The sequence below is a fragment of the Prionailurus bengalensis genome, chromosome B4 (genome assembly GCF_016509475.1).
Source record: "Prionailurus bengalensis isolate Pbe53 chromosome B4, Fcat_Pben_1.1_paternal_pri, whole genome shotgun sequence".
NCBI lineage: Eukaryota > Metazoa > Chordata > Mammalia > Carnivora > Felidae > Prionailurus > Prionailurus bengalensis.
Window position 1 is genome coordinate 79,981,157 of NC_057358.1, and position 277,256 is coordinate 80,258,412.

Consider the following 277,256-nt stretch of genomic DNA (forward strand, 5'->3'; position numbering starts at 1 on the left):
TCTTTTCAATCCTTAACCCTGTCTGATACAATGACCATTGCACTTCATGTAATCTAAGATGATATCAAAGGTAAGAAACACCATTATTTTATTGACACTAAGAAAGCCACTGCCGCAATTAAACTAAGATAAATGTTTTCCTGACACTTAGCAATTTTCCCGACCTATTTAAAGAGCCATTTTAGACTTTAGACATGGGTTTTATAATTTATTACTCTTGTGTATTTATAAGAAAAGAAAATATAAAGGAAATAAATGAGTTAAGACACTTCTAACACTTCTGCACATTCAGAATCCATCTCTTCTTAATGTCTTTTAAATTCCATGCTTTTCCACACAATGGCATCTTCTGTGACATCAACAGCATTAGTAATGTAGCATTTCACAAGAGTGCTCCATATTTGTTCAAAGTCACTGTCATCCATTCTGCAAATTTTGATGTATATGAACAGGCAATGACAGCTACATCAAAAAGGCTGCCTAGCCAGCAGTTATCGTAGGCAATATCCTAATTTCAGAGATGCTAAAATGTGAACAAAGCACATCTTAGAGTTGGTGAAATATGGTTACTTTTTCTCTTTTTTTTAATGTTTATTTTTGAGAGAGAGAGAGAGAGAGAGAGAGAGCGCACAAGTGGGGGAGGGGCAGAGAGAGAGAGAGAGAGAGAGAGAGAGAGACAGAATCTGAAACAGCTCTAGGCTCTGGGCTGTCAGCACAGAGCTTGAAGCGGGGCTCGAACCCATGACTACTGAGATCATGACCTGAGCCGAAGTCAGACTTAACTGACTGAGCCACCCAGGCATCCTGGTATATTTTTCATATTTAAAAATTCTCCTAGCTCCTTTTTCAAAATTGTTATTTTTTTTAAACAGTATTTTGTTTTTTCTTATTTTAAAATTCTTTCTTTGTAGCCTTAATCACATAAGTGTACTTTACTATCTGGATCTGATAATGTATTATCTCAAGTTCTGGGGAGTCCAAATCTGCCATTTGATGTGTGTGCTGACATTTATTCTTTTGGATAGTTTCTTTGCACCTCTGTAATTTTGATTTATGAGCTTATCTTAAGCAAGATTTTATCTGTGGGAATTCTGTGTGGCCTAGTTGAGTTTGTCTCCTTTCAGAGATGTTTTATATATTTGCTTCTGTCAGGCAATAAAGCCTGGGATCACTTTTTTTAATGTTTATTTATTTTGAGAGGGAGAGAGACAGAGACAGAGAGCACAGAGGGGGAAGAGCAGAGAGAGGGAGAGAGAGAATCCCAAGCAGGGTCCATGCCATCAGCACAGAGCCCAACTTGGGGCTCGATCTCACAAATGATGAAATCATGACCTGAGCTGAAATCAAGAGTCCATCGCTTGACTGACTGAGCCACCCAGGCACCCCAAACCTGGGATCACTTTTTTTTTAAGTTTATTTATTTTGAGAGGCAGAAGGAGAACATGTGTATGTGAGAGCAATCTGAGGAGGGGCAGAGAGAGAGGGAGAGAGAGAATCCCAAGCAGGCTCTGTGCTGTCAGCACAGAGCCCGACTTGAGGCTTGATCTCACAAACATGAGAATCATGACATGAGCCAAAATCAAGAGTCAGATGCTTAACCAACTGAGCCACTTAGACGCCCACCTGAGATCACTTTTAATATTAATTTCTCAGCTAAAGAATCCCTACACTATACATATGATATAATTTTGAACCCCAAGATGGCATAAAAGGAGGCAAAAACATCTTATTAGATAATGTGTTTTCATATGTTGGAATTCTTTGCCAGAATCCTGACCAAGACAAACTTCTTTGTCTTCTCCCCTTTACCAATAGGCAGATATTTTTCCTACTCTTTCTTTTTATTTGGGCCAAATTTTGATTTCCTATTTCTGTATGACCATTAAAACCTAATCCCTAGGGGCGCCTGGGTGGCTCAGTAGGTTGAGCATTAGACTCTTGGTCTCTGCTCGGTTTATGATCTCACAGTCTGTGGCTTCAAGCCCTGCTTGGGATTCTGTCTCTCTCTCTCTCTCTCTCTCTCTCTCTCTCTCTCTGTGTCCCTCCCCCTAGCTCACAGGCGCTCTCTTTCTCTCTGTATCTCTCTGTCTCTGTCTCTCTCTGTCCCTCCCCCCAGCTCACAGGCACTCTCTCTCTCTCTCTCTCTCTCTCTCTCTCTCTCCCCCCTCTCTGTCGTTCTCAAAAATAAACTTGAAAACAAACAAACAAAACCATCTAATCCCTAAAAAAAAGTAAAGAGATGTATTGACTGGAGAAATGGAATGTAATATAAATGATACTCCAGTTAAATATATCAAATTGGAAAGAATTAATAAACCAATCTAAAGTTTGTATTCATGGGCATCTGGCTGGCTCACTTGGTGGAGCATGTGACTCAATTCTGGGGTTGTGGATTACAGCCCCACATTGGGTGTAGTGATTATTTAAAAATAAAATCTTGGAAAAAATAAATAAAATAAAGTTTGTATTCATGTAATTATAACATATAAAGACAAAGATTCTGATTAGTGTCTAACCATAAAACAAAATAAAAAAAAACCTCAATCCCTTTGATTAATGAGATCAACAACTACTCCCAAACACACTGTAGGGAATATTCAGGATCAGCTTTCCCATTTACCATTCAGGTGTTTCAGCTCTCTTATTTTTGATCCCTTAGGAGATTTTTCTGTTTCTATCAAGCTCAGTTATACATTTATATATTTTTTATGTTTATTTTTTATTTTTGAGAGAGAGGAAGAGCATGAACAGGGGAGGGGCAGAGAGAGAGGGAGACACAGAATCAGAAGTAGGATCCAGGCTCTGAGCTCTCAGCACAGAGCCCAACGTGAGGCTAGAACCCACAAACCATGAGATCATGGCCTGAGCCAAGGTTGGGTGCTTAACCAACTGAGCCATTCAGGCACCCCTCAGTTATACATTTAACAGAATATTTTAGGGGCACCTGGCTGGCTCAGTCAGTAGAGCATGAGATTCTTAATCTTGGGGTTGTAAGTTTGAGTCCCGCATTGGGTGTGGAGACTACTTAAAAACAAAATGTTTAAAATAAATAAATATTTTATGTTTTATCTAGTATTTCCATGTGCTTTATAGTAAATCATTCTTTTGAGAGAGAGAGAGAGAGAGAGAGAGAGAGAGCTTGTGCCTGCACAAGTGGGGAGAGGGGCAGAACATGACAGATAATCTTAAGCAGGCTCCACACTCAGTGTAGGGCCCGACATGGAGCTTGATCTCTTGACCCTGGAATCATGACTTGAGCTGAAACTGAGAGTCCGACACTCAAATGAGTGAGCCACTCAAAAGTCCACCTCGTGGGGCGCCTGGGTGGCTCAGTCGGTTAAGCGTCCGACTTAGGCTCAGGTCATGATCTCACGGCTTGTGAGTTCGAGCCCCATGTCAGGCTCTGTGCTGACAGCTCAGAGCCTGGAGCCTGTTTCAGATTCTGTGTCTCCCTCTCTCTCTCTCTGACCCTCCCCCATTCATCCTCTGTCTCTCTCTGTCTCAAAAGTAAATAAAAACATTAAAAAAAAAATTTTTTTAAAGTCCACCTCGTTAATATGTACTGCAAAATTTCCATTTAACAAATGAGAAAATTAAGGTTCAGAGAGGTTAATCATTTCCCCCGAGTTCACACAGATAACAAGTGGTAGAACCAAATTTCAAACTGAGGGTGGTTTTTTTTTTGTTGTTTTTTTTTTGTTTTTTGTTTCCAAACTGATGCTGTTCTCATTGAACCAGTTAGTTAGCCCTACTGTTTTCAATCTCCTAATACTACAGTGACATTCCCATATTTACAGTTAATTGAATGATTACATTCTTGTCTATTACAGCAGAAGGTTTTAGTTATTTGCACTTCATAAAAACGCCACAATGAAACTTTTGAATGAATTTTTGAATATTCTGTTTTTAAAAAAATAGACTCTGGGCTTGGAATCCACTTTAAAAGGGCAATCTTGTCCCTCCCTTTGCCTCCAGACAGAACCACCCTCCAACAATTACTCACAATCTTTGCTAGATGATAATTTCCCTGGGATTTAAGATGCTATAGAAGACAAACTACAAAGTCTTTAAGTCAAACTCCTAGGCTTAGCAAGTCCCCTGGCAGGGTTTTTCTTCCTTAAGTCTGAATTCATTCTCTCCTTCTGCACCTCAGTCATCCTGTTCACAGGGGAGAGACAAAAGAGCTTTCCTCGTCCTCTATAAATAGCATCTTTGTCCCTCCCCATTCCTGAGCAACCACAAGCCCCTACGGAATCACTGATACTTTAAGCTTTCCCTTCTTTCTTCCTTTTTGGTCATGAATTTTTTTCTCGGCTGTAACTCCTGGTGAGTTATCTCCCCTTAATGATGCTGACATACAGGACCCAGATAAAGTGCTATATAAATGCTAAGTAATCACAGCCAGGCTTGGCTTTGTGATACAGGTTATCTCAGGCTGTTGTATTATGGGATCAGCTCCCTGTTGACATTCAGGATGAAGTTTACCAGCTGTAGACCATTTTTTTTTCTTTCTTCCTTTCTTTCTTCCTTCCTTTCTTCCTTCCTTCCTTCCTTCCTTCCTTCCTTCCTTTCTTTCTTTCTTCTTTCTTTCTTTCTTTCTTTCTTTTTCTTTTTTTGTGCAACGGAACAGTTTTATAAGTACTGGAGCTCTACTAGAGCCGTCAAAGAGAGCATGCTATTATTTGCCAGTCTGTGTGTGCTTCCACACGCACACATATGTGGAGCATTAAGGTATAGCAGCATACTAATAGAATTTCAGAACATGGCTGCTTTGGAAGATGGGAGCAGATCCTCTGCTGGGTGTTGGGGATGAAAGTGGGGAGAAATCCAGAAAGAAGAGGGATTATGGTGGAGATGGGTATGTAGTCATAACACAAAGACTGGATCTGCTTAAAATGTTAAAAAGAATTATGATTATGATTATGATTTTAAACAGAGAGCATGTGAGTGAGGGAGAGGGCATAGGGGGGAAGAGAGAGAGAGAGGAGAGAGAGAATCCTAATCCTAAGCAGGCTCCACGCTCAGTGCCGAGCCCAACGTGGGGCTTGATCCCACAATACTGGAGCCATGACCTGAGCCCAAATCAAGAGTCTGTTGCTCACCCAGGTGCCCCATTCAATGTGGCTGATTTTTTTCATTGATTTGACTAAGTCATCCCATTGTTTTGACATTGTATAACTTTGTGATCAAATCAAAGAACCCATTTCCAACATTTGTGTAGAACAAGTGACTATAGGCTTGTTCGTGCTCAGGTGCATTGTCTGTATGACACCGACCAGTTCTGGAAAGGTGAAAATGTAAGTCATTAATCTCTTGGACTTCCCAATATCAGAAAACATACTTGGAATTTTGTCATTAGAGAACTGAAAAGCTGTTTGGGCATTTTGTAGTCAACTATGGTTATCTTCTAATTTTATTCCCCACCCAAAACTTCCAGGCACTTGGATAACATTGTGTGTGTGTGTGTGTGTGTGTGTGTGTGTGATATAATATAAAATATTTTAGGATTACAGGTAGAGGGAATCTTAGATTTTATAAACAATTTTCACATTTAATAGGTAAAGAAACAGAGTCAGAGAGAAAATTACTTACCAAAGGATGTTCTGCTAGTAAGGGACAGATGTGAACTAATAATCATATTTTTGACTCCTGCAAGATTCAGTGCACTTTCCTCTACAGTACTGTGCTAGTGAGGGTTAGAGACTGGACTAATTTCCTACAGTTCTTTCAGAAAAGGGGCATTATATTGTTTGGAGTAATTGGTTAGCTGTTCTTGTTTCTTTTTTTAAGTTTATTTATTTTATTATTTTTTTTAAGAAAGAGAGATAGCACAAGCAGGGGTGGGGCAGAGAGAGAGGGGGACAGAGAATCCAAAGCAGGCTCTTGCACTGACAGCATAAAGCCTGATGTGAGCTTGAGCCCACAAACCATGAGGGATCATGACCTGAGCCAAAGTTGGATGCTTAACCGACTAAGCCACCCAGGCACCCCTGCTCTTGTTTCTTATAGACAAAAATAAGACGATTTTAATGCTATTTTAAGTCTACTATTCTCTTAGTCTTTTTTATAGTATACTTATGAAATGAATACCAGTAACTCCATATCTTGTATCTTTATCCATATCTGAAATGGTGTATTTTTTATATATGTGCATTTCTAATAGGTACATGAATGTTATTCAGCATCTCTGTGTGTGAATATGTATGTGTGTATGGGGCAGAGGGGTTAGTGTTATGCTTTCCTCCATGGGTGTATGTTACTCAGAGCCTATCCATCAGTCTACCTACTAACTTGATGTCTAATGTCTATTGTTGGTGGCTATTTTGCATGTTCTTCTAAAGTTTCAAGAAGAAACATAACCAGAACATAAAAGCCTTAAACACACACATATATGCACAGACCACAGAGACATATGGGTAGGCACATGCCACAACCCAGTCCCTGGCTCTTCCCTGGATCCTCCTGTTATAACTGGCAGATACCATTGCCACTTCAGACTGATACCAATGAGGCGGCCTGTTTTTTCCGTGTTTGTCCCATAAAGCTGACCAGAAGTGACTGCATCACTCTCATTTGCTTAGATTTTACCTCTTTTCTGAAAGATAGGTAGAGCAAAGTCCTCTTCCCCTGTCAGCATGTTTGTTATAAATACCTTTACCCAGAAATTCATGTTTGCTTCATCTTCTCCTGCCAGCTTTTCAATTCATCTGCTTCCCAGCCTTTTCACCCATGATTCCCTGATGCACAATTTCCGTTCAACCAGACTCCTGTACTCTCTCCACCAACACACCCCTTGTCTTCTCCAGGCTCTAAACTGCATAAGCCATTGCCCAACTGTGGGACGCAAGTCTCCTCCCACTTCTGCCCTCAACTCCATTACAGGTTCCTCCCCAGCTCTGAACCATCTCCCCTCCTTGGGGATCACTCCCTTATTTGATTCCTCCCACCTTTCTGCAGCTCCCACTCCTCCCCCACTTCCTCCTCCTGCAGGGATGTCCCTCTGCCCTCTTGTCTCTCAGTCTTCTCACCTTTCCGTGTCCTGAGTCTCTGTCCCATCTCCACACACAGATGGGGGTAGGCTCCCCAGGGGAGGGGTTGGCCTGATCTCTTGTTCTGTAGTGGTTCCCTCCCCCCTGCAGGCAGTGCCTCCTTCCTGATAGGGCATTTATTGACAGACTGGCTGGAGTAGAAGCTCGGCCTTGATACTGCTCCTATCTCTTTTCTTAATTAATTTGATGTGTTTGGCATCAGCTCTGCTGCTAGAGGGGTATTTGCTAGGAGGCAGAGGAGTGTCGGAGGCCTTGCTCCTGTTCTTTCCCTTCCCAAATAGACTAGTATTTCAACCTGACAGCTCCCAGCCGGTCCTCTGGCTATGGAGCATTGAGTGTTTATTTTCCTGATGTTTTTATTCCAAAGTCTTTGCCAGGGTCATGTTGTTGAAGTCTGCCAAATGACAGCAGCCCCTGACCCTGCTACTGAATCTGACACATTTTACAGGTACAGCTGTTGTCAGAAAATTATAGAAGCCAAAGGCAAAAAAAAAAAAAAAAAAAAAAGCCTTGAGAGGTCATCTTGGACATGCCCCTGTCTCTGGCCTGGTACCCATAGATTTCTGCTCAGGTAAATTAGAAAGATCTGGTTTTCAAAGTGCTACACAAAGGTAATATATGTCATACTCTTCAATTCTCATTCCATTATCTAACAGCCCTCACTGTCAGAATAATATTTCGTTATATGGACCCACAACCTTTCCTTTCTAATGTCAGGCCTTTTCCATGACTGTTCCCAGAAAGAAGATGATAGTGAGAGCATAACCTGCTGTACACTTGAAAAACTAAGAAGACTGGATATAATCCAGAGAAAGTGGGCCAAGTGGTCAACCATGATGAGTGACTCAATCTTTAACACAATCTACATTCTTTGCAGAGACAAGAGTAATTTCCAGATGGACTTACCTGTTAATGAAATGTAGACGTTCAAAATTCTTCTTGGATCACAATGGTAAGCAGATTTCCAAGTTCAGATGAGTCTCACCCCCAGATTTCAATGCTTTTTGTCTATGCACATTCCAGTCTACAGCTCTTTCCCCAGCTCAGGCTCAGAGAATGCTGGTGCCAGTCAAAAGTACACACACTTACCAATGGCCTATGTAATGCCAGGCAACTGGTTGGAAGCAGAGGAAAATGTCATCTGGTTAATCCGTCTACTCGCCTCCATATATCTAGATATTTGGAACTGACCAAATGACCAAAGAAATAATCCACTGAAGTTCTTCTTTGTCAGCACGTAGATAGCCTTAAAGTGTTGTAGCCAAGCAGTATCCATGGGCAATGGATAGCTGCATCATTAATACTTCTTTTCTCCACTTGGCATGCTGTGACTGGACGGGGTTACTCTTCACCTGGTGACCCCAAGGCTGGCCTGAGTGGCTTGGCACTCTCCAAAGTGCCAGGGAGTCTGGCAGGCATCCTGACTATCAGACAGCTGCTGTGATTCCCATAAAAGAAGAAGCAGAATGCAAAACAGAACTGCAGGAAGGAGACTGCCCAGTTGCTAGTGTTGGAAGGAGCCAAAAAATGGGAATTTATTTCCTGAGAGTGAGTCTAGTCTATATATCTTAGGAAGACAATGGGGGTTGGGGTGGGGTTATGGGTGAACCAATTCAAAGTAATATATCTTCATCACCTTTGGAGAAAATGCTTTCATACCAGCCATCTTTGCAAGGGACCAATTGGGGCCGTTTCTACACAGTCTAGCGAAGCAAGCAGTGATTCTGTATTTAGATATGGAAATATACCAAACCAAATAATTCATAAAATCTACTTAAAATTCTAAACCATCTAGATCTACACTCCCTTGTCTATGTACCAAATTAACTAATTGCTAAGGTTCTGCTTCATTTGGTGATATGTAGTTTCCACTACAGCAGCCCTGATTTAATTGGTTTATCTCTCCAACTCCAAGTCACAAAACATTGCTTGAGCCCATCCCCCACTCTCTCCACCTCTCAAACTGCTAGTGAGTCTGAAACAGCAGCTGAGGATAGAGGAAGAGAAACATAAGGTTAAGAAATAAAGAAAGCAAAGGGCACCTGGCTAGCTCAGTCAGCGGAGCCTGTGACTCTTGGCCTCAGGGTTGTGAGTTTGAACCCCATGTTGGGGTATACAGATTACTTAAAAATAAAAATCTTTGAAAAAATAAATAAATAGAGAAGCCAAAATCATCCCCTTTCTCCCTCCACAAGCATCTGGGCTACAGCAACCCAAGTTAGGGAAGGGAGAAGATTTCACATTAAATCAAACTCAGAGTCTTGAAGATACATCGGACTGGACATTCTAACTATAGATTTGAAATTGTGTATATAACTTGAAGTTGTTATAGGACTATCTGTTACCTAAGAATGAACAGAAGAGTCTTGGGGCTTCCTAGGGTTTAAATCCAAGGGTCAAAAAGGATTGCCTAGCATCCATTGACATTTACAAGGGGTGATGGAAGATAAAAATCAAGTTGCATTTTGTCTGTTAAAGGGTGTGTTAGTAAAGATGGACTATGGGTGGCCATAATACACTCCAAAACGTACAGTGGCTCAAACATAATAGAAAATTACTTATCCCTTAGGTAAAGTCCTAGGCAAATGCTTCTTGTCAGTGGAAAGCTCTCCTCTACATGTGATTCAGGGGTCCAGGCTCTTCCAGTATGAATGTCCACTATTCCCTAGGGCCTCGAGCCCAGCATCCATACTGAAGAAGGAGACAGAAAGCATGGGAGAGGTGGATGGGGACACATCCACTTGTTAAAAGGTTTGGCCAGGAAATGGCATATACATTCCATTGACTAGAATTCAGTCACATGGCCACATCATACTACAAAGGAAGCTGGGGAATGTAGTCCAGCTGTGAGCCCAGGAGAAGAGCTCCCAGATTTGGAGCAGTTGCTATAGAGACCATCCTGGAAGACCCTCATGGAGAACCAGTGGTTCAGGCACAACAGAGAGCATAACTGTGAGAGTGCTCTTTTCTTCAAAAGGAAGATCATCACTCCCCAAAGAGACTTTTTGCCAGGTCGTGTGTGTCGACGAATGGGGGAGAATAAAGGTAGAATGGGGTAGAAACAGAGCAAACACCAGGGGAAGATCAGCAGTAACCACAATCAGGTACCATGAAGATGGGCAAGGCTGGTGTAGCTTGACTACTGAGACCTTCCACTTGCAAGAGACTGGTTCCTTCCCCCCATGGAACCTCTGACTTCTTGTATAGTGAAATGTGCCTGTAGCCCCCAGGTCTTCAGGAGCCTGGAAGTGGACAGTACTCTTAAAACAAAAAACAAAAAAAAATGCCTTTTTGCTACCAAAAAGAATTGCCAGGGAAACTTGCCAGTGGACCCAGAAGCCAGTAAAAACCAGTGAAGTCAGAAGAATTGCTTGGCTCTTTGACCCTAAACAAAATCATGTATCACGTTAGATTAATTCCCAAACTGAATTTAATTTTTTTTTAAGTGCCTCGTTTTGGTAGGATAAGAAGACACATCCGGCAGGGATGAGGTCATCACAAGAAGAGTTTGAATATGTGCAATAAAAAAAATAATAAAACAAAACAAAACACCGCCTCTTCGTGAGTCTCGCTTGAGGTAGAGCAAACAGCTTGGCAGGAACCATCACGGAGGGCAAAGTTTCCTGCAAGTCAATCTCCTCTGTTACCTATATTCTGGGCCTCCAGCTCGCTCTTAAAAATCAAAGGGCGCGGACCCACCATTCTGAGCGACACTCACGACCTTATTCGTGTCTGTGTGAAGTTTCAGTGGACTTTTACATTAAGCGCCCTCCCCTGCCCTGTTTCTCGAGAAAAGCTGGAACATACTCTGGTAAAACAAAAGGGGAAAGGGGAGACGGTCTGTCAAATCCTAAAGCAAAGAGCAACCAAGGCTTCCTAAGTAACTGAAAAGGACTTGGGGGAAAGAAATAATCCGTTAGTGTAGATACCGCGGGGTTGAAATGACTCCCCATCCCTGCAATGCCATACATAATTAAGAAGGACCCGATCTGAGCGGCTCTGGGGGTTGCAAAGCGGCAAAGAGCGGTCTTTGGAGGCTTGGGGTGTCAGCAATCCCTCAGTTTACCAAGCCCCCCCCCCCTCCTCCCAGCCGTCCACGCGAAAGCCGGGTCCGAAGGCTTGCAAGGTCCGGAGACCTGCTCTCCAGGCTCGGCTGCGGGGCTGCGTCCCCGCGCCACCGCCGGCCAGCCGCCCACCGCCCGCAGCGGCCGCAGCTCGGACTCTGCCTGCAGAGGGGGCCGCCCCTCTCCAAAAGCGGCTCCCGGGAGGGCCAATGCGGGAAAGTGACTGGGTCCCCCACCGTGGAGACGTAGCAGCGGGACCCCGCTCCAGGAAAGGGCGAGGAGGCGCTGGACTCACGCCCGGCCCCAGTGCGGCGCCAACACGTCCAAGTTCCGCTAGGAATGTCTGAAAATCAAGTTTCTCCCCATTCGGTTCCCCACCCCCCTTTAAGTCTATTCCCTTCCAAAAACCAAACACTTTGACGGGCGGTCGCCACCCGGTCTGGGAACTGAGGTTCTGATTGGGACAGATTTCGTTTGGTTCAGGTTGAGGAAATAAGGGTCGACCTGTCCTAGGGTGGGAACGTGGGGACCTCTGCCTCTGAACTGTGCAAACCTCTGGGGCTCCCTCGAAGAGGAGTGCGCTTTCCCAATTGCCCCAAGCCTCGTTAGGTTCCGTGGAGACCGTGGGCACCACTGGACCCCGGACCACTGTGGGGGACAAAGAGAAAGCACTGAGAGCCGCTGCCCGCACCCCTCAAAGTCGCCCGCGGGAAAGCCCGGTGGAACGCGCGCCTCTGCGGGGCGAGGAGAAGCCGAGTCTTCAGCCTGTTCTCCTCCCTCAGCTTCTGCTATTCCCTCCGCCTGATTTCGGCTGGAGGAGGTCGTGGGTGTTGGAGGGCAGAAGACGAAGCTGCTGGGGAATTAGATAGGAAGGCAATACTCCTGAGTTCCTTGACCGGCCCTGGGAGAGAAGAAAAGGAAATAACCGACTGATATCAAAAATAAAGATCTGGAGCGAGATTATGATCGCACTGGCTTTTCTGCTGATGCTCCGCATGCATGTCCGAGCTGGCTCTGTCCGGGAGGGCACGAAAAGATGCTTTTTTGGCATTGAGCAGGAGGAACGCCCCCCCCCCCCCAGCTTTGGATACTTAAAATTCAAGTGCGAAATGACAGCTGAAGAAATGGTGGAGAGGGAGGTGTTGAGGGTTTTTTTTCATTGTCCTAGGGGTGTGTAACAAAGCGGATTTTGAAGCGACTACAAATACTTTCCCTGTTCACGGAGCGTGGACCTCACTCTTCAGGTCCACTGTGGGGGGAGGGGGGCGGGTCACAGAGGCAAGATTCTCCATGGACGTGGGCGGACAATATTCCAGCATCCTAAAAAACATCATCAGAGCGACATCGTGGAAAAATTCTGGCAACCTTTCCTGTCACTTGCCTTTTGGTTATTTGAGTAATTCAGGAAAAGGAGAATTTTGGTTGCTTGGGGAGGGTCCTCATCGCTGGAGAAGAGAAAAAAAGGAAAATCTAATAGAGAATGGTGGATTGTGTTCTGAGATGGTGCAATGGGTCCCTCTGTGCATTTTTTTTTTTCTGGTGTAAAAGAACCGAGTCCACCTTTCTGGGGCATCCATTTTTCGAACAAGACTGCTCCCACTGTGGTAAAAGACATAGGGCTAGATAAAGTTACCAAAATGTGTGCGTGTGTGTGTGTGTGTGTGTCAGGGGGAGAACAAAGGTTTTCTACTTATATCAATGGAAAACATATTTCTTGATGGAAATCATTTTGGGGCTCTAGTTTTTTTCCAGGGTGATCAAAGGTGGGTAGGACCAGCCCCCTCCACATAATCCTTATTCTGAATATGCACTTGCTGGTGAATCTGGGGCATTACTCCCCCTGACTTGAACCTGTAGATTCAGATCCTTATTCCAAGGTGGGCAGAGCATCTGAGAAATCCCTACTGAGTTCAGAGCCTGGGGAGTGAGCCCTCACAGTCCAGCGTGGAGACCAAGGGGGTGTCTCTGGACCCAACCAGGAGCTAGGCTGCACCCAGAGGGCCTGAGACCAAGGGAGCAGTTACCTTGGGGGTGGGGGTGGGTGCTTAGGATTGGGTTTTCTTCTTCCCAGGATAAATCACTTTGGGGAAACTTTTTTCAAGGAAGGGACTAAGCTTTGATGGTAGTGAGCCCACTTTTCTTACTGGCAATATTCGAAGAGAGAAACTCACCGCTCACTCAATGCTCTTTGGAAGAGCATCCCAAAGAAAAGATTTAATATAGGAAATTTGTAGACTCCGAGTACAAGTGTAGAAGTACATTTGCAATTATGTCCTACTGGATGGGGATTTGTCATCCTGGGTTTCTACACAAAACGTGACCATGCCGCCTCATATGCATGTAATACGTTGCAGCAAATGCCACAAATACATAGCCATACCGAATTCATACTGAGATTTCCATCATGTGAATAATTTGCTTTTCTCCTTTACCCTTGTGCCAGCTAAAACTTACGCAGCTTTGAAGAAGTCTTTTCTCGTGGCTTCCCTGCCTGTCTTTTATCCCTTTCCCCCCACTGCTCCCCATTTTTCTTTTTGAGCCAAGAATTCTCTCCAAATTTTTTGAAAAATCTTAGTAGGTGCATGATTTTTTTTTAAACCGCTTCCTTATCCTAAGACTGGGCATAAGAAACAGAAAATAGGGTTTCCCCCCCTTTCTTTCCCATTTGGGAGATGCCCTTTTTACAGGAACAAGCAGACGGAGGCTGAGAAGGAAGGGAAAGCTGGCCGATTCCTGGTCCCGCGGCGTGGCGGTTGTCAACAGAAAACTGCAATTAGGATGTGACCCTGTAAATGGGCACGGGAGCCCCTGGAAGTACAGGGACCTGACTCCCAACGACCCCCCCCCCTCCCCAACACAAGGCTCACTCAAGCACTCCCGGGAACGGCCAGGCACTGGGTAAGCCCACGTCTCCCCCACGCCCAGAGCTCTCAGCAACCTCGTTAGTCTGCCGTAGTCCTAAACGAACGTACCCACCTGTGCGCTCAGCCATCGGTGCCCACCGAGTGCACGCAAGTGCATCCCTCGGGATTGCGGGGGCGATCGCGGCCGGCTCGAGGGATCCGGCCGACCGGCCGCGGCGAGTGGAGGGGGCGCTTCCCGATGCGGGCGCTCATCCCGCGGTCCTCCCATGTCGGCCATTTATTGTCCTGTGTGCAAGCGGCGTTCGCCAAGCTTCAGCTTGGCCAGAGTTAGTGAAATCAAATACTCAATAATTACTACATGCAAAACAACAACAACCCCCCCAAACCAGCCTGTTAAAAGAAACCAAGGAACTCTCCAGGTCTTGGGAGCAATCCAGAGAGAAAAGGGAAAGGAGTCAGAGGCTTGGCGCCGGGCTCCCGGCGGAGGCAGGCGGCCGTGACTGCTCCGGCCGAGGGGACTCACCATCCAGGCTCCGGAAGTGACCCGAATCTCCTAAAATCTGTGCAGAGAAAAAAAAAAAAAAATGCGCTGAAGGAACCCTGTCAACGCCAGGATTCTGCCAAGTTTGGCGAGAGGGCAACTTGGTTTCCCGCAGGCGCGGAATTCCGCTAAGTGATAGCTGGGGAGGGGTGGGGGACGGATCTGAGAATCACACACTGCGAAGTTGCTCCGGGGTAGCCTCACACCTGGGGTCTTTATTCCCTCTTAAAAATAAAATTGTAAAAAAGCGTTTATGCCTTACATATGCTTGAATACCATTTCCCCTTAATAGCTAGCTGCATCAGAGAAAACACCGGTGGAAGTGAATTAATAAACAGGTCTGTGCCCACGTATATCTTTATCCACAAAACCGTAGGTCTTTCCCAGACACACATATCAGCATGGGTATAAAGACAATTAAAGGCTTCATATTTTAAAAATTAAACGTGACTATGTTTCATAATCAAGGGAAATATTTTCAAAGTTTTAACAAAGATTACTTAATTATCTGGATAGGGGTATCTGAGAGCACATATCTTGTGTTAATATTTATCTAAAGTTCCCTCGACACCTAACAAAGCATCTATTATGTGCTTACTTGTCTGAAGATGATAGGTCCATAATAGAGGAGAGATAAATAAATCTGTATTACTTCTTTGGAGGGAAATTCATTAATAAGCCAAGCATTGAAAAGAGAGTTGCAAATATTTTAAGTCACAACGCAGATGCTGGCAGAAAAGGATCTTCCTAAGGCTTCAGAGTAGGCAAGGAATTGCACAAGTCCTTCCCTCCCCATGCCTTAAGAAAGCATCTCTGCAAACCTTGAGGATGGTCTTTTGTCACATCCATTTGTTTATGGTGGCTTAGAGGAAGGAGGGAAGGCCACCTCTGGGGACAGCTGGAGTTGGTGGGTCCACAGAGTCTCCCCAAGCTCACGTCCTTTCCTTTAACCCCTACCCACTCCATCGGTCCACCCCAACTGGCACCCCTGTCATGACTAACCCGTAAATGTCTCCATGCTATACAAGCACTATACACACCCATCACAACACATGTTCCCCAGCACGGGCACTAACTGTCCAGTAGTGTCCAAAAGCCGGGACTCAACAGTCAGACTCCCTGGAAATACTGAAGTTCACCAAGTATGAGGAGCATGGGGTGGTCTCTTTGCCTTGAAAGGTATCTCTTCTTATTGGAGTTAACTTTTCCCTGACTATGCAAGTAAGTGTGGTAATTTTGGGAAAGAGAGAAAATGGATGTTCCCGTTCTTTCTGGTTCTTTAGATTTCATCAACTTTGCTGAATGTACAAGGCAACACCACAACTAAGAGAGAGAAGAAAAAGTGATCCTAAAATACTTCCCGAGGGAAGGGAAATTTGGGTGAGAGGGAGGAAGCAGTGAGGGAAGGAAAGTCTAGCAGACTCTCCCCAAGGATATCATCCTAGCAATAGTTGCCCACCAGTCACTAAAACTGCACCACATTACATCTTTTCAGGAAGATTGAATTAATTACCACCAGTTGGAATCTTGCTCCAAGGACCCAGACACTCAAACTCCCTCCTGCCTTTCTGCTCCACAGATCTCAGGCAAGGTTGGCTATTTTGACCAAGAGTGGTTTATTCCCCCCACCCTGCCCCTTTGGTTGAGTCCTTGGGTCTTCACTTCCATCTTTGTTGGAGATGGGGGAAATTACATTTTCTTTCTTTTGATAAAGCATCTTCTGAAGGTCCTTTAGTTACTTGTCTCCTGCTTGATTCTTTTCAAATTAGAATGATGAGACTCTATGTTCTTCTGTGGCTTCTGAAAGTGTCTGGTCATGTGGAGAATGAGGCTGTAATCCATTTAGGGTGCAATTTCCCCCCCATCCTCCTGATAAAATGTACATGTACCCTCCGCCATCTGCCTCTTAGGGTTCCACCATATTCCGCTTCCCAGCGGTGGCATTAAGGGGGTCTGTCACCTAGTTAGAGGTGAAATGTCTAACCTTTCAACTCTTTTATATTTTGTCATTCTTTGGGACAGGTTTAACAGTCCACTTTGACACAGAAGAATGATGTGTTGGGGTCCACAACCCCTCCTTGTCCTGAGGAAAAAAAATTATAGCTTCTGCATAGCTTCTTTTAAAGTAACTGGAAGTTAGACAGACAGACAGAAAAAGAGAGAGGGAGAGAGACTGGTCAGCCTCCTTTCTAGAAGCCCCAAATCTAAACCCTAAAAGATGGAGGAAATTATTGAAAGTGATAAATGCCTTTTCCAAGCATTCGGTGTGTTGGCTTTCTGACCAAAAGGGGCCTTTGTTAGATCTCGGCAAGAAAGCCAAACCCAGCTCCCAGCAAACACTCCTCCACCTCTTCCCCACCCCCCTCACTCCCTTGTCTAACTTGAAAATGAACTTGGACTTCCCTCGCAGACAGGCCCTAAAACCAGGAGAGATTTTATTTGTCTGTTTCTGAAGGGCTTCCTAAAAGGGGGAGGTGTTTGGGGGGGAGGGGATGGGCACAGAGGGCTCTCTCCCACAACAGAGGATGGGGTAGGGGTAGGGGCTCTGGGGAGGCAAGAAGGTGAAGGAGATACTTTGTGAATTTCTTAACTCCATATTAATTCTCTGAATGTCTTTTGTTGGCGGAAGGTGAGGAGAGGGCAAGTGACAGGCTGAGATGTTGCTGAAAGAGAAAAGGGAGTAGGAGGGATGAAGATTAGAAAGGAGATGACCCTAGGGAAGGAGAAGATGAGGAGGGCTGGGAGGGGTTCTGAGATGAGCTTGCCCAGGCTGGGAGGGCAGGGCCTGGGAAGCGGTGGAAGAAAGAGGCTGGGGTAGGGACTCCGGAGGCCACTGGAGGAGGTTTCCTGACAGTTCTCCATGGACAGGGCTGATCTCCCTACCCACTCCAGTGCACCACCAGGAAGGGTCTACAATTGTGGGCAGGCTGGAGGAGAATCCAGGAAAAGATCAGTGATAACAGCTTGAACCCGAACTACTGTGTGGATCCTTGCAGGACCAGACAGGAATGTTTGATATGGCTCCCCAAACTCGGGGCCATCACCACAGGTCCTAAGTTGGCAGCAGAAGGGAGTGGATTTCCCTCATGTCTAAAAGAGGGAAGTGAATGGGGTCTTGAGCAAGGCAAGGTTGGGTTTGAGAATGGAAAACCCAGAAACTAGGAGCAAAGTGATGCTCGGCCATCTTGGTCTCATCTTCCCTCAAGCTGGGGGCCCAGGGAGGGAGAATAGAAATGGAAGATACCAGGATGGAAGCCACTGTCCAGGAGGTGAGTTCCCATACTGGGAGGAGAGGTCTGGGTGGCCCTTTTCTGAGGCCAGGCAGTGGGGGTGGAAAAAATAAAGTAGAGGAGGTTCCAGAAGGATCCAGGTGCCTGGGAGGTGGCATCTGTGTCTCCATACTCCTTGGGTCATCCCAAACCTTCCAGAGCCCAGAGAGGTGGAGGGAAAAAGGAGAAGAGAAGACTGGGCTGGGCCAGGGAGCTTCAGGGTCAGTCACTTTTCTTTCCTTCTTCACCTGCTTCACCTTTGCAACCCACCAGGAATTTTCTCTGCATGTGTCTCACTCAGACACACACTCAGGGGTGCCTTCCCATAGGCCTTCTCTGACTCCCCAAACCCTTCCTCTATGTGGCCTCTCCATCCAGAACATCCCTTTCTTTCCTGGATAGTTCAAGCCCTATGTCCTCTGTCATCCACAAATCTCCTTTTCCATTCTGCAGCCCAGCCCGTGTTCTGGACAGGGAAGGGCCCCCCAAACTATGCCCGCCCACCAAGGCCCCCAGTCTGGGCCAGAATCCAGACCCCATGGTGGTGAGGCTCTTTGTTCTCCAGCAGCCTCAACCCACCCCCTCCTTTTTTTTTAAACTGGAATTTCTCCCATAAAAAAAAAAAAAAAAAAACAACGGGGTGGGGGGCAGGAGCTTAAGAGCTTCAAGTTTTTGGTTTTTTTTTTTTAATCCTGGGGAATATGAAAGAAACAGAGGAAATTAAGGGGAAGAGAAAGGAGAATCAACTGAGGCGTAATTTCCAGAAAGAAGAATCTGGAAACAGGGGACACGTCAACTTCATTCCTCTCCCCCTGCTCCCCAGCCTGGCATTTAAGCTACACCCAGTGCTCAAATGTGCCCTTGAAGCTTGCACCCTCCTGCCACAGGCGCTGCCAGCTTACATCTCAGACTTTGTCTTTAATACAGTGGGCCAGGAATTCCAGCCTCAACTTCAGAAAGGCACAAACATTTGCCTCTTCATTTTTCTAGTGTTTTCCTGGGGGGAGGCGTAGGTAGCTAGGATGGGCATGCAAATGAAATGTGTATAGGGAGAGAGAAACAGACCAGTAGAGAGCATTATTTGCATACAGAGAATTTTGGCCAGAGCTAGGTGTCTTCATGAACACATTGGGTTGTGTCCACAAGGGCATGAGCTGGAACAGTGCATACAGCCTGCACACGGACCCAAATCCACGGGCCTGGAGCAAACACACACACACACATACACACACACACACACACGCACTTTCACTGAGAAGGCACACTGAATATCTCTTTCGTATGTTAGAGACTTAGAAAAGAAGAATTTCAGAGTCGAGCTGAGCCTGGAACTCAGTCTCCAGAGGAAGCAGAGGACGGAGTGGCTCCGCCGCCCAGCCCTGACAAAAAAAAAAAAAAAAAAAAAAAGTCCCTTTGAGAAAGAGGCCCCAGAGCGGAGCCCCAGAGCGGAGCCCGGTCTTCCCGACGGGGGCCGAGGGGCTATTTTCCATTTTCCTTTGATTTAATGAAACGCTCTATCTTTACTCCCACACCGGCAGCTCGGCGAGAGACGGAGGAGTCACGTTTCTTTTCCTTTCTCTGGATTTCCTCTAAACTTCCTCCACAGTCCAGCTCCATCGCCCCATCCACGCGGCCCGGCGGGCGAGGTGTGGCGGTGCGGTTGGGGGGGGGGGGGTTGGCGAGCGCCGGGCCGAGGGTTTCAGCGCCCGGCTTTCTAGGGCGGGATCGCCTCGGAGATGTAATTACTACGTTTCCAGTGGTGCACATTCTCCTGGAGTGTTTAATTTGGTTTTATTTGTGTCTCAGCGAGATCCACATTTTTTTTTTCGGGGGAGGAGGGAGAAGCGACCCCAGGCTTAAAGTTAATTAACCAACCAGGCTTTACTTTTCACCGCCCGCCCGAAGGCGCCTGCACAGCCGCCTCCCTCCCCGCTCCCGGCGCGCCCCTGTCGTGGAACCAGTTTCAGGCGCGAAATGTCTTGGGGAACCCAGCGGAAGAGCCGGGAATGGTTCAGAGTATGCGGACACTTCTCCGGACGCTTTTAACCCCCGTAGCCCTAGACTTTCTCTTCCTCCAGCCTTCCCACACCCCCAGATCTCTTGGGGGGCCTACATCTTCTTTGGCTGGTCTTCTTGATGAAGGAGACTTTGGTTCCCTCTCCTCTCGTCGCTAAAATTTGGCCGCATCGTGCCCCTAATAAATGGAATTGTAAAATTGCCGGGTTAATTAAATCTATATCTCACTGCAATAGGAACAGTTAATGTCCTTACATAAACCTGGAAAAGAACATACTATTAATTTTATTTATTGCTGGGCCGCCCTGCACCCAGATCCTTCCCGCCGTTCTGCCCCCTACTCCCAAAGGCTGGGGGAAGCGTGTCTTTGGGTCCGGGTCCGCGGAAGAGGCGGCTGGCATTGAGCTAGAGCAGTCCTGGACTGGGGAGGGAGCCCCAGGAATGGGGTGGGCGGTTCAGGCTCTTTGTTTCTCCTGGCGGCCCCGCAGAGCCCGGTCCACGTAGCTCCGGGTTCTCCACTTCACAGGAGGAGAAGCCTGGGTCTCCGCACTACCTCTACACCTGCGGCTGCCAGCCGGCAGGCCTCCTCACCACCCACCCACAGCAGCAAGGCAGCAGGCCGACGGGGGCCAAGGTCACACGACCCAGTCTAGACTGGCCAGACCCTGTTTGCGCTCCTTGTTTTACCTTGACCTTGGACCCTGAGGCAGGGGAGCCAGATTCCTAGCCTAAAGCCGGCTCTCAGCGAGACCCCACCTTCCCCTGGCTCCCCTCCTCTCCCTCCACCATCCTTGCCCTCAACACACTTTCAAGCGAAGGCAGCTTACGTTTCAAGCCTCCCTCCTGTCTTTTGCGCCTCCTGCCAGCCCGGCCCAAAGCCTGTTTTTCAGTCGCTGAGGTGACCCTGCCGGAGGAAGATCACACTGATAAAGATTACTCGGTTCTCATCCTAACTCACCGACCCCAGGGCGCTCTCCATCGTCAAATACCACCTTCCCCTTACAGGGAGAAAGGAGGCGGCCAGTGGGCCAGATCTCAGTACAAACCTGGCATCTGCTCTCAGGTTTGAGGGATCCAGTGGGTCCGGACTAGCCTGGGGCTACCGCGCGGCCCCCGCTTGTGTGCTGTCTGGACAGGAGCACCCAGCATTTAAAATCCGTGGCAGTGGCAAGGAAGAGGGAGATGCTGCAGCCCCTCTCCCCTCTTTTCCTCTCTCTTTATTACCTCTTCTCCTCAGGGAGGCCCTGTGCTGAAAGGGAACTTGGCTCAATTCCACGGAGATGCGCTCTGGAAAGGGGTGACTCTACTGATGAGCTAAATTAGGCATAGGAAACCCAAGTCTGGAGACTGGGAAGGAGGAGGGGAGCTTTTGGGGGGGGGGGAAACCCCAGGAAGTTGGTACTAGTTTTTTCTTTGAAATAGGGGGCAATTTTTAAACATGAAGACACTCCACACTAAAAAGGAGCGACCCCAAGAAAGCGGTGGGAGCTAAACTTGGCGTTGTCCAGCTGAGAACTGTGTTGATCCTGGCTCTGCCCCTCGGCCTTCTTCGGCCGATCAGCCCAGGCCATGGAGGGCGGAGACGGGGCCCCGGGGCTTAGGTCGGTCCTTCTGGGGTCTTACTGAGTTGTGCCTGGGAAGGATCCCTCCAAAGGGGCAGCTCCGCCGCCTGTCTCGCTTTCCACGTTTCCTTTTGTACACCGACCTGAGAGTGCTTGCTCTTGTTCTCATCACGGGCTTTTTAGCTTTTCTAGACCGTATCTTTCCCCCACTCCCTACCCCCCACGCCCCTGCCCTTTTCTTTGAAAATCTCTCTGAGGCTTTTTATTTCTATTGTACATTGAAATATCAGTCTATTCTATTGCTCTCATTTTCCTCCCTTCATTCTTTCTCCATTTTCCCTGAGAGCATCCCTCCACCCCCTCCATGTAGTGGTGTGTGTGTGTGTCTGTGTCGTGGGTTGGGGCTATCACATCCTCCCAGCCCTCTCTGCCCTGCGGTCAAGGAGCCGAAAGGGTCCCTCTCAGACAACCCGGGCTTTGGGGAAAGTGGCTGAAAGTCGGAAGTGGAAATACAATCCCGACACCAAAGTCTCGGTGCGCGGTGTCAGGTTCTTTCCATCCGTGAGCTCCAGGGGATTATGCCAGGGCCAGAACCAGGGCTCCCCACGCCTTGCCCGCGCGCTTCCGCCTGTCTAGTTTATCTATTAAGAGAGGAAAAAAATCAGTTTCTCCCCTATCCTTAGCCCCAACCCCAATCCAGTCCCAGGGATCGTTTTTTGGGGTGGGGGTCGGTCTTCCCCACAGACGATCTAAACCTAAACCTAGAGGGAGGCGCCCAGGAACAGTCCTAGCGTCTCCAGACCCCTTTGCGTCGGCCAAATTCAGCCTCCCCCTCCTCCCTCTCCCTCCCTCGGGCCTGCCAGGGGGGCGTTGCCCTGTCCCTTTAAATCTCCCAGCTCCCTCCTCTTTGCCCCTCCTGAGAGCCAATCAGAAGAGACCAGTTTCCCTTTGCCCCGCCCCACCGCCAGGGGTGGGAACCCCAGGAGACCTGGCTCCGGCGTCACGTGCACCGGTCGCGTCACACGGGCGCGGGAGGGGTGCAGAGGGGAGTCGGGCGGGAGACGGCGGATTTCTTAATGAAGTGTCCCCGCATGCGTAGAGGGACTGTGGGGAGGGAGGTGGAAGCACCCGGAGGAGGAGGGGAGGGGAAGGGAGGGAAGGGAGGAGGGATGGGGGAGGGGAAAAGAGAGCGAGGTGTCTCCCTAGCTCGCAGCCTCTGGCAAGTGGAGTTTTTAAAAAGCTCGAGCAGATCATGTCATGACGACTTCGCTGCTCCTGCATCCGCGCTGGCCGGAGAGCCTTATGTACGTCTATGAGGACAGCGCGGCGGAGAGCGGCAGCGGAGGAGGCGGCGGGGGAGGAGGCGGCGCGGGCGGCGCGGGGGGCGGCTGCAGCGGAGCGAGCCCCGGCAAAGCCCCCAGCATGGACGGGCTGGGCAGCAGCTGCCCGGCCAGCCACTGCCGCGACCTGCTTCCGCACCCCGTGCTGGGCCGCCCGCCGGCTCCCCTGGGCGCCCCACAGGGCGCCGTCTACACGGACATCCCGGCCCCAGAGGCTGCGCGCCAGTGCGCCCCGCCGCCGGCGCCCCCCACCTCGTCCAGCGCCACCCTGGGCTACGGCTACCCGTTCGGTGGCAGCTACTACGGCTGCCGCCTGTCGCACAACGTGAACCTGCAGCAAAAGCCTTGCGCCTACCACCCGGGTGATAAATACCCGGAGCCATCGGGCGCCCTGCCGGGTGACGACCTGTCCTCCAGGGCCAAGGAGTTCGCCTTCTACCCCAGCTTCGCCAGCTCCTACCAGGCGATGCCCGGCTACCTGGACGTGTCGGTGGTGCCTGGGATCAGCGGGCACCCAGAGCCGCGTCACGACGCGCTCATCCCCGTCGAAGGCTACCAGCATTGGGCTCTCTCCAACGGCTGGGACAGTCAGGTGTATTGCTCCAAGGAGCAGTCGCAGTCCGCCCACCTCTGGAAGTCTCCCTTTCCAGGTAAGGAAGGGGCCCGAGCGCCGCCGTCGCCAGGGACCCCTCCCCGCCCCGCCTGCCCCGGGGCTCCGCGCCTCAGCCACCCCCGCCGTCTGGCTCCGGCGCGCCGGCTCTGCTGGGCTGCCGATGGAGCCGGCCCGGCGAGCTGCGCTGAGGAATGCGCCGGGGAAGAAATCTGCTCCGACACGTTCCCCGGAGCTGCCCGGCCGAGAGTGAAGCAATCAGAGGCGCCCGATCGCCGGGCCGCCGGCTCCGCTCTGGTAGGGAGCTCGCCTCCTCCTCCCCCAGCCTGCTCCAGTCTCACGCGCGGCTCTTGGCCCCCCGTAGCCCGCTTCCAGCCAGGAATGGGGGTGGGGTGGGCCTTGGGTGCTTTGGAATCTGAAACCACCAGGACAAAACCCTCAACTCACCGAAAAATTGGGGGGGGGGGGTGTGGATAAGAGCTACCTCGCCTGAATTTTCAAGATCGTTCAGGCACTAGACAGGTTTTTTTGTTTTTGTTTTTTTGGATAGGGGTCTAATTTGCCGGTTCTAAAGAAATGCAGAATATTTTCTTTCATTGATTTATTTTAAGAATTCGGCCACGAATGTCCCGATCATGAAGGGATCCCAACTAAAATCTCTAGAGAGGGTGTAGAGAAAAGGGAGTTTGCATCTCTCTCCAGGGATAGAAAATTTTCTTTGCCTCTCTGGCATACTGAGCTCAAATCCTGTGGGTGTTCCCCCACCAACTCCCCCAAATGTCGGGGGAGAAAGAGAGTTTTCTATGTTTCAAACACAGAAAAAGGGGAATGAGGATGAGAAGTAGGGGACGGAAGACCTGTGCTGGATAGAGCTGGGATCCAGGCCCGGGTTAGGGACCCCTAAGTCTTTGCCTGTGTGTGCTGGGGATTTACCAGTGTCCTGTTTTTTTTTTGTTGTTGTTGTTGTTTTGTTTTTTTTGTTTTTTTTTTTCAACTGAGGCTATTACTGAACCAGAGGGGATCCTGCAATCCTCACCACTCCCCAGATGAGAAATGTCAGTTCCAGGTTTGTCAAATTCACATCAGGAGCTTAGGATTCAGCACTGCGCTGACAAATTACATATCCAGAGCCTAAGTCTGCTCTAGTTGTATGCAGAGCCTGGTGGGAGAGGGTTGACTGGCTCCATTCTATTGCCTACAGGAGTCCTGGGGGGCCCAGAGAAGCCACAAATGTCTCCCCATACTATGTAAAGGGGCCCCCAGCTCTACATGTGAGCCCAGGGACATTTTCACCGGGAATTATAGATCTGAAGACCTCCTAAGGGTGGGCCTGAAATTCCTCTGCATCCGGGATTGGGGAAAGGGCAGATGGTGAAAAAAAAAATCACTGAATGGTGTTAAAAACTGTAGAAACTAACATTCTTGCAAATATTATGAGATTACTTAGTATAACACAACTGAATATCAGGGTGGGACCCACACTAAACACCCCATTTCTGGCTGCCAAAAGAAAGATTGCAGGATGATAGAATTTTAGTACATTGGTATCATGCGTTACCGACTCTGTATTGGCCATAATATTTTTATAGAATAATTTCTGTTATTAACTACCTAATATGAAACACATGATGACACATTTCTAGGCGACAGGCAATTCACATGTAAGTATACAATCATGTATTACAGAGAGACGGCCCTTTAATTCTCCATCTCACCCAAATGGAAAACTCCTTTGGAGACAGGGGTCCAGCAGGAATTCCTGGAGCAGGGGGAGCCGGTAGGCCATGCTAAGGGGCCAAGGGGCAGGGGAGCAGATGGCCACCTGGCCCACTGTGGGCAGAGGCACAGGTGTAGAGCAATGGGCAATGGGTTTAGCTTAGAGAGGTGAAGAGAAGGATACTCTGGCATCCTTGTGTATGTGGAGGGAGGTGGGGGTGAAGGATTGGAGAAAAGCTCAGAAATATCTTTGAGCAAAATATACATCTTAAAGATTCCCGGGGCGGGGGGGGGGGTGGAAACTGCTCAGAATAAACACTTTTTGATCATAGCCTCCTAGAGAAAAATATCTTTGAAATAAAAAAAAATACAGCCCAATTGAGATTTAATACACTTGCAAATTACGGCATGGAAATGGATATAAAACCCACTGTTTCTCAGCAGCTATGGGCTCACACACTCCCTGTGTAGAAATAGAACCAGGCTGGTGTATCTCCGTGAGTGCAGACGTCCAGGCAAAAAAGCAGATGAAAAAGAAATTATCTTCAGACACCCTCCACCTTTCTACCCACACAGAGATCTTTTAGAAGTAGTGAGATTTCCAGATAACTCTGTCTATGCAATTGTGGTTTTTTCCGGCAGCATCTAGGCATAAACACTACTGTCTCTCTTTAACGCCTCTGGCTCTGAGAAACCTCATCTATGGCAGTCTGGGCTGGTGTGGGATATGGAGGCAATTGTTCAGAAAGATCCAGATAATTAGGGCCAAGATGTGTTGTGGCTTCTTCCTTCCCCCAATTATAGAGACCCTTGTTTCATTGCTCTTTTTTTTTTTTTCCCTTCCTATGGTGAGATAGACACTTTTTTTTTTTTAAAACAGAGAGAGGCAAAAATTCCAGAAGAGAATCAGCAAAAATTCCAAGATAGAATCAGAATGGGGAGTGGGGGGCAGAGAGGACAGGGAGAGACAGAGTCAGATAGGATTAGGGGAGACCAATAAAATGAAATAGTGGGTTCTTTGGGTCATATTGGAAGTCCCTACTGATAAGCTTTGGATTATGGTTGAGAAGAGGAGCTAGGATTCCTAGCTGGACAAAGTCCTCTACAGGGCACAGAGCTCTGTTGTAAGAGTGGGTGGTCAAGAGCCAGTGGGCAGTAGGAACCATACACAGGACCCCAAGAGTAAGCTAGAGCTGAGCATTGATCTGATTTTTATTCACTTTTCAAAGGTGTCTGTTAGATCCTCAGGTATGAAGTGGTGTGTGTGTGTGTGTGTGTGTGTGTGTGTGTGTGTAGATGCTCTGGAGGGAGGTTAGGGAAGGCCTGATCGTAAAATTAATAACCAAGTCCCCTACTTACTTTGGGCAGCATAGACACAACTCGAGGTCTAAACTTCCAGATGTTTCTACATCTGTGGATCCCAATTCCTTTCCAGACAAGACAGCGGACAATTAAAGGAGGCTTCTTTGAGAAGGCAAGACTGAACGTATTTTTCCAGGAGGCCAAAACAACCAACATTTTGGTCAGATCCATTAAAAACTTGGGCAAATCAAGCCTCGGCATCCTATAGAGAAAAATAACCAATTTAGACCAGTTACCTGTGTTTCAAAACGGATTTTTAAGGATTGTGTTGATTGACCCTCATCAGAAATTTAGAGTTGGGTTTAGGGGATCCAAAACTGGGAAGGTAACTATGAGCATTTTGAGAAAATGAGGTAAAAAAAATCAGGGACAATTAGCTGGTTAATTCAGGAACCCAAACCCACTTTATCTCATTTTGCTCTCCAGTGAAAAGGAGGTATTTTGGAGCTGGATTGTACAAGATACGCTATTTCCATTTCAGAACTTACTACATCATGATGTCGAGTCAGAAAATCTCGGCTTAAAACCTGGCTCTGCTTCTTAAGTCATTTTACCCACTCTAAGCGTCACATTCCTCCTCTTGTAAGTTGGGGTTAATAACATAAACCTGAAAAAAATGTTCTAAGGATTTTTTTTTTAAGACAGATACCTCATGGTATCACTACTTACTGTCTTCGTGTTACTCTTGTCCCAGAATCGCCCATCTCCTGAATCGTGGCTACATCTGTAAGAGTAAAACAGATTTGAGCACTGAGAGACGGTTAAAAATTATCTTGTACAAAAAAAAAAAATCCTTTTTAACCCAAAGGAGCTCTGTGAAAGTGAAGTTGTTTTGTGTTTCAGATTTTTTTAAAAAGCCTTGGCCCATTCCTACATAGGCAAACACAGGTGACAAGTCCAACAATTTTCCTGAGAAATTGGCATCATGAAGACAGCTAAACCAGGCCATTGGAACCCCGCTTTTCACATATTCTTCCTGAGTGCTTTATTTCCCGCTGCATTTGATTGTGACCCTCTTCTCTTTCCAGCCTGTGTAGACAAGTATTCCTGGATGAGAGCAGACCCAATGGCAATGGTGTAGAGAAGGTGTTTTATGAGGGTGGGGTGAGAACAAGCATTTCAGGAAGAGCTTTGTGTCTATGTTCTGGACTGCCTCTCTATTTCCAAAGGGCACTAAGAATGAAGGGGGGGGGCTCAAATATTCAGTCCTCATCATTGGCTTTTACCTGAAGAAGTCTAACAATGACATTTTTCTTAAATTGAGGTGTGAATTATTCAGATAGTCCCCCCCCCACTCCCCACTTCCCCTTGAAAGTGTTGCCATGACCTTTTTATTAACAGGGATGAGAGTGGAGTGGAAGGGGGATATAAGTGAAATATATTGTTCTTAGTTCCTGGGAAATTCACAGAGCATAAAGAAATTGAACTAGCAGTGGTTGGGATAACAAGGTACTTAGGGTTTAAGGTTAGTGTTCTTGCATGCGATGGCCACAATTTCCCTCAACTTTGGAGGAATGGAGAGGAGAGGTCTTTGGAGCAGAATTTGCTGTCTTGGTGAGTGGACGCTTGTAGGGGCAAGAGGAGGGGCACTGAGTTCTTTTTGTAGAAGACTTATGTGAACAGTGGGTTTTAGCCCAGAGGTCTCTCCTGGTACTTCCTTTGGTGGGCAGTCCCTGGGGTGTGGACCCCTTAGCTCCAGGGGCCTGATGCCCTACAACTCAGGTCCAGGACCTCCTACCTTGGATGTCGTTAAATGGCTCACCACATTGGACTTCTAGAGCGATGGGCTCCCAGGCAGGCTGGCTTCACCTGGATACTTTTCTTCTCTACCTGTTCGTACAGGTCTCCGATTCCTAGGGTAGAGGCAGTGACCAAAGGCATGAGGCCCCACTTGGTGGCCTGTGCCCACCGAAGCTGTCTCTCAGCCATGCTCTCCCTCAAACACACAACAGAACATTTTCCCCTGATAATGGCACACAGTCTATACTAATGGTTGCCCAAATAATCTAACTGCAGGAAGGAGGAATTTCCCTGAATACCTGCAATCCTCTAGACCCTCAGACCAGGATGGAATTTGTAGGGACCCTTTTACAGGTACAGGAGTCTCATAATGAGTGCTGTGCAGAGCCATATTGGAGCCTGAGGCAAAAGAAAAAAGTCAGTACTATTGGTCCCACGTTTATTTTAAAATTTGTTATTTTGTTTATCATGGATTTTTTTGCACTTATTTTTTAAACATCGCCTGAAAATGTTATTTATTTCGATTCCCAAGTTTTTGGCGCCCCCTCCCCTCTTTTCAAGTTGGCATTAGGGGCAACACACCCGTGACCTCGCCTTAGCGGTGGCCTTGCTCATAACAGAGGCACAAAGGACTGGGGGGCAATCCCTCTGTCCCCTTGGAATCCCTGCCGCAACCTTGCGCCTACACGGTGGTGCGACCTGGGCGCACAGCCTGGTCGGTCCAGGGTCCAGACACACGACTCACTTCCCGCCGCCCGCCTTCTTTCTCTCCCCCCAGACGTGGTTCCCCTACAGCCCGAGGTGAGCAGCTATCGGCGAGGGCGCAAGAAACGCGTGCCCTACACCAAGGTGCAGCTGAAGGAGCTAGAGAAGGAGTACGCGGCCAGCAAGTTCATCACCAAAGAGAAGCGCCGGCGCATCTCTGCCACCACGAACCTCTCGGAGCGCCAGGTCACCATCTGGTTTCAGAACCGGCGGGTCAAAGAGAAGAAGGTGGTCAGCAAATCGAAAGCGCCTCATCTCCACTCCACCTGACCGCCCATCTGGCCACCCGCCCCATCTATTTATGTCGCCGCTTTGTACCATAACCGAACCCACCGATGGACGCTTCGCCGGTGCGGACGAATATTTAATGTTAACGAGAAAGAGTAACCGCGTCGCGGGAGGCAGAGAGGATCCGAGGGCGAGCTCCGCAGCCCCCTGCTCCCCACCCCATCCTCAACCCCCACCCCCATGCAGATGGGACCTACTAGCCTCTACAACTTTGGAGGTGGGTGTGGGTGGGCTGTGGGAGGAAGGCTAACTGCCTCCACATCCCTTTGCCCTCGACCTTGGCTTGCCAGAAAACCTAATGGCAGCAGAGAGCCCGATCATTCCAACCAAAGCAGGGTTGGGGGACTCCGAATGACCCCATTCTTGCCTCATCCTTTGCCCAGGCAGGTTGATGACCCTCCTGAGGGTGGGGCCTCGGTGCAGGACCTGGTGAGCTCATACCATCCCCCCCAGTTCCTCCTCCTATTCCCAGTCCCTCCCGCGCTCCTTAGTTAGGCAAGATTTCCCAGTTAAGATTTTCTGTGCATATTTTAAAAGTCGCGTTAATATTAATGATACTTGTTAGGGATCTGGCATCGTGATTGGAGTACAGACAGCGGGTAGGTTTTCTTTCTTCCCTGTTTCAACAAAAGCTGGAATTGGTGGGGGAACTGCCCGCCCCCACCTCAACCAGGAAGCTGAATTTCTCCGGAGTCCCCACTGCCTCCTGTGTTCTGCTCTCCATCAACGTGCAGAGATCCAAGGAGATGGAAACCCCAACCACGCTGCTAAATCTCTCTCTCTCTCTCTCTCTCTCTCTCTCTCACTTTCTGTCTCCTTCCTCTCTCCCTCTCCCTCTCTTTACTGGGGATCAGGCCAGGCACAGAAGCAGAACGTTTTTCTAAGGAAAGGACAAACTTCTCTTCCAATGGGATGGAGAGTGGGTCCCCCAGCACAGCCCTCTCCAGCTGCCCGTCCATGGAGGCAATAGCTGAGGAGACAGCCTCACACTTTCACTTTTACTGGTTGTCCAGAGGAAAGCAGTTTTCTTCCAGAAGGCCAAAATAACCAGCCCCCAATTAACCAGCTAATATAGACACCGCCTAACATTTCCCTCCTCAAAGGCCAACTCACTGCTGAGGGGGGGGAGGCCCCTCACCTTCTCCCTTCCCACTGGTGCATTACAAAACAGTGTTCTTTTGAAATGTTCATCAGAAATAGGCTTTTTTAAAATGTGTGTATCTGTATATAGTATTGTGATGTCTGAATGACAACGTACTGAATGCAAAAAGAAAAAGAACCCCACAAACCTGTTTTTAAAATAAAATCTTTTTTTTTTTTGCCTTGATTTTATCGCTCAGATTCCTTCTGAAGGCGCTTCTGTCCGCTTGCTCGTCAGGGCCATCCCTGATACCCTGACTCAGCCCGGGCGAGCAAGGGGAGGAGTGTAGACATCACCCCCAGCCGGGTAAATTCCAAACTCCTATTTTGTTCCGCTTACATTTCTAAAGTGAGTTACTTGGGTTGTTGACGTGATCTAGACAGGAGAAAAACGCCATCCTCAGAATAGATGAGTGTATGTTGGGAAGAAACGGGTGTGATTAGCAACTGGGAAGGCCCGGAAGCAGGTGAGTGAGAAAAGTACTGACCTCCGGTTAATAGTTGGGGGTCAGGCCTGGATTTAGGAGGTGAGAAGGCAGCGAGCACCCAGTTGGAGCTGGATGCTGTGGCGGTAGCGGACGGTGGTAGGGGCCCTCCTGCCCCCAGAAGGGTAGCCGGTTCAGGGCTGGGTCTAGGAAGGGCCTGCACAGCCTGTCCTGATGGCGTGTAGCCCGCTAGCTCAGCATTCTTGGGCTGCTCTCTTTTGTCTTCCATCAATCTATGCCCAGACATCAGGCCGATAGGACCCTTTGGTCCTGCAGTTCACTAAGCCCACCCCACTTTCCCTCTCCAGCCTTGCTGGGAACCACAGTCTTCCAGGCAGTCAGGAGCCGCGTGGACTCTGCCACTAATTTGTTTCCCCCGTCGCGTCCTTCTGTGCCTATCTCCCTATCTGGCGGAGTTAATGAGATCGTTAAGTTGTCAGGTTAAGAGACTTTTAAAAAGCAGTATAGCCTAAAACAATGTTATCTCAGATTAAATCTTTACTGCAGCAATTTTTATTTATATATAATTTTTTTTTCTCTCCTGAGACACAGAAAGACCGGAGGCGTTGGGTTGGAAATCAGAGTTCTCCGATCTCCCTTTGCCCAATGGCTGAAATTCTTACAATTTTATTTAAATAAACGTTTCTGGTGGTGAGACACATGCACGCACACACACACACACACACGCCACGGAGTCTCACAAAGAGCCTCACGAATTCACTCTTGGTAGACCCTCTGCTACTGATGCGGCAGCCGGTCCTGGTCCTGTTCTACTCCATTTCAACTCCGGGTTAGCCATCAAAGAATCACATGCTGGGAAGTGGGGGGTTTAGGGGGGAATAGGTGAACCTCCCAGGAATAAGGCTGGTTCTGAATTCCATCTCCCCACCCACCACCTTAACCTCTTCCCAGAACCCCGAGTCTCTCCTGAGGTGGAAAGAGGCGAAGACTAAATGTGTGTCAGAAAAAGGGACTGAGTAGACAAGAAGCCTGGGGCTCTCTTGATATGGTCCCCCATCCCTCTTGAGTTAAGGGTACATTGGCTAGTCCCATGACAGCCAGAGAAGTGGAAGTTGGAGACTGGGGGAAAAGAGAAGTCTGGAGTTCTCCAAGGGATCTCTCCACTCCTGCATGCAAACCCACACCTATGAGCGAGTCTTCCCACACAGAGGGACCCTCCGTAAGGCCCCAGAAGGGGGCGATGGAAAAAAGGAGGAAGCTCATGCAGACTCCTGGGGACACTGGAAACCCAGGCAAAGACTGCAGTTCCTTGAGACCCTGGGAGCCCCAGTGTGCCAGGGTGTTTAGGACCCTCTCCCGCCCTGGATTAGATGTGGCTGGATGAGTTTTGGAGGATTATCGTGCCTGGATCTGTTTTGGAGATGCCTCTCTCATGAGAGTAAGCAAGCATGAGAATGGCCATTCCTGTGCGAGACAGGTATCCTGTGAGTGTGTGTTCTGGGGAGGCCAAGTTGGGAAGATGTATTATTCTTTTCCTGATTGTGTCGGTCCCTTAACTTTTCTTCCTCCAAGAATTGGCATTGTCTTTGGGGACTCAGTGAGACATTCCTGTGAAGGTGTATGTGTGCATGTGCACACTCGTGTGCAGCCGTGTGTGTGTGTGTGTGTGTAGAGCTTTTGACGAGTGGAGAATTTCCTCAGCCTTCACTGCCCCTTGTGTGTGTGCAAGCATGTAAGTAGGAATGTTGTTATCTCAGAGTGTAGGGTGTGTTTTCTTTTCTGTATTCAAATCTATAAGTAGCCTTTCTTCCCAAGGCCAGTCTCCTAGTGTTGGTGTGAGAGGCTGCGATACACATTAGGTTGCAAGGGGATACAGGAGGTGTGAAGGGCTGTTTCCCCTGGAAACAGACAACAGCCTTTCTCCTCTGGGACTGAGGATCCTGCGATCTTTCTCATGATCCAGTCTCACTCCCCACTCCCCATGCCTCCCCCTGTCCCCCAGGCCAGGACTAAGGAACCTGGCTGGGTGGGAACCCCACAGGACTCTCCATCTGGAGGTCACTTTACCAGGCTGCCAGGGAAGTCTCAGTTAGATCCTTTCCTGGGCTTGGGGGAAAAACCCTTCCCCACCCACATCTTAGTCCCCAGACCCAGGGCCAGGAGAATAGGCCTTTCAGCCGATAGTCCCACAGCCAAGAACCCACCTGAGAGAGCAAGGCCAGTAGTTCTTAGGGAGATCCCTCCACGACTGTCTCCAGACCATCTGCTCCTGAGGCTGATCCACAGGCGGCTGGGTCAGCAGGCCAGTGTGGGTGTGAGGCAGGGGCGGTCCCTGGGCCAGTCTCCATCTTTCAGGGATTGGAGCTGGGAACCCTGAGGCAGGTCCCCCTGTTCAAAAACGAGCTCCCCACCCTAGGATCCACCTGTGTCCGACTTGAATGGTGTCGGGAGCCCACCCCTCAAAAAAACTCCCAGTGCTGGTTCGGGCAGATGTGTATCCAGACCTGTGCTGGTGGAGGATTGAGGGGCCCTGGGGAGCGAGGGGCTTCTGGGAGGAGGAGGGGGCCAGAGCCTTTTCACAACCAACCAGGCTCTTCCTCTTTTAGCCTTGACCGTGACTAGGTCTTTCTGACCTTGACATCACAGGGAACACAGGGAAGGGGGGCAGGGTGGAAAAGGCCTTGATCTTCCGGTGGCCAGAGAAGGGGAGGGCCGCTCGCCCCCTTGACGCGCCATCCCCCTTCCCGCCAGGGCCCGCCGCCTCTGTTTACACACAGAGGAGGTGTCGTCTCCAGTCTAGACAGGGGCGCTAATAACGCCCATAAAAGGCGGCCTCTCCAGAGATGTTCTGCAACTCAGCTCCCGCGCGCCTACCGCTGGCCGCTCCCTCCGCCTCCTCCGCCCCGCCCTTCTCAGACACCAGGCTGGGCCCGCGGCGGCCTTGGGGAGGGGGCATCCAGAAGGTTTCTAGAGGCTGAGAATCCCCGCCCCGCACCCTTCTGAACCTCTTCTGTCTCCAAAGGTAAGTAGACTCCCGCTCTTCCAGCCCAGCCTCGAGATTCGTAGCACAGTCTCCAACCTCCACCCGTCCCCTGGGCCGGTTGCCCCCACCCCAGTCCGCCCGCGCACCCCCCCCTTTACCCCCTCCCAGCCCTGGACTTGGGGCTTGGATTTGGGAAGCAGTGGATGGCTGGGCAGAGTAGACCCCATGCATGTCTTGGCCTCTCCCCAGGGCTAGGCCTGGCGAGAAGCCATGGTCACTGCGAGCCGCTGGCTGTGGGGCAGAGGGCACTCGGGTAGTCCTCACCCCTTACGGAGCTTCGAGGTCGCGGAGACCAGGCCCTGGGCTCCCGGATACGGTGCAGGCGGCTGTGGGTGTGGCGTTTGATGGGAGTGGTTTTTTTTCTTTCTTTTTTTTTTTTTTTTTTTTAAACTTGGTCCCCACACCTTTCCTGACACTCAGTAATTCACTAGGCGGAGGAGATCCTCTGCTGGCGGAGGGGGAAAATGTCAGAGCCGGGAAACTATTTAACCATTGGTGCGCCGAAAGAACGGAGAAAAGGGGGGAAGAGGGCCCATTTAGGGATGCTCAGGTGAGAGGTGGAGACATGGTCTTCCAGATGTCCCCGCTTGGGACCCCCCCCCCCTTCATTTCCTGAGTGGCCATTGTGGTGGGAGCATGCCGCAGAAGGATTAGAGGAGGTAAGGAAGCTCGCTGCTGATCCCAGGCCTCTTGTGTGAGCTTGAAAGCCTGACTGGGCCCCTCACCCAAGGTTCCTTTAAAGCCTCCCCCCTTCTTCCCGTCAGGCTGCAGATCCCTAGAAAGCAGCACCTGGAGAAGGGGTCTCCCTATTTTCTTCTTAAGTCCTGGACACCCGGAGGGGTGGCTGGGAACCAAGGTGGGCTCCATGGAGGAGTTAGGGAAGGGAAGAAAGAGGAGACGGAGTCCCCCTACCTCCATCCCTCAGCCTTGTCTGAACCCGACAAAGATGCTGAACCAAGGCGGACCCGCCCCAAAGGAACGAAATAGAGAAGTCTGAAGGGTCGGATGGGGGTCCAGACCTTCCTCATCGGCCGCTTTTCATCTCCCCTATCCCCGCCCGCTCAGTGCCAACACACCCCCCATCGGGGGCCCAGGCCCTGACTCATTTGCATACGCGGCAGAACCGCTTTCTGCAAACTAGGCAGTGACCTTGAACTGGGCCACCGAGGCCTCTCAAGTGACCGTGGAGAAGGCAGCACCGCGCGGAATAATTCTGACCTGGGGTCGGTGGGGGAGCCAGATCACAGCAGCTAGCAATCGCTCCTCGGTGGCCTGAGCCTCACGCAGCCGCTTGGCCCCTGTCACCCGAGCCCTCGCGGACGCGGGAGGGATGCAGACAGGCGGCGCGGGGGCCAGCTGGTGGGTGCGCCGGAGCACGAGGGCTGCCTCGGGTCTTCAAGGAGAGCCTTGGGCCGCGTCCTAGCCTTCAGTTATAATTAACCCCTGAGTTAATGAGCGGGGCATGGTGGAGCCAGGCCAGCTACAGCAGGAGCCCGTGGCTCAGGGGCCAGCAGGCAGGCCGCCTCCACTAACCTTGTGATTTGATGAATGTGCGGGCGAGCCGACGCACAGATCGCTCCGCGGTTCCAGAGCCTGGGTCTGGCCAATTATAGTTTTGCATGTGGGCTGCGAAATGCGGCTGGATAAAACTCTCGGTTAGACGCAGCTACCCCGGCGCTTTGAGCTGCGAGTCCCTCCAGGTCCCCCTCCCTCAGCCCCAGTCGGTTCCCGCCGCCGAGGACGGTTTTAAATTTGAGGCTTCGCACCCGAGCCTCCCGCCGGCCCCGGGGACCCAGGCTGGGCGCGGCGCTCAGGGGCCTGTTCGTGGGAGCTTGAGTTAAGGCAGGGGCCGAGCTGCGTGTGTGGCTGGGTTCCCTGAAGGTGGGCAGATCAGCGGTGGCGCACTGGGATTGCCTGGGTCCTCGCCGGCATCCTGAAAACCCTCAGGCTCACGATGGGCCTCGAGGAGCTGGACCAGGGATGCGAACGTGGCTGGTGGTTCTCGGCGGCTCTCCCTGAGAGGAAGCAGGGCCAGCTGCACGGAACCAGGAGGGATGTGTGCGTGTGCCACTGCCCACAGAGTCCGAAACCTGGGGAAAGTGGCCTTTTCGGTTGGGGCCGGATCCGACTGGGAGACACTGGAAGAAGGAAGCCCTCACTCCCCCAGCGTTCTATCTGCCGCCCTGTGGCCGCGGCTCTGGGTGCTCACGGCCTGGCCGGAGGGCAGCGTGCCGGGCTCTGGGCCTGAGATTTTCCAACTAGGGAGGGACACAGGAAGGCTGAGACCTTCCTCCTGGGGTCCCCTGTCGAGGACACTGGAGTCATCTGGAAGAGTAAAAGAGAATGGGCAGAAGCCTCTGCCCCACACGGACTAGTGATTACTCCGCGCAGCTCAGCTCTGCATCCCTCACGCCAACAATAGCGGCTGAGCACAGAGGCCTGGAGGCCTGGAGACCTTGCTGCCTGCTCAGTGTTCTGGTCGAAAACAGCGACAATCTTCAAGTCACACACACCCCCCTTTTTTTTAATCTGGAGGACCCAACTCACCCCCAAATAAACGTTTTAAAAATTAAATTTTCAGTGGTGCTCATCAATGCATCTCGGAAAGGGGGCATAAATAGAATGTTGGAGATGCTGTGACGTGGAACTTGCGGCGCAGGGATGCTTCCTTCTGCAGCCGCGCAGCCCCGTAATCAATTAGGCACCAAAAGGCCAATCCAGGCGGTCTCCTGCCCGCCGCTCGGCGCCCCGGCTCGCGCGGTTCTGACTGGAGGTGACTGCGCGGGGCTAGCATCTCACCGCTCGGCCTCGGTTCCGGCAAGTGGGCCCGGCGGACGTGGGGCGGGCTCCTGGGGGCGGGAGGGGCCTGGCCGGGCAGCCGGGGCAGCCGGGGCGGGGAAGGGGAAGGGGAAGGGGAAGCGGGGCGAGGGGCGGGCGCCGCGCCGGGAGCTCTGAGCTGCGCCGGGCAGGGCGACGCTCTTGCAGACAAATTTCTGTCCGAGGGAGCAGTTCGGGTTTAGGAAATGAAATCGCCTGGCGAGCTGTGGAATTCGAAGAATCTGAGTTTCTCTCTTGCCGCGTCCTGCAGAGGAGAGAGGGAGAAAAGGGGAGATGAGAAGCCTCAGCTTAGATCTGCTTTTGTAGGTTCAGCTCATTCTCAGATACTTAACTTTCACCTACGTGGGTTGCTTCCTGCCCGATTCTCGCGGAGACCCTCGGTTCCTCCATCTAGCTCTTCCGATGCTTCCCCGTATGTAGACGTTTGCTGAACTATCTGTTGGACTTTGTATTACTTAAAGCCGTTCATATTGTAGAGGAGCCTGAAACAATCAAATAGAAATCCGAGTATTTTGTCTACTAGGCACCAGTAGGATACACCTAGTGCTGAAGGCTTTGTTTTGTTTTTCATTTTTAATCCGCTTATCTGTATTCTGTGGACCTGGTTGAGATCAGATTGTGGTTTCCAGATGTCGATTAATCTCATCAATGGCCAGCGTCGGGTTCTCAGCCTTTTCTGAAAGGAGCTGCCGAGGTTAGCACCGTAAATATAATATTAAGCCCCCAACAAGATCATTCTCCGGATCCCTCTCCCTCACCCCCAGCACACCTACTGGCATTGGCACCGCCATCTGATGGTCCCAGCGGCAGGCTTAGATGGTTCTTGGTTCTGGAGTGGGGGGGTCTACTCCGAAGTGGGAATCGGGAGCCTCTCAGGCCAGCCCAAGCTCTGCTGGAGTCCCAGAGTCTCTTGCTGCAAAAACTCCGGAAGACCCCCCAGAAGCTCATGTGACCCACAAAAGTCACAAGGAAGAGTAGTTCAGGCCCCCAGGTTTTCAAGAGCAGGTAGTCAGGTCCACATCGAGCTGGGCACCTCCTTTGCCTGCTTCCTTTCTGCATGCATCCTATAATGGTGAGTGGAAATGTGAGGCTAGGGTGGCTTCCAGCTTGGGGGGGGGGGTGAGGAGGTGGGAATACCCAGCATTGCAATTCTCTCATAGTCCTTCCTGGAGGAAAGGACCCCAAGTGTCCCCCCAAATTCCTGTGCAGATAGAGCTGAGGAGGGGGAGTACCGCAGTAGCAGGGCTGGGAAAGACTGTGGCAGGGAAACCTGTCCTTACCCCCACTTCGCCTCTACTGTAAATAAACCCCGAGCCAAAGGGCTCATCCGTCTCCTTAAACAGCCAGTAAACTTTATATGACACAATATCTAATAGTAATTTATTGGGGAGATATTGTAAATTCCAACGGTTTTAGTTAATAAAGGAGCTAATTAAAGAGGGACAGGCTGTGCTTGGCCAGCTGTTGGCGAGAAGATAATACATCGGGGGGGGGGGTGCATGGTGCAGAAGTGTGCATGTGCGGGGATTTTTGGTGTGGCTTTTTCCCTTTTGCCCCGGGTCGGGCGATTGACTCACTGTCTGCATTAGGTTTTATGATATTTTTAAAAACCAGAAACCAGCGACTAAATCTGCCCCCGAGTTTTGTCTCTCCCCCCCCCACCCCAGAGTGGGGAAGGGGGAAGTTGGAGTTGGTGCAAGGTGGGGGGATTCGCTGTCCCCACCCATCCCCCTGGCGGCGGCGCCCACGTGAGCCGGATGGCCAATGGGTGGCCGGTGCAGGTTTAACTATGTTTAATGTCAGATAGCAATAAAGTAGAAGCTGCCGGCCGGGCCCCGCGGAAATGGGCGAGCATAATCTCCTGAATCCCGGGTTTGTGGGGCCGCTGGTGAACATCCACACGGGAGACACGTTCTACTTCCCCAACTTCCGCGCGTCCGGGGCGCAGCTGCCAGGGCTGCCTTCGCTGTCCTACCCGCGCCGTGACAACGTGTGCTCGCTGCCCTGGCCGTCGGCGGAGCCCTGCAATGGCTACCCGCAGCCCTATCTCGGCAGCCCGGTGTCGCTCAACCCGCCCTTTGGCCGCACGTGCGAGCTGGCGCGCGTGGAGGACAGCAAGGGTTACTACCGCGAGCCGTGCGCCGAGGGCGGCGGGGGCCTGAAGCGTGAGGAGCGCGGGCGCGACCCGGGCCCAGGAGTCGGGCCGGGGGCGGCGCTGCTGCCGCTGGAGCCGTCGGGGCCCCCTGCGCTCGGTTTCAAGTACGACTACGCGGCGGGCGGCGGCGGCGGCGACGGGGGCGCGGGACCCCCGCACGACCCGCCCTCGTGCCAGTCACTGGAATCCGACTCCAGTTCGTCCCTGCTCAACGAGGGCAACAAGGGCGCCGGCGCCGGCGACCCGGGCAGCTTGGTATCGCCTTTAAACCCCGGCGGCGGGCTCTCGGCCAGCGGTAAGGACCCCGGCCCACTCTTGAGGCGTACTCAGGACCGGACAGCTCACCGGGGTGGGCAGGGTAGGACTGAGCTAGGGCCGCCTGGGGTGACAGAATGTGTGGTGAGGAAGGGCTTCTTTTAAAAAGAAGTGCGGGGTGGGGAGAGCGCCTATAAACATGTAAATATCCCCATAAAAGAACTGGAGAGATTCCCCTTTTCTGGACCTGCGGCTGGCTAGAGGGGGCAGGGAGCTCCGGCCAAGGGGATTCTGACCTAGACTTCCCCAGGCCTAGGGGTGGGGGGTGGAGACCGAGAGCTTGGTCTCTGCTCTCTAGGACCTCACCCCCCGCCTTCGCACAGACTCTGTTACCTACATTTTTTTCCTCTCTCTCTTAAGAAACGCCAGTGGACCTGGTTTACTCTGGCCACTGGCTCATTCATGTCTGTTCTAGCTGATCAGGGACCCAGCACATCCTGGAGAAGGTGAAAGGAAGGGGCCAGGATATCCGGGAGCAGAAGAGCTTTGGGGAGAAGTGAGGGGTTCGAAGCACAGAGGGTCCAGGGATACTACGGTGGGAAGTCCAGTCGAGGAGGCCAGGAGGAGCGAAAGGGGGGAAAGAGGATGATGAAGGTGGGAGAGTTGATGGGGATGGGGGTCTGCGTAGAAGAGAGGAGATGGGAGATGGGAGAGCAGGGGCCTGGGGTTGGGCGGTTAGGCCAAGGTGCAAAGGGCTGGGGAAGGACCGAGGGCACTGGGCTTGTCACCTCTTGGTCCTCTGGCCAACGCTGCCGGTTCGTCTCCACCCAGGCGCGCCCTGGTACCCGATCCACAGCCGCTCCCGGAAGAAGCGCAAGCCCTATTCGAAGTTGCAGCTGGCGGAGCTGGAGGGGGAGTTTCTGGTGAACGAGTTCATCACGCGGCAGCGCCGGAGGGAACTCTCAGACCGCTTGAATCTTAGTGACCAGCAGGTCAAGATCTGGTTTCAGAACCGGAGAATGAAAAAGAAAAGACTTCTGTTGAGGGAGCAAGCTCTCTCCTTCTTTTAGGCGGCAAGACACGGGCACCGGCCCCGGACTGAGCCTGTCTCTGGCAGGGAGCAAGAGGGGGCGCTGCCTGGGACCCAGTCCCCGCTTAGAACGCCAGGCATCTCTGGCAGGCCCTCCCTGGACATCCTCTTGTCTGTTTTGTTTGTGGTTCCCTCCCACACACCCCCAGCAGGCCCTGCCAGGTCCCAGAGAGAAGGGGAGAAGCCAGCCAAGGAGAGAGGAAGCCCACAGCTGCAGGCAGGGGATAGGGGCAGGGAAGGCTGAGGTGCTGGGGAAGGACTGGTTTGCAGTGGGACCGGGGCACTGGGCCCGGGGCTGAGGAGCTGGAGCAAAGGTAATCCAGGCGCCCCCCTCCCACCACTTTCCTTCCGTGGTCGGAAGTCAACCTGCAGTAGGCAAAAGTGGGGACAGTGGAACCGAGGCTCCCCAAACTCCCAGCGGTTGGGGTTAGGAGAGGTGGAGAGGAGGGAGCAAGAGTGGAGCCTCGGCGGAGAGATTGGCAGGGGTCAGCGTAGCTATGCAAGGGCAGGAGGAAGTGGAGAAACCTGGGAGGAAGTGCGGTTTGGGAGAACAGAGTGATCATTAATGCCCAGTAAAGTCCGCTGGGGTCTGGTCCTCTAGGCCTGGAGGCCGAAGGGGCCGGCCGAGGCACAGGCGTTTGACAGAGCCGGCTGCGGACAAGGCGACCACCAGCCTTAAGTCCCCTCTGGGGCGGGCTGCCTGAAAAGTCTCCTAGTCTCCAGCCCTCTCCCGACGCCTCTGCCCGCCCATTCGCTCACAGGTGTGCTGCCAGGCACTCTTCCTGCCGCCTAGGCGGCTGCGGACCGGAAGCCGCAAGCGCGGAATTGAGAGCCCAGCGGACGCAGCCTCGGGCATAGTAGCCACCCCAGGGACCCCCACCTGGCCCTCCAGGAAGCCCAAGAGGCTGTGAAAGAGTCTGCGAAGCGCGGCATTGATTGGCCGGGAGAGTTTCTGGCAGCCGCGGCTACCGCCGCTGATTCTCCCTTCCCCGCTGGCGTTCACGGTCACGGCCGGCCAGAGGCTGGACCGGCATAATTTACGAGGCAGGAGGAGAATCTGCCCCTAAAGGGGCTACCGGCCGCAGAGGCCCCTGCTCAGCCCTGGTTTCCCAGGCTGGTGACAATGAAGGAGGGGGGCGCTGCAGTCCCCCACACAACTCCTTTCTCTCTTTTACCCACCCCCATTCCACCCGCCCCCCCCCCCACAACGTCGCCCTTTGTCTCAGGTTCCTCTGCCTCCGCCTCCCCCTGGCCGGCGAGGCGCCGAATACAAGGACCAGAGCTGAATGAGGGACACATCCTCAGAACCGGTCGGAAGCCAAAGAGTGGCTTCTTCTGCAGAGGGCCTTTTATTCAAAGCCCCCTTCAGGCCCCAGCCCCAGCCCACTAGATCTAGGCTGGCTTAGGAGAGAGAAGCAGTGGAGAAGCTCGGCACCTTCCTGCACTCCGTTTTTATCCCTCTTGGTGAGAGTTCCCCCGACTTCCCCTCTGCCCACCCACCCACCCTTGCAGGAGCAAGAAGGGCAGAAACAGGGAGCTGATGAGAGTTAAGCCCAGCCTGGACACTGTGAACTGGCCTGCCAGCTTGGGAGTTCTTCCTGCCCTGGAAGAGTCTCTCCTAACACCCCCTCCAATGGCAATCCACAGAGCCTGCCGCTCTCCCACCAGCACACAGCGTCAAGTCCCTGGACAAGACTGTGCAGAGGCATGGGCAAACGCAGGCACAGCGGAGCCCGGCACCCCCACTGGACCCCCTCCCCCCAACAGTACTTGTAAGCAGGCAGCCTCATGTCCCCAAATGCAGCCCTGCAGAGTGGCGGTACAATCACATGCCCTCATCGCCACTGGGCACCTGCCACACTTCCCCACTGACATAAACTTGTTTCACCCATATACAACAAGTTCACAGAAGTCAGCGCCATTCCTGCTGTCTGCACAATCCCTTGTGGGCTGGCCCTGAGTGTGAGGCACTCTCCCCTTTGCCTGGCCACCCATGTACCCCTTCGTGCAGCCCCTCCTGTGACCTTGTGGGCTCTGGGGTGCTGGATTCAAGCTTCACCCCTCCAGCCTGACTCCCACAGCCTACCAGAGAAGAGAGACCAGAACACTCCAAAGGGGGTGGGGGTGTAAAGATATGCAATAGTCTCTTCCTGTCGCTTTAAACTTGACTTCCGTGAGCTTCTCTGTCAGTCTGTGTCCTGTTCTCTGTGTCCCTTGCTAGTACCTAGTCTAGTCTCTGTGGGTAGATGCCCTCCCCAGCTCTCTGTAGTGTGCCCTCCTAGTCAAACGTCTGTCTTTAGCACGTTTTCCCTTTATAGAGTCCTTGTACAGAGTTGCTTCATCATATTAATATTAATAATAATAATTAAAACATGACTGAATGATGATGTGATTTTTTTGAGAAAAAAAATTTGAACTGGGTCCCCATACATGGTCTTTTCTGCCTAGAAAGAATGGGATTCCCAGGCTCCTGACTGTCCCCTACTTTATTTTCTCCAGTTCAGGTGAATAATAAAAATAATAAGTGTATAATAATAAAGGAAGAACGGTGCAGGGGCAACAAAAAACATACGAGCAACCAAGATCTGTTCATGAGCTGCCGTCTCTAGTCCCAAGCAATTACTAGCAGAGAGAAAATTGGGGGATAGTAGGTTGGGGGGGGAGGAGAGGGACAGCTAAGGAGTCATGGGGCCATAAAAATAATGTAGACAGCCCAGAGGAGACTGTAACCACTTTCAGGGCCAGAAAGAGGAAGTCTGGGCTGCAGGATCCCCAGAAGTGAAGCCAGAGTAGGGACTCTAGCAGGTTGGAGCAGGGATGGCAGGAGTGCTCTGGGATAGGGGGCAGGGGTTGGTGGAAGGACACTTCAAGTCCATGGTCTAACCCCATGGCTTCACTCTGAGAGCACATTTTGAACACTGCACAATGAATAGACAGGGGACTAAAAACCCCTTGGAGCTGGTGAGATAGGCTCCATCTTCCCCAGCCAGCAACTTCTTCTGGGCCATGCCAGAGACCCAGGGCAGAACCAGAGTCCAGGTCCCAGCAGAGCCCAGGGGCCCTCTGTACCTCCACCTTGCCCCTTCCTTCCAGGTGGGTCACCCTTCCTCTGCCTCCACACTTGTGCCTCTGGTCCCTGAGTTTCCCTTTCTCACAGCCTGGCTCCAATTATGGAGTCTCCTCCAAATTCCTTCTCCACCCTTCTGGGGCTACTTTGGAATAAGGAGCCCCCACAGAGCCCAGTATCCAAGCCACACCCCTGCCTTGAAATATCTCTCTCTCTCTCTCTCTCTCTCTCCCCCTTCTTTTCCTTACTCCTGCAACTAGAAAAACTAACAGATTTAGATTGAATCCCATTCTCTTTTAGCCCCTACCCCACAGCTTGTCTTGTGCAGCTGAGGGGTTTGGACAGGAAGGAGATCCCAAGCTTTGGGAGTTACTCATACAAAGGCCCCCACAGAGTATAGGCAAAGCTGGGGACAGAATAGCTTCTGGCAGCCATGAGCTGGGAGAGGGACTGGGTGGCTGCGCCTGCGTCTGAATTAAGGCGGGGGTGGGCGTGTTGAATCCCAGTGAATCCAGGCCAGAGACTAAGCTCTTCTTAGGACACATCTATACGGGGGGGGGGGGGGGGGAGAGTTAACAGTGAAGGCATTTCTGGCTAAAAAGAAAGGAGTAAATTTAAAGAAGTTAGGAATAACTGGCCTTTAATTTATTCCCTTGATTTAGTCCCAGAGACACTGCAAATCTGAGAGAGGAGGTACTTTGTTGGGTGGTGTCTACACAGGTCCCAAGAGTCAATAACTGAGAGACTATCAGAGAAGGAGAGACACTATAACCTCCTCCCCATGGCTGAACAACAAATCCTTGGGTCTCTCTGCCAAGGAGAGTGTAATGGTGGGAGCGGCAACCCAAATACTCAGGGTAAGGCTGAACTCTGCATCTGGGCAAGGATTGCATCTATTTTCCAACCGTTTGTCTGATTTAAGCCCTCAAACTACTATTTATTCCACGGACTTTAAGACAAAGAGCTCCGTGTCACAAACTGGGTCTTGAGGGGCAAGAAATGGAGAGAATTATCTGGATAATGCAATGCGGGTGGAAATAATTCTGCTGCTGTGTATTTGTAAGCTTATATCATCCAAATGAGCTGTGTATTTGGCCCTGGCTATCCACCCAGTTCTACTCCACTCTGACCTGCATAGACACAGCTAGGGTATTTAAGGCAGCTATTGAGCGAGCGGGCGGGAGATGGGCCAGGCAGCCCGGGTCCCGTGGATAGTAATGCAGCCGGAAACCGGGCGCGCGATCGATGGCTCAGACCCAGAGCAGAGCAGGGACCGCCAGCTCGATCTCCGAACAAAGCAAACCCCCGGGACCTTGGGTTCCGGACAGGCTGGAGCCCCCGCCCATCCTCCCCGCCATTACCAGGAAAGCAGGAGCGGTTCTTAGGCCCCGGGCCCGCGCGGGAAACGCACTCCGGAGCCCCCAGCCCTCTCCGCGCGGCGGGCACATGGAGGCGCCGAAGGGTCCGGTGTAATTCAGAGCGAGGTGGGCTGCAGGAGGCGGATCCTGCAGCCGCGCGGATGCCGAGCCTTAGACCCCCGCGGCCGCCTTCCGGCGGCTGCCTCCGTCGAGACGGAGTTGCGGGTTTTCCGTGGAGAAGCGTGCTGCCGGCGCCCGCCGACCCGAACGCCGCGCACCACTTGCAGCCCGGCGCCGAGCTCGCGGTCGCGGCTCTCGGGGACGCTCCGAGACAAAGGCGCGGCGGCCGCTCGTGGATGACGCGGGCGCCTGGAGCTTCCAGTGGCCCGGTCCGGTGGAGAGGGCTCTGGGAAGTCGGTCCACTTCGCCGGCCGGCCGGGCCCCGGCGCCGGATCCGCTGCAGGGTCCCGGGGAGAGGGGACCCGGCGCGCCTCTCAGCCCCTGCTGCCCGCGCAGCTCGCCGCGCCGGCAGCTCTGGTCGGCGCCCGAGGGCCGCCGGGCCCCCGCAAAGGACGGGATGACCCCTGCTGGCGGGAGCGGTGGAGGCTGCCGAGCCCCGCCCCGCCCGGCTGCCCAGCCCCGAGCACCCTAGGCCTGGGGGCGCCCCGCGAGTTTGTGGGAGACCTGGAAGGACAGCCCGAGTCGAGGCGCTGCCGGGCTGTGGGAACCAGGCCTCTCTGCTAAGTGCCCTCCCTCTGCTGGGCACGCGGCGTCCCCACAGCGGCGGCCCGCCCTCCCGCTGGGCTTCTCACCGCCAGCGGCGGCGGCGATTCCCGAAGCCGGTGGCTCCTAAAGGAGCCGGGGAACTGGGCTTGGATGAGACCAAACACAGCCGGACCTTTAGCCAGGGTGACCCAGCCGGCCGCCGGTAGGTGATCCCTCCTCTCTGAGCCAGAGCCACTTCCTGGAGACTAAGAGACAAGCCCTCACTTTGTCAGTTTCCATATCCCAGAGTGGAGGACTTCCTTCCAAGGACAGGTCTGAGCGGACGGAACTCGCCGGTAGTTCCTGCTAGGAGAGCTCCCCGTGAAAGATGCAGAGTCCGTATACGGGGCACGAGAGAGATGTTTCTGCCAACATAACCGATATAGTGAAACAGTCTCGAACGCACAGATATCCATGTTATATGTACACCCTGGGCATGGAAAATATATTTCTGTAGAAAATGTACATACAGAGGCACTTTTATTTGCACGGGAAAGCAACCTTCTGGGAAAAGGTTACACTTAGCATGGATAAACACCACATGTAAAGATTCATTAACATAAACAGTACACTCGCATATCCATCCCACACCGAGAATACACAGTCCCGCATCTCTTGAGCTACATAAATGTATACACTCCATAGGACGTATAAAATCATGCATGGAAAATGCATCCCGATATTAATGTAGCCACATAAAAAGTACATGGAAAAGGCATCATTATATATACAAATTGAATATCTACCCAATGTGTGAAAAATATGCCCTGTAAATTAGTTTGTTTACATGGTGTGCAGGTACCAAATCCAGGGAAGTAAATTCTTTGAGCTCGCATATTATTGTATTTATAATATGCGTTTATTTGGCTGTTTTGCAAACAGGAGCTGGAGGAAGCTCGCGCTTTGGCAATGACAGTCTCCATCAACGGAGCCTCTTTTCTGTTTTCCTGTTTTTCTATTATTTCCATCTTTTGAAAAACCCTTCTATGTCTACATGGACTATTTATACAATAATCGCTGGTCGCTGATCTCTATTTCCCTGTTACATCTCTTGAAGTCAGGGTCTATATTTAGAATCCTAAGTCCTGTTTGCAGCGGAGTCTGACTGAGTAATCACAGCCTGGTAAAGAATTAACATTATCTAATTAGGTTACTTCCCTTCCCTCCGTGTCTCAGGACTTGTTCTTTTAGACCTAAGGTAAATATATTACAGTTACCCCAGGCTTCCAGTTGGAAAGGGGGGGAGGAGGCGGCGGGAGGGAAATGCAATGGCTTGACAAGGTGTGTAACAGGCAGGTTGGGGTAACAGGCAAGTTTCAGGTGTGCACTGGGCATGCACTGCTCCTGAAAGCCAAAGTCTGTTTACATTTTTTAAAATTTATTTTTTAAATCTGGAGTCTAGAGAGACAGCCTAAAGCAAAGGCTGGACCCGGTCTTCTACTCTTCTACGACTCTCTCAAACCACAGAGCAGCTCCACTCCCTCTCAGCCAACCAGGGAGAAGATTCTGGCCCACCTAGCCCCTCAGCTCTGACTCTCATCCCTAAGGTTGGCCAGGTCTACACCAGCAGCAGGGAAAAGTTATCGCATGACCCAAGTTTTTCTCAACAAAATCTACTCCTGAACACTTTCGGAGAGGCAGTAAGAGCTTAAAGCATTTTCTGACACTGAGCTAGCTCTGTCTCGCCCCGGAGAAATGAGTCCCACTTGGGTCTTTCTTTAGTGGCGAAAAATCCGCTACTTGACACACGCCTATGGAAAAATTCTTTGAGAGACAATGCACTCACACCCCGCAGAGATATTGTTTATGGGTTCCGTGTAGACGCTGCCATATTTTACTGTCCAGAGGAATCAATTAATTAGTGCCTCGCTAGTCCCCGCGCCGGCCGATGCTTGGCTGAGCGTGAGCGCTGAGATAGATGTGCGTGGCCAGCTCGCTGGTCTTGTTAACAAGCCTCGTCATAAAGATGGAGATGATAAGGAGAGCGAGGAAGCCCTGGCGGCCGCGAGGGGGGGCTTGGAGGGCCCAGCCCTCAGCGTGTGGGGCAGCGGCGTGTGGGAATCGGAGCCAGGGCCACGGCCCGGTGCTGTCCCGGCATCCGCGCGCGGTTATTCCGTCTTCTCCCTTCTCCCCTTCTGGGGCGTTCGTGCTGTGATCTCGGATAATTCCCTCTCCACTCCCCCGAATCTTCCCTTTTCTTCATCGAGCCCCGAATTAAAAAAAAAAAAAAAGTTAATACAAATACGTAAACCTCTGTCTGTGAGTGCCTGTCTCGCTCTCGGCCACGTTTGTTCCGAGACCTGCCGCCTCCTCCTCCCCCCCCCCCCCCACCCTCCGCCCCGGCATTACTTAACCGCGTGGTTCCTTTTCATCGCTGTCTGGAGCTCTCTTCCCTCTCAGGCTTCGTGGTTGCTTTTTCTACCAGGTTGGTGCTGGCTCAGGCCCCAGTGAGCTTGTAAAAAAAAAAATAATAATACAAATAACCCCTGGTTATCTCGCGGCAGAGTGAACACCCCCCAGATAAGCCAGACCCCATGGAAGAAAAAAAAAAAACAACCTCTTGGATGTAATTGCTGGTTTGGGTTGCAACACTTAATTCTGTTTATTCTCACCAATGTGCATATTTAACGAAGAGATATTGATATTAAAGGGCAGGGGGGAATTAATTTTACTTTTATAGTCATCTATTAAGAGCACAAGATGATCTGAGTCTCCTTTAAAGGGACCAAAACAGGGGGGGAGGGAGAGAGAAAGAAAGGGAGGGGGAAGGGAGAAATATGACTGAAGGAGAACAAAGATCTTTGCCTGAAGAAACAATGTAACACTAGACAGAACTATAAAGTCTGGGAATGTAACAACGCAAGACCCTCTCAACTTCCCCCCTTTGGAATCCTGTCCCCTGAGCTAGGGAGGGAGAGAAGGCATTTCCCTTTTATTGTCTGATCCTCTCTGGTGTCAGCTCAGAGGAGGGGGGGGGAGGTGCTAGATGGCATATAGAGGAAAAGGAGGTAGTAGGGTCTCCCAGTGTCACCCTATCACCCACACCATGGTGACTCCTAGACCAAGGAGGTCCTAAGCAGGAGCTTATAGATTCTTAGAGATTTCAAAGGCCCCAGTGATCCAGGCTCATTTTTCCAAGATACTTGTCTGGCTTTACTTTGTCTGTATAGACCTGCCTCATCTAGTATTGTAATTATCACAAGTAAGCGAATAATAGATAATTATAGGGGTGTTGATAATATCATTTATTTTATAGCCACACAAGATATGATTAGAGTTAATGTCAGAAGCTCTGTTGGAGCCTGGTAGGCAGCAAGAGGCAAGGTAGAGAGGCCTGATAGCATTTCTCTTTCCGATTTTTACATGAGTGTGAATCTCCAGAAATCCCTAATTCTCTCAGTTCCCTGTCCAGATGTCTTAAGGGAAATCTCTAAAATTTTAGGGGCTGGGAGCTCAGAGAAGGGCTGAGTACTTAACAATTGGTACTTAAATCTCCCCTTTAGTCTCAGGAGCAGTGGTCTCTGCTCTCCCCATATTTCCCCACAATGAAGGGCTTCGCCCTCAGTTCAAGACTACTAGGGTCACAGAGACTTAGGTTAGGCCAGTGGGAGGAAGACAGGGTCTTACCAAAACCAAGTTCATTGTCATCCCCAAGTGGGCACTGGGTCCAGAGTGAAGCCTCCTTTGATCCCAAATTGCCTTCTTTTCTGCACCTCTTCCCCAGGGACACCTGGATGGGGGCAGAAGCCAGGCTAGGACTGTGGAGATTGGTGGGGATGGGGATGGAGACAAAACTGAAAACATGCTTTATTGTTTCTGGTATGCAGAAGACCAGAAGGCTGGGGTGGGGGGGGGAGTGAGCGAGTGAGAGAGAGAGAGAGAGAGGTTATGATAGAGAGCCAGGCAAGAGGGAGTCAAGGGAAACCATGAAATTGGAAGGCAAGAATAAAAGGAACGAGTGAAAAAAAAGAGCAGGAGAAACCTGGGGGCGGGGGGGGGGGAGAAAGGAAATAAAAAGGAAAAGGTAAAAAAAGGAAATAAAAAGATGGGAAAGGAGGGACGTTTAAAAAGGAAAGAGAAATTTGGAAGAAAAAGAGAGGAAACAGGGAGGCAGAGGCCAGGGTCTGCAGGGCGCTGGCTGCCTCAGGCTGCCTGCAGCAGTCTGGGTGGGCGGGGGGCGCCATGACAAAGTGAAGGTCAAGTTAGCATCGTACCTTATAAGGAAGGCGTCGGTCCTCCATTTCAGCCTTTCTTTCGGCCAGGACATGGCTGTAGCATTTCTAGTCTTGTAAACACCGGACTCTTTGGGGCCTTAGAAAAAAAAATAAAGACCCCCTTCCTTCCTTTATTGGGGGTGAGCCCTGCTGGCTGGGGGAAGCCGCGGACAGAGAAGTCAACTAATGAAGACTCCAGGAAACTTTTCTCTCCTTTTCTCTCTCTCTCTGGCTCTGCTCCCGCCAGCTGGGGCTCCCTCCCTCCCACCCTTCTTCCCTCCCTCCCTCTCTCTCTCCCTCCCTCTCTCCCTCCTCTCCCCAACCAAACGTCTCTTTTGCTCTCTGTATCTCTCGGTCTTCTGTATCTCTCACCACTGTCTGTAACTCTGGGCTCCGTCTCCCCACACCCCCCTCCCCTACTGCAGACTTCTAAATCCTTTCCATTCCACCGTGAAAAGCAGCAGGACGTAAGAATTGGAAAGCGAATTAGCCATCTCAGAGAAAAGTTCATTTACAGCCTCTGTTCTATTAAAATTTCCTTCTGAAAACAAGGCGGTTCGCTCGGTAAGGAGGAGGAGAAGTGAGGCAGCGCCAGTGGGGAGGGCTGATGAGGTAGGAGACTTGGATTTATTTATTTCTCAGATCCAGAGGCGGAAAGAAAGGGGGAGAAGCAGGAAAGGAGGGAGAAGCGTTTTACCCGGCTGAATGGAGAGACTGCGGCGGATGGGGTTGGGAGCAAAGCCGCCGGCCAAGGACCCGGTCCTCCCGCAGCGATCATCCAGCATAAGCCGGCTCAGCCTAGGCCTGGGGTGCAGAGAAACAAGTATATCAAATATTTGTTAGCCTGAGAAGGGGGCGCGGGGGGGGTGGTAGCAGCAAGGCCTCAGGGAAGCAGGGAGAGACCGAGGCAGGCTGCGCCGCAGCCGGCCAGCCGGAGGAAAGTGAATTCCGGACCCGCAGCAGCAGTGGCGACCCCGACTGGCTGGCTGGCTGCGGGCCGGGTCAGCGCGCTGCTCAGCCGAAAACGAGGGGCGCGGGAGAAAGGAACCTGAAGTGGAATCCTCCAGCTTTTCCCTGCAGGGTAGCAGTGGAGGAGAGAGAGAGAGAGAGAGAGAGAGAGAGAGAGAGAGAGAGAGAATATAGCATAGGGGTGTCTGTGAAGGGCTCACCTCCTTTTTCCTGAACCTGACAGCTTGTTTCCTCCTGCTCTGCGCCCCACAGAGCCCTTTTTAGGGCTAACCAATGCTTTTAAAATGGGAACTCTAGGGCAAGGGTAGGGAGGGATACTCAGAAAGCAATGCTGGGGGCCTCTGGTTCAATCTGGTGCTCCACAAGGGCCTCATTTTGTCACCTCTGGCCTCTAGGATCAGTCCCCTCCCACTTTACCTACCTGGTTAAGGTGCTCAACGGCTACTGGCACCTGAAATAGGGCCTGGGACCCCGGTAGGAGCAGCAAGAAGCACTGGGGTGGTCAGTGGAGCTCCAGGCCTAGTGTCTAGAGCCCTCCCACCCTGCGTTCTCATAATGAAAAACAAAGGGGGGGATGATTTGATTATTTCTGGCGGTGTTAAAGGAGCCAGGCTTTCAAAAACAGTCTCTGACCCTGAGATCTAAGGTGATAGGCATCTCTCCCACAGACATTTAATCTGGGCAAATGTCCTACTGGCTGAGCTCAAGAAGAGGTGGCCAGGGTGAGGACATTTGCTGCCAGAAAGCCCCAGGAAGGGAGAAGCAGGCCCACTTTGGTATTATTCAGTGTTGTGTGGAGACTATTTTAAAAGGTCAGAATGAAATGGGGGAGGCCTCTCTGATGTCCCTCTCAGCCCTGGGAAGGGGAGCCCTAGGAAGTGAGGGAGTTTATGAGCTGGGACGTTTCCCCCTAGTTTGGGAAAGACAGAGATAGCCAGACCTCATCCTGCAAAAATGTGTTTCGTCCCTGTCCCTGTGACAGAAAATTGGTAGCCGCCTCTGGACTTTCAGGGAGTAGAGCAAAGCCAGAGGCTCTGGGGAAGGCAGAGGCTGAGGTGTGATTTAGGGGAGGTGGGGATCTGAGGGAGCCAGACTAGAAAGGTACCACCTAAATCCGTTCCCTTAAGAAAAGCCAAACACGTACACAATGGGCCCCAATATTGAAAAACACCAGATGATCTGCTTCGAAGGGACATAAACAGGCCAAGCGGATGCAGGTTCATAAAACCTGCAAAAACCCAGACAGGAACACTTAAAATGCCCCAGAAACAAAGCGCACCGTGACAAATTCTCACCCAACACAAAAGTACATGCACCAGAATGTTCCCAGGCACAGCGAGACCCTCCCCACCCTGAGCCTCCCCACTTGGACACCCAGGTGTACCTGCCCAGCCCCAGGAGCACACACAAATTTGTGCACTTTCCTAAACCTACCCCCCCCAAAAAACCCTTGGGGGCAAAGGGCAAGCGCTCAGCCGCACACACACCCCACAGAGCCAGACCCGTGTCTCCTGAGCCTCAATAATGCACGATCCATACCCGGAGATAAAAGTCTAGACAATAGATGGCTGTTTATGACAACGGGGCTCTCCAAGTTTGGAGCCAGGCGATAAATCTCTGGTGAATCTTCCTGTAACTCAACTTCTGGCCGCTGTGACGAGAGAACCACGAAGACCGCAGAGAGGAAAGCAGCAAAATGGGAGAGACTTTTAAATCCTGAGCCGAAGGCGACTTCCCCGCCGGGGCAAGAGAGTGCAGGCGGCCACACTCGCCCCACATGGAGCGTCCACACTGTGGAAGCTTTCGCATCAAGCTTCAGAACACAGGCGAGTCAGGTTTCCTGGCCCCCCGGAAATCGGAGCGAAGCGTGCAGGCAGATGGCGGGGCCTGGAGGCTGGGAGAGACCCACAAACCATTTCTGCTGCAAGCAAGGGGTCTTTTTTTGTTGGTGACCACGATCTTCCTGCTATGTGTCACCTGAATTTTTTCACCCCAGTCCCCTCTTCTCCCTCTCCCTCTCCCTCTCTCTCTCTCTGTCTCTCCTCTCTTCTCACTCTCCCCTCTCTCTCTTTCTCTCTCTCTCTCTCTCTCTTCCTTTTCCTTTTTGGATTGATGGGCTGTTCCCTTTTGCATTTTCGACCTAGGCATCTGATTACAAGTAAAGAGCCACTGAAGTTCATCTCATAAAAATGCCGCGAGCTCACTTTGATCTGCGCGGACTGGGTCCGAGCCTAAGTAGGCGCTAAAGCCAGGGAATGGCGGCTCCGGCCAGGGATCCGGGTGGCCCAACAGGGCAAATCCCGCCCAGAAGGGGCATTTCTGTGCTGCTGCGACTGGGTTTGGACACCAAGGTCCAATGGCAGTGGCTCCATTTCAGACTGCTTTTAAGGCATTTCCCTCATTTTAGAGCATTTGGTGAGGGGCCCAGTGAAACTGGCTCGTAAAATGGGACTTTTATGGGGAGAAATGGGGTCGCGTTGCTAGCCTCCTGGGACAATCCCTCAGCGGAGGAAGGTGGGTGGGGCTGTGGGGGCAGAGGAGCTGCCCTTGTCCTGCCCCTATCCCCTCCAGGAGCCCGAGGAACTTCGGAGCAGCGGCGGCCGGCTTGGGTGACCTGTCTTGGGCCCCTGGCCTTGGGGCGATGGCCAAGGCTGAGAAGAGGTGGGGGCCAAGAACCAGCAATCCCACCCCTTTCTAATTCTCCGGCTGGGATTATGAAAGGGATTATGAAACGCCTCAGTATTGCTCTAAGGGAGAAAAATTCGCGCAGAAAGTGCATGCCGATTTCTAACGGGGGCTCACCCTGGCCGGCCAAGCCTCTGGCCCGCTGAGGTTGTTCACGCTCCTGTTGCTTATCTTTTACTGACTCCACATGGGACTGAAGTTACGGTCCAAACCCACCGGAGCTCTAACGGCCCCTCTTTTCTCCTTCCTGGCTTTCCCTCCCAGTGCTCGGTCCGTGGGATGGGACCCTTTCCCGGTTACCCCAGTCTGCTCTCTAGAATCGGGAGGTGGGCAAGCTGGAAGGCCAGCCAACACCGTGTGTGGGGTGTCCCAGGCGGGAACTGGGAATTCGGGAGCTACCGCCCCCTTCTGAAGCCGCTTCTGGTATCCGTGTGTGGACTGGAACATCTCTGGAGTCTGTCACGGCCCTGGTCAGGGTACCGCATCAGCTGCCCAGACTGAAGCAGCTGCCTGCTAGGGGCCGGGCAGGCAGGCAGGCTGGAGGTGGTGACTGAGGCGCCCAAGAGCCGGTGAGGTAGGCAGGATGGATGGTTCTGCCCTGGAGGATTTTGGGTGAAAGATGGGACTCCAGGATTGTGGAAGGGCCACAGGCACCCGCGAGGTGGGGGAGGGGAAGCCACCTCCGCACCGAGGAGTGAGGCTTGCCAGGGCTCTTAGGGACTGATTTGGGGCCACAACTGAGTCTCATGTTGGGGGAAGCACTCCTGGGGTGCAACCTGGGGCGAACAACTCAGTGTACGCTTTGGAGGGGGCCTGGACCTACGGTTGGGCAGGGAAGGGGCCAGCCCACACCATGGGCATTCTTGCCAATCAATGCCTTGCTGACCTCAGCAACTAGGGCCTTCGTTCCTTGACCCCAGCAGCAACCTCCAGTTGCTAGGATCTTTAAAAAGTCGTTGAAAAATTAAAAATCAGACCCAAACTGGAAACAAAACATTGATCTTCATGCCTGACTTTTAGGGGGAAGAATATTAATTCTCAGAAGCCTCTGTTGGGAGACCCTAAGAGTTTCCTGGACATCAACCTCTTTGACATTCTTTCTTGCCTTCGTTTTTGTTTCAAGGAAATAAAGCTGCCTGTGGCTCTTTGCAGCCGCCTTGCTCACTTTTATGGTGGCCCTGGAATAAACTTTGGTGGTCAAATTCAAGTGCTCAGGCCCACAGCTGGCTCCTCACAGGAAGCATACCCCCTCCCTACTGTCGGCCCTGGCAGTACAGAATTTGCCTTGGGGGCTTAGGCCCCACAACACCCCGGAGACCAGGATGGAGAGGGAAGCAGGGCCCTGGGGTGGGGGGGGGTGGGGAACTGGGGAAAAGCTAAAGCTGAGACTCTGATCCCTTATCCACACCTCTGCAAGGGATAGGGGTACCTCTCACTTCCCTCTTGCTGGTTCCTATCACTGTTTGGGGAACATTTTGCCTCCAATAAACTTGAGTTTAATGAGGTCAGCACGAACCCCATAAAAGCCATAGTCCATAGTTCCCCATCATTATAATTAAAAACGCTAGCCTCAGGTCACCCTATAAAAAGGGGTAGAGGAAGCAGGAAAAGCAACAGGATTTTCTTCTTGCAGCCCCTCCCTGACAGAGAAGTCCTACACTTTAGCAAAGCCCCAGTCCCGGTCCTCTTTGCCCTCATTTAAGATCCAGCTGGGACTAAAGAAGGGCTCAGGAAGAATGGCCCAGCAAATAATGGGTAGAGGGGTGCTGGAGGCCTACCCTTGGGTATCCCAGAGCTAGCTCAACAATGGGACCCGCGGCCAAGGTAACTCCACCCTGGGTGATGCTCTAAAGGCTGGTCAAATCTGGGGAGGCAAGAAGGCTGAGAAAGAATGGATTTGGGGAATTATATCTGGGAACAGGATGCAATTTTTTGTGTCTTGTCCATCTGGTCTGGGGGCCGCAGTACCTCACCAAGATCAGAAAGGAAAATAAAATCCAAATAATATTTTTAAAGTGGAAATCAATTTTAGCCAAGGGTTAGGAGTAAAAAAAGAGAGAGAGAGAGAGAAGGAGAAGGGTTGGGCCATTTCTGCCTTTCCTGAGTCCTTGGGGACGGTGATCCTCCCCTCTTACCTGAACAGATCATGCCCTGGCAGCTTCTCCTGGGATCCAAGGGTGCTTTCTGCTTGTAGCGATTGCTCAGGCCCCTTGGATCCAGTCCAGAACCTTTCAATAAAGTGATTCACAGCTGCCTAACTGTGTCCATGGTGCCCAGAGGGATGAGAGGCAGAGGGGGAAAGAACCACTGAGTTCACCTCTTGGGCCACAGCTATCTAGGAGGCTGGCAAATGTGGATGAGGGCAAGGAAAGGCTGAGAAATGGGAAAGAGGCACCAAGGCCTGCCTACAGCCCCCTTGGGAGCAGGGCCTGGGGGCCTCCACTAGGGAGTGGCCCCGGCCCTGCCCTGCCCACCCAGGTTCCTCAGCTCCTTTCCACTGCCCTGCTAGTCTGTCCAGTGGACCCACAGCTGGCCCCACTGGCCACCCCCAGCCCCCCAATCACTCAAGGACAGGAGCCCCAAACCCAGTCCCCCATCATGTCCTTCCTGGACCCTGACTCTGGGCTTCTTTTCAGCCCCCAAGCTGAGGCTGAGCCCCAGACCCAAAGGACCTGGGACAGAGAAAATACACAGATCTCATTTCAATCTTTGTCTTTGGGGTTGGAGATTTAAAAAATCCACAGTGGATGTAGCTTTCTGCACATTGATTGACAATAAAGGCAGGCATGAAATATTCACCCAGGGCCACTCTCTCATACTAAATATTTAACACAACATTAGAGAAGGTTTTTCCCAGACTTCGCCAGGCACCGGCTGGGCGGCTGGCGCACTGCTTACCACTCGTTTATGACTAATCTGAGTCCCTAGCCGCCGGCAGCACAGCAAGCCAGACAAAGTTGGGACACTGGCTTGCTGCTGGGCTGCCTCACCTTTGGAAAACTTCATATACTCTTCTGGGGAGTCTCTCCAAAGGGGAAAGGGAGTCTTAACATACAGCCCTGGCCAAGAAAAGAATGGACTTCTTCAAACTCTTGTAAACAGGCACTGGCCCTCTGCGGGTTGGCAGGGTAAGAGTCCTTGAGAGTTGGGGGGAAGGATTCACATCTCTTGTGGGACCAGGCAGTGGGGAAAGAGGTCTTCATTCCCCTCCTCAATCTTGGGCTCATCACCGGGAGGAGGCAAGACCCCCAAACGTGGCAGCCCTCCTCCTTTCCCCAATCCTGGGTGGGGGGGAAGAGCAGCGGCTAGAAAAAAAAATACAATTACCCCCTCCCAGCCACCGCCCCCGCCCATCCCACCGCCCACCCCACCCCAACCCTCTCTCTCCTCCTTTGCTCGCTCTGTGGAATGGAGAGGAGGGGAGTGACGAGAGAAAAACGAATACAAATCTGCAATTGATTTTCATAATGTTTCTGCGGTGTTTGCAAACCAATCGCCTGAACGTCCCCATCTTACCTAAGAGAGAACCCCTCCTACGTCTGCGAAGTGCTCCGAACTGATATATGACAATATCTACTTTGGATCACGTGCTCGAGGAGAGAGACTAAGACGGATAACGCGTCATCTCGCCTTCCCAAATTTTCCCCCCTCGCTAGATCGGGTCCAAAACCTCCATCTGGAGCCGGCAGGAGAAGAGAACGATGTTTAACTCGGTCAACCTGGGCAACTTCTGCTCGCCGTCGCGCAAGGAGAGGGGCGCTGATTTCGGCGAGCGAGGGAGCTGCGCCTCCAACCTCTATCTGCCCAGTTGCACTTACTACGTGCCCGAGTTCTCCACGGTCTCCTCCTTCCTGCCCCAGGCCCCCTCTCGACAGATCTCCTACCCCTACTCAGCCCAAGTGCCCCCGGTCCGGGAGGTCTCCTACGGCCTGGAGCCATCCGGCAAGTGGCACCACCGGAACAGCTACTCCTCCTGCTATGCGGCGGCCGACGAGCTCATGCACCGGGAGTGCCTGCCTCCCTCCACGGTCACCGAGATCCTCATGAAAAACGAAGGCTCCTACGGCGGCCACCACCACCCCAGCGCCCCGCACGCAGCCCCCGCCGGCTTCTACTCCTCAGTCAACAAGAACAGCGTCCTGCCTCAAGCCTTCGACCGTTTCTTCGACAACGCCTACTGCGGCGGCGGCGACGCGCCGGCCGAGCCCCCCTGCCCGGGCAAGGGCGAGGCCAAGGGGGAGCCTGAGGCGCCCCCGGCCTCGGGACTGGCGTCCCGGGCTGAGGCGGGGGCCGAGGCCGAGGCCGAGGAGGAAAACACGAATCCCAGCTCGTCCGGTTCAGCCCACTCGGCGGCCAAGGAGCCGGCCAAGGGAGCCGCCCCCAGTAGGTAGCAGCGGCCGGGATACAGGCGGGCAGCGCGGGAGGGAGCGGGAGAGGGAGGGCGAGAGCAGGGGGGAGGCGAGGGGAGCGGGGACGGCCTCGTGTTTTGGGTCAGTCCGATTTTATGTGGAGTTTTATAAGCATTCAAAGGATTTTATTATAACCTACAAAGCCCTCTCTCCCAACGACTCGACTTTTTACGATGGAGAAGGGGTGGGGAGGGAGGGAAAAGGGCTCTTTGGAAAAGCCGGGTGAACCCCCCTCCCCGTTATCTCCCTCGGTCTGTGAAATTTTTAAAAGCGCCACCATCGCGAGCGATATTAACTTTGATCGTGAACTTAGAAGAGCATTTAAGGAAGGATGGGGAGCCGGGCTGCCGGGGGGTGGGACGGAGGGGAGGGGTGGAGGGGGAGAAAGGGGAGGGCGAGGGAAAGACAGGGAGAAACTCAGAGAGGGGGAGTGGTGGGGGAGAGGCAATGGAGCAGAACCTGAGACCGGAGAGGCCAGCCGGGACTGCTCTGCTTCTTTTAAAAACTATTTTTGAAATGTTCAAACTATGTGTTCGCGGGTCCTTGAGCAGAACTCCAGCCAGCCAGCCGGGGAGCCTGGCGACAGGGGGTGGGGAGAGGCGGCTCAGGGGGCTCCCTAGGCTCCAGGCCTGGGTCTCCGTGTTTCACTGCGGTCCTCGGCCTCAGCGCCGGCCTAGCCCGGTAGCTGGGCAGGCGCGGCCCCGCCGGGCGTCCTGGGGCGCCAGGGCCCCCGGAAGCGGCTCTCGGGTGGCTTTGGTGCCTGCTCGCTCGCTTCCTCCCCTCCTCCCCACTGCTCCCGCCCGATCTCACTTCTTCGCGCCTGTTCTCCGCGGTCCCCCTAGATTTGGGGGGGGGAAGGGTGGTGGGTTCTCAGAGCCACTAGGAGGGCAGCGCAGGAAGGGGCAGAGGACAGCGGCTGGGCAGGCGCCCCCCCCCCCCCCCCGCCCCGGGACGACGCACTTGGCCCGGTGGCTTCCTTCTCCCCCAGACTCCGTCAGCCAAGGCTCTCTCCCGAGGGGAGGGGCGCCGACCCTGCGGTGGCCGGGATCGGACGAGCCGGACCTGGCAGGGGGTCCGGGGCTTGCCCCAGCACCGCGGCCGGGGCGAGGAGAGCAGGCCGGCCCGGCGGGAGGGCTGCCTGGCGGTGGGCTGGGAGAAGGGCCGCTGAGCGCTCAGCGGGCTGGGGTCGCCCGGGTCTCACGTGTCTCTCTCCCCTCTCCTCGCACTTGCCCCCTCCCCTCCCCTCCAGACGCCCCCCGCACCCGCAAGAAGCGCTGCCCTTATTCGAAATTCCAGATCCGGGAACTCGAGCGAGAGTTTTTCTTCAACGTGTATATCAACAAAGAGAAGCGGCTGCAGCTGTCCCGGATGCTGAACCTGACGGACCGACAAGTGAAAATTTGGTTTCAGAACAGAAGGATGAAAGAAAAAAAACTAAGCAGAGACCGGCTGCAGTATTTCTCGGGAAACCCTCTGCTGTAACCGCAGACCGGGCCCTTTTGGGGGAGGGGGGGAAAAGGGGGAAATTATTTTATTTTATTTTTATTTTTTATTTTCTAACTCGCCTTCTTTCCGCGGGTGGAAAACTGGACTGTGGCCAGGGCTGGCCCCCACTGCCGTCGCCCGCACTTCTTTCTGGAACCTCCTTCACCTTCCGTCTGACTCTCGCTGTGGGACAGGGACCGAGCCTGGAAAGAGGGTGGAAGGGAAGTGTCCGACCCAAGGCGAGTGGACATAGCTGGCGCCGAGGCCAAGACTCTTTATTTAAAAGAAAACACACCTCGCGACGATGTCTTGCTGCTTGGATTGGGTGGGGGAGGGGCGAGAGTCGTGGGCGCCTGAGAGAACAATCCTTGAACCAAAAGCCTTCCCTTGCCCAAGTGAAAAGATCTGCTAAGACACCGTGTCTGCGAGGGGAGACATCTCGGGCTCCCCGCCCCTATCCCACCTAGCCCCACTGCTAGGGGGCAGCTAAATGTGATCCTGCCTTGCTGTGAAATTTCTGTACCTTCGACCTGGTGTTAGGTGTGCAAAGTCCTTGTCCTACCTCCGTCTGCGCCCAGGCCCCGCCTGAGCCTAGTTGTTCTCCCCGTGAACGTGTAGAGTCCTTTTTTGAAATTTCTTAACTGGTGCATTGAGGTTTCCTAACCTATTTCCAAACGTGCCCCACTCCATGGATTTATAGCTATATAGTCTATGCAGTTGTTACTTCCCTTTTTTTTTTTTAAGGAAAAAAAAAAAAGATTGGGGTGGAGGAAGCCGTAGGGAGGTGGGATTGGGCGCCTCCCCCATGCTGGGGCCTGAATTTTTGTAAATAAATTTCACAAGCGTTGCTTTCTACCCAGAGGGGACGGGGTGGGGGGGGGGGAGGACTCGCCTGGAATGAGATTCCAATCATCTATCTCTCTCCATGTGCGTGAGTGCGCGTGTACGTGTGCAATCCCCACCCTACTCCCGTCCCAGAGGGATTGCTGTGAATTTTTTTTTTTTTGGTGGCAAATAAAGATATTTCATTCTGTTCAATATTATGATTTTATTTGACCCTTTTATTAGCCCCCTCTCCTCTTAAAATCCTCAGTGCTCCCAAGGCGGAGGAGGAGGAAGGCGGGGAGAGCCCAGCTGGTGAGGACAGGCTGGTGAAGTTGAGGTAGGCCGGAGCTGGTGAGCCTGCACCCTCACTCCGCTGGCTGGGGCAGAGCCTGGCGGTAGCTTCCTCCTGCTCTCAAGCTGAGGACATTCCGGTGCTACTCTTAAAGCTCTCCTTTCTCACGTGCAGCCCGAGCCGCGTCCAAACTCCCAGCAACGCTTTCTGTTTAAGTACACGTTTGTTGTGGAGTTAATTGTAACCATCATCGAATTTAAATTTATAGGAATGTTCTTGGCTCCACCGCCCTCCCGCCAGATGTCTCCGTCTGTCGCAGTTAAATGTGCAGGGTTGAGGGTAGGGCTTTCATTTTTCTTTTCTCCATGAGAAGACTGTATTGGAATTTTTATATACAGTTTTGAAGGAGGGAGGGGAGAGGAGGAGAAACCAGCCCCCTCCCTTTCTTCACCAAGACTGGCCCCTGAGGGTGGAAAGGTAGGGCCGGCCCCCCTCCCCTCAGGCACAAATGGCCAGGGTCCGTCCTCCAGACACAACTAGATGCCAGATTGGGGCCACCCTGATGTTTATACATTGGGTCTCCCAGAGTAGAAAGCCCCAGAGATTTGTTTTGTAAAGGGTTGGCATGAGGTGGGGTACCGGATAAGGAGGTGACCCATGGGGAGATTCACCACACCCATCTATATTTGCTGCTTTTTTTTTTTTTTTTTTTTGGTATAAAGATAACCACAGTCCTTTCAAGTGCTTTCAGTGGGGGCACTCTGTCAGTCTCTGCTCCAAATTCGTTATTTAGGGGCAAAGATTTGGAACTAATTCTTCTCATCTTTTCCGTCTCTTTGGAAACTGTTCTTATGTAAGTCAAAGAAAATGTTTTGGTCAGTACACCTCTGTGGAATGAAAGGCAAAACACCTTGAGGGTGGACAATCACATCCAGGCTCCGTCGTTGTTTTTGATGACAGGGATCCATGCAGCTTAAGTATCTGAATCTGTAATGTGTACATGTGAGTCTTCAGATGGAATTTGCAAGCTAAGGTATATAGGCAGCCCCACAATTCCCTTATGTGCCCACACACAAATATTTTAAGTCAGTGTACCTATGGGTGCACATGAGAAGGGATATTATATGTATACTTCTTGCTGTAGGATGGAGTAAACCTGACCACATGCACATTAAGGGCTTGTGTCCTCTGTGGTGTGTAACCACTGGCAGTGTTTATGAGCGTCAGCAATAATGCAACTAAGGGTCCTCTGTGTGTGTATGTATGTGTATGCGCAAGACCCCTCTAGCCATGATATTTATCCCCTAGTCGTATGAAGGAATACTGTTGGCCTGCTGGCCATGTTGCCTATAAAATAAGATGGAGATAACTCTATAGAGCAAACCTGTTTATAAGGCAAAATATTAATCTCTGAATGGATAGTGATTTTGGAGAAAAAGATTTAAAACCTACAACTACCACTTTCCCTGCAAGATGCATCCCAGGAAAGATCCCTGGCCCCAGAAGGGATTTCAGAAGGCTGGGTGTGTGTGGGGGGGGGGTCATAGCAAAAGAAAAACAAAGGCTTCTGTGACCCCGGCCCAGGAACCTGCCAGTCCTTGGCGACCCTCTAAAAAGAGAAAAAAGGGGTCTCTGTCCCCCAAACAAACCCACCTTCTGGCCCCTGGGACGTCCAACCCCCCTCGCCGGTCAGGGGCATTCTGGGCTCAGCCTCTCTGGGTAATCCCCTCCAGCCGAGGCGCTGGCCGGGAACAAAAGATCTTCGTCTAGACGCCGCCATAAAGCACCCCCCCGCGCCTCTAAACCCAGTTTCATTTCGCCCTTAACGACCCAGTCTGGCCTGTGTTAGAAAATGCTTCCGCTCTAAATAGTAAACAAACCCACAGCGGATGGTCTTGGCTCCCCCAACACACCCCAGACCCCCACGCCATTACCCTCTTGCCCTGCATTTTCCCCCTCTTCTCTTCCAGCTTTTCTCAGTTCCCAGCTCCCCACCCCCCCACACCCCCCAGTAAATAAACCCGAGGCCGAGTTCAAAGTTTCTCGGAGCTAAGGAGGAATGTTGGTTGTAAAAATCCAAGTTTATAGCGCACGTGGGAGTTTACAAGGGTATTAAGTGGTGTGGGCTGAGAGAGAGCACTCTGGGCCCCTCCCCCTCTCGCTACGGGCTTTAGGGGTGCAGGGGGAACTTTGGGAATTTGCAGGGAGAAATAGGTTGGGGCCAGCCTTGCGCTGGGGTTTCTTTGTCCCTCAGATCCCTGGGTTGCTGAGGAATTGGGATGCCAGGGCCCCTTGAAAGACAGCTCACACAACCCCACCAAGCACCCCTGAGAGAAAGCCCACACGTTCTAGGTGTCCCGGATGGAGAGGACGGGCAGTTCTGCTTTGGGGAAGCAAGAAAGATGCAGACCAGGTGTCTGAAAGGTAAACCGACATGGGCATACCTAGAGCCACTTCTCCACCAGAGGGAGAAAAACTACTTGGGGCTTTTTTCTCGAGTGGACTGAGGGCAGAGAGGGATTTTCTCACCAGAGCAAAGAAGAACTTTGAACTTCAAGGAAGTCAAGGGCGCCACCCCTTCCCTCTCCCCGCCCCTCTCAGGAATCTGTAGGGCAATTCGTTTCTGGGCCAATATTCCCTCAAGGGGGCAGTCCCAGGGGTTTCCTGGTGCCCCAGGGCGGGATAATGCTGTTTGCTGAACGCTCCCTGCTCCCAGCCCGCCAGAACCCTGTGCACGCGACTACACTCTTTATTATTCATATAAACCTTTGGAAAAGGCAACGCCCGGGAAGTTTTTATAACTTTGTTTGGCATAAAAGTTTTACAAGATTCCTCCTCCCTTTTTAAAAAACTTAAAGTTTTGGTTTCGCCATGGAATGAAATTTCAGGATCTTTGGGAGGTTGTGGGGAGAGAGGTTCTGGGGCCCTGGTGGGGGAGGCAGTGGTGTCTGAAGCTGCCTCGCTCTGCCTCGGGCAAAACAAGGCTTAAAGGTTGGAGTCCGCTTCTTCCTGAAGCCCACCTTGAACCCAGCTTTGGGGGCTACCGGCTAACAGAGGCTGTGGGCCTGCAAGAGTCCCCGCCACTCAGCTCTTGAGACACACCCTCACAGACCCCCAAAGTTTGGACAATGTCAGCAGGCCCAGACATTCCCCATTCCCCATCACACCCTCTTGTTCTCTTGCAGACATCATTCCCCCCCCCCCCACACACACAGCCCCAAACACTCCCTCAACCCACTGCACAAAGTAGAGACCCATAACCTTGACTCAGACCGCTGATTTGGGAGAGTCTACACACATAGTTTTGCCTCCCTGTTTCTTGCAAGGTCCACACTGGGTTTTGAAGAAAGACAGGATTCAAAACGCCAAGAAATTCCTGCCCAGAGGTTCCAGGGCTTGAGTGGTTGCAAGACTGAAGGAGAAGGAGGGCCAGCAGGCTGCAGTCCGGAAGCTCAGAGAACAAAGGTGCTCATGTGGGAACATGGCTTTGGGCTGCTAAGCCCACCAGTGACCCCTTGGATCTGTCCCCCCCCCCACTCGTCTGGGACTGACAGAACCCCACTCCTTCATTTCCCCAGCCTTGGGGATGCCAGTTGGGCTCAAGTCAAGGCTATTTTACTGTTCAGCTCTGGAGATCAGGACAAAGGTGGAGCGACTTCTCCAAAGACAGACCTGGTGGACGAGCCTCCTTTGCGGTGATGGAATTGAAGACACCTGAGCCCTCGAACCGGGCCCTTCAGGGAGCCATCGGAGTCAGTAGGAACGGGCCCCAGCGCCCGCTTTTCTTTTCCTCTAATGGCGACTGCTGAGGCCTGGCCGCCGGCCGCTGGCAGCCATACACTTCGCCTTGTAAGGAGCCGAGTTATTAAGGCTGAAGGCAGGAGAAGGTCAACTCCAAGCCTGAGCAGTGAGGCTGGGGAGAGATGCGACCGAGCCTGGCGCCTTCCCCTCCCTGAACCCTGCACAACAGAGAAAAACAAGAAAGGTTGGCAGTGGGGGGGGGGAGGGTATGGAGAAAGTCAGGGGGGGAAGGAAAACATTGAGGAGGAAAGAAAAGAGCAAAGAACAAATTGTGTAATAAAGGAAGAAAAAGGGAAGAAGGACATGAAGAAAATGATGAATTAAGAAAGAGGAGAGATCAGAAAAAATGAAGGAAAAAATAAATTGCAGGGGGAAAAGAAGGAAAGAAAAAGAGAAAGAACCAAATAAAGGGAAAGAAGGATGAACAAAAAGGAAGGAAGGAAGGAAGGAAGGAAGGAAGGAAGGAAGGAAGGGGAAAAAGAGATGGAAAACGGATCTCCGAAAAGGAATTTAGTCGGTAAGGGAGGAATGGGGTTTTTCTCCGGAGCAAGCCGGCCCGACCACAGCCCTGACTTCCCGCTGGAAACCCAATCTACTGGGGCAACTTGGGAGCAAATCGCTAAAGTGGGGGCAAGGCTCCCCCTGACAAAGACACACTCCCATCTGTCTCCTTCTCCCCAAGCTTCTTTCCAAAGTCTTTTCTGTCTGGTTTCGATTCAAGAGGCAAAGCAAAATTACTGGCCGGCTTCGGCAGGGCAAGAATGCAGTTGTGCTGGCTTAGATTATCAGACTTCAGGATATGGGGAGTGCAGGGAGCGTGTTTTTTAGGTAAAGGTGACTGTTTCTGGCGGTGTGCACACAACTAAGTGCAATTTTGCCAAGTACGTGAACGGGTAAATTCCATAGCATCTGGGTGCAAATGTGTACAATGTCCAGATGTGAGAGGAACTCTGACGGCCGGGTTGCCAGGGTGGCTGTGAGATCCGGAGTGGACTAGAGGTCCCTCCAAGTGTCCTGGGTCTCCCATGTCTCTCTCATACCTGTTTGAAAATCGCCTTCCTGGGCTTCTGAGCATTCTTCAGTTTGCCCAGGATTTCCCTGCTCCCAGCTCAGCCTGGCCAGAGCCTTGTGTCAGTGAAGTCAAAAGCAAATTTTTCCCTCAAGTTTTGGGATGAAAATGATTTGTCTGGGCCTCCAAAACAAGAGGGAAACCTCCTGCAACTTTCACCACTGGTGTGATTTTGTTTTCCATTTCACTTGAAGAGATTTCAACACACAAACTTCATTATTATTTTATTTTATTATTTTACCCCAAAGGGAGAGACACTCTTCCTTTTTTCACTTCACCTTTGGAATTTCCCAGATGACTTCCTGAACCTCTTGGGGAAACTCTAATTTTTCCTTGGAAAAATCGGGGTGTTTCTGGGGGGCACTTGGAGGGCTAGAGCCCGGAAAACAGTCGCGGTCCCTTTCTGTTCGTTGAGCACTACATTTTCCTTCTTCTGTTTTCACATGGGGACCCCTAGTGCCCCAGCCCTCAGCCTGCCCTCTGGAACCACCGATCTTCCTGGAATATGCAAGGAGCTAGCAAGGAGCACCCTTGTCCACTCTCTTACTCCCAGTCCCACAGGCCCAGCCCCCCATCCCTGCTGCCCTTCCAGGTTCTGCTGTCCTACCGGGAAGAGGCGCACACAATGCCAGGGTTCTCCGGGTGGGTGGGATTGGTCGACAAGTAGGCACAGCCTGAGCACTGGTCTGGCCGGCAGCCCTTGGATTTTCACATCCCCAAATTGAGGCAAGAAGGGGAGCCCCGGCGTCAGACATAGGCACAGGTCTCTCAGCCCTCCCGGAAAGTTGGGAAAATGGTTTAACAGGGTGAATGCAGCAGCGCAGACTTCTCTGGACCCCAATCCAGTTCCCCAGGGGCGCAGGCCTGAGGGTCTTGGCTCTGCGGGGTAGGGCCGGTGGGTGCCGGCAGCGGCTTGGCCGTGGCAGCCGGAGTGCCTTTGAACGCCAGGCCCGGACAATAGGACGGAAACGGCCTTTGCTCGTGGCCTCGGAAAAGACGGAGCCCAAGGGGGCAGGGCTGGGACCCACATCCGACTGTACTTCCTTGGACCCGCTCGAATGCTCCCCTCGCCCCCATCCTCACCCTCACGCTTTCCTTTCTTTCGCCTCCACTGGGGCAGAATCCCAAAGTCTGCAAAAACCCAACAAGTTATTCAAGTCTGCGTCCGCTCGGGGTCTCGTTTAACAGCTCCGGGTTTGCGTTTATCCTGCGTAATTAGAGGCAAACGTTTGTCCCACCGGGGGTCCCACTTAGGCTGATGAATTTGATTTCTTTTTTCATTAATGGGCCGTGTTTATCATACTTTTAATTATTTCAACTTTAAACACTATTCGTTCTTGTGAGGAGGTGAGAGCCGAGGCGGGAGGCTCCTTCTCCCGGGGGGGGGGGGGGGATAATTTCCATTAATAATGGCAAGAATTCTGAAGCGACTCCAACCCCTCCCATGGCTGAGGTAAGGAGTGAGTTTGGGGTGGGTGTCGGGCTGGTAGGGAGAGCCGGTCCGGAGGCGGAGTGACTCCGCTCCTCTCCCGTTTGTTCCCCAGGTTAAGTCTTGGGGCTTGCTGTTTTTGAGAGGTAATCTGGAGTTTGTCCTCTTCACCCCCCACCCCCTTCCTCGCCCCCTCCCAGGCTGGGCTCCCATTCTTTCCCCGCGAAGCTCTTGGCAACCCTCCACCACCCCAGCCAGATCCCAGCGTGGCCGGGGCAGAGCCTCCGGGAGGCCCCCCGCTACGGACACCGAGAGAAAAACTAGGAAAAGCTAAGGTTGGCCAAGCGGTACCTGGGTGTGAAGGAGAGGGCCCAGCAGACCCCCAAACAGGGGGCAAGGGCAGGAGACTGGGACGCCAAACTCCAGGGACAGGCACACCAGGCGGGAAAATAAAGGAGATGTGAAAGAGGGGGGGAGGGAACCCCCCCAAAGCCATATAATTCTCAATTGCTTTGGTCTTTAATTTCATCGCCCCATAAATGAGGAAATATCAGTTCCCATACTAAATTTTTATCCCCGGCTGATAAATATGACGGGGAATTTTCGTTGGGTCCTCGTAAAAGCGAACAGTTTCGATCAAACTGGTGGGGAAAGACTTATGCAGATAATACAAACAGAGTGGCCATAAAGTCTCCGCCGTTTCCCGCGGGGTGGGCGGTGGGACAAATGGCTCCCTGGATTGAGTGCCGCCCGGGCTGTCCCAAGTCTCGTCTGGGGCCTAAACAGCCTAACCTTGCCCCGGCCAACCCCTGCGCCGAGCCCACGGCGACCCCTGCAAATGAAAACACAAAACCCTTTCTACTCTCCCCCTGGCTGGCCCTGCAAACAAGTCACACATTACACATTTTCTTCCAGGATTCCCGGGGGTCCAGGGACCCCTGTGCCTCCTCTCTTGCCCCCTGGATGAGAGAGTTCGGCTGATTTCTTTCCGAAGTCCTTTTCTAGCAGCCGCTGGCTTGGGCCTCTCCAGGAGCGATCCAGCCTCCACACTCCACGCCAGGGCGCCCTGAGCACCGGTCCTTGCCCGGCCAGACTCCAGCCCTTTGGAAAATCGAAACCCCCGGCTTCGTCCGGGGTGGGGGGAAATGCGGGGCGACCGGAAAGACAAGTTATTCTCCAGATTCCGTTTCCTGAGGAAGGGGTGGAGAGTTTAGTTCGCTTTGGGAGAAAGGCCATGGAGAAACGGAAAGAACTATTTAAAATATACCCTGTCCCTTATTTCTCCTTTCCCTTTATTAAAAAATAAAACCCACAAAAACAGGCAGGTTCCTCTCCCCCATTTAAAAACACCCCCCCTCCCAGCCCATTCGTTCTGCAAAGGACACGTCTCTGGGTAGGATTTTGTCGCATCTGGTGTCCTAGTTTCCCCGTGTGATACGTGACTCCCCACGAACCAGCGGAGGCCCCGCAGGCTCCCTCTTCCTCTCTGGGAATATTCCCTGTTTTAGTGGGGGCAAGGTCAATTGGAAAGCGAGGGCCGCCAAGGCCTGCAGCAAAGCAGCCGAACCGACTCCAAGGCCAAAGCCTTCCAGCCCCTGAGATGGTGACCCAGGAGCCGCCCACCCTGCAAAGGCCCGGCTGCGCTCCTGGGGTCGGGGAGCCGGTGCCTCTGGTCTTCGGCTTCCTCCTCCCCCGACCCCTAGATCCACTGGAAACCTCCTTTACCCTCCTGGAGCAGTCCTGAAGTGATGGTGACCCCCTCCTTGGTCCACTCCAGACACGGGAGGTTCCTCCGTCAAGCCCCACGGGGCACTTAGAACTCAACCAGCTTCCATGAGCGGAGAGGTCCGGGAACTGAGCTCCCGGGCCAAGCCCGGCGAACCGGGACGCGGGAGAGCAGGAAGTTTAGTTCTGTTTGGGATTCCTTAACTTTTTCTCCCTTTCTCTGCCCACTGGAGCCCTCCCCACCAAGTTCACCCCACACCCATCCCAAGGGAAGAAGCGGGGCCCAGAGGCCAGGAGAGGAAAAGAAGAGGTGAAGCGAAGGGAAGAAGTACCTGAATCGTGTCTTGACCTTTTAATTTGAATTTGACTGTTTTGAGCCCCGAGATGCCTTGATCTCTCCCTCTCTCCTGCATTTCCCCCCTCTCCGCCCCACTTTCCCCAAGAGTTACAGGCTTGTTCCCGGGTAAACAAACCCCATTCTTCCTAGAACCCCCCCTCCCACCTTCCTCCACTCCTCTCCTGCCCCTGCCGCCCCCGGGGCGCTTCCTTTGTTCGCGGGGAAGGGCTCCGGCGCCCCTACCCCGAGGCGGCTGCTAGGTGGCGCTGTTACTCCACGCTGCGCGCTCCGCCTGCCGACAACTTGACCCCGCTGACGTCACGGCCGTCTGAATCATCAAGGCCATTTTCAAATCCCATTGGTCTAGCCGTCACATGGTGAGGACTGAATGCGCGGATAATTATGGAGCTGATATTTCCCCCCCCTCCCGTTCTTTTCCCTCCCGCCCCTCCAACCGCCCCCCCTCCCGGATGGGGAAAAAAAAAGATGTCAGCTCCTCCGCTGTAGTATTGCTCCTTAAAAACCCCTCTCTCTGAAAATGACATGCCCTCGCAATGTAACTCCGAACTCGTACGCTGAGCCCTTGGCTGCGCCCGGCGGAGGAGAGCGCTATAGCCGGAGCGCAGGCATGTATATGCAATCTGGGAGTGACTTCAACTGCGGGGTGATGAGGGGCTGCGGGCTCGCGCCCTCGCTCTCCAAGAGGGACGAGGGCAGCAGCCCCAACCTCGCCCTCAACACCTACCCGTCCTACCTCTCGCAGCTGGACTCCTGGGGCGACCCCAAAGCCACCTACCGCCTGGAACAACCTGTTGGCAGGCCGCTGTCCTCCTGCTCCTACCCACCTAGTGTCAAGGAGGAGAATGTCTGCTGCATGTACAGCGCAGAGAAGCGGGCGAAAAGTGGCCCCGAGGCAGCTCTCTACTCCCACCCCCTGCAGGAGTCCTGCCTCGGGGAGCACGAGGTACCCGTGCCCAGCTACTACCGCGCCAGCCCGAGCTACTCCGCGCTGGACAAGCCGCCCCACTGTGCCGGGGCCAACGACTTCGAAGCCCCTTTTGAGCAGCGGGCCAGTCTCAACCCGCGCGCCGAACATCTGGAGTCGCCCCAGCTCGGGGGCAAAGTGAGTTTCCCTGAGACCCCCAAGTCCGACAGCCAGACCCCTAGCCCCAATGAGATCAAGACCGAGCAGAGCCTGGCGGGCCCAAAAGGCAGCCCCTTGGAGAGCGAAAAGGAGCGGGCCAAAACCGCGGACTCCAGCCCAGACACCTCGGATAACGAAGCGAAAGGTAAGGCCGCCTGGGCCGCGGCCCGGCTGGGACGCTCGGGCACTTGGTCTTCGTGGCTGGGGCGGGGGCAAGGGGAGGGTTGGGCCGAGGAGGCCCTGGACGGTCCCGGGAATGCGATCCCGGCTTGCGACTCGTGTCTGCTGAGCGCCAGGCTGGTGGCGCGTCATTTGGCTAAGGAAGGTAAGCGGCAGAGTGGAGGGGCCGGGCCGGCAGCGGCCGTGGGCGCCGAGACCCGGGAGTGGTGCGCACCGCGGGCAGCCTGCAGGCGCCTTGTGCTGCCCAGGGCTGATGACGGCTCCCGGGCGCGTGCTGGCTTGGGTTTGCTTGCTTTGCGGTGGTGACTGGGGGGGCTGATGTCCCCCATACGGGTCAGAAGCTGGCAAAAAGCTTAAAATGGCGATCTTGGGCCAGGGACTAGGGAAGGCTTAGGAGAAGGGGGATTTCGCTTTCCTGCGTTTTCCCAGTTGAAAATTGTTTCCTTCGAAGCGCGATTTGTTGTTTGTGAGTCTGATTTGTGCTTGTGGTTTGGGCTCCTGCGGTTTGGGCTCAGCTGGGGGGGCCTCAGGCGGAGGGGCTGGGGCAGAAAGAGGTGGAGGTGAAGGGCTGACCGCCACGTCCCTCCCTCCCTCCCCCAAACGCCTGGCTTGGGGATGGCGTTGGAACAGGGCATTTGGGATGTTGTAAGTTCTTTTTTGTCTCCCCTGTTAATTTTTTTTCCTTTTTCTTTCTCTACTTAAATTTCAAAAAAAAAATTTTTTTTTTCGTTGTCTTCCAAAAGCAGCTTACAAATGAGTGGTTGGAAAATTTCTGTGTGCGTGGCAAGCGGTCTTCTCCTGAAAGGGAATGTTGCTTTAGTTGGATTTCATCGTGATTTGGGTTGGAGAGAGAAAGCCTATCCAGAGTTCAAGCTCAGGGTTCAAGATTCATTTCTGCTGCAGGAACTGGGGGCCTCCAGGACCTTTCTCTGACACCTGGAGAAAGAATGTGGGGGAAATGGGAGCAGCGGAGGGAACCTGAGGGGACCGACTTTCCCTGAAAAGTTGAAACAAAAAACATCAGAAAAGGCCCAACTGGGAGGAGAGGAATAAACCTGTTTCCCATGGCACTGGCTACTGGAGGCTGTATATAAATGGGGCTCTTTGGGTGTAGGGGGAGATGGAATACTGAGAGAGAGCTGAGCAGACTGGGGGCGGCCTGGATCTTGTGGCGCTTTGTATATGGATGCAGCGCACACGCATGCCTGGCGGCGACCTGTGTCACACTCACACACACGCCTCTCTCAGGCTTCGCGCACACTCACGCATGCCCGCTCCCTCTCAAACACGCACACACGCACACACGCTGTTTTGGCGGGCAAGGGTAGAGCTGTGCCCTCTTGGGTGTCTCCTCAGCCAAAAGATGAGCACGGGTGTGTTCATGAGGCTGCAGGAGTGAGGTACACACACCCACGGAGGCTTCCCTGTGGCACATGTGCAGCGTGAAAGTTTAATTTTGTGCCCCTTCCCCAGGCTCTGAGCTTTGTTGGGACACGATTTTAGGATGGGAAAACCTGCCTCCTAACCCCCCACCAAAAGCAAAGTCAAGGTTAACAAGTCTACCTCCTAACTGGGACTGCCCCCGTTGGGGTAGGCAACCCTTCCTCTCCTCCCCTGTCCACAACAACCTAAGCCCCTCCACCCCAAATAATCCCTCTAACTCTGCACTTTGCCTCTGCCTTTCTTGCTTTCACCACCCTCCCCCATATGGTGTCTCAACCAGGCCACAGCCAAGAGGGCTTTTGGCCAGACTTCCTCATTTGTAATTTCTCCCTTCCCCCCCCCAAACCCAACAACCCCAATAAGAAAATAAATAGAACAGAGTTAGATGCGGAGAGCCTCGAAACAATTTGGCAAGAGGCTGCAGGTGCAGAGGCCGGAGCGGAATTAAGGACATTCACATGTCTTAAACTATAGCCTCAAGTTTGCTTTTGTGTGTGTGTGTGTGTGTGCCTCTTGATTCCCCCAGGGCCCCGTCCCGCTCCCCAGGAAGATAAGAGCGAGGAATCTGGCAGTTTCATTTGGCAAAGCGGGGAGATAGAGCACAGAGCCATCAGCAGAGTCCTTTGCTGGGTGCCCTTCTTGAGTGTCTGGACTCTGGGGTTTTTTTCCCTAGAAAAGATGGCCAAGGTCTCTTCTGCTGCTTGAGGAGCAAGGCTGGTCCATTCCAGCCAACATGTGTACCAAGGAGAGAAGTTGTCAATAAGATAATGAGAAACACACACTATGTCTATAGCGTCTCCTTATATAAATAGACACGTGTGTGCCTATGTGTGTACATATGTGTGACAGTGTGCATCTCTACAGGAATACACATGTACGTACAGGCATACATATCTCTGTAGACTAGGTGGAGATTTCCAGGAGGCTGCATTTCCTCAGGATATCTCTCTCCCTTGACCTTAGGTCCCATGGCTAGGGCAGTTGTCTGAGGACCCCTCAGCACGCCCCAGAGCTGTTGCCCCTGACCTCTGCTGCCTGCACCAGCAACCCTGCTTCAGCTACTCACACCTGGGGGAAATGGCCAGGAGAGGAAGAGCTGGCAACGGGAGATTGAAAGGGGCAGAGTTGCTCTGTGGCACTTCAGGTGGGAACAAGGGCTGGGGGTCTGGTGCAGGGACAGCTGCGGTGGCCTCTGGCCACAGAGCCTAAGGCGACAACATCCCTCCACTGAGTTGAAAGGGGTCAAAGCTCTCTGGGAATTGCTCTAGGCAGCAGGGGGGACTCTGCAACCCCGTATTAGGCCTGGGAGGCGCTTTTCCTTCTAGTTGGATTTTTCCAGAACTGGAATGAAACACAGAGGAGGGAGGGCCTGGTGAGGTTGAGAGCGCGTGCCAGGGTCAGGAAGCTGAGGGAGAGTGGGAGTACTCAGAATCTACTAGGTCAAGGTGGATTGGGGTAATTTAATTAATAAATGCTTTGGAGGCGAGAACTGTCTGTCTTTCCCCCCACGTAAGTCAGGACCCCAAAGAAATTCTAAGAGCCCTGAGCCCAAGAGGACCCCACCAGTCAGGCCTGTGGGGTGAAAGCAGCCCCCCTGTGCTCCCTCAGCCGCCCCCACAGCTGGCTGGCAGCAGCGAGGGTTTGCCTCTTCAAGGGATACTTATGTAAATAATGTTATTTTTAACAGAGGAGATAAAGGCAGAAAACACCACAGGAAATTGGCTGACAGCAAAGAGCGGAAGGAAGAAGAGGTGCCCCTATACTAAACACCAGACGCTGGAATTGGAGAAAGAATTTCTGTTCAATATGTATTTGACGCGAGAGCGCCGCCTGGAGATTAGCAAGACCATTAACCTTACAGACAGACAAGTCAAAATCTGGTTTCAAAATCGCAGAATGAAACTCAAGAAAATGAACCGAGAGAATCGGATCCGGGAACTGACCTCCAATTTTAATTTCACCTGAGCGCGCGGCCTCCCCTCCCCCTCCCCCCTCTCCCCGCTCCTTCCTTTCCCCGCCCCTCCTCCCTTTGTGCCTGGTGGTATATTTTTTTTTTCCCTCCCTGAGTATAAATGCAACGCGCCTGCAAAAAAAGGCAAAGACCTCAGACTCTCCTTCCAAGGGACCTATGGTTCGTGCTGCGAAGATGCATCCACCTAAAGCATGAGAAATGGGGTGCCGGGGTGTGGGGTGTGGTGTGCCCGCATAGACAAGGGTGGGAGTGTGGCTGGTGTGTGTGTCAACCCCTCACTCACCCACGCACTCACACACACCATCCTGTCCTCCATGCAAAGTTAAGGTCGAATCCACCCGATCATAGGGGGGAAAAGAGGGGAAAAAAATCAACCAGAGAAGGTCTGTAATCTCGCAGAGCACAGTCAGAATCGCTCCTTCCTTGCTGCATTTCCTCCTTAGGATAATAGACGTTTTGGAAAGTTCGGCTAGTGTTTTGTGTGTTTGTCGTAGCGCCCAGCGCCTCCAGCAAACCCTCTCCGTGTCTTTACCTCCTGGTTGCTCTGAGAATCTGCTTGAAGTCTCGTATTTGTACTGCTTTCTGCTTTTCTCCCAATCCTCCCAGCACCCCCACATCCCCCCGCCACTGACATCTCAGAAATTCCATCCAGAGGAATAAAAAAAAAATTTTTTTTAATTTAAAATAGAACATAGTGAAGCAAAGACAGAATTCCCCCCCCCTCCCAAATATCGCCCTGTCCCTGTCTGGGAGTTGTGTTATTTAAAGATATTCTGTATGTTGTATCTTTTGCATGTAGCTTCCTTAATGGAGAAGAAAATCCTAATAAATTTCCAGAATCGTAATCCTCAAATGGGTGGTTTTTTGTTTTTAAATGTTTTTTTTAGCAACACCCCCCCCCCAACGAGGCTGAGTGTGTGGATGTGTGTGTTTTGTGTTTGACTCATCTCCTAGAGCCTTTCTAGAATGTCTCTTGGCGGGTTTAATGTAAGTGAGAGACCATAACGTTGATTTAAATATTATCCAGGTGACCACAATAAGTCAAGGTCATAAAACAGTAATGTCAGGACGGTCTTGGTGCGCGCGAGAGGTGGATTTTATGATCTGCAAATATAATGTGGTGCTGCAGTAAAAGATGCATTTAAAGGTGACTGGAGGAGGGAAAGAGGCAGAGAGCAAACTGCAATCTTGAGGAGCAGACGGATCTGATTGCCTGGGGTGCTGGGCCAGGCACACCCCACCGCTGCTGGGGGAACCCCAAGAGCCCCCCACCTATCCAAGGAGAGGAATAAACTTAACCGCCGGAGGGGGACGAGGAGCTCAGCCACCCCCCCCCCCCTCGACAGCAGCAGCAGAAGCTCGGGCAGAGGCAGGAGGAGGAGGCGGCGACAAGGTAAGAGAAGCGGTTTCTTGTTCTTCTCTTGGCGGCGGAGTGGGGACTAGCGGCGTCCCCAGGTGCCCGGCCGTGCCGCGGGCACAACAGGGAGGAAGGTGTTTCGGGCATCTGAGCTTGCTGAGAACCCAGGCTTGCCTTGTGGCCGCTCGCAGTGGAGGGCAGTGGCCGGGAGCTCCCTCTCCTCCCCTCCCCGACCCCGCTGCCTTGGGGTTCGGCTGTTAAAGGGGTGAATTGGTGGTTTTTGGCTTCTTTCGCTACACGGGCACTTAGGGTCGCCTTGAGGTCGACACATGGGTCTAGATGTTGCTCAGTCTGGTCGTCTGCTGGGGGAAGCAGGGGGAGAGTGGGCTAGAAAGGGCTGGAGCTTGAAGCTTGGGTTTCCTGCTTTCTGCTGGTTTGGATGTGAGCCTTATTCAGGCTCTCGGTCCCCACGCTCCCTGGCCGTGGGGCTTTGCCAGGCAAGTGGCCTGATTGGAAGAGGCTCTGGAGCACAGGCGCCTTGGTTCGGCCACCCATAGATGCAGGGAAGCAAAGCAGAGCTGAGAGAGGGAGAGGATCGGAGGGATTCCAGGAGGAGAGCACAGGAGAGCCAGATGGACAAGACAGGGGACCCAGCTCAAGAGTGGAAGGACCCTCCAGCCTCCCCCAGGGCCAGAGCCAGAGGCAGGGGAATAGCTCCACTGCGGTGCTGGGGGCGGGGCGGGGGGGGGGGTTGGCGGCTGGAGGTCCCATTTCACCAGAGTTTCCCTGAGCAATTTGCTTAGACCAGAGGCTGATGAGGGCAGTCAGACCCCCTACCCACCCAGCCACCCAAAGTCTAGTCTCTAGTCCTTAGGGAGGTTGTGGGGGCGGAAAGGGGGACGGGGCTGAATTTCTTCCTTCCCCAACCCCCTTCCCTTCTCCTCCCGATAGATGCAAAGCCGAATCTCCCGCCCTGCTCGCTCAGCTGATCTGTGGCTTAGGTAGTTTCATGTTGTTGGGATTGAGTTTTGAACTCGGCAACAAGAAACTGCCTGAGTTACATCAGTCGGTTTTCGTCGAGGGCCCCAACCCACCTACCCGGCTCCTTCCCTCCCCAGTGGGACTGCCCCACAGCCCCCTCCCAGATAGGGCAAATGGGCACAGACTGATGAGGGCAAGCTGTGAGTGGGGCCGCAGGACAAGTCTGGAGAGCCCCGTTTTATACTGTCCACTCCTCAGCCTGTCCCAATCCCTGTGAGTGAGGGAGAGGAGTTTTTTCCTGCAGCTATTGTTTCCTGGGCCCAGCTGATGGAGACAGACAAAGAAAGTCTAGCCAATTCCAAGGAAATTCAGGAATTTGAGTAAGAGGTGGCCTGGTGGGCCAGCTCAGTTGGGTAGCTGGGTGGGGCAGGATCAGTAGAAGAGAAGAGAGCACAGAAAGAGAAGGGAGTCTCTGGAAGGGCCAGTTTCTCTCACCTGCCACCTCCAAAGACAAAAATCTGCCTCCAGTTGGCTGGGGCTGGAGCTTCCCCTTAGAAAAGTGGGGTGAATGGGGTGGGGGGGAGTCCCAAGAGTTGGGGAACTCTGAGCGCCAGCTCAGCCACCCCCCCTTCCCCTTCTATAGTTCCATCCCCAATGAGAAAGGGCATATTTAGAGTATTAGTAGGTTACAGGGAAGCCATCAAGTCCAAGTAGAACCCCCCCCCCACACGCCCTACTGGGAAACATCAGGACAGGAACCTGGCTCTAGTCTCTGTCTTGCTGTCTGTGGCCCACAGGCCTGGGTCTGTTGTGTCTGTGGCTGTCAGGCAGCTGCTTGTCTTTGCGCTGTGTGGAAATGTCTGGGTGAACGGAGGCTGCCAGCGCCCACCATTACCATATTGTTGGGAAGGTTGTTGGCTGATGCCAGGGGGAGGAGGGGAGGATAATGGAGTAAAGGAGAATCTGAGCAATGTGAAACTTTGCAAAGCTTCTTCCCCTCCTTTCTCCATCTGGTTCCTCAATCCTGGCCCTGGTGGCTAGAGAGAAGGCTCCCCAAAAAGGCTTCTCTGCCTGCAGAGAAAAAATGGGGGGGTGTCAGGGAGAATGGGGAGATACACCCCTGCTCTCAGAGAGATTGGGAAAGAGAAAGCCAAAAGGAGGAGGACAGGCTGTTGGTTCTCTTACTTTGGAAATAGTATGGTTATTAACACATTCTCAACTTGGAGACGGGAACACAATTGTGTCCCTGTAACAAAATATATACCTGGAGTTCTATATTCTCACAGTGGTCTGCTGGGGGGATATTTCTAACCCTGTATGAGTGTGAGTCTCTGTTTCTGTATCTCTGGCTCCTCCAGGCTCTCTCAAATCCCACGTCTATTTTTTACGTGAATACTTCACGTATTTTTCTGTCTTTCTTATACAAAGAGATTTCTTTTGACCCCAGGGAGGCTAGAGGAGAAAATGGAATAGAGCCTTTCTTCTCCCTAGCTGAATTTGTTAGTCTGTCTTTCCGTCTGTCCCCCAGCCCTTTGTGGGGGAAAAGAATCTCTTCCCTTGAAGGAAAACGCTCAAATCTCTCTATGGCTCCCGGGGAAATAGGGAGGTTTTCAGAGAGGAAGGCCAGCTGGTGCGAGGCAGGCAGGGGCTCCCCTGGTTTGGGAGCCCTTAGCAGTCTCTGAGTTTTCAAGCTGTCAGAATCACAGGGCCAGTTGGAGTGAAGGGAGTCCCAGGCAGGGGCGGGGTGCTCAGGAGTGCCTGGCTTGGGGAGAGCGTCCCTCATGGGCCGAAATTCACCAATGAACGACTTTTGCTCTTTGAGTCTCTCTCTGCCCCCATTTCCGTTTCAGAGCTGGTGGGCTTGATGGGGGGTGGCCACAGAGCCACGAGTCTGGGGTGCCCCCCTCCCCAAATCCTGGGAAATGGGGTGAGTTCTCATCCCGCCAAGGTGAGGGCCAGGCTGGTGGCCAGAGTCCACCCCGGGGCCCTGGGACTGTAGATTATGGCTAAGGCGATGGTGATTATTTATTCGCTTCGCTGGAAGGGAGTCTTCAGAAGAAACAGCGTGAAGAGGAGGGAAAAAATTATCTCTCTCGTCTGCGGATATTAAGATGGATTTTTATTTCTTAAAGGACCCTCCCCGCCGAGAGCGCATAAGCGTAAACTTAATATATGCTCCGCAGCCCAACTCCAGAAATCGCAATAAAAGTTAAAACCTCCCCTACTGGTTTTTTTTAATTATGATATGGGAAAGAGGAGCAGGATTTATAGAGCTGAACTCTCGGCGTGTGAGTGTTTAAGACTTGCGGGAGACGGAGGAAAAGGCAAGAGCTCGCCAAGGAGAGCTTTGGTCTCTGAGATAATCTCGTGGGCTGCGGGGGCTCCGGCTTAGCCCGGCAGATCTTCTGTAGCCTCCCTGGGACCTCGGCTCCCCGGTTCCCCCGGCACCCTCCGCCCAGGCCCACGGCTTTGCCCCGGCTCGGAGACGCAGCCTTTCTCGGGAACAGGTGAAGGGTAGCAGCGGCTGGGGACTGGGGGCTGCGGGTGGGAGCGTCAGGGCACTGGGCTTTGTGTGGGTCCCGTGCAGGGGACGAGGTTTGCAGTCCCGGGCAGGACCGTGGGCCGAGTGTGGCCCGGCGGGCGCCTCGGCCAGGAGGGGCGTCCGGGCCCGGCGCGAGAGCACGGGCAAGGTGGATTGTGTGTGGACTTTGGCCGCAGACGGAGCAGAGCGGGCTCCGGGGCGGGCGGAGGCCAGCCTCGAGGCGGGCGACCGGATGTTGAGTCTGTAGGAAGGACCTTGAGGTCTGTTTGGTGTTTGGGCTGCCGGGGGGCGGCGGCCCAGAGTGTAGAGCGCGCTGTGCGAGGGGCGCGGCGGTCAGCGTGGGCGAGGCAGCAGGCCCCGCACACCTCTGCTGCTACAGGGCCGTGTCCAGGGCGTCTGAACAGAGGCCGGCCAGTGGTCAGAGCTTGGAAAATAAACGCGGTTAAGGGTCTTTCTTTCTTTCTTTTCCACGTAAGAGGTCCTTCTCTCTCTCTCTCTCTCTCTCTTTCGGAGATACCTGGATTTGGTCCAGAACAGGTTGCCCGCGGGAGGGCCCCGCGAGCGGCAGCGCGCGAGGGAGGGAGAGAGGGAGGGAGGGCGAGAAAGAGGGAGGGAGGGAAGGAGGGCGGGCAGCGGCGGCTGCGGTGGCCGGGGCTTCCCTCCCCCGGCGGGAGGCGGCTGCCCTGCATCTGTGGCCGTGGGGAGCCGAGGAGCAGGTAACGAAGGCGCTTCCCGAGGCGGGATTGGACCAAGCCAGAGGGACGGAGTCTTCCGGGTCTCTGCCCAACGCCCTGGAGGGGAGAGAAGGTAGGGAGATCGGCGCCTGCCCGGCCTGGCAGAGAGGCCTCGGGAATGTTGAACCTGCATTTGATTTTAGGCTCACACTCATGTTGTGAGTCTGCCTCCGGAGATGCGGTTTGCCTGTCTGTCTGTCTGTCTGTCTGAGACGTCCCAGACCCTAGGCTCTCCTTCCAAAAGCTGAAAAAACCGGGAATTTTCGTCGGAATGTGCACTTTCATTCATTGGATTCGCCGCAACACAGCAGGGCTGGTTGCTGCGCCCCCAAGTTGGAAGGGAGCTCTCCTCCAACGTTCTGGATGCCGGATCCTCTGGTTCCCTCCGGCACGGGCTGAGTTTCCGGCTCCAGGTTCGCGGGTTGCCCTGAGGTTTGAGGCCAGACAGCTCCTAGTCTGGCAGGGAGGGCGGGGGAGAGACTAGCGGCTCTGGCCCCTTAATTGTACTTCGGGCCCGTATTGTCTCTCCTTTCGCCACCTCCGCTTCCTCAGTCTGGGCTCCAAAGTCACTGCAAATTTCCTTGCGACACACACATCACACAAAGATCAGGTAACAAGGCGCCCAGAGCCATGGGGGCTTCGGGCAGAGAGCACCCCTGGTTCTGGGGCCGCTCCTCCTTCAGCCACTCCCCAGGCTGGGAAACCAGACCGGGTTGGGGGAGCCGGAAACAGCCCCGTTTGCTGCGGGGCGGCAGGGCGGGCAGGGGGCCGGCGGGAATGCAGGCCGTGGCGTTGAGAGGGCCACGTTCACAGGCCCTAGGGGTTTCACTCCTGCTGGGCTTAGGGGCCTGACTCCTGGCTTGTAGGGATCCCAGATACCCACCTGGGGTGGGGGCAGGACGCGGTCTCCTCGCGGCGGGCCAGGAGAATTCAGTTTCTGCTTCCAGCGCAGGCCTTAGCCAGGAGGAGTTGTGTGTGGGTGTGTTTTTCCCAACAAAGAGGGACCAGGAACGAGAAGGGGGGAAAGAAGAGGGGAACCGGGGAGGGGGCGGGGAGGGGGAGAGGGCAGCGGAGAGGTGAAACGAGCCCATTTCAGGGGGAGAAGGAAAATGAAAGCAAATGGAGCACGGCCTCCTCCGCGCGGGCGGGCGGGTGCTGACGAGCCGGGGAGCGGGCTCCCTGCCTGCGGCGGCTGCGGACCGGGAGAAAAGCCTGTTTTAAATTTAATCCGAACTTGACGGTGTGGATTGAACCGGAGGGAATTTAAATCACTGAGAGGGAGGCGCAGAGCAAGGGGAGGGGATGACGCTAACCTGTCCGTCTGTCTGTCTGTCTGTCCTTCCCACGGTGGTGCTAGCTTGGTTGTGGTCGCAGCTGTGCAGGTCTGAGGTGATGGAGTAAAGGTGCCCCTCCCCCTTAGGGGGCTCTCCTGTGCCTAGTGTAATCTTTTGGGGTCGGAGGCAAGCTCTAAGCACCAGAGCGGATGCAGAAGTGCCAGCTAAAGCTGGGGTTTCCCCCCCTCCCCAACAGGGACTCCCAGTGTCCTCCAGTCCCTCGGGTTTGCCCCATCGGTGCTGAGGAAAATTGAAGGGAGTGGTGGGGGTAAGAGGGAGTCTGGGAATCTGGCAGGAGATTCAGAAGGAGTAGGTGATCCTGGAAAGACGAGCGATTCCTTACTGGTGCCCCCACATCCTTTGTGCCCCCACATCTATAGGCCTGGCTTTGGGGGGGTGTGGGGGGAGCCTGAAGTTCTGCTTCAGGGCCCTGACCTGCCTGCCATCCCACCTCCAAATGCAGAGACTAGGGGGTACAGCCCACATGCAGCTGTGGAGCCCGAGGGGCCTCGGCCTGGTGAACTCAGGGACTCCCAGGCTCTTTCAGCCCCCTCCTCATGGCTGCTGCTCTCTGCAAGGCCTAGGCAAAGCGGGGCATTGGTGGGGAGGGGGCTGTGGGCGAGGCCTGCTTCCTGATCCACAGCTGTGTCTGTGCCTGAGTGGGGAGGGTCTGAGTTCACGCTCTCAAACGAAGGCGACAATCTCCCCTCAGTTTCACGGGGAATTTGACGGCAGCAGGGAGCCTGGGCCTTGGGATCCCGGCTGCCCCGCTGCTGTCGCCTCTGCTGGGTGGGCAAGCCGGGTGGGCAGGCAGCTCAAGAGTTGAAAAGAAGGCAGTGGCCAAAGGGGGTAGGAGAGAAAGGGGCATCTGCTTCCAGCCACTCTGTCTGAAGGGCTCTCCCAAATAGTAGAGGCCCATGGAAGACGGTCTTTCGGGGCGCCTTTCTTCTAGGAGACCTGAGGTTGGGGCAGATGGGCCCTGTTGCCTGGCGAAGACGAAAAAGGAGGAGCAGGGCTGGAGACCTTCTCCTTCATCATGTCTTCTTAGCTCCTTGGCTAGAGCGTGGCTCAGCCCCCAGCCGCCTGGGTGGCTGCCTGGGCTGAGACGGGGTTCCACATCCCCCGGAGGCCTAGTGTACCCACCCCAGCAGGTCGCCCGGGAGGGGCCAGAGAGGAGGCCTCTTTCTCCTTTGTGTCCGGACAGAAGTGGCCGCCGCGCCCTGAGCCGGGTCCCGCGGCAAAGGCCCGGCAAGCAAGCGGACTGCACAATGCCACGGCTGCTCCCAGCTCGCGCCCTGCCCCGTCCTGCCTGCCTATCGCCGCCCTTCCTCCCTCACACTCCCCGCATGCCTTCCTCTCCCTGCTCTCCCATCTCTTTTCATCTTGCCCCCCCTCTTTCCTTTAATTCTCCCCTCTCCTTTTCTTTTTATCCCAGCCCTCCGTTTTCTTCTCTTTCCCTCCTTCCTTCCTCTCCATGGGCCTGGCGCCGCGTTTCAGTTGTTATGTCTCAGGCTCAGTCTCTCTCAGGCTCTGTCCCCTGATGTCCTCTAGGTCTCTGTCTGGCCCCCGGGCCCGCTGAAGGCTACGCGTCTCTGCTCATTGCTGCCAGCAGCCGCCCAAGAGCCAGGCAGGGTCCCCAGCCGCCAGGGCTGGGGGAGGTGCTGACGGTGCTGGGGATTTGGAGAAAGCCTCGGCAGGGGGACGGGAGGGAACCTCCTGTCTTTTCCTTGAACTAGTGAGGGAGAAATTTTGATTGACAGCTAACCCGACTCCATCAAGGCCAAAGAGATATTCTGTTTCTTGCTGTAATTTGGATTTCCCACACCAGTCCAGCCCGGGGGAGGGGAAGACAATCAGAGCTGAGGGCGAAGAGGCTGAGGCCCCGGGTTGTCTATCCCCAGCCAGGCACTTCTCACACACCCCCCTTGAGTCGAAATCTCAGCCCCGCTAGACCGAAAAGGAAAGAACCGGAGAGGGGGAGGAGCAGGGACTGGGGAGGGGGCCTGGAAAGCTGGGGTCAGTGCTGCAGGCTGTAGATCTCCCCTTCCCCCCTCAACTTTCCTCCCCCCCCCAACATGCATGCTACACTCTCTGGGACACCTCTCTCTAGCCCTTCTCCACCCTAGAGGAGACAGGTCGACAGAGATGCAGGAGAAAACCATCCTCCACCCCCACCCCTGGCGTTTGGTCCCCTCCTGGGGACAGGAGTGGGAAAGAAGGGCAGGCGTCTCATGTCTGGGAATCCTTGTCCTTCTGCTGCCTCAGAACCTGCGTCTGAGCCTCAGCTCCTGCCTATCTCCCATAGCACAAACTGGGACCCTTCTTTTCTGACCCTGAAATTGCACCCCTCCTTCAAACTCCCTCTGCCATACCTAGGGTGCATTGTGTCCCTGGGGACATCACCTGCCCTTCTCCCTACCCCCAGCCAACCTCCCTGCCCCCTCTCTTGCACCCACACTGAGAATTCCCTGCCAGCTTAAAGCCCACCTTTACTAAACCACCATGGGGCAGTCTGATGGAAAGCAGAGGGCTGGGCAACAGACCCCAAATTCAAGGAGGAAGGTAGCAACCAACTTATTGGGGGGAGGAATCCAAGTTGTCTGATCTTCCCTACAATCACACTGCCCCCTCCGGAATCCCTGCGTCCGACCCCAAAGAAACTGCTCTCTCCCATCCCTCCGTTGCTTTTTTCCCGTTCCAAAAACAGCCTACAATTTTATTTAATGAAAGACACATTTATGAACAATCAAATGATCCTCATAAAAATTTTATTGAAGGACGTAAAAACAAGCTACTTGCCCACGACCGAGGTCGCTCTCTCTCGCCTTGCCCGCACTCACCCTGGCTCTCTGCAGACAGAGCCCTGGAGTGACTTCTTTTGGGGGGGCAGGGTGTCGCAGAGATGGAGTTGGGGGCAAAGGAGGGTGAGCAGGAAGACGGGATGGGGACGCCCCACTTAACTTGTGCTGATCTCTCCTCCACTTCTTCAAGCTGGCAAAGAAAGATAAATAGACAGAGACAATAAATTTAAAATAAAGGAGCTTGCATATCTGTGCCAAAGCAAAGAGAGGACTTCTGAGGATAAAGGTGTATGAGGTCCCGAGGTCCTACCCCTCCCACAGGCGGACCACCTTCCCCAAGCTGCCCTACCCCAGATTTGGGGGGCTGAGTTGGCCAGTGGCAGAAGGACGCTCCCCTTTCCCTCCTTCCCTCCCTCCACCCCAGCCTCCCCAGTCCCCTCCCACCCTCCCTCCCTCGCTGCTGCTGCTCCTGAAAGAAATACATACATACACACTATTTAAAAACGCATTTTTAAAAGCCACGTTCCGAACTGACAATCGCTGATCTCGGCTCGCTCAGAGACTGCGGGAGCGTCGGGGCGACAGAGACGGATTACGTCAAGAAATAGTTCCTCCACCTACCTCAGCCGGCCTCTCCGCCCCTGCGGGGCTCCCGCGCCCAGCTCGGCCCTGGGGGTCCGGGAGCCCTGGCTTCGGGGACTGGCATTTTCACCCCATTAAGAAATCCTCCAGGGTGGGGGGGGGGTGCGGGAGGCCATCTGCTTATGGGTGGACATGGGCAAGAGAGTGCTCTGATGAGATACCAGTTGTCCTGAGGGGGTGGCCGACGCTTTGGGTCCAGAGTTCCGGACCCCCAGGAAAACGCAGGTCGCGGGGATCAGCAGAGAGAAGGGGGTGGGAGAAGGGAAAAAAAAAAAAAAAAAAAAGCAAGGAAAAAAAAAAAGCCCCTGCGCATTGATCCGCGCCGTATTTTTGGGTAAATACGATCACGTGGGGGCCGGGGAGCCAATGAGCTGCGGGGAAAAGGCTGGAAAAATAATTACCTGCCTTGATTGTTCTGTGAGCAGATAAAAAGTACATATACAGTTCATACAATAATCTTATGTATGTAAAACCCTGTTACGATGTCGGCGACGGGGCCCATCAGTAACTATTACGTGGACTCGCTCATCTCTCACGACAATGAAGACCTCCTAGCGTCCAGGTTTCCGGCCACGGGGGCTCACCCCGCCGCCGCCAGACCCAGCGGTTTGGTGCCGGACTGTAGCGATTTTCCGTCCTGTAGCTTCGCGCCCAAGCCGGCAGTGTTCAGCACGTCGTGGGCGCCCGTGCCCTCGCAGTCGTCCGTGGTATACCACCCGTACGGCCCCCAGCCCCACCTCGGCGCCGACACGCGCTACATGCGGACTTGGCTCGAGCCGCTGTCCGGCGCCGTCTCCTTCCCCAGCTTCCCGGCCGGGGGCCGTCACTACGCCCTCAAGCCGGACGCCTACCCCGGACGCCGCGCCGACTGCGGCCCGGGCGACGGCCGCAGCTACCCGGACTACATGTACGGCTCGCCCGGGGAGCTGCGCGACCGCGCCCCGCAGACACTGCCCTCGCCCGAGGCGGACGCACTCGCCGGCAGCAAGCACAAAGAGGAGAAGGCCGACCTGGACCCCAGTAAGTTGGGAGCAATTTTCCTTTACAACCAGCGCGGGAGGGGAGGGGAGGCCGGGCGGGGGGGAGCCGGATTACAGCCCCTCGGAGCGGCGCAGGGAGCGCGGGAGAGGGGCGAGGGCGAGGGGGCGAGGACTCAATAAAAGCGAATTACCTTGGGGAGCTTTCAGGGGCAGGAAGGTCTGAGAAGGGAGCCCAGGGAGCCAGGTTGGGAGAGGGCTGAGGGGGGCTCCTCTCCCTGGAGCTGGCTTTGATGAGAGACCCCCCCACACACACACACAGACACACACCCCCAGCCCAGGCTTTTTGGCTCAGTTGCTACTTTCGAAGAAATGCAGACAGGGCCAGGGGATGGGGTAGGGTTGAGGTTCATTTTATGGTTTGAGGTGGGACTGGAGTGGGGGGGGAGATGAGGAGGACACTGGGGACAGAGAGGAAATACCCCAGGGAGAAAAATCACCCCTACCTCCCAGCCAGCATGGGGAGTCTCACCCCAGGAGGAATTCCTTAAAGAGAAGGTGCATGGACTTCTTATATACCCAGGAGCACTAGGTGAGGGGTCTGGGGGATTTCACAGCCTGGGAACTTGGAGAAATCAGGACTTACAGAGTTGGGGAAGAGAAGTGGGGTCCCAGTCTCCTTAAACTTGAGAGCCCTCTTCTGAGGGTCTGCAGGAAAGAGGGTTGAAAACCGGGCTCAGGGATGAGGAATGGGGGGGGCATCTCCCCAGATTAGAGAATTATACACACACACATACACACACTCCCCATCAAGGAGACTGGAGCCTTCTGAGTATTGCAGAGAAGGGCAGGGGTAGGTGTGTGGGGGTGGGGGGGGGCAGGTGGGAGCTGCTGGGCCAGAAAAAGGGGAAAGAAGGAGAAACAGCAGGGGAGGGGGTGCAGCCCCTGGGTGTGAGGAAGTGTCTGGGGGAGTCCCAGGAGGGGGCTGCAGGAAATCCTTTCCTCCAGCCCCATAAGGGGCCAGGGCCTAATTATACCCCTCTGAAGGCTTCCCTCCTTGCCCTCAGCTACTCCCATAAACCTGAAATTGGAGGCTTGGCTCCTGCAGAGCCTGTCCTGGGGCTGGCAGGAGGGGGGCACTGGAAGCCAAACAGGGAAGCTAAGATATAGGGGAGCCTGTCCCAAGGCCAGCAGCTCTCTGGGGAGAGGAGAAAGGCTCTCCCCATTCCAGCATCACTCTGAGAATTCGCCTCAGCAGGGTTGAACTCCGAGAGCAGAGATGGGCGCTGAAGAGGGTGGTGAGGGGCTTAGGGACTCTCAGGGTCAGGAAACAGAACTGCTGAAATTTCAGGACTTGGTCGTGGGCTGGGAGGGTGGGAGGGGGCAGAGGAGGAGGGAAGTGGGGAGGAGAGAGACCTCGCTATAAAAATAAAAAACAAGAGAGAGAAGCGTTTATGGGCCTATGAAACAGTTGGGAATTTGGACTTTTTATGAGCATATTCTCGAATTACTACTCTTGAAGCTGAGGACCAGACTGTAGGGGCTTTGATAGCTTTGATTTCCTATAGTTTTAGGTGCTAGAAACCGAAGAGGGGGAAGATGGGGAGAGGGCAGAACGCAAAAGGAGTCAGGGAGAAAATTCCAAAAACCAAACGTGTCCAAATTCAGGTTCAATCATTGCGTTTGGGGAGCCTGGCTAAGCCTAGGGGTAGGGTGGCAGGGGTCCTGAGCTAGAAAGGGGCTCCGCTGACCCCTGCCTGTGTTTGGCCCTCCAGGCAACCCCGTGGCCAACTGGATCCACGCCCGCTCCACGAGGAAGAAGCGCTGCCCCTACACCAAGTACCAGACGCTGGAACTGGAGAAGGAGTTTCTCTTCAATATGTATTTAACCAGGGACCGTCGGTACGAGGTGGCCCGGGTTCTCAACCTCACCGAGCGGCAGGTCAAAATCTGGTTTCAGAACCGGAGGATGAAGATGAAAAAGATGAATAAAGAGAAAACCGACAAGGAGCAATCCTAAACCCTGCCCCAGCCTGCTGCCTCGGCACAGCCAAGGGAAAAACAAAAAACCCCACAAAAATACCCCAACCCAGGCGGGAGAGAGCACGAAAAGAAAAGGAAAGAGCAAGATAGAGAAAAGCCCATCAGCTTAAAAAGAGACAAAAAAAAGGAAGGGGAAAAGGAAAACTCTTGCGATTTGGGAGGGTTCAGTGTTGAGAAATTGGTGTTTTAGAGTTAGTTCTACCCAGCGAGGAGGAGGAGGCGGGGAGAGAAACCGCGTTCTCTTCTCCCAGCGCAACTGAAATAAATGACACACACAAATGTGATTTTTTTCCCCTCCTTTCTTCAGAGAAGCCAGTACTTGAATCGCTATATTTCTATTTTTTTTTTCTGTATCATATGTGGTCCGGGCCATCCCTCCCCAGGCCTGGGGTGCTCTGCGTGCAGATTTTGTACAAAAAAAAAAAAAAAAGACACACACACATACACAATAACAATTCCCAGCCCAGGAGCTGAGGGGCGAGGGCCCGGACCGTGCCGCAGGCTGGGTCCGGCGGCGCAGGCCGGCGCCTCGGGTGTGTACATAGCAGTGTTTCTTCTGATCCCCAGCGTCCGTCCTGTAACGTGCTTCTGTTTGTTATGGTAGAACAGCTCTGTGTTAATATATCGAAGTCACTTAAAAAACCAGAAACCCAACCGCATCCAGTTCTCGTTATTTCTCCTCCCTGTGGCTCCCAGGCTGCTGTCGTGGAGGAGGCAAGTGCTCAGATCCTTTGGGGGAAGCCGGAGCCAGGGAAGGGGCTCCCTCTACCTCGGAAGGGCAAGTGCCTGCCATTGCTCTCCAGGCAGGGTGGGGTGGGCGTGAAGACTCCAGGGGTGGGGTGGGGGCTGCTGAGGCCCGAGCCCAGCTCGTGCCTGCCCCGGCTGGCTGCCTTGTGAGTTTCCTGGTAGCTCCTCGTCGGAGTCCAGGGGTGGGGGGTGGGGGCATGGCATGAATGGTTTTCCCTGGCTGTAATTAATTGTAATAATTTATGAGTACACGAGATCGGAGGGAAGAGATAGGTGAAGATGAAAGTTGGGTGCTGGGTGAGGGCCCGGGCTGGATTCTTGCCTGTCTGCATTGGTGCTTCGAGGGATGGCTGGGAGGGAGGGAGGGTGTGCGGTGAGCGGTGAGGAAGAAGGCTGAGCAGGCCTCAGGGAGCAGAAGAGGCACTGGGGAATGCGTTGCGAGTGAAAAAAGGGAAAGAGAGAGAGAGAGAGAGAGAGAAACAGAAGAGGGAAGGAGAGAGGGAGAGAGGGAGGAAGTAGGGAGGAAAAAAGGAAGAAAGGAAGGGAGGGAGGAAGGAGAAAGATGGCAAAACCAATACAATCAGATTTAGATCCACTTTCAACTTGTCAGTGCATTCTCAGCTTCTCTCTCTCTCCCTCTCCTAGTTCTCTTTTCTTCTCAATCTCTCTCTGGTGTTTAGTTTGAACGTTGGTTTGGGGTAACAGGCTTATGCTGAGTGGCTGCAGCATTTCTGGGAGATGACGTGGCCAAGGCCCAAGGAAGTTGGTCAGGGATTAGCCAGGAGTGGGGTGTTCCCTGGTGGTGGTGGGACCGCAGGCGCAAGGGTAGGCGGCCATACGTGTGTAACAGCCCGAAGGGGCTGGTCAGTTGCACTGCACCCCAGAGCGCCTTCCCCAGAACCGGCAGTTTTCATCTGCTAATCAGAAGCAGACACAAGCTGCTGGGTATGCTTCGGCCCGGCGCCCCCTTTCTCGGAAATCCCCCAATCTGGAAACTATTAAACTCAGACTGCTTGAAATATAGCCCTTTAATATCTCAGGCTGCCCATTCTGGTGAGGGTGCAGGGTGTTGTTCTGAATACTTGGGGAATACCACCGTAAAAGAAAATAATTGGGGATCCCAGTCCTTCCGTCGCTTCCTCCATCGCATCGTCTAACAGGATTGGTGAGGCACTTGTAGGGACCAGCCCCTTCCCCATCATTTGAATCTCCTACCCCCTCCTTCCGTCCAGCACGCCAGTTTGGGGGGCTGGAGGAAGGTGGGAAGGCACAAACATTTTGTTTGGGTGATATTTTGAGGGGAGCCATCAAAAGTCGCAAACGCTGGTTTTCCCAGTGGCTGAAGCACCCTCTCCTTTTTCCCACTTAAGAGACCTCCTCCCCAATTCCAGAAGCAGTTGTTCTCTTGGTCCTTTTGAATGGTGCTTTGCCCGTAGTTTTGTCTCTTTTCGCAAATCCTCACTCTCCCCTTTGGCCACTGCGCTGTTCTGAGACCCTGGCGTCAGTTCGCACGGGGCGGAGGCCAGGGCATCCGTGTCCCTGGGTCCTGACTGCGGGGACTGGGGCTTTTCTCCCAGCCCAAGCTCCGCGGCGTTTCCGGGCTTCCACCCCGCCCCTGCTCCAAGGCCCTGTCGCCTCCCCTCCTCCGTCAGCGCGGCCTGCTTCCTGCAGCCCGCCCGAGCCGGCCTTACTCCGGGCAGGAAGGAGGGCCGCCGGGCTCCGAGGGCCCTGGCGAGACCGTGGGATCCAGAGCAGGCCCACCCGGCCCAGCCCACTGTTCAGTTCCAGCTCAGCCTCCAGCCTGCAGGTCAGGATTCGATTCAATTTTTATTTATTACAATTCGTGAATTTAAACCACAACACAACGCAAACCCACATCTAGGGAAAGAAACGAAAGCTGGGGGAAAGAGGGGCTGGCAAACGCCCTCCTGCCCTAATCTTCCCCTCCCACCTCTCCTCTGCTCCTTTGTCAGAATCACAAAACCCTAAAGGTTGTTCCACTTGGGAAGGCAGCGGATAGGTACATTTCCGCAGCCCCGAAATGCCACTTTTATGGCGCTGTTTGTCTCCCTGCGCTGGATTCTGAATGGGGCCGAACAAAACAGCAGCGCGGAGCTGGCTAGACGTCTGGGCTTAATTGTTTTATGGTTTAAATAAGGTGGACACTCTTTCCTTTGAAATCGGATTATAGGAATGTTTTGTCTATGGCCCACGGAGAACGGGACCTCACTGGCTGGGAGGGAGAGGTGGAGAAAGAGCGCGCGTGAGAGACAGAGAGAGGGATGGGCTACAAACCAGGGGGCAAACAGTCGGGAGAAGTCACAGTCCCACCCCAAAGTCCTGCAGGCGGCGGCGGAATAGGCAGTGCGGAACCAACGGCAGGGTAAGAGGAGCGAGGAGTTTAGGGTGTGCGCCGCGGGCAGGAGGTCGCGGGAGCCTCGGAGCGTGCATCTGCGTGAGCGGAGGTGTTCTGAGCCCAGAAATGCGCCTGAATAGGGGGGAGATCGCGGCAGTTCCTTTGCACAGTGTCTCTTAATGCGGGAAGGGAGGGTGACAAAAAGAGAAAATTGTGTGAAACCTTTGACAAGGTTTATTTGGAGAACTTGGAAAACAAAAGGACAGAGGTCCCGATGAAACTCCCTTCTGGGGAACCCCCCCCCACATCTCTCTCTCCTCTCTCTCTCTCTCTGTGTCTCTCTCTCTCTCTTTCTCGCACCCATTTGGAAACTCCTTCCTCTCACTTCCCACCTTTGGGCCAAGGCTGGGACCTGCCTGCTCTGTTGGCTTTTTCCTGGCCCGACTGCATTGGAGAAAGTGGACGCGAGGTGGCGCTGTTGCTCAATGTTAGAGGCGGCGGCAGTGCCCCTGGCCGGCCTGGCCGCACTGACATTTGAGGCCCGGCCCCGAGGAGCAACCGGGAGAAGGCCCCGCGCCCCGGCCCAGCCCGGCCCCAATGGCTCTGAGCAAATCAATCCTCTCACCTGCGAGGTGTAAATAAATCGCGAGTGGCGGCGGGAGATGGGCCCTAGCTCTGGCAGCCGGCTCGAGAGGCTCAGGAGGGCGGGCGTCGAAAATAATCGCTTTGCGAAGGAGATAAGCACCAAGCAGGCAGCGCGTAATTAACACAAAAAGGCAGAATGACCCGGACAAACGAACATAAATCCGTGGTACCTAGGAGGGCGGAGCAGGCCTCGGGGCGAGGGGCAGAGACGCCCCAGCGAGGATGGCTGCTTGCGGTTCCTTTATATCCGAGCTCCGGGAGCGAAATCAAGCAGATACGTGTAAAAGAAAAAAAAAGAAAAAAGAAAAAAAAAAGACAATCAAATGAAAAAAGAAAAGGCGAGGGACCCCCCCCAAAAGGGGAAATCGAGTCCAGCCAGGGGGTTCAGGACTGGTGGGCTCTCAGAGCAGACGGTGGTGGCGGCACACTCGGGACAGTTGCATTCCAAGACACAAAGGCCTGGAAGAATAGCTCTGTGGCAGGGTTTTCGCTGGACCATAAAATGTCGAGATATCCCCCCACCCTCTAAAAGATAAGGCGCAGGCCCCAGAGCGGATCTGGCCTGCGGAGCCTCCTCTTTCCAGGCGGAGAAGGGAAAATATTTATGACAGTCCCCAATGACCCAGATGCTGGGAACCCAGAGCCCATCTCCTTCAGCTTGGTACTCTGAGCAGAGTAGGCTCAGAGACCGCAGGGCTGGGACCAAGGCTGCAGCTGGCTCTGGTAGTGAAGGAGACCTCTGTCATGCCCCACACTGTCCTGGACCCTAGGGAGGCCTGCAGCCCTGGCACGGCCCTCCTCTGACCCTCCCCTCCTGCTGCTCCAGGGCCAGAGTTCCCGGATGTTGCAGAGTTTGGGCAGTCCCTAATTCAGGTGGAGGTGGGTTCCTCCAAATTCAAGGGATCCTGGAAGTGTCCTTTGCTGGGGCACCAGGGAATCTCCTTTGGGAATTGGGCTGAGAGTGGCCATCTTCCCAGCAATTATTTAGATAATAGAGGGACTGGGGGAGGGGTCATTCTACACCGTCCTTTCCTGCACTGCCATTCCTTATCCATCCCCAGAGCTGGGCTCCAGATGGGGAAGGCAGAGACCTGGATTCCTAACAGCCTCCTTCCTCATCCAACCTGGAAACCCCAGGATGTGGAAAGAAAATAGGTAGCAAATTTTTTCATGATGCAAAAAGCTAAAGATGCCTGTGTGTCTGTCAGGTCTTATTTTCCTGTGTGCCTGAGTGCACAGGGCCTGCGAGGTGACAGGGGCGCTTCTAGGCATGCATGATAGTTTAGGGAGCATGCACTCGATGTGTCTCAGGGTGGAAGGTGGCACATACAGGATGTGTGTATCCTGAGTGTGCCCCAGTATTGCCCTGTGTGTGACATCCCCGCACAGCCTTGGAAGGGGAAGACCGGAAAAATCGTTCTTGTTCCTCTTCCTCATTCGTATGCACACAGCACACGTATCCACAGCTCTCCCTCTTCTCCCTCTTCTCCCTTTTCTCTGTCTGTGTTAAGCCCCACATAACTGTACATGCTTATGGCCAGAAAAGGGTCCTGATGGACTAGGGTTCTTTTATCCCCGTTAGAATTACCTTGAATTTCCCTAGTCTTGGAGATAGGGGAGGAACCCCCTAGAGAAACTGTGGGTAAATATTTAAAGAGTGTCTGTTGACAGTTCCCATCCACATCCCGGCCTGGGCAGCCGGCTTGGGGAAGTAGGGGGTGCAGTGAAGCCAGGGGGCCCCTCCGGGCTGAGCTGGCATTTCCTATAGGGTTAGAGTATGTGGAGACAAGTAAGAGGCCTGCTCCAGTCCCTTCCAACCCAGATACAAATAGTCTCCTGAGAAGAAACATCCTGGATCGGCCCCGCCAGAGGGCCAGGGACCCTCCAGCGGCCCTCTCCTCTGTCCCCATAAACTGCTTTGCTCTCAGAGCCCCCAGCCAAGCCTCAGGCAGGAGCTGGTGTCTGAAGGGGCAGTGCCGCCCTGACTGGGTATATGGAGAGCGCCCCACCTCCGGCCCCTCTCCTCTACCCACAGCGGACAGGCCAGGGAATGTTAGGGATGGTGGAAGACAGGGCGGCCTCCCACCCTGAGGAGGGGCAGGAGACATGCAGGGTTCGGATGCCTGAAGTATTGGGGGATACGAGGTACTCATGTGCTAGCTCCTTCTGAGTGCCAGGCTTAAGGACCCCCTGGGGAGCCCATCGTTTGGGTTAGGGGACCTGCTCTCTCTTCGCGGCATCCGACCCCCTGGGGCGGGGTGGGGGGAGAGTCTCATACCTGTTGAGGTAACCTGAGTTGACCTGCTGGCTCAGGTATCTCTGAGAGGAAGGAAACGGGAAGGGGGGAGAGGCACCTTCAAATCCGAACGCGCACCTTGGAGAAGCTGGCCCCAGCCATTAGCTGGGGCTGGCTCACCACCCCCCCCCCCAACACACACACACAGACACCACACCCCCCTCCCTCCCCCTTCCTCCCCTCCCCTTCCTCCAGGTCCCCCCAGCCCTGAACCCCTCAACCCCCCGCCACCATCCCTCCTTCTCTCTCTCTCTCTCTCTCTCTCTCTCTCTCTCTCTCTCGCCTGTCTTCATGTCGTGGATTGATGAACGCGAATCGCGTGTAAGCGCCGCCACCGCCGGGAGTCTGAGGAATTCGCCTGGGCTGTTAAAGGAAAGAGCTAAGTGCGAGAGCGCGAGCTCTACCTACCGACAGTGAAGAGAGCCGCCGCCGCCGCCGCCGCCGCCGCCGCCGCCCGCCCGCCGCCCGCCGCCCGCCGCCGCCGCCCGCGCCCAGCCCCGGGAGCCGCGCGCGCCGAGCCGGCCGGGCCCGGCACCCAGGCGCCCCCCACCTGCCCAGCCCAGCCCCGGGGAGCCGGCCGGCCCGGGGTTCGCTCCCGGGGGGAGGGGACTTTCGGGGGTACCGGGCGGGGGGGAGTCGCGAGCCAGAGGGGAGGGGGCGGCGGGTTTTCATGTGCCCAGCATGAGCTCCTACTTCGTCAACCCCCTGTTCTCCAAATACAAAGGCGGCGAGTCCCTGGAACCGGCCTATTACGACTGCCGGTTCCCTCAGAGCGTGGGCAGGAGCCATGCGCTGGTGTACGGGCCCGGCGGCTCGGCGCCCGGCTTCCAGCACGCCTCGCACCACGTCCAAGACTTCTTCCACCACGGCACCTCGGGCATCTCCAACTCGGGCTACCAGCAGAACCCGTGCTCGCTGAGCTGCCACGGAGACGCCTCCAAATTCTATGGCTACGAGGCGCTCCCCAGACAGTCCCTTTATGGGGCTCAGCAAGAGGCGAGCGTGGTGCAATATCCCGACTGTAAATCCTCCGCCAACACTAACAGTAGCGAAGGACAAGGCCACTTAAATCAAAACTCGTCTCCCAGCCTCATGTTTCCATGGATGAGACCCCACGGTGAGAAGCCTTTTCTCTTTCCCCCTTGGTCTCCCGCGCTCCGGGGTCTTTCCCCCCTCCCTCGCCTCCTTTTTGTCTGCCCTCGCCTTCCCTCCTGGCTTTGGGGTCTCTCCGGCCCCACCCCCGGGGGCCTGAGTGGGTTTCTCGAGGTTGGGAGGTTCGGCTGGGGGTGGGGCGCGGGGCTCGCCTGGGGTATTGGGGGGACGGGGGGCGAAGGTGGTGTCCGGGTGCAAAGGGTTAAAAATCGTTTTCTCCACCACTGTCTGTCTGTCTGCCCGTCTCCCCCTCTGTCTCCCTCCCTTGCCATCTCTACAGTCAAAGTTGGGGAGGTGGCTGGGCAGGGGCCCCGAGGACCCTGAGGTTATCAGCCTTTGGAGCAAACCAGTCTTTCCATAAGGCAGAGAGCCTCAGTCCAGAACAGTGGCCAGGCTTTCTTGGGGGCAAAGGGAGACTCCTGTTTCCTTCCCCTAGCGGGATCAGAGGGTGACAAGACCCCAAGGACAGGTGCCCTGGCTCTCTGGGGGTACCCACTGCCTCCTCACAGAGAACTAGCCTTAGGGCCACCACCCCAACTTTGCTTTACTTCCCTCAGTTGGAGAGAAGAGAGGGAGCCAGAGAGGAGAGAAAAAGAGTGCACGGAAGGAGAGGGTCCATGCAGATTAGAGGGCTCTGGGCTCCAGAGGACCCAAGCCCAGCTGCCCCCAATCAAAGGTTTGTGGGCTTTCCCTGAGACCTTCAGAGTGGCTCAGGCCATGAGCCCCTCCAAGGGTGGCCCCTCATGGCCCAATTTCGAAGTAAAAGGGGAAGCGAGAAAGCGACAAGTTCCAGCGGGGATGGCCCGTGATTTATTTGCTGGTCTCCAGTTAGCAATCAGGCCAAGCAGTGATACATTCCAGGAGATCAATTATTTTTCTTCCTGGCAAGGCATTAGGCAAAGAGATTCAAGGAGGGGGCAGTGAGCAGAGTCCCTCTTCCTCACCCCCAGACCTTTTTCCTTTCTTTTGGAAACAAGACTGTCCCCAGCTCTGCTCACCAAATGCCACTCTGCACTTGTAAACAAAGCTGCAAGGGCCAGTTTCCTGAGCCTGCAGGCCTGGGGGGGACTCTGCAGTGCTCCCTTGGCCCCTGCCATCCCCCAGTTTCCTGACAGACCCCAGTCCCTGCCCCCACCCCCACCCCACCTCCCAAGGTGAAACCAAACAAAACAAGCCCCCAAACTTTCCTGCCCTTGCCTGCTCCCTGCTCTCTCGCCTGATCTTCAGGAGGGAGGGAACTGGGGAGATCAGAGGGGGGACTTCAGGGGAGGAAGAGTGGCAGGGAAAAGCCGAGCCCCCACCCAAACATAACCAGACTGGGGTTCTATTCTGTCCAGCTCCGGGGCGGCGCAGCGGAAGGCAAACTTACAGCCGGTATCAGACCTTGGAACTAGAAAAGGAGTTTCTCTTTAATCCTTATTTGACACGAAAGCGCCGGATTGAAGTCTCTCACGCCCTGGGACTGACTGAGAGACAAGTGAAGATCTGGTTCCAGAACCGAAGGATGAAGTGGAAAAAGGAAAACAACAAGGATAAACTGCCCGGAGCCCGAGATGAAGAGAAGGTGGAGGAAGAAGGAAATGAGGAAGAGGAGAAAGAAGAGGAGGAAAAGGAAGAAAACAAGGACTAAGCAAAAAAGAGAGACCCCCCCCCCTTAGCAACTCCCTTGAAGTTTCGTTTTATGGTAGCGGATAAATTGAGAAGTTTACGACTGTCATTTGCTTTTATAGAGAATAGAATGACACTCACAACTCTAACTACCTGTCAGATACTTGCAGCTCTGGTTTTATTACCTTTGGACTTCCCCCGATCTTTATTTGTTTGGGGGCTGGAGGGGGGGGGAGACGGAGACACAGCGAAAAGTTCGGACTCTGTCTCAGTCGTTGCCCCAACACACACACTTGTCCCTACCCCCACCCTCCGGAGTCCTGCCTGGATTTTGAGGTCTGAGACCTGGCCTCTTTGCCCCTCTCTCACCCCTTCCTGCCACTCTCCCACCTCCCTGCTTCTCTGGTATTTATTTTAGAGGGGAGCCCTCTCAAAATGCAGAAGACGACTTGTGGCTTTGTTTTTATGCTAGGGTTAGTGTATTAGATTTACTTTTAATTTTTTCCAAAAGAAAGGGAAGAAAAGGGAAGGAAGGAAGGGAAGGGCAATGTTTAAAGAAACGTTTAAAAATGATAGCAAGGAATGTCCCTTCCTCCTCCCTGGGGCTCCCCCACTTAGAAAGACCCCCCCCCTTGACTTTCTCTAGAAACCTGATGGAAACCTGAAGGAGATGCGGGTCTCTCCCCTCCCCCCTCCCCTCGGGGTAGATAGGAGCCTGCAGTCGCCGTTAAAATCCTACCTAGCCATCCCATGGTCACTCGGGCCCATGCCTTCCTCCCCTTTGCTGTCTGATTTCTGTTGTTGGGCCCAGCTTCCTCTGAGCTGTACTAGTCTTAGCGCTCAGAAATCACCATAATCATGAAAATAATAAGAATGATAATAATAAAAATAATAATAATAATAATAATAATACTGATAATAAATCTTTAACATACTACCTAAAGGGAACCTGCAATAATCTTGAAGAAAGAAAAAAGACATTTTTGAAAATCCTAATATGCAAGAAAAAAAGAGAAAAAAATTAAAATTAAAAAAAAAAAAGAAAGAAACCTCCAACGTATTTTATCACTACCTATAGAGAGAAATCCTGCTTTGAGAGTATTCGTAATGCGGTTTTGTTGTCGTTTGTTGCTGCTTAATTTCACTAAGAAAACCCCAACAACTGAGACTGCCTAGCCCACCGGTCCCGTGCGCTTTTATTGTGCTTCTAACCCCAGTAGAGTAGAGCTAAATTGCACTGAATGTATAGTTAACTCTGTCTTGAATTCTCTGTTTATGCAATGTGCTCGAAAGAAAAAAAACGTTAAAATATATCTATAATAATAATTTTTGGTCATTTGTCTTTATGTCCAGCTATGAATGTAGATTTTGTGTCCCGGCAGCAGCCCTGTTCCTGGTCCAAGTACTTTGTATTGTATACGTGAGTCATAATAAAAAAAAAAAAAAGGAGAAAAACATATTTGAAGCTGGAATGACTTGCTTTTTTCCCAACGCCCCCTCCTCCCCCCCCCCCAATTCTTTACTCCTCCTTCCCTCCTTATCCTCCTCTCCCAACACTGTGGAAAAGGTGTCCGCCACTGGTCTGACTGGGCTGGGGGAGCTCACGTGGAGAGGCGCCTAGGAGTGGAGAGGGCAGGCTGGGCAGGGAGGGCAGGTGAAAGGTGGGGGAGGTGTAGAGGAGGAGGAAGAAAAGCAGTTTGCTGCAAGTGTGCTTTTGGGAGAAACTTGGCTCCAAACAAAGTGGGGTTCTGGATCCCAGTGGGAAGAAAGCATCTCCCCCACTGAGTCACCTTCCTCTTCCTCAGCCTTGGGCTGGGCCCAGACAAAGAATATGCCCCTCCTGGGCCCCTCCCACAGCTAGGCTCTTTTCTTCCAGGGGCTAAGGATGAGACACTGGGGTCCTTTCTGATCTCCACATGCCCCTCGTGACCGTGACCAACCCTGGGCACCCAGCACCCAGCACTAGGACAGGGAGCAGGGTGGGAAGGATATGAGGCTGAAGGCCGCCTGGAGGACTTGGCTGGAGGAAGGTGGCTAAGGGTGGGGAGGAGGAAGCTGAAGCCTGGAGGGGGGGAGGAAAGAAGGGGAAGGTGAGGGAGTTGGTACACCAAGCAGCCTGGGTCCATATTCTGATATTCAGATTCTGCCAGCAGACTCATCACTGTTCCCCAGGTCGCTAGCATCTACTCAAGCCTCTGTTCTGGCTGTTTCACGCTGGCCCCTGGCTTCACCTTGGCAATTGGGCAGCCAGCCCTGCCCTCATAGTGTGGGCCACTGGCCTGGGGGGTGGGTAGGATGGACCTGCTGAGTGGACAGTCCTCCATCCCAGCCACAGCAGGGGAAGGGGGGTCTTCGTGGGACCCCTCATTCCCCAAAATAAGGGGTTGAAGGCTAAGGGACTCAGGGGGTAAAGGGGTCTCTCACTCCTTCCTGGAGGGTCCTAGACAGAGAAATCTGTTTATGCCAATAAGATTCTGGTCAAATAATACCAAATTCCAGAGATAACAAGTCTTCTGACTCAGTCAGGAGAAGGGGGAAAGGGAAGGCGATGGGATCTTCTGGTCCTTAAAACCAGATCCCCCCAAAGACTGAAATATTTTTGACAGCAGATAGCTCTCTGTCTCTGTCTCTTGTCTCTGTCTCTCTCTCCCGGTCAATTATTTCCCCTTAGGCCCAGGCTGACTCTTATTTTTGTGTAATTTCACCCGCATCTGGGTCCCTGGCACCCACGCAAAGTGGTCGTGAATACAGGATTGGGTCAGGCATCCTTGATAGGGGATGCCTGCGGCCGGAGAGAGGCTGCCGACTGCAAGCACAGGCTGCAAGCAGCAGGGGAACAGCTTTGCACAGCTCTGGGGGAAATCTTTGGAAACTTGGGGTCCCTGCTGTGAGCTGCTGCGCCAGCCAGGTAACCCCGCTTGCTGCGGGAGGCCCAGGCTACCCACCGGGGAGGCCCCAATAAACAGCATTTCGCTCCGACCTCAGGCCTTCCCACGGGCGCCCCTTCCAGACTCCGAGGGCCGGCGCGGGCTGTTTCATTTTTTAATGTGTCATTATGATTTCTTCTAATAAACATCGCCGGCTCCGTAGCCAAGTTGCTTGAACCCTACACTAAGTGGCTCCAGAAGACCTTGCCGAATTTTCCCCACACCCAATGCCCCCATTCATCCCTGGCCTTCTCAGCAATGCCCGTGGCCCCAAGCCGGGCGTCGGAGGGCGGGGTGCGTCTGGCGCCCGGCATCGCTTGAGACGCAAAGCCTCGGGTGGGCCAGACCAAGAGAGCTCCAGCCGCCCGTTCTTGCAGCACCCGCTCCCCCACCCCTTCTGCCCACCGCCTCTTTTTTTCTCGTTTGGAGAGAAAAGGAGGTAAAACCCGTTTTATGGGGGAACTTAATTGTGAGCGGGATGCGCTCTCTTTAGAAACGCGTCCTCCCAAATGCTCCCGCCGTCCCATTACCGGAATGGGGACCATTCGGCTGCAGCAGATAGGACTTTCTCCCATTCTTTACTTTTTTATTAGCCAATCAAAGTGGCTTCCGAAAGCTATTTGTGATTTGTGAAAAATAGTATCTTTCAAAATGCTGAGTTGAAGCATCTCGCTCATTTCGCCTTGAATTTATTATTCTAATCTCAACCGTAGAGACGGGATAATGCAGCTATTAAGTTGGGGGGTAAATTCGTTTCTCTGGATTTTTTTTTTTAATTCTCGGCATTCTATCTCCCTCCCATTTCATTGCAGAGGCCAAGGGAGGTGTGGGCCTGCAGGGGACCTGGGTGGGGGGTTGAGGGAGGTAGTGAGTGCTCTAAAGGGCTTTGGGGGGGGACCCTAGGGTGAAAGAGTTGACTGGCCTTCCCCAGGCTCATCTTCCTCAAATGAGACGCCCCACTGGCTGCCTGACGGCTGCAGAAAGTTACGTGGCCCCAATTAGAGTGAACTCGGGACAGGTTGTGCCACAGACTAGAAGTAAAATTTCCCGTAAGCAGGCCGCAGTGCCGTCCCATTCTTCCAGTGGCCCATTGTGAAAAGCTGGGCCAGAGCTTCCTTGTCGTAATTTTTAACTACCTGTTATAAAATTTATGGGTGGGTTTGTAAAAGAAACTAGGTCTCTGCATCCGGCTGAGGGAACTGCTTCCCTCACTGAGGGAGGAAGTTTGGGGAGGGGATGAGGGACCCCCTATTGGTTGGGGTGGGGCACCCAGCCCTGGAAGTCCCTGTGCCAGCTCCAAGCGGGATCAAGGGGAGAGCTTTGGGCTTTCAAATCTCCAGCTGGTGCAGAGTCTTGGGCTGTTGACTAGGCTGGGTTGCGAATGGTTGGCAAATGATCTCTATGGGGGAATTTATTCTGGGTTCCCCCACATTGGACTCATCGCCAAAATTAGGGGTCTGGAGAAAGTGGGGGGACACCTTGGGTGCTTGGAAATTAGCACAGAAGGTGGAATTTGGAGAAGGATAAGTTTCTTTTTTTTTCCGGGCCTCCAAGGTGTATCCCAGCTGCTGGGACACCAGAATTTTTCTGAAAAAAGGCAGGTGGGTGTGGGTCACTTGACAAGGCAGAAAAGGCTTCAAACTGCCTTACACTCAAGGAAAAAAAAAGCGGGAACCAAGATCTTGGACCTTCATTTTATTTTCAATTCTAAAAAGATTGGGAATAAGCTGCCCTCTGAACCTAGGAATTGAGGAGACTTGACACCAGGGATAGTCTTGGAGAAGGAAAAATGTCATTTTCTCTGAGAAAGGAGCCTGAGGATGACGGGCTCTTTGGGGGTTCTGGAGGCCGCCCCCAACTCTCACCCCTCCTGCTGCCTCCGCAGGGCTGCCCAGTATGGGTCTAAACCCTCTCCGCTCGTCAGAACACGGCCAGGTCAGGCTTGGCTAGGAGGTTTCCAGCGGCGTGTGTCTCCTGTTCCCGTCTAGGGTGGAGTGGGGGGCTGCCTGGGCTCCCCACTGGGAAGGATGTAGCTCTCTTCCTAGAAAAAAAAAAACGGTCGCAGTAGGAAGCGCATCCCTGCTCAGTCCCTTCACCCCTTCAGCAGTCACTGCTCCACCAATGGCACAAACCTTTGCAAAGCTTCGGTTCCCCCAGATCCGACCTTAATACCCCATTTATTAAGAAAAAGATTTAAAATTCCGTGTGGCAAAGGGAGGCGGCCGACTCAGCGCCAGAATCCTCCCTTTCCTCCTGTCGCGTCCCTCCTTTGCCCTTTCGGCGCTAGCCTGGAGCTGCCTGCCCCGTGGGGAGTGGGCGGTGGGTGGGGGTGGGGTGGGGGTCGGGGGATGCTCCCTCTCCGAGAGAATTGGGTAAACATGGCGACCGCGGCGCCCATTTGCACACGCTACACAAATGCATCGCATTCCCGGTTGTTTGCAGAAAATTTACAGCTGAGTAATAAAAGTTTACGATCGACTCACAAGTTGGATTGGCCACAAGAAGTCATGTGGATTCCATCCATGAACGTGAACTTTTTATTGTGGTTTGTCCGTTCGGAGCGCTCCGCAGAACAGTCCTCCCTGTAAGAGCCTAACCATTGCCAGGGAAACCTGCGCTGGGCGCTCCTTTCATTACCAGTATTTTTTTTATTAATCTGATTAATAATTATTTTCTCCCCCCATTTAATTTTTTTTCTCCCAGGTGGAGTTGCCGGAAGCTGGGGGCACCTGGGGAGGGACGATGGGGGGGAAGGGCAGGAGTTGAGGGCACCTCTCTCTCCCTTCCCGATCCTCTAGCCCCCCAAGGGGCAGGAGGAATGCGGGAGCAGGAGTTGAGATAGGGAGCTGCAGATGCCTCCGCCCCTCCCCTCCCAACCTTTCCCTCCTGCCCCCTTCTTGCAACTCTCCTTAATTTTATTTGGCTTTTTGATCATTGGGACTATTCTTTTTTATTTTTAAATTTATATAAAGTATATATGTGTGTGTGGAGCTGAGACAGGCTCGGCAGCGGCACAGAATAAGGGAAGACGAGAAAGAGAGAGTGGGAGAGAGAGAGAGGCAGAGAGAGAGAGGGAGAGGGAGAGTGACAGCAGCGCCCGGTAAGTGTTTCCTTATTGGTTCAAATATGTAACTAATGGTCCGTAGCTGGGTGGCGGTTTCAAGATAAGGACAGCAGCGGCTTGTCTTGGTTAGAGAGGAGAGGGGGGCTGGCGAGAGGGTGGGCGTGCGGGCAATTATGGGGAGGAAAAGTGGGGGGGGGCGGTTAAGCTGTAATATGGTAGTGTGGGAAGTCTGTTGTCCTGATGTCACTGTGCGCCGAAGTTGGGGGTTGGGGGGCAAGGGGACTGCGCCTGTGGGGCTCAAGGCCGGGGTCTAGTGCGCTGGCCCGCTGCCTTATGCCCACCCTGTCCTTACCTATTATAGATCCGCGGCCTCTTGGCTAATAGGACTGGGATGGAGGGGGCCCGGAAGCTCAAACTCCAGGGCAAGAGAGAAACCTGTAGGCTGTAACCATTGCCCCCTAAGCAAAGTCAGCCCCCCAACCCCCAAACAAACTTTCCGGCGCCCCCTCCTTGCCCGCAGCCCCCTCCCTCCCGGAGAGCGCCGCCGCTAGAGCTCACACATGCGCAGTGCGGGCCCAGGGCCGGGCGGCGGAGCAGGAAGAGAGCGCAGCTAGGCTGACGGCGGGGCCTGTTAATTGGCAATTAGGGGGGAGGCTGTTGGCTGGTGCGCGTCAGCGGAGGGGAGTGCGTCTGCCCACCCCCAGCTCCCGCCCCCACTCGAACGGACCGAAAGATGGGAGGTGCCCTGCACTGCGGGTGGATGGGTGGATGGGTGGATGGGTGGGGGTGGGGGACGCGGTACTCAAAAGCCATCTTGTGCTTGGAGAAAAGGGGCCAATCTGCCTTCTCTCACCCGGCCCAGCGTCCCCCACCCCCAACCGCGGCCACCGCACCAGGGATACCCACTGGGCTGCTTCACCCGCCTCGCCTGGCTGCCCTGGGCTAGGATCTGCCTAGTCTGGGGCGGAGGTGGGAATTGGGGAGGCCCCAGGCTGGGTGGGGACAGGCCTAGGTCTCGCTGGCGGGGCTTCTTGGGTGAGTGGAGGCAGTGAGGACTCCAGGCGCGGCTGGCTCATGGGGTAGGGACGTCAGAATTGGGCGGCCCGGAGGGTCCTGGGCGCTCGGGATCTTCCTAATAATTGGTGCTAATGGCGTGTTGTATGGTCTTAACCCGACACATATGGTTTCATAACACAGTGGCTTAATTTCTTCCAAATGTACGTGGCCCTGAATGTGTTGCAGTTTGATATATGACCCCGCCCTGCTGCCTGGCCTGGGTCCGAGGCGGCCCCTATATGTGTGAGCTTCTGTTTATAAAGGGCGATGCACACACAAACGCTTACACACCCAGGCAGACACACCCCAGAGCTGGGGGAGGGGAAGCGCTTATTCCTTGGAGAGGTTTGAGAGTCTGGGGGCCAGACTCACCTTCAATCCGAGCTAAGAGCTGCCCCCCACCTCCAGTCCTCACTCTCGTGGCTCGACTGGGCTTCTCCGCCAAGCCCCAGTGGGGGAGGGGAACGCTCCTCGATTTCCTGTTTAAACCCTGACCCGTCGCCTGGGGGTCGGGGGTGGGGGGGGGTGGGAGGAAGAACCTGTTTTTATCAAATTCTTAAAAAACATAATCGCCTGCATTCAAATCAAACCCCTTGGGTCCGAGTTGATGGTGAATCTTCTCTCCCCTCCCCCCACAATCCCCTTCCCTTCCTCTGCTGCCCCCCCAAAATTCCCGTTTCATATCCGACATAAAGGCCTCTGAGGTATTCTCCCGGGGGAAGAAATGGCATTTTCTCTCCCCCTTTCACTCCCCCCCTCAATAGGACTTGTGTGTCGGCAGAGGCGTCTGCCGAGGGGCTAATTTCGCGTTCCTTGTTTACGATCGAGAAAAGCGCTTGGCTCTCCCCAAATGGGCCCAGCCCGCCGCCTGCTCAGGCTGCCGCGCGCTCTCCCGCCGCTCCAGCGCGGCCCTGGGGCTGACGCCCCGGGTACCAGGCCGCGGCCGCGAGACCCCGTGTCTGTGGGACCTGAGAAGGGCAAGGGGAGTGCGGTGGGCCAGTGGAGGGGCCCTGGAGGCCTGAAAATGGGAGTCTTTCTCCTGGCGTAATGTGGGAACCGCCGACCGGTGAGGCCTCTATTTCTCTCTTTCGCCTGTATTTTGTCTGCCCCCGCTGTCTGCGCCCCCCCCCACCCGCCCCGCCGCCGAAGGCCGCACTGACTGTGGGGGGGGGGCGCGAGTCTCCTTTGTTTGCCCCCCGAGGAAAACAGTTTCCGGGGAAGGCCACTCAGGACAGTGGGGATTCACCTGGGATATTAGAGGGGCCCCCTCCCTTCGGAGGGTTGGGCCTGGGGTAAGGCTGGGGTATTTATCTCGGCCTACAGGGATCTAAACAGATGTGCTGCTGGCGAAATTTCAGGGTGCTGGGTTCATGGGTGACGGGTTACCGGCTGCATCCGAGGTGTCCTTATATAATATTTTTATCAATTGATTTTCTGTCCCTTCCTGGCTAGGGTCCTGCAGGCCCCCACGTCCTTCACCCCCTAGATCCTCCTCATGAGACAGAGGGATGCAGAGAAAGCATAGCAGCAGTGACTGATCCTGGTTTTCCAGTTTTCTAGTCTGGCCAGGGGATAAATCCAGCCCCAAACGCCAGCCCCTTCCTTCCCTCCTTACTTTCGATTTTCTTTCCCTTCTTTCTCTCCCTCCTGGTGCTCAAACAGAAGCACAAGAGGGGCCACCAGTGGCAACCCCCAGCATCCTTGCAGGCCAGATTCCCTGTAAACGCGGTCCTTAGTGCAGGAAAGCACTGGTGTGATTATCTAATAATAGCCAGGGCGGCTGAGACTAGAATCTGGCTCAAGGACTCTGCACACGCCCAGGACGCCCAGGACGAAGGCTGGGCAGAGGCACTGAATCTGTGGGTCAGGTTCTGGCAACACTCCCCGGAGCCCAGGGCCCCTAGCGTTCCCCTCTTTGGGCACCTCAGGCCTGCCCCTTCTAGGCTTTGTCAGCCCTGCCATGGACTGTATTTCATGCACCAGTTCCTAGCTAAGGAGAAATGGGCAGAGCAAACCCTTTCTCCCCCTGGGTCTGACAGTTGTGATCCCCACGAAGAATGCACCCTTGTTTGGAGAAGGCGGCCTTTTTGGGTTGGCTGTTGTGTTGCAAAAACCAGGCTTGGTAGCTTTATACACTTATTATATACAGGCTCAAATGTACAGACTCTGACTTATGCGTGAATATATACAGACTCATGTTTCCTCGGTGGTTAATTGTATATTACCATGCTTATACTCGCTCAAACACCGTTTTATGTGCATGCAAAATTTTGTTAGATGGGATTGGGCTCAAGGAGGCACTGGGTGCACCAAGAAGGCTCTCTGGGCATGCTCTCCTGGAAATGTGTGCACGCTGGAATCGGAGTATGCGGGTTCCAGTAACCAACGGATGCCACAAAGGCTCTCTCAGACCTTATTGCCTTCACAGTCCAAGCAGCTGGGCCAGGGAAATATTGAATCCCTTCGGCTTTCTCTCCACACTTCCCCCCCAAACTTCCCCAACTCAGAGGCTGTTTACCAGAGGAACACTGTTGTGTTGAAAGTGAGAGTTTTGTGGGAAGCTCTTTTCGTGTTTTCGTGGGTAAAGTGGACGTTTGAGCAGTTCTGAGCACTCGGCTAGGCCCTGGTGCCTGAGCATTGCTGGGACAGCAAAGGAGATCTGAGTGGCTAGTTAATAAGGTGGCCTCTGGGAAGTAGTCTGGGGCAGCTGTTTGAAAAGGCTGGTGGAGAAGGCGAGACAGAATGGGTTAGGGGTGCGGTGAACATCTATCCCCGCTCTTGCCCCTGCTCACCGGACCCCAGATTTGCCTGCGTTGTCTGGGGGGCAGATTAGGGGCTCTCTACGCTTCCCAAATAGGCAGATCTGGTTACGGGTGAGATTTCGTTTTAATTCTCTCAGCTACCGACCGAAGCGGGGCAAAGGCTGACCGGCAGAGCCGGAAAAGAAACTGGGTCTAGCTGCCTGTGGGCCTGGGGCACTGAGTGTGGCCCGGGGCTGGGAATTAACAGCCTCCTTTCTTAGCCTTCCTCCCTTTTGGGGCCCCGAAAAGACAGAGCAGGGGAGAATATAAATGTCCGTGAAAAGCTCATGAAAGAAAGTAAGAACAGAAAAGGGGCTAGTGGGGCTTTCCTCCACTCCCTAGGCAATCAGGTTCCTCCCAAGACTCCTGTCCAGACACGCTGCGGGTGCCGGGTGCCAAGACATGCAGCCTTCTTCCACCTTCTCCTGCCAGCGCTGGGGGCAGCCTTGGGCTTTTGGACCTCGGCCACCCGTGGGTGCTGGAGTGACATGACCCCCAAATTGTGCCCCTTACGCAGCCCCCCTGCCTCTGCCGCTGTGGCTGCAGCCGCCCCTGTTTATTGTGTCTGTGAGTTGTTTACTTGTTTTGTCTGCTGCCACCCTGCGTCAGAAACCCGCCAAACCAGCAAACTCACCCAGGAGAACAAAGTGCGGCGCTATCCTCTGCTCCCTCCCCTTTCCGGCACCCTGCTCCGGCCATTACCTCCTCCCTCACTCTCTCTCTCTCTTTCCCAGGGGACTAAGCAGAAATCGGCCTAAAATAGGGCAGCTGTTTATAGGGTTGGGGGAATTATGGGGACACCATAAACCTCCGGGTGTCCTGGTGGTGGAGAGACTTAGAGCTGCCCTCCCCTCGCCTCCGGCTTTTCTTCTTTCCCCTTGGCAACTGCTTGGTTAAGGGGGCCACAGTCATTGAGGAAGCCGAGCCCCCCTTACCCCACTCCTCCACTCCTTTCTGCAGGAGTTTTCCCTGAGACACAGGTTGTTGGGTTTTAAATCAGGGTAATGTTGGCGGATGCATAAAACTAGATAAAGTGTTGTCACTCTCCCCTCACCCTCCCTTCTCCTCAGCCCCCCAAAATAGCAGTGAATTTAAGCAAATCCTACAAAATTAAATTGCCCCTTCGCTAAAGATCCTATAAATCTCCAATCCCGCCAGGTATAGAGTCGGAGAGGCCGCTGTTTGCCTCTAATCTTGCTCCTGGCTATCAAATCTAAAAGAGTATCATCGAAGTAAGTAATATTCTCATTTCTGAAATTAATTCCCCCCTCCCCATCTCTCTCTCTCTTTTCGCCAGTGCAGATTAAATGGTTCTCTCAGATCTGCAAACAATAAAGGATAAAATTATTTATAGGGAAATGAGGACGATGTTTCATTGTTGGCTTATTGTTCCAGAACATAATAACATTTTATTTTCAACTGGGAGAACTTACGCCAGGGGAAAAGGGAAAAGGAAAAAAAAAAAAAGGCAGGGCACCCCCCCCACACACACAAAACTCCTACTGTATATAACTTATATGACATTTACAATTTCCTCATGACAACTCACTGTGACGTCATAAATGCCATGCTCCTGAATTTTACAATGCTCATAAACCAACAAAGTGGGTCCAGGCAGTGCTTAGTGGGGAGGGGATATGCGAAGCCAGGAATTTGAGGATCCTTTGGCCTCATTCTGGGGGCGAAAAATATTCTTAATATTCTAGATTCTCATTCTTCCTCCTGGGCCAACCAGGGCCACTTGTTTTTCCGCCCTGAAATGTCACTCAGCATCTGAGTTCCCTCCCCATGCCCAGCGGGGATGAGATACTGTGTCCAAAGGCCCTTTCCTCAGCTGGTATTCAGCTGCTTGGGACAGAGGTGGGACGCTTGGGGGCCAGGCCCCCAAAAGCCAGAAATGATTTCTTCCAAAGGGAGCCCAAAGGGGCTCAGGGCTGAGTGGGATGGGACAGAGATGCTTGGGATCTATTTTCCTTTTTAACCTTCAGTTAGTGAAGTGAATTGAGAAGCTAAACAAATGGCATTGTGGGAGCTTGTGTCGGCCTAGTGGAGTGGTGGTAAAGAAAGGTCAGTAAGAAATCTGGAAAGAGAGAGGGAGGAGAGAAAATAGGACGTGAGTTAGCAGAGCCTCTGCATGTACCTTTCTTCTCTCCTTAATTGCAAATAAAGCAAAAGCAGCTTGGGCAGCCTCTCAGCCTCTTAGCTCAAAAGAGGAACTGCCAGCCCAGGCCTCAGAGGTGTTTGGGGCAGTTCTCAGGCACTTGACATGCCCCATCTGGCCTCTTCCTCCTTCTCCCCTCCCTGCTGACCCCCAACTCCATTCAGCTGGCCAGCCTGGGCCCTGTCCCCAGAATATCAGCACCCCCAAATGGGATCCATTTCCGGGTTGGATGTGTCAAATTTCGCTTTTCTCCAAGTGTCTCCGTGCCTGAACTTTGAAAGGAGGAGGAACGTTCTGTTTTGGAATGCAGTGTGTGCATGGGGAGGCATGCGCTCAGACAACTTCCCCGGAGCATATCTGGCAGAAACTGGAGGCTCCTTGGGTGAGCTATGCTTTGGTGTCCCCAAGCCGACCCAGTTTGCCGCATTCAGGTTCTCTGGCGGACTTGGAGACTCTCGTTTTGCAATCCTTTTACTCCGGATTCTGTGGAGATCAAAGGAACTTATACGCAAAACACTAGACATTTGGAGTAGGATTTATTTTTCAATTTTTCAATTGAAAGAATTCTAATCATAAGCCAGTCGGGCCAACTGAGCAACCACTCTAGAACAGCAAAGCCTTAACCAAACAGTGCAATTGTAAGGTGAGCTGAACAATTATTGAAACTGGGGTTTCTCTGCAAGAGGGATTTCGGCCCTTGCCCAGTGGCACAGAAGGGGCTGGTGGGGCAACCGCTCTTCCCCTGCTCTCAGAATTGAGAATTGGCAGGGGTGGGTCCGGCAGCTGCAGAGGCTTCTGGGCAGCCAAGCGCCCAGGCCGAGCGCTGAGTCCTGGCGGCCCCGGTGTCCAGGTCGTTGAGCAGCCTCCGGAGGCTCGAGCTATAGTTGTGGCGCGCGGGCAGCCCGAAAGGGAGTGTGTGTATCTGTGTGCGAGGCTGGGTGAGTCACAGACATCTGCGCAGAAGTGGGGGATCTAGGGAGAGAGAGAAGACTGGCAGAACACAAACTAACCGGGACCTCTGGAAAAGACTGTCCAGCAAAAATTCCAGACCTCATCCCTCTCACTTCAGATCCCCTTCCCCAAGAAATTAATATATTTCCCAGAGCAGAGTGGAAAGCAAAGGCAGGCAAGATGAGGCCTGCCCACGAACCCCTTCCCAGCCAGAGTCCAGTCACACCTATCCTCTCCCCAGTTCAGAGCTGCCCCGGGCCTCCAGCCCCTGGCCTGGAGCAGGTTCAGGCTGGGGTAGGAGCGCTTGACTCGTTCTGAGAAACCTTCAAGTGCCCAGCCTCCAGAGCACCCCATAGCCTTGGGGACTCCAGGCCAGTGACTGCCCCCCATGCAGGCCCATGGCGCCTGCAGAAGGTCCCTCTCCTATAATTAGCGCTCATGAAAAGCATGTGTTTTGGGCTGGGGCGATAGGGGGACTGGAGCAGCGAGCGGCAACGCTCCCCTTTATTCCTGTACTGTGTTTTTTGAATTCTGTTTCGAATCCACTAATTACAGCTCCGAAAGTGAAAATCTGTTTTCGCCGCCAAACCCCCTCGGAACGCCTGATTCCGGAGGCCCAAGGGGCAGAGCAACTCGGAGACCTGCGGGCCTGATGGGGGTGTTCTCTGATTGCTCTAGGCTTGTTTTATAGAAACAAAGAACAAGTCCCCCCCCCCCAACCCCTCCCAGGACTTGTGCATATTTACAGAGCTCAACTGCAGTTTTAATAAAACATCTGTTCTTGCTTCTGCTGATGAGTTTCCATAATTGTTTTCAGACAAATTTAACAGGAAAATATAAATATATTTAGAAAAACCCAAGTCCCAGCTATCCCCCCATAGACAGTCATTCTTTTGCCAAAAAAATAAAATTAACGTAAGATGAGAAAAGGAAAATATAATCCAATGGAGGGAAAATCGGGCTCATCTGACCTGCTCTCCCCCCTTGGAGCGAATCCTTCCAGCAAATTTCAGCTGCATAATTAAAGATCCAACTGAAAGAAGGAGGCTTCTTTTCTCAGGAATGGAAGGTGATGGGGGAGAGTATGTTGGAAATTAATTTGGCTGAAAATCTTTAAGCAGTGGGGGAATTTATTTGTATTTCTGCTTCCCCTCCTCTCCCCCTTCTAGCATTTCTGCCTTTTTCCCCCAGCAGCTGGTTTCTGTTCATTATAAATCGGCGAGACCTTTCAGTCTCTGCCCTCTGTTTAGGGACGTAATAAAACACTTAACTTTCCGGGGCTGAGACTTACATTCTGCTCCTCAGGTCGCCCACCCCCGCGCCCAGTGCTTTTAGGCCCCAAATGAGACTATCCCCAACTTTGGGGCCCCTTTCCCCTCCAGACTTTGTTTAGGAGGGGCTCAAGGAAAGCCAGGCATCCTTGCTGGGGAGCTGCACCACATGCTTCCCTAGAAGTCCCTTCTTTCTTCCAAGGTCCTTCCTTCCCCCACTCCCCCACCCACCCACCCATAAAAGAGATTTAAAAATACATAGAAAATCAACACTCATTGAAAACGAAACCTCATTAAGACATCCTATCTTCCATCATTCAATTTGTTGTACATTGCAACAATTTAATATCTTGAAGGAAATATCACTGACATGATTTATCCCTCTAGCAATCTCTCTCTGAAATGGGGTGGGGGGGCGGGGAGGAGGGAACTTATTCTCTCTTCCGGCCTGTTCTATGTGTTACACTGTTACCCTCAGGGCAGAAATGAGGCTGGGAACTCTGGGAGCAGCTACTTGTGTCCAGGGGTGCGCTGACTTGTTTCTTAGCTCAGCCCTCTGGGTCTTCGCGCCCCCCCCCCCCCAGTTCTTTCTCACTCTACCTCTTTGCCCTCCAGGGGGCCTGGAGCCCCAGCCAGCTGTTGAAAACCTCTGTCCAGGCATGCCATGAATTTGAGGACAGCTGGATTCTAGAGCAAAAATCAAGTCACGCTGGTGTCTGTGTTTATGTACCTGCCATGTCACCCCCAAATGAGACAACTCCTCTCAGAATTTCCCTCTTAAATTGGAACCCTCCTCAGTCTTTCACTTTTATCTCGCTGGGTAGAAGAAAGTATGGTCCACAAGGGGGAACCTTTATAATATGGGGGTCTTTCCCTTAACCCTTTTAAATATCAGCAAATTTCCCTCCTTTCTGAAGGTTTGGGGCTGTATTTTTAAGAGCCAACACAAACTGTCAGACAGGGAGACTCCTCAATCCCCTAACGAGGTTCATGTATTAACTAACATGTTGTCTCCACCAGCTCCTACACACTGTCTGCTTTTGGGTTCGAAACTTTATTTTTCCCCCCTAGCGACACTCCAGGGAAACCTTAACGTTACAGAAGATGAATAAACGAGTTTTTTCCCAGCGTAGTCCCGTTTATGGCTTTATTGCTACCCATTGATTACTCCGCTTTGTTACACAGAAGGAAAAGATCATAAAATCCGGCGACATCCGGGTTCTTGTTATAGCCCCCCCCCAAAATGGTGAAGAGAAAAATATGAGCTTCCACTGCTTCCTTCGCTAGCCCCACCGCCCCCTCTTTGTCAACTCAAAGCATTTTCAGTCTATGTCACGATATCAAATTAAGTTTGGATTAATCAGGAGAAAACCCACATCTGCACACCTTCCGCTGTTTCAGTTCGCCCACTGCGGCTCCCTCAGAAGCCTCGTACTCAGCTGCCTTTTTCCTAACCTTCCCTTCCTTTTTCTCGGCCCCAAGGTGGAAAGAAAATGGGGGTGGGGGCTGCTGAGAGGCCCGGCTCTACCAGGTGTGGCTGGCCCTTGAGGGAGCTCCCCAGGAGCCCTTTGCTGGAATCTCCCAAGCCCCCAGGGCTCAGGTCCAGGGGTGCCTCCCTTGGCAGGGGCAAGGGGCTTCTGACCTGTGTAGGGGCTCGAGCCTGCCAGACGCTAACTGTCCTTCAGAGCCCCACCAGCCTTGTCTCTCTGCCTGGATCTTATGTGAATTACCCCACCGGCCCTCCCTGGCTCCAAATCATAAATTCTCACCAACATAAACAGGAGTTGATGTGTCTAGAAAGATTCTCAGAGTTCTTTCTTCTTCCTTATTTTCCTTTCTCTCTCCCACCTTTTACTCCTTTCTCTCTTTTTCTATTGTATTTTCATACATTTTTCCCTTTTCTACCAAAATGCTGCAGCAGCTTCCCCCCAAAAAGGGGGTTCTGAGAGGCAGAAGGAGGCTAAAAGGAAGAGGAAGCGGATGCATGGCCCTTTTGCCCACTTTAGCTCGCCACTGTACCCTGAAGTCTCATCCTTACCCCCTTTAGACTTACTTACTCCATACATCCCCCTTACACCTAAGCCTACCAGCCACACTCTCCTTCCTCTGAGCGCCACGTTTTATGCAGTTTCTTTCTACTTTTGATTTTTTTTTTTTTTAATTACTGGGGTGGGGGAATCCTGGCTTAGTGATGAGGACTCACTCCATGGAGGGTCAAACCAGGATTTCCTGCAGGATTTCTGGGGATTCCCCCCCTGAGCTGGGAAGGGGCTCTTCCCATGGAGAAATCAGGGTGTAATTTTAGAAGGGGGAAGATATAAACGATGAAATCGGATCGAAAATAGAGGGATTTCTCCAGCCCTGGCTCTAGCCACAGCACAGTAAAGTTAGCTGGAGCTTAGAGATTTCCTAGCAGTGTAGCCCCTCTTTCCTGGGCCCCAAGGCCCTGCTAATGCATATTCACCCTTCTCTCACCTCCAAATCAGTTCCCTAACATATATATTTTTAAAAGAAATCCAAGTCTTACTTTCAAAGCACACACTTAGTCTCAACTAGGGAATCAACAGAAGCAGAAGCGATTTTTTTCCCCCTTCTTGACATCTGGCTTGCGATTGGCTGGAAGGGGGTCAGCTGACTTTGTCATTTTGTCTGTCCTGGATTGGAGCCGTCCCTATAACCATCTAGTTCCGAGTACAAACTGGAGACAGAAATAAATATTAAAGAAATCATAGCCCGACCAGGTAAAGGCAAAGGGATGAATTCCTACTTCACTAACCCTTCCTTATCCTGCCACCTCGCCGGGGGCCAGGACGTCCTCCCCAACGTCGCCCTCAATTCCACCGCCTATGATCCAGTGAGGCATTTCTCGACCTATGGAGCAGCCGTTGCCCAGAACCGGATCTACTCGACTCCCTTTTATTCGCCACAGGAGAATGTCGTGTTCAGTTCCAGCCGGGGGCCGTATGACTATGGATCTAATTCCTTTTACCAGGAGAAAGACATGCTCTCAAACTGCAGACAAAACACCTTAGGACATAACACACAGACCTCAATCGCTCAGGATTTTAGTTCTGAGCAGGGCAGGACTGCGCCCCAGGACCAGAAAGCCAGTATCCAGATTTACCCCTGGATGCAGCGAATGAATTCGCACAGTGGTGAGTTTTACAGCTCCGAGATATAAATTAAATAAACTGAACTGGCTTTATGACCGGCTTCCCTAGAAGAACGGGCGGAGAGAGTTTTTTATGGCCCCATAAAAACAATCACGCTCGTCTCCTCGCCGACGCCGAGACAGGGCCCCCTCTTCTGCCCCCTCTGCTCGCCTCCCGCTTGCTCGCAGGGGCCTGGCCCCCTCGGCCCCTGACGCATTGGAGGGCTCCAGGCTGAGGGGGCAGGAACAGGGCAGGGTATGAGGGGAGGGGGCAAAGGGTAGGGGAGCCCCCCAAAGTCGAGTCAGGCTGAGGAGAAAGGAGGGGGAGAGTAGGAGGCAGAGAAGTGGGGAGAAGTTTCCAAGGAGCTAGGGTGCTTGGGGAAGTGGGGGAGCCCAGTCGTTGAGAAATGGGGCCCTCATCCCCAGTATTTGGGATTTTTCAAAAACCAGTTTTTAGACTTACAGCTTTCTGCCTGATTCTTGCCCTCCCCCCCCAAACCTTTCTTTGGGACACTCACCCACCCACATACGGTGGGGGACTGAATGAAGTTGGGATCCTGGCTGTACCCCCAGTGGGGGTGGGGCAGGGCAAAAGGGAGAAGGCTGGAGTCTGAGGGGGCCCGTCAGCTGCTGGCCAAGTTGGGAGGGTCAGGACTTTGCTAGGCTAAATCGTCTACGGAGGATGCCTTGCTGATTGTTTTTAGTGTGTTTTGTGCCCGGATCTCTAGGGGTCGGCTATGGAGCGGACCGGAGGCGCGGTCGCCAGATCTACTCGCGGTACCAGACCCTGGAACTGGAGAAGGAATTTCACTTCAATCGCTACCTAACGCGGCGCCGGCGCATCGAGATCGCCAACGCGCTCTGCCTGACCGAGCGACAGATCAAAATCTGGTTCCAGAACCGCCGGATGAAGTGGAAAAAAGAATCTAATCTCACGTCCACGCTCTCAGGGGGCGGCGGAGGGGCCGCGGCCGACAGCCTGGGCGGAAAAGAGGAAAAGCGGGAAGAGACAGAGGAGGAGAAGCAGAAAGAGTGACCAGAACTGTCCCTGCCACCCCTCTCTCTCCTTCTCCCTTGCTCCCCCCCAATTCCCTCCTAATCACACCCTCTATATTTATCACTGGCACAATTGATGCGTTTTGACTCCCTAAAACAAAATTAGGGAGTCAAATATGGACCTGAAAGTCAACTCTGGACCCCTCCCTCACCGCACAAACTCTCTTTCACCACGCGCCTCCTCCTCCTGCTCCCTCGCTAGCTCCTTTCTCGGCTCCTCTGCAGGCCCCTTCCCCCGCCCAGGCCTTGGGGGCTCCGTCCCTGAACCTCGCTTCAGCTCCACAGATCTCCTTCCAAATGAGGACTTGGCCTCCCACCCCCTCGGCGCCCCCACCCCCGCCCCTGCGCGGAGAGCTGGCTCCCGGGCCGGGGCCTCCGCTCCGGGGCCTCAGGGCCCGGCCTGGCAGCCGGGGAGGGCGGGAGGCCCAAGGAGAGCGCGTCGTGGCCCCACAGCAACCCCCAGGGCCTCCCCGCAGCCCCTGCCCGGCCCCTCTGCCCCAGCAAATGCCCAGCCCAGGCAAATTGTATTTAAAGAACCCTGGGGGTCATTATGGCATATTACAAACTGTGACCGTTTCTGTGTGAATATTTTTAGCTGTATTTGTGGTCTCTGTATTTATATTTATGTTTAGCACCGTCCGTGTTTCAATCCCATCTTAAAAGGGGAAAAAAAAGAGGGAAAATTACAAAAAGAGAGAAAAAAAAGTGAATGACGTTTGTTTAGCCAGTAGGAGAAAACAAAATAAATTTAAAAAAATCCCCCTCGTGTTACCCTCCTGTATAAATCCGATCTCTGGATCCGTTCTCGAATATTTAATAAACTGATATTATTTTTAAAAGTTTATATTGGGATTTCTGTTAATTCGCTCGCCCGCCGGCCTGGGGTGAAAGTTGGAGCAGGCTCCGAGCGCTCCCGCGTCCGCCCGCCGCCTGCAAGCCCCCAGCCCCCTGCGCTCGCCTTTCCCGGGAGCTGGGCGCAGAGCCGGGGCCTCCCCGCTCTCCTGGTGGACGTGCTGGGGGAGCTGGGAGGCCTCTCTGGGCTTCCCAGCGGAGCAACACACTCACCCCGCAAAAAAAAAAAAAAAAAAAAAAAAAAGGCTGCATAGGCTCTCGTTGGGGGTGGGGGGAGAAACCCGGTTGCTCGGATTGGTCTCCAGCCGCACACAGGCCTTTCTTCCAGCCTGTGGTAGTCTGGGGTCCTCGGCTTCTGAACCCCGAGCCTCCAAGGGCCAGAAAAGAAGCATTCTCCAGGCACCAGGGCCTCTCCCGTCCACTTCTGGGAGTGAGGATGGGGGGCGCAGCGCGAGCAGCCCCCCGGGCTCGCTCCAGGCCGACTGTTGCGAAACGTGGCGGAGGCGGAGAGCCGAGGGGAAAGAGAAGACCGCGGGATTTGAGCCCTTCCGCAGGGATTGAGCGATTCAAGGACATCTCGAAAAAGAAAGCCTGGAAACTGAGCCTGCTCTGGGACTCCTGACAGGGCTGGGACAAAATTCCTTCTTCCTTACAACCCCAGTCCCAATCTGCTTCCTTCCTCCTTCTTCTCCCCTCAAACTCGGCGAGTGAGGAGCGCAGCCAGACTCTACCCTAACCCTTTCCCCAGCTCAGGCCTTCTCTCCTTAAGCCCAGACAGAGAAACCTGAGTGGACCTAGGGGGTGAGGTGGTGAGGGGGTCTCCCGGAGGGAAAAAATCCGCCAGAGTTTTCCAGACCTTCCAGATCCCCGCCAGCGCCCCCTCCAGCGCCTCCGCCAGCGGGGGGGCAGGAGGGGGGCTTCTCCTGGCAGGGGCGGGGATTTCCTGGGGAGAGGCAGGCAAGAAAGAATAAGACTTGGGGCTAGGGGAGGGGGTTCGGAAAGGGGCCGAATGGCTGCGGAGCCCCTGGCCACAGGCTGTGAAGGTTGCCCAGGCGCCTGACCTGCCCACCTCCCCCATCCCCCACCCCCAGCCAGGTCCTTTACACGCCTCCAAATAGCTCAGAAATTGCTCTCCTGTGGACCTTCTGTATCTAGGTCCCTGGAAAACCTGTTCCAGAGGCATTTTCCAAAAAGGGCACAAAACAGGCCTTTTCCTCTGCCATGCTCATATATTTGTGGAAGCTTGAATCTTGCTTCTTTATGCCCTCAATTAACATCTATTTTCTATCTCAAATATCTGGCAAAGGTACCACATGAGGATCATGCATAGGGATACAGAGCAGTCCTCCAAGCCCATTGTGTCTGGTTACACACACACACACACACACACACCCAAAACACACACACACACACACACACACACACACACACACACACACACAGAATTGCCTTTTGCCACTCTGGAGTCCAAACATGATGAGGTCTACCCAACTCCCCCTGTATCCTCACCTCCAGGATCATCCCAGAGTTCCCAGGACTCTCAGATTTGTGACCCTCAACCCCCCCTATCCAGTTCTGCCTACCCAGGACCCCTTCTTCTCTGGACATCCTGTCCACCTCTCCAGGGACTGGGTTCACTTCCCCATGCTGACAGTCACCTCCTCAGCAGTAGCAGGGCCTTGGGGCCTCCAAGGAGAGGGACTTCAACACTTAGTTTAGAGAAACTGAGATAAATCCCCTGGGATCTCCAGCCTGGGCAGATTCTCCCCCCCCCCCCCCAAATCTCCTTCCCTCAGCCATTTTTGGAGATTGAAAGGCTCTGGGGGTGGGGAGGACAGAGATATCCGTTAGTTTTTGTATCCTAAATGAGGCCTCATCTTTTCTTAAAATTAAACACAATTTAAAAGGCCATTTCAAGGGTTTGTTGCAGGAACAACCAGCTTCTCCTCTACATGGTAGAAAATCCAGCGGTCTGAAGGCGAGCCGAGAAGCCAGGCTGCAATTCCTCCAAGTAGGCACCAGGTGTCGCTGTGGGCTCGTTGTCCCGGCTACCCCCCAATTCCAAGAACCATTTTTTTTCTCCCCCTTCTCTCTCTCTTTCTCTCTCACTCCCTCTCCCCCTTGGTTGGGCTTTGCCAACATATCAAGATGCGTTTCGCCGGCTTCCATCACTAACCTCCCGGAGGTCATCAAGCCAAATTTATGAGTGGCCGCTCGAGTCACGTGACTCTATTTAAGGCTCCCTTATTTGGGAAGAGCGCATAGGATAAAGAAAGAGATATCTCCACCTATAAATTGTGCACTTTGGAGAACAAAAAACCCCTCAACTTCAAAGAGTCACAAATCACCCTTAATCAAAAAGGGTGCAGAAATTTTTTTTGGGCCCTCCCCGCCATGAGCTCCTACGTAGCCAATTCATTCTATAAGCAGAGCCCCAATATCCCTGCCTATAACATGCAAACTTGTGGGAACTATGGATCGGCCTCAGAGGTGCAGGCATCCAGGTACTGCTACGGTGGATTGGACTTAAGCATCACTTTCCCACCGCCTGCGCCTTCCAACTCTCTCCACGGGGTAGACATGGCTGCCAACCCCCGGGCTCACCCCGACCGCCCCGCCTGCAGCGCCGCGGCCGCTCCGGGACACGCTCTGGGCAGAGATGAAGCGGCTCCTCTGAACCCCGGGATGTACAGTCAGAAGGCGGCTCGCCCAGCGCTGGAGGAGCGAGCTAAGAGCAGTGGGGAGATCAAAGAGGAGCAGGCGCAGACAGGGCAGCCCGCCGGACTGAGCCAGCCACCGGCCCCGCCACAGATTTACCCGTGGATGACCAAACTGCACATGAGCCACGGTAAACTTTAGGACTTCATTTTGCGCGCTCGGGTCCGCCTGGGTTTTATAGGCCATGCGGGGCAAATAAAGAAAAAAAACCTGCGGCCATAAATTTTACGATCCAGGCATCAATGGCTCGTAAAACTGTCCACTAAAAGGCTTAGAGGCTGTGTGCGCCCAAATTTACGACGACATAATTGGATCATAGGAACAAAACGTGTATAAAAGGCAATATTCAATTTTGGGGGGAGAGGGAGGGAGTTAAAAAAATAGAGGGATCTGAAGGGTGAGGAGCGCGGGGCTCCAGAGCGGGGATCCCCCCGCGGCTCCCTCCCTCCCTCCCCTGTGGAGCCGGCTCGGCCGGCGCTGGCCGCTCCGGAGGATTCCAGCGACTCCGGGAGGGGCGGGAGGGGGGTCCCCGGTGCTCGGATCTCGAGGGTGCTTATTGTTCGGTCCGAGCCTGGGTCTCCCTCTCCCCCCAACCCCCTCAGCCCCTCCGGCTTGCTGAGTGAAGGCTGCGGCGGAAAGTTTCCTGCCAGGGCGGAGGCGCCTCTCCCGGGGCTAGGCTGGGCTAGGCTGGGCTGGGCCGGGCCCGCCTGCGGCCCGCTGGGCCTCTCCTGCCCTGCTCGCCTCCTCTCCCTCCGGCCGCGGGTGGGGGCCTGGGCTGGGGTCGGGACGCTGGGGCGCTGCACGCTATTCACCCCTTCCTGGCTTGGGGGGGTTTATATTCCAGAGACGGACGGCAAGCGGTCCCGAACCAGTTACACGCGCTACCAGACTCTGGAACTGGAAAAAGAATTCCACTTTAACCGCTACCTCACTCGCCGCAGGCGCATAGAGATCGCCAACAACTTGTGTCTCAACGAGAGACAGATCAAGATCTGGTTCCAGAACCGCAGGATGAAGTGGAAGAAAGATTCCAAAATGAAAAGCAAAGAGGCCCTTTAGAGGCAGCGGGGAGGCCCGCAGATAGCGCCCTGAGCCCGCTTTGGTCCCTGCGCCTTTCCTTTTCGGTTTTCCGCTCTCTATATTTTGGGGCAAGGGCGGGGGCTGCAGCACCGGCTCCGGGGCCTCACAGACAAAAGCGCTTTTCCTTGGCATTCCGCATCCCCACCGACCCCAGGTTCCCGCGGGGCTGCCCGCGCTGCCCGGACTCCCCTCAGTTCTGCTTAGCACCGGGGGGGCCCAGGGTAAGCTCCGCAGGGGCTCTCCAGAGGGCTGTGGTATATCGGCTGGTGCCGAAGGAACCCTGGCCTGGGCCGCCTCTCAGGCTTCCAGCCCCAGAGCGGCCTGCCGGAGTTAAGGTCGGCCTTGCGGGCGCCCCAGGCCCCGCGCCCCGACCCTCCAGCCTCCCCTCTCCTTTGTTCCTGGCTTAGGCTGGCCAGGCGGCTGCGGGCTGCGGGCTGGCGAGAGTGGTTGTGCCTGGCGGAGTCCGGCGCCAGACTCGGGGTGCTTCGTTGTAGCGACTAAACTCCTTGTTCGGTTTTTAAATGATTTGCATATGAAAGGGGGGAATGACTGTAGGTCCGCCTAGGGTCCCCTCGGTTGCCCTCGGCTCTCCAAACCTTCTCCCCCATCCCTAAGCCCGGTAACCTCTCCAGCCTGCGCCCTCTGCATGTCCTCTCAGGTCCTCCCCACCCCACCCCGGCCGCAGACCATTAGCTAGCTCAACTATTGGGGTTCCTTGCCACTGGACCCCAGCAAGCAGTCCTTGAGGCTCCTGGCTGCCCAGTAGTCCCTGCCACGACTTTCTGTGCCCTCTTGCCCCCTCGCTGTTGTCCAACTATTTATTGACTCCAGGTCTTTCCTGAAACTATATTTTGTCATATCAAATAAAGACAAAGAGAGAACAGGACTAAAGATGCAGCAGTGCCTCTCTGTTTGGGGCATGTATTGGGTAAAAGTGTCTAAGTGGGCTCTGGGGTGTAGGGGAGGCCCACGGCCTTTCAGCCTCTTTTTTTTTTTTTTTTAAAAGAATTCTTAGGAGCTTCTAGGGGTATTGAGAAGAGGAAGGTGAAAGTGAGCTCCTTTCCAGATCCCTGGTTCCCAGAAGGGCCTCTGGAGAAAGGGGAGGGCACCTAGGCAGTCTGTACTGGCTTTTTCCCTGCTGTGGCTCTCCAAGGCTTGCAGGCCTCTGCACCCCGTTCCCACCTTGGCTGGCTGGATCTGAGGCCTCTAGACTGGCAGCAGCCTCCACTGCTTACCAGAGCTAACTTGCAGGGACCGGTGGCTCCGTGATACCTCTGAAGATCTCTCCCAGGGCCAGGGGGTCCCTGAGGGGCCTCGCTGGACATTGAGGGAGGGCTGAGCCTTCAGCCCAGGGGCCCATTTGGTCCCAGAAACATCCTCAGGAAGAGTTGGTACTGCTTGGTGAAGGGGGTGTGGGGGAGTTGGAGGAAATGTGTCTTAGCTTTTTATGATACTGGGGGAGATGGGAGCAGGGAGGGCAATCTACAGCGTACCTGCCTGGCAGGAAATGTTCTGACTGCTTCCCCACTTCTAGGGCCTAAGGCTATGCAGGACAATTAGCTGGGAAAGGAGCTGCATAGACTGGTGCCTGAGTCCTGTCTGTCTGCCATCATTTGTCTCAGTCTCTGGGATTTTGTGTGGAGGGGGAGGGTGGGCTAAGGGGAAGGGGGAAAGGCAGATAATTCAGGTGGTGCCCGAGGCTGGCTGAGGCCCAGGCTCTGCTCTGCCCCAGGCTCCTGGGATGGGATGGGGGAGGAAGTACTTTATAGGAGAAACAAATGTGGGAAGGGTCCATAAAACTTTACTGCATTTCCTCTCCCGCCTCCCACAACGGGGTGATTTCCTGGAGCCAAGCCTAGGCCCCCCACACTGGGGGAGGGTGCGGTTCAGGAGCTGGGCTAGAAGACTGCTATAGCAGCCAAGAGGGAAAGGGAGCAGAGAGACTCTGGGGAGGGGCAAGGGGAATATTTATGATTATTAATGCTGATGCTCCTTGGATTTATTATAAGGACTGACTTCTCTGCATCCCACTGCCTAAGCTATCCATCTGTCTTTTTTTTTTTTTTTTTTTTTTAACCCAGGAGCCTCTCGTCACCCCATGCCTAGCACGTAGGAGGTCTGGACAAATGATTATTGAACTGCACCCATTGCTGTACCCTTACCTTCGCCCTGCACTCAGGCCAGGTTAGGGCGCCCGTAGTGTCTCTCCATGACTAGCACACAGCAGTCTGCCCAACCTAGCACCAACTCGGCTCCTCTCTCAACCTCTCACTCTCTCTCTCTCAAATAAAATGTGTAATTTTCTTCAGGGAGTTATTTTAATTTTTTCTCCATGCTGAGGAAAACTATTGGGCGAGCGGTGAAGCGTGGAGAAGCACTGGCGTCTCCAGTGGGTAACAGTTAACTAAGAAAGAGGCCGTGGCGCCCGCCATCGCGCGAGCCGGCATCCCGGGCTGCCGAGGCCCTGAGCTTCCTCCCCAGGGGACGCACCGCCCCAGGGATAGAACCGGGGGCTTGGCCGGGGCCAGGGCCTAAGTGACTCAGACCCGCAGGGTAGGGCGCACCGGCCCCACCTTGCACTGAAGGCCTCCTTCCGCCAAGGCAGGGCAGGGTGAAGGCCTCTCTTTCCCTGGAGCAGCTGGAGGGCTGACTGAGGTTGGCCGGGCTGGGGTAGACGCAGCCGCGCCCGCCCGCCCCCGCCCCTGCCCCTCCTGTCAGTCTGCAGGCCTGCGCCCAGGCCCCAGCCTCTGCTCCAGCGGCGTCAGCGGCCACAACCTAGCCAGAGGCCTCGGACGCACTCCCCTACACTGGGAGTAGGTACCGCCCAGACCCTCGCTTTCTCTCCGAGCAGAGGCCTCTGCTTTGAAGTCTGAGGTGGTTCTCCCACCAGCCAGCCTCCTGGAACAATCTGCGAGTACCAGGATTTGGCGTTGCTCTGGGAAAGTTGGTGGAGGGGCTTCTGGGTCCCAAGCAGAGACCATGGAGCCTGCCTCTCCACTTTGCCCTGAAGCCCACCCCCTCTGGCAGCGAGAAAAAAGGGCAAGAAGCGTGACTTACCTTCCCCGGGGGAGTGGGAAGAGGGGGACACGGCCCACTCTGAGCAATTAGAGGAGAGAGGAGGAAAAAAAAATAGGAGGAAAAAAATATCAACACGACCTCGAAGGCGACAGGTCCTTATGGAAATAAGTAAGTAAATAAATAAATAAATAAGGATCCACCCTCTCCCCCCTCCCCACCCTGCAAGGGGGGTGTGGGGGTGGGGCAAAGGAGCAGCACAAGGGCTTTTTAGTGTAACTGAGCATTAGAGAAATACGCACGGCTTCTATGTGAATTTAGGAGTTTGAAACTTTTGGAGGTTATTTATGTGAATGGCCCGAAGGCAAGCCCGTGAGTGGCTCTTGGGGGACCACGTGATGTCATTAAACCAAGTTTTATGGTGTAGGGAGAGCTGACAAACCCACAATATATTTACATCATATATAATCTTAACTGTCCAGCCACGCAGCTGCTGGTGAGGTTTAATGCTAGGACAGAGGGCCTGGCAGTTAGAGGGGATTACGGCGCTGGGGATGATGGTGAGAGTTACATCTTCGCAAATGAATCCCAGGCGAACGCTGTAAGTTAATTTTCTCTCTCTCTGACCCTTTCTCCCGTTTACCTAATCCCCCTCCCCAAGATAGGAGGCAGTTCCCACTCATTAAGGGGAGGGGAAGAAGGCCTCCCCGGGCATCCCCAGGCTAGGGTGGAAGAAGAAGAGAAGAAGCCGCTGGGAGGTAGGAGGATGGGGGAGCTTGTCTCCTCTGACCAGCCCTCCCCTCCCTGCCCTTTATTCCCTCCAGCTGCGAGTCAACTGCGGTAAAGAGAGGCCTGGGTTCTTTAGAGCTTTGCTAGGTCTTCCTGACCCCCTCTTCCTCCTCAGCTGGGAAGAAAGACTGCGGCACACACATGGGTGTTGGGTGCTGGTGAGAGTGTGTAAACTCTAGGTGCAAGCGCACCTGGGGGGCCCTGGGCCAGGGAGGGGCCAGTTCGGCCCTTGGGCCAGGGCAGGTCAGGCAGCTGGAGAGGGAGGCCGGGAGGGAAGGCGTTGGGACTTCTGAGCCCATAGGCTGAGACCTGAAATGGCAGAAGCACCTTGAAGGTGGCTGGTTTGAATCCAGGGAGTCCCAAAGCGTTTTCTCTTTCCTCACCACCAGGCCTGGGTGGGCAGCTGTCCCAGCGTCTGTAGTCTGGGGTCTTAGTCTGGCTGGGGCCAGTGTGGTTTCGTGCCTCCTCCCTCTAGCTGCTGGGGTCTTTGCTGGCACCCCTAGCCCTTGCCTGAGGTAAAAGTAGGCCGGGAGGCCTAGAGGTTCTGCTGTGAGTGGAGTGTAAATGAGTGGGAGAGTGGAGGCGGTGTCTTTACTGGGCTGGCCAGGAAAGATCCTCAGCCCGGAGGAGAGAGTGGCCTCTGGGGGATGGAGCCATCAGGGCCCAATATGGGCAATGATTCCTGGGGCCAGTCTCAGGCTGGGGCACCCTAAAGATTTCTAGGAAGGAGCAGCAAAGGCGTCGGGCACGGGAGGCACGTGTCCTCCACACCTGCAAGTGCATACCCCTCCCCATGAGTCACCCGGAGCTAAGCCAGGATGGCGAAGACATAGAAACTCAGGCTCCTTGAAGGGGCCGACTATATCTCCCATATCTCGAGGGATTCTGAAGCAGGGAGGAAGGCGGGCCCATGGAGGGCTACTGGCCTAGGCCAAGGGAAAGGGGAGGGGGCGAGCCAGGTCAGCGCCTACCCAGGGGGAAGGACTGCCTTAGGGCTCGAGGGGGGCCTGGACACCGTTTTTGTGGAGAAGTGTTGGTGGGGGGACGGGGAGAGGACGCTGTCAGTGTGCCCCTGCCGCCCAAAGAACTGAGGAAGAAGCGGGACTGAAGCAGAGACGGAGAGCCCAGGCAGACTCCAGGAGGGTGAAGGGGAACAGAGACCCAAAGACATCCGTGTCTGAGGCGATCCCCATCCCTGGCTCTAGCGGGCTCTCGCCTGCGTGAGGAGCGCTGGCAGGGGACATGGGGAACTCCCGGATGCCCTCCCTCTGGAGCCCTCTGTCCCACACCAAGATTGGGCCTTCCCACCATCCCCCCCCACTCCTTTATTTCCCAGGGAAGCGTGAGCATCCCAGAGGATTTCCCCAGTAGCCCATTCAAAAAGTTAACTCTCAGTTTCTCCCTTTCTCATAAGCGGCCCCTCTCCATTCTCCCCTCCCCACCAGTCTGTGATTTTAAGGGTTTCTGGAAACCTTCCATTCAAACCTCAGGGAGACTGGAGTTTTCCTCGGTCTCTAACTTGACTCTGCCCTTCCGCCGGCCTCTATAGGGCTTTAGGGAGCGAGTCTAATGGCCTTTAATCAAGAATTTAGCCGGGGCCAGAGTCCCACACCCAGGCAAACTCAGCCTTCCCAGACTCCTGGCCAAATTGCAGTCCATTCCCTTCCTGTCCGTGGAGAGGGGTGTGTGTTTCTGTTTCACAGATTTATGCAACGTCTGTTGGGGGTTCTATGACTTCTTCACCTCCTTTTCTGTGTCTTAAGCTCAACAGTGCCATTTAAGTATCACCCTCTCTTCCTGCCCCAGTAGTAATAGATCGTCCTTCCTCTCAAATACCTGGGCCAGTTTTTTGCTGTTTTGTAGGACAAATACACAATACACAAATGGAAGAAAGACAAATACAAATTGGGCCTGAGACTCTTGGTTTTCCACCCCGCCCCCCACACCTGATTTTGGGGTCTCCTGGAGCAGGGAATGGGTGATCAACCAGGTGCCAAGGTGCCCCAGTCAACCTGGGAAGCTTTTGATTTTGTTCCTAGGTCTTTAACCCTAGAAAAGGTCAAACAACCAATCAGAAATGCGCTAAGCAGGGTCACATGGGCCCCACAAACCAATCAGCCAAAAAGTACTTGGGTCTCTGTCTCACTTTTCCCCTCAACTCCTCTTCCTCTTTCCCTCCCTCACCACCCGCGTTAGCCCCTGAGTTCACCCTTTCTCAGCTACAAATGGGACAAGCGATACTGAGAATATTCTAGCCCCTCTCTTTGTCCCTGAACTAGTTCTGGGGAGTCTTTGGCTTGCGTTCTCTGGTTCTAACAATGTGCCTCGAGGTGAATATCAATTGTACGGGGATCTGAAGTTGGAGGCGTCTTCTGGATCATTCCCATTTCCCCCCCAGTGAGGTCCTACCCAATTCACTGGGCTTTATAGACGTAGACTCGAGATTAGGGTGTGCAGTAGGTGTGGATAGGGACTCCAGCCCTGAATTCAAATTCTGACAGTGATTATTCCCTAAACACTTACCTTGTAGAGTTTTCATTCTCTTCAGATCCTCCTGGAGGCAGGTGGGGGCGATTAGAAGAGACCTCTTTTGATTTATCATTCTGGAAGTGCTCAGGAGCCATTAGGTTTATCAAAGGACCTCTGAGGTGGTTGGGGAAGGGAGCAGACGTGGAGATTTTTGCAAGTTGTGTTTGGTATCTTTAGTTTGTTGAATAACTTTTGAGCCAGTTGAAAAAGAGATTTGGTAAAGGAAGTGAGCACAGAAAATTAGGATCCTCCCCTGTTATATTAAACAGTTGATCAATTTAAGTCCCTTTCCTTTCCATTCTTTTAATATAATAATAATAATATCAATCTTATACAATTATTATACAATAATAGTAACAACAATAATAAACTAAGTGATGATCCTGTGTCCTCGCCACAAAGGACACAGCCACTGAAAGTGTGGATTTCTGTGTTTGTGTTTAGATGGATCAAGTCAGAACAAGCAATGGGTGAGAAACTGTTTTGGAGCAAGATTGTCTAATGGCACAGAAACTGTGCACGTAGGACAGAAAGGCTGTGTTTTCTGAATGCTGGGGCTGGGCCCTAAGCCAATCCACTCGTGAATCCAGACCCAGAGATTTCTCCCTCCAGTACCCCCCATGCTCTAGGGCTTTGTTTTGTGGTTAATTTTATGGTTGAGTTCCCTCTCTTCTCTTGATCTTCTGCCCTCCTTGAGCTGACTGAGGGGCAGGAGCTCTGATGGCCTGTGCCACTCAGACCTCTAACCCCTCTTTAGGGGCATCAGGAGTGCACGAGTGCAAGTAGTAACCCAGTTTGAGCTGGGCTTTGTCAGCACCACTCTGCTTGTTGGTCTTCTGCGTGGGCCTGATTTGGGGACAGTGCCACAGGACAGAGGGGAAGGATTAGAATGAGAAGTCAGAGGGAGGGCAGCTCTTCTCAGAAAGCATGGGACCTCCACTTCCCACGTCTCCGTCAACCACACTGCACCACTGACCTCTTTCATGAGTTTGAATTAAAGCACGCACATTTATTTTTCCCTGGTAGATGGTGTGGGAGTCTTTGAGACCAACTTTCACCTCCACTGTGGATTTCTCACACTGGAGTTTCGAGATCTCATGAAGGGTGGGAAAAGAAAGATGGGGGCTTGCTTCTGTCCCAACAGGCACTGGGAAGAGAGGTTTGATTGCTCCCGTCCCTTCTAATACCCATGTGAACTTTTTCTGTCTCTTTGACTCTCCCTTTCTGTGTATAATTGCTTTGGGCTGAGTTTTTGAGCTGAAACATCATTGTCCTAGGCTTCAATTCTGTGTTTTCTTTTGCTGGGGAAACAAGAATTACCCTGAGCCTCCTGCTGGTGGGACTGGAGACCCTGGAGCCCTTTCAGATGGAGAAGGGAGACAATCCGGATTTGAGACCCCAAGCTAAGGCTTTCTGGGTTAGAGATTCCATTTAAGGAAGGAACTAGATTGCTGGAGGGCCAAGAAAATCACATTCCCTTTTATTGGGTCTTTGTCACCCAGAATAGTGTATCTGTATACTCCCAGATATACTATTAGTATATATACTATTATACTAATAGTATAATACTATTATATTAGTATATATACTAGTATAGTATATAGTATAGTATATAGTATATATACTAATACTAGTATATACTACTAATAGTAGTATACTATTAATAGTATATCTCCCTTGGCTGCTTTGAAGGGACGCCAGAAGCCCAAGGAGGCTGGACTGAGGAACTGGGGTGAAAGAGATCTCTTTGTCCTTGAATCCTACAGAACCCTGGGATTCACCTGCCTCTGCCATTGCTAAGGCTCACTGTGGGGCAAAAGGAGAACAGAGATACCCAGGAGATTTTCTGAGTGTGTGTGTGTGTGTGTGTGTGTGTGTGAGAGAGAGAGAGAGAGAGAGAGAGAGAGAGAGAGAGAGAGATTGGGGGTGTGTGTGATGCAATTTGGGACTTGGGAAAGTTGGGCTAGGTAATCCAGGACCTTATTCAGCCTCTGATGACCAGGCCTTAAGATCTACAATGAGAGGTTGGATAGGTTTATGCAGGAAGGCAGCTACTTCTCTACACCTGACACTCATACAGAGAAAGTTCTACCATGATCTGCAGCCCCACACGGGCTGGGTGGGATGTGTGGGTTCAGTTACCTGGTGTTCCTTCAGTACCGCAGGTGTCTCAGCTCTCTGAGAGGCAGAGCAGGTTGGGTTCCACCCTTGAAAAATCCCCAGCCCTCGGCCCCAAACACCACACCAGAACACACAGTAGCATATGCACATGCCCGGAGAAGCCCAGTAAACCAACAGACTTGAGCCAACCTCACACTCATTGTCCTGCCCCATTTTTCCCATGGGTTCAGCCTGAAGACCATTTGTCCTCCCCAGCTCAGCCCTGCCCCTCAAGCCCTGGGCAACTGTTAAGTTTCCTCTCTCCTGCCTCCCTGGAACACCAAAACGCTGGAGCAGCCCCCACAGATGGGGGCAGCCAGGCTCTTGGTGACCTTTAGTGTCCTGTTAGCCTGTTGGGTTGTGGGGTGTTGAAAGGCATTGAACTGGGACTTTTGAGACCAGACCCATCTCTGATCAGATTCTCCTTTTACTTGCTATCCTAGGCTCAAACTCCAAAACTCCAAATTTCTCAGGGCTGCTTCTTTGGTCAGTGGGGGACAATTTTGTCTAGTAAATACTTCTTTAAAAAGTCAACTTTCTGGAAAACCCTGTGTGTGTGTGTGTGTGTGTGTGTGTGTGGTGTGAATGAAGGGAGTAAGGGTCAGGTCCCTCATTTTAGATTGGGTCTCTCCCCCTTCTCTGGGTGGAGGATGGGGGCGTGGGCTGAGGTTTTATTGAGGGTACTTTTCCTGTTGGGAGTAGAGATGGGGTCATAAAAGCCTAGAGGAGGCTGTTTTGATCTGGTGACTTCTCAGGAAGTAGCATCTGAGGTTTTGCTTTGTAAATCACTCTCCCCCAAGCTGGCCAGCTAGATTGGATTGCACTTCCCGAAGCCCACCTGGGGCCCTCTTGCCTCCCTTTCCCCAGTAAACCAAAGAAGAAAAAATAAAAGGAAGTCCAGGGCTTTCCAAATCTTATGCCTCCAATAAGAAAAGCACTTGTTGGTGAATTTTCCCCCCTCAAAGTTCCAGATTTAAAAACCATGCAATCGCTCATTTTTCTTTTGCCCACACAGACCTTGGTGTCCCCAACCCCTCAATTAAAAAGGAACTAACATAGAATGCAATCAGCTTTTGAGCCTGGTGGTTGATACTATGACTCCTGGGGGCTCTACCATGACTTCTGGATCTGCTATCTCCCTGTGACCCCTTTCCTGAGCCCAAACCCCTTCTTGACAAGACGGGACTTCAGAGGTAGAAAGAGCTCTTGAAAAGAGGCATTGGGAGTGAGCATATAGAAGAACCCATCCAGCACCTAGCACCGAATAAATGGAGAAAACCCTCTGTGACTGGGTTTTATGTAATTAAGATGGGTGTAGGTGTGTGTGTGAAAGCCCACAGTCTTCCGACAGCTCACTTTAACTGAACTGTCTCCAAACAAAATCATATTTTACCTGAGTAGCTCCATTTTGTAATGTTAATGAGCCTTCCCCTTCTAAAGACACCCCAACTTCCCAAGGGTCCCCCCCCCCACCTTCCCCAGCCCTCCTCCCCAGGGAGGAGAAGGGAAAGGAAGCAAAGAGCTCTCTACCTCCGTCTCAGCAAGGGCTATATCAAGTCAGGACGCTTTCAGGCCCAGGGATCAGGGCTCCTATCCATTGCCAAAGAAATACCCCCATATGCTGGAAATGAGGCCATAGATTATGAGTTCCTGGGCTTCTTAGCACTTGCACAGGTCCTAGTTTACCCTCATTTGTTTCCCAGAGAAGTCTGGGCTAGGACATCCCAAACGCACAATCACTAGAGAATCTCCCTCATTCCTAGGACTCAATGCAAATACACATATTGTTATAGAGAGCTGAGCAGTCCAATAGCTATACACGTGAAAATGTATTTATAGATCGATCTATGTCTATATAACAGGATGTATGTTTTATATCACTTTCTGCTCCACATTTAAATGCAGGTATATAGATCTTTAGATTTATAGATCCACAGTGAACATACCAGTCCTCCGTCGAATTCCTGCGTGCGCATTACCAATCTTTCTGTAGTGTTTGGATGTATACGCTGGGATGTATTGGTACAGTCTCTCTAAACATCTAGATGAATCTTTGGGGTTTTTTTTTCTCTCGATGGGAAAGAACTATGTGTGTGTTGCTCAACCTCTATTTTGAAAATTTTATCTAGATTTATGCAAGGGCCTCTCAACCCGTAAAATAGCTACATATTGAGGCTACACATTTGGAGATCTTTACGGCCTTTGCAGTTTTGCTGCAAACTTAAACATTTGAACATATGTTTAAAGGGGTTCCATAATGCATACATCTGTATGTAGGGGCATAGATCTCCCTCTGGAAGGATTTAAACTTCCTGCATCTCTCTATCTCTGTGATCAATAGAGACATCAGGCGAGTGGGGATGGAGAACAAATACCTTTTGGATGTTTTGCTTATTAAAGTGAGTGATTCTGTTGCTATCTCTAAGGCTATCTCCAAAACTAGTCCAACTGAGTCATCTGCCCCTTGAAAACCCACTCTAGGGACCATAGCCTCTCTCTCCAGGCTGTCTCTGTGACAGCCAGGCTCCCCATCCTGCGGTACCTCTCAAGACAGCCTAAGGAGAATGCGAGAGAAGGGGAGAGCCCTCAGCTGGGCCCGTCTTGGCTCTCAGGGTGGAGAGGCTGACACAGGCATGAAAGTCTTCCCCAACCCCAAATGGGCCTTTGAAATTTGGGAAAAGGGCGTTCAAGTCCCCGACTATTTTTGTAGAGTGCCCAAATGGTGCCAGGGTCACTGCCCGACCCCTAGGTGCCCCCCTCCCCAATTGTTCTTGGTGCCCAGGGCCCAATTAAGCGGCCGCCTCGCTCCCGGCAGCCACTCTCTTATCGGCCCGGGATTGATGCCTCCGCGGCTCCTGTATATCATTTCCAAGATTTTTTCTGTCCAACTCCTCGGCTCCTTTGGCTTCCGCGGCTTTGACTAATGATTGCTACAGATGCCAACGTCTCCAGAATCCTAATAGCCAGGCAGGCGGACTCTTATTTACCCGGCAACATTGCTGCGGGGTCGGGGTTGGGGGGGAGGTTGGGGGGAGCAGGGGTTGGGGGTGTTGTAGGTCGGAGGACAGGGAGAAGGTTGTGACCAACTCAAGTTTCCCTGAACTTCTTCCCCAGTGGGCAACACATTCATGAGTCCCTCCTCTCCCTGAAGGAAAAAATGTGTGTGTGTGTGTGTGTGTGTGTGTGTGTAGTCATAAAATACGGCTAATAGTAAACTCATTGCTTGCCTCGTTGGAAGGGATCAAAGAATGAACAGGACGTGGGAGAATACTCAGAGAAGTGTTTATTAGTTGTATAGATGAGAGAGTAAGCGGAAAAGCAGTGGTTTGGGGAGGAAAGGGAGTTGTGTTTTGTTTTGTTTTGTTTTGTTTTTCTTCCGGAGACAGGGAAAGAGGTCAGCCACGGTGGGCGAAGGGGCTCCTTTTCTTTATTTCATGGCTTCCCCTTCCTCTCCCCACCCCAAACCTCCACTTCTCATAAATGAAAATTCCTCCCCTCTTTCCCTTCCTTCGCCTCACCTTCAGTCCCTCCGGGGAACGGGCTGTCGCCCGGCGTGTTCCTGGACGCAGGTGCCCGCGGCCGGGCCCGCTGGGGCTGCCAGGGCGACGGGCCTCTGTCTGGGGCCGGGAAGCCAGAGCAGACTCAACGACCGACGGCAGGCTGGGGGCCGCCAGCCCCACGGGCCCGCTCGCGCTCGGTGGTGCAAAGTTGTGGCCGAATTTGCTTGTCCCGGCGCTTCTCGAGCTCCCGCGCGGGGCTGCTCTTTGGGGGAAGCGGCTCGAGCTCCCCGCGGAGCCTGGAGCCGGGCGTGGTGCCGCCTCGGGTCTCCATCCAGACCTTCTAATGCACACCACATTCGGGGGAAGAGAAAACACAAAAACGCGGAGCAGCCCAGCTCCGGGCCCAGGCATGGAGTGATAACTCAAACATGGAACATTTTTCTATCAGAGGATAATGGAGCACAAAATAATTCAGGAAGGCGAATGGGCAGGACCCGAGTATCAGAGCCCGGCGGCGTGGGGCTGCTGCAGCCAGGGCCGCGCCGAGCACCGTGGGAGGACCATTTCGTTGGCGTGTAGGGCGAGGCAGCAGCCCGGACCCACCGGACCCAGGCCACCCGAGGGGCAGTCTCTAAATTACAGCCCGTCAGGAGGACTCGGAAACACAAAAAGGGAGCCGAAAGATTTAAACAGTCGGAGGCAGAGGCGTCCCGACGCGACCAAAGCGAAAATCAATCACGTAATTAAACCGGGGAGAGGGCGAGGCCCGAGGCTGGGGGTCCTGGGTCCGGAGGAGGCGGCCAAGGTGCGGGCCGAGGCAGGCGAGCGGCCTGGGGATGGGGCTCGCCCGCTGCGGCCAGAGCGCGGAGGGGGCTGCGGGCAAGTTTAGATCAGATCGCAATGGATTCCGCTTGGCTGGGAAGTCCTGAAGCCGCCGATGGCCCCTTATCGAGCTCCCCCATTTTTATGGAGCTGTGGTGCAGCATTAAAGGCTGCTCCCCATATTCCAGTGGTGCCAGGGATGTGTCTAGGGAAGTGTGTCCGGGAGCCCAGGTGGCACCAAGATGCTGCCTCTGGGTTTGAGGGGATGGAGGGAGGTGGTACCCTAGTTTCGGCCCTTACATGTTGTCCTGGGCCTTAACTCCCCCAACCCAGGAATCAAGGCAAGCCTTTGGAATGACTCCCATCTGTGGGCCAAGGCTCGGAAGGGGAGTAGGAGGCAGGTAGACTTATTAAAGGAGAAACTTGGGGCTGAGCAAACTGGGCCCCTTTGGGCAGGGAAGGAGAAGGGAAGATTCCTGGAAGAAGAAAATTAGGCACACTGGGAGCTCTGTTTTGTGAGGGAATGATGCTCTTGTTATTATAGAGGTTAATAATGGTAATGATCTTGAATGGCTGGGTCAGTCCAGAGAGACCAAGCTCTCCACAGTCCTTCCTCACAGAAGCTTTTCTGGAGAAGTCAAGGGGTCCCCAACTTGGTTGTGGTTGAGGAGAATAAAATAAAGACCTTTCCTCTCTCTCCCTGCCCTTTCCTCTCCGACTCCTTGAGGGCCCCAGGAAAAAAAGGAACCTTATAAAATCGCCATCACCTTCCCCACCCCCATTATTTTTCCTCTCCTCTTTGCAGTTCATGGAAAATGCACTGTCTTCTTCGGGAGGTGGGCTTTCCTGGGGTGCCCTGTTCATGAAGCAAGCAGTTACCATTCCACATCCCCAGGAATTCTGTCTCTGACCCTGGAGGAGAGAGATCCAGGATTCTCTTGCCTGCTCCATGGAATTCTCCCTCTATCCTTAGCCTTTCCGAAGCTCTGCCTTCCTTGGTCCTGGGTGCCTGGTCCCATGGGTCTCTGGCCTCTCAGAAGCCAAGAACAGATTGGGGCATTTTGAGATGCCCTCATCAAGCCCCTATCGTTTCCTTAATTCTGGGTTCCCAGCCTCCTATCATTTCTTTAATTCTGGAAGCACCAGGCCAGGGAGCCCTCCATAAGCTACCCTAAAGCCAACCTAATTCCTAGAACTTTCAAAACTGCCTTTCAGCTCCTTTAAAAGTAAAAGTCCTTTCCCCCTCTAACAGGAAAGTTTAGGTTACAAATCTCCAGCAGCGCAAGCTTCCTGAAGCCTTAAGTCAGAATTTTCAACAGCAACAACAATGTTAATAATAATAAGAATTAAAGCTTGCATCAAAGGGAGAAAGGGACACCCCAGCTCAAGTTTTAAAGGGGATATAATCCAGCAGCCTTGGATGAGAGTGGGGTAGGGGGGTCAGTGAGGCCAGGATGAGCAAGGAAGGGGGTGGGGAACCCAACCTCTAACTAACAATTTCTCCAGCATAAAAATGAAACATCAAATTCGTTAGCCCAGGGCCTTCATTTTTCCTCTTCCACATTATAACTAGTTATTGAACTCGCTGGAAGATCTAAAGGCCATTTGCGAAGAGACAAATTTCAATGGAGTTTCCCCATCAATAACCCCATGGCAGTGACCTATTGGAACAAGTCAAACACCCGAGGTGAAATGCAGGTCACTCTGTCTAACCAATATTAAAATGCGGCCACTTTTTAAAAAGCCACTTTAAACGAGATTTGAGGAAAATTGAATTCCAAGGAAGGCAAGGCAAGGAGGGGGAAATCCACGAGAGGACCTTGCCTATGGTCTCCGAACAAACAAGAGAAATTCATCTTTAATATTTTAAAGGGGGGCAAATTAACATTCCATGATTGCTTTTTTTTTTTTTTTTTTTACTATAAGCGATTCCAGGAGAAAAAAAAAGGTTTAGTATTTTCTGGTGACATGTCCGGGTTATTAAAATCATTTTAGACCAATTCATTACTTTTACTGACAAGAGATTTAAGAAAAAATCAATTAAGCATTTGCATATTCTTTTGCATACATTACCTCTGCCTGCTGGCATTAGAAAGGGACAAAAACACCCATCTATACGTACACACACGACAAGAAATAAGATAGGAGTCTTGCTTTGGTTTGGGGTTTTCCAGTTGCTCGGAGAAAAAATAAAAATGAAATGAATTACTTGATTGCATACCATCTAAAAGTCAATTTATTTGAGGAAAAGGAAAGAGATATGTTGTGATTTTTTCATCTCTAAAACAACAACAAAACCACACACACACACACACACACACACACACACAATCCTGCACTTCGGAGAGTGGGAGAAGGAATGACCCTCATTTTCCTTCTCTTTGCCCTCCAAATCCTGAGTTGGCTCTCCCATTTATTTTCTCCCTAGGAAAATCTAGGGAGTCTGAGAGGTGAGATTTTAATGCAGCACAGAACGTGTGGAGCCGCCGAGGTCCTTCAGCCGGCTGCTTGTTACTGGGGAGGGGAGGAATATGGGTTATCCAACGGTCAGTATGGTAATCCGGGCACAATAAGGCCTCGCACACAATGGACACATATTTTTCTTCAGTGGTGTCAGAAGGGAAGCGCTTTGTACTGAAACAGGTTTCCGAAAGAGAAACCAGATCGAGATTCAGAAAGGAGATGGGGAGGGTGGCATTCAGAGAGTGTTTGGAAGCTGGCAAAAGGTGGTCAGAAAAAATTTAAAAATAAAATTGGGTCAGGGAGAGAGAGGTAGAGGGCAGAGCAGGGGTGGGGGGGGGTGGAGACCCCCGGGCTGGCAAGGCAGGAGCAGGAGGGCAAAGCACAAAAGGAGACAGGACCAGATAAGAGGGCTCAACACAGGCAGGAGCGGCTTTAGTACTCCCCCCTCCATAAAGCCAATGCTAAGTGCACTGCCTCTCCAGAAGGATTTCATTTCTGTGATTATAATAATATCCAGGTGAAAATGTTTGCATGTATGTGTATGGTGGAGTCTGGCTGGCTTGCTATTTTCCCTTGTGATAGGTGACTTTCTTGCTATTAAGCTATAGGCACCCAGAAGGAGTTTTATGGCGAATGATGTAGATGAATGTGGACATATTTGGAAGAGTCTCCCAGATTTCACTTTCTGGAGGTGCGTGTTGAATTGGCTGTGCCAACGTGGAACGAGAACCCCACATATTTATGGCTGCATAAGGAGGCATCTGATGTATTAACAAGTACTAATAGTATGTATGCATATATATTTGTTAGCCGTAATAACCAAAGACAGACTTGACATTCAGCTGGAGGCAACTGAACTCTGTATCTATGTCTACATATTGGCCCAAGGTGGGTTTTCTGCTCCTGCTCCCTTGAACCACCTGCAGGAGCTCAGAATCTTGGGGAGTGGGGGTGTGGGACCGGCAATGCCTTGGGAAGAACTCCCTAAGAATCCCAAGAAGGTGAAGAGATGGAAGAAAAGAGGGCTGTGGTGGGGGCAGGGCTGGTAGAAGGAGAGTGGGAGGGCTGGGAGCAGAAGAGCCAGGCCCAGACCTCACCTTTCCAAGGTGGGGAAGAGAATATTCCGGGCCAGGACTGGGTGGGGCAACCTGATCCAGGTGCTGGCCTGAAAGGGAGGTTGGGGGTGGGGCTGGAAGGCTTTCTTCTTCTTCAGCAACCCTCCCCCCACCCTACCTGAGCTCTCTGGAGCTTTGGCTCTCCCTGTGGGGCAGTCTGGGGCTGCGGTTCACACTCTATGTAGGCAGCATCCAGCGTTGGTTTCCCTCTGCCCTCTTCCAGCAACTTATGATTAACCTGCCCCTACCCCCAATAAAGACGACAAATCAAACCCTCCCAGACTCCACACCACTATCACCCAAGTAGCAGCCTTCTCCTCCTCACAGTTTCACGTTCCTCTTCCAGCCAAACTGGCCAGTCCTCACACGCACACGGTCCCAGACAGGAATGGGCAGAGGTTCTCAACCCACTTGGGAAATCTGGAAATCTCCTCTAAGAGATGGTGGACCTTCAGGGAATTCCTGTTTCCTCAGCTACCTGGTGGGAGGGGGGCAGGGCACTGTCCTCTTGGGGAGAGGGTATCCAGGAGCCCCCAAGCACTCCTCACTCCTGGTGAGCCTGGGGTGAGGGGGGCCTCGGCATGACATCGGAGGATGTAAGGTGGTCAGCGGGCCCAGGCGGTTCTCATTTCTGCCCTCAGGGTGAGCCCTAATTTGGAGATGGGAACCCCCCTCTCCCGCATCCCTAAGGTGGTGAAAGATAGGTGGGGAATCTCCTGCCTTCGGTCTTCCCTCTCATGAGAGAGCTTTATTTTTTTTTTCCCTTTCCCCTCCTCATTCCCTTAGTTGCAGATGTTCTAATTAAACCCTCAAATAGTTGTTATGCCGTTTTAAAAGGTACTTATTCAAGTGTCAACCAGGCTGGGCTGGGAGGAGGCAGCGTAGGGCGGCGAATTAAAGGTAGATTGACTAATCACGGCGGCGATCATAATAATAAAATCAGAGGGAAAAAAATCACATTACGACTTTTCGTGGAAAGGAGGGAGCAGGCAGCCAGCGGCCGCCAGCCCTGCGCCGCCGCCGACACAAAGAGTGCGGGCGATTCCGCGAGACTGATTTATGACGTTTTACAGCCCTATAAAAGCTGGAGCGACGAGGCAAGCGCTCCTACCACCGCTGGCAGATTTAGTCTAATAAATAAAACATAAACAGTTAACTTTATGTGTCACTTTTATTGTTATCAAGTAAAATATAGCCGAGCCCCGGCAAGCTATGATTTTAAACTATAATTGTTATCAAGTACAACAAGGGGACCCAGCTCCCTCCCTGGGCTCTCCCTTCTGCCACCCCCCAACTCTGAGTTATGGGATCAGCTAATTGGAATTGGTGGCACGGCGTGGCCACCCCTGGCTGCGGGGGGGGGGGGGGGCGGCGTCGGAAAAAGCAGCCCTTCCTTGCCCCCTCCCTCCTCCAGGGCCCTGCCACCCCGCCATCAGGGTGTTCCTGTGGGTGGGTGGCAGAGACAGGGGAGCGTGGAGGAATGGGCTGGAGACCCCCGAGGCCTGCCCAGCCTCCCCAGCTCGGTGAGATCACCCCTCAGCTTTTGGAAGGCAGCCTGGAGCTGCCCCTTGGGAGTGTGTGTTTACATGTAAACACATGTGTTACATGGATACAATCCCTGGCCGGAAGCAGGCTCTACCCACACAGGCCTCCCTCTCAGTTAGGTCGGCTCACTGTGGGGATGAAGAAAGAAGAGGGCTCAGGGCCGTGGCTGGGCACCATCACAGGGCACTGGTTCCTGGCAGATCCCACTTCTCCTCGCCCTAGGTCCTTAGGAACCAGCCCTGGAGGTAGTTGTAAGAAAGCAGCAGGCCAGACGGAAGGAGAGTGGAAACAGCAGCCAGCGGTGGAAGAGATCATCTGCTCTGGGGCTGGGGCAGGGAGGGTCAGTGGGTTCTAGGGGAGGAGGGCAAGGCTTCTGAACTCTGCTTTTGCCAACCACTTCCTGTCTCTCTTCAGCGGGGGCTCAACCCCCAGACTTCCAGAAATGACGTCAGAATCATTTGCATCCCGCTGCCTCTACCTGCCCGGTCCAGCTGGGACCCTGCCTCGCCGGCCCCATGGCCAGAGGGTTGGGTGAGTGTGTACGGGGAAGGGGGCTGGACTCTGGTATCCTTGGATGGGGGGCACCCCAGGCTCTCCAGCCTCCTGGGCTTAGCCTGGGCCCCTCCCCATCCAACCTCCACTCCAGTCCTCCTCATTCAACTTCCTCTTCCTGCAAAAGAGGGGCGCTGCCCGGTGACCTACACAGACTGAGACAGGATCGCCATGAATGGAGACCTCTGGAAAAGCTCAGGAGCCGAGGCCCAGGGGGCCCACCGGAGGCCCAAGGGGAGACCATGGGAGGGGGCTGAATCACAGCCTCCCGACAGCCCCCCAGTGCCCAGGCTTTGGAAGAGAGCTGGGGGCTTCCCATCTCCTTTTGCAGGGGAGGGCTGTCAGTCGGCGGCGTGCGCACTGGGGGCACCTCAGCCCCCGCCAGCTAACCCCACATCACCACCACCACCACCCCCAGCACCACCACCACCACCACCACACACAAAAAAAATTGGATACATTTTGAATAAAGCGATTCGGTTCCTTATCCGGGGACTGGGTTGCTCCGTGTGATTGGCCGGCGGAGTCACATGGTGAAAGTAACTTTACAGGGTCGCTAGCTAGTAGGAGGGCTTTATGGAGCAGAAAAACGACAAAGCGAGAAAAATTATTTTCCACTCCAGAAATTAATGATCATGAGCTCGTATTTGATGGACTCTAACTACATCGATCCGAAATTTCCTCCATGCGAAGAATATTCGCAAAATAGCTACATCCCTGAACACAGTCCGGAATATTACGGCCGGACCAGGGAATCGGGATTCCAGCATCACCACCAGGAGCTGTACCCACCACCGCCTCCGCGCCCTAGCTACCCCGAGCGCCAGTATAGCTGCACCAGTCTCCAGGGGCCGGGCAATTCGCGAGGCCACGGGCCGGCCCAGGCGGGCCACCACCACCCCGAGAAATCACAGCCGCTCTGCGAGCCGGCGCCTCTCTCAGGCGCCTCCGCCTCCCCGTCCCCAGCCCCGCCAGCCTGCAGCCAGCCAGCCCCTGACCATCCCTCCAGCGCCGCCAGCAAGCAACCCATAGTCTACCCATGGATGAAAAAAATCCACGTTAGCACGGGTAGGCAACTTTGCTTTTTGCTCTCCCCCTCCCTCCCCTCTTCCCCAGCGCTCCCCACCCTCCCCGGCCCCCTCCGGCCCCCGTCCTCCTTTCTCTCCTTCCCCCTCTCTCTCCAGGAGCGACTCTGGGTTAGCACAATTGAACTGGATTTACGAGCGAGAATGGGTAATTACATCCCCCATAAATTTTATGGCTTAGCTACTCTGGGCAGTCCGAGCCATGTGCTACGATCTGTTATGTATGTGTGAAAACTATGCTCGCTTTCTAAGGGCGCATAAATAATTCAGTGTCGTTACAATGAGGATTCCCCTCTTATTACACTACAAAGTCTCCAGCTTCCTTCAACTTCTTTATAACCCATTTAGCTTGATGACTTTATTTCCACCACCCCCTCCTCCTGTTCCACAGAGCTGAGGATGGGGTGAGGGTGGGGGGCGGGAGCCTGCTGCCTCTGAACCCCACTATTTGCTTTTCCCCTCCTCCTCCCCCCCCAGTGAACCCCAATTATAACGGAGGGGAACCCAAGCGCTCGAGGACAGCCTACACCCGGCAGCAAGTCCTGGAATTAGAGAAAGAGTTTCATTACAATCGCTACCTGACCCGAAGGAGAAGGATCGAGATCGCCCACTCGCTGTGCCTCTCTGAGAGGCAGATCAAAATCTGGTTCCAAAACCGTCGCATGAAATGGAAGAAGGACCACCGACTCCCCAACACCAAAGTCAGGTCAGCGCCCCCGGCCGGCGCTGCGCCCAGCACCCTCTCGGCAGCCACCCCGGGCACTTCTGAAGACCACTCCCAGAGCGCCACGCCGCCGGAGCAGCAACGGGCAGAGGACATTACCAGGTTATAAAACATAACTCACACCCTGCCCCCACCCCATGCCCCCATCCTCCCCCTCACACACAAATTGACTCTTATTTATAGAATTTAATATATATATATTTTTTGGTTCTTTTCTCTCTTCCTCCCACCTTATCCCTTGTCAATTCCAAACTGACAAAACAGATAAGCCCTCTGCCCTTCTCTCCCTTCCACTGTTAAGGACCCTTTTAAGCATGTGATGTTGTCTTAGCATGGTACCTGCTGGGGTTTTTTTTTTAAGGCCATTTTTGGGGGGTTATTTATTTTTTAAGGAAGAAAGCTGCAAAAATTATATATTGCAAGGTGCGATGGTCTGGTTTGGGTGAATTTCAGGGGAAATGAGGAACAGAAAAAAAGGAAAGAGATTTTTAAGCCAATTCTCCTCCTTCTCCTCCTCCTCCTTCCCCCCTCTTTCCTTAGGCCTTTTGCATTGAAAATGCACCAGGGGAGGTTAGTGAGGGGGAAGTCATTTTAAGGAGAACAAAGCTATGAAGTTCTTTTGTATTATTGTTGGGGGGGGGCTGGGAGGAGAGGGGGGAAGACAGCAGACAAAGCTAAATGCATCTGAAGAGCCTCTCAGAGCTGTTCAGTTTGAGGAGCCAAAAGAAAATAAAAATGAACTTTCAGTTCAGAGAGGCAGTCTATAGGTAGAAACCCCCCCCCCCCCATCGTGGTTATTGTGTTTTTGGACTGAATTTACTTGATTATTGTAAAACTTGCAATAAAGAATTTTAGTGTCGATGTGAAATGCCCCGTGATCAATAATAAACCAGTGGATGTGAATTAGTTTTACGTCAATGTCTGATGGTTTCTTTTTATCCCCTCCTCTTTCTGGCCTGATAACATCCCCCCTTCTCGATAGTTGCCTAAGTTTACTCTAAGCAAACACACAAATCTTAACTCTCCACTCTGTTTCCAATGTCCTTAGAAGAACCAGCAAGGGGGTTGGGGCAGGGGATCCTCAGAAGAGGGCATATGGAGGATTAGTGCTGATCTCTCCTGTCCCTTCCCTGAGTCTGCAGAGGCCAGACTCTTCTGGGGGTACTTAGAGTGGAGCTGGGAGGGTCTCACTTCTCTGTAGTTAGGTACCCTTCTTCTTTTTGTTGATTTCCCTCTCCCCTCTTCTCTTTTCTCTCTGCTGAGTAGGCCTGCCTGATTTGCAGACAAGAAGGCAAGTTTAGGGAGTGGGACAGAGAAGAGTTTTCATCGTTTTGGACCCTTTAGGGATGAGGGATTAAGGAAGATGCCCCCTCAACAGCGTGTGCTCCTTAAAAGAAGGAAGATTTTGAGCTGGTGATTCTGTAGCAGTGAAGTGACCTGTCAGGGTGGCTTCTCTGTTTGTTTAGACTTGGAAAGAAGGGTGAAGTGGAGGCCAGAGGCCTGGGAGGCCCCCTTGCATGGGTAGGCCTCAAAGCCTGATGCCTGGAGATAATGAAGAACTTTTATTTTTTCCATAACTTTTATCATGGACCTGCCAGGTGTTGAGAAAAGACACAGGGAGAGGCAGGGACCACCCCTTTTCCTATAACCTCCCAGGTCCTGGCAGGGATTGAAGTTAGCTGAAACAAGGCTCTCCGGCTGTTAAAAAAAAATTGTTTTTCCAGTTGTTTCCCCGGGGGCTAAAATGAGGGAAACAAACAAACAACAACAACCAAAACTGGCCTGGATTACCTGAATAATTAATTTAAGCCAAAGGCTCCCAAATAATCCTGATCTTGAAGACCAGGCCCTAAGCAAGGCCTGCTCAAATTTTTGCTTGTTTGTTGGGAGAAGGGGTGGGGGGTAGTATTTGGTGAGTTTCTCAGACAATTTATCCAAATTTCCGAATTGAGGTCTCCAAGAAGTAGAAGAGATGAGGGAGGAGAGATCTGGGATTTGTAGAGGAGCCAGGAATACCCTTATCCTCTCTCCCTAAATTCTGGAGTGGAAGGTAACAATGGGACCAGTTGTGAAAATCTGTTGTTCAGTATGCTTTGGATTTATTTCCTCTTGAACCACTTGCTGGCTGGTACTTGGAGTGGAGTGTGTGTGCATGCGTGTGTGTGTGTGTGTGTGTGTGTGTGTGTGTGTTGGGGGGAATCACTTGGTCCTGGAGGTCTACTTTCCCCTCCCTCAATGGTGCCCTGGAGACAGCAAAACATGCTGCCTACAGTGTGCGGAAGCAGGGCCAACAATTATCTGGAGTTATTTTATGTGATCAAGTGAATTAGGAGCCAAATCTGACTGTAGCTCCTATCATCTTGAGGCAATTGACTTTGGGGCAGTAAAAGGGGGTCTAACTGTGCTTGGGAAAAGGGAAAGAAGGTCTGGGGGGGGAACTTGGGTGTCTTTTCAACCCTGTAAGGAAGTTTAAATGGAAAAGGGGGGTGGGGAGAAAGAAAAGGAACTTAAGATCCATAGTCTTTTCTAACTTTGCTTCTTTGGTTTTAGAGGAATTTAATCCCCTCTCCTCCCAAAAGTGGAAGAGATGAAAGCAAGGAGGAGAAAAATTACCATCTTTTATTTCTTAAGCTTCTCTCTGAACTTGCGAAAGGGACGCTGTCTAGCGCAGGAAAACATCCGGAAAGGATTGGGACTGTTCCTTTATTTCCCCTTCTTTAGGGGCTTCTCTCTCCTCTCACACATACTGTACACATAGTTCTCTGTCCCGCTCCGTCTGAAAAGGGGAAACATTAGAAATCTGTAATTCTTGACCAATGAAACAAAACGAAACCCCCTTACATCTGAGTTTGTGAAGATTTTGGCCTCTGGCCTTCCCTCCAGTGGGCTCCATTCTCTCCTCTTTCCCCAAAGCTCTCCTTTCCTTGGACCTGACTGCCCAGAATGGGATCAGGGTGCCGGAGAGGGATGGGGTGGGGGGTGCGGAGGAGGGAGTGAGGGGCATGAAGGGCCGACCCTTTGGCCGGACCCCTAGTTCCAGAGGTCTGGGTCCCCGCTGCTGCTCCACTCGGGGCTGCTCCAGCCTCACTGGGAAGCCGAGGGCTGGAGTTTTTATTGAAGTTGGGTTGAGCAGAGGGGAAAGGCTGCTGGGGGGGTGGGGTGCGGGGAGGACGCAACCCAGGTTCACGGGGAGGACACAGCATTTTCTCTCCCATCGCCTTTATATTCGGCAGCGCCTCTGACCTCTCCCCCACCCCCATCTCCAACCCTCCCAAACCAGCCCTCGCTCAGCCCCTGGTCTCCAGATACGATGCCACTGCTTTTGTAGGGCTGGAGATTTCTTGCCCACAGTAATGGGAGAGGCAAGGCGCATGAATGCCTGCCAGCGCGTTGTATCTCTCTCTCCAATGGCTAAGTTAAAAGAAGACGGGGTGAAAGCGGCAACGCCAGTCTTCCAAGGTCCTTCTCTCCAAGCACCAGGAGATCCCCACAGGTCAAAAATCCCCTTGACATGTAAGTAGTTAGCACTCGATCTGCTCAGGGCAAGGAGTACAGCATTTGCAACTCTGTCTCGTTTTGCCATTCAGTTTTTAGCTCAACTCCCGATCTTGGGGAGGGAAGGCGGGAAATCCAGTCCTGAACAGAGGGCTTCCGCTTGGGGGAAATGGAGTTTCTGGGCCGAGTCTTGTACCTGGGGAGTGATGAAACTTCGCTCCAAAAGGAGAAGGTGGGGAGGGAAAGTGAGCCTGGGGTGGGGGAAGGAATGGGGAACTTTACTTCTCCGAGGGCCTCTCACTGCTGCTTGCATGAAGTTTCCTACAAAGTTTTCTCTGCAATCTGGGCATCAGCTTCTGGGTTGTTTGTTTTTTTTTTTTTTTCTCCTGCGTGGACTTAGCGGATTGCAGTGCAGAGCCGCCTTCCTGCTGTGAGATGGATGTGTATGTGTGTGTTTGGGGGAGTGGTAGGGAAGATAAAACAGGGGGTTCTCAGAGCTTGGGACCAGGGTACCCTCTGCTAGGCACCATTTGTCTGCTTGTCCAAGATTAGGGGAGACGGACTCCGAAGGGGGCCCTTGAGGTGGAGGGTGCTATGATGGGAGAAGCAGCATGCCGACGTGATTCCACATCTTTGCCTCTGCTTTTTGCCAAGTCCTGGGGGGAGCATTGGTGTTGCCCTCACAAAGCTCCTTCTCGTGGTTTTCCACAGCTTCTATCTGGTACCCCACCTTCGAAGAGCTAATTCTAAGAAACCCTTCCCAGCCTCGGAGAAAGAGACGAAGGATTCCCCCCCAACACCAGCGGCCATCAGAACAGAGAGGATATTTATTACCTCTCTGGATATCATTATCTAAGAATACAATTTTATGAACTTCCTAATCTGTTAGCTTGATTTATCTGGTGGGCAGAAGCCCAAAATAAACATTTGGGGGATTTGGTAGGAAAAAAAAAAAAAAAGCCTTTGCCTCTGACCACTCTTTCTGGTAGAACTGATCACCCCCTACCAACTTGGCCTGCTTTTGCTACACCCCATAGAGCTAGCCCCATTTTAATTTTTCTCTGCAGCGCGTGACTGTTTGGGGTATCGGAATTTTAGCTGCCTCTTGGGGGTTAAAAATGGTAGGGTACACTGTGTGAACCAGAGACCTGAAGGGGTCCCTCAGCCACCTTAAAGTCTGTGTACCTCCAGGAGCTCAGATCCCTTTTGGCTTTGCTAGCAGGGAGAAACCAAGGTTTGCTCCTCTGCCCTCTAGGTCCAGGAGTCCCTTCTCAGACCTGGCTCTGTCTCCACTCCTAAGGATTTGTCTTCTCTTCTCTCTGCCATCAGCTCTGTAGCTGCTTTTTTAAAAAGGGTCCATCCAGCAACGGAGCCCACATCCGCGCAAACAGGGTCAAGGGCCTTTGCAGTTTCATCCTCTTGTAGACCCAGCTAGCTGATGAATTAAATTAGGAGGCAGAAAAGACAAGGATGGGTAGGGAGGGTCTCCCATGTTTGAGGGTGACTAGGGTTACATAGCCTAATAAATGGAAAGGACTATTTAAAATTTCCAGTCCCCAGCAGCAATGGCCAGATTTCCTAAAACGTAGGGCACTCCAGGGTCTGTTCTGCCAGCCGTGATGGGGATATGGGCCAAACCCAAAGAAGTGTCACCTCTGCTCACTCCTCCTTTCTGACCCTCTCTTCCCACTTCCAGCATCTAGAGAGGGAAGTATATTTGAACTTCCGGGGGCGAAGCGTTAAAACGGAGCGTGTGGGAGGCACTGCCAAACAGTCCGACCCCAGGTCCCCGCTGCCGGCCTCTGGCCTCCCAGGCAGCCGGTGCGAGAGAATGGGGCCCAGAGCGGCTGCCGCCACCGGGGGTCCCGGCTCCCTTCTGGAGCGACCGGGGTCCTGAGGATGGCGAGATGGGGCCGGCCCGGGCAAAGGTGAGGTGCGAGAGGCCGGCAGCGGCCCGGCGCCCCCTCCGGGTTCCACGCCACGGCCGCCCCGGGCGCCGTGTCGCCTTCGGCTGGGTCACGACCCCGGGCTCGGACCGCGGACAATAGGGCTCTGGGCGGGGGCCTCGGGCTGCGCGGCCGGCCGAGCGGGTTCACTGCGCGGTGAACTCCGCTCCACCTCCGGGGTCTCGCCCTTTAAGAGCCCAAGCTCCCCCCCCCCCCCGCCTTTTTTTTTTTTTTTTTTTTTTTGCCCTCTTCGGCCTTCATTTTTTTTTTTTCGTGGAAAATTGAGCACACTCTCAATTGCTCCTCGACCGACCGATCCCCCACAGTTACCACCACCGAATGAGATTTCATTTTCGCTAGCAATGAATGCATACTTTTCCCCGAGTTACAAGAGCGGGGAAATGGGACCCTCTCAAGATTTTTGTGGGCACAGAGAGAGAAGCATCCCAGGTCATCAAACATACACATGGTCTCCTCCATCACAGGAATTCCAGGCCAATGGGTCCTCCCGGCACCGGCACCTCCACCCCAACCCAGGAAGAATTGCTTCCCTCTTCCCCTGGCCTTTGTCTCTGGGCACTAGATTAGGATTAGGGCTCTTATAAAAGGGGGAATTTGCTCTTAAATCTGATGGGCAGGGACAGGGCTGGGTGATCCACGGGAGGGTGGGGTGGGTACAGAGTGAGTAACTTGGGAGATGTCCCCCAACCAGTTTGTTCTTGTTCGCCCCATCTCTCCCCATCCCTACGATGGCCTGGCTCTTGTTTGTGACTCTGTCCCTTTTGTCAGTTGCACAGTGTTTGTAACTTTGCGCGTGTGGAGTCCTTCTACTCAGCTAGAATAGACCTTGGAAAATATGGTTGCTGAATGGCAGTTGGTTCTAGCTGGAGGCAAAAAAGGAAGGCAGTTTGGTGACAGGAGAAAATGGGGGAGGCATGGAATATTCCCCATGTACATTTGCTCCCGTCTTTCCCCAGCCCCCCACCTCAAGCCCTGTCTTGCCTGAGCAAGCTCAAAGGTCACATGGAGAGATGTGTGCCTCCCCCCACCCCTCGTTGGAAACCTTTCTTCTTGGACTCTGTCTCTCTGCCGATTTCGACCCATTTTGCAATGTGACTGCCTGCAGCCCTGCTTGTCTTTGCTCAGCTGTTTCAAGGTCTCTGCCTGGCATTTCTACTGCTTCCAGTGCTCGGTGTTTCCTCATATCCCTGCTGCTCTGCCCCTTTCATCCTCCAGCAATCCTCTAGGACATTCCCCAGCCCCAGTGCTCCTCCTAGAACTCCCCTCCAACTGAGAAAGTGGAGAAGAAGAACCAAAAGGTGGGGGGCGGGCAGCAATCTGGAGGGACAGCTGACGTTCAAAGGTTCCTGGCTGAGCCTCCAGTCCAGGCCACCTCAGGGGCTGATCTGACTGCTCCAGAGCCAGCAGCAAATAGAGCAAGGTTTTACAGCCTGGGCAGATGTCTGCTTAGCCAACTCACTCGGATTCCCCTTTATCTCCTCCACCAAAGAGGCTCCAATCCCCACTATACCTTTGTTCTCTTTCCTTTCCCCCCACCTCCCCCTCCTCTTCCTCCGTTTGATCCTGCCTTTCCCCCTCAAATTATTTCTTTAGATCTGGAAGCATCTGTTCCTGCCTGCCCCTCCCCCCCACACCCTCCTTTCCTCCTTTTCCTCCTCCCTCCACTTCTGGGAATCAAAGAGGCCCCCAAATGGAGGGCCTCTGGCTTCTAGAGGGCTCTGCTACCCCAGGGCTCAGAGACCTGTGAGGCCAACCCTTGAGAAGCTTTCCCAACCCCAAGTCACTTGAATCTCACCTTCCCAGCTGGAGAGGCACCCCCCCCCCCAATGGTGCAGTCTGAGTCCCGGCCCCCAGGGATCAGTCTCTTCTCTCACTGGGACAGCTATCCATTAAATTCAGGTAAAAGCAAGGTATCTGAGGTCAAAAGGTTTGGTGCAGAATTTTTAAATAATTGCCCCAGTTCTCTGAGGGCTGTTTTGGGCTTCAGAGTTTGAACGTATCTTCCTATCCTGACCACAGAGGGGAGATGGCCTTTCCTAACCTCTCTGTCTGGTCATTCTGCCCCTTCCTTTGATGGCAAACACATTCTCTGAGCAATTAGAATGTCCCTCAATAGCTCCCAGAATTCCGTAACCCAAACTGAAGAAATCAAGACAGTGTCCATACTGTGCACACTGGAGGGCCTCTTTTCTCTATCTCTCAAAAAAGAAAAAAAGAAAAGAAAAAATGACTCCCTGAGATCCTCCTTTCCAACACTCATATCCAGGAATATGTGGTCTCCGAAGCTTAAGGAGAGTACGGTAAACCCAGTCAGGGTAAATAATAGGCTATCTTTTCCTCTGTGTGTCAATCCAGTTGGGTCTGAGTCCAGATAATTCAGGCCAAGACTCTTGAACTCTGCCTGGGAGACCTGTCTTTAGCAAGAACCCACTTCATATCCCAGAGCCCCAGACTGGAATAATCCCAAGGTCTTTGCCCTAGTGCCCACAGTTGAAAGCTGGTAGGAGAGCATAAGTTCCCCTCCTCCCTTCCTTCCCTCCAGCTCCTTCCCGAGATTTAGCCTTGCCTGGCATCCTGCTCCCTCTTCTGTCCTTGAAGACCAGTGGTTGGCCAAGAGCCCCAGATTCATGCTCCCCGTGGCTTGCCACTCAGTTTCCATGGCAATGAGAGGCAACTGAACTATTCCCCCCTGTCCCTCAACTGGTTGGATGGACCCATACCAGCCAGAATGTTCTCTGGGGGAACCTGACCCAAGAAAGATACAGGAGGTGGTGGGAGTCTGCATTTTGTTATGGAATTTTTGCTAATGGGGACGGAAGAGGAAAGACTGGGAAGAGAGTCCCTCCCTCCAGCCTGTAATTTCACACAGTCCTTTCTCTCTGCACACGTTTACCTACAGACACACCCTCAAAACACTCATGACAGATTCATGCTAGGACCTCAAAACATTCGTTTCTTCTGTTCCTGCATGTGTGGGTAGGTGACTTTGTTGAAGGCGCGCGCGCGCGCACGTGTGTGTGTGTGTGTGTGTGTGTGTGTGTAGGTGATTTGTGACAGACAATAACATCCCAAGTAGAGCGCCTATGAAGTAACTTCTTTGACTTATCCCGGTAATCGAGGCTTTTGCTGTCCCCTGTTCCCCGAATGCTGCTCAAAAAGGCTTGCTCCTTTACTGGAGATCCTGTGGCCTGAGGACTCACCCTTGATCCTGCAATTGGGCTCCTTAGGCCTTGGGTGGCTATAGAGGCAGGTGGAGTTAGAGGCCTCCGGACGATAAGATTCCTCACCAAATACTTTCACTTGTTCACAGTTCAATCAAAACCACAAACATGTATCTAACCCTCTAGTCTGCACTACTCTGCTCGGAGGCAGGACCTAGGAAACCACTGCCACGGCCACACTAACAGCAGCGACTGCAGAATAGTTCTCTCCTGGGGTTGCTAACTGCCTTACAGCGGCATTGGAGGAGTAAGTGGGTTAATGTATGAAAAGCACTTCGAAGAGTGCCTGGCACACAGTGAGCTTTCAATTAGTGCTATTCTCCGCCTCCTCCTCCTTCTTCCTATTATTATTATTAACAATAATAGGCATTTTCTTAAGCGCTTACTATGGAGCAGGCACTGTGCTAAATTTGTTATCTTACTTGAGCCTCATGACCACACTGTAAGGAAGCTATTGTATTCCCGTTCTACCCAAGAGGAAGTTGAGGGAGGCCCAGGAGGGTAGAGATATGCCCCATGGGCAGAGCCAGGACTCCAGTCAGACTTGCTGGACTTCCAGAGTGGGCACTCTGAACTCCTCCAATTCTTTGCTCGTGATGGACATGGGCACTGGCCTTCAGGATGCCATGAGGTTGGCAGGGACCATTGGTGAGGTTGTGGGGCAGTGCCAGCCTGGGCGCAGGCAGGGCCTACAGTAACCTCCGGTTCTTGCCATCGACAGGCTCTAACCCCAGTGGTTCTCGAACTTTTTGGTCCTCACACTCGTGCACACTCTTAAAAATTATTGAAATCTCAAAGAGCTTTTAAAAATACTATCTCTCAGGATTTACCTTATTCGAATTAAAACTCACACCTTCTAAAAATCTTCTCAAAAAAGAAAATAAAGCTCTTACATGGTAACATAACCAACTTTTGGGAAAAATAACTATATTTGCCAAAACAATTTAGTAAAAAGGATATCCTCGTTTCGCATTTAGGCAAATAGCTTTTCTTTTTTAAAGCTTAGTTATTTATTTTGAGAGAGTGAGGGCGGGGGGAGGGGCAGAGAAAAAGGGAGAGAGAGAGAGAATCCAAAGTAGGTTCCACACTCAGTGCAGAGCCCCAAAACCACGAGATCATGAACTGAACCGAAATCAAGAGTCGGATGCTCACCCGACTGAGCCACCCAGGCACCCCTACGCAAATCTCTTTAATGTCTAGCTGAGAAGACGAATGGATTCTCACGCCTGTTTCTGCATTCAGTTTGCTGCAATACATTCATTGTTTTGGCTGAAGGATACGAAGTACAGAGCCTCACGCAGATAGGTAGTTGGAAGAGGAGGGACCTCTCTGAGAGCTCCTGAAAGGGTCTTCAAGAACCCCCAGGGGTCCTTGGGCCACATTTTAAGAAACACTGATCGAACTGACTGAGCTAACCAGCAGAAGCCACTCCATAACACTTACATTGGACACCGTTTTAGCTCATTAGTGGTGTTTCTGACTCTAAAACCTATCATCATTTCACGATTCCATGCCGTCTTTGGAATGTGTTATCTTAGGCAGTCGATTCAATTTTTCTGTCCCATGGATTCGATGAACAGATATACAGGCATACGTGCATATATGCTATGCATGTCATAGATTCATCGCCATCATTTTTAGTATGACAGTGTGGGGTAAAATACAAATTTATAGGCAAAAATGGCCTTCCTGCATTTAGCGTCGTTTGAGATGGGCAGCTTAGCTATTAATATCAGTCTTGTCTTTCAGGAGGAGAAACTGAGCCAAAGAGAGTGATGTGACTTGCTGAAGATCTATGCTCAGCAAGTGGTGGAGAGTAGACTAGAACTCCTGCCTTCTAACTCCTACACCTGCACTGACCTACTCTAGAACCCCTCTCTCTAGAGACACGGCTGTGTAACGTGTACCGAACGTGGATGTACACCACGCACGAACTCTTTAAGGAAGCATATGTGACAGTTATATTTATCTGAACATATCTGTGTGTAAGAGGAGAAAACTATCTTGTACCTGCGCGCAGAGTTGCAGTTTTTGTCAAGAGGTACAGGGCACCAGCCTGACAAACTCTCCACGTGTCTGTGGTCCTGGGGCTTGATCCATCCATCGTCGGGAAACATTTCTTCCTTCCAGGTCCCCTGTTGGTACCTTCTCACTGAGGGTATGTAAATTGCCCAGATCTTCACACGAGAACACAGAACCGATGTAACGATCCGATCCCCTTCTTCCCCGCCCCCTGCAGCCCACACGTGGTGTCTAACACATCTTTTCAAAATAAGTGATCTAGAAGCGTACAACAAAGGAAAGCAGAGCTGTGTGAACGGAGGTGGGGAGCCCTTGGGGGTCCAGATACTTGTCTGGGTAAGCCCCGTGCAAATGTATGAGCAAGTGGAGTCTTAGTTGTTTCATTAACGTAATAGGTATTTATTCACAAATTCTGTATTTTATGGCTGCACGAGGCTCACGTTTACGCAGGATCCAATGAGAAGAACCTTTGGTAGGAAGTCAGGCTGCCTGAATTCTGCTCCCGGTTGCCTTAGGCAAATCCCTTACCCAGCGAGAGCCTTCACTTCCTCACCTGTGTAATGGGGGGAAACAATTATAGCTACATCTCTGGATGAGGAGTGCAGGGGGAAAATAGTAGGAGATGCCTGAGTGGACACGATTCTTTTTCTACTATTGAAAAGTCCAGGGGCGCCTGGGTGGCGCAGTCGGTTAAGCGTCCGACTTCAGCCAGGTCACGATCTCACGGTCCGTGAGTTCGAGCCCCGCGTCGGGCTGTGGGCTGATGGCTCAGAGCCTGGAGCCTGTTTCCGATTCTGTGTCTCCCTCTCTCTCTGCCCCTCCCCCGTTCATGCTCTGTCTCTCTCTGTCCCAAAAATAAATAAACGTTGAAAAAAAAATTAAAAAAAAAAAAAAGAAAAGTCCAAACACGATAGCAGAGAAAATAATATGAGCAGACTCTCATATACCCGTCACCTCACTTTAACAATGATCAGCCCATGGCCAATCTAATTTTTATCTAGATCGAACCCAACACTACCTCATATATTTTGAAACAAATCTCAGACGTCATGTCATTTCTTCTGTGAACAATTCAATGGATGTCTCTAAAAGATGAAGACTTTTTTTTAATAACATAACCACAATATGCTTCTCATAACCACCTAAAAATTTTTTTAGTAAAATTAGCTTTCAAAGAGTGGAGAAAGGGCTTTAATAACTCAGACCAGCTGGCTCCCCTGTGCCTCGTGCTCAGAGTTGACGAATATCAATAAGGGAAAAGGTAGATGGGGTGCCTGGGAGGCTCAGTTGGTTAAGCATCCGACTTCGGCTCAGGTCATGATCTCATGGTTCATGAGTTCGAGCCCCGCATAGGGCTCTGTTCTGACAGCTCAGAGCCTGGAGCCTGCTTCGGATTCTGTGTCTCCCTCTCTCTGCTCCTCCCCTGCTTACGCTCTGTCTCTCTCTCTCTCTCTCAAAAATAAATAAACATTAAAAAAAAATTTTTTTTAATAAGGGAAAAGATAGAATGGGCAGGAAATGATAAAGTCTCCCCTTCTATTCCTGTCTTAAATTCTCAGTTCACCTCCAGACACTCCCTTCCACTCATTAGGTCCATTAAAAAATGGCCTGAGAGGGGACCCTGGAGGTCTAGAGCTGGTGGAGGCTGCCAGAAGGGGCCCATGGAAAACACTGCAAACCTCATTTTGGAGGAAAATAGTTGTTGAGCCAGAAAGAATCTGAGCAGAGGGCCTGCCTGACCATCCTCCAGCATCAGATTTCATCCTTGGCTTGCCAGGCACAGACTTCACAATGTCTGAAGTCTCCTTGGAGCTACCGATCTCCAAAGACATGCAGATATGTACACGTAACAACGTCCTCCTACAGAAACCCAAAAGAAGATACAGACAGAGGCACAGGCAAATCCATGCACAGGCCATGTACAAACACATGCAAATGCTCAGAGACAGATGCAAATGTCCAAGTACATATCAGCGGACTTAACCACATGGGAAAACGCTGAGACACAAATCCAAACGCTCAGACATGTGTGAATATGCAGGGATACAAACTAAGTCCTGGTACAAAAATACAGAAAGTCAAATACAAAAGCCGGGATGCATGCAAATACACGTTGGCCCGCTTTTATTCAAGACCAGTTAACATGGACAAGGTCCGTTCTAGCTGGCGCCTTCCCTCTCATCCCATCAAACGGGTCACGTAGCAGCCAAAGCTACAATCTGTGTCATGTTCACGTAGACACGCCCCTGAGATAAGTCATCCCAAGGTCTTCCCACTGCCCCTGACAGCACAAGTTCTCTATCGCCCAGTCCTCTCTCCTCAAAAGACAAGACTGAGAGTACTGTGTGTCCATATGAACGTACGTCTCTTGTCCTAAGAAGTCAGCTCAGTAAGAAGGGGGAAGGACACGGGCCATATATAGACTTTAAGCTCAGACTGACAAAGGAACGTTGTTTTGCCTATGCTGTTTTATAGGTATAGGTTGGACTGATTTTTGACTGAATTGGTTAACCCAGGTGGGTGTTGTGGCATCTTCTAGACATGACCGGAGAGTGCTTTCTCAAGGGCCTGAGTGAGGCTGTGTCAATTGTCATTGTCTGAGTTTGACTCTTTTGAGTGAACTTGCCAATCCATTCAAAGAAAAAAGGTGACGCTGCTCAATGGATCAGATGGTGGTTGACTAGGCCTTGCATGGCCACAGAGTGATTCTGAATCCAAAGGGATGGCCACGGGGCATCTGGGTGGCTCAGTCGGTTAAGCGTCTGACTTTGGCTCGGGTCATGAGCTCACGATTTGTGGGTTCGAGCCCCGCACCCAGCTCTATGCTGATAGCGCAGAGCCTGGAGCCTGCTTTGGATTCTGTCTCTCCCTCTCGCTCTCTGCCCCTCTCTTGTTTGTCCTCTCTCTCTCTCTCTCAAAAATAAATAGATATACTTAAGGGGGGGGAAATAGATGGCCAGAATCTGACAATTTAAAAATAAAATCCATCAATTAAGTGGGGATAGACCAGTGGGGCTCTGTGGCACCAAGTTCACCAAAACCAGTCAACTGACTAAAATATTGTCATTTCAACCAATTTTGGTGAGGCGCAGGAGCAGCCACAGCCTCTGAGTCAGGGGACCCAAATACGTTTGCGTCGAAAGTTGAATCTACACTGGCATTTTGGCTAGGGAACGGGCTGTGTACGTTGACTGTACGATTTTGGAAGGATAAGGTGGTGATGCAGGGCTGTGTGTGTGACTGGATGAGGACATGTATCTGGAACTGTGCCTACTTACAATGACATGAAAGTAAACATTGTGTAGTGTAAGCAGGGCTTTCCCTTTCCCGGGACTCACAAGATGGGACCTTTGGGCTCATGTGGAAACTGAGGCTTAGAGAGTTTTAAATGTCCGAGATCTCCCGGCAAATCAAATCAATGGCTGAAACATACTTAGATGCTGTATTAGTTTGCTGGGGTTGCCCTAATAAAGTACCACACACCGGGTGGCTTAAACAATAGAAATTTATTTCTTTTGCTGTTCTGGAGGTTTAGAAGTCCAAGATCAAGGTGTTGGCAGGGTTGGTTTCTTTCGGGGTCTCTCTCCTTCCTTGGCTTGTGGATGGTCTTCTTCGCGTGGTCCTGGCTTCCTGTGGTCTTTGTGTCTGTGTTCTAATTTCTTCTTATAAGCACACCTGAAATACTGGATTAGGGCCCACCCATATGACCTCATTTTATTTTAATTACCTCTCTAAAGGCCCTGCCTCCAAATATAGTCACCCTCTGTGGTACTGGGGGTTAGGACGTCAACCTATGAATTTGGGGAGGAACATAATTCAGCCTATAAGAGACACCAAGACTCTGGACTCCCGGGCCAGTGCTGTTGTACCCACATCAGACTGATAAGGGATCTGGCGGATTTTGTTCCTGAACTGGTTCGATTTTGTTTGGTTTCTTAAGGATGGGGAAGTTGTTGAGGACCAACGTGAGATTTAAAAATGTTTCCCAGGGCCAAGGCCCAATGGGAATCTAAGATTAGACAGACCACCAAATACTGGGAAAAGTAACCAGAATCTTTGGACAGGAAGGAACCCTGTGAGCTTAACTTGACTATAGGGGGGAGAGGGGATGAGAATTTACCTGGTGTATTCAGAGATCCCAGTCGTCAGACGTCAGACAACTCTCCAGGCTGGCAAGTTCTTTCTTATGTGGAATCAGCATTCCTAATGCTAATTAAGCTCAACTCCCTTCCCTGGGCTTCAGTCATCAGAGTTGGATGATGAGACAGGTTTCTTTCCTTTGACAGCATATTAAGGAAACTTCTCTATTCAAAGCAGCCTCGGTCCTCACGTGAGGCTGCGAGGAACAAAAGTTGTGTTTACCCATTTGCTCTCTGCCTGAGCCCTCCAGCCCCTCTGCAGGCCTTGGCCAGCTCTGGGGAGTGGGGCAGAAACCAGGGGAACAGAGAGACCCTTTAACTTCACAGAAATCACAGATGGGCTCTAGCGGGATTATGGAGCATGGTGTGGGTATGCTGAAGCCTGTGCCCAAAAGTGGCCGCTCCTGGGCTGGGAGGGCTCCGCCATCATGGCGTTTGTTGGTGTCTGTGTAGACTGCCATGGAAGGTAAGCTTGGATCCTGGGGTTTAGAGGGAGCGATGAAAAAAGTATTCAGCTGAAGTGCAAAGAGAGCCAGATGCAGCACGGCTTAGGGATCGAAATACCTGGGTCCTGGTGTCTGTCTGAGCCTCAGTTTCCCTTCCTTCACAATGAGGTGGTTCGATTAGGACATCACTAAGATCCTTCCAGCTCTGAGAAAAAAAAAAAAAACTAGAGGATGCTGGGGGGCAGGGAAGGAATACTCTTTGTAGAAAATCAAATGATGGACTATGTGTCTCCGTGAACCAAACCAGGCACAGAAAACTCTCCATCTTCATTCCAGAGTTGGTGGGGGGTGGGGGAGAGGGGGTGTTAGCTGTGGTGTCTCCTCATTTGACAACTCAACCTTTTCCACAGGGCCCCTGCAGCCACACCATGGGGAGCTGCGTCCCTTAGGGACCCTGCCCCCCAGGGGAGGGAGGCAAAGGCAAGATGAGGCAGGACGATGGCAGGGTATCTGCCTGGTGCCAGCAGTCAGGTGAAAGCAGAGAAATCAGCCCCCTGTCTGCTCAGTTTCAAATATCAGAATAAGGGATCCAATTTGATAGCTTTCATCTGAAGTTAATGGATAATGAGGTGCAGGATCAGCCTTAGGCATTGATGCAGTTTAAAGCCCCTGGGAAGACTCTGTTTCCCCCCTCCCCAATGATCTCGCCACTGAAATGCCGTGAGCTCCACCATTAGAGCACGAGGTGTTAAGTGCGGTCCTCTGCAGATCACATCCTTTCAAATAGAAAAGCACCGCTGGGGTAGTTTATCAAACAAGGATAGAACAAGGAAAGCACTGCTGGGGAGTTGGGGGAGGGATGCTCAGGGAGTGAGGGGTTCTGAAGATTAATCTCGAGATACTTCTCAGTTTCACATCGGCTGACCCTGGTGAGGAAGCTAGACTCTGCCTGGGATAGTGGAAAGTCAAGGGCTCCCCTAGAACCCAGAGGCCTCAGCTATGGGAAAGGGGTGGACTCCAAGTGGTGAGGGCAGTCATTATGCTGAGAAATCACAGGGGCTGCCAGTAACACTGAATTCAGAGAGAGAAAAATGCCAATAGTGTGCATGCACTTGGATTGGCCACTGTAGGAGCCAGTGTACAAGTGCCCTCCCCGCGCCCCCCCCCCCGCCCCCCGGTATGTCCATAGGATGTAAAACTATTTTTTTTTAAATATCAGTTTCATTGCCATGACTATCTGCTGTTTATCTAACCCACGAGGCATGACTTGGAAGTGTTAAAACATAGCAGATGGGGAAACCTGGTTCAAACCTGGCTATGTGACCTTGGGCAGGTGACTTAACCTTTCTGAGATTACATTTCCTCATCAAATTCAGTATAAAGCACCTGGCATATAGTCATCTTCTCTTAATGGAAGCAATTATGGTTATGAGTATTGAGGGGGCTTCAAGACACTGTCCATAAATTGGAACTAAGTCATGGAATGAATGACCACCATGTTCAGAACAAACAGAGGCTCACATCGTGATAAATTGTGCATAATGTTCTTTTTACCTGGATGAATCCAGTTTCTTTCCAACTTCATTTCATCTCTCAAGATCTGTAATCAGTAATATTACTGTAATATGACTTTATCAGTAATAAAGATGCAGAGAGAGAGTTCTGGATTCCTCTAAGCAGCTTGGAAACCTTAGGTTCGGGGTGAGGATAGCCTTATCCACAGAGAGGATGGATGGCTGCCTCCATGATAGGGACTTAAAAAAAAACAAAAACATAAACTACCCTCACACAAATTTCTATCATGCCACCTGCCATGAGTCTGAAATCCCATCATTATGGCTATTTCCTTCCATCTGGGCAGTGGCTCCTGAAGACCTCTACCAAAAAGCACACTGTTTCCCAGGAGCACGTACATGTCAACACATTGGTGGTTTCCTGATCTGGCAGTCTGATTGTTACCCAGTCGAGATTAGAGTGGGGCTCGGGACAAGTAAGTCTTGATAGAACCGGGGGATATGAAAGGGCCAGAGGCCAACAGCGGAAAGTGTAGGCAGCAGAAAAGCGTGAGGACTACATAAAGAGGAAAAGACACCAAATGGGCTATGGGACCCGCCAAAAACGTCAACTCTGCCACCTATGGCTTAGACAGCTAAGAAGCAGATTCAATTCTAACTCTTCCAGCTCATCTTTATATTGAGTCTACCTGGTTTTTGCGTCCTCTAGCCTAGACTCGCTTCTTCCCAGGTGAACTGCGTACTTGGGCAGTGAGATGGAGGCTGACCTCAGGGTCTGGGTATCTGGGCAGCAACACCCAGGATCTCAATGACAGGCCAAGCTGCTCCGTCTGTGATGAAGACTCTCATGACATTGACTCTGGCTCTCCACCCTGGGCTGGGGCTGAGGAAGTGAGCTCCACAGATCACTGGGACTCCAGGGGGCTTTTTAGGTGGTCCAAGAGACTACTCGCAATCTGTCATCCAAAAACACGTGTCTGGTTTGTGTTTTCATTGTAATCTCTGAGAAGATACGATTTTTTATTTAAAGTGGAAGGAAATGAGTATTTTAAAAAGTGTAGCCATGGTCATGATTATTCACTCAGGAAAAATATATGTGCGAAAATGTGTGCATATACAAATGTATATATGCACATATATATATATATGCACATGTCTCCTTCCTTTCCCTTCCCTTCCCTTCCCTTCCCTTCCCTTCCCTTCCCTTTTTTTTTCTTTTCTCAATGCCAAAAGAGACCAGGGGGATAGATGGGGCCCGGCATCTCTGAGGTCTGGCCTGAACAGTCTGAAAGCCCCTGATACCGATGTTACATTTGCAGGACCAGCCATTCTCCTGCACTTGACTCAGATGTTCTGGCATCATGCAGGCACCCGTCCCCTCTCTAACCCAGTCTGCCTCTAAACGATGTGCAGGCAATTTCTGCACCCCAAAGCACAATCAGAGAAGAATCTGGTTCCTCCCACATCATCCTAAACATTGCTGTGAGGCCAGGGAAACAACATTCATACCCAAAACTCTCTGGGGCTCAGCTACTCTCCTCCCCAACCTTTCCCCCCACCCCAGATTAGGGGGAAATTCCCTTAACAGGGATGGGAAAAACTGGGAATGGGAGAGGAGAATTGGGAAGGGGAGACTGTGCTAAATAGGTGTAAACACGAGGAGGGGCTGTGTAAGTGCTCCGTGGATGGGAGGAGGAGGAGCCGGAGGGTGGTAATTAGCTTATTATTGTTTCCCCTGGGTGTTGTGAGAATTCCTTAGGAGACACTTGTAAAAAAGCAGAGGGAAGACAGTAAATACACATCTAATGATATGCTAAATAAATTATTATTGTTATTATTATGACTATTATCATAGCAATTGCAACTTGTTCCTTGCATCCAAGTTTCCACTAGAAATGGGAATTAGACCCCTTATAGCCAGGCCTCCATGCTGTCACTATGCCCTCAGGATCCCTCCCCCTGTCCACCCCCCCCCCCCCAGATGAGTGGAGTAGTAGGGCAGTGTAGACCAGGCTTCAGTTAATAGCCACTCTCCTGGTTTCTGCAGGAGAGCCGATCGGGAGCTCGGCATAAGCAAGGCCTGTGCCTGGTGCCTACTCTAGAAAAGGAAAGAAGGAAGAGAGCTCTGCCAAGAATGGCAGAGAAGAACTGCCTGACTCCTAAGCAGAGGCACTCAGGGAGGGTACAAGCAAAAGGAGATAACTGGAGATGGGTCACAAGAAGCAAGGGAGACTCAGCCCAGAGATCATGGGCTTCCTGGTCTCTGTATGAGCCCAGCAACCCTCAACAACACTGTGGGTATGCACATTTTGGTGGGGAGAGGGCAGATTGTTTTTATCTGCTTCTCAAAGGAGGTTGGGACCCAGAAACAGCTAGGAGCCATTCCAGCCCAGGTAAGAGAGCTAGAACTCTCCAGGATTAATGATGTATGGCCAGGGTTTCTCATCTCCCGTCTTTTGGCCAAGGACAATCATTGTCTGAAGCCACAGGTTCTGAGGTTTACAGCAACTGCCCCCACCCCAGCCTGGCCAGAGTCCAGGCACCTGCCCAGAGTCCTGCTTAGGCAAACCCATGTAAATGCCGGACCCTCTGTTCTCCCACTCAGCATTTCTTTAGGCAAAGCACCCACCATCTCTGTGGGCATTAGGTGTTCTGGGGAGGGAAGGGCTGGGTGTCTCAGGAGGAAACTGTCAGAGTCTGGGGCTAGAATTAAGGTTTAACTTAGATCCCTCTCTGGATCTTGGACCCTCGCCCAGACACAGGACAGATTGCCCCTAAAGACTCTTATGGAAAAAAGGAATCGCATTTGGGAGAGTCTTTCTTGCTCCAGGCCTTGATGGGAGAGGCAAGGCTGACCCTTCCCCGCAGACCAAGATCCTCACTAGATAGAGAAACTGCCTACACTCACCCCATACACTCACGGTGACCTGCCTTCTCCAAACTCCAGGACCTATTCTACACAGACCAAATCTACAGGGAGTGATGACAGGTTAAAAAAGAAGGGCACCTGGGTGGCTCAGTCGGTTAAGTGTCCGAATCCTGGTTTCAGCTCAGGTCATGAGCTCGTGGTTCACGAGTTCAAGCCCCACATCGGGCTCTGTGCTGGTGGCTCTTCCCTGGTGGTGCAAAGCCTGCTTGGGATTCTCTCCCTCTCTGCAGCCCCCCCCCCCAAAACAAATAAATAAACTAAAAAAAAAAGAACTATATGAAACAACCTAATTAGAGAATATTACCGAATCAGAAAATTTGTGAACTTTTTAAGTGAAAAAACTTTTAAAATATTTATTCTGATGCATTTGGTAGTATCCCTGGAGCCCAGCTGAGGGCTTTCCTTCTACCAGGGTGCCTGTCTCATGCTGATTTATTTTTTGTTTTATTTATGTATTTCTTTTTTTTTTAACGTTTATTTATTTTTGAGAGAGAGAGAGAGAATGCAAGTGGGTGAGGGGCAGAGAGAGAGGGAGACACAGAATCTAAAGCAGACTCTAGGCTCTGAGATGTCAGAACAGAGCCCGACATGGGGCTCGAACCCACAAACCGTGAGATCGTGACCTGAGCCGAAGTCAGACGCTCAACTGACTGAGCCACCCAGGCACCCCTATTTATGTATTTCTTAATGGACCAAGTGGTAGTTCCTTTTTGGAGCCCTCAGGCTGACAGGCAGCTCCTTCCCAGTCCAGGTCTCAGTTCTGGTTTAGTTTTCATGTGCTTGGGGTCTGGGGAGCCAGGAGGCTGGGGTGGGGGGTGGGGGGTGAAGTCACTCTACGGGGGCTGAGCCTGGCTTCAGTGCCTCACTCCACCCCCACTCGCCCGTCTCAGCTCAGGCTGCTCTCTGCTGGGCACTAATCTCCAGCCACCATGGGCTCCTGGCCTGGCTCCAGCCAGGGCCCCCAGGTGCCTGCTAGCTAGCTCTCAGCAGTGGCCACAGAAGGTGAGATTCTCTCCACCAAAAGCTATTGCACTGATCACCATTCGGTTTATCTCCACAAGCATGTGTCGGGCTACCCCTCTGTGTCAGGCAGAAGATAGAGTCCTTGTCCCGGAGAAGCTCCAATCCCGTGGGCAGGGTGTGTGGAGGGTGGCACTTGGCATTTAACCCCAGCCCAGGGGTCTTCACTTCCTTGCCAGAATCCTAGAGATCTTGGAAGCCTGACCGGCCACTGATCCTGAGTGCAGGGAAACTCCCTCAAACAAACCATTGAGCAAAGAGGTCTGTGACTTCCTGGTTTAAAGAAAGAAAGATGGAAAGAACCGGGGCCAGGGGAAAATTGTCTTTTCTCCTGGGATGGTTGGTGGCAGGGGAAGAATTGTGGAGTCCGGGCCCAGTTGGCACCTGGAAGGAGGCTGGAGAGAGAGCCAGGTAGATGTGAGCGGGAGAAATGAGGTCTAGAGGTGCCGATCCACGTTCCCCACACATTAGAGGCAAATTCTCCCCTCAAGGCCCAGGGCAATGCTGGTAGGAAGCTGGAGGGTATAATAGCCTTCTGTACCCAGAGGGGAGGGAACCCCAAGCTGGGGAGCAACAGAGGAGTGACCCAATGGAGCAGGATTAAGCTCCTGAGGCCTGGGCCTCCAAAAAAGGGGGTTGAGCAAGGCCTCCTGAAACTCCCATCAGAATAAGCCCAACACTTGAAAATTCACCCTTCAAACTACCACACAGGCTCCTACCACACAGCCCCCCCAGGGGCACAGGAGGCCCCCGGTTAAAGCAAGCTTTATTTGGCCACAGTCCCTGGCTTTCCTGGCCGTATCCCCAGAGAGCAAAGGCAGTGAAAGCGCACCCCTCCCTGTCCTGTCCCTAAGTCTCCTCACCTCTGAAGCCACCTTTCTGAGACCCTGAAACTGGGGTTCAAGAGCAATGTGCCAGGAACGCAGAAGGGGCTAGGTGGTAGCTGACCTTTAGTGCACGAAAGCCAAACCGAAGGCCTGCTCCCGGGCCGCGGAGCTGAAGCGTACCTCCAGGTTGTGGTACTGTTCCCGGCCTCCCCTTCCACAAGACCCGCGCCCACGACCATCTGTACCTGCCCCTCACAAAACCAGCTCCCTGTCTTCAGGCGGGTGCCTGGGGTTCACCGCTGTCCTCCTTGACTGTTCCCGCCACACCCCAGTCATTTTGCCTCCTCTTCTCAAGGCTTCCTATGTTCTGTTTACCTTGTGGCCCTCTCCCTGTAAGTAAAGAACTCTGCTAGCTGATTTCCTAGATGGCCCGATCCTGCTTTTCAGGTGGCTCTCTGGAAATATTTCTGTGAATAAGTCTCTCTCAGCCCCTACATATAAATATGTCTGTACAGAGATAGACTGGTCTGAGCCCCAATACACACACATCACGAGGTAATTACACCCTTATATACATACAGATATCTCTACAGAGTTATATTCACAAGTGTCTATAACTCTACAGAGAGATAGCAGCATGTACATATAGGACTATAATTACTTATGTCTATTTTTATAACTATGTAGTTATAAATAGAGATGCCTATATATAGTGATAATAATATAGAAATATCTCCACAGCCATATATGGCTCTGAGTGAATGTTCTAACTACTCTATATCACAATCAATAAGTATATATCTCCTGATACATAATTCTAACGATATACATTTATCTATATAGCTGCTCGGAGATATAAATCTGTCAGGATATCAAATGTCCATAAAACTGGATGGCTGTAAGAGAGCCGTATATTTTCTCATATATAAATCTACTTCCATAACTATTGTATATGCACGAATACAATGGAAATAATTATATTTTCCTCGAGCATAAATCTGTAAATACAAGCACAGCACATTTAGGTATGGTTAGAGATAGAGCAATATTTTCTAGACATCAGTGCCTCCAAACAGGGAGAGTTATAGTGGGGGTTATAAATAAACTCTCCAGATGTGAACAGATCAGTAGAACTAGATGTAAACACGGCTCTAAGCCGGCCTTCTTTTTCTTCTCCTTCAAGATATTCCTGAAGTGAGGTCACCCATGACAGGGTGCAGAGGAGTCTGGCCACTGATATTTGCACCTCCCCCCCCCCCCCCCACCAAGGAGGGTTGGAGGTCGCTAGACTTTGGGGAAACCATACAGGAGTGGGTAGGGGGCGGCCCAGAAGCCCCTGTTGTGTCGGTCCCCGGGTGGCTGAGCGCCTGGGCAAGTGGAGAGGCCTAGGGGAGAAAAACGGAGAGTCTGGCTTGAGTCACTTTGCCCCTTCTTAGGTCCCAAATCCTCGCACCAGGGAGGCCGGACCAGGCATCCGAGCCGAGAGGGCAGGAGGGGCGCGGAGGCTGGAGAGAAGGGGGCCGCGGGCCGGGCTGGGGACGCCGAGACGGAGCAGGGTCGCCAGCAGGAGCCCGGCCCCGCTCGGCGCCCCCCGTCGCCCCGGGCCGCCTGGAACCCAAGATCCGGCCTCTCCCCGCTCGCCCTGCACTCAGCGCTTCCCCCGATTTCATTTTATTTTATTAGTATTTTGTCCGACTGGTTATCAGTATCCTCCGCCTCGCGTGGTGTTCAAATGCAAGGACGCCCCGGGTTCTCTTGTGAATCTTTGTGTGTGCACCGGTCTTAAAGAAGTGACTCAGTGGCAAGTGTAGTTCTCCGTCCCTTTCAGACCAGATGGGTCACCGGCTGTTGAAAAAGAATCAAAACCTCTGAAAAGGTTTGTGACTTAAATCTTTTAAAAGTTCTCAACGCTTGTTTGTTATGGTCATTTTTTTTTTCCTTTTCTTTCCTTTCTCTTTTAAAAAGTTGGCTAATATGCGTTTTTATATTTCCTCTTTGATTTTTTCTTTCCTTTTTGGGGGATACAATTGTTTTTAAAGGGGGGAGGGTGGTGGTGGTGGTGGTGGATTTCGTTAGACCCGAAACTGTGGGGCAGCTTTCTCTCTGGGCGAGCGCCGTATCCTTACACATGTGACTCCCCACCACACACAATAAATACATAGATAAGATTACCAGAAAATTGTACCTGGAGAAAACGAGGCAGATGTGGAAGGATCCGGGAGCGTGGTCTTCTCTTCTTTTATGGAAATCCGCAGGCTCCGAGACCGCGAGGGAAAATTCAGCGCGCCTCAACCCCTCCCTTCTTCTTCTCCTTTTTTGTTGTTGTTGCTGTTGTGGTGGTTGTTTTTGTTTGTTTGTTTGTTTGTTTGTTTGAAAAGCCCCTAGAAAGGGAACTTTCCCTGGGCCTACCGGAAACCGGCCTTGCTCTCCCCTCTCTCTTGCAGGCGGCCATAAATGTTTTTCTGCTTCTGTCCATACCCGGCGGCAGGTCCTCCCCCAGCACCTCTGCGGCCCGACTGGCCGGGACCCCTGGCTCTGGCCATCGCCTCATCCATCTCTGCCCCCTCGTCTGACCCTGTCCGCTTGCTCTTCTCTTTAAAACAGGGGCTCCAGAGACCCCAAAGCCACTAATCACCCCCATATGTGGGGTCCCTCCCCTGATCGCACAAAGCAAAAGCCAGAGTAAAAGAAGCAGGAAAGAGTGGCCTCCTGGCTCTCCCTCTCCTCCTCTGGCCAGAGGACCTTGTCTGGAGAGGGGGTTCCCAAACCCAGCCCCCCCGAGGGCATAGGAAGAAGCTAACTTCCTTCCTTCCTTCCTTCCTTCCTTCCTTCCTTCCTTCCTTCCATCCTTCCTTCCTCCCCCCCTCCCTTCCTTCCTTGTCTTCCCCTCAGATGCTGTGATCATGACTCCTTCCCCTGGCCCCTCCTCAAAATATCTCCTCTTGCATTTTATTGTTACCCTGCTAGGGAGGGACTGTTAACTACTGTTTTATTGTTATTTATTATTTATTGTTATTATGATTGTTGTTAGAGATTTGTTCACCGGGTTCAGGGGACAGCAGCCAGGCCCAGAGGGAGGCCTGCTTCTCACACATGCACTTGCGTGCACACACACACCTAGCACACTTCACACTCACAGGTATTATGCCCACAGATATCTGCGAGACGCAGGCCCCGGCCTGGGAGGCAGGAGTCCTCCTACCCCAGCACACAAACACCACACTGCCCACACATCCCAGCAGCATTCAGGGCAACCACCACCCGAGCCCCAGCCCCAGCCCCATGCCGAAACCCACAGACACCGAGCTTGTAAGGAAAGCAAAATACATAAGAACCCACTTGCAGAGATCCCTTCTCTCCCACAACCTGGAGGGGTGAGTCAGGCCTCTGTCTCTTTCCCCCAGTCTCTCTCTCTCTTTCTCTTTTTTTCTCCTTGTTTACAGCTTCAGAGAGCTCAAGGCCCATAAATCTTGAGGGGCCTACAGAGCGCAGAGCACATTTGTATGCATCGTTAGGACTCGCTAATACCTAAGCCCATTAACGAGCGTGTATGCGCGTGGTTTCCGGTGTGTATTAACTTATAGTTAAATTCTGGAGGAAAGGGCATTGTGAATTAACATATACCAAATCCATCACCAGCTTTTGTCATATCATATTAGTCAGCCATGGGTTTGGGGGAGCTGATTACCTCAGTCGGGGTGTACCCACCCTCCAAACTTTCTGGAGCAAGTCTAGGGGTGGGTTTAGGGGAAGGCAGGACACCCCTACCCCAGCCCTGGTCATTCAGATCCCTCAGGCCGGCGGCTGCACACCTGCGGGATGGTGGAGGGGCTGCGCACCAGTTCAGGAGGCCATCGGCGGCGGCGGCGGCGGCGGAGGGTGGCGGGCGAGGGGGAGGCCCTGACGGTGGCGGGCCCAGATTGTGCTGGGGCCACGGGGCTGCTTGGCCCATGGCCGCTGGTCTGTCTGGTTTCCGCTTTCGGAGAGAGAGGAGAAAAAAGGCAAGTGGAGTCGCTAAACTTTAATTAAACCGGAGAGAAGACGGTGGGGGGAGGAAAAAAAATAAAAAACGATCTGAGGAGGAGGAGGAGGAGGCCGAAGGCCAAGGAAAGGAAGCGAGGCGGGGCAGGCTCGGAAGCCTGGCGATCTCTGCAAGGAGCTGAAGGCTGGGCTTTCCCCCCACCCCACCTACCCCGCCCTCACCGTGGTTAATTCTAGCCCTCTTAAAAACAGATAAATACCTGAAATTAAAACAATAGAATTTTTAAGGGAAAGGGGGAAAAAAGGAAAAGAAAGACAAGGTAACGAAAAAGAAAATCCTTTCTAATTATGGCCAGGTGTTCTTGGTTCCAATGCTTCAGATCCTATTGGAACCCCAAGGATCTGTATAATTGGGCCCGTATAGACAGAGATGAAAGATGCCAGTTCTAGAGAGAAAAGGGGGAGTGGAAGGTCCATCTCTTGGGGTCCTGTAGAAAATGCCATAGACAAGCTAAATTATTGTGTCCGTGTGGATCCAGTTGCCTATTTAAATACAGCAAGCGGGGCGGGGTGGGGGCGCCGGCCGAGCGGCCGAGCAGCGAGCGGGCGGCGGGAGAGAGAATGTCCCCCCCCCCCTCCCCCCCCCTCCTGCGCGCGCGCGAGCAGCTCGGGGCCTCCGGGCGAGGCTCGCGCGGGCTGGGCCGGGCAGGCCGGGGGCCGAGGCCGGGGCCCGGGGCCGGGGGAGGGGAGGCGGGGGCGGGCCCTCCCCGGGCGCTGTGAACTTTAGCTGGGCCGCCGCCTGTCAGCCCCAGAAAGCGTTAAAGGTGCAGCAGCCCGCGCCAGCCTCCGCAGCCGCCTTTGTACGCGTGATTTATGACTTCAATCTTGGTTCACCGAGAGTTCACACGGCTTTCGCTGCTGTTGAAGGTTAAAAGATGGTCTTCGCTTGACAAGTGGGACTATTGAAAATTCCTTCTTCTTCTTTTTTTTTTTTTTTTTTTTTTAAAGAAGCGAAGAGCGGAGGCTCAGAAGAGAGAAAATTTGGGGGGAGGGGACAGGAGTTGCAGGTGGGGAAAAAATGGTAGATCAGGAAAGTTTGTTCCCCTACTTTAGGATTTTTTCGTAGCTAAGATTTTGGAGTACGTTGGGGAGGCGGGTAGAGAATAGGAGGAGCTAGGGAAGGGATTTAATGATCTCTGGAGGCCAAAGGAGTGGCATTTTAAGAGAACGCAAGTCGTGCTTCCACAATTAATTATCTGGATAATTTGGATCACGCCTAACTGATCCCTCTCTTGAGACCAAAAGTGGGGCCAGGGAAGGAGCTTGAAGTGAAGGGTGGATGTGTGGTCCCCATGGCAGTGGGTGCCCCCTGGGTGTGCCGCGCTGACCATCCACCTAGGCCAGAAGCAGATTTTCAAGCACATCCTCGCACCCACAGGTTTGGAAAAGAGTGCTTTAGGTCCGCTTGTGCCAACTCCCTTCATCCTGAGATGTAGCCTCACATGCAGATTTGGTGCAACTGCTGAGGCTGATGGGAAAATCATAGAATTGGGATTGAAAATTCTTTCTAATGCCAGATCCTCTTGGCCACTGGCCACTTGCTCCTTCTTCCTTCTAGAATATTGAAGAAGGTGGTTCCACAGCAGAGATGGTGGTCAAGGGTCTCCTAATGGCCAGAAGATAATAAGGCCCCTTTGTGGTCTAAGGCATTGAATTTGGGGAGAAACAGGAATCTCTCCTTTTCATATTCCCTGAGAGAGAGGAGATCTGGAGCTGGGAGGGTCTGAGTAGCTCTTTGAGCTTCCTTTAAGAGATTTAAAAAATGGGAACGTGGGATTATGGGTGTTGGAGAGGAGAGCAGCAGGGAGCTGGGTCTGGGGGTGGGTATGCCTCCTTGGCCCTGTTTAGGCCCCACCACCAAGACATCCCATGTAGATGTCTTCTCAGTAGGTCAGCGTCAGCCCCTCGAACCCAGACCCTGGAGCCAACAGCATCCACACTAGAAGGGGTACCCCCTGTTTTTCTTCCCACCTAGAACTGGAAGACCTTCCACCACCATGAGGCCTCCTAGACAATCCTCATGAGAAGGGAGGAGAGAGGGAGAAGAGACACCCATCTTTGTATAAAAAGCAGAACAGGCAGCAGGGGCCAGAGAGACCACAGAAATCCAGGGTCTAGGTTCTGAGGTCCCTTTGGCAGGGTAGAATGGGGAGGAAGAGTGGCCCTGTGTTTAGAAGCATGGGGGGCAGGTAATAGCCGTAAGGGGGAACCCACCAAGGAGCTCATGAATCTCTTCCACGTTCCGGTTGGGAAGCAGAGGAATGATCTTCAGGGCCTCTAGAAGTAATGGCCGCAATGCAGTCCCCTTCCCACCCCCTCCAACTGAATTCCTCCCTGGGAAATAATTTCAGCGGGCTTGTGCTTATCTGCAAGTCTGGAATAATTATGAATTATTAATTCATAATTAAGACCGTTGATTGTGGCCGTTGCTCTCCAGCGGGCTCATTTGTTTCCTTCTCCTCTGTGAAGCACAGGGCACCCTCTGTTAGCCCCTGCCCTCAGAACAAGCAAACTGAGGCCTGGTCCTCTGGAAGGCAGCCCTTGAACTTGGCCCCTGTGTGGAACGGTTGCCGCATTACCAGTCAGGTCATGTTTGCACCTCACAGAGTGTTTGCGCTCCATTAACCACCACCCACTAACTTCAGATTTCAAAGCGCTTTGTAGGCCTGGCTCCTAGAAAGGTGGAGTGGAGACTGTGAGTGAGACTCCAACGAGAGAAGCAGGTTGGCCGAGCTGTGTGTGGAGACAGGGGGTAAGGCCTGGTGGCAAAGGACACCCAGGTGCGACAATCCACGTGATCTGGGATCAAGGGTGGGCCTCCTGCCTCCCCTGCCCTAGGACAAGCTGGTCTCCCCTCAGCCCTCCGGAGACCCCTGAATACTGGCCCCTCCTTTTCCTGGCCTCCCTTTCCTCCTACCCCACTCCCTTGAGGCGGCAAAGGCTTCAAGATACACCATGCTCTTGGATGTTTGGGGGTGGGGAGTGGGATCTGCCCGTTGTTTCACATCTGTAAGGGCCTAGAGAGGGAGAAAATTGTCTCCAGTGAGATAATTTCCATCCGAATCCCTGCCTGCAGCTCACCTCCCCCCGCACGGAGACATTTTCTTCATCCCCTCTTCCCTCCTTCCCTGCCCTCTGAGAATGCTGACCGGGATAGGGGTGGTGGAGGGGGGGTGGAGGCAGAGGCAGTTCCCGGAGTTGCATCTAGAGAAAGGCAGAAGGTAGAAAATGAAGGAGGGGGTTCAAACCTCCTATTTCCTGAGAGGTTTAACCTCTGTTCCTCAAACCCAGATCCGCACCCCAATCCAGGGCCTTCCCTTCTCCTTCCCCCAACTCTGCCTCATGGAGGCAATGCCTCCCTCACGCTGTGACTGCCCTGAGAACTTTACTCTGAGAACACCGCCACCTTTCACAGGACGTGTGGGGACCCAGCCCCTGTGACTCGCTCAGTGCCCGCCTGGTCCAGAGGGGACCCGTGGCCCGGCCAGCACATGGCCATTTCATGTCCCAGTGGAGCAGGCCGTGGAGACATCTCAGCTGCCATCCCAGACCTCAGCTGCTCTTTCCCCAAGTCACTCCAGCACCCTCGGTCTCCCCCAAGCCAGGAGGCAGGTAGGAAGCCCCTCTGGAGAGTCCCCGGGAGTTGGCGAGCATATTTTAATTTACTGTCTGATGGCAAATAAAGAGACCTTGGGAAAAAGGAAAGGAGCGACTGCGCCCAGGCGCCCTCCCCACCCGCCCCTCCTCTGGACATTGGCTTTCTCGATGAAACAGTGCGCTGTTGTTCTTGGACAACCATTCCCCACCATCTCCGTTCGAAGGGTTTGAGTTTCACCCTCCGTTCACCCCCATTAATCACCCCGGCCGCTAAACATCACCCAGCCCCCTCTGGCCCTTTCTCTTCTTCTTGCCCTTAGTATTCATGGCGGGCATTCCTCACTGCTGCGTGCCTCACAAAGACCCCTCCTCTGACACAAGGTCCCTCCCCCTCTCCAGCTACCCGGTCCTGGTCCTCGGTGGGCACAACTCACCTTTCCCAGCGTTCTGATTGCCGGCTCCTGCTCCTGAACCCCTTCCCCCGCTCCTGAACCCCTTCCCCCCGGCTTTCTCCACCACCACTGCCCCCTTCCCTTGCCACACCTTCTTCCTCTTGGTACCTCCGGTCATCCCCACACACCCCGGCCCCTCCCCCCACAGCCCTCTTTTCTCCGAGCTCCATCCACATGCCCCCTTCTTGTCTCCCTTGCCTTTCCCCTCCCCAAGATGATCCCCAGGCCCTTCCCATACTAGCTTTGAAGCCCTTCCAGCCCGGAGAATCTGGGAGAATCTGTAACAGTGGTTACAGCACAGGCTCTGAGTTCAAATCCCAGAGCCGTCACTTGCCAGTTTGTAGAACCCGAGGCAGATTCCTTCACCTCCCTGAGCCCCCCATAAAATGGACATACCCACTGACCTCACAGAGTTGTGTAGATCCGATTAAATTTTATTTGCATAGATCCGAGCATTCAGCAGGGGCTTGATAAATGGTAGTTATTAATATTAGAAGCTTCTGGTAAGGGGAATAAAGGATGCTCTTCAGATTCCAATAAAAGTGAAGGGATTGTCCCCTCCACCACCTGAAAGGGAGTGATAAAAATTACATAGTCACACAGAGGAGCAGGGCCCCCTCACCAGGGAGCCATACTCTCCTGTTAGCCCCGGAGGGTCTCATCCGTTGCCGCACATTGGAACCCACTGGGGAGCTTTAAAAAATCCTGATGCCCGGGTCCCCCCCTCCAGGGATTCTGATTTGGTTGGCCTGGAGTAGTGCCTAAGCATCTGGTTGGAAAACTCTTCTGGTGATGCTAATGTGCAGCCTGGGGTTGAGGTATGGGCCCTAGGAGGTGATATGGGAGGCGAGAGGCTGCCAGCTGAGAACTCTTCCAAGTGTGGGCATTTTCACAGCCTCAGCCCTCATTGCCTCATTGGGAGAGGGTGCCACTTAGCATTGGCTTCTCTGGACACTTCAGAATTTTAGAGACTCTCATCTTTTTCATTTCCTACCATCACTAGGGTTTTGAAAGGGGCCTCCCCAAGAGGAAACGGGAATGGACAGATTGACCTCGGAGAGGCCCCTCTCTCCTCAAAAAAGCATCCGGTCCCAGACCACCAGTGACAGAGGCAGAGGCAGCCAGTAGGAGAATTTGTAGTTACATAGTAAATGGAATTTCTACCTGGTTGCTACAATAATAGGCCAAGCAATTAGGATACAAGTTTCCAGGATCTTTTCCTATATTTCCAAAAAGATAAATCACCCCCAGGAACAGAATCTGCATATTGTAATTAACTGATAAATATTTCATGCCTGATTCAAACTTTCTCCTCTTCTATTTAATGGCCACAAACTTGAGCACAGAGGAATCAGGGGAGTGAGGAGAGGGAGGGAAGGGAGGCTCCACTTTGGCTTTGGGGGAGGGAGAACCTGTCTCAGCTGCCTCGTTGTTGACTTTCCTCCTGTTCCTTTAAGGAAACATTGCTCACCTGGGGAAAATTGGGTTGCAGGTGGTAGAGGGTGTGCCCCCCCCCCCGACCTCCCCCAGGGAAGGCCAGTTTCTGGTGACCCCCCGGGGCACTGGGGGTGGCAGGCTTGGGAGTCCAAGGGCCCACTGTTTGAATACAAGCACCACTTTGCCATTTATTAACCGGTTGGCTTTAAGCCATTTACTTAATTTATCTGAAACTCAGTTTCTTCATCTGTGAAACAGGCGTAGCAATCTTTTCCTTGTAGGACTGCCTGTGCCCAGCACGTTCTCTAATACATGCTATTATTATCAGCAGGAACAACTTATAATAAACAGTCACCTCCCCCCAGCACTGTACCCATTCCTTTGCCCTACTCCATCCACCCCAGTGTTGAAGGCACTTAAGCAATTAAATGTTTACCCTGAATGCAGCAAATACGTATCTCATTTAATCAACAGAACGTATCTCATTTAATCAACAGAACAACCCTATGAAAGGAGCGTGTTATTATCCCTATTTATTGTTTGTGTTGTGCAAATGAGGGAGCTGGGGCTTGTAGAACTTTCTGTCTCACCCAGCTAAGTGGAGAAGAGCACAGACTGTGTGGTTTTACATTGGGGCTCTGCTGTTCAATGAATAGCTGTGGACGCAGCATAAGCTCCTGAAATTAACCGAAGTCTCAGTTTCTACATCTGTGAATTGGAAACATTCATGGTACCTCCCTGGAAGGTCATTGGGAGAGATGCATGTACAGGGCCCAGCTCAGTACTGGCACACAGTAGGCTCCCAGTAAATACTAGCCGGCATCTCCAACGTCACCATTGTCATCACCATCACCATCACCATTATACCACCAGTGGCATTCCTGGTGTCTCCTGCTCTTTGGTGGTGTTGGGAGGTTAAGTGTGTGTGAGGGTTCTCCACAGGCCACAGAGCAACTCTCTCATTAACTTCCCCCACCCCCCACGCACACTTCAGTACCCAGGACTTGGGAAAAAGGACACTAAACAGATTATGACTCCATTTCGGGAATTAAATCAAAACTCAAGACTAACTCAATTTGGTTCCTGACGAGAGAGAAAGGTTAAAAGGGAGTGAGGAGGCGTCTGGGTGTGCTCTCAGAATTGTAATTGGTTCTGGATCCTTGCCCCGGGCCCCTCTGCAGGGCCAGCCCCCCCCCCCCCGCTCCCCCCCATGGGGATCCCTTGGGTTGAAGGAGTGGAAGAGCCTTAGAACTCTGTGTCACCCGGAAGCGGGTGAGGGGGCTGGGAAATCGTCTGAGAACATTTCCCCAAGAAGGATTCTCTCCTCACAGCCCTGAGTCAGCCTAGCCCTGGATTGAAGGGGATCCCAAGACAGGATAAGGAATGAGGTTTAGGTGACTGGGCGGGTCTCAGTGGAGTGGAGGAAGGGTCCTGCTCCAGGCAGCCACCTCCCTGGAGAAATGTTGCGCTGCTGTGCTTCTCTTTAAACACACGTTAGCAACGCTGACTGCCATCTCTTACTTTCAGGTATACTTATTAGACACCCCAAAACATTATATGACATGCGGACGTGCATAAACATATGTTCTGTGTGTGGATATCCACCCAGCTCTCGTTCCGAGCAGTACATTAGCCTGTATTCTTCTGAGCACTGTGAACTAAAAGTGAAAATCAATTTCAGCTTAAGGGAGACGGTAATTTCCCCCCGTGTTTTCTCCTTGGCTGTTAACACTCTCCATCCAGGCTTGGAAAGACCATTATTTCCTATTATACAGAAGGGGAAACTGAGGCTGGAGACAGATGAGTGAGTGGCTTGTTCAGAATCACAGTTGCAGCGTAGGACCCAAGGATGATTTCAAAACAGAAACCGAGGTCTCCGCGGGAGAGAGGGCAGGGAGAGACCCCATCTCAGCCCTGACCCGGAGGCCGCAGGCCTCTCCAAAGCCAGGTGGGTTGGGGGCCCCGCGCCTTGGAGGAGGGACTCCCGGGCTAGCCAAACAGCCGGCCTCAGGCGAGAGCGTCGCCAGCGCGTCCTCATTCCGCGATTACTGTCAGGGGACCATCCATCAGAGCCGCCCGGGACGCTCAGCCCAGACTGCCCGCCGCCCGCCGGGGTCTCTCCAGATCGCATTAGCGAGGGGAGAGGGCGCGCTTTGGCACCACTGCGGGGAGGGGGACCTGGGCAGGCCCCAAGGCTGCTCTGGGACCCCCCTCCTCCCAGCTCCCGCCCTGCAGCCTAAGGGCGCTGAAGGGGGTGCTAGAACCAGCGAGGGGCAGGGAGGGGAGCCCCAATACGGAGGCTCCGGGGAGGGGGCCGGGGCATGCTGGGAGGAATGGCCAGAAGCAGAAGAGAAACACCTGTAAAGGGCGAAACAGGAGCAAGTTGGCTGGCCCGGGTGGGGGGGAGGCACTGAGCAGGGGTGCAGAGAATGGGAGAGAATTCGTGGGAGAGAAGGGTTTTACTGGGGGGGGGGGAGAATTTGGAAAAAAGAAGAGAGCAATCAAACAGGTTGCTGGGAACCTTAGGGATAAGCTAGGGCAGCCCCCTCACATTACACATGGAGAAACTGAGGCTCAAATGGGGGGAGCCAGTATCCAAGGCCGACTCCAGCTGCTGGCTGGCCTAGCTTTTGGCCCCCAGGCTCATTTATTCAGTCAACACATGAGTTTTGAGTGTCTGCATTGTGCTGGGCCCCGGGGCTGCCTAAAGGATGCAGGACCAGCTCCTGCCTTCCAGAAGCTGCAGTCTGACCTGGGCAGGGGGAAGGGGCCTGACCACCCAGAGGAGCTCCCTCACCTGCAGCCAGGAGGGGTTCTAGGAGCCCCACCTCTTCTGGCCTTTCCACCCCCCTTGCCCTCTGCTGCTCTGCATCCATTCTCATGGCCTGTGGCAGCTCCATAGAGGAACTCCTTCCTTCATGCTCCATGGGGCTCCCCAGGAGCTGAGACAGGTGCTTGGAAGTTTGGCCAACTTCTTTTGCCTCCCGTGGTCCACAGACTAGACCTGAAAGCAAGACCCTTATTCCTTGCTCAGTCTTCTGGGGATGGGCGACATCCCACAGTGACCGTGAGATCAAAGCAGGCTGTGGTAGGCAGGACTGAGGAACTTGTCCATGAAGCACTTCCGGGTTCCACAGTCTGGAATCATTTTTTGCTGGGACTCTAAAGCAGCTGTCCTTTCCTGAGGGCGGGGCTGGCAGCATCTTCCAGGGAAGGACTTGCCCTCCTCAGTCAGATTCTCCAGTGCCCGGTGTGAGGCTTTGTGCAGTTTGAGAGAACCTGGTCCCTGTCCGTGGGGTTTGTGCTCTAGACACAGATGAGCTGACATGTCCCTGGCTTCCCCATAGTCCCTGCGACATCATGGCATCCCCAAATCCTTTGCAGGCTCAGGTCATCTCCTTCCTCCTGCCTCCGGGGGACCTGAGTGGTTCCATCGAACCCCTCACGAAACCTCTCTCCTCAACCCTGTTCCCAACAAACAGGATATGTCTCCCTCCTTCCCCATTGTCCAGCATCATCGCTTTGACTTGACTTGGGATTTTGTCGTGACCAAGGCCAAAGCGGCACACCTTTTCCACAAACATCCCTCCCTCCAAGTCATACTCACCCAATCTTCAATGGCCAGGCAGCGAGTGGGGACAATCTCTCTCCAAGAGCTCTGGAAACTTCTCTTTCCTCTATCTGAAACAAGCTCTCTTTTATGCTCTGAGGTTGTGGTGGTTGTTTGACAGAAGGGACCAGCTTTCATCCACAGCCCAGGTTAGATTTAGAGGGAGGCATATGTGAGAGTTTCCAGTCTAGAATCTTTGCCTCTGTGCCAGTCCCCAAGGCGGTGTGAGGCTCAGGAAGGGAGAGAAATGAGCAGAGGAGGACATGAGCAGATTATCAGGGATGGGGCCCCCAGAGGGCAAGAGCGGTGGACACTCTTCAAGTTCCAGACCAAAGACCCACAGGCGAATTTCAGCATTATTCCTTACTGCAGGCAAAGTGAGGCCCTCGGGATCTAGTCCAGTGGAAACGCCTGGGAAAAAGGCTATTGCTGCAGCCCCTGACACTTTCTCCAGAGGAGGGTGTCAGGAGCGGTGTTGGAAGCTGAGAGGTTGGGCATAGACTGAAGAAATTCTTCCAGGGGCATGTAGACGAGGACGTAGAGCGTCCAGCCCAGCAAAGCATCCAAGGAAGGAGGCCTTGGCAATAACTCTCTGTGTCTCTGTACTAATTCCACACATATTGTCTCGCGTGATCCTCGGTACTGGGTTCAGCGCCTGGCACAGAATACACGCTTGTTGTACAAATGGATGAATGAGGAGCCGTGGGAGGAAGGTCACGCTCCGCGCTTATAGATGAAGAAACAGAGGCACAGAAAGGTTAAATGACTGGCTCAGGGTCACGTGTCTTGTCACGGGCAGGGCTGAATTGCAGTGGAGAGCCACTTTGGTGGTCGGGAGAGGTGGAGAGGAGGGAGGCAGGAAGGGAAGGAATAAACTATCAGATGCACATGGAGGGGAGTGGGGCCCAGAGGAGAGCTCCGTAAACACGCAACACTCTGAGAAAGATGGCATTTAAGACCATGCACCTTTTCAGATGCCTCTTTGTGGGGAGGGGGTGGTGGCGCCTGGGTGGCTCAGTAGGTTAAGCGTTGGACTTTGGCTCAGGTCATGATCTTGCTGTTTGTGAGTTTGAGCCCTGGGTCGGGCTCTGTGCTGACAGCTCAGAGCCTGGAGCCTGCTTTGGATTCTGTGTCTGCCTCTCTCTCTGCCCCTGCCCTGCCTGCATTCTGTCTGTCTCTTTCTCTCTCAAAAATCAATAAACGTTAAAAAAAAATCTTTAAAAAAAGGATGCCTCTTTGAAGGCTGATCTGTAGCATATGCACAGCCTTGCAAACAACATGGACAGGTCAAGGGGGAGAACAGACCACTGAAGACCAAGAGAGAAAGCTGACCCTGTCAACTTTCCAGAGTCTGGACACCTGGCCACAGGCCTTTGCTAGCCCCTAAATGCTGTGTGACATCAGACCAGCCACACCCCTCTCTGGCCCTCTAGAGAACAGAGATACCAGATGAGGAGGAGGGTGCAGAGGGGACGGAAGGGCCAGGTCAGCGTCCTCAGCGTCGCCATCGCAGGCATTAGGTTCCTGCTTCCCTGGATCTGTTCTTTGTTGCTGCTGTGGTTGTTTTGTCCCGTTTTAATTATTTTATGTCTTTTGAATAGGAAATACATGTACGTGGTTGAAAACTCAAAAGGCACCAAAAGTGATACGGTGACAAGTAAGTCTCCCTCCCAGGCCACCCGGGCGGGTCCTGTCTCCATTATTACCACACCAACCACTATCTTGTATCCGTCTCCAAAGATACTTTCTACCTCGCCTGGCTTGTCCCCTGAAGTCACCGCAAAGCTGAGCTGAGCACTGGGGATTTGAGGAGAAGTGCTAAAGGCCCGCATGAGGACCGGTGGGGTCTGGGGCACCAAATGCTGTCAGTCTCCCCTCCCACGCCCTAGGAGCTTGGAAGCCTTGCAGGTGACAGGGAGGGGTGGGGCCGGGCAGAGGCAGAAGCTGCTCAAGGGCCTGGCCTTCCACCCTGCCATCCCATGGTCTCTCTCACAGGCCTGCAGGGCCCTCGGCATCAGCCTAGCCTGCTGGGGATTCCCAGCACACAAGGCTCCACACCTTCCCTCTACCACCTGTTACACGGTTGGCAAGTCTTTCTTGATGCCTCGCTCCACTTCCTTCTACTCCAGGTGCAGCCCGGGACCTTTTATTTTGTCCTCAGTGGGGGGGGGGGGGATCCTCCTCTTGGAGATGGTGACTTGGTTCCCTCCCCGGCCCCACGTACGCAATCAGCCACCCTCTCCCCACTTTGAAGGCCTCTGAACTCCTGGCCCAGCCGTTACTGCCAACCACGTCATGCTTGCTTGGCACATCCCTTCGGTATTATTAGCCCAAATTACACTTTGGCCGTGGAGATGAGGAAATCCCAACCCAAAGCCAAGTCTTCCAGCAGGGGGTAAATCCAGGCCAGTCCCTTTGGCAACTGAATCTCTCCTTTTTGGGCGATGCGCTGGCCCAATCTTGCACCATACCCATCACCTTGACTCCCAGATCGTCACACAGGGCCCGTAGTGAGATAAGGCCCAAGTTAACCCCACACCTGGGATGGCCTCCCCCTGTCTTCCTCTCCAAACCCTCCCCTGGTTAACCTCATCCTTCATATTTACTCACTAAGCAATTATTGAGCACTATTCCAGGTCCTTGGGATGCATCAGTGAACAAAACAGAGAAAGACCCCTGCCTCTGTGGAGCTTACATTTTAGCAGAAGAGACAGATAATACACAATATATTTATTAAATAGGTAAACCATATTGTATATTAGAAGGTGATAGGGGTATAGAAAAAAAACAGATCAGGGTCGGGATGCCGGGCGGGGGCGGGGGGCGGCTCAGTTGGCTAAGCATCCGACTTCAGCTCAGGTCATGATCTTGCTGTCTGTGGGTTCGAGCCCTGCATCGGGGTCTGTGCTGATAGCTCAGAGCCTGGAGTCTGCTTCAGATTCTGTATCTCCCTCTCTCTCTGCCCCTCCCCCACTCATGCTCTGTCACTCTGTCTCTCAAAAATAAATAAATGTTAAAAGAAAAAACAGGGGCGCCTGGGTGGCTCAGTCGGTTGAGCTTCCGACTTCGGCCCAGGTCATGATCTCGCGGTCCGTGGGTTCGAGCCCCGCATCGGGCTCTGTGTTGACAGCTTGGAGCCCGGAGCCTGTTTCAGATTCTGTGTCTCCCTCTTTCTCTGACCCTCCCCTGTTCATGCTCTGTCTCTCTCTGTCTCAAAAATAAACAAACATTAAAAAAAATAATAAAATAATAAAAGAAAAAACAAAAAAAACAGATCAGGGGAAGCGGGATCAGGGTGGTGGAGAAGTCCAGGGTCCAGGGGCACCTGGGTAGCTCAGTGGTTTAGGCGTCCAACTTCAGCTCAGGTCACGATCTCACCGGTCGAGAGTTCAGTTCGAGAGTTCAAGCCCCACATCTGGCTCTCTGCTGTCAGCACAAAGCCCACTTCAGATCCTCTGTCCCCCTCTCTCCCTGCCCCTCCCCCCGTTTGCATTCTCCCCCGCCACCAGCACCCCCCGCCACCACCACCCAGCTTGCACTCTCGAGCATGCCCTCTCTCTCTCAAAAATAAATAAACATTAGGAGCACCTGGGTGGCTCAGTTAAGCTTAGGACTTCAGCTCAGGTCATGATCTTGCAGTTCATGGGTTTAAGCCCCAGGTCGGGTTCTGTGCTGACAGCTCAGAGCCTAGAGCCTGCTTCAGATTCTGTGTCTCTATCTCTCTCTGCCCTTCCCCTGTTCTCACTCTGTGTGTGTGTGTCTCTCTCTCCCTCTCAAAAATAAACATTAAAAAATTTTTAATAAATATTTAAAAAAACAGGATGGTAGAGAGGTCTGCAAGTTCAAATATGGAGTCAGCGGGGGTCTCATTGAGAATATAGTATTTGAACAAAGACTTAGAGGTGAAGGGGTAAGTAAGGCCCACAGATATTATAAATAAGGGTGTTCCAAGCACAGGGAGCAGGTGGTGCAAAGGCCCTAGGGCAGGTGCGTGCCTGGCAAGTGTGTGGAGCCTGGAGGCCAGAGTAGCTGGAAGGGTGTGAGCAAGGACAGCGGGGGAGGATGACAGCAGCACTGAGGGGCGAGATGATGATGCAGGGCCTTGAACACTGTCTTAAGGACTTTGATCTTCATTCACTCTTAGGGAAGCAGGGAGGAAAGACATGCCGTGCCAAGTTCTAAATGGTCCTTCTGTCTTTTGTACTGGGAATGGTTTGCATAGGGCAAGAGAAGATACAGGGGGCTTGTGGCAAGGTTACTGCACTAGTCCACGTGAGAGGCAAGTGGCTCAGACCGGGTGGCAGCAGTGCACGCGGTGACAAGGGTTCTGGATTTGGTGACCGTTTTCTCTGCCTCGGCTTCCGTCCTTTTGCTCTGTTCACTTTGTCTCTTTTTTTCCAGGTTGTGTGTTTTCTCTTTCCTGGACGACTGAGAGCTTTCTGAGGGCGGGGCTCAATTCCTGCCCCAGGATCTGCCCCGGCACCTGGGGCAGCACCCGTTCAAGGGCAGATGGCCCAGTGCTGCCTAGGAACAGGCTGACAAGCTGGGCAGCCTGGCAGTCCTCCCCCGGTCTCAGGCTCCCTGAGCCGAGGGGAGGAAGGAGGCTGCTGTCTTTAAAGACGACGTGATGGACAGTTATTGAAGGCGCTCAGCTGGGGCTCTACTCTAGTCTTAATCTGAGCCGCCCTCAAGGAAATCATAACCAGCTCTTAAAAACATGTTAAGACCAAAGCTGGTGTGTGTGTTTGAGCAGAGCTTCAGACAGCTACTTAACACTGGGGGCCTCCAGGCCTTTGATTCCTCTACCCCTCGCTTTGCCCTCTCCCCCCATCTGGCTGGTGTTTATCGGCCAAGACGTTGTTTAAATCACACTCGCTTCCTATAAACATTTCACTTGAAATGCCATCCGCTGCTCCAGAAATTCATCTATCACCAGCTCGGGGGTGTACTTGAGAAGCCTCGGGGCGATGACTCCCCATTCTCTCTCTCCTGTCCCCCCATCATCCCTCCTCCCCTGACCCATATGCTCAGGTTTCACACTGTAAGAACAACTTCCCCTCCGTGTAACAGGGCACTTAGTGCCAGGATTATTTATAACAGCTGAGGTGGCAACAGGCTGTGGGGAGCGGCCCGGCCCGTGGATGCCTCCGCTTGCAAAGCTCAATAAATGGACCTGGCACACTGTTTGCCACCTGATGTCTCGGCCTCTTGTGTGTTTCCTTCCGGCTTCAGGGGGACATGGCGTTTGGGGAACAGGGGTCTGGATCAGGCCAAGGCTGTCCTCGGAGTTTAAGGGCTTTATACGCTGGGCACCTCTATTCCCTGTGTCTCATTTCTGGCCACGCACTCCGTCTTGGAAAAAAAGAGCAGCTTGTGGGGCTTGCTCTCCAGCAGGGAGCCCGCAGCCTCCCCAGGAGCGCTGCCTCACTCTCCCGGCACAGTGGTGGTGCTGGGAGTCAAGCTGAGGAAGGCATCGGCCTGGAACGGGGCTGCAGGTGGCTCTGGGGGTTCTCCTGAGGAAACGTTTGAATTGGCTCAATTCAGGCTGGAGTGGAGGTAGGAGCTGGATGAATTCACTTCCCGAGGACTGAAAGCTCTCTGACCGTCCTCTTCCTCCCCAGTCCTAGCAATTCCCTAGTTGTCCTAATTTGAAGGCTCTGCTGGTTTGGGATTGCAGGATGGTAGCCTGTGCAATGGCTCCCCACCCCATCTGACTTAGCAGCCAGGGTCACGTTAACAAAAGGCACCATCCGACCTCCTGGTCCTTCCCAAAAGACACTGGGGCACCTCTACCTCCTTCCTCTGCCCACTCACTGCATGCCAGGCACCTCCTAGGTGAGCTCAGGAAGAGCCTTGGTGAGAAACTTCTAGAAGGTAGACAGGGACCAGGGAGAAACCTAAGGTGGGTCAGGCAGGGGAGCAGCCCTCGTCTTTGGGGGGTCAAGTAACGCTCCCTTTACAAGCCAAATGAAGAAAAAAAGTTCTAAGGGGAACATATGACTCCATAAAATAAAGGGACATAATTGGGAGCGATATCTAATTTATCTATTGAATGCCTCCTACGTACTCTTTTATCACTTAGATGGACAGAATATAATTGGTGTGCTGAACGCCATCAATCTCAGGGCCTGGGCTTCCTGTGCTGGCTACACCTATTACTGTCAGATTATGACACTGTAATACCAAGATCAATGACATTTTAAATGTGCTCCAGTTATGGGCAATTGCTGACAATAAAAACAGTGACAAATTGATGAAACTTGGGCAGCGATGATCTGATGTCAAAAATAAACCATAAATAATCTGCTTTCCAAACTGGGAGAGGTGCCTGGGACTCTGGCTTAGGGGGAAAGGGCCCAGGAGGAGAGAGCCTATCCGCCCACAGCATCTTGGCCGCTCAGGACGCCCCGCCTGCTGGGGGAAACTCCCTCCAGGGTGGGCTGCAAGGGCTCAGCAGGGAAATGGAGAGGTGATCTTTGGTCAAGACCTGGCGTCCCTTCAGAGAAAGTTCCTTATCGCTGAAACCTGGAGAAAATGACGCTTCCTATATTACACACTCTTTCTAGATGCACTACAACGATCTCCTTCCCAGGCAGGCTGCCACTCAGCCAGGGGCTTCAGCCTCCCTGAGGCAGCGGGAGGCAGCTTGGAGTCGATCAGACTGCTGTCGGAATACTCACTTGGCCCCTTGACACCTGTGTGACCTTAGGCCAGCCACTTCACCTCGCCGAGTTCCACGTGGCTGTGACAATTTAAACGACAATGCATATAAAGCATTTGGCATGGAGCCTGGCACACAGGAAGTGCTCGCTAAGTGGTCGTCATCAGAGATGTAACTTTGGACAGTGGCGGAGAAGTATGACAAATCAAAGAATCAGAGAAGGAACTTAGGGGGCCACACACAGAAGCACTGCTCACCCGGGGTGCCGGTGCCCCAGGGCCACACTGCAGTGGCCGCATGGTAAAGGTGTCACAGGATACATAAGAAGCTTCTCTGAGTACCACAGAGGTTTTGATGGCAAATAGTTTAAAACATCATTTTTATTTTAACACACACAAAATATGCTATGTAATAAAATGCCCAGGTTGCATAGTTTTAAAGCTAAAACCTAAGGCCTGGGGTACGTGGACGGCTCAGTCAGTTAAGCGTCTGACTTCGGCTCAGGTCATGATCTCACGGTCTGGATTGTGAGTTCGAGCCCCACATCAGGCTCTGTGCTGACAGCTCAGAGCCTGCAGCCTGCTTCGGACTCGGTGTCTCTGTCTCTCTCTGCTCCTCCCCCACTCACACTCTCTGTCTCTCTCAAAAATAAATTAAAATAAAGATAAATTTTGGGGGGGCACCTGGATGGCTCAGTTGGTTAAGCATCTGACTTTGGCTCAGGTCATGATCTCACTGCTCATGAGTTCAAGCCCCTCGTCGAACCCTGTACTGACAGCTTGGAGCCTGGAGCCTGCTTCAGATTCTGTCTCCATCTCTCTGCTCCTCCCCTATTTGTGTGCTCTCTCTCTCAAATAAAATAAAAAAACATTAAAAAATTTTTTTCAAATAAATAAATTTTTTAATAATAAAAAAAAATAAAACCAAAGGCCTCAAAAGAGGCCTGGTCCTTGGCCACAACCCTTCAAGCTGAGTCCCCAGACTGCTGGGGTCCATTCACTCACCTCTCTCTAATATCAAAGGGACTTTGGCAGAAAAGTTTGAGAATCTTTACGTTAGGGACAGAGCCTGGACAAGAGCCAGGGTTTCTAACTTTGTTACTCTTTAAAAGAACAAAACATACAAACCACACTACTGTTCCCACCTGCCCAATGTTTAACCTTCAAGTTTAGCATTCAGAACATGAAGTGTTCAGTTTAAATTTACAGCAACTTATTCCTGATTCCTTCCTGTTTAATAATTACTAGCTGAACCACTAATCATCAACTGGGTGAACAGCATACTTTATAGAAGGCTGCAAAGCATAACACTTAAAATCGGTTGGATTCTTACAGAAAAACCCCAAAGCTTCCTGTCACTTAGATCTTTTAAGTTTTATGGCTGTGAAAGGAATTCGACCATCCAGGTCTTGTCGACCCTTCCTCTCTTTACCTGCGTTCTCATCCCCTGCAGGTGCCCCTGTTAGCCGGGTGTGGGGCTGCCCAGGGCTCAAGGCTGCCGTGGGCTGGCCCTTTGTTCATTAGCACATCCACAGGACACACACCTAACTCGGGCTGTGTTACCAACTCAGCAGAAGCCACCTCCATGGCCCCCTGTAGCTATACTTCCTAACTCCTGGTCTTTCTAGAGTTTTACTTTCTCCTTAATGGCACAAGTAATATATATTGATTGCAGAGAAATTTAACCATCCAGATAGTGAAAAAGTAGGAAAAAGAATCCAAATAGTTTCCCCGCCAAGGAAGAACCTTGGTTAGCTGGGGAGGGCACGTGACTTGGGGTAGCCATGTTGAGTGTCTACCTGTTTAAGTCACACAGTGTGACTCTGACGGTTTAGAGCTCTGGTCGGTGTAGGGGGTTCAGTGAGGTGGTATTTTGCCGGGTGTATTGCTCTGATAAAAGTCAGAAGCCTGCCCAAGTTCAAGGTGGGAGGGGACTGGTCACAGCATGGTTTGAGGATCATTAGGTTGGTCCTTTGGTGACTCTTAGGGGTTGGATCCAGAGGACAAAAGGCCTTTCGAGTGGATCCCAGCACCCCTTCACATGGCAGGTTCATGGAGAAGTGGGCTGACTGGACCCTGACCAGCTCTTCCAAGATTTCCCCCTCCACCTACTCCGTTTCTTGGTGATATTTAAAACTCCATGAATAAAGAACAAGTCTAAATTACAAGTACTCCTAGGAAAGGGCGTCGAGTGACGTGGATCTACAACGGCTCTTATTCTGAGAGAAGGAAATGCCTTGCTCTGCCAAACAAAACTTAAGTGATGCTCTGCCCCCCCCAAAAGAGGAGCACCGGGGATGGTAAAGGCATTCCAGCCCCAGAACCCAGGGATGACATAGGGAAATGCCATTAATCATACCTAGGACCCAAAGAACTCTGAGGCCAAGCCATGGAAGGCTCAGGTGAGGGCTGGAAAGAGGGACAAAGACGGATGAGATTGGAGCTGAGAGCTGCAGGGTTCAGTTCAGGAAATCAGTGCTAGGGTGCAGGGGAGGGTGGGGCAGGGAAGGCTTCCAGGGGAGGGGAGTGTGTCAGAGAAAGAGAAGGAGAAGACAAACGAGAGACTGTTTAAAGGTGAATTGGCAGCGGAGGGTGGGAGGTGGCTGGGCCTGGGCAGGGGTGGGTGGGGTAAAGGAAGGAGGAGGGACAGTAGCTTTGAGGGAGCTCTTCGCAGAGGGGGCAGCCTTTCGAGGTGATGACCAGAACTCTGGGTTTTAAGAGCAGGAAAGCAGGTTATATTTCACATCCTTCCCTGAATAGAGAGATTGGATTTGGTCAAGAACAAGTCCCTAGGAAGCAATTGTGAGCACCCTGCCCGTCCATCTTGTTGATGAATATGGAGTGGGAGCAAAGTTGGGAGTGTGGGCACCTGACAAGGTCTTTATGATTCTAGAATCACTTATTACACCTTCTTCCTCCTCCTCTGCCTTGGCTAATGGGCTGCGGTACTCGCCACACAACGGGCAACAAGGCATTCGTTGTGGGTAACGCGGAAGCGGCGGAAGCGGGGCCCTGCCCTCCTGGCCTTCTGAGGGAACTGGTGTTTGATCTCGTTTGGTTTTCAACTCTCCCTTTGCCTCCAGCATGACTGAAACTTTCCCCCCCCTCCAGTCTCTGGATCGCTTCAAATCCTTCATTGCCCTCAGTCCTGAGAAGTGGGAGTCTGTTCTGCTCCCTATCATCAACCCCTATTGTGCAATGCAGCCCCATTTCCTCCAGCCCAGAAAGACAGCTTCTGGATTAATCTTTCCCTGCAATCCAGTTCCTCTTCCTGGGACCCTCATCTTGGATACTAGCACCATCATCCCATCAGTCACACTGGGATGAGAATCTGGGAGTGGATCTGGATTCCTCTGTCCCTATCAACCTCTCTGATTCAACAAGTATTTATTGAGCATCTTCAATCAACAGGGCCCTGTTCATGGTGCTGAAGAGCAGCGTGTACAAAACAAACCCGTGCCTTCCAGGCTCGCCATCAGTGACCTCTGCTGTGGATTCTACCTTTTGAACATCTGTTACCCCCTTTTCCGCTCTTACCATCCTCAGTCCTCCCTGTCACCTGGAGTCCTCCACTTGGTAGCCAGAGTGATCTTACAAACCCAGATCTGATCAGTGCTTTGCCAAAAACCTCAAATGAAGACTTTTTTTTTTAATGTGGAATGAAAAAAATCAAGTTGTAAATTATATCATAATAGTTGAAGAGTTTTTTAAAAAGCACCGAAGCAGGGGTGCCTGGGTGGTTCAGTCGGTTGAGCGTCTGACTTTTTTTTTTAATTAAAAAAAAATTTTTTTTTAATGTTTGTTTATTTTTGAGAGAGAGACAGAGCATGAGTGGGGGAGGAGCAGAGAGAGGAGACACAGAATCCGAAGCAGTCTCCAGGCTCTGAGCTGTTAGCACAGAGCCTGACGCGGGGCTTGAACCCATGAACTGTGAGATCATGATCTGAGCCAAAGTTGGACGCTTAACCGACTGAGCCACCCAGGGGCCCATTTTTTAAATTTTTTTAAATGTTTATTTACTTTTGAGAGAGAGAGAGAGAGAGGGAGAGGGAGAGGGAGAGGGAGAGGGAGAGAGAGAGGGAGAACATGAATGGGGGAGGGACAGAGACAGAGGTAGATACAGAATCCAAACCAGGCTCAAACTCATGAACCATGAGATCATGACCTGAGCTGAAGTTGGACACTTAACCAACTGAGCCACCCAGGTACTCCCAGCATCCAACTCTTGATTTCGGCCCAGCTCATGATCCCAGGGTCATGGGATTGTGCCCTGTGTCAAACTTCATGCTGAGTGTGGAGCCTGCTTAAGATTCTCTCTTTCTCTCTCTCTCTCTCTCTCTCCCCCTCCACCCCCTTCCTGCTCTCTCTCTCTGTCTCAAAAAAAAGCACTGAAGCAATGGACATATGTGTGTGTTAAAAATATGAAAACATAGACTGGATGGATGAACAACTCCAAATTTATGGTGGTGCCTCTGGGAGGGAGGAGAATGATACTGGGGAGGGGGGAAAGGGAGCTTTAGTTTTATCGGTAGTGACCTGTTTGTTTTATTTTTAAAACTTCAGAGCAAAGTTGACTAACGTTTAATAATAGTTTAATAAAACCTCAATTCTGGATAGCGGGAACAAGAGTATAGAAAAACTTGTCAGCATTTTATACCATAAATACTTCCAGGGTCCCTCACTGTCCCCACCCCCTTAGCCTGACAAATTGGCTCTTCACCAGCCTGTGCCTTCTCCTCTCTACACTGGAGGACCTGCGGTTTCCCCAAAGAGACCACAGACGCTCTTGCCTCTGGGCCTTTGCCCAGGCCCTTCTCCCAGTGCCTTTCCTACTTTGCTGCTTCACCCCTGCCCTTCCAGACTCAGCTCCAGTGGGGTAGTGAGGATGGCTCGTGTAGGGAGCTGGTTAGGACTGAGGAGGCAGAAACATTCTAGAGAGGACAATTCTTTCTTGTCCTGGTTTGTATTCAGCTGCAGCCAGAGAGACGATCACTTTGTTTCTTGTTATTTAAAATCTGGTTTGTTTCAAAACCGTTATCAGTAAGGGGGATGTGGGAAGAGTAAGACCCTCCACAGAGCCCCTCTGCCCTCCAGCCTTCCCAAACAGCCTAGCCCTGAGGCAGAAGCTTCTCGGGAGAATAAGGAAAACTGATAAGCTCGTTCCCTGGTCTGGCTCTGTTGGGATTATCATCTGGCTCTCCCTGCAGCTGTTGGAAGAGCTAGGGTAATGCAGGCCAGTGCTATTCTGTGCCTAGAGGAAGGAAACATGGCCTGGGCCTGCTGTGACCACAGCCCCTGCTGGGATGCCGAACAGACCCACAAACTCTGGGCCCTCAACATCCTCCCCATGCCATTCTGCCCTTGATTTCTTTTTTTTTTCTTAATTTTTAAAGTTTATTTATTTTGAGGGGGGAGGAGCAGAGAGAGAGGGAGATAGAGAGACTCCTAAGCAGGCTCCCCGCTATCAGCACAGAGCCTGATGCAGGGCTCGATCCCTCGAGCCATTGAGATCACGACCTGAGCCGAGATCACGAGTTGGACGCGAGCCACCCAGGTGCTCCCCCCACTCTTCTGCCCTTGATTTCTGTGCATCCTTTGAGGTAGATTTAGTGTTGCCTTTTCAACGTTTATTTATTTTTGGGACAGAGAGAGACAGAGCATGAACAGGGGAGGGGCAGAGAGAGAGGGAGACACAGAATCGGAAACAGGCTCCAGGCTCTGAGCCATCAGCCCAGAGCCTGACGCGGGGCTCGAACTCACGGACCGTGAGATCGTGACCTGGCTGAAGTGGGACGCTTAACCGACTGCGCCACCCAGGCGCCCCTAGTGTTGCCTTTTCTACATCGTCCTCGCTTCCCCTTTCACAGACTAGGGTGGATGTCCCACACATGCGCCCCCCCCCCCCCCCGCGCTGCACATGGCAACGGTCCAGTCCCCTGCAGAGCACACATCACCCTGAATTCTAACTGCCAGTTCTGCTCCTATCTTCTGCAGCAGACAGTGATCTCTGAGAAGCAGGGACGGAGTCTGTCTGGTTTGCACTTGTATCTCTAGTGCCTGTGGCACTGCCTGATAAGAGCTCAGCACTTTTTCTGAATGAGTGGATTGTCCTCCCCACCAAACTGTGAGCACCTTGTTGACCAGGACTGGGCCTTGGTCACCTCTCGGTCCTCAGTGCCTTGTATAGTGCTTGGCACCCATATCTGGTGCTCAAAAAACTTGTCGATTTGAGTGACTGGAACTCTGTTTCTCCCCCTTACACTCTGGATGCAGGGAAAGGATTTTGCTTCTCTCTCCTTCCTCCCCTGTGTCAGGGCTGGTGGTTGAAACTGTGGAGCCCTGCCTCCAATGGCCATATTCCTGGACCTTCTAAAGGGACAACAAAAGGTGATGGCCGAGTCCCCGGGGCCGGGCATCTCTCCCCTGGCCTATCCCAAGTACAGGAGGACTCCTTGGGAGAAGGGGTGCTCAGGGCCCCTCCCCACTCACTTCAGTCTCCAGCATCATGGAGATCCCATCGTCTTCCGTGAATTCTTCCTGCTATCACACAAGTTTTGTTTCATCTTAACCTATTTTCAGAGACGTGTTTTAGCCATGTGTACCTGTTCCTCAACCCAAAATAAAATACAGGATCTGTCCTACTTCGGGCCCAGTGTTTCCCCATCTGGAACTTTCTTTTCCAATTCATATCACCATTCGACTTCCAAATCAGGTCTCCTCCAGAAAGTCTCCCTTAAACTCAGCATGTTTTCATTTTCATTTTCATTTTCACTCCCTTCTCCCATTACTCTCTGTCCCAACAGCATTGGTTTGTTTCCTAACTGTTCAAATGTGAATTCTGTCTTCCTAACCATACTGCATCAGCATGCACTATTTTATTTTTTTTAATTTTTTATTAAAAAAATTTTTTTTAACGTTTATTCATTTTTGAGAGACAGAGCATGAGTGGAGAAGGGGCAGAGAGAGGGAGACACAGAAACCGAAGCAGGCTCCAGGCTCCGAGCTGTCAGCACAGAGCCAGGTGCGGGGCTTGAACTCACGAACTGCAAGATCATGACCTGAGCTGAAGTTGGACGCTCAACTGACTGAGCCACCCAGGCACCCTTGTTTTATTTTTTTTTAAAGTAAACTCTACTTCCAATGGGGGTTGGAACTTACCACCCTGACATCAAGAGTCGCCTGGTCTACCCACCAAGCCAGCTGGGCACCCCAAGCAAGCACTATTTTAAAAGCAGGATTGACAGATGATTATCACAAATTGACAAGAAGAAAAAAAAAAATACATACCAAAAAGGGAGTAGAGGAAGATTTTTCTTTTGCTGCTTTAATGTAGAATTTGTCATCTTGGTTCTTGCAAGCTCCTTAGCACAATGGGAAGAGAATTTGATTTCTGCAAAAACTTCAGGACACATTAAGTATCTGTAAGTACACAGGAATAAAGACCATGTCTTTTACACTTATTATTTTTCTATTCCGCCCCCGTCTTCCTGGGGTTTGCCCAAAGTCTTTGGCTTAAACCCTGAGTATTAATTGGTTGACTTAGGTTTGGACTGCGGTCCACTAAGATCCCCAGATCCTTTTAAGCTAAAGAGTTTACACCCTGCCATGTGGATGTAGGTAGCAGAAGGGCCTTTAAGCGTGACCCATGAGAGAGAAGGAGGTTCTCCCAGGCGGCAGGCTCCTGGCTGAGTGCATAGGAAGGTGGGGGCAGGGGGGGAGTGGGAAGAGCCAGACTAGAGACAGACATACATACTGGGCTGGCAGTTGGGGCAGGGTTGGGGAGTGTAGAGAGGGGAAGAGAGGAGTCTGGGCCAAGGCCAGAGGTGGCTCCCAGGGGAGTCCTCAGAGCGGGCAGCCGGACGTCGCTCCATCCTTCCCGCCTGACGGATGGGTCTGTTGCTCAGGCACAAGCTGTCAGGCCGGGCCGCTGCCAAGGCAGAACAGTGGCGCTTCTGTGCGCGCTGCTCCGCGCCTGGAGAGTGGAGCCGCCCCGAAGGCCGCGGGAGTGATGGAGAAAGCAGACGTCCCGGAGCAGGAGCCGCGAGGGGCGGGGACCCGCGGCCGCTGGGTCACGCGAAGCGAGGGCCACGGGATGCCAGCAAGGGGGGTTGGCGGGGAGCCGCGGAGGGCGGGAAGGGGTGGGGGGATGGAACCAGCTCTGGGGGTGGGGGCGGGAGCCGTGGGCCGGAAGAAGGGGCAGAGGGAAGGACGCCCAACGAGGGTCGGGGCCAGGCGCTCAGTCCTCCGGCCCCACGCCCCCTCCCCTTCGATAACAAGAGCCATTTGCCTTCAGTGACGCGATGTTCGTTTCCCGGTCGGACGCTCCGAAACCGTCCGAGCGCTTCCCTCCCCTCCGGCTCCGCCACCTCGGCCCGCGCGTTCCGCAGCCGCACCGGCCGTCCGCGCTCCGCGTCCGCAGACCGGCGGCGACATCCCCGCGGCTCGCGCCCGGGACCGGGCTCCGCCAGCCGCCCCGGGGCCCGGCTCCGACCCCGCCCGGCAGCCGCCTCCCCCTCAGCGTTAATTAAAACTTGCGAGATGGAGAGGCTGGCGCGGGCGGCTCCGTTTTATTTGCAGCATCTTTCATGCTGCTGACGATCGTAAAGGGCTTTAATATTGAAATATGGGCCATTTTCCCAGCTCCAGCCCTCGCCGCGCGCTCCCCACACCCCCACACCCAGCCACCCCGCGCTTGATGAAAGAGCCCCTGCAAATCCATTAAGAAGAGATAATTGAAAACTCCGGGGTAATATTTAAGGCCGCGCGCCGACGCGGGGCGGAGGGCCCGGCTGCGCCCGCGGGGCCCGTCAGTGCGGTGCGCGCCTTCCTCCACCCCCCACCCCCCTCGCGCCCTTCGTGGGCCTCGCTGTACCCGCCTCACTCCCAGCTCTCAAAGGGCCTGCTCTCGCGTCCTGGGCGCTGCGGAAGGCTTGCCTCGAGAGACTTCTAGTTCCATAAACAGTGACAAGTCACATGGGCGAAATATGGCTCCGGAGCCAACGTGCGCGGTGGACACAGCGTCTCGCCCCACTGGTCCAGCTCGAATTTGATGCATCAGCACGAAGCCCTGCTTGGCGCCCGCGGACGCTGCGTTCCCCCTCTGCCTGCAGTGTCCCTCCAGTGCTTGCCCACACGGGGGATTGCGGCCTCTCCATCCAAACCGTCCAAAGGAATGGTGCCCTGTGGGTGGGAGGGAGTGACACCGCGTCTGACCACAAGGTAATGGTCGTTGCAGCTGGTGATGAGGACACAAGGATTTGTTATATGTGTATCTTCTCAATTTTCTACCAAAAATTTTTAGAAAGCAGCTCGAGTATCTTCCTTTTATGCCTCCCTCTCCCATTGACCTGTTGGCCTGTCCATTACTGTCCCTTAGCGCATTGTGTTGTCATTAAATGGTTTAAAGTCTGTCCCCCTACTAGGCTATGACATCTTGAGAACAGGAACCAGGTCTAATTTCCCTACATAGCCCTTGTGCCTGGCTCAATGCCAGGCACATAGCATGTGCTCAGTAAATGTCATTGACTTGGATGCTGTCTGTGTTCCTAGAGGTCTCCAGAGTTTCCATGCAAGCACATGGGGGGAGGGTGGGACAGAGCATGGAAGAGAGGCAGGATCTGTGAGGCTGGGTTGGGGGTCATGTCCATTTCCCACGGTGACTGGCTCCAGGATGTTCCCGGAATGGGGCAAGGGGGTGGGGGGGATTGCTGAGAACATTGTCGTGCACTGTGGTATAGGAATCCTTAGGTCTGTACCTGAGCTCTCAGGGTGGGGGTGGGAGTGGGATTCTCTACTCCATTTGGCTCACACTCCAATCAGGTCAGCCTCAAAATTCCTGCTGTGTGTGTGTGTGTGTGTGTGTGTGTGTACACACCCACACATGTGTCCCTATGTGTTTTGCGTGGGGGAGGGAAGCAGGGGGAAGGGAAACAGGTTATTTGAAGATCTACCCATGCAAAAAGCATGAGTGATTCAGGCATTTCCATCGATAACCATCAATAACCCCCTACCCCTCAGCAGGGCCCTTCTTGATCTCTTCTCTTGCCCCAGACTTCCCAAACACAGTGCCCAGCACCCTGCCAGGAGTGGAACTCACAAGAAAGCACCATTGAGGGAGGGGCTATTCTAGCTCAGCTTCCACCCCCACCCCCATTGGTCCCAGAGGCTACAGCTGCAGGGACCCCCTCTGTATGGCCAGGATGAGGCCCATGCCCTTCCAACTCTCTGTTTCCAACTGAAGGACTCCTCATCAAAATCACAAAATATATTGGGGCGCCTGGGTGGCGCAGTCGGTTAAGCGTCCGACTTCAGCCAGGTCACGATCTCACGGTCCGTGAGTTCGAGCCCCGCGTCAGGCTCTGGGCTGATGGCTCAGAGCCCGGAGCCTGTTTCCGATTCTGTCTCCCTCTCTCTCTGCCCCTCCCCCGTTCATGCTCTGTCTCTCTCTGTCCCAGAAATAAATAAAAACGTTAAAAAAAAATTTAAAAAAAAATCACAAAATATAAGAGCTGGAAGGAGCCAACAGAACGTCAGGTCTCGCCCCCTCTTTAATATCTACGGGGCAACTGAGTCCCAGAAATTGTATGTGAGGCTGTTGGTGACAGAGCCCATGCGAGAATCCCAGCAAGTTAGCAGAAGAGTGGGAGTTAGAATCCCAATCTCTTGCCCTACTTAAATACACACAATTAGTACTTGAAGTGCCTTCTGCAGACATTGCCTGTGAGGTTGTTTTACAATTCCCATCTACAGATGAGGAAAACGAGGCTCAGGAAGAGAAGTGATTTGTCTAGAGTCACACACTGGTAAACAACAGGTCCAGGATTTGAACCCCAGTTTGGTTGGCTCCAATTCCAGTGCTTGATTCAATATCCACTCCCCTGCCCTCAACACACACACGGACAAGCCGGGCCTGCTTCCCAGACATTCACGCTTCATCCCTAGGACATCTGCAGTCAGAGGTCTTTCCTCTCCTCGGCCCACCCGTTCCTACCCAGGGCAGTGCTCTTTGTCCCAAATGAAGGCAGCGGGGGTGTCCCCAGTATGATTCTGGGCACAGACCGTCATGAACTGAAGCCACGCAGAGCCTGGTCTCCTGCACGCAGCCCGGCTCCTGTCCGTGGCCGCTGAGGCCTCAGCCATAAATCCCCAGGTCTCAGCTCATAACCATTAGCAAGCGATTGGGCTCATCAGGACGCATTTATGAGACTCAGGTCAGATAAATGGATTGCCGGAGGTCAGGAACAAGGGATCTCCTCGCCTTGCCTTGCTTCAGAGGTGTCCCCCACCACCCAGAGGCTGGCAGATTCCATTCGACTTGCAGCTGCACGTACAAGAGGGGGTGTTGTCACAGTGAGGTCAAGATGTATCCCCGGGTGTGGAAAAAGGCCAGGAGATGTCAAGCCCCAGATAGCTCGCAGTCCTCAGGGCTGGAGACACACACACACACACACAAGCACATACATAAACCCACATCCACTATCACACCTCATCTCGGGTTCAGATCTGAACTATTCAGCAGCCACCGCCGCCTCCCACGACACTCACCTCAGTGATGTTCTCGCACTGCTCCACCTCTGAGGTGTTCTCTAGATCGGTGCTACTCCAACATCGCCGTCCCTCCCAACGACTGGGCATTTTGTGAAAATGCAGATTCTGACGCAGGAGATCTGGAGTGGAACCTGGCGTTGTTTTTCTGATCAGTTTCCAGGCGGAGCCCATGCTGGATCTCCAAGGATTTTCAACAATGTGCCTGCATAAGGAAGGGGTACGAGTTTCAGAATTTGGAAGAGATGGGGGAGTATAGTTTGGAACACCCCTGCCCCCCCCCCCACCACAGAGGGACTCCCCTGCTCACACCCAGGCGCCAGAGCCACTTTTGGAATGCTGGTCCCCTTTTCTCCACACAGTTCCTTCTTGCCCTTCAAATCTGAGCCACATGTCACTTCCTCAGAGAAGCCTTCTCCAGCCACCCAGTTTAATGGGTCCCCACATTAAATCTGTGATCACCTCAGCCCTCTTCACAGTATAGGTGCCACGACTGGCACTTACACATTTGCTTCCTTTTTTTGGTCTGCCTCATCCCCTGAAATGTAGGCCCTGGGGTCAGGGATCGTGCCCGGCCTGTTCTTTCGTGAATTCTCAGTACCCAGAGCCTCGTAGGCAGCATATATGCGGTGACTATTGCTGAATGAATGAATGAATGAATGAAGCGTTTCCATGCTGAGAAGTAATCTGAATGGGGAGCGGAGGCGAAAGGCAATTAGCGAAATCTCCTTGGTTGAAGGAAACTGGGAGGAACATTGTATGAAGGACTTCGGAGAGAAGACCCAGGGAAAGGAGGGAGGCAAATGGGTCTGGGTAACAGATTGGCCTCACTGGTCCCAGGTGACGTGACAGGCATGGAGAAGGGGCCTGGAGGGAGAGGTCCTGCGGGCAGGGGCAGGTGCTGCAGGATCTCAAAAACCATTCTCCGCACCTCATGGGCAAAGTTCTTCACTTATTTATTCTTTCCTATGCTTGACAGATGCTTACTGAGCCTCTACTAGGTGCCGGGCACTGTGCTGCGTGTTGCATTTGCAGGGATGAACACCATGGCTCTGCTTCCTGCCCTCATGGAGTATGCAGTCTGTCAAGAGGGACTGACATTAAACCAATTGAATTGGATTGTCCGGGTTGGGCTAAGCCTACAAAGGAGAGGTGCATGATGAGGGGTGTGATGGACAGCAGAGAAGCTTCCCTAAGACAGGACAGGTCACCCCGAGTCCTGAGGGGTGGGGCTCTTCCTCGCCAGCCCCCTGACCCCTCGGCTTACATCCTGGACTTCCCTGCATTCTGCTGCACTGCCCCTTTAAGAGGCGCGCCTCTTTCCTGAGCAAAGGAGGTTCCGGGCATACAGCCGAGCCTGCCAAGGTTGTGGGCTATAAATCAATGCTGGCACTCCCTTGGCAGTGGGCTCTCCTCTGAGTTGCCCAGATGGCGGGCAGGCCTGTGGCTCCAGGGGCAGCCAGGCTCACAAGAGGGGGGAGGCAGGCAAAGTGGGGACACAGCTGGGCCCTGGGCCCCGATGGCAGCTGTCCACCTCTGTCTGAGGGCCTTGGGCCAGAAAAAATGCCAAGGTCCTTCTATGCCAGTCACAGGGACCTTCTGACTCCTGAGTCACGAGCTGGCATTGACCTTTGGGGTCACAGTCCTCTCACCACTTCCTGGGATCCAGGCCTCACGGACATCCTCTGAGACCAAAGGCAATGGGGCTGTCCTTTCGGATGACCTCTCAGAGTCCTAGTCTGTTCTAGCATCCAACCCCCAAGTTCTGCCTGTGGGGCAGAACTCTTCTGCCCTCTTCCCTCTTGCTGTAGCCAAGGTGTGCTCTTTAACCCTCCGAAGGACAGCGGCTTCCCATTTGGTGGGGGTTTGGGACCTGTCCCCTCTGCCCTCACTTTAAGCTCCCCAGAAAGACAGGCTAAGATTTCTCAAGGTCAGCTGCAGAGGGTGGCACTCTGCCCTCCTGGGGGCTGGCATCCCTCAGCCACCCTCACAGGTGCTGTGACAGAGGGAACATATGTTGCTCCCACCCCAGAGGACAGTAACAACATCTCAGCAGCCACAGCCCCACAGAGCTGAGCTCAGCAGGCCTTGACAGACCTGGAAAGGCAGCCTCTTGCCTGGGCCCGGGGCCTGGGTTGTGTGTGGAGGGGGAGAAGCAAAGCCTGGAGACCCTTCCCACAAAGGAATAGACAGGCTTGACTGCTCTCCCTTCTCCCCCCTGCCCCCAAATAACCAACAATGTATCTAGAACAGTGGGAAACTCCTGGGTTATAGAACACTAGAGATTTCCTGGGACGTTCTTGCCCTCAAGTTCTCCTGTGAAAAGTCAGAGCTCCCAGGAACTTAGAAATCCTCTCACACACTCGTTGTATAGATGAGGAAACTGATGAGGAAACCCCCATTGTATAGAGGAGTAAACCCGGGTCTATCAGCATTCAGGTTATTTCCACTCTATCACGTTTGCTTCCTGAATAGAAATCCCCTGAGCCACCAATAAGCAGGATGTATCATGTTCCAGCTGTGATAGTGTAGATGGAGGTTAGAGAGTAAGTAGGACTTTCTCAGAATGGCGGACTACAGAAGAGGAGAAGACGGAGTGAAGAAATTGAGTTCTCCAAAACAGTGCGGTGGGAGCAGGGAGGGTTGGAATTTTGCAGAATAGAATAGAGGCAAAGGGGACTGGCATGGAGCCCGAGCAGGGCCCGTGGGGCGTGGGGCTTCTGGGGTTCTTCACTGAGGACCTCCAGCCTTCATCCATTCCAGGCTTCTGGGAATCTCCGGTAGTTTAAATTCAGGCCTTACCTCGGCTGATTCTCTTGGCTTATTCCTTGCTCTCCCGGGATGGCTTATCTGGCTGCCAGAGTCATTTGCCGTCTCTAATTTGTGTTTAAATTAAAGTTCCCACAAACAGGGGCTTAATGTGCTGTTACCAAGAGCTCCCGGGCCCCCTGCAGCTCCGGGAAGTTGAGGGGACTGGGGGAAGAGGCCGTTCTGCACGCATCGAGGCTGAGCCCACTGGGCATAGGCACCTGGGGTGAGTGAGCCAACTGGGTGCGTCCTGTCCTCACTGCTCTCCCCAGAATGGTGACCCCTCGGAGCAGGGCTCGTGCTCACAAAAGGCTCGGTGATGGTAGACTTGACAAGGGGCTCCCTTGGTGGTTGTTCACCCTTTCTCGGGACATTGGAAAGGAGGCAGGGGAGGTGCGCAATCAAAAGAAGGCTGGGGGCAGAATCAGAGAAGCTTCGATTTTTACCACTTACACAGTGTTCCCTGTGTGCCAGTGCTGTTCCTAGGGGCCTCGTGACCACAAACTCACTTAAACTGTCTCCCCAACCCTATGAGGTGGGGGGTTGCTATTCTCATCAGCCCCATTTTTATGGATGGGGAAACTCAGGCCCAGAGAAGTCAAGTACCCCGTCCAAGATCACACCGCTAGTAAGAGGTGGATCCGGGATTGGCATCAATGCGGTCTGGCTCCAGATTTTTTTTATGTGCTGGGCCACCACCGCGGCCAAGATTTGTCTGTTACCCTCCAGCCTCTTGATCACCCAGCGGGGTTTCTCTTTGATTGCCAGTGTGAGGGAGATAGAATGATCCTCCTGTAGGCTCCTTCTTCCCTCTCTGAGTCACAGATTTCTCATCAGTAAGGTATGTGCGGGGATTCCAGGGCTCGAAAGCCTTGAGGAGATAGCTGGGCATAGCAGCCAGCAGAGGCGGGCCCTGGGCACCAGTCTGTTTCATTCCCCTTGGCCTGACCACAGCTTCCGGCTGCCTGTCCCACACTGCCCCTTGATTCTGCTTTCCAGGAAGGCAGGGATTCCTCACCCCTCAGGGAAAACCCTTGGTAAAGCGTTGTCCTTCATTCAACCTCTCTGTTCCCCGGGGGAGCCCCTGGAGAAGAGGGGTAATAAAGCTGACCTGGGTCTCTGAACCACCGGGGACCCGGTCCTCTGCACCCAGGTGAGGCCAGCCAGAGTTCCAGTGGGAAACAAAAGACACATTCAGAAGGGCTTCACGGAAGGGAGTTTCATGATATGACAGTTTGCAAGGTATAGACAGGATTCGGGGAACCAATAAGGGCCGATGAGGCACCAGGAAAGCCCCAAAGAGGCAGGAAATGGAAATGTGCAGCAAAGCCTGATTCGAGCTGGGGTCATGAACGAAGGGCCACCCAGCAAAGCTGTGGCCACAGAGGAGCCCGAACCCCTGCTGGGACTCAGGCAGGAGAGAGAGCAGGCAGCAGGGGATGGGAAATAAACACAGTGGCTTCTCTCTCCTTCCCTGCCAGGACCCCTGCTGGCCAAACCCCACAGAAATCAGGAGGTCAGGAGCCCAGGTGATGCGGTCTGCTTAGGGTTGCTTCCCCAGGGCCCAGGGCAGCCTGGAGAACACAGGGGCAAACAAAATAACCCGCCCGCCCCACCTGGGATCCCCATATGACGGCGAAGCCTATCTCTGCTGCTTTATCACCACCCCTGTCCCTGCCTGCAGACCAACAGTAACTGACAGGGAAGGAGATCCAAGACTCCTTGTTTGACAGACACGGTCTGGCTCACAAGGAAGGTGCGGATCCAGGCAGAAAGAAGGTAGAAGGAAGGAGGGCTGCCTGGGCCAGGAGTGACCTGTGCCTGAGCGTGGGGAGAGGCCAGCAGGACAGAGCTGGGCGGGAGATGATGTCAAGTGGCGAGGCGAAATGACCGTACGACGTCAGGATTTAGTGCAAACCACTGGATCCTGCTCCTGCCTCCCCTCTCTAGACGGTGAGCCCCTGGAGGGCAGGAATTTTGTCTTGCCTATCCTCCACAGCTAGCTCAGCGCCTCTTAGGTGCATGAATTAGAATGCATTGGATAAATAAGTGGATAACAAGTACATGAATGAACAGGCCTAGTCACAGCTCTGGTGCACACCCCTGGGCCCTCGTCAGGGAGCACTGTTGAGCGAGTAACACGCCACACTCCTAGAGAAGTGTTATTTCTATCATCCGCCACCTCAGATTTTCCACGTGGCCAGTGAGTCACTGGCCGCTCCAGCCCACGTAGGTCTCCAAACTGGCCAGAGGCTGTGCTTTGATGGCACCTGTTCATACGTGCAGTGACTTCCTTTGGCCGCTCTCGACGAGGCAACGGCGGAAACGGCAAGTTACATCATTTTGCCCAGCAGCCTTCCTGTGAGCTCTTTCTCCGGAGAAACCTTGATCCATGGCAAACCGTCTGCGGTATTCCCGGCTGGAGCCTTTGGCAAGAGATAGGAGGCCAGAATGACAGTGCCAAAGAGGCAGCTGAAGGATCGTCACCCTGGGAGCCACAGCTCTGGCTCGCTTTTTTTCCAATGGGCCATAAAGACTGAGGGAGGCAGGGGGAAGGGGAGGGGGGTCACCAGAAAAACAAACTAGAGTTCCCGAGTGCAGTCGCTGTGCCGAGCCCACCTGGTGCAGCGATTACACGCAGACCGTGGGGCCAGGCAGCTGGCTTCCGCCTCCCCGCTCTACCACTCGCCCGCTGTGCGGCCTGGGGCAAGACACTCCATTACTGTGCCTCAGTTTCCTCATCTTAAAAAACTGCGGCTAACGCTCATGCCCACCTCATATGGTGGTAGAGAAGAGGAGATGGGCTAACAGTCGTGAAATATTTCAGAGTACGCGGTCCATACATACATAAATAATGTCATTACATACATACATTACATACATAATTCATTACATACATAAATTTCATTACATGAAGTTGAGCAGGACGCTTTGTGGACGCTAGCCCCACAAACTTTCTTTTTCTGGAACAAGGCCAGCCTTAGCTACCCCGCAGGTCTGTTGTGAGCAGGGAGCTAACGCATGTGAAAATTAGAACGTGTGAAAGCTTGTTATTTGTCATCAAGACCACGGGAGCGGCCTGATTTAGCAGGAGGCGGCAGGGAGGGATGTTCAAGGACTGTCAGTCGTCAACTTCTTTTTTTTTTTTTTAATGTTTTTATTTGTTTTTGAGACAGAGAGAGACAGAGCATGAGCAGGGGAGGGGCAGAGAGAGAGAGGGAGACACAGAATCTGAAGCAGGCTCCAGGCCCTGAGCTGTCAGCACAGAGCTTGATGCGGGGCTTGAACCCACGGACTGTGAGACAATGACCCGAGACTAAGTTGGACGCTCAACCGACTGAGGCATCCAGGCGCCCCAGTCGTCAACTTCTGATTATCTGCCTCATGGAGGTCCCCTTCTTGCCAACGTCGTCAGCTCTTTGGCCTGTTCGAGTCTTTGGTTGACAACATCCAGGCGTCTCACGGGTCCCTCCCACAGAGCAAGGGAAATGGCTGGTCCTTCCCTTCCCACCTGCGAGGCAGGTATAGCCAGTGGACACAAGCTGTGAGAGAGGGACACACACCTCCGTGTCAGCCCGCTTTCCTTTGAGCAGGAGGGGCAGGACAGGGGAGGGCGGCCAGCTCTTCTGTACCAGGGCCTTGGAAAGAAATGGGTTTGTCTTGAATGTGGAGAGCTGGGAATGAGAACAAATACACATCCCAGAGCAAAGTACAAATGTTCTGCCACGTCCTGCTACCTATGGGATTTCAAAGACTCTTGGAGTCTCAGTTTTTCTCATCCTCAAAATGGGGATAATTATACCTAATTAAAAGGGTGAAAATCGGTGACATATATAACTCCCTTGGTACATGGCTAGTCCAATAAGTGGCAGCCACTTGAGCTAACATTTTGCATTATCCGCACACCATCCCCTCCGAGGGATGGAGAAGGGCTGACATCTATCTACACCAGGAAGGGTGGTGGCGACACAAGTGATTTATAACTCCGATGTTTACAGTTTCTTTCCAGGGAACATACTAAGGGTTCATGCGTTCGTTCATTCAGCAAATGTTGCAGAATTTGTACAACTTGCCATTATTTTGCTCACTCGTATTTGTCTGGCTCTCACCACCGGAACTGCGAGGCTTACGAGGTCGGTGGTGGAGTCTGTGGAGTTCACTGGATACTTAGTGAAGACTGGCTAGGTAGGTAAGTGAACGGACGGAGCCCAAGGCATGTCTGCAAGACTGAAATGGCGGGTGCTCCTGGGTGGCTCAGTCGGTTGAGCGTCCAACTTCGGCTCAGGTCATGATCTCACGGTTTGCGAGTTCGAACCCCATGTTGGGCTCTGTGCTGATAGCTCGGAGCCTGGAGCCTGCTTCGGATTCTGGGTCTCCCTCCCTCTCTGCTCCCCCACCCTTTCGTGCTCTGTTTCTCTCTCTCTCTAAAATAAACATTACAATTTTTTTAAAAAGTAAAGTAAAAGACTGAAAGGAGGTAGGGGCAGGAGGCCTGCATTCTGGGCTCAGTCACGCCTCCAGGAACAAAACTTTCCCTTGACCTGGAGCCTCCACAGACCTTCCTTCAGCTGTGAGATACCGGAGGATCACTGGAGCCCAGACTCCAGGAATCTTTTCCCCAGTGGGAAGATATCTATACAACTGCTTAGGTGTCTCTAAAAGACCTGGAGAAGGGTTCGAGTCCCCCACTCTGAGGAATACAGCAAGTGACCAAAATAAGGATGATAAAAAAAAGAATTGATAGGAAATGGAAGGAGCAGCCCCTTCTTAGTAACTTAACAGAGGGAGGGAAATTCCAGCGAGTGGGTACGTAACATAAAAGAAGACACGACCTAAGTAAGGCCCTGCTTTTGTGGATATTGGGTGCTCCCACATGTAAGACACACTCGTTCTTGCCCACAGACCTCACTTTGTGTGACCCAGGCTGTCCAGAGACATAAGAGTAAAGGGTGGAAACAACCCAAATATCCATCAGCTGAAGAGTGGATCCACACAGTGAGGCATATCCATACGATGGAATATTATTCGGCCGTGAAAAGGACTGAGCTATGCCGAAGTACTGCTACAGGCTGCAGCACGGATGGCCCTCGCAAACATTATGCTAAGCGAGATCAGCCAATCACAAAGACCACACATCACGATTCCCTTTACGGGGAAGTCCGGAACAGGGAAATCGACAGGGACGGAAAGCAGGTTAGTGGTTGCTTAGGGCTTGGGAGGGGGCCTGGGGGGACACGAAGGTGGTAAGTAACGGGTATGAGATTTCTTTCGGGGGTGATGAAAGTTCTCAAATTGTGCTCATAGTTGCACGTTATCTGTGAATACACTGAAACCACCAAATCATACGCCTGAATGGTGAATTGTACAGTATGTGAATTATTTCTCAAGAAACCTGTTTAAAGAGCAAGTGAGCAAGCGAGGAGGGGAAGGGGCTTTGAGAGGGAGCAGGAGGGCTGTGCTCAGAAACAAAGCTCGAGGCCTGTCAGTCCTGGCTGCGCCCTCAAGCCAGAGCCTGCACATCACACAGGCAGGGTTATGGTAGCCCCCAAGCCACGACTCGGGAAGATAAATTGGCCCCAGAAGGTATGGGGCTGGGTCTCTTCTCCCCTGACAGCTCCCTCTCTGTGTTTTTTCTGGCACAAGAAACATTCTGTCTTCTTGTATAAATAGGGGAAATTTATGATAGTTTTCCCCCTTCTCCTCCCCGGTGGGCTACTCAGAAGGGGCCTGGGCGGGAGGAGGGAGATATAAATGTGGAAAGACTTGAAGGAGTCAGGGATCTTGGCTCTGGCCCCTGCTCTCCTTTCCCTCCGCATGTTTGACCATCTGCGTGAGGAGGCGGCTGGAGAAAAGGTGCAGGCCCAGAGAGGCGGGTCTCTGAGGCAGATATCCAACAGGAGGGGCACAGGGGAAATTAGGCAAGCATGGCTTGGCTATCCCGAAGCATATCAGATGAGATACAGGCCCCCTGCCTGGTTTGGGTTATTTCTGTCCTTGCTGCTGGTTGAGGCAGCTGATGGGGTGGGAAGAGAATTCATCTTGGATTCAGAAAATGGACAGAAAACCGAAGTGTGACCTTAAACAAGTCACGGCCTCTCTCTGGGCCTCATCTGTAACAAAGCGGGGGGTGGGGGGGGGGAGATGAAACCGATCAGGGGGTCAAAACTGGTTTTAGCTATGGGGTCCTTTCTCTAAATAAAATCCTTTCTTTAAGGTTTATTTATTTTGAGAGCGAGCCAGCATGAGCGGGGGAGGGGCAGACAGAGGGGGAGAGAGAGAATCCCAAGCAGGCTCCCCGCTATCAATGCAGAGCCCGATGCAGGGCTCGAACTCACGAACCGGGCGATCGTGACCTGAGCCGAAATCAAGAGCCGGACACTTAACCCACTGAGCCGCCCAGGCGCCCCTCAAAATCTTAAGGAGCAACCCAACAGCTAACATGGGGTGTCCCGCTGAACTTCTTGGGTTCAAATGAGGGCGGGGTGGGAAATGCCGAGGCCCCTGTCATGACTGTGAAGGGGTCTGGCCAAGTGTTACATGATCTCCAAGGTCCCCTCCTTCTCCGTCTGCAGGAGGGGACTTGCCCTGTATAGAGAACTCGGGCTCTGCACACTCGAGGTTGGGACCCCGGTTCTACCACTTACTGTGTATCCACTGGCACATCACTTATCTCCTCTGGGCCTCAGTTTCCTCGCGTGTAAGTGAGAATAATAGTGATCCCTCTCTCGGAGGACTGTCACGGGGGTTATATTAACTAACGTGCGTCGTATCTGGCACTCAGTACGTGTCATTATTGTAACTATTCCCTGACCTGATGTGACCCTGCCGGTGAGTCTGAACCACAAATCTGGTGTAAGGAGGGACGTCAGGAAAGACGAAGGCAAAACTGCCGTAAGAGAGAGGCCCCCAGACACAGGAACTTAGAGAAACCAAGTTTATTCTTCGTGTAACAGTCTCAGCGGAGCAGTTCTCGACGGCAGGCAGTTCGGTGCCACCTGGTCAGTCGGAGACGTGGCTTCCTTCCATGTGGTTGCTTTGCTCTCTCTTAGGGACTTCTCCTCAAGTGCATGGTCAAAGCTCAGTCCCAGGTGCATCGGGTCCAGCTCGCGAAAGAACTTACCCAATGTCTTAAGGCTCTGATGACATTACTTGGCTCCCACTCCCCTCTGGCCACACCTGGCAGCAAGTGCAGCCACGAAATGGGTGTCCAGCCGCAAGGCCGTCTGCTTTCAAGCAACAAGGAGAGAAGGGGTTTTATTGAACAACTAGTGGTCTTCATCCAGGGCTCAGACCCACACCTGAACCACCCTCTTCCCCTTCCCCTCTCAAAGGAGGGGGGCTAGAGACCACAGTCCAGAAAACAATGTGATTCCCCCATGAGGTCACTGTGCTCCCTGATGGCCGTCATGCCAAGAACAGCAGTCACAGGACAGTGACTTGGAGGCCTTGCTCCAGGGAGAATACCCCTCCATCCATCTTCTTCACAAACATGTGAGACAAGCTTCTGCCCCCACTGCCCATCTGCCGCTTTCTCATGGTCCTGTCCCATTCTCTACCCTCTGTTCCCAGTCACTAAGTGTGACTACAAACGCGGGGACACAGTAGGAATGGGAGGCGAGCCCCGGGAAAGGGAGGAGGCCATGCTTTGCAGGCAGCTCAGGCACGGGGGTCAGTGCCGGGCAAATCCAGCTACCAAATGTGTGACCCGAAATGGGGCAGCTCTCTGAGCTTCAACAGACTCTTCTGGAAACAGGAATAAGACACTCACTTGTCAGGGTTGTTGTGAGCATCGAACAGGACACACCCAGTCTATAACGCTGTGCCCGGGCACAGAGTAGGTCTTCAAGAAACGTAACGGATTTTACTAGGCTCCAGCAAAGCCAACCTGATCCTTGCCCCCTGGCCTCATCCAGCCTTTGCGTGGCCTTTTCTCCCTCCCCTTCCTGGCCAGTGTACCCCCCCCCCCCCGCCCTCTTCATTACCCCCGTCCTCACTGCCTTCCCACCTGAACTCACCTGGATCTGTGCTTTCCACCTCCGGCAAGTCTTCCCTGACTAAGCATTCCAAAACATTCCCACTTAGCCACTTCCCACCCCAGCCCCCACTCCAGAGACTCACTCTTGACTCAAGGCGGGTATTAGACCGAGAAAGTAGTTCCCCCAGCATGGCCGCCACAGGGAAAAAAAAAAAGTGACTTCCCCTTGAAGTCTCTGGGCACTGAGAGGGCGGCCAAGCGAAGAGCCACAGCAGAGGCTGGGGAAGAACTCAGGCATCCCAGCCTCCAGAGCCCCAGGGCTTCATTCTCTCCTGCCCCCGCTGTGTACACCCCAGCTGTTAGGTCAGTGTGTTGAGCTCATCAGGCTTAGAGAATCCATTGAGCCCTTAACCTCAAAGGGGTTCCACGCCTCTATCTCCAACCTTCTCAGGTCAGAAAAGCAACATCCATAATAACTAATGCTGACACAGTACTGCCCACTCTACTGACAATGTTCCAGGCACGTCACACACACGGAGTCATTTCACTTCCACAACAGCCTGTGCGCTAGGACTGTTAGCTCCATTTTGCAGATGAGAAAACTGTCGTCTGGAAAGGTAAAGTAACTTGCCCCAGGTCATACAGCTAGCCTAAGGCAGGGCTGAGTTTCAAAACCAGCCAGTCGGGCTCCAGAATCCACGCTCTTAACCACTCTGTTATAATAAGAGCTAGCACCGGGGCGCCTGGGTGGCTCAGTCGGTTAAGCGGCTGACTTCAGCTCAGGTCACGATCACGTGGTCCGTGGGTTCGAGTCCCCGCGTGGGGCTATGGGCTAATGGCTCAGAGCCTGGAGCCTGCTTCTGATTCCGTGTCCCCCTCTCTCTCTGCCCCTCCCCCGTTCATGCTCTGTGTCTCAAAAATAAATAAATGTTAGAAAAAAAATTTTATAATAAGAGCTAGCATTTACTGGTAGTTTCCAGGTGCCAAGCCCCCGTGGAAAACACATCACGTGGATTTCATCAAATCCCAAACAACCCCTGAGATAGCTACTGTTAATACTGTTCCAGTTTTACGGATCAAGAAACTTAAGGGAGCAAAGTTAAGCAACTTGCCGAAAGTCACACAGCTAGATAGCTTCAGATCCCCTAGCTGCTTTACCCCACATCTCCCACCCTCACCCCCAGCTCCTCCTTCTCTAGGTGGGTTTTAGCACCTTCCTTGACAAACCTGCTTTACCCCCACAACCCTTATGCTCCTACCACTCCCATGCATTTCTGTCTCTTTTCCTCCCCACTCCCCCACCCCCACCCCTCCACAGTCCCCCATCCCTCCACCAAAACTACCCCCAAACCCTACTGTCCCTCTCCCTCAGCTCCCCTCTGCCCTCTCCCACATTTGCAGCTCCCACAGAATCAGATGAATTTCACTTAAAAAAAAAAAAAAAAAAAAAGAGCACCGGACGTTCCCCAATCAAGCCCCCACTGAGCCTTGATCTCCAGCCCCCAGGGGAGGCACCGCAGTGACTAGGCTGGAGAGTCAGAAATAAAATCCTCATTCTATTCCCCCACCCCCCACTTGCCATCACTCATCTGGGAATCCAGGGCTTAGAAGGGAGCTAAAGTGCAGAGCGTTCATTTAATATTAACAAATTGAAATGAATTCTTTTAATGCCAATTAACTTGGAGCGGCCCCTTATTAATAGTAATTTAGATTCATACTTGGGAGAAGCGGGGGACGGGGGCTGGGCCAAATGTGCCCAGAATGTCAATGTGATGACGGAGCTGGAGAACCCGGAGGGGAGGGGCAATGGCAGTGGCAGTTTTACTTCTGCCCAGTTGGGTTCTGTTTCCCTCCGGGAAACAGACAAAGTCGCAGGAGGTGGATCTTGGGGAAGCAGATTACTCTAACAATTTGATTTTTGTACTTGCACTGGATCTAAAGAGGCTGAAAACCTCATCACACCATTTTGATGGTTTACTTCACAGTACTGCTAAACAAGAATCTCCTCAGAGGTGAGATTTACCCCAAACTATCCTAAGCCAGACCTCTCCGACCAGAAGTGATCGAGTCTCAGGCCAGCTCGCCCTTCCTTCTTTGTGTCCGTTCAAAGCCAGAGCCAGAGATCAAAATGGGGGTGCCCTGATCCCTGCCACCTCCACCTTAATCAAAAGTAAAAGAGAGGACTAAACATTGTGTTTCTTCTGGGAATCCTCTTCCAGAAGGTAAGAAACCCAACAGGCTTACCCTGAGCTAGCTGCTGACATTTAGGGGAGGTACAAAGATCTGCTTGTACTTTTCTTAGAATTTAGGGAAAAGATGAGAATTAAGATTTCAACTTTGTGTACCAAAAAGTTGCCCAGGATAAAGGCAAGGAGAAAGAGCTCAGTCCTAGACTAAAAAGTCAAACAGAAATTTTTCTTTCCCTGATTTTGCTGGCTCGATGGGGGAGGGGGGGAGAACTAGAACCCTGAATGTAGGCTTTGACCCAAGCAGGACATTGCTTCTTCCTAGGTGTCCCTCTTTGGCTGGCAGGGTGAGTCAAATTTGAAGCTGGGAATTGTGCAGGTTGGGGGTGAGGGTCCTGAAATGAAGGAGAAAGGAGTGCAAAGGAGGCTGGGGAAGGGTAAGCAAATGTATAAAATGGTGAAGTTTATTAAATAAAAACTTTAAAAACGGTTTAACATGTAAAGATTAAATTTAAAGAACAAGTCAGGTTTTAAAAGGAGGTAAAATACATCAAAATTGAGAGATTAAACAAAAATGAGGATAAAGCATAAACTACTTCAAGTAAATTATTCTTCAAAAGAGGAGGGGGTTGGAATTAATCAAAAGAGACCTTGTTCACACCCCCATAGAGCTTCCCAAACAATAAATTCATTTACCAAACAAAAAGAGAAATCAACACAAGACTAACAGTTTCACACGGAGGGGAAAAAAAAATCATGGAGATTCAGCAACAGCTAAAAAACGAGTGAGGAAGGAGAAAAAAGAAAGAAACTTGAAATCCATTAACTGATTATTGGTAAATATTGAAATTGAAAAATGGGATGGAGAAAGGCGGGAAATTGACATCATCAGAGAAGTGAAACTTGCAAAAACAGAAGGTGTAACTCACCCCCAAAGAAAAGTAAACTCTCCGTAAGTAGAATGCTCCTCCCCAAAAGAAGGAAATACAAAATTGATCTAAAAAGTACCACCCACCCTCCCCTGAGAAAACTATACTAATCCGAATTTAATCTTTGCCCAAATCTGAAATAGATTATACAAACAAACAATAAGTAAAAGGATCCCTTCCTTTCAACTGCGAGAAAAAGAAAATCGGATTTAAATTGCGTAATGGGGCAGGAAGGGGGACGTAGTTTGCAGGTGCCAGAAAGGATGGGGGAGGGGGTGTTTCAGGGGTGGAAGACCGGCTTACCTTGCTCTGGAGCGGCGGCCGCCGTACAGAAGTGGGCGCGGGACCCTGCGAGTGTCTGCGTGTTGGGGATAAAGAGGAATAGGGCCTCCGGGTGCCCCTGCTCGAGAGAGGAGAGTACAAGGACTAGGGGTACCCACCTCCGCACCTCGGCGCGTCTCCCTCCCTCCAGTACTCAGGCCTAGAGAGCTACTGAAAGTTACAAATTGCTTCCATTATTAGCTCATCCCGGGCGTCCTGGTCATTGGCCAACCCTGGACCACGTGGTCCCTCGTACCAATCGATCGAATTTCTAGTTGCAATTCTCTGTCTGTCCCTTGGCTCTGGGCAGGAAAGGGGGGGACCGGTGGCGCGGGGGTTAGGGAGGGGCTAACGAGGGGGGTCTCTTCGCCCCCTCACTCTCCTTCTTCGCCTTGTCCCGGCCCTGAGTGGCCGGCCCAGAAGGGGTTGAAAGAATGTTGTTGGCTGGGACACACCCGGGAGGGCACACACTGGAGGAAGCTAACAGACGTCGCCAGGGACCCAGGGTCCTCTCCTCCCAGTTCCCCGGGCCGAGACGGCCCCGCTGGCCACTCCCTCTTACAGCGCCCACTCGGCCCGCGGCGGTCCCAGGGCAAGCAGCCTGGCCCGTTGTCCCGGGCGCTTGAATATCCTCTCCGGATCACTGCTTCAGCCCACACTTTGGGGAAGGTGCTTCCCTGGGGCTTGCTCCGGATCAGGCGCCTGCGCCCTCAGGGGCACCCCGACTGCCAAATTTGCGCCCCTCCTGGGACTGTTTGAGAGAAGGACAAACTTTTGAACGGATTAAAAATCAAGAGGAGTCCGTCTGGGGCAGGTGAGCCGGGCTCTGGAGGGGTGCGTGCGTTTCCGCCTGAGGACAATCTGTCTCTCCTCTCTCTGTCTCTCTCCTCCTTACTCCATCCCGCTTCCCCTACCGGCAGATACTAATCTGCCCACCCTTGGAGGAATTTGGGTTGGGGCAGGGCGTCTGTCAAATAAATGGGTCCAGAGCGACTCTCCTCCCCCGAGTTTGGGGACTCCGGTGGCAGCTGGCAGAGGTAGGAGGATTACTTGTGAAACTGGGGAGGACGGGAGAAATCGGGGGCCTGGAGACCCAAAGAGTCTGGTTTCTTCTTTCCCCAACCGCAACTTGGCGGAAACTTCAGGAAAGTTTTTTGAAGGAAGGTGGAGAAGAGAGTAGAGTTGGGGTTTTGACGCTTAATGTGGGAAGGAGGGCTGCGGTGATCCCCATACTGGAGGAAGGATCTGTTTGCTTATCTCCCAGTCAGGGTGGATTGTCAGTGTCCCGAACCTGCTCACCCAGCAAACTCTTAGAGACGCTTGGAGATCCCCCACAAGGTCTCCCGGCGGAAAGGGAGAGAAGTACTAGCCGAAAATAGTTTCCCACTCTGCTGGGGTGGGGGGCGGGGTTATCAGTCTAGAGCCTCAGCTCCGGAAGACCTCGCCCCTGCTGCCCCGGGACCTTTCGCGGGCATTATTTTAAGTTAATAATGACACGAGAGAGGGAACAACTCCCACATTTCTTCTTCTTTTCCTTGTAAACCCATTTTGATCCAGAGACCCATCTCCTTAAGATGAAGTCAGAGGAGTGCTTCTCCCCTCCACCCCCCACCCCCAGCACAGTCTTCCTACTTTCTCCAGCGCTCAAGGGAGGGCAAAGAGATGAGCCCCTTACCCAGTTCCGGAGCTGAGATTGCCCCTCATCTACACACAAGAGAAGTCCTGGGAGGAAGAGATGGCTCTTCTAAAAGGAGTCAAGTTGCAGAGGGTGGGTTGGGAAGGCGCGACTGAACTTGGGGGTCCCCGGGTTGAGAGTGGGGGGAATAGGCAAGCCAGGGCGGGGGCTTGCGGCGTGATCTGGGAAAGCCGGTGAGGGCGGAGGCCGCTGCAGGTGCACTGGCAGGGCGGGGCGGGGTGGGGGGGTAACTCTCAAAGCCCTGTGTTCTTGGAAGGGGAGGCCCGGCCCAAACCGGATGGTCTCCGTTGCACCGGAGGTTTGTGCGTCCTGCCCTAAAAAACCGGGCAGGCTGCTGAGGGCAAATTTGAACCAGTTCTTGGACAGGGCCAGGAGGGGTTGTGCATCCCAGGAGGGAGAATTCCCACGCCAGCGCGTGGTGTCCCTGGCCCCTGCCCAGCCCGAACTTCCAGAGGCTGCTTGGCCCTGCTCTGTTAGGAGCTGCAGAATCGCCCAGGCCTTTGTTTTCGCTGCGCCCGGGGTTTTTCTGCTGGTGATGCAGCGGCTGGCTGTCCGGCACCTGCTCCTACCCGAGCCCCCGGAATTGGGCCCTCCTGGCTAAGAGGTTTAGGAGGGCCGCAGCCCCGCACTGCCTAGGGACCTGGTCTTGAGAAGGACTATCCAGGGGCAGACATGAAGGTGATTGATACCCAAACTAAGCCCTTTTCTTTCCTCCCGTTCTGTGGCCCTACCACCTCTCCAGCCCAGAGGACTTGAGTGGAAGGTCTCCGGCTGCCCCAATCCCAGAGCTGATAGGGCAGCTGCCTAGGCGCTGGGTGCACCACGAGGAGGTGCCTGGCTCTGTCTGGGCTTTGTCCCCCTCTTGATGAATCCAGTCTTGTTTTGCCCCTACCTCCCCAACACTCCCCCTACCTCCTCCCATAATCTGCGGGGCTCTCTCTCTTTTACTCTTCCCTTTCTTTTCTTCCTCTTTCTCTTTTTTATTAGGATTGATGGAGAGACAACAATTTGGCAAGGCTCCTCTAAGCTTGTAGTGGGGAGCTGTGGACTCAGCCCTGACTTCTCAACTAGGGGGAACCGTCCCATTCCTGGGCCCTTGCATTTTGGCCCCCAAGTTGGGGGGAAGTCGACAAAGAATGGCTTGAAGGATGGCTGGCCTGACACAGGACAGAGCCCCAGCTTGGGGAGGGGGCAGTTTTAGGCTAAATTTCCATTGCAGAGAGAGGACTTAGAAACAAAGGAAAGAAGGTTGAGGAAACAGCACAAAGGACTAGAAAATTTGAGAACCACAAAGATAAAAGACCAGCGAGGGAAGAAAAGATTTGAAAAAGCCCCAGCGCTGGGGACAGAGGAAGGGCCTCCCCGAGGCTGAGTGGGAGAGAAGTGAAGATGAAAAAATTTTGATAAGAGACAGAACAAAGGTGCAGGATTCGCCTGTTTTGTGAGGGGGGAAAACGAAGGGAAGGGAAAGCAAAGGGGTGAAAGGAGGGAGCTAGAAAGTAAAAGAAAAGGGAAGGAAACAAGAAAGAAAAAAGTAAAAGCAACAGAAGACAGAAAGAGAAAGGGGGGGAAGGGGGAAGCAAAGAAGGAAGGTGAAGGAAGGGAAAAATATAGAGAAAAAAAACAGCGAAGGTGGGGCAGAAAGAGAACAAAAGAAGGGGGGGAAATGAGAAATAAAGAGAGAACAAGAAAAGGAGAGCCGGAAACCAGCCTAACAGAAAGGGGATCCTGATTTGGAGGTGCACAGGGCGGGAAGGAGGAGGGAGAGAGGCTGCGGCGGCCCAGCCAGGGTCTCCCAGGCGCCCGGGCGCCCTACTGGCTTCCCCTGGGGCTACCTGGGCCCTGGCCTCCCACCCCGGCTGCCCAGGACCCCAGTGGTGCCCCGGAGGGAGGTGGGGGTTCAGCCGTCCCCTTGCGCCCAGCTTCTCCCAGGAGAAGCAGCTGACTGAGCTGGAAGAAGGACTTCTTCCTGCAGCCATGCCAGCCTCAGACCCAGCACAGCGGGCCTGGAGGCGCAGCAGGTCAAGATCTGGTTCCAAAACCAGAACGCGGAGCCGAAGAGGCGGTTTAGAGATGGGGGGACCAGTGGCCACACCGCCCTGGCTTGTCTCCTCGCCCCCAGCCCCCAGAGCCTCCACCCTGACCTTGCTGGCAGAGGCTGGCTGCAGACTGACTGCTTTTGTTCTGCCCTGTGACCTTGGGCCTCAGTGTGATCTTAGGTCAAATGAGTCCTTTGTGCTGGAGGGTTCTTCTATAATTTTGGTTGGCCTGTCTGTATTTGTGCGGGAGGAGAGAGGGGTGAAGATGAGGCCTGGTCCTCCCCAGCAAGGACATGTTCATTGGTGAGAAGAAAAATCCTCCTTTGCCATCCTTCTCTCTCTCCATGCCCCAGAAAACTTCCTGCCAGGGCACAGGGTTTCTCTACACCAGAAAGGATTGTGTGAACTTGTAAAGAGCTCGGCATGAGGTTGTCCAGTGCTGGAGGAACCGGAGAAGGAACCTCAGTTTTGAAAGAGAATGAGGACGTTTCCTACAGGGGCAAGTGGAGTGGAGCTTTGCAGGATATAGCACTGAACTCACACACACAAAGACGTTAATTGGCAAAGGGGCTTTAGACTGCGCTGCAGAGGAATGAACTTGGGGTTATTGTGTGTCTGTGGCGCGTGGGGCCTACACTCCCACGCCCCGTTCATTTGCGCCGGGGACAACTGCCCAGTTTGATTCAGAGGGTCTCTTAAAGCCAATTAGGTAACTCCTTTGTTTCCCAGGAGTGCAGACGGAACACTGCCATTGGGCTCTCCTTGCTGCCTTGGCCTCTGCCCGTTTCTGCTTGCTGTTGTTTTCTGCCTCACTGAGGGGTTGGGGGGGGAGGGGGACAGGAAAATAAAATGTCCCTCCCCACTCCCCTAGTCCTTCCCTGTACCCTACCCCCACCAAACCTTCTAGCTGCTGACGGTAATGAACTCCCAGGAGTGCAGAGGGGACAGTGGCTGAGATCAGCCAGATCTTCCAAGGGCAGCACGAGCCTTGGGGATGGGCTTGAGGGACCTTCACATGGCCAGCTGGTGTCCACAGTAAGCCTTGCAGCCCCTCTCGGGCAGGGGCGGGGGGGGGGGGGCTCGGTCCAGTGCTTCCCAGCACTGCGCTTCTAGACTTCCTCCCCTTCTCTCAAGCTACTTCTTTCCTTCATTTCCTCCTCCCCCTCTCTCTCTTGCTCCCTTCCCTCCTCCTTCCTGTTCTTTAGGTTCTCTCTTTCCTTTATCATCTAGCCCAGTCTGGGACTCTTGTACTGTCTTTGTGCCCCCTGCCCTGAGGCTTTGCTGTGGGAACTTCAGGCAGGCTAATAACCTGAGGCCTGCCCTCAGGAGTTCATGATGTGGATGCAGTATTGGGACTGGGCGATGAGGGGCAAAATGGGGGGTAAGCTTTGCTAATCAGGTGCGGGATGAATCAACTGGTTTTCTCTATCAGTTGTGATTGATAGAGACCACATCCCAGTGGCTCATCCCAGGAAATCTTCCCCCACCTCACCGATCTGCTGGCCTGCCCCTGCCCACGGGGGTGGGGTTGCTGGTGTCCCCAAGGCCATTCTCTCCCAGGGCGAGTGAGGGCCTCCAAGAGCGCCCCTTGCCTCAGTAGATGGGGGTGCTGGGGGTGGGGGAAGAGAGGTCAGTGATGCCAGGTCAAAGCCTCAAACTATTAAAGAAGCAAAGCCTGTTTCCCTATTCCCGATGCATTTTAGGGGTCCTCTTTCCCTTGGATGGAGAGGCTGCTCCTCTCTTGCCTCTTGGCTATCTCTCCGAGGAACACACCCCTTGATTAGCCAGGCCCGCAGCCATCCCCATCTGCTCTGCTGAGAAGGGAGGCCACTCATTCCAGGTCTTGGTGGAAGGGATACAGACTGCCCAACGCAGCTTCCTTGCCTCAACTGGCCCCTCAGGGAAGGTGGGAACCTCCTTCACTTTGCAGGATCCGGAATCTCGGCCGGCAGAGCGGACAGCCGCGCTCTGGAGCCTGATGCCGGAAGAAGTTTCTACCATTGCGCTCTCCTTGCTGTCTCAGCCTCTGCCCATGTCGGCGTGCTGTTGTGTTCTCCCTCACTGAGGGAAATAAAATGTCCCTCCCCACTCCCCTAGTCATTCCCTGTACCCTACCCCCACCAAACCTTCTAGCTGCTGACGGTAATGAACTCCAGCTTCCAGCCTTGCTCATAAGCTACTCACAGTGAATTCAAATTCTCTTCTGGGCAGGAGGGAGGACAGACGCTCCTTCCTCGGTCCTCCCTTGCTCAGTGATCCATTTTGAAGGCCTTTTGGGGTCAAAGTCAGACCAGATTGCCTCAATTGGTATAAAATTAGCATCTTAAAAAAATCACACTCAGATTTCTAGCATCCCAGAATAGAAGTCTTGGGGCACCTGGCTGGCTCATTCAGTGGAGCACGTGAGTCTTGGTCTCAGGGTCGTGAGTTCAAGCCCACATTGGGCATAGAAATTACTTAATAAAAAAAAAAAAAGGAATAGAAGCTCTTTACCCAGACCCACACCTCTTCTCTGGCCTTTCAAACCCGTTGATGATATAAAGGCTTGTGGAGGTGGAGGAACAGAAGGGAAATGAGCAATTTCCTCCATCTAAAAGTCAGTCGTTTCAGCTGGTCATTCTACTGTATTTATTTAGTACTTACTATGTGTAAAGCATCACCCCTACCTCAGTTTGTCATGACTGTCGAAAGCAATTCTTGCCCTATAAGGCTTCAGTGTGTGTGTGGACAGATCTACAAATAAACAAATCAATGGAAAAGAAAGTCTGGACTCAGGCTGATTTTGACTGCAGCCTTCCATGCGCCTGGTCTCAGAGCCCCTGGCTTCCCAGCTCCCACTGCCCAGACCCAGTCGTGCAAAGACAGGACGGCCCTGGGTCTCCTCTGTTTCCCCCACTGGAAAAATACCAGAATGGGGAGCGAGAAACATGCACTGGGATTGGCAGACAGGAAAGCCCTGAAATAAAGGGTTTGGGAGGGTCAGCAAAAGAGCCCTCCATAGGTACCTTTCCATCCTCGAGGTGTGCATTGTTGCTGTGCAGGGTGACGTGTTTCTCTGGGTTGCTTAGCCGACTTAGGGTTTGCCTTGGTGCAATCACGTGCCTGAAGGTGACAGCAAGGGTGTGCATATGCAAGTGAGCTCAAGGGAGGGGAGGTGGACAAGCATTTCTGCACCAGGCTTGTGTGCACTGGGCCCAGACGCCCGCACGGGAGCAGGTGCGTGTGTGCGCGTGCGTGCTGGGGGCCAGGCTGCACACAGATCCGAACATATCTCTGCATACATGACCCTCTGTGTATGCAAGAGTGTGTGTACCCGCTGAATTATTATAAAATTACCCTGACCCTTACAGAAAATCCATACCAGCCTCGGCCTTTCTCCCCCGACCTCTCGACCTCTGGGGTGCCTGAGGAAAGAGCTGACCCGGTCACTGCCTCCCCCAGTCAATGAGTCTCTCTCCATTAGCATAAAACATGAATCTGCTGGCAGCTTGACAAATTATAACTAGCAGCCAGAGTTTTGCCAACTGGCTGGCTTGGGCGCTGTCTATTTATCATTGAAAATGGTAAATCATAAGAATCCAGATGACTTAATTATTCAAATCCACCCAGGACCCAGAGAGCCCGCAGTCCCGTCAGTCCCTGGGCTCAGGGAGAGGGCAAGAGGACGGGTGCCGGAAACTTGGGGGCTGGGAGACGCGGGGTCCACGGGCCACCCCTCTCCCCTGCCCCGCCAGCCGGTGTTTCTCTGCAGCTCTTGCCTGCCCCGCCTGCCTGTCCCTGTCCCCAGCCAATTGTTTTGGCCGCTGACCCTCCCAAGACTCTCCCTTCCCCGCCTCCGGCCGCCTGCCACACGTTCCCCTGACTCAGACGTGGACGTTTCCCTGCCTGTCTTTGTGTGGGTCTCTGTTAGTTTGCTCTCTCTCTCTTTCAGTGCCTTCGTTTTTATTTCTTCTCTTTCTCACATTCTCTTCGCCGTCTCTCCCTCCCCTCTCCCTACGATGGATGCTGAGCTCCCCTACCCCTCGCGTAACTAACTTCTCTGATGGAGGTTTGCCTGCGCTCCTGCCCCCTTTGTTTCTAGTGTCTCAGGTGCCCACTCGGGATCCCCACGGACACACGCCGCACCACCCCTAACCCAGTGCCGGAGCCCTGGAAGGTGTGAATTCTTTCCTCCTGGGAGCCACGCGGAAGCACAAGTGTCATGGATGACCTCAGGCCTGCTCTGCCTTTCGCCCCCACCCCCATACACACAACCTTTCTTCTGTGGGTTTCTGCACAGCTGGGGAGATAGCGGACACGCTATCACAGGCATACGCCCCAAGGAGAGGCAGGACCGTGTGCCAAGAAGGCCCACCTCCGGGCGGCCCCCTTTCTCTCAACGCAGAACCACCTCAAAGCCTAGCAGAGGGATGGCTCAGTGTGAGTTTTCCCAGAAAAAGAATCTGCAGAACAAATTCTACATCCAGGGGTCTTCACACAGAGCTTCTGGGGTCCCTTTGATTTCTGGGTCCTTTTATCTTTGCGTCTTCACAATCCAGTGTAAATATGCGCTATTTTTTCTCCCAGTCCCGGACCAGACTGGAGGGAAGCTGGTGTTCTCCCCGCCCCCACTGGGGGTGTTCGGGGGGGGGGGGGGGGGGGGCCGCACTCTCCCCAGTGCTGATGTTGTGTTTACACTCGAGGAGGACATGGGCGGTGAGGAGGGTCGCCACAGCCCCTTTGAATGGCATCCTGACTTATTCATTTGGGGGGCTTGTCCTCTCCATGAGGGCCCCAGAGCCCTGTCCCCAGACGCTCGAGCCCACTTCTGTGTCTGCAGACACTTGTCAGCTTGCTTCCGAGTGGCTGTCAGTGTGTGTGTGTGTCTACACGCTTTCAGGAGTCCTTATGCTGGAACAACAAGTGACAATGTCCCCACCAACAGGACACCTGAGGAAATAGTTCTCTCCCCACAATTCCATGTTAAGGCCTCTGAGCAATGCCGTTCTCAATAAAATATTGGCCTGGCCAAATCATAAAAGTCTAAAAGAGGGAGCCACTCATTTCTGCGACCAGAAGTGCATAAGTTCTGTCTTGAGTCTAGCCTCCTTTTCTTTTTCGGGGTGGAGTACGGGGAGGGTCAGAAATCTTGGGAGACGACTCCCCCCTCCTCCAAGAGAACATCTATGGTGAATAGGGGACCCCCCCCCCACCGACGCCGGGCTCATCCCCACCGCTAACACGTGCGTCCTTTCCCTCCTTCCTTCCTCCCGACCTTTCCGAGCCAGGTTGGTATTTGACCACAAGGACAGTTGGCGAGGGGTGAAGCAGGAGTGGAGAGGATCAAGATTCAAAAGCAGGCCAGCAGCTGGACGCCAGGGAGATCAATAAGGCAGATAGATTGGAGACAGGTTTCTCCCATTTCTTTTTTTTTTTTTTTTTTTCTGCTGGCTCAGCGCCCCTGCCCCAGCTCTGACAAGCAGGTGGGGGACAGAACCAAGCCCTGGCCTCTGTCTGCCCTTCTAACTCAAACAGGTTCCTAATCCCTGGGTAGAGGGTAAACAGTCTCCGAACACCAGCGGGATTTAAGCACCAGAAATGCCGTTAATGCACTTCGGGCACTGTTCCCTGCCCCCACTCCCACCCCGTGTTACTAATTAGCCCAACAGCTTGGGAGAAGCCTGGGAGGAGCAGCTAAGAATGCCTTTGTGCGAACCCCGCAAGCCCAGGTCTGAGCTCTGGATAGTGTCTCTGGAGCTGGACCTGCTGAGGGTGGCAGAGGGACTCCCGCCCGCCCCCCCCCCCACCGACTCCTAAATCAGCTCAAATGGAGACCAAGGCGTTTTTTTCTGTGCACCCCTCCCTGAATCCCCCGTCTCCCCTTGGCTGTTCACAGCTGGGAGGCAGGTGGGAGATAAGAGGGAGCGTGGAGTCGGCTCCGGAAATCAAACGACCCAATAAAAAATTAATTGTCTAATTAAAACCATGAGGAAGCCCCTTGCCAGAGTTTGGCTCTGAGTCGTCAGGGCTATAAAGGGTGGGAAAATGAGTCTCAGCTCCTAATAAATCCCTGATTTGCAGCTTGGTCTATCAGCGAAGGAGCACTGAGCGTTCTGCCTGGCTAGGCCTCCTGGAGGTCATTCCATCCCTCCCTCTGTCCCCAGCCCAGGTGGTCACGCCCACCGCCATCTCCACTCACCCAACTCCAGCCCGGAGACAGGAGCCTCTCTGGACAGAAAGCCACTGCTCAGGGAGGGCAAGTATTCCTGAGACTGTCAGGCTCCCCGATCGGGTGCCACCCGCTTCTTCCTGGTCTTTCTCCAGGAATGGAAACTTTCTGGCAACTTCGCCAACTGGAGAGGTCTTGGTTCAAGTTAACGAATAATTGTTATAGAGGGGCTTGCTGTGTAGATTCATTTTGACCTCACCCCCTCCATTTTTTGTGAAAAATACATTTTTATGTAATTCACAAACAAGCAGGTTCCCTCCCTTAGACTTCAGGGCTAATTTTTGCGGGTGAATGACAGGCAACCAAGCTAAGAAACTTAACCTCCCCCACACAAAAGGGCTGAGTACACTCTGCCTAGTTGACCAAATCTTCTGGAAAAATGAACGCAGAGCTGGTCCAGGGAGGAGTGCAGAGCTAGGCAAGTCTCGGGTGTAGATGGGGATCCAAACCTTCTCCCTCAATCATTGTACCAAATCTTCCCTTGGGTCTGCCTGATGCTTCTGTTCCCTCCCTTCCTTGGCAAAAGCAAATGGGTTCTACATCATCAGAGGCATTAATTTGTAACAGGAAGAGAAGGAGGAAGTGGTTAAAATACAGCCTTCCACATCATACTACATTATTTTATTATATAGAATACAATATGGGATATATATCTGTGATTAGCTTTTTATTGAATTAAAAATTTTTTTTCAACGTTTATTTTTTTTGGGACAGAGAGAGACAGAGCATGAACGGGGGAGGGGCAGAGAGAGAGGGAGACACAGAATCGGAAACAGGCTCCAGGCTCTGAGCCATCAGCCCAGAGCCTGACGCGGGGCTCGAACTCACGGACCGCGAGATCGTGACCTGGCTGAAGTGGGACGCTTAAACGACTGCGCCACCCAGGCGCCCCGTGATTAGCTTTTTAAACAAACACAGGAGAACAAACAAAAGGTTCTCAGAAGGACATATACTTATTCCACATGTACCTCTATTGATTAAAACACTTCTGCGAAGTCTCTTTTTCTCGTGTTTATTTATTTTTGAGAGAGAGAAAGACAGAGCGTCAGCAGGGGAGGGACAGAGAGAGAGGGAGACACAGAATCCGAAGCAGGCTCCAGGCTCTGAGCTGTCAGCACAGAGCCCAATGCAGGGCTTGAACCCATGCACCATGAGATTATGACCTGAGCCGAAGTCGGATGCTAAACTGACTGAGCCACCCAGGCACCCCCTGCCCTCTTTTAAAGATGGACTTCATGGGAGTGCCTGGGTGGCTCAGTCAGTTGAGCATCTGTCTTCGACTCAGGTCATGATCTCACGGTTCATGAGTTCGAGCCCCAGTTCATGAGTTTGCGCCCTGTGTCGAGCTCTGTGCTGACAGCTTGGAGCCTGGAGCCGGCTTCCGATTCTGTGTCTCCCTCTTTCTCTGCCTGTCCCCCACTTGCACTCTGTCTCTGTCTCTCTCTCTCAAAAATAAACATTAAAAAATTTTTTTGGAGATGGACTTTATAGCCATTCTACAAAATATTCAAGATGACCATTATTAACTATAAATTAATTTTTGACGGATCCCCAAAAAGCACAAGTTAAGGTTTGTTGCCAATAAGGACGTCCAAAAAACGGAGTCGCCCAGCCTGAAGACAAACTCCAAAGAGGAGTTACCAACACTTGTGTCATTGCCCCTTGTTGCGCTAAGGGGCTCTCCCGCGCAAGGTGACTATAGAGTCGGTGCGCTCTTTCCAAGGCTGTTGTCTGGAGCCACATCTGGAGTGTATTATTTATCATTCCTGATGATCCTGACTTCGTTCATCTGGTTGTTATTTTTCATCCTAAACAGTGAACTAAGCCTTCCCTAAGAAGGAGAAAAAGAAAAGGAAACAAATTCCTGAGCCCCATCTGGGTCAGGATCCCATTTCAGATTTCAGCAGGCTCCCACGCGCGAGCCTGGAGGTGGAGGCTATAGGTCTTCCTGCTTCCCGGAGCCCCAGACCTAGAGACTGGAGCACAGACACTGGTGCCGACCCGCCCCACACCTACTGAGTGCCGGGCCGCACCGGGTGCTCGCATATGGGCTATCCTCCTCAATCCGGGCATATCTGGCCATTTCCTTCCCCGGTGGATGGAATTTGTCATTTCTACACCCCGCTACCTAGTCGAAGACTGCACGCTCCTCCGAGGCCCTATTGTTCCAGGAGAAGCTCTGGTTTCCGGGTGCCCACTTCCCAGGAGGACTTAACTTCAGAGATCATTCCAGACACGGGGCTCTGGGCAAAGCCTCACTTGAATATCCCTAGTCCTCAGGTTGACCAGCTTGAGCTGGTAAACAGAACCTTGACCCCAGAAGGACATGACCGTGGCCCACCATCACACAATTTGGGGCATGGGGGGTGGGGCGGGGAGGGCACCGTGCATCCTGAATCCTATGTGAATGGCACCACCTAGAGTTGTGCTCCAGGAGTGCAGTGAATGCGGGTTCCCGGAGCTGAGCAGGGCGGCCACCCTGCAGCCCAGAGAAGCATGGGACTCAGGCAGCCTCACACAGCATTCAAGGGTGAAACACCTACCTCTTGACAGCTAATGTGTCAACACCTCAACCCCCCTGGAGAAAGGACTCGAAGGAGAGACCCTCCCTGCCTCACCGATGTTGAGAGATCTAGGCTCGGCACACAGCTCACCAATCTTCTCTCCCTCGACTTCAAAGGCAGCTCCGTCCCCTGGGAGGGGCTCGCTCGAGGGTATGGAGCAAAGCTGGCCTGACCCAAACTTGGCGAAGTCGCCGGAGTACAGGTGAGGCTGGGCCTAGAAATCACCGGGAGACATGAGATCCCGTCTGGGCTCCAGCCTGGGGAGGGGTGTGAGCAGGTAATGGAGGGGGTGGGTGCAATCCTCACGGTGTAGAGGAATGTTGATCGTTGCCCCGTCCCTCCCAGACATAAGCCCGCCAGGCTCACACGTGGGCCCTCACCCACGTGGCACCCTCTGCAAGCCTAACCCACCTGGATACCCTCCTTCACGCTCTGCCTCGCCCGCCCTTCTGGGCATTCATTCTCTCCACTCCCAGAGTCTTTCGGAATAAAACCTACTGACCTCTGTCATTTCCACGACATCCCCCTCAAGCATTCTCTCAGCCTGTGGTCATTCAGGCCCCCGTGTCCTCCCCTGACTGGGACAAGGGCTCCTTCGTGTGTCCTATCCACACCCCTTCAGGCCAAGACATCCCCACCTCAGCAGCTCACAGAGGCTCAGCCATCAGAGCCCCCGATGAGCTACAACATCAAAGACTGAGACACCGGCATTCAGAGGAGAGGGTCAGCCAGTCAACAGCTAACCGACCTTGACTGAACTTCTTCCTCCTGGCACAGAGGGCCATAGAAAGAGTAGGGGCAAAGAGCCTGGTCCCAAAGAGCATTGGGTCGTATGTGACAAAAAAGAGACAGATCCATCCCAGATTTTAAAAAATAAAATAGGGACGCCCGGGTGGCCCAGTAGGTTAAGCGTCGGAGTCTTGATTTCGGCTCAGGTCACGATCTCAGGGTTCATGAGTTTGAGCCCCAAGTTGGGCTCCATGCCGACAGGGTGGAGCCTGCTTGGGATTCTCCGTCTCTCTCTGCGTCTGTCTGTCTGTCTCTCTCTCTGTCTCTCAAAACTAAATAAGTAAATAAACTTTAAAAAATAAGAATAAAATAAACCTGACCATGAAGGTGAACTTTATGGATAATAAATTTCAGAGGTGGGAGAAAGAGCTGTCAGCGAGAATCCTCCCCGAGGAGGTAGGCCAGGAGCTAGGATCCCCTCAGAGGCTTCCAGGATGCTGAAGAATCATCATGTGGGTGTCCTTTGTTTTCCCAACAATGGCCGTGGGAAAACGGGGAACATCACTGAGCACCCGTTCTCTGCCAGGCACTGCACCAGGTGCTAGGAACACGCACTGCACCAGGCGCTAGGGACACAGGAAGAGCAAGGGGGTTTGTGCCTTCAAGGTGCTCTCGGCCCAGACAGGAAAGGAAACTGTAAATAGACCTTTATGAAGCAGTGTGGGACCAACACTATGGGTACACCCGGCATCACCAGAGCACCACACACACTTCTAACCCTCCGAGAGGAAAGGGGAGGGGAAGGCATCCTGAAATGGGGGGGGGGGTGGCTAATATAACGAAGCAAATGGTACCCCTTCTTCTCCTTACCCCTCCCAACTGAAGGTCACCTTCCACCATAAGAATAAACCATTGGCTTCTTAAACCAAGATCACAGTGGGGTGCCCACGTGCCAGCACACTCTCTCACACATCCTCTGGGCAGATTACTCAAATCTGAACTGGGATTCCGGCCCTGGGGTGCTCCCCCGCAACCCGTCTGCCCCGCAGTCCATCCCACGCTGCCAACATGATGGCCGGGTGCCCTCTGATTCCTGGGTCTGGAAGGACCCTGGGCGGTAGAGAGGGAAGAGCCTACTGTGTCCTAGAATTACATGGTCTGCGGTCCTTCCTCCTTCACACCTTTGGGGAAGATGGCCCTGCTTCTGCCTGGACCTCCATCTGTGATCCTGGGCCCACCTCCCACTGCTGCGGCTGCTCGAGCCTCCCCACCTTGGAAGAACGCACCCCTCCCTCCTGATCTCCCTCTTGGAAGAACGCACCCCTCGCTCCTGATCTCCCTCTGCAGGGGCTGAGTAGGAAGGAGGCAGACTCTGGTCCCATTTCCCTTGGCCTAGGCAGGCTATTTTGGAAATGAGAAACCCCCTTTGGCCTCTCCTCCCCTCTCGGGAGCACCCTCCCTCCCCTCTCCACATTCCCCAGAAGTTCTCAGACTGAGATCCATCCTACGTGCAGTTATGTGGTGAAATCAGCACTTTTCTTGCCCTGCAGGCGCCGACGCTGGGAAGGGAGCCTACTCAAACCTTTGATGTAGGCACGTTTTAAAAGGCCCACCTGTCCCCTGTCTCTCCCCAGCCCCCAGCCTGAACTGCTGGAGCCCCTCATCACGGCTTTAAATCCCGGGCTACCCCTCAACACGGCCAGGATCAGGTCACACACACCCTCTCCCGCTGGGGGTAATCAAACCCAACCATGCTCACTCAGGGACATCTGTCTCCAGTGAATAAGGAGTGATCCCAAACTTGAGGGGGTTCTGTGACACTTAAAAGCTTCAAGCAGGAAGATCTGCAATTTCTCTTGGAGCAGGGCCTGCGGGGAGGGTTGCTGGGAAACCCTCGTTTGATGTTGTGCTTTCATGGCTGTGGTTTGATCCAGATGTTCCCCACTTGTGGGATTTTCTCCTTGGGAAGGAGGGGCCCTTGGCTGTGAAGACATTTCCATCATGTGCACGTTTGGATCCGGGCTGGCTGGGCGGAGGTCGGGGGCGGGGGGTGCTCTTTAGCTGGTATCACTCTCTGCTCTCACCAACTGTGCCCTTTCCCCCCAGGGTCACATCCTTTCCCTTCCCATGCAAAAAAGAGAAGATGGCATTCCCATAAGGGGACATTCCTAGCTCCTTGTAGGTTTGCAGTGTCACTGTCTAGAAATGACTCTGCCTCTCTGTTCTTTTGGCTCCATAAGTTGAAGCTGCATTTGGTTCCCAAAGATGGTTTGTTCCCAGATCATGAAAAGAATAGGAGACGGAGTTCAAGAACCAGATTTCTGGCCAAGGAACAAACAATCATCTAAGAAACTGTGAGTGGGATTGCCCTGAGTGTGGATGAGTCAGGGTTCTGGAAAGAGGAAGTGGCCATCCCTCTTTGGGGTCAGTCCTACCTGGGTCGAAGTAAACCCTTCCAGACACACAGACCCCTCTGCTCCCACAGAGCCTGAAAAGGTTAACATCATCCTTTCCCAAAAGCTTCACTGAAACCTGGAAATCTTTCCTTCAACTTTGAGTCTTTAGAAGTTCCTCCTGCTGTCCAGCCTCAGTCACCACTATCACAGGGTGACCTCACAGGAGGTGGCCTCCCCTAAGGAAATGGCATCAGTCACACCCAAGCCCACTGGCATCCTTCTAGACACTTCTCTCTCCTGGAATCAGGACAAGGGCTGCCAACTCCATTAAAAGTCAGGCTGCTCCTGGAGCTGTGCCCGTGAGCACAGAAACGCTTCTAGAATCCTTGCCTGCGTCGTAGAGGTCATGGCCCACATTGGGCACAAGGATGTTGCATGAAGGAGGCTGGACAGACGAACGAAACTCCAGGCCCTGCTGGATGAAGGCACCAGCCTACAAGTGGATCCTAAAGGACCCCCTTTGGCCACAAGTTTGGGTAAGTGGACTATTTTCAAAGGAGGGGATTGTGTGGGGAGCGACAAAATATGGGAAGCTTTTTGCACGAAGAGATCTGGGGGAGACAAGACAGGGTGGAACCCACTGAGAGGACAAGGAGGGCCCAGTCCTGGGGAGACCCGAGGGAGACAGGCCAGTGGGAGAAGAGCTCGCTGGTTCCCCCAACAGCCCAGAGAAAAGGGAGGGCACAGGGAAGGAAAGCGGAAAGACCCCAGCAGCTGTCCCACCTGGAGAATTTGAGCGCTGTTCCCAGCTCCCCCGCTCTGTGTAACAGCAGGGAAATGCACATTTGGGGGATTAGCTTCCCCCCTCCGGGAGGCCCTGAGGGTCAGTTCTCAAGCTCCCCCTTCCCTCAGACTTTGACCTCGTCAAGCACAGATAGTCAGGTCATGATGGTGACCGGGGTGGATGGCATTGGTCTCCCTGGCTTGGATTTTTTCTTGTTCCCCCACACCCTCTCTCTCTCTCTTAGGCAATAATTTTCATTTTCTTGGTGTTATATACCCCATATGTCTCTAGCTCAGAGAACTAAGAAACACTCCATCCTTCTTAAACTGGGCCTCAACACCTGCAAGCCCCTCCCCTCCCACACATATGTCCACACAACTGGGGTACATGGTTAGCTTCCCCATGGCCTCCTCCGGCCCCTCTTCCCCGCTACCCTTCTCAGCTTTCGGACTAGAATTAGAGTCTTCTCTCCCACTGGGAGGTGGCAGGGGCATGCTCAGGGGTCCTCACAGCTGGATAGCAGCTGGAAGAGCCCCACATGTTCTGTGTGCACTCACAGCGGCTCCCTGAGGGGACCAGTGACAAGGGGAAGAGGTGCTGGGAAATCATGGGCTAGGGGAGCTCATGCAGTGGGATTCTCTACTTGGTCTGGTCTGATCTGGGCCAGGGAGGGGGGTGATTAGACGCTCAACCAAGTGTCCTGGGTCTCTCAGAGGGAATGGGAGTGTGGGCCACCAGTTCTGCCTAGGGCATCTGAAGACTCTTCTTCCCCACCTCCTCTCCTCTGCCTCTCCTGCTCCTCATTACTGTGGAATCTAAGTGAGGCTCATCCCCTCCCCTGTGACTTCTCCCTCCCTAAATCCTTTCACTCATGCCCAAATCATCCCCCCTGCAGGCTTACTAGAGTCTGACCCAGACTCCCTACTCTAGAGGTAGACTTGTCCCCAACCCTCACTGGTGCTGTGGATGGAGAAACTGAGATGGGACCAGAGGAACCAGACCCCATCTTCTCCTGAGGGGCTAGTGGGCCCCCGGCCCTTTCCCAGAATCATCACTCCCAGAATGACCTGAAGAACCTGACAGGGGAAGGGCCATCATGGGAAGGAACGCCTCCTGATCTCTCATTCATGCATGTAAACATGAGGGCATCCCCCCCAAACGCAAGGGTTCCACCTCGGTGCTATGGAAGGCTCCATCCCACCTGCCGCTCGTCCTCCTCCTCACCAGCCCCGTTATTGCCAATACAGAGTCGTTCACGCAAGCTGGCCCCCCAGGACTGGGCTAAGAAGTTTGGGTAGGAGGGCAGAAGTGAGAGATGTTTCCTTAGTGTTCCCTGCAAACCCTGCTAGGCTAGAGGGCCACAATCAGACCCACTGGGTCATTCCACGGGACACCTCTCTGGGATGCACGGAAGGCTGTTAGACTCACTGGAGCTCATAAACAAGATTATGGCCAGCAAGCCATCGGCACGGGGCACCCACTGTGTGCTTGGGTGGACTCCGCTGGGGTGGATGGGGCAAAGGAGGGCCATTTCGCTGGTCTTGCGTTTCATATACCACACTAACCCACGGGGGAGCATGTTACAGATACTGGAGATTCCCGTGCTCGTACAAACCCCCCATCACCTTACCTTCACTCCTGCTCAGACACATGATCCTATGTGGATCTCAGACAGACAAGCTAGACAGAGGAAAGAACGTCCCTGCGTATGGGTTGTCCATGCCATGTAGCAGTATCATCAGACTTGGAGGCCTCTCTTCTCGGAAGGCGGTGAACCTCCATGTTGCTGAGCCAGGGGTGGGGTAAGTTTCCTGTCTTCGTGAAGACGGGGGGGCAGCTGACATGACCCCTCAAGATCCTACCCTGGACGAGGCAGAGATGTGGAGGTTCTAGGAGAGGGATGTTGAGAAGAGGGACAGACAGACGGATGGAGGGACTGGAGGAGCGGGGAGGGGGAGCAGGGCTGGAGAGACGAATGGTCTCCGCCGGACTGATGGATGGCCGCTGAGGTTTGTTTACTGGCAGCCCCCAGCCCGCCACCGCCGGGGGAGAGGAATGGCGGCTGGCACATCAGAGGGCTCTTAGGGAAGCTGATGGAGATGATTTAGATGGGAATGAATCAGCTCCATATGGATTAAGTGTCCCCGCAAATCCCAGGATCTTACAGATGAGGGGACGGGGCAAGGGCACTGAAGGGAGGGGCAAGGGCGGGGGCAGTGCGGAGCTGGTGCAGAGTAACATGGGCCTGGAGCCAATTGGAGGGTGCCCTCAGAGGGCACAGATGCTGCGGCCCCGGGTCTGTCCATACCATGTCTCTCCAGCTTGGCACCAGGCTTTAGGAAAAGACCCCGTCTGTTGCAGTGTCCCCTGTGGGTGAGTCCCTGTCCATCTCCCCTTCTCTCTCTCTCTGTCCTTCCACACTCCCCTCTCCTCTGTCCCCCTGCCGCCCTGCCCCTTTCCCTAGAGGTGTGAATGGCAGGGAGCTGACCGCAGGTCCTGTGCACTCCAGCCCTCTGGTATGTCCTCCCTCTGGCCGCCGTCCCGGCACCAGGTCCCTTGGAGCACTCAGGCTTGGAGTTGTCTGGGGACCAGGAAGGTGGTCCGAAAGTGACCTTTTGACTACACAAAGTTCTTTCTCTTCCTCTCACCCACCCTGCTCTCAGCAACCCCATTATCCCAGTGCCAGAGGAAGCTTGGATTGGGGCACCACGTCAGTAGACAAGGGCAGGCAATGGGTCATCTGTTGGCTGTGGGGCCACCAGAGCACTGTGTCTCCACTGTTCCTCCCATGCCCCATGCAGAGGGCCCTGGAGCTGACTGTGGTTATGAAGCCGGCTGCCATGTGGACGACCTGGATCAGAGCACGGGGTAGTCATATATGACAATCGTTTGAAATATCACAGCCACTCTCCCCCCACCCCCACTGGTGATCTATGGGCTGCGTGCCCTGTAAAAATTATTTATCGGGGCCTCAGAGTGTCCTGATTTAGTACCGCTGCCTCTGGGGCCGAGGGGCCTGCCTGTCCGCCGGAGCCTAAGCGTTAAACGACGCTAAAAAGTTAAACGGCCAACGTTGGGGGCTCACTCGAGGAGGCGCCATAAAGCTGTCGGAGCCGCTTAAATCAGGAGCGAGGATTCCCCGGGACATCTTCTCACCATATGCCACAAGCCAAGAAGGCTCTCCTCGCCCCTCTGCGCTCACCCAAGGCAGGGTGAGCAGTCCACACAGGGCAGGGGGCACAGGGGCCAGGCTGGGGCCAGAGCAGTGGAGGAGGTCAAGGCTGACCTCCTCTACAGACCTTCTTCCAGTGTCCCCAGGGCTGGGGCCCAAGAGTGTAAGAGGACGCGTCCAGCCCTCTGCCGCCGGCCAGGGGTTTCCTCGTTCAGACCATTTTTAAAGACCTCCATCAAAAAAGCGGTGTGGCTGTCTCTTCCCATGGCCCTTCGGGAGGCAGTACTTCCCTGGTATCTCACTTCCGTCTGTTTCTGCGCATCGAACCCGCTGGAACTCAGTGTCTCCCTGCTTGGGTGTGGAGAGGGGGTCCTGTCGAGCCAGTCTATGTTGTGATCTTTAGCCTCCTTCACACCACCGCCACCCCCCCCCACGCCCCCTCCTCGCAGGGCTCTCTGAAGAACAGAGCCCAGCCTTGGATGGCCACCAGACACCCCCGGGGCACCCGCATGACACTCCAGCTCCGCAGACAGTTCTCCAAGCTGAAGCCCAGTCCATGCTGCCACCGCCCGGCCACGAGCAAGAGGGAGGTGGGTGTCTGCGGGCTGTCGATCACGCCTCCTTTCAGCAGCAGTAAGACCTGCCTCTTAAAACCTCCGCCTGGGTCCCTAATATTTGCCTGGCTATATATCTCCGGTGATATATGGACAGAAATTGCTCGTAAACGGCTATAAAACCTCTTAGTTGAGCCAGGGAGGAGGTACATGAGTGTGGGCATGGCCCGGGCTGCAGGAGGATCGGAAGCTGAGCCATCATCCCAAAGTCCCCCCAGACCCCAGGGGTGAGGGGCTGCGTGTGGGATCCTCGGGGGAAGAATGGAGGAAGGAGGCCCAGGGGTTGCTCTCCAAGCTCCTTAGGAGGTGTTATGGGGCTCTCTCAGCTGGCTGGCCCAGTGACGTGTGTGTGGCTTTAGGCAAGTCACGTGGGGGGCTCCGCACCATGGTTCCCGTCATCAGTGAGGATAAGGACACCTACCCAGCTCCCTCGGTGAGTTGTCACGAGGGATCAGATAAGGAAAGGCATAGAGCCCGCATTAATCAGTACTTTGTGAACAAAAGGGGCTGCATATATTGGACCTGACCCCCAGAAGGGCATGGTGTCTTCTGAAGGCCTACTACACGCTGGATCCCTTACCTAATTATCTCTCATCCTGACAACACCCTGCCATGGAGATACGACTGTCACCGCACTGCAGACACGAAACCTGAGGTTCACAGAGGTGCACGCAGGTAGTCAGTGCCGGGGACCGATTCCAGAGTCGGTGCCCGTTCCACACATCAGCATGACATCGCGGGCACAGGAGGGGTAGCTGGTAAGACACCAGGGGGGCTTCCATCAAAGAGGCAGGGGGACACCAGGACAGATGGCTTCTCTCCTGCTCCCTCCCCTTCCCCAGAGCGCAGGCCTCTCCCTCAGACACTTCTGCTGCAATACGTGCAGGGTCCGGAGCCAAGGGGTTCCCTCAGCATATAACCACTCACTACACCCACCATCCAGAGAAACAGCTCCTGAAGGAGAAAGGGAAGCCTAGGGCTTTGTGGGAGGCCAGTGCCCTCCACCCAGGAAGCCAGGAGACACAGGTCTTGCGTGGGCCAGGGGAGAATGGCCTTCGTGGGGGTAGGTCAACAGGTATAGACCCCTGACAGCCATAGTCCCAGAGCCCCTGGACCAACCCCCCAGCCCCTGGCTATCCCTTCTGGTTACCCCCCAGCCCTCCTTTCCCCCACCCTGTGGCCTTTCTGGAGACCCCATGCTGTCCCTCTCCCACAGCATCCCCCTGACAGCCCCTGACTGTCCCCCTCCCCCATCTCCCTCCACATGGAGCTGCCCCTTTCCTCCACTAGGAGCCCTGGTTCTCTTCCTCTCTCTCCAAGTCTCTTCAACCCTTGCTTGTCCCTTGTGGTCTCCCACCCCTTCCCTCCCTCGTGGTGTCCCTCCAGCTCCTGGGTGCCCCTTCCTTCCATGGCCCCCGGCCCCTACCCTTCCCTTAGCGTCCCTCTGGTCTCTTCTCACCTGCACTCTAGGACCCTCAGCCCCTGACCTGCCCTTTGTCCCCCTCCAGTGACAAACCAGGACAACAGTAGTAAGGCCACCCTTCTGCCCCCCAACTCCCCTTCCCTGGTGGCTCCCACCCCCAACCCCACTTTTCTTTAAGTTTCCAAATCAACCTTCCTCCAATAATAATGATAAAGCAGGAAGCCGGGCCGGAGGACAGTGCAAATTTTTCTTCTTGACACGGAGTTTCCGATTAAAGGCAAAGGGACATAAATCCTCCTGCGTAATTGCTGTGCTCCAGCTCGGAGCCACTTGGAAGGGAGGCTCCCACCCCCTCTGCCCCTGCCCCAGGGAGCCCCACCCCCATCCTGAGCAGGGCTTGGTCCCCAGAGCCTGGAGCTGGGTTGGGAAGCGGGAAGGGAATGGTGTGGGCACAAACCTGAGCCAGGCTACCCGCATTTCCCTTCCAGGGGTCCCAGTCCAGATGGATGGCAGCCCATGGCCGCCCCCAGCTGCCCCTCAAACCTTCACATTGAGAGCATGCTTTCTATTTTGGCAAAGCTTCTCAGCATCCATGATCTCAACTGATACTTTCAAGGACTTTGAACATTATTAAACAAGTCTCAGATGGAGGGAGGAGCCTTTAGAAGTCAGCCAGAGCAACTCCCCTAGTCTGGCAAGTAGGGAAGCAGGGCTGTAGGAGGGGCCAGCTAGGGGCAGAACTGGGCCGGAGTGCTGTCCGGCCCCCATCCGAGTTTGCCCTCTCACATACAACGGAGGCCTGACACCTGCTGAAATCCACTAAATCGAGGCCCAAACAGCCTACCCCCCCACCCCGCCCTGCTCAGTGGTCTTCTCACCCACCAGAGAAGCTTTTGTAACACTCAAGAATGCTTGATGTTCTTACCCTCCACGCTTAGAGGAAGAAGACACTAGAAGTGGGTGTGAATTGCTCAAGATGGAGGGCCTGGAGTCGCCAAACCTCCCAACTCCACGTTTACACTTGTGTTTTCGGCAACTTCTGACACACAGAGATTCCAACCTCCAGCCACTCTGCAGGTGGAACCCCGCCTGGCCAGGACACCCGCCTCCCGACCTTCAAGGGGGGCACACCCGCCCCCCTCCCTCGCCTCCTGTGAGAGCCCACCACTCCACCCCTCCCTTCCTTTCCAGTCCTGTGCCCACTCTCCCCATTCCATGAGGCCTTCCCGATGGGAAGCCCTTGGTTTCTCTTCCCTCTGTTTCTCCCTGCTCTGAACAACCTCTTCCAGCTAGTGCTAAGTCAGCTCCCGGGTGTTACTCTCCTCTCATGCACTAGGGGAACGAGCCTGGGTGTCTTCCCTCCCAACCCTCCAACCCTCTTCCCCACTCAGACCCAACCAGATCTGCCCAACCAGAGACATCAGCGGATGTCTCTACTACATACAGTATATGGCTCCCATGGTCCTGGGAACCCAGCAGTCCCGTCACCTCTTGTTCAGTGGAAACTTCCACAGAAGCCCTAGGATTCCCACATCAGGCATAAACTACCATGGCCTCTGGGTTTCCCTGGCCCCCCAGACCCCTTCCCTAGCATGTCGGGTGAAGGGAGGCCTTCGGCTGGAACTGAGTGAAAGAAAAGTCACACCCTCAGTCTGCTTTCCCATCCCTGATTAAAACTGGACCCCAGCAATTCAGGCCTCCCAAGGTCTACCCTCTAGGTCTCTTGCTTGAGCTCCTCGGAGATTGTGACAAGGTGGCAGACAACTGGGCCCCTCTACCAGACCCTGACACCCCCCAAGCTCCCCCCAACCCACATCCAGCCCTGTGCACCTGCCCTTCCCTCTGCCACAGCAAAACTGAGTATGGAGCAAGGTCCAGTGAGGTCTTTGGAGTCTTCGAGAAGAATGTCCTATCTGGGTCGGGAAAAAAAGAAAAAGAAAACAAGAATTGGCCTGGGGATTATGGTGGGCTTTTCTGGGCATCACGGTGGAGCTTCTCAGGATGTCTACAATGTTAGTCTAAAGGGCCACAAACCTGTGATCCTTCCCAGGCCCAGGGAGGGGAGAGAGCTAAGTCTATAAAAGAAAGCCAAAGGGTGGAGAGGACAGAGGAGGTCCAGGCCCAGAAAAGCGGGATGGTCTGACGTTGCAGGGAAGTGAGGCCTGCTGTACCCCATCCTGGTATTCCCAAACCCTGACCAATAACCTCATTTGTTGACAGGAGGGGGTTGGGAGTGGAGAAGGGTCCTTCTCCCCTGGAAGTGACTACAGGCCAGAGACTATGAGTGCTCTCAGCTTTCTATAGGGAGGAAGGACTGGAGAGAGGGGCCTAGACAGCAGGATGGTCCTCCTGGATGTGTGCCTTCAAGTACAACCAGGCTCTGGGCCCCAACCCCAGTCTTAGAGCCCTACGTGGGGATCACTTAGGGGAGAATCTGGAGGGAAAAGAGATAGACCCTTCCCCCTGGAGACCCCACTCTTCCAGGATGACAGACCCTCATGTTGGACCCAGACAAATAAATGGAGAATTACTCTTGCAGTTTAGTCATGGAAAATGTCCTCAGAGGTGGCAGTGTGGGGCAAGCACTGGGAAGACAGGTGGGAAGGGAGCAAGAATGGGGATGAGTTCCAGCCCCAGAGACTGGGGACAGGGAAAAAAGGCCCACTCACTCTTGTGTCCATCATTCACTCGGCGACTATTTGCAAGGGCAGCCATGTATCAGGCATGGCCCTAGGAGACACAGAAATGAATTAGAGAAGGAGGAACAACAATGGGGGAGGTCCTCAGAAACTCAGCTCCTCCCCCAAAATATCAGCGTCAGCTTGCAGAATTCCCCAGGTCCATGCTAGCTAAGCTCCCATCTCCAGGCCTCTCTCATCCAAAAGAAATCCATTAGCCATAATTCTGGCTGCCTTCTTCCCCAGGGTCCCAAGCCCTGCCCCAGCCCTTGCCCTGGTGTCTGCCTCTCAAATATGCCATGCTCTTTCCCGCTGGGCAGACTTTGGAGCATCTTCAGGCCGTAGCTACAGCAGGAGGGATGGGGGCTAGATGTGCGGAGCACCTTGCCAGCAGCAGGGAGGAGGGTACTGAGGGCTCCAGTGGAGGCCAAGGAAGAGATATGTGAGCATACACATCCAGGCCCAAGATCCTCAGCCCGACTCTGAGTCGTGCTGGGAGAGGCATCATTCATCTGCCCAGGGGTGGAGAAGGGGCAGGGGGAAGGGAATGAAAAACACCCACAGCCCATTAACCTACTTTTGCAACTTCATTAAAACAGAGTCTCCGACATGTCGCCATAAATTGTCTTCTGAGGAGGAAGCCAGATCCAACATCTAGTTCTAGCAGTAAAGCCTCTGAGAAGAAGCTGGAATAACCAGGGTGGAAGGGACACACTGGGTGAGGGAGGGGGTGTCACTGCATGGCTTTGTGGACTGAGCCGCCTACTAGAGGACTTCCTAAGTGGGCACGCCACCTGGGGGCGGGGAGGGAGCAGGGAGAGGCTTCTCTATAATATTGTACAGTCACGGCCCTGATCAAGAACCCTTACACTTCCTGGATTCCCTCATGACAAACCTAAAAGCTCTCCTTGGCCTTTCCAAGCCTCCTTCTGGAAGCCCCACTCTGGCGCAAAGCTCTCTGCTCCAGGGTGTGTGCTGAGTATCATGGTCACAGCCCTGAGTACAGAGAACTCCAGACGACCTAAGACCCGCACTGCCCTGGCTGAGTACACAGCCTGACCCAGTGGCATGAACACTGGCCCAGGGGTCAGTGGGGCTGAGCCCCCGCTTCCCAGCTGACCCATCTGGATCCCGTCCTCATGCGAGTGGTGACTGAGTGCCTGGGCCCTGGAGAGGGACTGCCAAGGTTCAAATTCTGCCTTTGCCACTGAAGGACCTCAGCCAACTTATTTAACCTCCCTTGCCTTAGTGTTCTCATGGGAATAATTATAGCTCATAAAGTTATTGAATCTTAAATGGGATGGCCCATGGAAAACGCATAACACTTAAGACCTCACATCCTAGGGGTCAATAAACATGGGCTATTGTTGTCATCTTTAGGTACTTATGTGTCTAGGTGAGGAAACTAAAACCCAAAGAGGGGAACTGATTTGGGTCAGAATCAGACTTCCTTTGGCCGAATTCAAGGATCTTCTCCAACACGTCCCCTCTGGGCCTCACTTTCTTCGTTTGAATAATGAAGGGAATAAAATAGACCAGTGGTTTCTTTCTCCTCCTCCTCCTCCTCCTCCACTACCACCACCACCACAATCATCATCATCATCGCCTTAGAATTTCTTTTCAAAGCAACCTAACCCAGAATGCCAATACACCAGGGTGGACTAGGTGGGGAGAAACTAGTGTGAGGGCAGGGGGTAGTCTGGAGCCTGAGCAGCCACCCCTGAGTCCCACCGGAGAAACTGGGGGTGTCCAGACCTCAAGTCAAGCCCTTGGCCAGAATGATCTCAGGGCTTCCACTGGCAGTCTAGGAAGCGAAAGAGCAAGAACTCTCCAGACCACACTGGGAGAGAAGGAAGAACCTGATGGATGAGAGACTTTCTGCGGATAGGATGGTCTTCATACCCTCACTGCACAGAAAAGGGGTGGAGGAGGGAGGGATGCAGGGAGTGAACCAGAAGGCTCCACGCAGAGTGGCTAGTCCACAACCCAGGTACAAGCCACCCTGAGCCCCTCCACCTTCCGCACGCTTCCCAGCTCCGAGCGGCCCGCGCTCCCGCCATAGCTGCAGCCCAAGAAAACATGGCCATAAAACAGACATTTGCTTTAATTTTGACTTGAAGGGGCAATTTAGCGCAGGCTGTTTGCAAGCTGTCAGAGTTCTTTACGAGGCTCTATCATGTTTTCCCAAAATGCTCCCCCCAAGCGGATTCCCGGGGTCAAAGTTCACACATAACTATTTAGGGGGAAGAGGGGTTGGAGGGAGCATGGGAGACTGAGGAGAGTGGAGAATACACACACACACACACACACACACACACACACACACACACACGTAATTTTTTAAAAATCAAAAGTGGCTGGGAAACTAATAGCAAAAGACAGCCAGACCGGGAGAGCCCCCGGTCAGAGGCAAGTGCTGCGTCTCTGTCCCACCCTCCTCCCTCTCTGGGCCTCCCACAGCAGGAGACTGTCCCGGGCAGAAAAATGAAACATTGTGACTCAGCCCAGCCTCAAGGGCCTCACACACTTATTCACAATGACCTGGATACTTGGACACTTGCATTCACAACCAAACAAATCTTGCTGAGTCCTGACTGGCATTTTCTTTCTTCTTTTTAAGTTTACATATTTATTATTAGTCATCTCTACACCCAACGTGGGGCTCAAACTCGCAACCCCCAAATCAAGAGTCGCATGCTCTTCCAACTGAGCCAGCCAAGCACCCGCTGACTGACATTTTCTGTTACTGCCTCTCTACTTTGCACTTCTAGCAACTCTAGAACCCCACAAACTACTGACCCTTCTCCCCTCAGCTTCCGCTCTGATCCCCCTGCTGGTTTTCTAGGGTCCTTCTTTCCTAGGAGAAAGTGCTAGATCTTACTAGATCCTCCCCACTGTTGGAAGGAGGGGAAAAGTCACCAACTCACCTCCTTCCAAAGTTGGCTTGCTTCTTCTGTTTTCCCGCAGCCCACCCCCTCTTCCACCAAGAGCCCTGGGCTGAGACTCATTCAGAGGAATAACCCCCACACATTGTAAACAGGGTGGCTGCTCCCAAGTCTGGAGGCACCCAAGGACCTTGGAGATCACAGAGTGGGTAGGGCCTGGGAAGCCAGACCCTGAACATACTCCAGGTACATTTCAGCTCTCTACAAAAAAAGATTTCCTGCCTTTAAGGTCCTTTGGAGGTTGGGGCATAAGGGCTTGGGGGTGCATATTGGGGCTTTCATCCTAACCTGTCCCCGCAAGGTGATATGGGAGCAAAGGGGAGACAGAGGCCAAAATATAGGACAGGGGTCTCCCCTCACTGAAGACCCCTCCCCTTTCCTCACATTCTAAGGAATTTTTCTGGTCTCTGTGGACAATTCCAGCCTCAGTATTCCCAGGGAAGGGTGATGAGGCAAAGGGGACATGTCTCAGGCTGGGAGCGATCCCAGAGGTCAGGGTGAGTTGGGGGCAGGATGTCCCGGAGGCAGGGGAATTGGGACTATGGGAATCTGGGGTGATGGGAAGTCCTGTGACCCCCTCATAGCAGCATATGCACAGGAAAGTCCACCAGAGGAGCTAACTGGAAGCTCAATGGGGTGTTTTGCAGCCCAGACCCTGCCAGCAGGCTATGGACCAGGGACACCACTAAGGCCTGATGCCAAGCCACTCAGGCTGATCTGAGCAGAGGTGAGTAGGGGTTCTCCTGGGCAATGATCAAGGAGAAAAGAAACAGACTGGAGCCCGCACAGGGAGAAATGAGATGGGACGGGGACCCAGACCCGCAAATAACTGTGTCCCTATCTCCACTGTGCATGAATTAAGCTCCCACCTACTTAATGTTCTCTAATGCCCCAAAGCAGCCTACAACATTAATTCTATTTTCCATGTACATAAACTGGCGGTGCAAGAGGTCAAGGAAGTGGTCTAGGATCACATGCACCTGTCTAGACCTGACACCAATCTGCTTTCTCCCGGAGAGTGAGAAGTCTCTGGACCCTTGAGTGTAATTGCCATCGAGCTACTTACCACCCCAGCCTCCTTACCCTCTGGGCTGAAGGAGGCTATCTGTGCATCTATCTGAGGATGCTCGTCCCCATCCTCACCACCGCAAAAACACAGAATCTGAGAATATGGAGGTCTAAACTCCTCATGGTACAATTGGGAAACTGGTGACCAGAGAAGGTAAGCTACTTGCCTGGGCTCAGACAGCCAGAAAGAGCCAGAGCAGGGACTTGATCCAGTTCAGACCATGCTATTCCCTGGAGCCAGGTTCTCAGCTATTTACGTACACAGAGGCCAGGCGCCAAGTTGGCACAGGGAAAATAAAGATGAACAAATACAGGCCCTGCCTTGAAAGGCTCAGAAGTGGCAACGTGGGGCCCTCTCATCCCAAGCTGTGGAAAGACTTCTCCTCCAAATGTCAAAAACCAAACAAAGAAAGAAGTTGCTATCAGCTGAGGCAGTCAAAAAGTCCTCCTGGAAGAGGGAAGCCTAACCCAGTTCTAAGAGATGTGAACGGGAAGAGGGCACATCCTCCGGGGGATCCAGGCAGGAAGAGAAATGCAAGTGTATATGACATGGATTTCTTTAGGAAGATACTCCTGGTGGAGGATGATGGGAGACCAAGCTGGAAGGTCAGGTTGGGACCAGATCAGAGAAGGCCTTGAATGCTAGCCTAGGGAGTCTGAGCCTCATCCCACGGGCACCAGGGAATCATGAAAAGCTTTCACCTGGGGTAGGAGGGGGACCCAAGCAAAGAGGTTAATTTGGAAATTTACCTTAGAAGCCGCTTCCATGGCAGACTGCCTGAAAGAAAACCCGAGACACCAAGGGTGTCAGTGCAAATACTGGTGTGCTGTCTCTAGGTGTGCATTTATTGTGGGTGGTGTGTGTGTGTGTGTGTGTGTGTGTGTGTGTGTGCTGTATGTCTGGGCTGGCTTGTATGCACGTATGCACGTAAGCACGATGCTAAGATCAGGAAAGTCTGGTTTCACAAACCACCCTGGTCTGCTTGGGGGTGGGGGGAGATGATGGATCACCAGCTCCCCGCCCCTCTGTCTCCCTCCCTCTCCCAACCACCCTGAACGGGCAAGAGTGCTACACCCCTGCGTGCACGTGAAAGCAACCCTCCTAGAAACAGACACGCACCTGGAACAGAGCGAGCATCTCCTCACCTGACATCTTCCCCCAAATCTCAAGTTGGTAGTAAAGGACACCCAGGGCTAACCATCCAGCAGCCCATGAGCTCAGAAGGGCAGTGAGAGTCAGGTGGGGGACAGGTGTGGCGGCGCTGCTGATGAGAACAGTTCAACCAACCAAGACCCATGTAAACTCAGAGAGGAGGGGGAAATGCCCTGGAGAGACAGAGTAGAGATGGGGGCACCGCTCAGAAGAGGGGTCTCTTGGCAGGGCGGGGGGGCATTAGGAGCCCATGTGCCCCTTACTTCCTGCCAACCTTCTCACTGAAGTAAGGAAGGGACCTGCATTACTAGGACAGCTGTTTTATTTTGCCGCCCTTTGGGACTCGGGTATAAAGGGGTCCAGGCCACTCCCTTCCCTCAGCCAAGAGACCCTCAAATATGGGGGGACTATGACTAATGAATCCTGGTGGAGCGGTCATTACTGTGACCCGCAGAACAGCGATTAGCAGTTATGACAGCCACACCATCATACCCATCACCCCTGGCAGAGGGGCCTGGCAGCCAGGATTCCTGGTACTTCCACCTGCTCTCTGCTCACCATCCCTTGTTTCCCTTCCATTTATTTATTTATTTTTAAATTTTTCTTTAAAGGCATTGCTGCTTTCTTCCTCTTTTTTTTTTTTTTTAAAGTTTACTTATTTACTTTTAGGTAATCTCTATACCCAACGCGGGGCTCGAACTCACAACCCCAAAATCAAGAGGTGCACGTTCTACCGACTGAACCAGCCGGGCGCCCCCTTGGTTTCCTTTCTTAAAACCCATGGAGAATCCTAATTTGGGGATTTCTAGGATCTCGGAGTCAGGACAAATCCTGTAGAGGTCCCACCCATTTGTAACCATCTGTTCTCCCAACTCCAGCCTGGGCACTCAAGCCCACCAGTCACCCACTGCCCTGGCAAATTGCTGAAGGCACATATCTGCCCCTTAAGACCTCGGGTGCCCCTATGGGGAAGGCTGGGAGAGCTCTGCCATCTTTACCATCCCAAGGCCTTTTCCATCGTTCCCCAAGCCAGCCCAGACACACAGCTTCCCATGCTGATCAGTGATAACCTCTTCGAACATCCAATTCAGGGTCACCCATCCACACCCCTCCAAGAAACGACTCCAAGTTCTCCCTCAAGCCCGGTTACTCGAACTCCAGCCTACTTCTTCCGCAGCTATTTGCTGCGGGCCTCCCACCAGGCAGGAAAAGGATGCTCTGTTTTCCCTGACTTCTAAGAAGGCTTCCAAACCCTCTGCTTCCATGTTTCTGACTTTCACTCAAGTGTATCTTTTCCCAGACTGTCAGGAAGTTCTCCAGGTTTCACCTGAATCTCACCCTTGGTGAGAAAGACTTGGAGAAAGGTCATTTATTCAAAATCCTATCTCAGCTTTCTGGGTCACTGATGGAGCTGTAGTGTGCTTTTGTTCCCTCTGTCAGCCTTCCAGAAGCACTCTTCTGACTCCAAACCCCAGGCTAGGGCCCCAGCATCCCCATTACCCCAGAGCAGTTCAGGGGATGCCTGCCTCCAGGCCAGACTCTAGCTCAGGATGTCAGCCCTGACCCCAGCAGAGCAAAGGGGGAACTGTTGTACAGCCCAGCCCCCAGCCCAGACTAGAGAAGGAGGTAATTAGGAGCTGTGCGGTCCCTGTCCCCCAACAGGTACAGCTGAGCACCTGCATCCATCATCGGGGCAGCTGCCAGAGAGGGGGAGGGTCACGTGGCTAGGCAGGACCAACGGCAGGGCTGGGGGAGGCCGTGGAGCTGGGGATTGGCTGGTCTGCAGACGGAGAGTGGAGGGCTGTAGGGGATAACCCGAAAATGACCTTGTGGGGACTTTAGCCCCCAGTCTCTGCTCCTCCCTAGACCCCCCTCCACCCTCCCCCCGTTCCTAACCCACAGCCCACCAGTAGCCCTCACCTTGCCATTTTCTCTCTCCCTTCAAAGCCCCTTCTCTAGGGTGCAAGGGCCCCTCTTACTCATTTTTTTACAAAGGAAAATGGCCTCCTGTGTGCTTAATAAGTCCCAATGAGCACGTGGGGGTAGGGAGTCGATTTCTGGCCTGAATAGGGGCTGGTGACTCCATGAGAAACACGGCGGTAAGGTTAGGGTTCGAAGGGAGAAACAGAGGGAGGGAGGGGGCTGTGTTTGGATGGCAGAAGTGTGGGTGCAGGTGCGTTTTTCTCTAATTGCCGGCTTCGGTGCCAGGGTGTGAATGTGGAGGGTGTGTTGGCAGCCGTGTGCGTGGTGCATCTCGCGGGGGTGGGGGTGGGGGGCAGCCTGGGACGTGTTTTGCATACTTGCACTAACCTGGGTAGATTACCACATGCTGCAGTATACACTTGGGCAGAGATGGGCATGTTGACCTTGACCTTCTTTCTGTGTGTACGGAGGCTCGTGTTCACTTAGTTGGTACCAAGCACACTGACACAATGGGCTTTCACCTTGCCTGTTTCTGACCCAAAGAGGGGAACCCCACAACCCACCTGTGCCTGGGACCCCTCAGCATGTCTCCCAGCGGAGTGGCAGGAACCCCCCACCACCACCCCCACCCCTAGGACCACAGGTCAGGGTGGCAGCTGGCAGGAGAGAAGAAAGGGAAAAGAGGAGGGGCAGCTTCGCCAACACCTGTGAAGGTTCTTCGTTATATATGCAAATGCCCTCATTAGAGATGCAGAGCGCTTCCCGGAGCTAATGGCTGCTGCAGCCTTGTCTGTGTGGGGATGCCGAGCAGAAGGAGACTGCGGGCTGGGGGAGAGGGTGGTGGCAGGACCACTGCCCTCTGGCTGAGCGGTGCCAGGGCTCTCATTCCCCAGGGCTGGTCCTGGGTGGTCCTGAGCAGGGGTGGGGTGGGGTGAGGTAGAGGTGAGCCCACGGTAAGAGTGAAGGCCACGTGCAGGCACAGCAGAATCAGCAGACCACAGCTCTGGCCCTTGGCTTCATCTGGGTGGGCAGCACCCCCCTTGGATCAAGCCTTGCCAGTTGGGTCCTTTGAGGAATGGTGTAGATAGGTGTACATCCCGGACTGCCACCTCTCCACCCACCGAGCCCAAGAGCCTGGCGACCTCTGGATCTTGGAGCAGGTGACCCTGGCACCTGCTCCATAGGACGCTACTCGCGCCACCTGACATAGACAGACTTCTACACAGCCCTCTTCCTAGACCCTCCGTTCTCCCTCTGCTGCCTCTCTGGGAAAAACAGTCTCACTGTGGTCTTTTTCTGTCACCTCAACCATAGAGAAAGGAGCCTGATTCCAGCCGCTGCTGCCTCTCAGCCCATTGGACATCCTTTTATAGAGCAGCCATTCCTTGGGGCTGCCTTGTGCTTTTTCAACCTCACTGCCACCAACACGGCACCAGAGACAAACGCAGACGCGCGCACAGTCCATTCACACACACCCTCAGAAACATCCAAATGATCACTCTCCTCATCACTGGGACACACACTGTCCTGTTTATATCAACCTGCCCTTAGACACACACCCACACTTCAGCAGTCCTGCAAGCCTCTGCTGTCCTTGAGCACACATCACCCCATTTTGGGGACACAGTCCACAGAGACCTCCCCTGCCCTACCCCCCCACCTCTCCTTTCTTTGCTTCTCCCTCCCCTTCCCGCCCTCCTCCCTGGGCACCCGTTTGCCAGGGTTATTTATAGAAGCAAGCGATAAATTCAGTGTGTTTCTCGGCGCGCAAAGCTATAAATAATGGCACAGATCATTAAACCCCGAGAGCAGGCCCAGCCGCCCCACAAACAAGATGAAGTACAAACCACCACGTGAGAGGGAGAGAGGGAGGCGCAAGGCAGAGCCCCAGACCCAGGGCCCGTGGGCTCCAGCCTGCACCCTGCAGCCCAGTCCCAGTGAACTTGGGCCTCCACGGGTCCTGCCTGGGTGGGTGCCTGTGGGGGAGGAGAGAGCAGAGCTGGGCCTAGGCTTGCAGGCTGGTGAACAGGGCTCACGCCCCACTGAGCTGCCACACCCTCCAGCCCTCCCCCTTTCACCCTCTTTCCCCCCCTCTGCTTCTCTTTCTACTTCCCTCACTGGATTTTCATCTTTCTTAGATTTTTCTTTTCCTTCCAAACTGTTCTTCTTTCCACCATTCCCTCCATCTCTCCATCCTCCTTCCTTTTTCCTTTACCCTCTGCCCTTCACCTCTCCCTCTCCACCCACTGTTCTCCCCAGCCCTGCCTCCCTTCACCCCAAGTCCCCGGGCTCCAGGAGGGGGCCCTGATCCCACCAAGGAGCCCTCAGAGGCAGAAAGTCCCCTGTCAGCAGAACGCTGGAGCTGGCTGCTGATTCAGGGTCTGTAATCTCCCAGGCGGAGGCAGCCGTGGCAGGGGGGCGGGGAGGGGGACAGCGAAGATGGATGAGGAGTAGAAGAACAAAATGGCACGGACACCAGGGACAGGCTCCAGGCTGAGAGAGGTTCTGGGGAGTGGGACCAGAGCCCCAAGGTTCAGCTCCAACCCCACCAGCGCTGGCTGGTCAGTCAAGTGAAAAGTGCTTTCCGGGTACAGAGACGGCACCATGGGAAAGATAAGGCAAATAGGAAGGAGCAGAGGGGACCAGGCAGGAGCAGCAGGGAGATGTTGGTGGAATCAAAGAGGGGTCAGAAGGAAACCAGGGGGAAAAAAGGGGGCACTGACGGAGGGATGCCCCTACCCGGTCCCACCATCCCCAGTTCCAGTGTGGACCCCTGAACAGCCATATTGTCCTCCTGAGTCCAGATAGCAGTGTGGAAGGTTTGGGGGTCCCGACCATGGCTACCACAACCCTCCCCCCTTCACTTTTACGAAGTATCTCTACCCTTTGGGGTTCACCCAATCCACTTCAGCCTATTTTTTGGAGGTCTCCCTCAGTGCCACTCAGGTCACCTACCATCTGGGACCTTTCCCCCCTTCCCACTGGGAAGTTCTTACCCCTGACTGTTTCAGTTTGAGCCTCTCTCCCGGGAGGCTAGAACCTACATCCAATATGTGCCAAACAGGGCCCCAGAACGCCAAACAATGTTCAACTCTTTGAAGCCTCGTCAACCCCAGGGATGGTAGTCAGTTCTCACCAGCACCCATGATGTCAGGCAAACAGACCTCAGATGGGGCAGTGGGCATAAGACCCAACATCAACCAGAACCTACTGGTGCTGAGGGTGGATAGATGCCAGGATAGGGCGGTTACATCCTTGGACAGTTAAGGGGGAGCCCCGTGGGCCTGAGCAAGGTGCAACCTGGCCTCATGGCCAGGGGTGGACAAGAGAGCCTCGGAGACTTCCCCGCCCACCCCTGCCCTCTACACCCCACAGCCAAAGCGGCCATCTGCTCCCACTCGCTCCCCTGTCGGCCGGTTTGATGCAGAGCTCGGTTATTTGCCTGGGGATTTATAGTAGGAGCCAGGACAGCAGCTAAATCCCCCAGCCACCGAGGTAAATCAGCCGCCGCGATGGGCCGGAACGAGGGAGCTGTCAGGCCGGGCAGCGGCACAGCAGGGCTGGAGAGGAAAACACTTGTCCCCGCTCCCTGGGGGCAGCAGCCAATAAATCCCCTCAGGCACCGATTAGGGCTGGAGGCCTGACCAAATCTTGAGGGCTGTCGGTGCTGCTGGCAGAGAATGCACCGCAGTGGGCAGTGCCCACGGACCCCAGCTGCGGCCCAGGGATGGGAGGCACGGAAGAGCCTCTCAAACAGCTGGCCTGCGAACCGTGGGGAGAGACCAAAGCCTGCCGTCCCAAGAGCCGGGCGAAGCAGGGTCACAGCTTAGGGAGGGTCTCCAGAGCCAAACGTCTGTGTTCCAATCCTGGTTCTGCCACTTAGTAACCGTGTGACTGTGGGCAAGTCACTTACTTCCCCGTGCCTCAGTTTCTTCGCGAGTGAAACGTGGATGAGGAGGGCAGCTACCTTGCGGTTCTGGCAATTACATGAGGTGATGTGGACTGTTCACTGTCACAGAGAAGAAGCTGTTGAGGCTAGGTTAGATCTGGTCTTGTGCAGAGAAAGGAGAAGGGGCCAGATGACCTTTGGAGGAATCTGGGGATGCTGAGATGATGTTTCAAGAAAGAGGGCTCTCTCTTTTTTTTTTTTTTAAAGTTTATGTGTTTGTTTTGAGACGGAGTGAGAGCACGTGTGTGCGTGGAGAAAAGGCAGAGAGTAAGGGAGAGAGAGAGAGAATCCCAAGCAGACTCCGCACCGGTAGGGCAGAGCCCGATGTGGGGCTCGAACCCACAAACCATGAGATCGTGACCCGAGCCAAAGTCAGACGCCTAACCAACTAAGCCACCCAGGGGCCCCAAGACAGAGGGCTCTCAGGCTCACTGGAGAGAAAGTGACAGCAGCATTGTCCAGGGCCAGCATGGATTCCTGGGGTTAAGATCACAGGCTCCCTAGTCAGTCAGGTTTGCATTCAAGTTCCACCACTTATTACCCATGAGACCTTCAGCAAGTTATTTCACTTCTCTAGGCCCAACTGTCCTCATCTGTAAAATGGGATGATAATAATACCTCACAGGGTTACTGAGAGGGTTACATGAGAGACAAATTCATACATAAATCGCCTTGCTCGTAGGAAGTGCCCAGTCCATTTTAGAATTGCTGTTTACCATCATTTCAGCAAGTGAACGAGGGCCACACAGCGAACCCTAAATCCAAGCAGTAAAGCGGACGGGGAAAGCGGGGAGGGCACGGGTGAAGGCTGGAGGTGGGGGCAGAAGGGTCCCTAAGGAGAAAGGGAGCCAGTCTATGGAAGAGGAAGAAAGAAGCAGGCAGGTAAGACCTGGAGACCTGGAGGCTGAGAGAAAAGAGCGAGCTGGGTGCGGGGGGGGGGGGGGGGGGACCCTACAGGGAGAGGAATGGATGGCAGATAGGGAGGCGCAGGATCAGATCAGGAGGGACAACGACCGGAGCCTGGAGCAGGAGTCAAGGGAAGAGGCAGGGGGCAGGGGGCTGTCGGGAGTACCGAGGGGCAAGGGAAATGAGGAGCCCTGGCTTGGAGAGGAGAGAGAAGGAAGGAGACCAGAGCGCAGGCGGAGAGACAAAGGAGAAAGAGCTCTGTGTGGGAAAGCAGCAAGCCAGAGCTGGTGCAGCTTGTCACGCAAACATGATTCCACGCAGCTCCGCTGCCCCCTCCCCGCTTTCATTTTCAGCTTGGCTTCCCCCCCTCCGCCCCCCTCCCATATCCCTCCTGCCAGCCTCTACCTTCTCCGCACTGTGCCCCAGGGCAGATGAGGCGGCAGGGAGGGTGAGGGGCTTGGACTCTGCTCACCAGGGGGTGAGAAAGTGAGGAAGGAGACAGTCCCCAAAGGAGAACAGAACCCAGGGGTCCACGCCTCCTTCTGGTGGCTCCCCCTCATCAGTGGAAAGAATTCCAAGAGTGGAATAATAATAATAGCAGCTACAGCATTCACACTTTGCAGCTCACAAGTGTTGTGCAAGCCCCGAGTCTCACAACAGCCTTGGTGATGTAGGCAATATCGCCCCATTTATTATTATCATTATCGTCAAGCAATTCTATAATGCTCACTACCTGCTAAGCACTTCACCTGTGTTAACTCTCTTATTTCTGACAACAGCGCTATTAACCCCATTTTACAGATGACAAGCTGAGGTCTAGATCCTATGCCCCTCTGCCTTTGCCCCATCTCTGATCTCCCATTGTATTGCGTGACCCTCTTTCTAATTCTCTCATCTTCTCTTGTCCTCCCTTGACGCCCCTCTTCCCATCATGCTTCCTCGCCAAACTTCAAATTGGATGTTTGTACACTCTCTAGGTATTCCCCCCACCCCGCCTCGCCCCGTGACCAGCAGGAAACCTGGTGTGACTGCATTTGATGGGCAGCCCCTTCATTTGGGGACCCACCGGAACAAAAAGAAAACAGGGTGGAGAGAAATATGACTATCTTCAGAGATGCTGTTTTCCCCCCGCTTTTCTCCCCTCAAAGATCTGAGATGATCTACCAGGTAAGAAACAGATAGAGTGGAACCATCAAAACACCCATGAAATAGAAGGGAGAAACAAGTGAGGGTGAGAAAATGTTCCCCAGGAGGGAAGAGTTGCCGGAAGGATGGAGAGTTGCCACAGAGGAACCTAAAACTTAGCTATTGGCGTTCTAAGGCCGACAATAAATGAGGCTGGGTAGTGGCCTAAACCCCTCCTCCCCTACCCCGGAAGGCCCTTCACGTGTTCATTGATCATACTGAGCATCCATGGATCATGCGTGGTCAACGATGGGACCCATACCGAGGACACAGACCTTTCTGGACACGTCTGCTATAGAACTGGCAGGACTCAGCCGAAAGAGCTGGAGGGCAGAGAGGAACATAAAAGTCAGAGGCCATGGGACGCAGGGAGAGGCAAGGCCCACGCAAAGTTGTCCCAGAGCTGAGACCTAGCTGAGGTATGTCTGTGACAGATCTCGAACGGGTTCCCTGCCCTCTCCCCACAGCCCTTTCAGCCCCCCTCCCACTCCTAAGTGGCCTATTTGAGACAAAGTCCCTGCCTGCCCGTCTAGCTACCCACCTTCCATGCAATGCTGGAGATGGCTGCTTTTGGCTGCTTCTGCTCATTAGCACATCAGCATGGGGATCATCAGAGGAAAATGATATGCCGGGCTCTCCCAGGGAAACAAAATCTGCCCTCCCTGCTGGCATAATTTCTAGCTGATGAAGGAACGAGCACAAGTAAGAAGAGAGTGACAGAGGACAGGGACATACAAAGAGGAAAGACATGGATCCCTGTTAGGGAAAACTCCAGATTGGCAGGGGTGGGGCTCCCTCCCACAATCACAAAAATGCTGCCCCTGCCCCAGCAGCCAGCAAGAAAAGGGCCTGGGGAACCCCGATCTATGCCTGTGTATGAAATACACACATGTTAAACATAAAAGCTGATTCTTAGGAAGGCTGACACCTGGCCTGGCCAGTGCTGGAGGTTCCTAAGCAGGAAAGCCTCTAAGCATGCGGCACCGGTGACATGCCCAGGAGCACCCACTCCAAGGCCTTGAAACACTCTGAGGGGGGTCCGAGCGGTTGGTGAGGCAGATGGCAGCACACTCCTGGACGAGTTGGTGCATTCAAGCATTCACCAGCACAGACCAGCCTTGCTGTTACCTGCTCAGCCACCGTGAAAAACTGACCTTATCTTTCCCTCCCCGTCCCTTTCCTGAAGCAGAGCGTGTCCTCATCAGGGGCTCCTGCTTAAAAGAACCTGGGGGAGCCTGGGTGGCTCAGTCGGTTGAGCTTGAGCGTCTGACTTCGGCTCAGGTCATGACCTCACAGTTTGTGAGTTTGAGCCCCCCATCAAGCTCTGTGCTGACAGCTCAGAGCCTGGAGCCTGCTTTGGATATTCTCTCTCTTCTCTCTCTCTCTCTCTCTCTCTCTCTCTCTCTCTCTCCCTGCCCCTCCACTGCTCATGCTCTGTCTCTGTCTCTCTCTCTCTCTAAAATAAACAAACATTAAAAAAAAAAAAGAGGGGCGCCTGGGTGGCTCAGTTGGTTAAGCGTCTGACTTCAGCTCGGATCATGATCTTGCAGTTCGTAGGTTCGAGCCCCGCATCAAGCCCTGCTGACAGCTCAGAGACTGAAGCCTGCTTCGGAATCTGTGTCTCCCTCTCTCTCTCTCTCTCTCTGTCCCTCCCCAACTCCTGCTCCATTTCCCTCTCAAAATTAAATAAACATTAAAAACAAAACAAAACAAAACAAAGAACCTGGGATTATGGCAGAAGTTCGTAAAACTTCCCACATAACAAAATTAGCTCTTCCCAGCAGTGGGGGAGGGGGGAAACACCCAGTTCCTCCCAAACCCAGGCGCCACCCTGTCAACTTCAAAGCCTAACCAAGCCTCCAGTGAGTGCAGACAGACTAACAAGACGACACACAGAGAAGGATCCCTCCCTGGTAGGCCAGGGAAACCAACAGAAGGCAAAGTCTTTCCTGGAAGCCTCTCTTCCAATACACACATCTCATGGAGCTCCCTTCCACGGCTCCCTAACGCACCCAGAATAAACCTGCATTCATGTCCAAATACTGATTCCTCAAGTTGGCATTTAGAGCCCTCCTTTGTGCAGACCCAGAAGAGCCCCTACAACTTCTCCTCAAGGAACATGCCCCGAACCGTCCTCCTTCCAGCCCATTGTGCCCGGAGTGCCCTCTCCACCAGCCCCTGGGGCTCCCAGATGCTCATCAAAGTTCTCCCCATCTCCCTCCAAGGTCAAAGTCAATTCAGCTGCTTTCACTCATGCAAGCTGTCTCCCTCCCCACTAGCTGCGTCTCCCAGGTCTGGTTCACCTTGTGTGCCTGGTGCCGCGAGGTAGTCTGGGTAGTTTGTGGAAGTCAACAAAAATTCCAAACCTGCTCTCTGCCCAGCTTTCTTTTCTGTGACTCACAGGGTTCTCAGAAGTGGGAGAACCCCACTGAGACACACATACCCCACCCCCGCCCAACGCGGAGCTGGCAACTGTCACCGGAGTCCCCTTCCCCCATGTCAGGGTTGGGGCCACCCGGAGACAGAGGCTTCAGGAGATGCTGCGGGTGCTTCTGGGCTTCCTGAGACCATTGGGATGAGGGCTTCTGAGAGGCTTTGGGGGCCATAAGCCAGTGGTGGTGGGCTTCCTTTCTTTCTGGTTCCTCTTTCACTCTCTCCATCTTCATCATTCTCTTTTCCAATTTTAGATGGAATGTTCCTTCCGTCTGAGAGACACCTCCCCTCAGAGCCTTGTTACTCAAAATGTGATCTGAGAACCAGCAGCATCAGCATCCCCGGAAACGTGCTAGTAATTCAAACTTTCAGGCCCCAGTCGGGATCTGGTCCATCCACTTCTCCAGGTTAACAAGATCCCTAGATGGTTCATACACACATTAAAGTTTGAAAGCAAAAGGCCAGGCCAGGGGCCCAACAGGGAAGCTGGACGCTTAAGACATTCATTCATTCATTCCTTTATCCTTTCAATAAATATTTAATAAGCACCCACTGGGTGCGAAGTGCTGGGCTAGGCATTGGAGATAAAACTGGGGAATGCTTCAAACCTAGGTGCCCAGGAGTCATAAGAAACGAAAGGGAAGAGACGGGGAAAAAATGGGGAAATTATTCAGGGGGCCTTCGTTCAAGCTTCTTGAGGGCATGAATTGCATCATCTGTTTCTACCGGGGCCCTCGGAGTCCTGCACAGAGCAGGTGTAACCAGGTACTCAGTAAACATTTGGTGCTTGTTGAGAAGTGGTCCAAAAAGCAGCACGGGGTGATATAAAGTGCACCTGACTACGTCTTGGGGCGCTGGCCACCTACTGACACAGGGACCTTAGACAAGACACTGTTTCCCTACTGGCAAAGCAATAAAGGCAAACCAAGATCAAGTCCTTTCTCACTCCCGTTTCTCTTTCCCTGGCCCTGAGACCAGAACGCTGAGCTCTCCGGAGCTCTGGTCAGTTCTAGAGCAGGGGTGGCATGAGGTGGTCAGTCCAGCCGGAGTGTGGAGTTTGGAGGGGAAGGAAGCTGAGGCCCAGTAAGTGAACTGGGACTATGCAGATACAGGCCAGGGAGGGGCTGCCCACCAGGGTGGCCGGGAATGAAGAAAAATGACGAAGCCAAGAGCCACCACCCACCCCATCCCCCAATCTTTCCTGCCGTGATGTCTCAGCATTTAGGGGGTATTTTTGTTTTGGTTTTTGCCACTCCACGTCTAAATATTGAAATGCCTGGTCTTAGTCACTGGGTGTCCTCTGTTTTCTGTGCTCACTCCTCAGGGATCTCATTCAGTGTCACTGATGACCCCCAAACTTGTGTCTCCAGCCTGACCTTCACTACTGACCTCCACAGCTGTGAATCCATCCGCCTACTCAACACCTCTGCCTGGACGCTGAACAGGCACCTCAAACCTAACAGGTCCCAAACTGATCCCCTCGGAAAACCAGCTCCTGCTGAGGCTGTCTCCATGTCACTTCATGGGGATTCCATGGCTTTGGTCATTCAGGCCAAATCCCCAGCCTCCTCCAGACTCCATTCTCTCTCACACCCTCCATCTGGCCCATCAGCAAATTCCCTGGCTCTCTCTGCAAGAGATATATATCCAGAATGTGACTACTTGTCCCCGCCTCCACTGTCACCCCTGTGGTCCAGGCCACCATCATCTCTTACCTGATGCTGCAGAAGACTGTTAATGGGGCTCCCTGCCCTTGTTTTCTCAACCTAGTCTCAACAGAGCAGTAAGGATTTTCTGTAAAAATACAAGGTGGGTCATGTCACTCTCCTGCTCAAAACCCTCCAGTGACTCCCCGCCTTACTCAGCACGAAAGCCAGGCCTCCCTGCAACTCAAGAGTCCCTGCACCGCTTGGTAGATCTTGGTCTGACTCCCATTACCTCTCAGGCCCGTCACCTATTCTCTTTTCTTACTATCTCTGCTCCGGCCGCGTCAGCCTCCTAGCTGTTCCTCCGACATGCCACACAGGCTCCCATCAGGGTCTCTGCCCTTGCTGCTCCTGGGTCAGGAATGCTCTTCCCCAGAAATCTGCACGGGTACGTAGCATCTGGTACATGGCAGGATCCATATGCTGAGGGGCCCGAGCAGGGATGAGAAGGGGAGCGAAGAGGAAGAGGAGACAACGGAGGCTGGTTCCGCACAAGACACAAAATGGCTTGTCTCGCACGCTCTATCTGCCTCCTCGGAGGGGTCTGGCCCCTCTCTGGTTCCTCGGGAAGGACCCCACTCTCTGCTGACCCTCAGGAGAACCGCAGGCCCCACGACATCACCTCCCTCCAGGACTCCGTGGGCCTGATACTCCGCCTGATGCCCAGTGTGGCGATCCTCCCTGCTGTGCTCCTAAAGGGGGTAGGAAGAAAGGGTCTCCTCGGTCACTCACTCATGACTACTTATTTCCACCAACGACCAGGAGGGCCTGGCCCACCCAGTCCACCCCGCTCCCCTTCCCTCCTCTGCCCCTCCTTGTTGCTCCCGGTCATCAACCCCCATGAGCTCCCGTGTGGAGGCAGGCTGAGGGGTGAGGCCAGAGGGCCCAGCCCCAGGTTCCTGAGTCGCGGGGAGGGCCAGTGAGCTCCAGGGGAAGGCTGTGGGAGGTCAAAAGGCAGTGACACCAGGCCCTTGAGGAGCTGGCCATCCCGAGAGAAGCCGAGAGGGCACCGGCCAGGAAAAGGGGGGGGGGGGGCACAGAGGCAGAAACGGGGAGAGAAGCAAAAGGTGCCAGATGGCACGAGCCGGAAACAGGAGGTGCCACAGAGAGCCAGACACCGGCTGACGGCGGCGGGGCAGAGCGGGGAGGCAGAGGCAGAGCGGCGGAGAGCGACGGGGGAGACGGAGGCGGCCGACCCGGGGGGCGGGCGGGGGGCAGGGACCAGCGAGACAAAGGGAGGCGCGCGGGGCCGAGGGGCGCCGCGGAAGGGAGCCGCGCGCACGGACGGAGCAGAAGGGCCGCGGCGCGGGCGAGGGGGCGGGGGAGCGAGCGGAGGCGGCGGCGCGGGCGCGGGCGGGCGCAGCGGGGCGGGGCGGGCGCCGGGAGCCGGCTCGTAAAAGCCGCGCCGAGCGGGGAAATTGCCGCCAGAATCGCTGAGCTCCACAAAACGCCGCCCGCGCGGCCCGCCGCCGCGCCCGCTCCAATCTCCAGCCTCATCGCCGCGCGGGCTGGTTATGCATTTAAATGTTATTTAATTGGATTGCGGAGGAGCTGGGGGCCAGAGCGGCCCCCCGCCCCCGCCCCGCACGCGCCGCACGCCCGGGCTGCTCGCCTCCTCCGCAAATCTGTTTTCCGAGTCACAGATTGCAGCTCGCCCCCTCCCCGCACGCTTCCCCCCCCCTCCCCGCCCCGACGGCTCCCCTGCGCGTCTGGGCTCCCTCTCCTGTTCCCCACCCGCGCGCGCGCGCTCACACACACACACACACACACACACACACACACACACACACCCGCGCCCGAACGGAGCCAGAGGACACTCAGAAAGACACAACAAGTCCCCTGAAGACGCACGGAAACGCAGACACACAAAGCTACGAGAGCAGCAAAAAAAATGGGTCACACTAAATTACACAAGTGTCCATCTGGAAGGTGAAAAAGTGAAGAGACGAGAACGATCCAGTGGATCACAAAAGTCCGCAAATGTGGGGAATACACTGGGGACCTACCCGCCAGAAGAAACACATCACCCTACCCCTTGGAATGGTTCTTACAAAGTGACAGACAGTACCACACATGGGAACAAGATCATGCTGACTCAGTGGCCTCCTGGGGTGACACACAGACCTTCCTTAAAGCTAGGTAAAGAGCCAAACACACATTCACTCTCACACTCAGAGCAAGGCCATGACACCCCCAATCACCTGACTGTGTGCCTTTCCAGGTTGGAAGGCACACTCTTCCTCCAGAGACATCTTGTTCTCCCAAGCCACAGCAGAAAGCATCATCAGATGGGGTCCTGAGAGGCGACTGCACCAGGCATCAAATTTCTTACCACTGAACAAAGACACAAACAAACCTGAGCCCAAGTTACAACAGGTGGGCTTCAGGGTAGACACCGGGAAGGCCTTCCTAAAAATTGAAGATTTGAGATCCCAAGAGGGGAGGCTGGGCATGTGTGTGAGGCTGGGCTTCTGCCCTATCAGTGGGAGACCCGTTTTTGCAGCCTGGACTAGGAGTTAGCATCATCAAGGTAGATGGAAGGACAGAATGACCTGCCGAGCATGTCCTCCGCACACTCCCAACCGGCAGACAGGAAATTGCTGGCCTGAAATGATCAGGGTCAAGCTGCTTCAATTAATGAAAATGGAAATGGCAACCCGGCTTGGCACAGGACGATGTGAAGGACTGTTCTGGGCTCTCAGCCACCCCCTCTGCAAGCTGGGCCTAGAGACTGGCATCGGGCTGAGATCCTTGAGCAGGATGTAGGGGCAGAAGAATGAGCAAGAAGATATGCAGGAACATTCTATTGCAGTTGTTTTGTTTTGGACAGAATAAGGGTCAAAACAGGAAGGGAGGGAAAGTTTCCCCGAATACATTATAATTCAACCTTGACCGGTAAGCTTGGGCTGAAGCCAGGCTGGCATTAAGGCTCCTGAAGAAGAAAGCAATTCGGCTTCCCCCAAAACTCTTTAATTCTGCATCACCTGATGGTCATAGCTGAGAAGTTTATCCATGTGTCTAACCTCAGTGTCTCATACTCCAACTGAAATTGTTTCCTTCTTTAGGGCATTAGGAAAAAAAAAAGAGAAAACAAAACACCTGGCCTACCTCCTCCTAAACCAGAATATTTGAGGAGTAGAGATTTAGTCTGGACTGGGCCACAATTGTTATTCCCTTCATTCCACTGATGTTCTCTGCCCAGCTGTGCCCAGGCTGGGGTTCTGGTCTTTTTTGCTCCCGCACCTGGACACCCCCTGGCCCAACCTGCTGCAGTTTTCCACCCAACCACCCAGTTTTCCAAGAGCAAGAGATCAAAGAGGAAGCCCCTCTTGAATGTCCCACAGAGCGCCCCCCCCCCCAGCCCTTAGCTGTGCCAATCCCTTGCTCCCAGCCACTCCCCTCATCCTGTTTCCTATCCCCTTGCAGTTTGGGGCTGAGAAATTCTTGGAGAACTGCCACAGGGGCCCCCTTTTTCGAACAGGAACTCAGTGGAGGTGGCAAGACCGCAAGTGATGAGGGAGCTCTGCAGTCACCACCCTCTCTTACAGGCACACGCACCTGCTGCCTACACTCCAAGGGCTAATCACTTCCACAGTCAGTGCACACAGGGCGCTGGGTTTAGAAGTTGTTCCCAACACGTTTTCGCATTGATTGATACTATAATTATATGCCTATATCTCCCAGCACCGGACAGTGAGCAACGTGGCAGCAAAGAATCATGTAATTCACCTCTATCACTCCCTACGGTGACTAGCACGGGGAATGGCACACAGCGGACGAGTTAATAAATGCTTGACAAATTAAGAAACGAAAGTGAAGGATCACACAGCAGTCAAACGCAAGACTCAATCTTCCTTTACACCATCCTGTTTCAGTAAGAAAAAAAATACAAATAAAAACAGTAGGAAGAGTCTTTTTCTTCCTCAACACGCTCCATCCTTCAGTCTCAGAAGCACCGCGACCCCAAGCACAGCTCGGCCCCTACCACCGAGTGTGCGTATGCATGTGCATGTGTTGGAATGGGACTTCTAAGCCTCCATCACTCCTCTGAACCTCTGAATTTCGGTCACCGTCACTGGGCAAAAGCAACAAACTCTGGGGACACACGTTACTTGGATGGGCACCTTGGGGGTGGATCTCCAAAGCCAGATTTGCGCATTACTTGCATATTTGTCCTGAACACCCACTTTGTGCCTGGTGTTGGGTTACCTACTGGGGTATGGAATATAAGAGACCCTCTCCTTGCCTTCAGGGCACCTAGTACAATCCTGCCTTAACCTTGGCCGCACATCTGTAGCACAAAGAGAAAAACAGATTCCAGGCTGCACTGCAGACCTCTCAAATCAAAAGCTCTTAAAGTGTAGCTCAGGGGCGCCTGGGTGGCGCAGTCGGTTAAGCGTCCGACTTCAGCCAGGTCACGATCTCGCGGCCCGTGAGTTCAGGCCCCGCGTCGGGCTCTGGGCTGATGGCTCAGAGCCTGGAGCCTGTTTCTGATTCTGTGTCTCCCTCTCTCTCTCTGCCCCTCCCCTGTTCATGCTCTGTCTCTCTCTGTCCCAAAAATAAATAAACGTTGAAAAAAAAAATTAAAAAAAAAAAATAAAGTGTAGCTCAGACCTGGGCCTTTTTTAAACCTCCACAGGCGAATTCTGATTCACAGGCAGGGTTGTAAGTGACTGATTTTTTTTTTTTTTTTTTAAATGAGAGACAGAACGGGAGCAGAGCTGAGGGAGAATCTTTTTTTTTTTTTTTAATTTATTTATTTTTGAGAGAGAGCATGAGCCAGGAAGGGACAGCAAGAGAGGGAGAGACAGAATCCCAAGCAGGCTCCGTGCTGTCAGCGCAGAGCCCATGCGGGACTTGATCCCACAAACTGACAGCCCAAATCAAGAGTCGGACGCTTAACCAACTGAGCCACCCTTGTGCACCACGTTACTGATCTCTTGATCACCGCTATCCAGAACTGTCTGAAATGATGAAATATTCCGTATCTGTGGTGTATGTGTGGCTGTTGAGCACCTGAAACATGGCTAGTGATGGAGAAACTGAATTTTTAATTTTACTTCATTGACGTAAACAGCCACACGTGGCTAGTGGCTACTATATCAGCCCAAACTCTAGATGATCCCAAATCACTTCAATGTGGCTTTTAAATACTTCTCACAAGGGACCCCTGGGTGGCTCAGTTGGTTGACGTCTGACTTTGGCTCAGGTCGTGATCTCACAGTGAGTTCGAGCCCCACATCGGGCTCTGTGCTGACAGCTCAGAGCCTGGAGCCTGCTTCGGATTCTGTGTCTCCCCCTCTCTCTGCCCCTCTCATGCTCTCTCAATAATAAATCAATGTTAAAACATTTTTTAAATACTTCTCAGAATATTGTTGTGTAGCTGCTCCAGTCTCCCTTCCCTTTGGCCCAGTAGCTTCTGCTCCCTAAGGACACTCTGATTTGCACTGAAAAAACTACTCTAGAATGAATTGAGGGAGTAGGGGCTGGTCTGATGGATTCAGCCCTATTGGGTAGCTAAGCCACTACACCACTCTACCCCAGACTGGAGGAAGGCACTCCTGAGTATCCTCTTTTGTTAGAGGTTGATATTGGTAGGGGACAGGAAAAGCAGGGACATGACTTTAGATGCCTGTTATGGGCCAAATTGTGTCTCCCATGCCCCTCAAATTCACATGTTAAAAACAGAACTCCTAACATGACCGGATTTGGAGAAAGGGCCTTTGAAGAGGTAATTGAGGTTATGTGAGATCCTAAGGGTAAAACCCTAATCCAATATACTGGTGGAATAGAAGAAAAGAGATACCAGGAGGCACACACACACAGAGAGAAAAGGCCACGGGAGGACGCAGTGAGAAGGCAGCCGTCTGCAAGCCAAGGAGAGAGGCCTCGGGAGAAAACAAACCCGCTGCCATTGGCAGCTTGGACTCCAAGCCTCGAGAACGGTGAGAAAATAAATGTGTTGTTGTTTTTTTTTTTTTAATTTTTAAATTTTATTTTGTTGTTTATTTTTTTTATTTATTTTATTTTATATTAAATACCCAGGCTGTGGTATTTTTGTGATGGCAGCCCTGGCCAACTGATACAGTGTCCTTAGGAAAAGTAGGCCCAGGTCCCTAATCAGTCTCTTGCTGACAAGATGTGCCCAAGAATCGAGGAACAGCAGCCCTACTAGAAGGCAGATCCAGCAGTGACTCTGCCACATCTGTCTTCAAGCCATCATCCTGGTCATTACTGTTCTAGTGTCCCTACACACTGCCCACCCCTACCCCATTTCATGATTCCCATCGCTAATTCTAGACTTCCACCTAGCCTCTGCTGTCCCACGAGGACACCTTCCCTATAATCCCCCTCCCCTTTCCCTTTCTGACCCCATTGCACCGACACTGCCTCCTATACAGGGCCTGCCCCTTCATCCCTATCTGTTGGGGATTTTTAACATTTTTTTTAATTTTTTGGCGGGGAGGAGAAAGAACGAGTGGGAGAGGGGCAGAAAGACAAGGGGTAGAGAGAGGATCCCAAGTAGGCTCCTCACGGTCAGCACAGAACCCGAGGAGGGCGGCTCAAACTCACAAACTGTGAGATCATGACCTGAGCTGAAATCAAGAGACGGACGCTTAACCAACTGAGCCACGCGGGCGCCCCTATTGGATATTTTTAAATGTGAGTGTTCTGTGCATGTCTTTCCACACTGGACTTCAAATACTCAAAGATGAGTCTAGCATTCGAGACCCTTCACAAGATGGCTTCAGTTTACCTCTCCAGCTTCTTCTCCCAACTTGGCCAAGTCCGCACTAATCTACCTGCTACCCCTTGAACATAACGATGCTCTCCGAAACTCCCAGTCTCTCAGGCCACGTGATGTGCCACCTCCTCCAGAAGGCTTTCTCTGACTACCTCAGCTACACACATAAGGGAACAATCTCTGTGCGCTTATTTCCGTGTCTAATCTAGTGCTCTGCCACACGTGACAGTAACTACTCGGCACTGACAGCCCGGAGGAAAGGAGTCAGAGGCATGAGGGGGTGCAAGAGTGCAATGCAATTCTGATGCTAACTACCCAGAGGGAGCACGTACTCCACAGGTTTAAGGCCAAGTCCCCAGCAAGACCGCCCTCACTTCAGATGCCAGCTGTAAGTTCAGGGGTCCCCAGGAGACCTGTACTTCCAGGCCACAGGTCAGTACACTTCTGGGGGTGTCTGGGTGGCTCAGTCGGTTAAGTGTCAGACTTCGGCTCAGGTCCTGGTCTCACGGTTCTCAAGTTCGAGCCCCGCATCGGGCTCACTGTGGTCAGTGCGGAGCCACTTTGGATCCTCTGTCCCCCTCTCTCTGCCCCCCGCCCCTGCTGGCTCTCACAAATAAACGTTAAAAAAAAAAAAGTACACTTGTAACTGGCTACGAATTCAGGGGTTCCCATGACCCCCTCAGGTTCAAATAATTCATTAGAATGACTCACAGAACTCGGGAAAGCACTTGCTTATAACAAGTTTTATTATTCAGGATACGAATTAGGACCAGCCAAGTGAACAGATATATAAGGCAAGGTCTGAGTGAGTCACAAACACAGCTTCTATGTACTTTCCCCACAGAATCAGGACACATCACCCTGCTGTTGCATCCGTGTGTTCACCAGCCAGGGAGCTCACCAAAACCTGTGTCCTGAGTTTTCCTTAGGTTCTCATTACATAGGTATTATCTTTTTTTTTTTTAATGTTTATTTATTTAAAAAAAATTTTTTTTTAACGTTTTATTTATTTTTGAGAGAGCATGAATGGGGGGGGGGCAGAGAGGGAGACACAGAATCGGAAGCAGGCTCCAGGCTCTGAGCCATCAACCCAGAGCCTGACGCGGGGCTCGAACTCACGGACCGCGAGATCGTGACCTGAGCTGAAGTCGGACGCTTAATCGACTGAGCCACCCAGGCGCCCCATAATGTTTATTTATTTTTGAGAGAGACAGAAACAGAATGCGAGTAGGTTAGGGGCAGAGACAGACAGAGACACAGAATCCGAAGCAGGCTCCAGGCTCCGAGCTGTCAGCACAGAGCCCAACGTGGGGCTTGACCTCACGAGCTGTGAGATCATGACCTGAGCCGAAGTCGGATGCTCAACCCACTGAGCCACCCAGGCGCCCTTCCGGAGATATTATCAATCGAAATCATGGGCCGTTTGGTTAAATTCAATCTCCAGCCCTCACTCCAACCTCCCCCCACCCAGGTCAGGCTGGTATCACCTAGCTCATAGCCCCAACCCTCTAATCAAATGGTCAGCCTTTCTGGCACAGTCAGCCCTCATCCAGAGTCAATTTCCGCATAGCCTCTGGTGTGGTTGAGGGGCACTCCATGAATAACAAAGACACTCCTATTACTTGGGAAATTCCAAGGACTGAGAAACTCCCTCCCAAGACCCAAGGACAACAGCCAAATTCTTTATTATACCAAAAAAAAAAAAGTCTTTATTATACAAAAACCTCACGTTTCTTAAAGTTTATTTTATATGTATGTTTTTTCAGTAATCTCTACACCTCACATGGGACTCCAACTCACAACCCCGAGGTCATGAGTCACATGGTCCTCTGACCGAGCCAGCCAGGTTCCCCTATAGTAAAAATCTTATTAATTTTGAAAGCCGGAGATGCCCTGTCCCAGGAGATGGGAGTCCGACCAGTGTGTCGTCATTAAGATGGCCTCAAGACCCATCCTATTCCCAAACTGACTCACCTTCCCAGTCCTCCTAAAGGGGCATGCCAGCCAGCAGACAGAAGAGATGAGTTAGGTGGAGATACCGTGCTCCCATCCGCCCACTCACTGCCTGCTCCCCCGGGGCCCTGAGTAGCAGACGAACCCCTGACAGAGACCCTTAAGCTCCGGTAAGGCAATCAGAGACCTGTTTACATCTCTTCCCAGATACCCATGAGAACCCTTTGCAAACAGTGAAGAGGTAAGAGAAGGGAAAACCTAAACCACCACTTCGGACTCATATGCAGGAAGGAAAAAAAAAAAAAAAAAAGGACCACACAAAAGGGTTTAGGAACTTTTCATGCTTAGACTAAAAATCACAGGCTGGGGGTTTCATGAAGTGACTGGTGCATCTCTGGCAGGGCAAGAATCTGCCCCTCACCCAGCAAGGCCTGCAGAGCGCGGGAGCTCCCGCTGTAGTGTGATATAGCAATGCCCCACCCAAGAGGCAAGAAAGCGACATTAACAAGCACCCACCTGCCTGGCACTACGCAAGCCACTTTCAAGTGTTCCCTCACTTAATCCCCACACCAACCGCATGAGTTAGGGATCCTCGTTTTACAGATGAGGATCCTGAGGCTTGGAGAGGTTCGCTGATTTGCCCAAAGCCGTAAAGTCTCAAAGCCGAGATGAAAATCCGGGTCTTCTGGTCTTTCCCCACTCTGCCACACTGAATTCTCTCTCTGACCCAGCCTCAGTCTCCCGTGGGGAAGTTTCCTCTTAACATCCATGCCTCTCGCTTTGTCCTGGTCCCTGTGAGGAAAAGGCTCAGCTTGAAGGAAGCCGTTCTATGAGGACGGGTGGGGATCCTGGCAGGATCTTTTCTCTAACACAGCAAACACGACCTCAGAAGTCACTCTCAGCTGACCAGAGGCTCCCAAGGGAACACTGAGGTAGAGCAGTTTGCAGATGGCAGGTCTCTGTGGAGTTGGTTACCACATGACCAGAGGCAGTGCTGGAAGGAAGGTGAAGGAAGCAGCAAGCCAGAGTAGTGTCAAAACTGCCACGCCAGGTCCCCGCAACCAGGGAGGGAGCCCGGGAAGACTCTGTTGCTCCGGTCCAGGAAGCACATGGCTTGCCCCAGAATGACTTGGGGACCTTGAACGTGTCCCGTGCCGGGCTACGTAGGCACTCATTTCATTAGCAGCGGCAGCAGCCCCAGCTCATTCAGTCTCTCCTTGGCCACAGCCTCCCAGCCCCTGTTGGCTTGAGGGCTACGAGGTGAGGGGTGCAGGAGCCCCTCCACTCGGACCACAGGCATCAGGCCTGCCAGAGCCCGCCGTGCCCGCTGCTCTGCCAGCCGCCCCACTCCCACCACGAGCCGCACCCCCAGCAGCTGCACCTGCCGGCGGAGGGCCGCGTCACAGGCCCCAAGAAGCTGTTCTCGCTGCTCAGCAGGTAGCTCAGCGGGAGTGACGTTGCGCCCACTGGGGGTCAGGAAGAGCAGAGGACACAGATTGTGGACAAAACAGTGACGGAAGAAGACTTCAGGCTGTCCACACAGTTTCCGGAAAAGGCCCCAGAACCGGGCACCGCTCACCTCTGACTGAGGGCACTCCAGTCCCAGCACTGGTCGCTTAGGGTGCTCTTGGGGAGGGGTCAACACATGCCCCCCGATGCCCAACCAGTCCCGGACTACGTTCACTTCCCCAAAGGGCACCTGTCGGGAGGGAGAGAGACACGGGGGTTTCATTCCGGAGACCTGATGCCTGGGTTCTGGGTCAGCTGACCCCTCTCCACCCTGCATGAGGACCCAGTCTGGACACCCCACCCCCACCCCTTCACCCAAAGGCTCGAGACAAAAATTCTGGCCCTAAGGTTTGATCCTGCTCATCTTTCTCCAGCTTCTCATTGTGGACTGCAATCCAGAAGAATCTGTTTGTTTGCTTCTATCCCCACCTGCCTTTGGGACCACATGCAAAGACTATATGGGAATATCTGGTCCTACACAGGATATGATGGGTAGTACTGGGGACAGACAGATGGTCTGAGACAGAAAGCTGCCAGGGGTAGAGGAGGCCCAAGGACAGGACTGACCACTGCTCTCTGGGCGCCCTCTCAGCCCCAAGCCTCAGGTTGTCATTTCCATCGATCATCATTGATCACCTTTCATCCCCCAGTTGGGGTCAATAAAAGCGATTGAGCCTCCTGCCCTGAAGCCTCTTCCCCTCCCCCATCTGCCAAGCACCCCCACTGAGGGGCATTCACTCATCCTGAGGTCTGAAAGGAAAGCAGGCAGGCCCCAGAGCCGGCTCTGTTTTCAATCTCTCCTCAGCTAAGAAACAGAAGCAGGCCGGCTGGATGCCCTGCGTCTCCTCCATACCCACCCCTGTCGACCAGTCTCCCCTGAGGACCCAGTAGTCCTGGTCCCTCTCCCGACCCTAACCATGCTCTAGGGAAAGAGGAGATCCGGCAAGGTAAGGGTTAGATGGAGCTGGCGGAAGGAAGGGCTCGCAGAGGCAATTAGTGGACAGCTCACAGGGGAAACGGAACTACCATTAATGTGCTTGGTTAACTACAGGCGGCAAGGCCAGGAGAGCGTCTGAAACCACAGGAGCCAGCATGTGTCCTGGGAGGGGACGAGGGGGCCCGCACCCACACATGTGCACAGCCAGGCCCACACTCCTCCCCCCACAGCACACACGACCAAACATCCACCCTGGAGCCTCCCACTCCACCCGCCAGGGGAAGCCAAGCCCTTTACCCCGGTCTGGGCCATGCCAAAGGGTCCTGGGTTCATGCCCAGGAACAGCACTTCCTTGGGGCCCTGGCAGTAGCGGGTCACATAGCTACGGTGTGGCTCCCACGCATACTCCACAGGATTGTAGATGATGCCCACGGGCTCTGAGAACCGCAGCTGGCTCAGTTCAGAGCTGAGCCGAAGCTCCTCCTCCAGGAAGCCTTCAGCCAAGTTTTGAGGGCAAGGCTGGGGCTCCATTAGGGCACTTGCAGGTTCATGGAGGGGCCCCAGTGGATAAGCCTGGGGCAAAGCCATGTCACTGCCACCTGGAAAAGAGATGAACAGAAGCTTCATCAGCCCTCAGCCCTAGAGTGAGAGGGATCCAGACTGGCCAGGGCTGCCCTTTCCTGGGCTCAGAAGAGACTGTCAGTCGTCCCCCAACCCCCTAGGGTTGACTGAGTTCAACCCCCATAGGGTTGGTAGTGATGGGTCCTTCCTCCCCCCGCTTCAAGTATACTTCTTCTCCATATGTTACCTGGTTAGACTAAGCCATCGTCCCCCACTCCAAACCTCCCTTCCATCAGGCATAGGTCTTGAGTCACTAGTTCCTAGGCCATGCCAGACACATGGTAGGTGTTCAGCATATATTTACTGGTGGCAAACTTCCAGCGCCTCTAATGTCACCCTTAATAAAACAAGCGCAGCCAGGATGGGCTGTGTCCTGAAAACCAATGTGCTGAAGAATGAGATGCAGGTGCACAGCCAGAGCCTGGAGACTAATTACAGGAGGCTAATTACAATCGCTTCCAGGTGGTGAGCAATTGCTCTGTGCCAGGTACACCTCATTGGTCCCCCTAACAACCCCATGAGGGGCCTATTATTGCTCCCATGTTACAGGTGAGAAGACTGAGGCTTAGTAAGACCAAGTAACTGGCCCAGGGTCATGCGGTTAACAAGTAATGAAGCTGAAATCTGCACCCAATCTGTCTGGCTCAAGGCTACGCTCTTAACCACCCATCTCATCTTGCCTGAGACGGTTCAGTCAGCCACCCTGCTCATCCAACAACCCCCGCCCCACCCAAACCCAGCCCAGCTTCTTGCCCACAGTCAAGAATTCTCAGTGGTGAGTAGGATGATTACCAGACTCAGAATAGACTCTTACAACCATGTAACCATGGCCAGAGCTTCAGGTTTTCTCATCCAAATACTAAGAATAATAATATCCACTCAATAATAGTAACATAAGGGACATGGGGGTGGGGGTGGGAGGTGGGGAGGAAGTGGAGAAGCAGAGGAGAAAGGGGGAAGATAGGGGTGAGGAGGCCAAGGGAGCACTCTGGCAAGTTCTACAGCCTACAAAGGCAATTCTTCCCAATCTTCCTTCTCACAATTCCCCCGCAAACCCAGGGTTCCAGCCTGACCGTTCCACTCACGCTTTCAAAATGCCTTTCCTACCCCAACTCCCAAAACTCTGCACACGCCATTTCTTCAAATCCGACCAGACACACTCTTTGAATCAACCAGGACTGTGACCCCTCTGCCTCTCCACACATCCAAATCGTACCCCATCCTGCAAGATGCAGTTCCAGAGATCCCATTGGTCCCTTCCCACCTCAGGACACTGTGGCATTTGCCGTGGCTTCCCAGTCCCACCCCACACATGAGAAGGTCTGGTGTGAGACCTGGGAATCTGTATTTTAAACCAACTTCCTAGGGTGCCCTGTTCAGTTTCCCTCTATACCTTCAAGATCCTAGCTTTTATTAGGTAATCAACAAACACCTGCTCAGCTCTGTCCATTCTATCTTTTCCAATCCTGTTTAAAACTACCTTCTATCTCGGAGTCTTTCCCGATGAACTCTCCATTTCTACAGCCTGAGTTCACTCAAGGTTCAGCTGTCCACTTGGCATTCTGCTTGTTTCTGAGGGCTTGCCAGGCTCTGGACGTTTCCAACCTGTTTGGGCCTCCCATAGGGCAGGGGTCAGGGTTCTTCTCCCTCTCAACCTCTTCTCCCAGAAGGGACCTCAGGGGTTGACTGAACAGCTTGATCCATCAATCTGTTCTCTGACCTCAGCCTAGGGAAGCAGAAGAGGAAAAAAAGTCAGGGCCAAACTTAGACAATCTTTCCCCAGACTGATCTCAGAAGTCTTTAACTGCTCTGTGCAGATGGCTAACCAGGGCCAACTGGGCTCAAACAAAAGCCCAGAAGGGAACTGTGGAGAACTCAAACGTCTCGAGGGGCCCCTGCTCGGCATCTCCTCATGTAGTGCCAATGTTAGTGGACTGGCTGTTCCAGCTCTGGGATCTCTCTCCTCTTCCACTGAGCCTACCTTTGACCTTTAGAGACCTGTGCTGGGGACAGCAAGGCTGATGGGTATGAAAAAGAGTGACAAGGCTTTGTTTTCAGCGTTCCAGTTTCAGAGCCTAATCTGATAACAAGAACCACAGTCTGAGTGTCAACTGAATCAATTTCTAGCCCTAGTTTTCTAAGTTTCTCTTACGCAAGCCATTTAACTCTCCTCCCTATGAAATCACACATTCCATCCGACCTATCAAAACCTGTTAACTCATTTATTTTTTCCAATATTTATGAGTCTCTTACATGAAAGGCACTGTGGTCATCTCTTGAAGAAGAAATAATAAATAATAAGAAAATGGAGGCCACGCTCAGAAACAGATAAAACAATTTTCATACACTGTGACTTGAGCTTTATTGTCCTAAACAAAGCACTACGAGAACCCAAAGGTGGAACTTGGAAGTCCTATCCAAAGTCACCAAGAACCAAAGACTTAAGAAACGTAGATACATTATAAATTACAGCGTCGTATTAGGTGCAAAGGCCGCGGAGGGTGATCCAGCAATGTCTGGCCATCTAGGTTCTCTGACACTAAATCCAGGAAGTGGAAGAAGGAATTCTAGACACTATCCACTCCCCTATCCCTTGGGGGCACTCCAAGGAGTCGACAGGGACAATCAGCAATCCTTAAACGAATAGCAGCAGTAGTAGGTCATGGACTTAAAAACACCACTTTATCCCTCCTACTGGTTCTGAGAGGGCCGCCAGCTAGGGGGCCGTAAGAAACCTCCGCGTCCGCCCTAGGGCTCCGCCCGACGGGAAGGCCACGTCTCCGCAGGCCCTCAGGGAGGTTCCGTGGACTCGACTCTCCCTGCGCCGGGGCAAGCCCCAAACGGAGCAAGGGTCCCTCAAATACACACATTCTGACTCCCCGCTCGACACCGCCTCGCAACCCGGAGAGCCCCAAGCCGGCCCCCCAGCACCCCAGGTGCCCGGGTCCCTACTTCCTCACCTGGTTCAGCTCTCCATCCGGTTTCCGGTTCCCTTCCCCGCCCCCGGAAGCGGAGGACAGAGGGAATTGTAGTCTACTTTCCTTAGGGAAGGAGATTGGCGTAGCGCCGGTAACTTCCGCCGGAAATACTCAAATCCCCGGAAGGCGTGCTAAGTTAGCCCTAAGTGACTCTGGGGGTTGTAGTTTATTCCTTACATCAGAGCAAAATCAAGAAGGCTTTAGGAGAGACCAGGCTCATTAAGGACCTCAGAGGTCCTGGCCGCTAGCCCTCAAGGGCAGCACCCTTCCAAAAGTTCATCGACAAGACTTTTCCCAACAGGACTGCGAATCAAGGAGCTTCAACCATTCCCCAATCTCGAAGCTCACCTGAGGGTATTAAATGAAAAAAGACCATTTCTAGTCCTCCTGCTGCCCAAAGGATAAGAGATCTCTTCTTTGCAGCCCTCAAAGGACAGTATCTAGAACATCCAAGGAGGCACTTCTGCTAACAACTTTATTCTTATTTATTTATTTATTTTGCTGACAACTCTTTAGTAGTGGCTTTGAGACACTTCCATTTCCCATTACTGCCGAAGCCTGTGTTTCCATGGCTTTCCCATTTGATTTCTCTCTCTCCTCTGCTGTGCAGTCTACCCAGCCCTATAATCTCCCATCCTTCCAAATCCTTCCCCTCAAATACTCTGTCCAGGACACCTTCCCTGACCAATCCTAACCCCATGGCTGCACCAAACAGTCCATTCCCTCCCACCTCCCCAACCCAAAACAATGTCCAGAGCTGTCCCGTTCCTAATTTTGCTCTTGTCCCCCTCCTGGGTATAGTTCTGTGTCCTGACTCTAAGATTTTCATTACACGGGAAGCCCCATAAGGCTAATTATCTTCTAAATCCCTCCCACCCCCTACCCCCTGCACCCCTCAGCACAGCCATGACTGAGATCAAGAAGAAGCAAGGTCTCCCTACAGGTGGTAAAGAAGGAGACCAGTGAACCCCAGGACAGGAAAAGGAGAGAGAACAAGGATGCCACCCCCTTCCCAACCCTCCCCTGCTCTCCTACCAACAGACAAAAACTTAACTGGGTGCGGCATGAGCTTCAGGGAACTGTGAGCAGCAACCCTCTGACACCAAAGGTGAAAAACCACCCCACCTTTGCAAGACTTTGCAAATAAAGTTAATCATCCACCTCACAGTCTGTTATTCCCTGAGCTTGCACTTGTGTCAGATTCTTTCCCTGCTTGTCCTTGCCTCTCTCTGCCTATGTAAATGTCTCTCTATCCCTACTCTCTTGATGGTTTTTTCTCTGTATCTATGTGTCTCGGTCTTCCTCTGTGTACATCTATCCCCATGCCTCTGCTTCTTTCTCTGGAATGACTGAAATAAGAGTATCCTGAGCTTCTAGAACCAACTGCCCCGTCAGGCTCCTCTCTCTTCACAGATCTATGCGTTTGTATGTCTCTGAACCAAAATTATGGCGGTGGGGTGGGGGAACCACACTGTGTTGTCATCTTATTGCTTAAAAATGCTAGGAGCCTCACCATCCTTTGGGCAACCCTCCTGCCCACCCCATCCCTTTGCCACTTGGTTGCGAGCTGCTTCCAGTTTATCATCATGGCGTCCCCTCCACATTCCAAGGCCGCTCCTGGTAAGACAGTAATGAGTAAAATGAGTGACAAGCAAACAGAGATGCCCCCAGGACCCCCACTCCCAATGTCAACTTCCAGAAAGACTTAGAGGACTGTTTCTGTCCCTGTAAACCCATTTACACCAGGAGCCCAAAGATAGGGAGTCCCAACACAGGCAGAAACTGAGTCTCAGGCAACCCCACAGTGAGTTCTTGTAGCTGACCCCGCAGGGCTCTGGGAGCCTTCTCTGTCTCTAGACCATGCTACTCTTCCCCACCTGGTGGGTCCTTCTCAGGGAAGATGGAGGTGAGGAACTCTCCTGAAGTGGGGGTGCTTAGTAACAGAGACAGAGAGATTTTCAAAAGGTAAAGCCTAAGAGATGAAACTTGGGCTGGGGTGGGGGCTGCCAACCTGTCTTGCCTGTGTCCTAGTCTCCTGGCCCTCTGGGAAGTCTCCAAAGCCTGGCCGACTATGATTTATGGTTAGAACTTACCTGGCAGGAGCAGGAGCAGACCTGTAGCCTGGACAGAGCCTGGAGAGTTGGGCCATTCCTTAGGGTCCAGCCAGGCTTGGGGCAGGGCCCTCTGCTGCCCAGCAGGCTGCTCCTGGGGCCAGAGCCCAGGCAGGAAGGGGTTAACGAGAGGGCTTGTTTTCCTTTGGTTTCCTGGAGCTGCAGAGGCTGTGTTGGGCCACGAGCGCCATCTATCGGCCTCTGGTGGTCCTAGCTCTGACTCTCCGCTCATTGGCTTCTAGGCGGATCTTTTAGCCCTTCTTCCCCTGCCTCCATGCTTCCAGAGTAGAGGGGGGTTGCCTAGCTGCGCGGCTCCAGTGTAGAAAATAGGTATCAGGGATTGGAAGAGGTGAGGGCCGCGTTTCCCCCTCCCCAAGTACCAGATGTCACCCTTGGTAACTCCTGCCACCTCTGCCCTAGGGGACCTCAACGGGCTTCTGGTGTTTGACTTTCAGCCTAACCATATCCTCCAGCTCCTCCACACTAGGGGGTTTCCCTCTCTCAGCCCAATAAACATTTTTTTTAAAAAAGCCTTGGAGGGGTGCCTGGGTGGTTCAGTCGGTTAAGCATCCAACTCTTGATTTCAGCTCAGGTCACGATCTTGTGGTTGTTGAGTTTGAACCCCACAGCCATCTTGGCACTGACGGTGCAGAGCCTGCTTGGGATTCTCTCTCCCCCCTCTCCCCCTACCCCTCTTGTGCTCTCTCTCTCTCTCTCTCTCTCTCTCTCTCAAAATAAATAAAACTTAACAAATATAAAATAAAAAGCGTTGGAGAGGAGAGGTGGCATAGCAGAGGCCTTCAGAGTGTGGTCTCAGGACTAGGACTGCCTGGATTTGGATCCCAGCTTTGCCACTTACTGACCTTGGGCAAGCTGCTTCTCCGTGCCTCAGTTAGCTCAGTTGTAAAATCGGATAGTCATTGTAATCCATCTTTTCTTTGGTGATAATTAAATGACTTCATTACAGGGGCGCCTGGGTGGCTCGGTCGGTTGAGCGTCCGACTTCAGCTCGGGTCATGATCTCACAGTTCGTGAGTTCGAGCCCCGTGTCCGGCTGTGTGCTGACGGCTCAGAGCCTGGAGCCTGCTTCACATTCTATGTCTCCCTCTCTCTCTCTGCTTCTCCCCTGCTCACACTCTGTCTCTCAAAAATAAATAAAGATTTTTTTTAATTAAAAAAAATGACTTCATTACATAGGTGCTCAGTACCGTGGCTAGCACAGAATAGTGCTCTAGAAAGGTTAGTTATTGTTGTTGCGACTGTGTGTCCGGGTCTCAGGCAGATGCTAGTCGGACAACCCAAGATCCAGGCCACAGAGCCATATCAGACGCACAAGCACAGAGGTCAAGACTGGGCAACGCATCCCTGGAGATTTCCACAGAGACAGTGACCCATAGGGGCTAGGTGTGGGGGCCGGAAGTTCGGGATTGCAAGGGAAGTCCTCCAAGATCATCAGGAAATTGGATGAGAGGGTCAGAGAAAGAAAGAACTTGAGGTAAAGATGTAGGAAGGAAAAGCACTAAAAAAAAAAAAAGGGTATTAGCAGGCCCTTCAAAGGACCTTGAATAAGGGAGGGGAGAGAACTCCCTGACGTGTGGGGTGAGCAAGGGCCACTGCATCCCAAAAAAATGTCCTCCTTGGTACAGGCACAAAAGTCTCAAGGTTGACCAGGCTTCCCAGTCCTCCAAAAATATATCATATCGAAGGCCCATGCCAGCTCTGTGGGGACTTAACGTTCAGTGTTTTCCCCCAACCTTGTGGGGAGGTGACTCACAAAGGGAGAACGCTCTCTTGTCCCGCTCTCCCCTCCCTCCCAGAATGGGAGAACTGGGGAAGCCCGGCCGGCCGTGGACACATCCATTGCTTTGTTAACAGGTTCACCCTGTTCCCGTGTCTTCTATCGGTCTGCCTTCCTCTACCTTACTGGCAAATGGGTACAGAGCCTACTTCTCCAAGGGGTGAGATAAGGGGCAGAGTGGCATGCTCCCAGAGAAGACAGAAATGCAGAGCCAGTGGGGTTCCTGGTCCAGCCTCACCACCCCCCACCCCCACCTCAGCCCCAAGGCAGCACAGACCAGCTTTACGGATTGATGGTCACTTAACCGAAGGCAGGTGACAGCTTCCAGGTCTCTCCAACTCAGGTGTTCTCCTTCTCCTGGGGCCTGGACGCCGGGGTCCCCCGGAGAGGAGCAGGACAGGCTGGATGGGCTGATTTGCATCGCTTACTTGGGAAGCAATTATCGGAGGAGCTGTCAGCTCAGCGCGGCTCTCTCTTCACTAATCGGATTTCCACCGGAGCCCGGGGCTGGGGGGTGCTAAGTAATTTGGCTTGATGCGGTGGTGGGAGGTGTCGGGGCCGGGAGGCCGGGCAATCCGTCTGAGTGGTGTTCGAGTTGTCCGGAGCAATTATCCTGAGGGGACCACACAGATCTCAGATGGATGGCCAGCCAAGGGGACTGGACTTGTCCCCAAATCCTGCAGCACAACTTGTGGCAGAGTGGGAGGAGCCTCTCCCGCAGGGTGAGCCAAGTTAAGCCACTGAGAAGAGTCTAGATGAGTCTGTGAGAGGGGAGCCACCTAGCCAAGTAGGAAGGAGGCCCAACATACCACCTTCCGGCCTACCCGCCACCCGGCCCTGCCCTACCCTGCACCGCCAAGGAACCAGCAGCCAAGCAGGGACTTGACCGAGGAGGAGCCTTCCAAGCCCTGCTTCCCTCCCTGCAGTGCTCCTAGGCCACGCTGTCCCTGCCCTTGTCGCTGCCTCTGTCACTTGCCTTCTCTTGTCTCCACAGCCCTTTTGAACCTGTCCCCGCTGCCCTACTCCGTCTCTCCCCAAGTTCACAACGGACGGCTGACCCCTTTCTCTGCCTCTGCCCTCCGTTTCACACCTTTCAGAACGGCGATAAGGATGATGACAGTAGCGAACCTTTCCTGAGTTTTCCTTCTACACCTGACACCGCCCTAAGTACTTTACGTGAGCTCCTCGTAGTAACACGGCAAGGGCCGTACTCTATATCCCCGCTTACTGACGAGGGCACTGCTGCTGACTGAACTTCCTGAAGGAGGGACCACATGTGGTCTTTGCATCCTAAGGTACCAGGACAGCTCTGGTCCGTGTCTGATGCCCAAGAAACGTCTGTTGACCGAATCGACGATCCAATGAGTGATTTACCCTCTTCGCTACTCCTGGCTGGCCTCCAGGTGACATCCACATCCCCGGTTTGGCCTCCCCACCCTCTCATATCCTGACGCCCCTGTCATCTGAGCCTGACCTTCCTCACGCCTCTCCACACACTCTATCCCATGACACATTGGAAAGCTTTGCTGATTCATCCTCTACCGCCTTTGCACAGTGACCCATCTTGTCCCCTTCGCCTGGAACATTCTTCCCTCCCCATCTCTGGCACTGAATACGTTCTACTCACTCCCCTTGGAAGCATTCTCTGATCCTCCCTTTGCTTGTGCATCCCCGGGGAGCCTTGTCACCAACTCTTAAGTGTTTCACTTATTGCTAACGTACCTTACAGCCCCTGCTCCATTGTTTTGAGAGGCCGGCAATCATTCCCCTCTCTCCCGGGCACAAGCCCACTGCCTTGTACCTATTAGGTGCTCAATAAATATCTGTTGAAAACAGAAAAATATCTGCTGTGCATTTTTGCTTATCTCATTCAGAGATGCTCTTACGGCGGGTTGAAGGAGCACTCAACTTTGGGGGAAACTTGGGAGTTGGGGGTTTGGCAATGGCCGACGGTAACTACCAGCTGTATGTCCTTGGGCTGATCATTTCATTCTTCCCCTGGAAGAGAGGATGACAAAACCGACCGTAAAGGATCCGCAACACATCCTGGTCTTATCTGCTCAGAGTCTGTCTCCAAAGTTGTGGAGATCCGTCTCTCTCCATGTTTCTGCCTCACTACTGAGCCTCTGCCTCTCTGACAGCCACCATCTCAGGCATAGCCCAGGAGTCCTACCACCCAGCCCCCTCGCTGTCACTAGGCCTGTCATTTTTTTCCTGATGCTACCATTCCCGGGAGGTGGCCCCATCCTTCTGCCGAGAGCCCAGAGGACCAGCCTCACCTTGGCTTCCTCACCCCCTTAGCAAGTGAGACCTTGAGTTCTCCCTCTGAAAATATTAATAATAAAGAAACGAGGCACTGGGCATGCAACTGGATGCAAATTGGCCCCAATTCTCAGTCCAAGAAACGGAATGCCTGAGCTATGGACCCAGAGAAATCCTGTGCTCATTTGCATGCTATTTGCATTATATTTACATGTGATCAATTTCATGTTCAAATGCACAACCCTCCCCCCACCCAGTTGTTCTCCCCCGGGGTCCCCCTTCAGCCTCTGATCCCCATCATTCCCCCCCCCTCCAGCCCCTACCCCACTTCCCCTAGCTCCTGCCACAACCCCCTTCAACCTTTTCCTTCTTCCTGCCCAGGTCCCCGATGCCCCCTCCCAGCTCCCTCCGGTACCAGCAAGGACCCACTTGCCCAACACCCGGAATAGATTCCTGGGGTCTTACCCTTCAGTTCAGGAGGGGCATCCCTGCCTGCCCCCTCCCGCCCCGAGCCGGGCGGGCGCAGCAGACAGCAAGCGCGTCTCTCAGCAAATCCCAGCCCCATTCAGCCTGGTGATTAATGGCGCTGCCCTCCCCATGAACCTGCCTTTAATACTGAGGAAGTTATGAAACCGCTATACATCAGCAGCTCCGGCCCCGCTGCCCCCACCCGCCTCCTCCTCTCCTCCACCCCCCCACCCTCCAGCTCCCTCTTCAAAATCTCATTTGGGCTCCTGCCGCCTGGGCCCAGCCCTCCGCTGGCCTTTGCTGGGGGGAGGGGGTGTCTGCCCCTGCTGCCATCCCTGGTAAGGACCCACATCTCATTTTCCCTTCCTTTCTCCCCCCTGCTCCGCCCTCTCTCCCTCCCCCCCCCCCCCATGGCTGCATCTCCGGACCCATTTAGAATTGCTGACATTTTATCTGCATTACATACATCACTCCGTCCCCAGCAGCCATCTCTCATGGATTGGGGGGGTGGGGGGGAAGGGCGGGGTGGTCCTGAGCTTGGGAAGATGGTGGGAAATAGGGTGAAGGTGGGGAGATAGATAGCACTTCCTCCACACCCCTTTCCCTTCAGGGCCTCCCCCAGCCACCTAGGAGGTTATACAGCTGAGACCCCCCACTCCCCGGGTAGGTGGTGGCAGAGATTGGTACCTTGGACTTCTCATGCAAGTCCCTGCTACCTTACGACATTAAATGACATTTAGACTACATGGACCCGGGAAGGTCATATTGGCCATCACCTTTCCTTCCGTGGGGCTCTTCCATGGGAGATTATGAACATGGTTGCTAAATCGTTTTTGCTCATCTGTTCTCACATTTCCTACACCCCCCCTTTTGGGAAGTCCCTCTGAATATCTAACCACTGTGCCTCATGCTGCAGCCATTATTTTCTTCTTGTTTTGTCCTCAGAAGGTCGAAAAGCAATGTCGGCTCTCCAATGAATTATAGACCCTTTGTTCCAATGCCTGAGTAATCATAAATATGGCCACCTACCCATACTCCTGACTCTTATAAGTATGAGAGGAGGCACAAGATGGGGCCATCCCGGAAAGGAGGAAACTGAGGCCCAGCTTCAGGAGGAAGAAAAGTGAGAACCTGTCCAAGACCAGGAGGCCAGGACCCAGGGGTCCCACGGTCCCAGCGAGCAGTTTTGTCTCCCTGGGGAGGTGGACAGGGCAGAAGGCAACAACAGACAGGCAGGTCGGGGCGACAGACAGACAGCAGAGAGGGGGGAAAGGAGAGGCTGGGAGAGAGACAGGCAAACAAAGAGACAAACAAACAAAGAGCCAGACAGACAAAGGGACCGTCAGCCAGGGACAGGCAGACAGGCGAGAGGAAGCTGACAGGGGACTGCTGCGGCATGTTCCAGGCTGGACACAGAGAAGCGCTCTCTCTGTCTGTCCCTGCCAGTCAGGGTCTCTGCCGGAATGTGTCTCTCGGGATCTCTGGGGCTTTTTGTTCACTGGGTCCACAACTATCATTTCCTGGGAATTTTTGTTCTCTTGAGGCCTCTCCATGCCGTGTCCCTGTCCCTTCAGTTTCCCTCTCTGTGGTCTCATCCCAGCGACCCCAGTCTGGGGCCATCTCTCTGACCTGCCCGTCATGTACCCTCTCAGGGAGACCAGACACTTCCTGTGGGTTTGGGGAGGCTCCCACAGGAACCTGGCCGATCCTCCAGGGATAGACAGGAGGGGCAAGGCCTCCAGCTCTGGGGGCAGCTCCTGGGCCTGCAGAACCGAAAGGGCAGTATAGAACCGTGTCCCCATATCTGGCCAGGCTTATCCAATGCGGCAGGAGGAGCTCCAGCAGGAAGGGGAAGGACCCTCTGCTCCCCCCACCCTCCCGCTAGCTCAGCCCCAGACAAAACAGACCTCAGGCAGGGGTATAGCGGGGAGTGGCTGATTTACATGGTGTTTGCATCTCATTTGCATGCCCCTGATTCCCAGTCATCCCACAGACCTTGTCCCTCCAATTCCAGGCTCTCTCGAGCTCAGTCTGGCCCCCGGGAGGGTTGGGGGCAGAGAGAGGGTGGGTGGGAGCGAGGGTGGGGTCCACACACTGGTGCCAGTGAGTCTGTCATACATCTCCCGCCAGCACAAGACACTTCCCTGCCCTGCCAAGGGACACCTTCTCTCCTCCCTTACAGACAGCATTTCGGTACCCGGCACCAGCCACACACTATCCTCCAGACATGATTTTCGCTGTCCTCCCTCTGACCTTGTCCCCGCGTTTCCCCCAGCTTTCCCCTTCTCTGTTTAGTTCAACATTAGCCATTCTTTAAGGTCAGGCCCCAAGCCCTCCTCTTCCATGAAGATTTCCTTGGTCACACAGTCCAGAGTGATCATAAAACTACAGTTCTCAGTACTGGAAGGCACCTCAGGAAGCCACACCGTTTTGCCTTACCAGTCTTCGGGTAACTGATGCACCACTATCCCCATTTTATAGATGAGGCTACTGAGGCCCGGGATCTGTTAAGTAACTTTCCCAGGGCAGTATGGTCAGCAAGTAGGGATAAAATGAGAACTCTTCTGAATGTCTCCATTCTACCCTCTCCTTGTCATTCATTTGGCCCTGAGCAATGCCCTGTTCTGCACCCCTCTTGCTGTCCGATGAGCTAACCGTTAGATACTGTTGCTTACCCTCTTCTGGGCTGGGATTGTAGTCTCCCACAAGCTCCCTGGGATCCAGCCACACCAAATCACTGGCAGTTCCCTGAATTCTCCTTGCCCTTCCTCAGCAACGTGCTTTTACCCATGGTGGCCCCTCTAACAGGACTGCCTTTCTTCCCACCACCTTATGAACTGGAAAAACTCCAGCTCATCCCTCAAAACCCAGCTGAGCTGTTGCCTCCTCCATGAAGGCTTCCCTGACGTTCCTCTGAGCTCCGCCCCCCCCAACACCATCACACACATACCATATTTAAGCCTGGCATGCTGTACTTGTCACATTGCTACTGACAGCCCCGCCCCCCTCCCTCACCACAAGCCTTTCAGGGACTTGTCCTACTCGGCTCTTTCGCCAAAGCATACGTTGTTTCACTGGACCAGATTTCATTACCACATTCTTTCTCCAAGGCAGGCCCACGGAACAGAGGCATCAACCTGTTGGGGAGGTCAAACAGAAGGACCAAGAGGTTGGCGCCGTATGTAAAAGGAGAAGTCCCAGGAGATTGTCCAAGGGCTCAGGATGTGTCCTTCTGGGTTTTCTAAAAGCTAATCAAATGATTGAACGGAGAGAAGAAGGTAGAGGAACAGAGGAATACAGCTGAAGGGGAAGTGGGGAAGAAGGAAGACAGGGAGAAGAAAACAAGGAATGAAAGACGTGGGGTGAGGGGCAGAAGGAAGAAGGGTCAGAGAAGGCCGGTGAGGAAAGAGGGAGGGGCGAGAAGGAGGGAGCCCAAACTTCCGATTCTCAAACATGCGCAGCAGAGACCCGGAAGTTGGGCCTTCGTGACACTCCTGCGCCTATTTTCCTGTCTGGGAAATGGGCACATCTCTCCTTCTTTGAGAACAAGTGAGGCTGGGGAGAGGGCAGAGGACAGAAGCACCCGCTGTGCTGTGTGCCCCGAGGCCCCTAACACCCCCTACCTCACAAAACTCACCTGAGAGGCAGGACTTACTCCCACCCTACAGATGTGAGGGACCCAGGCAGAGAGGTAGGTACTCCATTTGCCTCCAGGAGGCGGGGTCTGACATCAAAACCCTTCTCTTCCCACAGCCCCAGGGCCCTTTCAGCACTATGGACAGGAGAGAGAGAGAGAGAGAGAGAGAGAGAGAACATTTCACATCACACTTGAAAGTCAAGATGCAGAGGAGAGAGGGGGGACCAGTCATCTCCCCACCCCATGGAAGGGTATGAGGTTGTGGTGTCACTTCCCACTTCCGGGAGAGCCCCCCTGCATCGACTCAGTCTTTGCCTAAGAGGCTGATGATACTCAGTCTAAAAATCTAAAGACTTAACAGGGGCTCTGAAGACACAGGTAAGAGGAGGCAGAAAACTGCCCCTCCTCCTTCCCTCCGCTGGTGATCACCAAGCCAGCGGAGGGAGTGGATCAGGTGTTTTCCTCTGAAAGACCCCACACAGATCTCTTCCTTGTCCCCAGAACCCAAAGGCCCAGAAACGTCCATGGTCCTCTGAGGCTCGGAGACGCACAGTGGCAGGTAACCGTACCCAGCCCTCCTCTCTTCTCGGATCCCCACCAGGGAAGTGCGGGTAGGACTGTGGATTACCGGGGACTCTCCCAACCCCACAGAACCGGAGCCTCACCGCAGGTGAACAGGCAACTGCCCTGTGTACAGCCCCTTTCAGAAGCTCTCTGTCAGAAAGTCCTTCCTAATGTCTAGCTTACATCTTTCCTGCTGCTGTCTATCCAGTCCTTAGCTATGATGTCAGGGCAGAATCTGAGCTCTCGTGGTCAGAGAATGGGGAAGAGAATAAATATTTTACTTCAAGCCTGGGGGGTAAGGAGGAGTGATCATGCACACACACACACACACACACACACACAAGAATTTTTTTTAAGTGGCTAACTGAGCCCTGTCTCTTCCCCCCCTAGTAGCAGTGGAAATGGAAGGTAGACAGATGGAAAGACTTCCAGACAGAGAAAAGGGGTACTTTCAGAATAGGACTATGAAGGGCAAAGGCGACCTCCCTCTCCGATGGCCTCCCAGCCTGGCAGAGACCCTTCCTCAGCGGTACTTGCAAGAGGATGGCCAACACTTCCAGAAAAGCTCAGTGTTCAGGGGCTGCTGGGAACCCTTGCAGCTCCAGCAGAAGGGAAAAAAGAAAAACCTGGTCCCGGAGCCCCCTTGTGGCCATGCGGAGACAAGACAGGCAGCTCCGCGACCGGATGCCCAGCCTTCAGAGCCAGGGAGCAGGGGTGGGGGAGCACTGACCCAGTGAGGGGCAAACCCTGGTGCCCCACCTTCTGAGAAAGGCCCAGTCTGCAGCCTTGAGCTCATCACACCCAATGGCTAACCCCGGGACGATGGGGCCTCTGCAGCTCCCAGGCAAGGGTTGACACAAAACCACATGGGGACACCCAGGCGTGCCCACATCCCCAGACACGACCCCTCACACCCCTGGCTCCACAGAGAGGATGACCCCCCGCAGACCCTCCGTGATGGGGGATGGCTGGAGCGGACGGTGAGACCAGTGGGGTCTTGAGGAACCCATGACCACCAAGCCCTCCCCCAACGTCCATGAAGAGGTCAGGTACAGAGTCACCCCATAGAGACTTGGGGGGGCGGTGAAGAAGAGGAGCTAGGGAGAGGAAGAGGGTCATAAACCTGGACAGAGACCAGGCTTCCTCCTGGACCCACAGCCCCCTTCCAGGACTGCTCCCTTTGGCTATTTGGAAGTTCTTCCAGGCATCTAACCTCAATCCTTCCAGCTGAGATTGGAGAGGCTGGCTCCATTATTCTGGCTCTTTGCCTTGGTCATAAACCAAACAATTCTGAAACCTGAAGAGGAAGGAAGGATGGATGAGAGGGAGGGAGCAGGAGGCAAGGGGGAGTCAGATAAGACAGGTGAGAGTCGGCAAGGTGGTGTTTCAGACCCTCTCTCCTCCCCATCTATGAGGAAGGAGCAAGGAATATTGGACACCGCTTGGAGGAGGGACTTGGTGCAAATGACAGGGTCGTTTGGGGACAATGGGGCCAGGTCGATGAGGACATCCTCTGAAAATATTTTAGATTATTAGAAACTGGAAATGACAGGACGAGAGAGGAAAGGAAGAGGAAGGGGACACGGCAGGAGATGGAAAAGGGAAGTGTCTCGTCCACAAAGAGAAACCAGCACAGAGAGAGTGGAGAAAAAAGCCACAGGCCTGAAGCGGGGACCTACGGAGCTCAGGATTGTCTCACTTAACAGCTCTGGTCTTTCTTTCCTGGGTTTCCTTTCCTGGGGCCAATAGTGCGTGTCGGAGATCTAAGCGAATGCAGCCAATATCCAGCACTGTCAAAAGTCGAGCACGGTGCTTCCTCCCAATTATAGGCCAGCGAGTGAATCAGGGAGGGCAGGAGGGGCCCTAGGAGGTCCTCCAGCCTCCTAGCTCCACGACCCATCGCTGGCTGCCTATCAGGACCATGGCAGGCTTAGGGGAACAGGACTAGGTCCAGACCCCAGAGCTCCTGGATAAGAGGGGCCTGGGAATCTGGACTCTAACCAGCACCCCCCCACACACCAAACCCCCAGTGTTTCTGAGTCAGCACCTGAGAACTGCTGACTTCGTCTCACACTATCATTTTTCAGGGAAAGGAAATGACGCCCCCGAGAAGCACAGCCACCTGCCCAGGTCACCGGCTGCACACTGGACCCCACACGTGCAGGCAGGGAGGGCCTCTCACTTCTCCGTGCCTCCTCAGTCCCCGACTCCAGGAAAGATCTTCCTGGCCCTGCCTCTCAGTCCTGATGTTGCTGAGGCCTCCTTCCCACTCTCTAGTGCAGGAACAGACCCCTTCTTTTTCTTCACCAGCATCTGAGTTGGGCCTGAGTGTGTGATGTCCATCCCGGTACCTAACACAAGGAAAGTATTCAATAGGCGTTTGTAGAATGAATGACTCCATCAGTCAATCCCTCCTGGCTTCTGCCCAGGCGGCAGAAACTTCCGTAGAGTCCCTGGGGAAAGGCCAGGAGGAGGCTTGCTTGCTCCTGTTCCCTCCAGTCTGAGTCCTACAGGAAGCCAGGAACCAGATGCCCTGGCTCCCAGTCCCTCCTCAGTCCTGTTCAGGGACCGAGAGAGAGCAGCAGGACCCCGCTCTGCTACGGGGCTTCCTTGGTGGGCGGCTGTCTCACTCATCCTCTAGATAGACATGTGAGGTCAACAGACCCCTCCGGAGACCAGACTGTCAGTAGCATGAAAAGACCAAGGGTTATGGGTGCTCCAACCCCTGCCAAAGGCCGAGAGAGAGATCAACCTGAATATTGCCACTGAATGCAGGGGCGAAATTCTGGGCCCCCCCCCCTCCAGCCTGGCTTCTGCAGGAGGACCATCCCTGCCTGGATGGGACTCACCTTCCTTCTCTAGACCCTCCCAGGCAGACAGGTCCCCCTCTGCCAGCCGCGGGGGGCTTGTCCCTGCTGAAGGGCTGCTGGAGGGCACGGAGCATGGGAAGATGAGACCAAGCCAGAGAAAGGGAGAGCGGGGCTGTTGGTGCAAATTGGTCAATGACCATTCAAAGTCACACCTGTGACTCTGGATGCTGGCGGGCTGGGATGGCACGAGTGGATAGGGAGTAGGGACAGCAGGAAGCAGAGAGGGAGGAGAGAAGGAGAAAGAAACCAAGGCAGACAGGATGGTGCCACGGAGAGGAGGGCAACCTGCTTCCAGGTACCTCAATTTCCCTTTCGAAGCTACTTAAGGGCTTAATAAGGGTTCACGCAGCCCTTCGTGGGAGCCCCCAGCCCTTTCACTGCCCAGTGGTTTGGACTCCCTGTGGATTCCTAGAGCACCGGAGGCCCTTTCAGGAAGAGCGCAGAGCACCTGAATGGGAGTCAAGGACGTGGGTTTCAGTTCCACATCTACCACGAATGTGCTTTGTAATGTTGAGAAAGGACACCCCCCCCCCCCAGGGCCTCAGTTGTCCCAGCTGCTAGAAAACAGGGCGCACCACGAGGTCTTTAAGACACCCTCCACTTCCTCCACCCTGGGACACGGGGTGGCAATGCTTAGTGATAATAGGGGGGTGGGGATGGAAAGTCCCTGAACTAAGGATCCGGACTTGTGGATCCTCCTCTTTTACAGATGGGGACACCGAGGCCCAGAGAAAGCCCATAATGCCGAGATCGGGAGGATCCATAGACCCTTAGCGCTCCACGTATGATCCATGCGCCAACAGCATGGGCACCTCTGGAAGGAGCTTACAGAAATGCGGCATCCTGGGGCTTGCCCCAGACCTCCTGAACCGGAATCTGCATTTTAAGAAGATCCCCAGGTGATGTAAAGTTTGAGAGCGCTGTGCCAGCAAATGGCTAAGTGTGCAGGTTTCACGTGGGACCAGACAGAGCGCAGGCAGAGGCGCGCCTCCTCTGCTTCCTAACTGAACTTCTGTTCTCGGCAAAGTAGAGGTGATGCAACCGACCTCGCAGGGCCGTCGCGGGGATGAGAGCCCACGCCTAGAGAGAAGTGTTTGGCACAGCGCTTGGCATGCGGGGAGCACTCAGCAGTCAGGGTAGCGGGGCTAGGGCTTGCGCCACTGGAGGA

General features: G+C 53.1%; 10 protein-coding genes and 11 long non-coding RNA genes across 36 annotated transcripts; 11 read left to right on the forward strand and 10 right to left on the reverse strand.

Annotated features, from left to right (window-relative positions):
• Nucleotides 1–19,549: 19,549 nt before the first annotated feature.
• LOC122473499 lies at nt 19,550–23,295 on the reverse strand. Its single transcript, XR_006294677.1, has 3 exons — nt 23,184–23,295; nt 20,631–20,707; nt 19,550–19,981 (listed from the first exon to the last, which is right to left on the reverse strand). It is a non-coding gene; the product is annotated as an uncharacterized LOC122473499 (long non-coding RNA).
• Nucleotides 22,507–30,513, forward strand: HOXC13 (homeobox C13). Its single transcript, XM_043564143.1, has 2 exons — nt 22,507–23,355; nt 28,912–30,513. Exons 1-2 carry the CDS (start codon nt 22,623–22,625, stop codon nt 29,166–29,168), a joined length of 990 nt encoding a protein of 329 aa, XP_043420078.1. The 5' UTR covers nt 22,507–22,622; the 3' UTR covers nt 29,169–30,513.
• Nucleotides 30,514–38,397: 7,884 nt separating this feature from the next.
• Nucleotides 38,398–42,529, forward strand: HOXC12 (homeobox C12). The gene is made up of 2 exons (XM_043564144.1): nt 38,398–39,103; nt 39,895–42,529. Exons 1-2 carry the CDS (start codon nt 38,497–38,499, stop codon nt 40,131–40,133), a joined length of 846 nt encoding a protein of 281 aa, XP_043420079.1. The 5' UTR covers nt 38,398–38,496; the 3' UTR covers nt 40,134–42,529.
• Nucleotides 42,530–45,806: 3,277 nt separating this feature from the next.
• Nucleotides 45,807–49,799, reverse strand: LOC122473501. The gene is made up of 4 exons (XR_006294678.1): nt 49,558–49,799; nt 48,971–49,073; nt 47,693–47,795; nt 45,807–47,540 (listed from the first exon to the last, which is right to left on the reverse strand). It is a non-coding gene; the product is annotated as an uncharacterized LOC122473501 (long non-coding RNA).
• Nucleotides 49,800–56,563: 6,764 nt separating this feature from the next.
• HOXC11 (homeobox C11) lies at nt 56,564–60,145 on the forward strand. The gene is made up of 2 exons (XM_043564145.1): nt 56,564–57,594; nt 58,870–60,145. The coding sequence occupies exons 1-2, from the start codon at nt 56,913–56,915 to the stop codon at nt 59,100–59,102; spliced, it is 915 nt and encodes a 304-aa protein (XP_043420080.1). The 5' UTR covers nt 56,564–56,912; the 3' UTR covers nt 59,103–60,145.
• An 8,216-nt stretch (nt 60,146–68,361) lies between these two features.
• Nucleotides 68,362–74,167, forward strand: HOXC10 (homeobox C10). The gene is made up of 2 exons (XM_043564147.1): nt 68,362–69,872; nt 73,038–74,167. Exons 1-2 carry the CDS (start codon nt 69,122–69,124, stop codon nt 73,313–73,315), a joined length of 1,029 nt encoding a protein of 342 aa, XP_043420082.1. The 5' UTR covers nt 68,362–69,121; the 3' UTR covers nt 73,316–74,167.
• An 8,854-nt stretch (nt 74,168–83,021) lies between these two features.
• On the reverse strand, nt 83,022–83,805 carry LOC122473510. Its single transcript, XR_006294680.1, has 2 exons — nt 83,693–83,805; nt 83,022–83,261 (listed from the first exon to the last, which is right to left on the reverse strand). It is a non-coding gene; the product is annotated as an uncharacterized LOC122473510 (long non-coding RNA).
• On the forward strand, nt 83,259–87,392 carry HOXC9 (homeobox C9). Its single transcript, XM_043564152.1, has 2 exons — nt 83,259–84,733; nt 86,466–87,392. The coding sequence occupies exons 1-2, from the start codon at nt 84,196–84,198 to the stop codon at nt 86,708–86,710; spliced, it is 783 nt and encodes a 260-aa protein (XP_043420087.1). The 5' UTR covers nt 83,259–84,195; the 3' UTR covers nt 86,711–87,392.
• A 1,629-nt stretch (nt 87,393–89,021) lies between these two features.
• Nucleotides 89,022–114,819, forward strand: HOXC6 (homeobox C6). Of its 6 annotated transcripts, none has more exons than XM_043564155.1 (3): nt 89,022–89,287; nt 112,578–112,923; nt 113,624–114,819. In XM_043564155.1, the coding sequence occupies exons 2-3, from the start codon at nt 112,770–112,772 to the stop codon at nt 113,953–113,955; spliced, it is 486 nt and encodes a 161-aa protein (XP_043420090.1). In that variant the 5' UTR covers nt 89,022–89,287; nt 112,578–112,769; the 3' UTR covers nt 113,956–114,819. The 6 variants fall into 6 exon arrangements, with proteins under 6 accessions (XP_043420090.1, XP_043420092.1, XP_043420093.1 ...); XM_043564157.1 differs by having other exon boundaries at nt 89,116–89,287; nt 113,648–114,819; XM_043564158.1 differs by lacking the exon at nt 89,022–89,287 and adding an exon at nt 98,270–101,564.
• On the reverse strand, nt 89,289–92,951 carry LOC122473509. Its single transcript, XR_006294679.1, has 3 exons — nt 92,760–92,951; nt 90,462–90,733; nt 89,289–90,011 (listed from the first exon to the last, which is right to left on the reverse strand). It is a non-coding gene; the product is annotated as an uncharacterized LOC122473509 (long non-coding RNA).
• On the forward strand, nt 93,395–96,863 carry HOXC8 (homeobox C8). Its single transcript, XM_043564160.1, has 2 exons — nt 93,395–93,894; nt 95,267–96,863. Exons 1-2 carry the CDS (start codon nt 93,459–93,461, stop codon nt 95,557–95,559), a joined length of 729 nt encoding a protein of 242 aa, XP_043420095.1. The 5' UTR covers nt 93,395–93,458; the 3' UTR covers nt 95,560–96,863.
• A 22-nt stretch (nt 114,820–114,841) lies between the features above and the next one.
• HOXC5 (homeobox C5) lies at nt 114,842–119,511 on the forward strand. The gene is made up of 2 exons (XM_043564161.1): nt 114,842–117,675; nt 118,390–119,511. Exons 1-2 carry the CDS (start codon nt 117,222–117,224, stop codon nt 118,602–118,604), a joined length of 669 nt encoding a protein of 222 aa, XP_043420096.1. The 5' UTR covers nt 114,842–117,221; the 3' UTR covers nt 118,605–119,511.
• Nucleotides 119,512–122,138: 2,627 nt separating this feature from the next.
• Nucleotides 122,139–139,836, forward strand: HOXC4 (homeobox C4). 4 transcript variants are annotated; one of them, XM_043564149.1, is made up of 4 exons: nt 136,678–136,808; nt 136,978–137,094; nt 137,243–138,183; nt 138,678–139,836. In XM_043564149.1, the coding sequence occupies exons 3-4, from the start codon at nt 137,745–137,747 to the stop codon at nt 139,031–139,033; spliced, it is 795 nt and encodes a 264-aa protein (XP_043420084.1). In that variant the 5' UTR covers nt 136,678–136,808; nt 136,978–137,094; nt 137,243–137,744; the 3' UTR covers nt 139,034–139,836. The 4 variants fall into 4 exon arrangements, with proteins under 4 accessions (XP_043420086.1, XP_043420084.1, XP_043420083.1 ...); XM_043564151.1 differs by lacking the exon at nt 136,678–136,808 and adding an exon at nt 122,139–122,241 and having other exon boundaries at nt 136,978–138,183; XM_043564148.1 differs by having other exon boundaries at nt 136,978–138,183.
• Nucleotides 139,837–153,112: 13,276 nt separating this feature from the next.
• On the reverse strand, nt 153,113–158,818 carry LOC122473511. 3 transcript variants are annotated; one of them, XR_006294683.1, is made up of 4 exons: nt 158,736–158,785; nt 156,418–156,730; nt 153,750–155,968; nt 153,113–153,312 (listed from the first exon to the last, which is right to left on the reverse strand). It is a non-coding gene; the product is annotated as an uncharacterized LOC122473511 (long non-coding RNA). The 3 variants fall into 3 exon arrangements; XR_006294682.1 differs by lacking the exon at nt 158,736–158,785 and having other exon boundaries at nt 153,118–153,312; nt 153,750–153,965; nt 155,769–155,968; nt 156,418–156,919; XR_006294681.1 differs by having other exon boundaries at nt 156,418–158,818.
• A 2,569-nt stretch (nt 158,819–161,387) lies between these two features.
• LOC122473513 lies at nt 161,388–165,142 on the reverse strand. 2 transcript variants are annotated; one of them, XR_006294685.1, is made up of 3 exons: nt 164,317–164,697; nt 162,690–162,832; nt 161,388–162,349 (listed from the first exon to the last, which is right to left on the reverse strand). It is a non-coding gene; the product is annotated as an uncharacterized LOC122473513 (long non-coding RNA). The 2 variants fall into 2 exon arrangements; XR_006294684.1 differs by having other exon boundaries at nt 162,690–165,142.
• On the forward strand, nt 162,268–178,837 carry LOC122473514. Of its 2 annotated transcripts, none has more exons than XR_006294686.1 (3): nt 162,268–162,380; nt 175,243–175,298; nt 178,043–178,837. It is a non-coding gene; the product is annotated as an uncharacterized LOC122473514 (long non-coding RNA). The 2 variants fall into 2 exon arrangements; XR_006294687.1 differs by lacking the exon at nt 178,043–178,837 and adding an exon at nt 175,637–176,456 and having other exon boundaries at nt 175,243–175,549.
• Nucleotides 176,843–189,614, reverse strand: LOC122473515. The gene is made up of 3 exons (XR_006294688.1): nt 189,174–189,614; nt 187,589–187,720; nt 176,843–177,067 (listed from the first exon to the last, which is right to left on the reverse strand). It is a non-coding gene; the product is annotated as an uncharacterized LOC122473515 (long non-coding RNA).
• An 11,959-nt stretch (nt 189,615–201,573) lies between these two features.
• Nucleotides 201,574–206,141, reverse strand: LOC122473516. The gene is made up of 2 exons (XR_006294689.1): nt 206,047–206,141; nt 201,574–201,876 (listed from the first exon to the last, which is right to left on the reverse strand). It is a non-coding gene; the product is annotated as an uncharacterized LOC122473516 (long non-coding RNA).
• Nucleotides 206,142–206,785: 644 nt separating this feature from the next.
• On the forward strand, nt 206,786–212,562 carry LOC122473517. The gene is made up of 2 exons (XR_006294690.1): nt 206,786–206,878; nt 211,503–212,562. It is a non-coding gene; the product is annotated as an uncharacterized LOC122473517 (long non-coding RNA).
• A 42,546-nt stretch (nt 212,563–255,108) lies between these two features.
• On the reverse strand, nt 255,109–263,171 carry SMUG1 (single-strand-selective monofunctional uracil-DNA glycosylase 1). Of its 4 annotated transcripts, none has more exons than XM_043564166.1 (4): nt 262,361–263,170; nt 260,888–261,126; nt 259,077–259,378; nt 255,109–258,032 (listed from the first exon to the last, which is right to left on the reverse strand). In XM_043564166.1, the coding sequence occupies exons 3-4, from the start codon at nt 259,365–259,367 to the stop codon at nt 257,505–257,507; spliced, it is 819 nt and encodes a 272-aa protein (XP_043420101.1). In that variant the 5' UTR covers nt 259,368–259,378; nt 260,888–261,126; nt 262,361–263,170; the 3' UTR covers nt 255,109–257,504. The 4 variants fall into 4 exon arrangements, with proteins under 4 accessions (XP_043420101.1, XP_043420102.1, XP_043420104.1 ...); XM_043564167.1 differs by having other exon boundaries at nt 261,006–261,126; nt 262,361–263,169; XM_043564169.1 differs by lacking the exon at nt 262,361–263,170 and adding an exon at nt 261,654–262,307.
• Nucleotides 263,172–265,592: 2,421 nt separating this feature from the next.
• LOC122473521 lies at nt 265,593–269,180 on the reverse strand. The gene is made up of 3 exons (XR_006294691.1): nt 269,015–269,180; nt 268,010–268,285; nt 265,593–266,900 (listed from the first exon to the last, which is right to left on the reverse strand). It is a non-coding gene; the product is annotated as an uncharacterized LOC122473521 (long non-coding RNA).
• Between the last annotated feature and the right edge of the window lie 8,076 nt (nt 269,181–277,256).

Coding starts and splice junctions, on each gene's coding strand:
- HOXC11 (XM_043564145.1), top strand. CDS start 56,913: ATGTTTAACTCGGTCAACCTGGGCAACTTCTGCTCGCCGTCGCGCAAG. Junction 57,595..58,869: donor GGCCAAGGGAGCCGCCCCCA/GTAGGTAGCAGC, acceptor CCTCCCCTCCAG/ACGCCCCCCGCACCCGCAAG.
- SMUG1 (XM_043564168.1), bottom strand. CDS start 259,367: ATGGCTTTGCCCCAGGCTTATCCACTGGGGCCCCTCCATGAACCTGCA. Junction 258,033..259,076: donor TTGGCATGGCCCAGACCGGG/GTAAAGGGCTTG, acceptor CCCTCCCGACAG/GTGCCCTTTGGGGAAGTGAA.
- HOXC12 (XM_043564144.1), top strand. CDS start 38,497: ATGGGCGAGCATAATCTCCTGAATCCCGGGTTTGTGGGGCCGCTGGTG. Junction 39,104..39,894: donor CGGCGGGCTCTCGGCCAGCG/GTAAGGACCCCG, acceptor GTCTCCACCCAG/GCGCGCCCTGGTACCCGATC.
- HOXC13 (XM_043564143.1), top strand. CDS start 22,623: ATGACGACTTCGCTGCTCCTGCATCCGCGCTGGCCGGAGAGCCTTATG. Junction 23,356..28,911: donor CTGGAAGTCTCCCTTTCCAG/GTAAGGAAGGGG, acceptor CTCTCCCCCCAG/ACGTGGTTCCCCTACAGCCC.
- HOXC4 (XM_043564151.1), top strand. CDS start 137,745: ATGATCATGAGCTCGTATTTGATGGACTCTAACTACATCGATCCGAAA. Junction 138,184..138,677: donor AAAAATCCACGTTAGCACGG/GTAGGCAACTTT, acceptor CTCCCCCCCCAG/TGAACCCCAATTATAACGGA.
- HOXC5 (XM_043564161.1), top strand. CDS start 117,222: ATGAGCTCCTACGTAGCCAATTCATTCTATAAGCAGAGCCCCAATATC. Junction 117,676..118,389: donor CAAACTGCACATGAGCCACG/GTAAACTTTAGG, acceptor TTTATATTCCAG/AGACGGACGGCAAGCGGTCC.
- HOXC10 (XM_043564147.1), top strand. CDS start 69,122: ATGACATGCCCTCGCAATGTAACTCCGAACTCGTACGCTGAGCCCTTG. Junction 69,873..73,037: donor CTCGGATAACGAAGCGAAAG/GTAAGGCCGCCT, acceptor TATTTTTAACAG/AGGAGATAAAGGCAGAAAAC.
- HOXC9 (XM_043564152.1), top strand. CDS start 84,196: ATGTCGGCGACGGGGCCCATCAGTAACTATTACGTGGACTCGCTCATC. Junction 84,734..86,465: donor GAAGGCCGACCTGGACCCCA/GTAAGTTGGGAG, acceptor TTGGCCCTCCAG/GCAACCCCGTGGCCAACTGG.
- HOXC8 (XM_043564160.1), top strand. CDS start 93,459: ATGAGCTCCTACTTCGTCAACCCCCTGTTCTCCAAATACAAAGGCGGC. Junction 93,895..95,266: donor TCCATGGATGAGACCCCACG/GTGAGAAGCCTT, acceptor TATTCTGTCCAG/CTCCGGGGCGGCGCAGCGGA.
- HOXC6 (XM_043564153.1), top strand. CDS start 112,524: ATGAATTCCTACTTCACTAACCCTTCCTTATCCTGCCACCTCGCCGGG. Junction 112,924..113,623: donor GCGAATGAATTCGCACAGTG/GTGAGTTTTACA, acceptor GATTGTTTTTAG/TGTGTTTTGTGCCCGGATCT.